The sequence below is a fragment of the Anser cygnoides genome, chromosome 8 (genome assembly GCF_040182565.1).
Source record: "Anser cygnoides isolate HZ-2024a breed goose chromosome 8, Taihu_goose_T2T_genome, whole genome shotgun sequence".
Classification (NCBI taxonomy): Eukaryota; Metazoa; Chordata; class Aves; order Anseriformes; family Anatidae; genus Anser; species Anser cygnoides.
The window spans coordinates 12,744,702-12,999,044 of record NC_089880.1 but is presented as its reverse complement, the minus strand read 5'-3'; the positions used below and the strand labels follow the sequence as shown (position 1 = coordinate 12,999,044).

Sequence of the window (254,343 nt, the reverse complement as noted above, 5' to 3'; positions counted from 1 at the left end):
TTCACCCACCACTGTACAGGGGGCTGTGGCTGCGATGCTCTGCACTGCTCCAGCAGCCAGCAAACCAAGACCCCCATTGCTTCCAGCACATCCCACCCTCCACGAAAAGCTCCCATTGCCATCCATGCCCCAGCAGAGGAAGGCTTCTTGCAGCCAGCAGGGGTAGCGGCGTGAAGGTGCGAACACACGTGTGCTTCCCCCGCACCCGTGTGCTTCGTGCTGCGAGAACAGGTGAGAAAAAAACGTTAGCAGCCCCAAAGGCTTGCGATCACACATGCCTCCCTCACCCGCTTCTCTCGCAAGCAGCTGTAATTAAGCACACCATCTCCTTGCACCCTGCATCCAGGAGGCTGCCGAGTTGCTCTCCCGGTGGCTGTAAGCGCTTTGCAGACGTGAGCTTAGCAGCGAGGCGGCTGCTTTGGGCGCGGGTCACCGCAGCGGCCAGCACGCAGCATAGCCCAGAGACTAAGAGGTTGCAGCATCTCTACGTGCAGATCAATTCATCTACAGCAGCAGCCCCCATCCTCCCTGGCTGTTCCCTCTACTCCCAGGCACACCGGCTTTGTCCCCCGAAGGCTTTCGGGCCGCCAGGTCTTTGCAGAGAGCCCTGCAGCCTGACACCCCTGCAGAAATTCAAGAGTCAGAGATGTCAAACGCGAGCAGAGGTGCCCGTCAGCTCTGTGTTCATGGGCTGCTCCCCAAATCTGCATCCCTCCCCCCTCCCCCACCACAGGGTTTTCCTGCTGATGCCCGGGAAGAGCCACCCCCGAGCCCGCGAGCAGCGCTGCCATACAGCCCCAAATCCTATTACAGGGCAGTGCCGGGGGGACGCGGCTCCCAGCCCTTGCACAAACAAAATCCTATTACAACAGAGATCCTGATTCCAGCCTTTATTTACAGAAATTATTATTACAAGGGACCCTGAGGGAAATCATGGCTGTGGGCTTTATATGCTGAATTCGTCATTGCTAGGGAAGAAGCCTCGTAACGCTTTGAGGCAGATAGTGAGATGCAAACTACCTCCGAGTTACATGTCATGGAGCGGGGAGGGGAAGGGGAAAAAAAAAAAAAACACAAACACAACCACAGACTAAGCTGTTGCAGGAGGAGAGGAAGGGAAAGGCATGCATATTTCTTTTGTCCAGCCCAAGGCAATTTCCATCAGCAAGGTGCACTAAATCCTTTGTACCGCTTGATTAAATTACAGCTGAGCTAAGCAGAGACCCTCATTCTGCAGAAAAAAATAGCAGCCCAGCCTCAGCATCCTGTGCAGGACAAAGGGCCACAGCGCTGGCCGGGCAGGTGCGCAGCTCGAGGGGAGGCTGGGAGGAGAGAGACGCGGGGAGAAGCTGCAGGGCTGAGGCAGTCCCGAGCCTCCACCGCGTGCAGTGGGCGGCTGGAGGCTCGTGAACACCCGGCAGCTGGGAGAATCGATACGGCAAGGGGTGCCAGTGCCGGCACTGAATGCAAATGCTGGGCTGGAACGTCTGCTTTTGGGCGGGAGGATACAGGTGAGGGAGGGGAACGAAGCCCCACGGTGTCCTCCGGAGGTGGCACGCGGGGACAGTCCTGCCCGCGGCTCCTGCATGGCACTGCGGCGTCGAGCGCCAAGGCAGCCCGGTGCTCAGAGCGCTGCCCTCCCTCCTACCTTGAGCAGCGGATACGAGCAGCGAAGGCAGGTAGGGGACAGACCGGAGGTCTTCTCGGGGCGGACTGGCCTGTCGGAGGCATGCCGTGCAGGCACGCTGTGAGAGGACACAGGGAGGAAGAGGAGTCTGACCTTATGCAAACCCGCAGCCGGCGCTGAGTGAGGCACTGGAGGAGGAGGGGAGGTGCTCTGCGCTCTGAGGTCCCACACGCTGCAGCACGGCCAAGCAGCACCATCAGGGCTATAAATTGGGGTGCTGGCACCGGGCAGACCGCGTTGACTGCTCCCAGCACCAGCAGAGCTCCACGCTCCTGCCGCAGAGAGACCTCCGGCAGAAAGGTCTCCCTCACCCTGCAGGTGCTTGCATAAACAACCCGTCATCACTTTGCTGGTGCACTGCCAGAAAGTTTGACCCTACTGCTGGCTACACAGGTCACGGATGCTCTGACAGTCCCCGACGTGCACACATTTTCAAGCAGATGTCCCTTCAGCCATTGCCATCCACTTGTCTCTGGAGATTAGGCACTCCACATGAGGGTACCTCCCCACGGTGAGGGGCCCAGGGAGGCACCAGCACAGCACAGCAACAACGGGGGAAGGCAAATCCTTGCGGACGACAGCAAGGTCCCATCAGCCGGGGGCTGCCACCAACAGGACCATGACAGCTCTCCAGGAGGGAACCCAGAGAAACGGTGCTGCTCTGGGCCAGCTGACTGCCACGTCTCAGAGGGGACATGAGCACAGGGTGCAATCTCAGCCTCAGGACTTCCCAAATTTGAGGCCGGGGCCAAATCGTTCTTCCTTTGTGTCTTCAGCCCTCTCTGCCTCCTGCTGCTGCTGCCTCCACCGGCGAGGGAGGCCGTGGCCTCCCTCACCTATGCAGATCGCAGCGCTGACAAGGCAGGGTAAGGAGGGTGCTGGCCCCTGCGAGCTGTTTGCCAGCACTTCAAGGTGAATCTGACAATGCAGCTGCTTTCCTAAGTGTTAAGAACGTGCTCCACTCCGGCTTTTCATCCCAAGAAACACGCAGCGTGAAGGGCAGCTTGCCAACACACGCGCACACACACACACAAAAAAAATCACATGCAGGGCGAAAAGCATCACCCCTGGGAAATCTGCATCCAAGGAAGTCTGAAAACCTCCCCCCAAAAAGTGATATAAGCGCAAGGTTATTCAAATCCCTCCCCTGCCGAGGCAGTCTCTTTCAATTTGTTCAGTGGAAGCATTTCACGCCTCACCTGCAGACCGACTGTTTCCTGAAGAAGGAGGGACCATCGAAAAGTTTGAGCACAGCAGAAAGCCAAGCCCGGATCATGCCTCTTGTTTTACTGCTTCTCCCCCACTGAGGCACACCAGGAGAGAGTTTTCAGAGAGACTGGTGATCCTGTTAGCGTCTGAGCCGCAGACAGCAAGCCAAGGCTGGAAGGAACAATACAGCCCTCTTCGTGAACTGGTCCTGCTTTCTTTTTTTTTTTTTTTTTTGCTCTTTTTACAGTACAATGGGAGGCTAAACTCACACTCAAATAGCAGTGCTGGGGATGAGTCAGTCTTCACTGTTGTCAGCTGGAAGAAGGATGAAATTACATCGCTTATCAGCCACGAGCCAGCAGGGGAGGTGGCTGCAGGACCTGTGAGCCAGGCTGAGCCCAAAATAGGGATGTTCCCAAAAGCCTCAACCTTTTGCTCAATTCCTACACACGCTCAGCGTTGCTTCAAAACCTAAAAACAAGCTAAACATCTGCTTGCAGAGACAGCAATCTGCCTACAGAGGCGAAAACTCGTTGGGGGTTCGATGACAATTTTAGCACCAAATTGTGACAAGTTCTTAATGTTTCCAAGCTGAAAGTCCTGCAGGGTCAATGGACATGGACTCACTGATCATAATGTCTCTGAATGATCACACCCAGCTCTTGTCTGGCCGTCTGGTTAAAGATCTGTATTACTCTGACCCTGCTCTAAAGCCAAGCCAACATTTTACAGCTTCATTTTATAGGATGGAAAATACTCCCAAAGCTGCAGAGCAGTAAGAGCAGAAATGGGGACGAGCATGGGCAGAATGAACGCTCAAGGATGGTCATTTGGGGAGAGATGATGGATCACAGGGCAACATCCATGTTTCTGATGGACTGACTGAAAATCAGACATTATAGTTTGACCCCTTTTATAAACCAGCGCCTCTGCCCTCGCTGCCATTGCAGCAGCCTGGCTCCACCTTAGGCACTGCCACCTTTCCCACGTTGCTGTTTCCTCTCCCAGTTCTGGCCAGCAACCAAAAAGCAGCCGGCCAGCAGGGTCTCACAGTTGACAGGCCAGCTAACAAGTCCAAGACGTGAAGCAGCTGAGCAACTGAAACCATTGGTTACAATTACTTGCAGCAGAACCGTGCCTCAGCCGCTCCACATAAATCTCAGTCCGCTGAGGTTTCCCCAAGTCCTCCCATGTTAGCACTTATTAATGACACCTATTCCCTCACACGCCTCCCTCTCAAGGTGCAAGAAGGAGAAGCCTGTCACAAAGAAAGAGCCACCCGATGTATTGGAGAAGACATTTCAGGAGCACCTCCCGGCTCCGAAGGCAGCTCGTGCTGCAGCCCTTTGCCCGCAAGAGAGGCGAGCGTGCTCCTGGGGCACGCTTAACCCCGAGAAGCCGCGACTCACCGGCATTTCCCTTCCGTAATTTGGACTGTAGCAGGCTGCGTAATGCCAGCTCAGGCTCAGTGATTCACGTTGGAGTGGGTATGTGAGAGATCGCCTCTTACCCAAATAGGTATAATTTTGGCTGACAGCTGTAATGGGCATCGGAGCCTTGCTCTCCGTGCGAGATTCAGCCAGAGATCGCTGCAACCTTCGCGAGGCCCAGCTCTCTGCCTGGAATACAAAGGGAGCAGCTGGCACTGAGATCGGTGCTTCAGGGACTGCAAGCTCAACAAGGCGGCTGCCTTCCCAAACGGCAAAGTAAAACAGATAAAGGAGCTGCAGGCTAATTTGATGATTTAATCGATACGATAATTCTATTAATTCAATAGTTTGATACAAAGCCACTTCCTTTCTGTTTGATTTACCTGAGAGAACTTCATTTCAGAATTTTCATAGCTTAGTTGATCGAATACATAAAACAGAAAACGTGTTACTCAGATGGATTTTCTTTAACTGCGAATTGCAGGAGAGGCAGAGCGAGCAATGACCCAGCAACCACGCAGCACGGCCCCGAGATTCCCACCTACAGTCATCACACAACCCTCTAGAGGTTCATCCCAAATGCAGGATGTTTCCCGGGCTGTGGGGCAGACGTACCAGGAGCGAAGCCAGCAGAGAAGGGAGGTGCTGGTGCACCCATGGCCTCGTGTTCCACCTCTTCTGGAGGTTCGTGTCCCACATCCAACACGGGGTCCAGCCACCTCTGGTGAAAAAGGACTGCTGTCAGGTTTATAGTTGTTTCCATTTATAGGAAGAAGGAGTAATGAAGTGTCTTCCTTCGGGAGGTACCTTTTTTTAGCTGTTGAACTGTTTTAACCTTGTTTCCTAAGGAAGCAGCAGCCAGAGAAGCCAATGAGCGCTCCCACCGCCCCTGCCCAAAGGCACGTTCACATGGTGAGCACCATCCTCCGTGGCACCAACTCAGAGAGAGCCACTGCAAGTGGCTGACAAGCCATGGTAGGAGCCTGCCAGGCTGCAGGAGCCCCTCCACAAGGCAGGGAACAGGCATCGTCCACCCTCTGTCCCAAAGGTCCCCCCGTGCTGCTGGGCAGAAAGGAGAAGAGCAGCTCCTGGAGCTGGAGGTCTCCCCTTTCCCCGGGGCGGGCAGCAGCCTTACGGCAATAACACACACAGGCACGCAGTAATTCCCAGTGTCACCACAGCCTGCTTTCAGGATTATCTTTTTTTTTTATTCCCCTTTCCCCACTTGACAATTAGCCAACGCCTGACACTGCCAGCAGAGATGCGGTAAAGGCAGCGGCAGGTCAGCCTCCTTCAAACAATTCCGGGGTCTTCCTGCCAGGTCCCTCTCCGGGTACCACCATCCCTCCAGCAAGAGAGAAAAGCCTCTAAATTAAAAAGGTCTGGACAGCAACCCACCAGCTCCCACTCCTGCCCTGATCAATGAAGCTTGCTAATTAAAAGCAGTTGACCTGAGCAAAGAGCGGCTTGGAGATTAGCCTGAGGGAGACAAGATTTAAGAATTAAATTACTTGACTGGTCTGTTCCATTTTATTCTACAACCCTGGTTTTCCCTCCTGCCGCACATAGGTAAACGGTGATTTTGAGGACTCAGTCCCAGTTTGTAAGGGCACAGAGCAGAGAACGAGGCCCTGCTGTTTAATCCACCGCCAACAACCCCGTCCGTGTGCTCGGGGCTGTCAGAGCACCGCTTGTCTGAGTGCCAGGTGACAACTGCAGAACAGCCGGGGGGCACCTCACTTCTCCAGCTTGATTAACTGGTCCTTTTCACCCTGCCACAGCACCAGGACCGCGAGCAAACATGCAAGCAATTCCCCTGACGCTTGCTCCGACTCCATGGCCGGGGCCTCGCTGATGTATTCATCCCCGCCTGTAACCCCAGGGAGATTTATGCCTAGCAATCCAAGGGGGCGACCACCACCCAAAAGCACGAGTGCCCAGGTCAGGTCCCCATCATCCCATCGACCAGTGAACCGCTGGTTTGAGAATCCCACCGCAGAGGGCTATAAAACAGACGGGAAGCTCTAAAGCTTCACCGCACATAGCAAACACGCTGGGTCTCGTGTCTGGGGCCTTGCACTGTGCCCTGGAAGAGCAGCAAAGCAAACAGAGGGCTGCGCTCTTCGGAGAGCTCTCACATCTAATTTTCAGAGTTGCTCTGCCCTGCTCACGTCAGTGGGAGCTGCAGAGCCTCTGGAAACCCTGCTAATAGGAGGCAAAGGAGAGGAATGTAACGCTTCCTCGCTTCGGGAGAATTGGCTGGAAACGTGGCGTTGTTTCATCCATACGAGAAGAAATTCTGGTGCAAATATGAAATAGGTTCTCCTTCAGATGGTGATATTTGAGGACCTTCACCACAAAATATCTGTAATGGAATTTGCCCAGAACATATGCATTTGCACAGGGAGAAAGAATATTCCTGGGAGAAAAGAGCAGTTTCCTCACAGAACGCTCGGGGGTTTGTGTACGTTCCGCATATAATCTTGGCACTCGTTTTCTTTTTAAAATCACTGTGTTGGAGTTGAGGGGGATAAGGCCAAGAAAAGGAGCCGTGGCAATCTGCTGTGCATAACTTATTAATCCACTGCCCTGTTCCCTCCCGCATCCCTTCTCTTTCCCCATTCCAGACTCTTCCTTGCTGGGATGCTGCAGCCCCAGCCTGGGTGACTCCCTGGGCACGTGCTTGCTTCTGGAGGAGGTTGCTTCTGGATAAACTGCTCTCGGGGTCCTAGGTGATGTATCCGATGGTGGTGACACACCTGGCCCTCCTCTCCCATTCAGCTCTGGCATGGCTGCAGGGACTAAAGGGTTCTCCCCATGCTCCTGGCCAACCTTCAGCTTTCCTTCCTCCATGGTTATGTCCTCTTCTTCTCACCATCATGCAGCCTGCAGCAACCTGCTATTTCCCAACCAGCATGGTTTGGATGTGCCTGAGACTGGACTGAACGTCAGTGCAAGGCAATTTCTATTGCAGCTGCAACTCCCAGATTAAAATAATGCTGTATAGCTTCCTCCAGTCCTCTTAAATATACTGTCTGCAGGGTGACACAAGGAAGTGACTGTATAGCATCCAGCAAGAGGAGCTGGTCATGAATTATGACCGTAACGTACTACCATCAGAAAAAAATAAAAATGCCTACCTGCAAATGCCAACCAAAGGAAAAATAATACAGCACCAGAAATGTAAGCAGAGCCAAGCTGCATCCCAACAAGCCAGTAATCCATGTTCCTCTCCACAGAGGAGGGTAAGTGTGTGGCAGCAGACGTGGAGTCACACACACCTCACTGCAAAACCACAGATCGGTCCCAAAGGTGCCTGAGGTGGGGAAAGGCCGTACAGCTTGTGGGGGGCAGCTAGCTTATGTGGATGTGGTGGCTGATGCATTGCTTACACAAAGGTGTCTGAGGTGTACCCAAACGCTGTCACTCAGAGCGTAAGCCCTAATTCCCCTGCTGCTGTCACCAAAGTAACCCCTCGCTTTCATCACCGGGAGGGAGCCGATTGCAAAACCAACCACATTTTCTTCTGAAGGGGAGAAATTTCGTCGGCACGCAGAAAGCCATCCTCATCTGACTTGTGAAGAAAGAGATTTCTTTCAAGAAAGCTCTTCTCTCCCGTGACACCTCCCTCCTGCCCAAGGCGAGAGAAGTAGAGGAAGGCGTGAAGCGAAGCGATGCTGGATAGTCCATCAGAGCAGGGTGCTGAGCTACAGTCCCTTCCAGCTACCTGGCTGAAATTCAAATGCTGGATTAGTGTCTCTTGCACATTCTTAATAGGAGGCAAAGGAGAGGAATGTAATGCTTCCTTCCGGCCTTGCAGATCTATGAACCTCTCCCAGGTAGCAGACAGTCTGGCCCATCAAACGGAGGCTAGAATCAGAAATGAGGCCCATTTGTCAGATAAAATACCCAGGTCCGAGGAGCCAGGCTGAATCCGTATCAGGCAGAGATGCTGTAACAACACGGCAGCAGCTGGGAGCCCCAGTCAGGTGAAGGTCAGGGCTGCTTGGCATTCAGTGCAGTCACAGGCCTCTCAGAAATCCAAAACGAGCAGAGGACGAACACCTCCCCTTGGCAGGCTCGCTCCCCTCCAGCTGCATTTGATGGGCTTTGAAGGTTGGGAGCTCGGCAGGGCTGGCCGCAGCGAAAGGGGAAGGAAAATGGGCATATGGCGGGAGAGGTTAATCCTTAAAAACGGAAAGTGTTTTTGTTCATCTTCCCTTTGGTCACCAGGGTGGCGCCAGCTGTGACTTGTGCGCTGGGACTAAAAGGAAAACTCCAGCTGGAGCTCTCGAGAACTGGAGCCACTTCTGTGTCTTCTTTACACCGAATTATGGCTTCCGTAAAAATGAGGGTGACAAGCCCTGGAGGTGCCCTTTAGCCATGTAACAGGAAAAGTACCATGAAAGACAGACCTTGGTAAAACACGATCCAAACGGGATGCACACAGCATCCCTCGGGGTCCGTGACAGCTTGCAGCCACCTAACGGCTCCGGGCAGGGCTTGGGCACTGCCTCCTGCCCAGAGCCCTTCAGCGGGTGAAAGCAAGCAGGAGGGCTGCTGTTGCTCCCAGATTTGGACATATCCCATTTCTACCGTCAAATCCCTACAAACGCAGAGCTTTTCCACCTCCCCGCTTGGACACCTACGAGGACCAGCAGCTGGAAGCCCCTTCCCACTGCCAATCCCAGCGCCGAAGGACCTGCCATCTGCGCGGCAGCCTGCCTTCTGCACTGATTTGTTAAGTTTTTTGCCCTGATTGCACGCCTCGGGCAGGCGACAGTTGCTTTGTGCAGGACTTGGAGGGGGGAAGTTTTACAGCTTGGCTGCTGCCAACGCACAGATGTTACAGGCTGGGTCACGGCAAGGTGCTAAAGGCCTTCAGAAATGTTGCAAAGCATTAATTATGTTCCCGCAGCTGTTCTTTAACCCTCGTACACTTCTCCTTTCTTCCAGGGGCTGCCAGAATGACAACTGTGAACGGGAAATCAAAGCAGGAGGCTTTGAAGGGAAGCAAAGCAGAGACGCTAAAGGTTAAGAGAAACAGCACTCTGAAAATAGGCTTTTTTTAAAGCCGCTTGTCCCTGCCATTTTCTGGAACGCCTCCTCCTCTCCCACTTGGTGCAGCGCTGAATCCAAACAGCACCCAAGGAGTGACGAAGAGCCCACCCAAACCCCGAGGCATCGCGGAGAGTGCCTTAGCTGGGAGGTTGGTCCGTGGAAAACCCTTTGTTCGAGGGAACGGTCAGCGGGGTGGGGGCAGACCTGGAGATGAGGGCACACTGCAGCCCCTAGGTGGGAAAAAGGGTGTCCCTACACATCAGAAACACCCCGTTATGCCCAGTAGGACCAGAGCTGCAGGGAGCTGGAAGGTGGTGCAGCCCCAGAGCATAACCCGACAGCCCAAAACCAAACTGCTGTGCTGGGCCCAGGCTCAGAGCTTCTCCCATCCCTGCTCTGAAGGTGGGGAACAGGCAGGGTGAGGACAGCACCCAAGCGGGCTTACCTGGAAGACACGGGACCTCGTTCCGTGAGCATTCAATAACCTGAAGCTACTGCAAAGAAAGCGGGTCCACAACCTACACACGGTGCCCTTCAGAGATGCCACCATGGGAATGACAAACCATAAAGGCTTTCAGCAGCCAGTCTTACGAGCCCTGCTGAACATCGAGGCCAGGGCTCCTGCCGGGGTTGCCCAGGGGAAGCTCTGCTGGCCCTGCAGACCCTGCTGCGAACCCAGGCACCACTCGCACAGCCCCAGGGGCTGGGCTGCGATGCAGGGAAGCAGTCTCGCCACCACCAGCAGGCTCCCGCTTCCCCTCGCCCGAAGCTGCAGCCCGGCAGAGCAGAACTCCTTTTCAGACTCGCAGATGTTATGTTCCTGAATCATCTGCCCGCACGGCTTGGGCTGGTGAGAGGAAACGAGATTGTTTCTGGAACCCTTTGTGCTGCGGCTCTCTGCACAATGAGCTCCCGCACACTTCCAGGCTAAATAACTTTTTATGTTAGAAATGAAGTAGGGGGGGAGAAAAAAATACAGTCACAACAACAGCAAGCAAACAAGCAGAGGCTGCAGCAGCGTAACAGCACGCTCTTATGGAAAAGCAGCGCTGCTGTGCCTGCACGCACCCCAAACTGCAGCATCTTCCAGCACCTTCCACATTTAAAAAGGCAGAAAACTAAACGAAGACGACAAGCTTTGCCTGACATCTCCTGGACACATCTTCAGCCGGGGATGGTCACGACACAGCACGCTGCCCAGGACCTGAACTTGTGCTTAATGGACTCGGCTGCTGCTGCTCTCATCGGCTGCCGGCATGGGTATTAGCTCCATTGCCATCTCTGGAGCTCTGATAACTAAAAAAGCCTGATGGACAGACCTTGAAAAGAGATCCACGATAGCATTAACCACTCTGAGCTCCGGGGCCGTGTCACACCTAACAGGGTGAAGGAGTTTCCTCCAGGCAGCTCAGGGCACTTCTCCTCCCTCACCCAAGCGGCTGGTGCCAGCCGCTCCTCCCTTCTGGGGACACCAGCAGGAATTGGGGATCACCACCATCACCCTAGCTCAAGCTCACAGTCCCTCCATGCTGGGCATGGGCTGTCCCGGGGGAGCCAGGGGTGGGTTGTGCCCCTAACACCACGCAGACACGAGCTTCCCGCCGGGATGGGCTCACGGCCAAATGACATCAGGGGAAAGGCTTTGCCGGAGCAGCCTTCATGTTAGACACCTCTGGAAACTCCCACGTTGCTTAAATATCGAGGCAGGAGACAACATTTTCATCTGCCTAATAGAGCTCTTCAAGCCACACGCAGTCACGTGGCCGAGGCCGGCTATTTTAGAACAATGTTCAGCTGAGACTTTTGTTTTCAGCAGAATAATTTAACACCCCTCTCTCGCAGAGTACTTTTGCCTCCAGATATCAGAGCGGTTCAGAAAGGCAGGGTCAGCTATTCCATGAAGGAAAAAAATAAATAAAAATGAAAAAAATAAGGCAGCAACATAACCCACACCACCTGTGATCCCAGGAGCAGAAGCCCCTACCTGCCCCAAATCCTCTGCCCTGATGGAGGAGGCTTCTCCAGCAGCCGCTCTCCTCTGATCTCTCCGTTTCTTTTGCTAGCTTTTTTTTTTTTTTTAATCTTTTTCAGCCTCCAAGTTACTTAAATTTCGCAGAGGGGCTGACATGTTCTGATGAAGACGATCCCATCGGTGTTATTGTCTGGCTGCCAGCTCCCGGGAAACAGGCGAGGCACGAGGGCGGATGCTGTTTTTAACCAGGGGCCGCGTCTGACTCGAGCGTTCGGGGAGTTAATGAGCGCTGCGCGGCGGGAGGGAGGGCCGGGGGAAAGCAAACACAGAAAGCTTTATTTTTACATTTCGTTATTTTTGTAAGAAAGACAAGCCGGGGACTTTGGGGGGGGGGGCATAAAGGGGATTGTTTAACGGCAGAATTGCAGGTTCGCGGCTGGAAGAGCCGGCTGGGACATCCTGTATGCCTGCCCCGGGACAGCCAAGGTATTCACACAGACATGCTGCAAACCTAGGGGGGCAGCCTCTGCACAGGGTGGGTCTGCACGATGGGGTTAGGGGTCTCCAGGCTGTGCAGGCACCCTTGGAGCACCCACGCCAGCTCTGGAAGAGGCTCAGGCCACTCGGGGAGCTCAGCACCACACAGGCTAAGGTCAAACCCAGTTGTATCTGGCTGGAAAAGGTGGATAGGAGCAGCACATCTGACACTACTCCCCTTAAAGCAGCAGGGAACAGGTTAAAGGAGGAGATTTATAGACATATATCTTTGCCAGAACCACCAGGTGATCATGTGTACACATTTCTCTACTCTAAGACCTAATTTTCCACCATTTCCCTTGATTTGCTGTTCCTTTTCTCCCATTTCCTTGATTTAGGGCCCAATTATTTCTTGTCCTCTTGCCAGTGAAACAAAATATTTCATAAGCACTCCTGTCGTCTCCCCCCACTCCCTCCCTCCTCTGGATGCTGGTTTCAATGCCTGACTCATGCCTCGTGTTCCGCAAAATTTAGAGTATTTTAGTGAACACCTAACGATGATTTTACCATTTTTCACAGCGATGCAAATGGGATCTGGCACCGACGAGCTCCGTGTTGGAATTTAAGCGATTCTGTGGCCCCCGCAGCTCTGGCAGGCCTTTGCAAAGCAGTCCCTGGGGACTGTCACCTGCAGACGATTTCCTCCTGGTGAGGCTGTTTGCGTCCTTCAGCAGGGACGAGCCCCGCGCTCTGTGCAGGGATGGGAAGAAGGCAGACGGGAAAACTCTGTGGCTCACCTGGATCCTGAGCAATACGCAGATGTAAGTGGTTTGAGCGCAGTTTCCACGCAAGGGTAACATCAGTGAGAGCAACAGGACTGTGCTAGCACAGGGCAACGCTCTGGCTGGGCTGTGCCAGAGGCTGGGTTTGTCGGGTCCACATCAGCCCTGGGTGCTGCTGCATGGAAGAGCTGGGGGCTGCCACCCCTGCCCAGGCAGATCCTTGTCCATCAGCTTACAGACAAGTTCTGCCCTCATTAAAAGGAACCGTACAGAATCTGGAAAGGACAACGCTGCCTGTCCCTGGTGGGCCCCTGCTCTAATATTCCAAGTACAATCAAGTCTTCGCAGTGGTTCATCACAGAAGGAGCCCTGAAGCCCACCCCTCACTGCAGCAGAGGACAGACTGAGGTATGTCAGAGCGCTGAGCGCCAGCCCTCGGGAATAGCTCCAGGCAAACGCTCTCCTCTCCCCTTGGAGCAATGGTTTTACAACAGCTTTCCATCCTTCTCCTCCCCCTGCCCGGGCCCGTACACGCACAGCATATAGCATTTCTATAGCATCCTCCTACCAGTTCCCATAATCATTTCCAAACCTGTCACAATACAACACAACCATGAAAAAGACAGTTAAAATGCTATTTCAATACTGGCAACCTTTCTCAGGGAGATATATCGGTAAAGTTTGGTGAGGAAGGTTAGGGGAACGACAGCACAGATCAGATCAGAGATTCCCTAGCCTGTGAGGGCGGCGAAAAAGCTGTTTGCTCTGAATCAAGCAGAGCGAGGACCCAAAACTGTGTCTCCTGTGTTCTGAACTCATGTCTCATATTCCGGCTCTCACAGCCTTTCCCATAGCCAGAGTCTCTTCAATGCACACACACACAGCAAGGGGCATCTCGAGTGGTTCCAGTCCTTCCAGCGGCTGGTAGCAAGAAGGAGGAAGGATCCTGAGAGTCTGGAGAAGAGGATGTAGAGGAAGGGATAGGAAGAGGCACTCTGTGGCAAACCCTCCCAAGTAGTTCAAGCTACGTCTGCTTTTGACCCAAAACAAAAATTCCCACAGCGCATGGAATAGTTTCCAAAAGTGATTTTGGAAACCTGGCTCCGTGCTCAGCCGTCAGTGACGGGGCCAAGAAAGTTGGACACACGCTGGGAGACACAGAGCCCTGCCAGAGACCAGGCCCTAAAGCACCACACCAGAAAGCCCCAGGCAGGTTAAAACAACATTCGCAGACCCAAAGCGGGCAGCGGGCTCCAGCCTTAGCACCTGAGGCCACGGCTGGACAGGTTGGGCTGGACGATGCTGTTTAGCCACACTAAACTTCTTGCTGCTCTGTTACGGCGTTGGGCTACTTCTCTCCAAAAAGCCTTGCAAAGCAATCAGCCACCAAACGCCACAAGAGAGAGATCACTGCTGACACGAGAAGGGACGGGCATCCCTTTCCTTACCCTCGTATGATCAGCCCTGCCAACTGCGCTGGCCTGGGGCTTGCTTGATTAACGTCGCTTCTAATTCCTCGTGCGGACGGGCTGGCTGGCAGCGCCCCTCTGGGTGAAGCTGGCTCGCCCTACGCCCTGTGCAGCGCACCAGCTTCCCCCCAAGGTGCCTGCCAGCCCCCTAAAGCCAGCATCGGGCAGTTCACTTTCCTGCCAAGTGCCAGCACGGGGCTCAACATCCCCGAGAAGTAGTAAAAGCTGGCCAGCAGGGCAGCTTTATATTGGATAGAGATATTCTACCCTCTAAAGTGTGTTTGGAAGGACTATTACACTCCTTCCCTCCTCCTTCCTTAGAGGAAAGGAGACAAATGTCTGGTCAGGTGTTCATAGCCCAGGGCAAGGGAAGCACCGCACCCTAAGTGACAGCTAACAAAAGTACTGGAGAGCAGAGCTCGGGCACAGGCAGGCACTGCTCACGCAGCTGGCTCGCCCTGCCAATGTGCCATCAAACCCAAACCACCTCCGGCAAGCCCAGTGCGGGTCCTTCGCAGCATCCCCCCACAGCCCAGGGGCTGAGATGCTCATTAGAGCAAGCGTAGCCCTGGCCCTGAACGGCACAGGAGCTGTGTTTGGTCCTTGGAGAGCTCACTAAGCTAGTACCTCTGCATGAGACGGGTGCCTGTGCACCAGAACCTAAATATAGCTTGAAAAAATAAAATCAGGCTCTACTCCATCGGAGCAAGAGAGAAGTCTTCAGAGGGTAAACCAAGACAGGAGTGTTTGCTCAGATTTATGGGGAGCCTGAATAACAACTTGGAGAGATCTGAACCAAATCCATCCCCTCGGTGGAAGTGCAACTACATAACCCTGAAAGTCTAGCTCTAACGTCCTTTGCTGCCTGCCAAAATCCACAAAGAGGGGACAAAAGGTCCCTTAATGACCTTCATCAGTGACTCAGATGACAGGACAGCGCACTGCCTGCAAGGCTGTGGATGAAACAAAGCGGGGAGAAATGGTCAGCAGCCCAGATGGCTGCACTGCCATTCAGGGGGACCTCGACAGGCTGGAGAACCTCAGCAGGAACCTCAGGAAGATAAAACCCCACGTGTGGGCAGGCACAGCCCCGTGCACCGAGAAGAAGGAGCAAAGACGAGGGAGCCAGGGTCCTCTCAGTGGTAACAGGCACGAACAGAAATACAGGAAATTTTGTTTAAACACAAGACCTTCTTTACCGTAAGGGCAATGAAACAGCTGACCAGGCTGCCAGAGAGGCACCCACCCTTGGAAGTTCTCCAAGTCTGCTTCCCTGGAGATACTCAAGTGCTGCAGTTCCATCTGACCCTGCTTTGCACAGGCAGGTTGGTCTGAATGATCCCTAGAGGTCCCTCCAACACCAGCTATTCTGCAATTCTGTTGGACATGGGATTCATGGCACCCTGTCTTGATGCTGGGAATAGGAGGAATGTCGCTAGGGCCACCGCAGCTCTTCCATCCCTTGTCCCACCTTGTCTGATTTCTAGCAAAGGGCTGGATTCAAAGAGCTCTGGCACTTTCCCCAAAAGGAGTTGTCAAACACTTGCAGGCTTCAACCTTGGGAAAGCAGTTATCTGCCAGAGATGAGCTTTTCCATTCATCTGCGGGATGGATCAGATCACAAGAGCAGGGGCAACAGGAATCCTACAACACACAAGGGCTCATATGGCAAAACATCTCCCAGCCCTTTATTTGCAAAACTGCGGCAAAAAAAAAAAGACACCACGAGAAAGAAAGATGAAACTTGGTTTACTGGACCCTCCTGATGGAGCTCTAGTGCCTAAGATCAAAGATTAGTTGATTAAAATCCAATTTCAAAGCTTATTAACTTTTGAATGAGAAATGCTGCTATGGTGAGCTAACTCAGGCAGGCTATTTCTGGCTTGGCAGAAGTGGCTGGCAGGGAAAAACAGCTCTTCGCTTATCAGCATCTAGCTTAGACCCAGACGAAGCAGGCAAATCCGACCTCCCCAGACCACTCTGAACAAAGACAAAAGGAGCAGAGGGACTTCCCTCAAGTCAATATAGCACAGCAAAGTACGGGGCTAGCTCAGAGACGCAGAGAGCTCCATCCTCAGAGCGGAGGCAGCACCACGAGCAGCTCTGTCCCCCCTGTGCCAGGGCCGAGATCGCCTGGCCCTGCTGCCAACCTAGGCAGACAGCCAGCAAAGCTGAGATCTCCTTCTTGCCACCAGGTTTCATCCTCAGGGATGTAAATCCCTCTCCCAACCCGAGATTTCTCCAGCCCCTGTCCCAGGATGTTTTACAGCATGCAGGGTACCATGTGGACCTGTGTCCTGGAGCTTCGGGGTTCACACATTCCTTGCCCCAAGAACAAATCGGGGGTAAGCACTGTCCCTCGGGGAGCCAGCTCATCCCATCCCCTCCTGCTCGAGCTGCCCCTCACAGTACTGCCTGCAGAGTCCCCAGCTTCTCGCCTCCTTCCCACAGCAACCATGAAGACAAGAACCGAATTACAGAACCACAGCAACTTCTGCAGGCAGTACGGGTCTTTCCTCTGCAGTACAGACCTTCTCAGAACACCTCTCACCCCGGCAGAGAGTATTTAGGGCCATCCACATGCAAACAATGGGCCTCACCTCTTCTGATGAAGGACTGAGTTTATCAGGCGAGTGCAGTAGTTGTCAAGATCAAGTATTGACAGGCACTCAGGTGTGCGTGGCGAGGGTGCCAGCATGAAGCACCAAGGTCTGCATCTGCCTCTCGCCCCACTCGCAGCAAAACACATGGCATGTCCTCAAAAAGCCCCAGAACAAGCAGAGGTTAACGTCAAAGAGAGCCAGGAGAAAGACAACTCGTGCCAGTGCATATTAAAGAGAAGGCAGCAGGTTGTCTGGGTGACCAAGTTTGCTTTGGAGAGAGGCTGGCGATAGGTACCTGACAAACATCTCTCCGGGAGGCAGCTCGGTACTTCTCTCCTCTCTGCTCCAAGACTCAGACACACGCTGTCCAGTGCAGCACACGGCTGGATGAGCCCCATTTTACTGCAGTCCTTTCACACCCAACCCCAAGCAGCCACCAGACCATTAAATGACACCCGTCCCTGGTTCAACTGAGTCTTTCTTCTTCAGGAAAAAGAAAAAGCAGCCTTTTACAGCCTGCCTCAGGTACACCGCTGGGCACGAAGGAGGTGCCATTTACCTTCCAGAGGATGAACGCTCATGGCCTCTGCTGGTCTGGAGCAACCTCCCTGCACGTTGACAGGAGCCCTTCCTCGGGATTCCTGGATCAGCCTGGACCAGCCCAGGCTTTGAGAAGAGGGAGATGGGTTATTCCCACATGCCTCGTTGTGACGGCCAAGCAGGGACCCAAGGGCTGGTGCCTCTGGGGAAGGGAGCAGCTTGGACAGCACATCCCACAGGCCCTCCCATCCCTGCCAAACGGAGCAGCAGCTCTCCGCGTGTGCTGACAGAAAGGGGGACGGCAGCACACCTCACCAACCCGCGGGCCAAAAGGGCTGGTGTCCCCCGCACAGCCTGGGACAGAGCCAGGACATCAGCAGCAGTTTTGCGCGTGCCACCCAGCCGTGCCACGCTGCGCCGCCTGCTCCCGCGGCAAGCTACGAGCGAGCTGTGAAACAGCGCTCGGAAGCGAGGACGACACCAGGGCACCCAAGCAAACGCTGAGGAGAGGTGACAGTAACAAGGAGGGTTATGTTTAGCCTCACATCTGTGCTGTTCGGAGGCTCTCTTCAGGGGGGTCGGTGGTGGGAACATCTCAAGAATAAATCTTTTACTTGAAAAAAAAAAAATCCAGCCTGGGAATAAAAAAGCAGTCTAAGAACAGTTCAACGGAGAGAGGCTGTTGAACAGAAGAGGCCAGAGGATGTGGAGAGCAAGCATGCAAGACCACCGGCACAGGACAGGACCTGTGGGGTGGGCAGGCACACTCCTGCTCTGCCTGCTTCGTGGTCTTGTAGAGGAAGGGTTGAAGCCCTGTGCTTCTTCCACTCCTCATGACCTTCCCTCCTTTATCAACTAGCTCCGTTCTTCCCTGAGCTCCTGCACCCCAAAGCCAGGCAGGAAGCCAGATGCTGGGCAGGAGCTGGGACCCTCTGCTGATGGTAGCCCAGCGTGGAGGACACGCCGAGTCTGTGAACCTGAGCCTCGGAGCAGAACTAGCTGCTGCAGAGTGGGGACGAACATCGCAGAGCCCTCCCGCACCTCCTCCAAAAAGCACCGGTACTTCTTTCTGTAGCCTCCCTCCATCCCAAAGCGCCTGGAGCAAACCCTACTGCAAGATCCAGTGCCAGCAGAAGAGCCCACGGTGCGTGCCCAGGACCACCCAGTGCTCTAGTGCCCACCAGGAGCTGCACGTGGTGGCAGCAGTAAACCAAACCCAGGCAGGCCCCGCAGGGACGCTGCCCTGCCACTGCTTCCGCAGCGAGCGACAGACCCCAGCCCCGCTGCAGCACAGGAGGTTGCACATCGCATTTCCTCCCTGCTAGATCCTAGGCACGTTCCCATCTGCCTCCGGCCCTCCTGCACCCTGCCCAAGGCTGGACCAACTGGCTGAGATCAGCTCAGGCCCCACCTGCACGAACCCTGCATGCTCACATCAGAAACTTGAGTCCTTCATTTGCTTCATCCCGTAGTCACCGAAACGTAAGCATCACTCCCAGTCCTACTTCTGTATTTATTTTTATGGTTGCAGGTATTATAATTGTTGTACTAGCAGTGTTTTAGTTACTATTATAAATACAAAAACTCACATGCCTATACAAAATATATGTGCAGGCACGCATACACACACACTCACTCCTCTGCCTCTTGAGAAATGGGCCCGTTCCGCTTTCTTCTGCTACTGATAAAATATTGATTAGGGAATTTGAAAATTTGAAATGATTTAAGAGTCCCTGGATGGGAAACGTAATGTACTGTGCCGGTCGCATTATGAGCCATCCATCACCTGTCAGCAAGCAGCAAGAAAGTGACAGAATCAATACAAACGTGTCTGAAGATGGGTTTAACTCATTTCCCTTCCCCCTCGGGCAATGACTGGAGCATCCCAGCCCTAGGAGAAAGGAGGTTTGGGAACGGGCCGAGGCCAGCCTCCAGCCACCCGAAGGGCAGGGGGTTATGCTCCTGCCACAGCAGCCCACCTGCGCCAGGCCGGGGAGCCAAGGGGAGGCCAGGTCAAACCCCCCCGTGCCAGGACAAGCAGCTGCCCCCCGACCCAGAGGGCTCCATTCAGCTGCCCCGCTGTCAGCACACTGGGCTCATGTACCCAAGACCTCTGCACAGGTCACAGCACCTCCCCGTGGCACTGCGTGCCTCCTAGCGAAGCTCCTGACCAGCTTGGGACAGCTTTTGATCTCTAAAGCCTCCCACTGCCAGTAAATGTTTTCAGCTCCCGTCTCTCCCAGCACGCAGGCACTTCACCCCGTGCCATGATCCCAGAACATCGTCCTGCTTCAGGAGGTACCAGGCTGGGCAATGCCACGGTGTGGATCTCTGCCTTGTTGCTGCCCACGTACATCCTCAGCATCACCTCCCCTTCTGCATCACACCTCCAGTCAGCACGGCCTGACCCAGCTCCTCAGCAAATTACACCACAGAGCTTGTTTCCTAAGCATTTGTTGTTCTTCCTAGGTCCGAGAGTCTTTTAAAATAAAGAAGGGAGGGGGGAAAAAAAAATCCATCTGTAGGGTGATATATCGTGCTCCCATACTTTGCAGATGGATTCAATTGGCCTGTGATCCTATTTTGCAGATTCCCTCAGAGCACCGTAATTCATCCTGCGAGACATTTCAAACGAGACCGGACAGAGCACGGGAGAAATGACAGGAGCCGAGAGCCCTGCTGTGCGGGCAGGGTGACCAGGCAGGCTATTGCTCATGTGTTATTAGAGTTAATTATTCTGAGGGCACACCGCAGGAGGCGATGGCAGCACAAGGGCAGCTCAAACACAGCCGACAGAGCAGCCTGGGCACAGAGAGGCTGCTCTCAGCAGCGATCCCCAGCTCCAGCCTGCCCACCATGGGCCAGCATCAACACCAGCTGCAGAGCACGCTGCGTGGGACGAGGGGTGGAGCAGGGGAAAGGGGACACTCCACAGCAGGGGACGCACTCTGACCTACCGTCCGTGGGGTGTGAGAGACAACAAGTCGCTGGGTGGGAGCAGCAAGGACCTCCATCCAAGCTGGCCCAGGTCTTACCCCTTGTCTGGCTCTTCCCTGCTGTGTCAGGCGGCTTGTAGGTGCCACCTTCTTGTCTCCTGGGCGGCTGCTTTTCTTCCCTGTTCTTTCTGTAAGGGTGAAGCTTCAGCCTTCGAGCAGAATCAGGCCACTGACTTGGCCGTAGGAGGTTTTTAGCCCTTCTAGAGGGAGCAGCAGGAGCCAGACGGCTGCAACAGCCCAGCTCCGCCATTGCTGCTGCTGAGGCTGCAGGTAAAGCTTCTTACAGAAATTCTCATTTATTTTGCCTTTAGTTCTATTATTTAATAGACTGCAAAACCCTTAACGTGGGAGTGAGTTACTGCATCTCTGCAATTCACTCCGGATACATCCCTTCTACCTTACCATCCCTAATAGACTCTATAAATGGCTTCCAAATCCAGCAGAAGTGGTCTATTTGCTGCCTAGTATACCATGTAATCTTTTGCAGAGGTGGTATTGATCTTGTTAAACCTGCAGCCATTGAATCCTAAAATGTGTCTCGGCATTTGCTTTCCTATAGCAAAGCAGCTCTTCTAGCCACGTAGCAACATGCAGGTGACAGCACCAGCCTACCCTGACCTGCAGACAAGACGGTCACTGGGTTTCTGAGACCAATTTAATAGGCAGTAGAGCCATGGCTACAGGGTATGTAGTCAGAAGCAATACCCAGTCTCACGAAAAAACGTCTGAGTCATTTTAACTGTCAGAGACAGAAATTAAGGACTAATTCAGCCTGTAACAGGTACTGAATGCTGAGCCCAGAAGCAGTTTTGCTCATGGCTAATGGATTTTTCACAGTAAAGCTGGCTCGTGGCTCGAGGCGCACAGCTCCAGGATGCTCAAAAGATTCATTTGCAGCAGCCTTGCCAAATTTTCCTCACCCATTCACAAAAGGAGAAAGTCATGTGGTTACACTAGCACGATTCCCAACAAACAGCTTTAGCTGTAGCATTTTGCAAGCCTCCTCCCTGCCCAGCCACCCCAAATGCCCCAAGGCGAGCAACACGCTGCTGCGGCACCAGCACTGCCAGCATTACCTGCTCATCAGCAGGACAGGTGGTGGGCACGTGGTGGCACACGGACGGCTCAGGAATGGGATCCCGAAGAGCCAGTCTGGGATCTCACACAGACTCCTAGGGGCTTTGCTCCTCACTAGGAGGAACAACAAGGTCCTTTTAATAAGGAGTACAGCTGGACCCCAAAGGCTGCTGTGCTGGAGAGCCAGTCACACTTGCATTAATGCGTTGGTGTGAACAGTCTCCAAGACTGCTTTGTGCAAATTTTTCTGAGCAAGCTCAATAGGAAGTGAGTTGCATTTTCTCTGCCAGCCCTCCACAAAGCAGCCAGCATCACAGACTCACACCGTCACTTGTAGTTCAAGGCTTTTCCATATTTTTCCATTCAGAACCAAGATTCTTACCTCCCCAAAACCCCCAGACCATGGCTATTTTGTAAAGCTTAGACACGCAAAGCTTCTGCTCTTTGGGAGCTCCCTGTGTGATGGCCACCAGCTTTGTGTAACAGCTACCCAAGGAGGGCACCTGGGCTGACTGAGGAGAGAAGGGAGTGACACAGACAGGCCGCTTCAGCCACACCGGTTTGGGCAAGCATTTCTCATATAGGAACCCCATCACGCACACAGAGCAGCCATTTTGTGTGGTCCAATCCATTGCTTTGCCTCCTTTCCCCACTTCTCCCGTCAACATTTATCACTACAGGTCACCAGTACCTCTCATGTCTTTCTCCCTGCAAGAAGGCTCACAGGTGACGTAGGCCTGGTGGGCCGCAGACACCACCACAACTGTCTCCCAGAGCAGTTTGTGACATGGCCTTGCCTGGGGCAGGTGCTTTGAGCCTGGAGCATGCTCAGAGACCTTACCCTGCACCACCTGCGGTGGCTCCAGGGCCCCAGGCAGGAACAACTAACCTGTCCCATGTCACTATGTCACTCACAGAGGAGAAGCAAGCAGTGCTGAGGCTGCACGAGGTAGGGCACGGGCAGAGGTGCCAAGACGCAGAGCACAAAGTTAGAATTCTCTAAAAATATGCATATACGTGCGCAGATATATGAAGCTCACTTTTTTTGGAGGAGGAGGAGGAAAAGGAGCACCACAGTATGCTGAGAAGGGAGCAGAGCAGAGTCCAACCAGAAACGTAACTGACACTATCGGATATGTTCCCACACCGCCCTGGCAGCATCCGAGGAGAGGACAGATGGCAACTCCACGGAGCAACGTTAGGACCATGACTAGTGTCTTTCTTCTAGATGAGGCTCTCGTGCTGCCAGCTTACATCAATAACGCGAGGAGGTGCTGATAAGCGGCGGCCGTCTGGCCCAGAGACGCTGGGGTGCCAAGAGGAAGGGAAAGGGATGTGGTTCTCACCCTCTGACATTCATGCTGCCCCAGTTGTGTCAGCGCTGCTCGTCAGCCCATCTGTCACGGCGCTGGTTCCTTCTGGGCCTGCAGGACTGGCGAAGGCTGCTGCACGTGTTGGACCATTTATCTTCTCAGGTTGTTGGGACAACAGGCCTGACAGTCCCATCAGTTATCCCACAAAGCAGAGCCCTCACACATCCTCAGAGAAAGGGACGGGGAACAACCCCAGGGACCGGGGGAACACCACAAGCTGAGTGGCTCCTGTGGGTGGCCTTAGGGAAATGCAAAGCAGCAGCACAGTGAGCACCAAAACCTCCGTGAGAAGTCTGTGGGGTAGGGATCTCCCCATGAGTAATTATGAACCAGGTACTCACCGTCACCCCTGGCTGCCCACCTGCCCTGCTGACACCCCAGCAGAGCAGGAGCCCAGACAACACAAGGCTCAGGATCCGTCCCAGCACCTCAGAACCAGGAGGCAGAGGCCAAGTTGAGGCTTAGAAAATGGAGGCTGTCGTAGGTGGGGAGGAGGCAGGACGGGGAGACAGCTCTTCAGGCAAGTCATTTCAACTGCCTCAAGGAAACAGGCTGTTAAAGTGATGGAAATAAATGGGTTGCTTGAGAGTCTCAGAGCTGCTTTCAGAGAACGCTTTCACGTAGGAACGTTGATTGCAAATACTTATTAACTGCTCCTTCATTATCAAAGAGATGAGATACATATGTTTACATATTTTGATACGCTTTTATTAATCCTACTTACTGTTTAATTCCCTGCCCTGAACAGGCATGCGTGGTTATCAGAAGTCCCTCAAGCAGGAACAGGCCTTCAGTTAGAACCGAACTGGCTCTTGTGATCACAGCCTCCCAAAAGGAGAGTCTTCCTTCGGACAGCAGCTGCTGCCACCCACCCCTCTGGCTACTCACCACAGCCGTGAGCCAAGAGACCACAGGTCCCTCTAATTCAGCATCCCATCTCCAACAGCAGCCGAGCATGGTGCTGATGGAAGGAGCTTAACAGAAGGTGGAACACGGAGGTCTTCTCCCAGTACACTTCTCCAGCTTCCAGCAGCCTGGGTTTATAAACCCCCAGGCTGTAAGTTGCTCCAGGGCTGTGTTCAGGTCCATTGACAAGGGTTATCTGCCATGAAATTGTCAAATCCCTTTTTAAAGGCTCATGTTATTTTGGGACTCCTCAACATTTCAGGACAACAAAGCTTCCTCAGCTGAATTGCTTCCCCAAAAAAGACATAGCATGTAGTACTGTTTGGTTTAACCCCACATTGTTTTAAACCTTCATAAAGCCTGATGCTTTCAGCAGGAAGCCCCAGCTTCTTGCACTCCAGGAAACAACAATATTGCTTCCTAAACCCCTTCTTGGCACTTCTTAGCCCTGTACTGGTCCCTCACAAGTCTTTATCATCACTCCTGTCTTTTCCAGGCTGGTGAGTCCTGACCTAGAGTCTCCACACATGGAAGCTGCAATGCTGTCAAGTTACTCAAAGCCCAGCTCCCCGCTCCAGCTCACATCTCCAGCAGCGGCGTGAGCACGAGCAACGCGTTGTGCTGGGACATGGGCTCTCCTCTGGGGCTCCTCACTGGGGCCTTCTTCCCACAGAGAACCTGAAGGCCTGCTTATTTTAAGCAGGGCTTGAGAGTGGGCAGGCAGAACAGCGAGAGGCACAGGCAGAGGCTGGGTGAGGATCTCTGCCTCTTACATGGTGGTACAACCTGCCACACGCCACTACTTCTTCACCAGAGACAAGATTTTCCCCTGAGCGGGCTCATGCTGGAGGGGTGCACAGGTTGGCAGCCCCTGGCCACCTGGGCAGGGGGCTCTGTCCAAGAGAGGCGTTGTGCTGACGGCCAGATTCCTGCAGGTTTTCAGAGCCCGCATCGCCCCCAGCCCTCTTTCCAGAAATCCTGCCTGGGTGACGGCAATGTTTCAACTCAAAATTGCCCTCCAAACACAAGAGAAGCACAAAGATGTTGGTATGGCCTCCAAATGGCACCTGGCCCAGGTCGCAGTCAGCCCAAGAACATATTTTGTTTTCAAAAAGAGAAAAGTGCCGCTGAAAAGCCCGGTGTGCCACTGAGCCTTGGATTCTTCACCATTAGCACCTTGCCTTAAGCCTGCGTACAGCACGGCTGGTGATCACAAGAGAAAATGGGAAATGGCCCTCTCTCCACACACGGCGGTTACAAAACGCTGCATCAGAAGGGCAAACCCAGCAGGGCCCAAAGCAGATTGGTCACAGGTATAAATTGAGAAGCGTGGTGTATCTGATGGTCTTCATTCCCTGGCAAATCTCTCTCATCAGCTCAAGCAATGAAAAAAGAGCTGGAGCTTTCTTCAAGTAGTGAGGACGTTGCTTTGGTGTGGTTGCAGCTTTCATACCTTCAGAGGAATGATGGTGGGTCACAGCAATGGGATGTTCCGGCACACAAACATCAGATTCGCAGACCTCTAGGCCCTCAGCGTCTCTGAGAAGTCCAGAAATGGAACCAGTGTCTTTGGCACAAAAGCCAGTCCCCAAGTCACCTGTAAGCAACATCTAGGTTCTGCTCCCCGCCACAAACCCCCTGCAGACACCTCCTTCAAAAGGGCCACCACGTTAGCCCCGGAAGTCACAGAACACCACATCCTGCTGGGCGCAATCCTAACCCCGTGCCCACAAAGTCCTCTGAGAACTACATCAAAGCATCTCTTCCACTGGGAGAGCCCTCAGACACAAAGCTCCGTGTCTGTCTGTATAACCCATGGAGTGTTTTTACCACAGAGAGAAAACAGCAGCAGGTCTTTCCGCATGCACAGACCTCATCCCTCCCTCATTGCAACCATGCAGTCCCGGGGGCCTTAATTAACTGGCATGCCTTCTCACAGGGAGCTGCTCTGTTGGAACATTTACATGTTAAACTCCTTTGGACAAGTTCACAGGCGGGCGGCTAATCCTCTCCCAGGTTTCAATGTCATATCAATTTCCTGTTCGAAGCTGAGCTGTCTCCATCAGGGGTTTTAAACTAATGAGATGCACTGAGGCCTTCAACTCTGGGAATATCAAACGCAGTGGGATTCAATTTCACTTGATTTTCATGTGTTTTTCCCTTTGTAATTAACACCAGACAGTATGCAACTTCTCTTCATCTTACCACCAGATACAATCTCCTCTCACGACAAACATGTCAAGAAAGGTGATGCTTCTACTCTACACTGTCAAAGGCTCCTACCAAACTTTTTTTTTTTTTTCTGGCCTTTTTTCCTCCCTCTGTGAAGATAATTCACAGCCTCAAGACAATATTCAGTACTTAAGATCTCCAAGACCAGTGGCATAGGTCCCGCAGGTCTTGCAGGTGCAGGAAGCCCTCCTGCTCCCTCCTCACATGGATTATACTCCATGGAAACACTGCTGCATGGACATAGGCTCACAGAGGATTTTGTAGGTCAGTCTTTCCCGCCCTCGTTAGAGGGCTGGGGATCTTCAGTGTTTCTGAGCAAAGATGAGCAGGTATGAAACCATCCTGCAGTCCTCCCCAAGGCAACCCATTAGTCTTCCTACCATAGTGAACGTCCCGCATTTCACAGTGAATGCAGGCAGATTTGGGCACCAAAGGCTTTCTGTGCTATTACAACATGACAGCCCACAACAGCCACAGCTTGGTGGCCAACACGCACCGTTTTTAAACATAAATGAGCACAGCTGTGCCACACCTGACAGGACACAGAAGGGAAGGTGATGCTCCTTTAGATCAGAGGAGTTTGGAACAATCCCTCTGTGCAGCACGGTCCATAAACCTGGTCAACAAAAGCGAAATTTCTACAAGTGCAGGCATATGAAGGTGTAGAAGAAGGATGTCCATTACTGTGACCAGATTCCAGCAAGATCCCAAGGTCCTGATCTGCCAAAAAACCCTGCAGAGGGGCTCCTGTGATCGCTGTGGGCAGGGAACACCCTGGCCAAAAGGGGAAGAAGATTGCTCTACCTGAAAGCAGGGCAAGCAAGTGCTGCTTTGCTCCCCGCGGTCTCCTTTCTCCAGGAGTGCAGCAGGTTGAAGCTCTTCCACAGATAATAAAATAAGAGTCACCAGCCACCTAGGCCAAGCAGCTTGACCTTGGGCTCTCAGTACGGAGACCCATAAGGGTTCAGAGCAAGAGACCTTGATTTGGGGTCATCTCTCTAAGGTAATCTTTTGACAAGCAATTTTGCAGCCATTCAAGGCATATATTAAATATGCACTGTTGAAAGGCACAGTGCACTGCCAGTATAACATTTGCCAGATTAGTATGTAAAATGCTTAACTTTTTCCAAAGAAAACTATTTTATCTATGAAATCTCAGTTGGCATCTAACTTTTCCACGTAGGGTAACAGATGCTGGAAGGGACTTTCCCGCAGTAACACAGCAAAATCCCATTTCCCAGACTCAAAATTGCATTCTTCCCTCATGAACATCACAGGCACCAGGCAGTCATCCCATTCCTTGCAGTGATCCCAGCAAAAAAGAGGCCATTGCAATAGATGTTGTGGCGTGTCTGCCCTCCCCCTGCTCCCATCTCAGGGCCCTGGAGGACCTTGACTTTCATTAACCAGCACATTTGGCACCTGAAGTTGCAACAACAAGCTCTCCCCTACCAGCAGTATCAGAAGTGTCCCGGTGAGTCCCCTTCCTGTTAATGTTCACACTGCTACGCAAGAGCCTGGAGAAGAAGCCAAGCCACCTCATTGCGCTGTGCCAGGAGCCTGCGAGTTCAAAGTCCTGAGCAGCACCTTGGAGCAGAGTTCATGAACACTTTATTATAGCTCCACCACGGAGTTCCCCGCACTGCCCAGCAGCTCCAAATGAGCCCTCTGCGGCCGTGACAGCCAGCACCACAGGACAACCGAGGTTTCATTAATATTCATGTCCCATTGACATCCGAGCAAGCAATGAAAGCTTGCTTTCTACAGCAGATCATTAAGTGGGGGAAAATGAGTGACCTCTTAAGACCAGCTGCATCACAGATGTCACCAGGAGCTGAAGGGACAGAGACAGGGTCACCACCCGGCACTTCTTTTAATAAATAACAGTTCTAAATGAGTGTGGCCTTGCTATACCCAGCGGGACACACGTGAGACTAAAAGCAGCGGGGAAGAAGATGCCAGAAGCACAAGCTGGGCACCGCGGTGCCTCCTCTGTGCAGCGGGGAAAGCGAGGAAGCAACATCTCACCAGTCTAATCCCTAAATAAATCAGTGTTTTGGGCACAGTTAGCTCCAGCTCAGTGGGAACTGGAGCTGCCCCAAAAGCAGTCCATCCATACTCACCTGTCACAGGCACAGAGAGTACGTGCCCTCGCTAACCTTCAAGGAACTCCGTATGCCAGTGACCCATCTGAGAGCTCTCGCACCCCATCGCAGGTTGCTGACAGGTTTCCAGCACCTCCAGACTGCACCAATACCTCCCGAAGACTCAAGTTGTGGCTGGAGCCATGCAGCCAGTCACCTTACTGCCAGCAGAAAGCATCTGCAGCCTGGTTCCGCTTCCTGCCATTTTCACTGAGAAATTTAAAGACCTTCGGGTCTGTAAAACAGTAGTGGGAGACATCACCAGCCTTGCTCGTCTCTCTAGCAGTGTTGTGCCTGCACCTACTGCCACGCTGTGCAGCACAATGCTGTCAGGAAACAATTCCCCTGGACAGGTCCTATGGCAACGACAGAGATGTGGATCCGTTTCTGAGCACAGCCTGGATGAGAGACATTTTCAGCTGAGGTTTTGTCAGAAAAGAGGGTTTTGTCCCCAGGGGTCCTCTTAAGCAGGCAGCCAGTGTGGAGACACAGCAAGGCTGAGGGGAAGCAGGCAGCGACAGAGCCCCGCATCCTCGGAGCCTGGCACACACGCACCTCCCTCTGCAAGCCGGTGGCATCGAGGAGCATCCCAGGGCTCCCAGAGCATCCCAGCTCAGGACATTTAACGGGGAGCTCCCCCAGGCAGCAATTACAGCACTGCACATAGCAGATCTCAGATTACAGGCCCTAATTGCTCTTATCAGTCAGAGTAACACTTAGCGTCAGGTTAATGCATTTCCAGTGCTCCTAGGAGAGGATGGGGAAGAAAAAGAGAGCCTTAGTCCCAGTTTACCTCGGGTTCATCAGGAGGCCATAAGCAAGCAACTCACAGGCAAACTTCCAAATTGAGGTGCCTGTCTGTAGACACTTGGATGCCCCATTTCCCCAGGACATTTAGTGTAGCTGCACGGCCTGGGGAACCCCTTATTTCCTCTCAAAGGCTGGGCCAGCACCTCAGAGAACCACGGCGTGCCACGACATGGGACAACCGGATCCTCTGTCTCCAGCCTTGCTGAGCTAAGCGGTGTGGTCCTGCAGGCCAGGGGGCTTTGCCCACAGCACGGAGATGTTCTCGCTACCTCTGAAGCACCCAAAGAAGCACAGAAGAAAAACTCCCCCAGCCTCCTAGTCCAAGCAGACAGCTGGCCTGCCTCTCCATTTCCACAGCAAGATGCTAATGGGAAATCACGTCTCACCCAGAGCCCAGCCCTCCCTGCTGCAAGGAGCCACCAACCCCAGCCACAGCCTCGACATTTTTTAAGCCCTTTGACTGAAGCCTGACCCCCGGTTCACATGCACCAGGTGTGTACTAGACAAGGCAGATTCACCCTCTGAACTTTTTCATGACTCCTGATCTCCATTCCCCTGTGATATTGAAACCGAACAGCACACCAAGCTAGAAGCAAGCGAGCAAATTCCTGCTGCCCCTCCCCACGTGTGGCTGAGCACTGAGATGCCTCTCCTGTGGGGACCTGCAGCATGCCCTGCCTCAGAAACACCTCGCTGCCCGACTCCTTACAACCTCAGGGGTATCAAGAAAGGAGTTTGAAACTAAAAACCAGAGGAGCGAGCTCAAGACCATACAACTTCTTTCTAAAAATATTTCCCCCGACATTTCAAATTTAATTCTGTTCCTCTGCCAACACGCAGGAGTCTCCGTGTCTGCTCAGGCAGAAACTGCTTGCCACCCTCATCCCTCGGCGGGGAAGAGACCTGCCATTCATTCCCCCTCCACCACCACCCTCGTTTCTCCTCCGCTCAGGCTGCCCGCAGCTTGCTTGCCCCCCGTGCTGCCTGCTCCCTGCCTGCCACTGCAAACCCAGTGGATTATTTTAGCATCTCCGCCTTGCAGAAATACCAGATATTTCCACCTGTGCAATCTTACACAAGATCACTTTTCTCCAAAAAAGAGGTAGCCTGAGGACTAGGACATACAATCCCAAAAAGGTAGGATGTTTAAGGCTCCAGGTGAGTGCTGCCCATTTAAACCTGCCCAGAAGGGTGGAAGGCAGCAAAAAGTGCTTAGTGACACAAAGCAGGCGATATAGGGACCTCACAGCAGGGCTGCCCTGCAAGCACCGGTGCCCAGGGCACCCTGCAGAGGTGTCCTACATGCAGGGCCGCAGCACGTAGAGCTGTGAGGACAGCCAGCACAGCGTGGGAGCCTGGTGACAACCGGCCCTGGGGACCTCTCTCCTTGTGCCAAGAGGGGCAGAGCCACCCGAGGACAAGGAGCCCCAGCCCCACTAAACCCACACGCGCTGGGTCCATCCCAGCATTGGGTCGCTTCTGCCCTGGAGGGCAGACCTGGAGGTGCAGGGCCCTGGCGGAGGCAGAGCCAGGTGAGCAGCACTGTGCTTGGGTTTGTGTCTCTCCTGGGGGGTGCTGTGGGTTTTAAGAGAACAGCAAATACCCCACGGCCGGTCACGGGCGGGTGCCGGCCCCACAGCCTGACACGGGCCAGGCACAGGAGGGAAGCAGCCTTCAGGGGGTCTGCAGCCACGGGTGGGAGGGGGTCTGCGGCCACACAGCCCATCACGGGTGCAGACCAGCCACACCCCATCACGGGTGCAGACCAGCCACACAGCTTGTCACACAAGCGGGCCCCTGCCCCCACAGCCCGCCCCGAGCAGGTGCCGGCCCCACAGGGCTCGCTTGGCGGGAAGGGGGCGGCCCCTTATTAGCATGCGGCGCGGTGCATGCTGGGTACCTCGCCCTGAACTAAAAGCAGCCGCAGAGCGAGTCTTTATATCCCGGCCGAGACAGGCGAAGGGCTGTCCGGGGGAAGCTCACCGCCGAGGCCACCCACGGGGTGCCCGTCACCCGCCGGCCACGCCTCGGGGAAGGTCTGAGGGAAGGGCCGCCCGCGGCCCCAGCAGGGCCCCGCCCGCGCGGGCGGGTGAGCCACCAGCAAGGGGGGGCGCCGCGCTGGGCCGGCCTGGGCAGGAGAAGCTGGGAGCGGGGCGCGGGGGGCGCCGTTCACCCCCAGCCACCCCCGCCCCGGCGGATGCTCGTGGTCCCGCGGTGCTTTGAGACAGACTCACGGCCGGCGCGCTGAGTCCAATGGGTGAGGTGGGGCACGGCCCCACAACCCAATTCAGACTACTCTCCCCCGGGCGCCATTTTGCGTCTGGGCCCCTCTGCGCACCATATTAGAAGAAACACCCCCAGCACCCCTCTATACACCATTTTGTGAGAGAAACACTCCCAAAACCCGCACACCTAACATTCTGTGGCAGGAACAACCCCCAAAACCCACAACCCCAACATTTTATGACAGAAACACGGCCCAAAGCACCCACACCTAACATTTTATGACAGAAACAACCCCCAAAACCCGCACACCTAACTTCTGTGACAGAAACAACCCTCAAAACCCGCACCCCCAACATTTTATGACAGAAACACCCCCAACACCCACACACACACTTTATAACAGAAACACCAACACCCGCACCCCCAACATTTTATGACAGAAACACCCCCCAAAACCCACACCCTAACATTCTGTGACAGAAACACCCCCCAAAACTAACATTTTATGACAGAAACACCCCCAACACCCCCGCACACACTAACAGAAACACCCCCAACACCCGCACCCCCAACATTTTATGACAGAAACACCCCCCAAAACCCCACACCTAACATTTTGTGAAAGAAACAACCCCCAAAACCTACACCCCCAACATTTTATGACAGAAACACCCCCCAAAACCCCCAAAACTAACATTTTGTGACAGAAACACCCCCCAAAGCCTACACCCCCAACATTTTATGACAGAAACACCCCCAAAACCCCCAAAACTAACATTTTGTGACAGAAACACCCCCCAAAACCTGCACCCCCAATATTTTATGACAGAATCACCCCCCAAAACCCCCCAAAACTAACATTTTGTGACAGAAACAACCCCCAAAACCTACACCCCCAACATTTTATGACAGAAACACCCCCCAAAACCCCCACACCTAACATTTTATGACAGAAACACCCCCAACACCCCCACACACACTTTATAACAGAAACATCCCCAACACCCGCACCCCCAACATTTGACAGAAACACCCCCCAAAACCCCCAAAACTAACATTTTGTGACAGAAACAAAAACCCCCAAAACCTGCAGAAACCCCCCCAACATTTTATGACAGAAACACCCCCCAAAACCCCCGAAAAACTAACATTTTATGACAGAAATACCCCCCCCCAACACACCCCCACACTTTATAACAGAAACACCCCCCCAACACCCCCACACTTTATAACAGAAACACCCCCCAAAACCCCCAACATTTTATGACAGAAACACCCCCCAAAACCCCCAAAACTAACATTTTGTGACAGAAACACCCCCCAAAACCTGCACCCCCAACATTTTATGACAGAAACACCCCCCAAAACCCCCAAAACTAACATTTTGTGACAGAAACACCCCCCCAAAACCTTTTGTGACAGAAACACCCCCCAAAACCTACACCCCCAACATTTTATGACAGAAACACCCCCAAAACCCCCAAAACTAACATTTTGTGACAGAAACACCCCCCAAAGCCTGCACCCCCAACATTTTGTGACAGAATCACCCCCCAAAACCCCCCAAAACTAACATTTTGTGACAGAAACAACCCCCAAAACCTACACTCCCAACATTTTATGACAGAAACACCCCCCAAAACCGACAAAACTAACATTTTGTGACAGAAACACCCCCAACACCCCCACACACACTTTATAACAGAAACACCCCCCACACCCACACCCCCAACATTTTATGACAGAATCACCCCCCAAAACCCCCCAAAACTAACATTTTGTGACAGAAACACCCCCCAAAACCTGCACCCCCAACATTTTATGACAGAAACACCCCCAAAACCCCCAAAACTAACATTTTGTGACAGAAACACCCCCCAAAACCTGCACCCCCAACATTTTATGACAGAATCACCCCCCAAAACCCCCCAAAACTAACATTTTGTGACAGAAACACCCCCCAAAACCTACACCCCCAACATTTTGTGACAGAAACACCCCCCAAAACCCACACCCCCAACATTTTATGACAGAAACACCCCCAACACCCACACACACACTTTATAACAGAAACATCCCCAACACCCGCACCCCCAACATTTGACAGAAACACCCCCCAAAACCCCCAAAACTAACATTTTGTGACAGAAACAACCCCCAAAACCTGCACCCCCAACATTTTATGACAGAAACACCCCCCAAAACCCCCCAAAACTAACATTTTGTGACAGAAACAACCCCCAAAACCTACACCCCCAACATTTTATGACAGAAACGCCCCCCAAAACCTACACACACACCATTTTATCACCCCCAGATGACAGAATCACCCCCAACACCCAACCATTTTATGACAGAAACACCCCCCAACACCCTCAGAACCTAGAGGCAGAGGCTGGGGGGAGCCAGACAACACTTTGCGCCGTCTGCCCCCATCCCAACCTCTCCCCTCCCCCAAAAAAAGAAACCACAAACACCGTTTTATATCAAAGCTTTCCACAAACTGCTGTTGGTTTCTCGCAGCGATACACGTGCATCGCCCCCTCCACTCACAAAGGGTTGGGGTAGCGGCGCTGGGAGAGCAGCCTGGGTTGGCTGGGTCGGGCGGTGGTGAGCTGGGGAAGCACGGGAAGAGACGTTCATGGTTTGTTCCCACTGCCTCCCAAAATAGGCATGATGCCTGGCCACAATCTTGCCTCTATCATGCCCAAAAGTCAGGGTGCTGGCCCCCCTCCCAGTCCAGCAGCAGCCCAGGAGGAGGCTCTCACCTGGGAGATCTCGGCAGGGTTGAAAAGCGGGATTGTCCCCAGCGGTGGTTGGTTGGAGCCGGGCTGCAGTGGGTGAAGGGAGAGACGCCATACTGTCAAACCTGACTTCAGAGCTGTCCTAAGCAGAGGGGTGGCCACCACCATGCCCACCTCCCCTCACCTGATCTCCGGCCTTGTGACTGTCCATAGCCCACGGGCCCTTCATGTCAATGGACACTGCAGTAGCAACAAAGAGATTTCACTTTTTGGTTATTCTGGGGCATGCAACTCAAAAACAACCTTAAAAAAATAAAAGGAGCAGCTTCCCAAAAGGAGGGGGCAGAGGTTCCCCATGCCACACTTACCGGGGTTTCTGGAGGTAGGCAACGGGGAGGCTGAAGGACTCATCCCAGCCGCAGGAGCAGAGTCAGGTGGGGATGGCGACATCCGTTCCTGAAACACATACACCCATCCGGGGCTCTGTGTGTGGAGAAGACCTTTGCCCTGCACGCTCCGGTTTGGGGTGCCAGCGTGCACCCTCTGAAAAGCCACTATGGGGGCTATAAAGCAGCTGGCTGGGGTGAGCAATCCCTGGGGAGATTGCCTAGAGCTCGGGGCACCTCCCAGAGCAACAATTCTTCATGTATTTACTTACAGTTATTATCAATAAAGGATTCACTCAATAAAGGATGGAGGGGAGGGATGAAGGGAGCAATGCACCACCCATCCTCATAGCTGCACCTGTGTCCCTCCTACCTGTGGTTCTGGTGTGGGGCAGTCTGCAGCAGACGTGGCTTTGGAAGAGGCTTCCGTAGTGGGCTTCGACCGAAACCAGCCAAACCACCTGAATCCAGAGCTCTAGCAAGCACAGGTTTCACAGTCAAAGCGGCAAGCGGGTGAGGCTGCTACAAGCCCACAGGATGGGAGCAGGACAGTGCCTGCAGCTCCCCCTTGTACTGCCGACACCCAGACAGACATTTTGTCCATTTTGTCCAAGGCACGGCTGGGGGAGGGTGGCCAGGCACAGGACAGCCCAGCATCGGGGACAGCCACGCTTCCCGTCAGATACAGCATGCTTACCTTGTCCTCACCCGGCGTCACCTCCGCCGCTGGCTCCTCGGGTGCGCTGTCCGAGGACAGCTGGCTGCCTTCCTCCTGGGAGATGGTCGAGCTCTCCGAGACTGAGCGAGCTCTCGTGCTTAACCCCTGCTGGCATCGGAGACCAGGTCTGTAACATGGTGCTTGTGGAGCACTGAGTGTGACCAGAGCAGCCTGGGGCCACCACCACACCAGGCTTGATGGTTAATGTCCCCAGGGACCCATTGTGTCCCTTATGGCAGGTGGGAAGGTGCTGCCAGGTGCCCCAGAGATGGGAGGGAGGATGCTGGAGAGGGCCGCCGTGACCCCTCGGCTCTCCCCAAGGGGACAGGTGGCACCATGATGTGTGGTATGGAAACCAAGGTGTGGAAGGAGAGGAATCAGTGAGTCCCACGTCCCCATCTCGACACAAAGCACTGTGGTTTGACCGCTCACCCCAACTCACTGGCTCTGCTGGCAGGGACGGATGCTGCTGCACCTCATGGGCGTCTTGGGGCTCTCCAGCATCTCCTAAGGAGTAGAGGAGAAGACACGGTCAGGGTTCAGCCCAGGAAGCTCCTGCCCCATCTATTGAAGGTCATTTAAGTCCCTTGCTGCTTTGGACAATGCCTCGTAGGAAAGACAACCCACATGACCAAGGTGATGGTCCTGGTGGAAACTGCTTGGGTGCATGGTGACCATGACACCATGTCTGGGACAAGGCTGGAGCACATTCCTGATAAGCAAGGTGCTGGGGCAAAGGCAGTGGCATTCAGAGCGACACATGCCTTAGGGAGGCCGTGTCTTCCCAAGGGACACCCCACTCGACTGCCACAACTTGGGGACAGGCATTTCTGCAGAAAAGCCAGGCTGGTGCCTACCTGCTGGTGGCACCACCTGCGGAGAGGGCTCAGAGGAAAGTCCTCCTGGAGAGGTGGCCGGTCCCATGCCCAGCACTGCAACTTCAGCAGGTGCCAGGGGCTGGATGGACACATCCTGGTGGGGACTGGGTCCCTGTGGTGGCACAGGGGGGACAGGCTGGTGCCACAGCTCCTGCTGGTAGCCATCGTTTGGGGGTAGCTCATGGTTGGGCTCTCCGCCTGCAAAACACATCCAAGAGCTCACACCAGTGTTTGCAATTCCATCGGGCTGTTGCACTGGGTTTTCTCCTTCTCCATTATACATCAGTGGGAGCTGCGAGGGTGAGGAGGGACCCCAGGGACCACGTGTGGGCGAGGAGGGAGGCAGGGCATGGAGCAAGAGGCTCCAAGGAAGGTGGGCTGTGACTGATGGTGGGAAACCTCCTGGGAACCTGCCTGAGGTTGCAAACAAGCCCAGAAGAACACTGTCGAAATAGAGGCCAGGAGCAAGCAACACGTGCCCAGCAGTTGAAAGCAGCTGAAAGCAGTCTGGGGCCCTGAGCCTTTTTTTTCCCCTCTTGCTGCAAACCCGAGTGGGAGAGAAGACCCACAGCTCTCCAGCTGCAGCCTCACACATGAGCCATCTCTTGCTTCAGGCAGATTTGTTCAAGGCTGGGTTTTTGTTTGAAGGGCAGGCTGAGTAGGTGGCGAGGGTTGGTTTTATTTAGGAAATGCATGCGATGCTCTGCCTGATGTTAGACACGTGTCCCAGGGATGCCCCAAGGCACGTGTCCCTCCTGCACACCACTTGCTCCAGCTCTGGGTCTCTAGGCAGAAACGTGCTCTTCACGGAGCATCTTCTCTCCCACCGCCCTCGGATGCCACCAGGCAGGAGCCAGCCCCCTCCAGGGGAAGGACCACACTTCTTGGCTGAGGCTCTACCAAGCCCTTCGCTTGGCCTGTTGGCATCGCTCCCAGCCTGCTCAGGTCTCTGTACCCGCCTGGAGATGCTTGCAGAAAGGAGAAGGGACCAGTGCACCACCGATGCTTGACTCCACGTTCAGCTGGGGAAAGCCCAGGAGGAAACCACAGGGAGGCTGCTGTGCCCGTGCCCATCCCAGCATGGCACTTGGGAGGACACACTGCGGTCAGCCCTAGAGCTGGGTCTCTGGGCCAAATTCTCTGCACCCAAGCAGGCTTCATCCAGGCTTTTTCTTTGCAGGATAGATGAATTCAGCATCAAGCCAGCTTTCCCTGCACACAAGTCCACTGATGAGGAACAACAAGGCAGCCTCCTGTCCCGAGGTTGGCTCTGGACAGCCTTCTCGATGAAGCAAAGTGCCGGGCACAGGGAAAGCAAGCGAGCTGCGGCAGCCACGGGCTCGAAGAAGTCATCCCATCATACCTGCGATGTTTTTTTTTCAGAGAGGGACGATCATAGCCTCAGCCCTGATAGCAGCAGGAGGCAATCAGGATTGATGATCCTTTTTACTGCCTGGGAGAGCTCCTTGAAGGGGAATTTGGCAGCAGCAGGGAAAGCTGATAGGAAGAAATGGCTCGGAGAAATCTGTCTTGTTTTATCCTGTCTGCTCCAGCCTTCGTCCTCTACCCATCAGTGCTGGCGTCTCCGCCGCCACTCCTCAGTGCCAGAAAACTGGGTACGAGCAGGTAGCCAGGAGCAAACAGCCGTGCCCAGCGAACATCCTCCTGATGGAGGTGGCCGTGGGGCACCACCAGGGAGCCACCCGGCTGGGCTTCTCCTCGATGGGATGCCCAACAGATGTGTGCCACCGGCACCCTCCCCACTCACAGAGATAATTAGGCCCAGTGAGGTAATTAGGCAGGCAACCTTTGAGATGCAACCCCAGCAGCCGCTATTCGCCTTCCGTACCTGCGGTGGACGCAGCAGCCCAGGAGAGCTCCGGCTGGGTCGGTGCTACCTCTGGAGTGAGGTCGTCCTCCGTCTGCAAGGAGCCAGAGGACAAACGTGACAAAGAGGAGGACAGGGTGGCACAGGGCAAAGCCCAAGTACACCACGCAGACAGTGTGAAGGAAAGCACAAGCTCAATTAAAGGAGACCCCCATACCAGCACCCCCGTGGCTCTCTGCCCCGCTGCGAGCGGGCAGAAGGGGAAGCCAGAGGGACACAAAACCACCAGAAGAGATGAGACCTGGAGCACCCCAGGGCTGCTACTCACCTCCCAGTGCTGGCAGTGGGCTCGGAGCTGCAGCAGCCACTCTGGCTCCAGCGCCTGGTCCTGTTCGGGCATCTCCAGCAGCAGCGGGTCGCAGAGCTTCAGCCGCTCGGCCAGCTGCAGGGACAGGGACAACGGGGATTTTCCTGATATCTAGGTGAAGTCTGCCTCGCTGCAAGTTAAGCCTCTTGATTCTTGCTCTGCAAATGCTGCAGGGATGGCCAGGCACCAGCCCCTAAAATCAACCTCCTGCACACTGGAGAACCCTTATCACATCCCCCCATGCCCCCTTCCTCCCCCAGCTTATCTTGCCTGCAGAAAATAACCCCGAGGTCATTTTCCCCTCCACCTCTTATCACCCGAGCTCTTCTCTTCATCACTGGCTCCAATCTGGCACTGTCCCTGAGCACAGCATCCAAAATGGGGCACAGTGCCCCAGCTGAGACCCCTGAGCACGGGGGATTATCACCTCCTTGTCTCACACATGCCATTCTTGCTCTCACAGCCCAGAATAACATGATAACATTGGATTTTTTTTTTTTTCAGCAGCATCCTGTTATCATTTTACTGCTCGATATTTTTTCCGTGCTCCACTGTCTCCCCCAGGTCCCTCTCTGCAGCATTGCTGCTGCACGTTTCATTTCTCCAGCACGAGAAGGGTCCATGCCGCTCCGGCCAAAGCCATCTGAATGACCTGGGACTCCTGCTTAGACCTGAGTCCAGTTTCAAGACAGAAGGTCGAGGGGAAACAACACCCAAAGCATGGATCTTCGTCCAGCCTGTTCTTTCTGTTATCGATCCTCTGTCTGGGGACTTGTCGAGCTCCCTCCCAGCTCCATTTCCCCGCCTGGCACTGATTTACGCTCCTTCGGAGGCTGCCACCCCAAGAGCCACCCTGCAGACCTCAGCATCCCCCCTCTGCACCAAGTCCACATCGTCTGCTTCTTCCTAATCCCAAAGATGTTACAAATGGAGCCTAAACCAGCATAAACCCAGCTCCCACCACCAGCAGGTGACAGCAAGATGGGACCCGTCCTGGGGACAGGGACCAGCCGCGGAGCCACCCAGCGCGGCCGGCCAGACCCCACCGTCCCGGCTTTGTGCAAACACACGTGTGCTCATCCTAAATCAATTGCAGGAAAGAGGAAATTATAAGCATGATTACTCCTAAACGGGGGGAATGTTTAATCCAAAAGCTAATGTGCACTTTGATCCAATATTAATGAACCAGCACCTGGTTGTATATCGTCCCCAGCTTCAAAAGAGGGGAAGTCTTAATCAAACACTAATGTGTATCATAATTTGTAACACAGTCTAAAACATCAAAGACAAGAGTGTCTACGAATGCACTGGTTTTTCAGATGAAAGTGTTTTCTCCCAGGAGAAGCATTATCCCCAGCAGAACCGCAGATCTGAGAGGCTGTTAGACAGTAAATAGGTTTCGGCAACGGTGTGTGGATGGGGGTGCGACGCACAGTGACGAGTTTTGGGGCTGAATGCCATTCCTGCAGCATCCTGCACCCCCATCTCACCCTGCACCCCGCAGGGGAAGGTACCGCCATGGGAAGATGTGCGACCTGCCCCTGGGGACATGGGACACTGATGCCCACCGTGCCCCAGCGTGGGATGTGGGATTTCCAGTTCAAACTGCAATGCTGTCACCAAAAAGGGGTGATGTGCAAGCACCTCATGCCTGCCATAGGCACCTCCCAGCTCACCATGAGCATGAGACCATAGTTTTGCAAGGAAGAAGCTCCGAGCTGCAAGCAGGGACATGCTCCCATTCACTGCCAGCCCAGAAGAGTCCCCAACCAGAAAATTCAACCATGAGATGATGTGCTGGGGAGGAAACATCAAGTGCCCTGTGGATTTTGGCTTCTCAAAAGCAAATCTAACAGTCTGTGCTATTTAAAATTTCAAAAACTCCTCCACAGTAGAAAGCATCCTTGGCCTCTAAACAACTCCATCCCTGTTTGGCAGGTGATACCATCGATGTGTGCAGACACCCAAGTGAAGTCCCAGATTCGACAGGACCCCAGTGATGTCCCCAACCAGGATCTGTGCAGCAGGGGCACAAGACTCACCTTCACCAGCTGCTGGGCCAGGACGGGGTGGCTGGCCGGATCCTGTCCCAGGAGCACGGTGGCGATGTGCTCGCAGTAGTTCAGGGCCTGGGCTGGGAGCCCGTGGTCGGCCAGGCGAGAGGCATAGAGGAGCTTGTACACCTTGGGAGAGCAGTGGTCGTAGGACGGGAGCGAGGGGATGCTCACACCCGCCGGTCCCCAAAACCCAAAGCCCTGCCTTGGAGCAGCCCCTTGGCCACCGCAGTCCCACCATCAACCCCAAAAAGCAGCAAGGGACCAAGTTTTGGAGAGCAGCCCCTGCCCTCAGCTCCAGCAGGGCTGGGGGATGCTTATGGGATGCCTTAGGGCCAGTCTGAGCAGCATCCGTGTTCGCTTGCCCTCACTACCTGGAAGGGGAGCAGGAAGGATTTGGGCTGCCGCAGCTGCTGGCAATACTCGAAGATTTCCATGCGCTGGATGGCCTCCGTGCTGGCGAACTGGGCAAATGCCTGCCTGCGGGGCAGAGGGGAGAGGGGTGCTCAGGGCATAGGAGCTAGGTTCTCCATCCCAACGGGCCGCAGCTCTGCCGCGGTGCCATCCTGCAGCTGGAGGGGCCCGGAGCACAGCTGGCATTAAGAGCAATAAAATCCCCCCAAACAGGCTTTGGTTTTGTGGGAGAGATCCCGGGGATGAGGAAGTGGGGGAGGTGAAGCTATGGTGGGACTGGGCTGACTCACCGGTGGCTGCTGCCCAGCAGCGCCATGCGGTCTGCCTTCGCCCCGAAGTAACCGAAAGGAATATCTGCCATCAGGTAGCAGAAGTGAGCTGCTTCCACGGCTCCCCGGCCAGCTGGGGGAAGGCAGACACAGATACTCAGCCCTGACAAGCAAGCAACGCCAGCTCGGCGCTGCTTTGAAGGCCTTCAAGCTCGCATGGAAATCCCAGGCATCTCCAGAAGAGCAGCTAACTGAGCAGCTCCCAAAAAGGGTGCACGTAGCATCGTGGCCTCAGCTCACCCAAGCTGTCCCCCATGGTGATGATGGCCCGGTGGTTCAGCTCCATGTCTCCCACCTTGTTGGACAGCAGCACGGCCAGGTGGGGCCTCCAGTCTCCCCACTTGGCATCCCCGCAGCTCTGGAGGGAGAGGAAAGCCAAGGTGAGATGAGGTGGTCACCACCAGGCAGGTGTCACCAGTGGGTGACAGCACAGGCCAGGACAGGCTCACGGACCTGTGCCACCTGTGGGATCCTTCCCGACATGAGCTGGAAGAGGGTCTGCAGCGGGTCGTTGGTGGCCAGTGTGCTGGTGAACCTGCGAGGAGGCAGCAGAGATGGGGATGCTGTGTTGGGACCCCAAAACTCTCACACACCTCCTAGGGCACGTCCCAGAAGCCCCAGCAAAGCAGTGTCCTGGTGGGCTTTGTTTTGCTGCTGAAGGTAAGGCAGAAAGGAGAGCAAGCCCCACCAGGCTGGTGAGCTATGCTGCCTCCAGAGCAGGCGAGTCTCAAGGACAATGCTGGATAAAACCTTCTTAAAAGGATTCGGGATGCGTGAGAGAAAATTTTTGCTTAACCCTCCCTGAAGGGATCAACCCAATCCAGACTAAGTATATTAATTCCACCAGAAAATGCTCACATGAGTAGGATGAACAGCTCAGCCTGGGCTAGATCCTGGCAAAGATGGCTCAGCTACCCCTACCCCAGCCTTTGCCCACCTGCAGCTAGAGCAAAGCCAAGCACTTGGAATAGATCCACCCCACGTCTCTGGGGAACAGCTTTCCTTCTGCTTCCCGGCCCCCCGTTTGGTTTCTGCTGTCCATCAGGAAGCCTGAAGGACTCCAACCCACCTGGACAGGTGCTCCCCTCTCCCCTTTGGCTCCTCTGAAAGGGCCAGCTGAAATCAGGGCTCTGTTTCAGTGCCTCGGGGCTGAGGGCACCCAGGGGGATACCCAGGGGAGTACCTGCTCAGCAAAGCCGATCACCAGCAGCTCACCTTGCTTCAACTCCCCCACTCACCCAGTGAGCACCCAGCTGTAGGTCCGCGGGTCCATCTTGCTGGAGAGGAAGAGAGCATGGCCCCACAGCTGGTTTCTCATGGCCCAGAGCAGGGCGTCCTGCAGCCAAGGCAGAGGGGTAAGGGGTCCGCGCTCACTCCAGTTCCCTGCTCTCCTCCTCTGCTCACCCGGCTCAGAGAAGAACCTCAGGGACTACGTTGGGTTTAACTAATACCCTCCAAAAAACATTCACAAAGGCCTATTTAGCTTTCTGACTTCCACAACAATGACAACTATTGTACAAACACAACTTGAAGAGTTGATCCTGCAACCGCAAGATACTTCCTGACTGCCTTTAAAACCTGCCTGGAGAGGCCAACTGGACCAACAAAAAAAGTCAGCCCTACATCCCGGGTCCTGCTCACAACTTACTTTCTTTCTGCCGTAGTAGAGGAGCTTGGTGAACTTCTCCACTATCTGCGCCTGCGTCTCCACGACGGGAGGGACTTCTCCTGTAATGAGGTCCAGTGTCCCCGGCTGGCGCCACTCATCCTCCGCCAGGCTGGTTGGGTTCTCCATGGGGTTTTGCCTCTTGTACTTCTCCTGGTGCCTGCGGTCTTGCATCAGCAGCTCGGCCACGTCTGAGCCCACCATGGACTGTGGAAGGGGAGGTGGGGAAGGGAGGAACAAAGCCTGTGGAGGCTGCCCAACGGCACTTCCAGCCCATACACTCTTCCCAGCAAGACCAGCCTTGGCCACCAGCATGCAGCTGGGGGGGTAAAGGAGCCAGCACCACTCCCAAGACTGTCACAGCTCTGAAGATATTGTTCACCCGCTTCCAACAAGCGGCCACAGACTAGATGTGGTAGATTTCATTGGATTAAGGGATTCATCTCCTTGCAACAGAGCTGCCGTTGCATTGGGCTGCTGGTGGTTCACAAGGACGAGAAGCAATGCAGAAGAACGGTTTTGCTGCAAATACCCAGGCAGTACCAAAGTGATTGACAGCAACATGGGAATGGGATGGTTTTAACCTTCCCCTAAAGCAGCCACTGGATCAAGAGGCACATAAGGGGCCTCTCTTGTCTCACCACAAAGATCAAAAGGGTCAGAACCTACCCCGTTCTGCCGGCAGAGGAGGACCAGGAGTTTCCAGAGAAGAGCTGAATCTCTGCCTCTTTGTGTTGAGAGATCACAGCTTGTGGCTATCTTCTGCTGGCAAAATGTCATCACATCCACCTTGTGCAGATCTTCCCTACGGCAGCAAACAAAGGCATCAAAAGAAACCCAAGGGAAAGCAATCTAGGACATCATTAAGAATCAAAGCGCCCCCAGGTTCACTGACAGGGATGCCAAAGATTCAAAGAAGCAAGAGACAGAAAAGAGAAGATCCTAAGCAAAGACACATACTGCATTGACCCCACTAAGCTCAAAAATGCTTGAGAAATTTGGTCATTTTGATGACTCTTTGCAGATTTCTGTGTTTCGGGGGTGCTGAAGGCATCTCACACCCTCTGCCCTACTAACCTGTTCCCCAATCTACCCGCAAAGATCCCCCACTTTGCCTAGGTTCAGTGCTGTCACAGACGTGGATGTCCAGGGCTGTAGGAGCAGGCACACATAGAGGCAGTATCTTTTATTTGATTAGCTGCCACCATGCAGGGCAAAAGACACAATTATGGCCATATAAACCCTTAGGGTCTGACACAGAGGCAGAACCTTTAAGCTGTGTGCAAACCAGGCAGTACTACTCTGTCTTATAATGAGAAAAATCTGACAATTGTACAGAAGGGGTGGCTGAGAGACACGGGGAACGTCAGCCAGAGGAGAGGGACCTCCAGATCTTCTACCCAGTTTCTGAGCACCTGCAGCTTTTGCTCAGCAAAAGTTTTTTCTCCTTTTGCATGCTGGTGTGAGCAGGAGAATTGCCTGGTGCAACACGCTATGATTCATCCCCAGGCTCACACTGCAAGAAGTTGAGTATTAGGTTGAATATCAATAGCCTCAGAGGGAAAAAACTTAGAGAAGGGTAAACCACAGAAGTCCAAAGAATGTCCCAAAACTCAGTTTGTTGGGGTATGAACACAAAATAAGATCAGACGTACAAAGCACACCAAACCCCCGCCCCATGGACATTCAGAAAAGCCGCTTGCCACGACACAAACCAACCAACACCGCACGGAGGGGACAGGCTCCCCGTCCGAACCCAGACTCGGCCCTTGCACTCATCACCTCCCAAAACCAGGGGGGCTTTGGAGCCTGCCTTAGGCTTGTTCCAGCACAGAACGTGGCTCTGAGACCCACCAGGTCCATACCTGGCCAGTGGCCCTGGGAAGGCCTGCAGCTCCTCCTGCTCTTTCGTGCCGTGAAGGATTACCTAAAAAACAGCAACAAATTCAGCAGCTGGACTCCAGTAAGGAGGCCAGCTCCCACTGGACTAGCTGAAAGTCAGCACCTTGGCCCAGGGTTTAACAGTGCTGGCGAACCCATTCTCTGTGCCTTGTTAAGGTAACCCCCCAGCATCAAAATTAAACCATCATGTGAGGCACCATGGCCATGATGGTCCTTGAGATGGCAGCTGCCTCCTCTGGGAGGCAAGAAAGGAGAGAGAAGTGTTGTGGTGGACTCAGGGGATGGGTATGGCCTCCGTATAGGAGCACCTCGGAAAGGTAAGCAGATTTGCCCCTCAGAGGGGTATGGACCACGTCCACCCCGACAGAAGGGGATCGTTGTGAGCAGGCCATGGACAACATGAGGGTTGTGGAGCCAAAGGAGCAGGAGATGGGGTCCAAAGGATGAGAGTGATGCCCAGGTAGGGGCTGGCACCATGAGGCCCAGGAGGCCATGAGGGCTGGAGATGAGATGGTAGCAGGGGGTCGGGAAGGCTGCTGAGGAGGCCACTTGGGTGAGGAATGGTGTCTGACGTTGGGGTGGAAGGGGCAGCTCCAGTGACGGAACCACGGGTGGATTTGGGAGCTGGGGCGTACCTCCAGGCTGTGCAGCTTGACCAGGGGCCTCTGCCCCTCAGCAGGGCTGTGGGGACACACCAGCACCAGCTGCCCTCCAGCCCCAAAGCACACCGCCCTGTGCGGCAGCGAGAACTTGGGGGGTGCCAGAAGGCTGGACACCGAAGGCCCCCCTGCAACGACACAGGCCAGCGTGAGTCCCCCACCCTGACCCCACACCACCACCTCCGTGGTGAGATGACCAGCTCCCATCCAGGCCCCTCAACTCGAGCAACGCTCCAGTGGCCCCACACACAGGGACCGTCCCCTAAAGCAGAAGACAAATGGGAGGCAGCTCCTCGCACCCAGCAGGATCACCTCCAGCAAACATCCACGCCACAGGACAGCAAACCTCCTAACAGCAGCCATTTGTTTACTTGTCCTCACCTCCCTGCGCTGGGCTCCAGCTCTCCGAAAACGCGGTGTCGCAGTGGTCGGCTCCGTCGCGGATGTACTGGCTGAGCTCGTAGCCGCTGGAGCTGAGCCCCGACTCGCGGTACTGCAGGAGCAGGCTGGGCTGGCCCGCGGCATGGCGAGGAGGGGAGAAACGAACCTGGCTGAGAAACTAGGGGCTCCACCGCTCACCCGGGGCGGCAGGACCCACGGGAGCGCAGCTGATTGCTGTCCTAACAGCTCAAGCCCTTCAGCATCCTAGATTCACCAGCCCAGCAGACGGATTTCATAAATCCTAATAACCCCCGAATAAAACATTTAGCATCAAGCCTAATGTAGCAAAGCAGCCCCTTTCTCCTCATCGTCTCCCAGCTGGAGGAGGGGCATAGGATGGCTCCCTAAATCCCTGGGGGAGCCCCGAGCCTTTCCCCCCCATCCCTGCCCATCCTGGGGTTACCTCTCGGGGCTGGCCACTGGCCTCCCCCCCTGCCCACGACCGCCTGGAGCCCTCCTTGTACACGTCGTAGCTCTGGGGCCTGCAGGAGGGAGCAAAAGGAGATGCTCTTGGTGCTGGAGATTTGGGGACTGGCCACAAACCCGCTGGTTTGTGGGAAGGGATGAGCCGCAGCCCGAGCACCCCCTCACCTGTCCTGCCCGGGTGGGCTGGTGGCCAGGTTGGGGTGGTAGCCCCTGTGGTAGTGCTGGTCCCGGTAGGCGCTGCTCTTGCCGTAGGGTTCACTGTATCTCACGTCTAGAGAGGGAACCAAGATTTCGCGTTGCCCCTCTGGAGCAGCAAGCCATTGTGGAGTTACAAAAGCAAAGCAACGAGCCAGACAATTTGCCGCGCACACTCCATTTGTTTCCAAATTAGCCCGGCAAGTCGGAGGTCCGAGGAAGCCTTGCGCACATCTGCCAACACCACCCTTCCTTCTTTCCTGCCTCCCCTTTTCTTCAGCCCAGAAATACAGCAAAAACGAGGTCCCAGCCACCCTGACCACATCAGCATCCCCATGCTTGGCCTGCACCTGGGCAGAATGCAGATTTTGAGCCATGCAGGTCAATATTAAATTCTCCCTTGGGACACATTAAATGTGCCCAGCTCCCAAATGCAAATTTAGGGCAGCACAGCCCGGGGAGGACAGCACTGGTGGCCTGTGAGCATGGGCAGGAGAAAGCCCTGGAGGTGGGCAAGCCCCAGGACATCCCATTCCAGAGAAGACCTCGCCTCTTCTGCAAGCCAGAGGTCTGTCCCCAGACCCAGAGGAGGAGAGGGTACCTCTGTCACCCTGCCAGGCCACAGGCTGCCACTGGTGGCTTTGGTAAGCGTGGTTGTCCCCGTAGGCGGCCGCTGGGTACTGCCAGTGGGGGTCTTCATGTCCTTGCCTGGAACAACACAACGCGTGGAGCTGGGAAAGGACACCACGCCAGCACCCGGGCCCCATACAGGGATGAGACCTTTAGGGGCAGCAGGGATGATGGAGACAAAAAGCAGCTTCTCTGCCAAGAAGGTTTCATCGAACCTTCCAGAAAAATCATTAATGAGGTGGAGGGATGAGGAGGGGCTCAGCGCGAGCCATGCTAAAAGCCACATGCCTCCTACCTGGAGTAGGGCCTGAAGGGGTGGCCGCTCTCGTAGCTCTCTGCCCGGGATGCCGGGCGGCGCGTGTCCCTGCCGGGGGGGTGGCCCTGCTCCCAGGAGCCGGGACGAGGCGGGGGACCCGCGTGGAGGACAGGCCACCGGGGAGGTGGCCCATGGTGGCCCTCTGCCCACACAGCCCACTTCTCGCCCCAGGCTGCGCGGCCCTGCCGAGGCAGGGGCGGCCTCAGGGGGGCCCAGGGCTCCATCCGGAAGATCCGAGGGGCTTCAGAGGCCTGGGAGCAACGAGATAGATGACAAAGGGCTTCAACAAGGGCTTTCCACCCACACCAAAGCCTCCTCTGAAGCCTGTTGCCACCTTCTGCCTACCCTCCTGCAAGCCTGCCATCCTCTGTTTCCAAAATACCCGCAGCAGAGGCAAGATAAAACGTTGATTTCCCCTTTTGGCTCCCCATGAAGCTTCCTGTAAAACATTGGGATGAAAGTGGCCATCGTTGCGAGGGGTCTGCAGCCAGGCAGCATCCTCCTGGCCAGCCTGGCAAAGCGCCCCGGGCCACCACTGCCCCACGCAGGGGGAAACCCGCTCCCCTCCACAACAAGAGGGTAAAGCCCCGTGTTGTACATGCCATGCTACAAGCAGTGCCCCTCACGCTCAAAATTTAAGGCTTTTTGGGGTCATTTCACGTCTGAACAGAGGTGAAACAAGGGTTCAACCTAACTAACCTCCCCCTGCCCTGGTGCAAACATGCAGGTGCCCGTCACTCGGGTTCCCCCCCCATTTTCGGACCCCCCACAGCCGCACACACCTGCTGGGAGGCCGCTGGGGCCCTTCTTCCGCTCCCCAGGCGCCACTGCCAAAGTCCACTGCCACCGCAGGGGACAAAGGGCAGCAGCTCCTCCGCCCGGGGACCAGCCAGGTCGGTGCTGCTGCTGCTGACGCCGGGCCCCTGGGGATCCCCTCCCACCTGAGAGGAAGCACACGAGCCCCTGAGCCCCCCAAAAAGCGTATTTTTTCCTGCATTCTTTTTTATTATTATTTTTAAGCCATGGTTCACGCATCCTCCCTTGCCCATCTTCATGTTGCTCCCACTGCTGTACTCCCTAAGAAATTAGAAGTAAAACCTGCTGATTAAGCTCAGCTGATCCGGACCCGACCACAGATGCATACGGCTCAAACAAACAACATCCGTCCCGCTGGGTGCTGGCAGGACACAATTGGGGCAGAACAGACCCAGGAAGCACCCCAGCAATGCCTCTAAGTCCTTACTCTGTAAGGGACTGGGGATTCTTTCCTACAGAGCCTCCTGCAACCCCTCGGGCGCCCTAAAACACTGAAAAATTGGGGGAATTAAATCAAGCTGCATCACAGAGAAACACAGCAAAAGCTAAATGTAAAACTGTCTTCTGCCCAACAGCACAGTGACACGCCTTCTTCTCCCAAAATCACAGGGTGGCCCTAGAAAAAGACCAGGGCCTCTCACTCCCACATGTGTCCTGATCCTACCTGCACCACCAGGAGAAATCCCATTTTAAGGATGCTGGAAGATTATAGTGTTACAACTTCAGAGCTTGAAATTTCCACCCCACTGGGACAATAGAACTTTTCCCTGGTGATCCCAAGAAATAAGCGCTCAGTCTCTGTGGAATTAAAGGTTTCAAATAAAAACCAACATCTGCATCGCTCAGCCGTGCCACCAGCCTGGAGGAAGCGCAAACCAGGGAAGCGCCGTCCCCACGCCGACAAGCTGCTTGGGCAGGGCAGAATGAAGGCTCTCCTTTCAGTTCCACAGCTGCTCTTCATCATTTTGGGTGGCTGGGAGCAAAGAGAAATGTCTGATATGGAAAGGGCAGGTCTCCTGGGACAGCAAGAAAGGAGCCCTAGAGACCACAAGGATGCCACTTTAATATATTTAATATATAATTTAGTGTATATACACATAGATTTCTCCTCCTCCTATCTCCACTGGCTAATAATTCCAGGTTTCTGGCCAAGAGGTGACTACTGGCTGTTTCCAGCCCATTTTCTAGCAACCACAAGGATTTATATGTGGGACTTGTGAGGGGCAAGCAGTGCCGCTTGGAGCATCCGTGCCTTCTCAGGCTGCTGCTGCCAGCAAGACCTCGGGGTCTGGGCTGCAGGGAAGACGCTCGACCTGCAAGAAAGCAGCAGCAGCTTGTGCTGCTGGGATCTGGGATGTGGGAAATGCTGCCTGGGTGTGCGCTGGGGAAGGAGGTGGAAGAACCACTGCCAGCAACATCAAGCTGTGAGCAAAAGCAGCTTAAAATGGTCAGCTGGGGAACACCAATTTCTAAGGAAAAACAAGCAGAAAAGTGTGTTAGAAGAGGAGAGCCAGGGGAAGGAGCTGGGAAATGAGAAGTGAAAGGAAGAGAAACTGACAAAAGGAGCAGGTGGGCTGGAAAGAAAGAGGGGAAGAAAAAAAAAAAAAAAAAGAATAGAAAAGGTAGCCCTTGAACTGCATCTCTCCTAGCCAATACATTTCTATTTGAGAAGGATCCAGAGATGTCCTGGAAACCCCAGACCTGTGCCACAGGACTGCCACCAAGCGCACAAGTCCACTGCGAGGCAGGCAGCTCACACTATAAATGGCATTTGTTGAGGCACAGCTATCTCTTAAAAAAAAATCGTATTTTTCACTTTAAAAGGTTTCCCTGCTGTTGTCACAGTAACGAGATTAGGTGGAAAACATTTTTCTCCATGCCCTGGGGTGTGCGTCGCATCGCCTGCAGCCAGCCCGGGCTGGGGCACCAAGCCCAGCTGGGGAAAAAATCAGCGAAGCCCCAGCAGAAGTCCTTGCAACCAAAGGAGAAACCGAGGTGGCCGCAGCACCTGCAGCTATTTTTAGGTGTTTTATGTTGTTTCTAATAAGCTCTGAGATGAGATCATTATTTTAAATGGCATCAGTAGGAAGCTTTGCCCACCTCTGAGCTGCAGCCCCCCAGAGCTGTCTGCCGGCAGGGCTGTGGGAGCATCACGCCCCAGCACAGCGGGTTTGCGAGGGCTGGTGGCATCTGGAGGGAACACCAAAAAGCCTCATCCCGTCTGTGGGGCAGAAATGTGGGTAGCAAACGGGCTGCAGAAACAGGAGGACTGGTCTGCAGGTTCTTCGGAGGGAAGACACCAGCACTCGGGACATCCAACAGCACCTCACGTCACATGAAGAACGAGACCACCAAAACCCCCCCAGGATCTTCCCATGTATTGGCAGAGCCCTCAGCCTCAATCAGCCTCAGTGGCAGCTCATTAATTCGCCTGAGCACTCCTGCCAGGCGGGAGCCCTGCTCCGGCTGGGTCTCGTGGGGGCATTTTGGCCTTCCCAGGGTGGGGAAGGTGGCGGCTCCTGAAGCAGCAGAGATAAGAGCCGCTGTGTTAGCACCATCGTGTGGATCTGATCCATGGCACAGCATTTCCCAAAACCCTCCTGTCTGTGTGCTTCAGCTCTCACTGGTGGTTTTACGTCTTTCCTCCCCGCGTTGGGTTGTCCCCAGCCTCGAGGGAGCTCACCATTCCTACAAACACACGCCTAGCAGCACCAAAACATGCCTATTAATTTTTTTTTTTTGTGACTTTAGGGCACGAATATTAATCGCATTCCGGAAGCATTCGGCATAAAGCAAATTAAGAAACAGCACTTTACACCCAGTGTTGTACCCAGAGAAGAAGCAGAGCTACAAAAAGCTATTATTTGCAGAAACCAAAGCGTGCCTGTGCAAAGTGCCGCACCACGCGGACAACGCCAGCCTGCCATTACAAAGAAGCCCAAAAAAACTTTGAAGCCTTCCCCTTCCTCCATCCCTGCCCCAGCAGGACCTGCAGCTCCTGGCTGTGAATGCCACATCCATCTCCCAGCCCCAAACTAAGGCCGTGCCGCCAGGCATCCCAGCGGGGTGTGCTCTGCCCCTGGGGATCGGGGTGCCCATGGGGTAACGGGGACACATCAGCCAAACCCCCCCATACCGAGGAGAGCGCTCAGTACTCAGGTCCCCTTGTCTTTCTGCACAGCTCCCTCATGTTTTCTAAGCCATAAAATTGGTGTTTATCTCCCTGCTAACTGCCTTACAGAGATCACCTGGAAATAGGCCTGGAAATATTCGCAGGGCAAACAAATATTGAAGCAGCAGCAGCAGCAGCAACTCCCGAGGAAAGCTGATAGCTCAGAGATACTCAGCCCCACCACATTCCAGAGCGTCCTTTTGGAAAGATTGCCATCTTGTGTCTCCTCCGGCGCTCGAGTGTTGGTTGCCTTTGTATCGGAGACCACGGGGCTCGTTCCGGAGCTTTATTACACACAATCAGGGACAATAAAGACCCCTGACAGTTACAGATGGCTTCGGTGTGTCCTGTTCTCAGTGCTACCTTGTAAAGTTGGACAGTAATGTTTCCCTCATTTTTTTTCATCTCAATTTATGACTCCTCTACCACGAAAAGCCACTTATGCCCTCCACGGTTACATACACCATATCCTTCAAGGCCAGTAAATCACAGGCTCAAGTCATGTCAAATTTCGTGAAATAAAACTAAATTGCAGCTGTCCTCTGAGGCAAGAAGCTGCAGAATTGATAGGGAATGAGGTGTTTGAAGGCAGAAACCTCGCCGGCAGCTTCCTGCGGTCCGTGGGGGCAAGGGTCACTGAAAACCTCGACATGGAAGAGAAACGCCTGACACAAGGGAGCCCAGGGGACCTTCCGCTTCACCCCAAGGCACCTCTGGAGGTATTTCTGTGGTCTAAGGTTAAGTGTTCCCAGCCAGCCGGGTTTCTGGGCAGACGGAGAAGCTGGCTGAGCACTAACACGGCAGGGTTTCACGCAGCTGAAGCCACCTGGGCCCCGCACCAGGTAGGGAGAAGCTGAGGATCCGGCACACAAACCACACGCTGACCCCCAAAGGAGCTCCTCCACAGACACAGGAAAAATCCGACCCTAGAGAACAGAGGATAACAAGAAGCCTTGACGGAGAGACGCAAAAAGATGCAAAACATCTCGTGCCAGATCCTTGGCTGATAAAAACCGCCGCGCACAGCATACAGCTTGGGGCTGGGATCTGCTTCCCCACCTCTGAATCTTTAATGTGCGTGTACACATCGGTTAATCAGCGGCGCGGGGGACGGAGCGCTTTGTACCTCCTCTCCACGTGTTTGGCAATTAAAAGGCTTCTCATTCAGGCACAGAGAGAGAAGGCAAGGGACTTTGGCTGCGAAGCATCCATTATTCAAAAGTGTATCCATTATTCAAAGTTTTTCTTAAAATCTTATTGTCAGCTTGAAAGGAAAATGAAAATGAGGTTTTGAAAGCTGTGCTCCAGTGATATTCCACTCCAATTTTTGCTGATTTCAAGTGGTACAACTCCAGCCACTTTGAATAGCTGAAGAAATCCTTCCTGGCTCCTGAGAAGGGCAACACCCCGTGGGTAGTCACAGTTGTTTCCCCCTCGCTTAACTCCAGCTAGCAGGGATGCAATACACCGCAGCACGCTCCTCTCCCAAGCTGTTCTGGTGCTCCCCCCCATGATGCCAGTAAGTGTTTATTCAGGGGAAGGCGATAGCAGGCATCCAGCCAGAGCCATCAGACACCCACCAACGCCCCGACTGGCTCGCTGAGAGCTGTAGACCCATCTCAGAGCAGCTGGGTGAAGGCTGGTGTGATGTCCGACCTTCTCACAGCACCTAGGAGCTGCAGTTTCCCTTCATGGTGCCACCAGGCAAGGGCTGAGCTGGAGACACGTGGTCCTACAGCACAGCTCAGGGAAGGAAAGGGAAGGAGTCCCTGAGCAGAGCTTACAAGGGACCCCAGCCCCATAGGTGGGGACAGTCGGGGAGGCCCATCACGGCCATTAACCTTATTAAGGTGCACAGAGGGCCTCTAGGGGCTCACGCACAGAGGAGGAAAGGATGGGTTGGTGCTCTAGTGCTGGCTGCTGAAGTCAGTGCTAGCAAGAAATAGTTGCAGATGCTGTGCGTCAGGCTCAGAAGTGGTTGTTGAAGCCTGAAAAATGCTTCAAAGCCATGAAATAAACAAACTTCTTACTATGGCTAAAATCATTTTTTGTAAGCAGATAGCAATAGGTCTTTAAAAGCTTCTCTGTTACTGAAGAGGTAAGGTATGGGGTCTCTGAGTGCCTGCAGACCTTTCTCCCTGGGTGGATGGATCTCAAGATGAAGCATAGCAGAGGTAAGCACTACTCAGCTGCAAGGGACTACTGTGACCTTTTTCAGGACTTCTTGTAATAAAAGTAATTTCAAAAATATTAACTATCAGATTAACTGAAATCAGATTGTTTAGATTTTTCCGTATAACTAAGCTGTGGAACTGCTGTGATGTGACTTGAAGAAACCAAAGACATTATTTTAGCTAAGCAAATTGATGGAATGATGGTAGTTAAAGCCTAATGAGCATTGAAGGCTGACGACCACACTGACCTGGGTGCAGCACAGGACTTGAAGTCCTTGCATGTGGCTGGGTACAACAGGGCAAAGGTCCTGCTCCTCCATCACTGGCCACTGCTACTTGTAAATATTATCAGTAACTTTGAGGAGACAGCTTGAACATACAAAATGAAGCTACTGTTCAGCAGTCTTCGAAGCCGGAGATTTTATTTTAGGCTATTTTTTTTATTTTAGGCATTTACCTAAAACACAATGATACCCCAAGAGTGGGTGCTCATCAAGTGCTTCCAGGGTACTGAAATGAACCAGGCATTATCTACAGCAAAGCTACGGCTCACAGCTTATTTGGATGAATTCTTCCCTGCAGTAGACCATTTTCTGCTATTACCGGTGGAATAAGCTAAAAAAAACACTACTTTTCTCCTGAAAGGAGAAGCTGTGCATACCATGATGGATTTGCAAGGCTTTTAAAGGATGGATGGGAGTTAAATAACTTCCTCCAGGGTCTGAGGCACAGCAGCGAAGATGGGAGCGAAGCAGGGCTGGAGCTGCTGCCGCAGTAGAGGTGTGCTAAGAAAGCCAGGAGGGCTATTGCAGCAGAGGAAGCACTTTGTAATTGGCGGCAATGCTGAAGCAGCTTGCAGAGCCAGAGTCTATACAATGCTAGGAGCTGGAACAGCAGGGCGCAGCACAGACAAAGTTAAGTGTTGTCAGATCAAATGGCTCAGCTATTGTGTCTCTACACTCCATTACAGCTTAGGTCTCTCTCGTTAAGCCTCAAAGAGTGTAACCTGCTCGTTACTGGAGCTTTGGGCTCCTTTTGTTTGCAGGGATGTGTATGACGGTAACCCCACCTGTGATCACTCTCCTGGGGCTGAGCTGAAGCAACGCCAGGTCAAGAAGCACGCTCCTTCTCCAGGCACAACTGCCTGGGAGCATGGGAGGCAATGGGGAGGGCGGGCAGGGGAGCAGTCACCCTTCCTGGCTGGTCACTGCAGGACACGTCACTGGCTTCATTCCCTGTTCAGAACACGTGTGCCTACCTTCGTCCCTCCAACCACATTATCCTCACTTTGTGCTTCCCTTCAGACCCAGCCATTTCATCAGGATGCTCATCAGATGCCTGGCTGGGCACTGCTCTGGTGTCTTAACCCCGTGGCTCCCAAATGAGCATCAGCAGGAACCCTATTAGTCACATTTCCTTTTTGTCCAGCTCAAACTATGTTTAAAGAAAAAAAATAAAAAAGCTGGAACTGAGCTACTTTCCTTCTCCCATAACCAACAACCACAGCCAACATAGGACATAAGGCTGTTGTCAATAAGGGAAAAGTGCTCCACAGCCTACTGATGGGCGAGCTGTGCAAGAACTCAGTTTATGCCTACGCTATATACGTGACTCTTTGCCCCAAGAAATGTTATTGGGTCAGATTTTGAGTGTTGTGTAAATTTATTGAAGATTTTGGGAGGGCAGACAGACAGCCTTGTCAAAGTTACTGCTCCCGCAGTAACAGGACATCCACGAGGTAAGCTTGATGCTGAGATTTACCATATTGCACACGTCCCATCACATAAGAAATCCCTGACAGTGCCATGGGGTCCCTGGGCTGTGTGAAAGGCGTAGAGCAAAGCACTGGCCCTGTAACTGAGCAGTGGCTGCAGAAGTTGTCCAATTTGCTTGGGCTGCGGAGATCTGAGCCTTGGCAGGAGCCTTTCCAGATGGTGGTGAAGCAAAGAAAGGGGACGGCTAAAAGCTCGCACGCATCAGCAGCCATCCCTGATCTGCTGGCATGCAGCAACTTGAAAAGCCACCATAACTCGTGTCCCTGCCTCATGTGGCTTGTCCACTGCTGGGCTCGGAGCTTGGAGAGTCTCCTCTTCAGGGCGGGGGCAGAGCAGGAGGCTGCGTCTGGGGAAACAGCCCTCCTACTTCATGGAGATGATGACCTTGCCTGTGGACTTGCGCTGGAGCACATGGTTGAAGGCTTCATTTACCTGCAAACACAAAGCCCAAAGTGTTTATGGCGATGATCATCAGGGCAGGAAGGGACAGAACGAGAACATGTGGGAGAAGGCAATTGCTGTGTTGTGATGTCTGTGCTGTTACATGCCAAAAAAAAAAATGTTAAGATAAAACAAAGATCTGGTTGTATTTATGTGGATTGTACAACAGGCTGTAATACAGACTGGCATAAACAAATAGCTCTCACTTTGCACCTGAGTCCCTGGAATCGACTGCTGGGATCGAAATAACTCAGGAGCCAATAAGCTCCTGGGTATTCCTCCACCTTACATCCCTGAATTTGCTGGATGGTGCCTACATCAATACTTCTGAGTAGCCGAGCCGTTACCTAAGGCTTACAACACCATCAAAACAGGGGGAAAACCTGTTTTGAACACCTTCAGAGGTGCTCAGGGGAAAATGCAAATGAAGGCACATCACAATCCACTAATCCATTTCTAAAATATCCCAGCACATTATTCTCCAAGACCAAACTCTTTGGTATGGGAGTGTGCATTTTTACGCCTTCCCCATTGAGCATGTTGCAATTCTAGCCCTGCAGTACCAAACCAGGAGTTAACGACTCCCTGGCTGAAACCCAATGGAAGAAGATTAAAAAAGGTGAGGGAAAATGGGATTTCTTGATTTAATATTTTTCTTAGGACTCTAGAGGCTTCTATGCCAGGGGTCTAACTGCACACACAAACCTGTTTCTACCCACATAAAAAAGACTTTGCTAACAATCCTCAGGCGTCAGCTCAGCAAATACCTCTTCCAGCTTGAAGACCGCTCCAATGTGGGGATGGATCTTTCCCTCCTGGCAATACTGAAGAACAGAGGAGATGGCAGAGGAAAAAAGAGGAAAATCCTCCTGCTGGTACCGACTGCAGTACACTCCCATGGCAGACACATTCTTCAGAAGCAGCAGGTTGGCAGGAATCGAGGGGATTTTTCCTCCGGCAAAGCCCATCACCACAATCCTGCCCTCCCAAGCCAAACTGCGCGAAGGGAGGAAGAAGACATGTGATGGGTACCTCGAAGCTCATCCCAAGGCAACGCTCACACGCCAAGGAGAGCTGACAGCTGTGGATGATGAGCTTTCAGGCACAGCTGCATCGGCGCTCTGGGCTGTGCCAGATGTTAGAAAACATACTTGGTGTGCACAGGGGGCTCGGGCAGAGGTTTTGTCCCTGGGGGCTGGTGGGCGCCTGGACCCTACAGCAGCCCCTAGGGCTGTGTTAATCAGCCCTGACATGCATTAATCAAGCCACGAGAATGCGTCTTACAAAGACGCCATCTCCTCAACCAGTCCAGGGCAAACAGCCCAGAGGGTTTGCTTCACCTTCCCCCAGTGGGCAGCAAAGCCTTCTGGTGTGCCAGGAGCATCACCTCTGCTGGCACAGCTTTGTCATGCTCTGATTTTGGCTCACCTTTGCAGAGCTGCCTTGAAGACGTCGCCACCGACAGCCTCAATGGCCACGTCGACCCCTCTGCCGCCTGTGAGCGCCTTCACCTCCTCTCTCAGGCTGCCCCGGCTGTAGTTCACCCCATGGCTCGCGCCTCTCGTCAGGGCCAGCTCGCATTTGGGGTCGCTGCCAGCTGCTGCTATCACCTGAGACCAAAGGGAAAACCAACACCCGGTGCAAAAGCTGCTCTGCTCGGGAAGCACCGAGCACCTTAGCCTCCAGGTGCATTTCTTATTTCATTTATGGGAAATGGGAACATGGAGTTGGAAACCCCACTCTTTCTCCTTCTATATTCAAATGTTTTCTCAGGTGTGCATCAAAAGAATCACTAGGTTAAAATGTGCTCAAGTGCCTGAATGACTTTAGGAGCCTGGGGCTGGGAAAAGGAGTGTCTAACCCCCTTCCAAAAATGATGACCCATAGGGGAGGTGCAGGAGGTCCTCACACTGCCCAGGGGAGCGGTGGAGTCTTATAGCAGAGCCCGAGGGAGGTGGAGGGGAGAAGGTGGGCTGTGATAGCTAGGGGAAAAGAGGCTGGTGTCGGACCCAGCAAAGGCCTGGCCTCGATTCTCTGCCTCTGTCACCACAATGCTAGGCTACTTGCTTGTCAAGACGTGGCACTGGAGTACACACACAGAAGGACAGGCTCTGGTGAAAAGGAAAATACCTGGATACCTTTGCCTGGAACACGTTGACAGCCAGATCAATGATGGCAAGCCCAGTGGCCCCAGCTCCTGCTGTCACCAGCACTGTTTCCCTGGGAGGGAGAAGAATGAAAAAGCAAAGGTCTATGGCACAACAGAAAAACATCCCTGATTCCTGAATGAAGCAATATTTCAGTGGCACAAGGATCACCCTGCCATCGGGACGCACTGGGTACCACGGCCACTGGGGTGTCTGTGGCATCCCTGAGCTTGGCCAGATCCACGCTGCTTTTTCTACCAGAGCATCAGGCAGAGGTACGTTAACTGCAGGCTGGGGAGAAAATGCTGCTCCCGCACAGTGCGGGCCTCTGCTCCAAGCAGCATTAAGCTGCACACCCTGGGAGCTCAGTGCCCCGATGGTTTTGCCCGCAGAGATGCCTGGGGCCAGGCTGCAGTTCCCGTGCCACCCTGAGCTGCTGCTTACCCTGGCTGCAGCCGTGCCCGGCGGCACAGGGCCAGCCAGGCCGTGCCGTAGGCGATGGGCAGCACCGCTGCGTCCTCGTGGGAGACACTGTCAGGGATCTGCCACAGCATCTGCAGATAGAGATGTGATGCGGGAAGGGATGGGATGAGGCTTGTGCATCTGAGCCCTGCTGAAGCAGACCCACCGCACAGCGTCGGGGGGGCTTGCTGTGCGAAAAGGCTTGTTTGAAGGTGTTTTTCTATTAAACATTTATTTGCTGCTGTTTGAAAAAGCTCCCCCAGGCATGCGGTCCCACAGTGGAAAGGAAAGGGCAGAAGGCAATCCTAAAGGGTGGTGAAGCAGCAGCTCCAGCAAGGCTAAAGAGCTGAACAGAGGCAAAGGTCTCCCGCAGTTTGGGGGGAGAAATGTTCCGTCCTTACCTTCTCATCAACGACACACTCCGCTGCCATAGCTTTAGTGCCAGTCACACCGATTACTCTGTATCCCTGCCAAAAATAGTGATTGGATGGGCGTTGGGAGAGAAATAGCTCAGTCCTGCTGTTCCCTCCGAATTAAGCATTTCATTTCCCTGCATTTTCAGGAACAACCGTGAACAGCTCAAGCTGTGTCTAACAACAGCCCACGTAGCGGCTGCATTAACTGCAGGTATTTACCCCTTCCCTCTTCTGAGTTCCCTGCATCCTTACATCCCTGTGTTGTTCTTACCTCCTTCACGGCACTAACGTTTTCTCCCGTCTCCATTACAGTCCCCGAAAACTCCATCCCTGCAGGAGGACAAGGACATGCACGTGTTGACACAACCCATTTTTGTATATGCAATTAGCAGCATCCTCAGCTGACGGACCTGCAGATGAGGTCTCGCTTCCAGTACCATGAAGCTGCGGAGGAGATGGCCCAGCAACAGGCACTTCTCTGCTCCTCAGCCCTCTCGCCGTTACTTATAATGCTGCAGTGCAAAGAAATAACCACCGGGCTCTGCTTCCAAGGCTGCTGAGCATCCGTGGGTTGCACCCACACAGTGCACATGGAGCAGGTTCCCGGGCCAAGCCATGAAGTTTTCAGCAGCAAAGCACCAGTTGGGCAGAAGATGGCAGCATCAGCACAGGAGACAGCAAGTGCTTGCTAGTTAAGGCAAGATTCTTTTAGTTTGGAATACCAATATATTTTTGCAGAGGAAAGAAGGCACTTCCACACCGTGAGACTTCAGAAATGTGCTTTTTTTGCACTTTTTTTTGCCGCGAGACAGCAGTTCCTGGGCTGGCGGAGCCAAAGGAGCTGTCACAGCCCAAAGGAACACCATCCACATGCTGCCTGTGCACGGTGCTGCTGGAAGGCGCTGGGTCAGAGGGATTTTGTGGAGGGAGAGGAGGTGCCTTCAGCCACATGTGCTTATGGCGGTTATTGCAGCTCTGGACAGAAGGACACAGCCCTGCCCAAAACCACTCTGTGCTTTGGTGTTCCTAGCTTCCAGGCAAACAGTACTTTCTGTTGCTCTCCCCAGACTAGCAAGAGCTCTTTGCATGCCACCTTTGAAATGCAAAAATATTTTACGTCGAGTATTATCAGAGGATGTTAAAATGTGATCCTACAGACCCTAAAAGACTCCTCAAGTTAGCTGATGCTTTCTCGGCAGCGGCCTTCACCTTGCAGGGCTGCTCATCCCCCTAGGATGTGACGCTTGAGCACATTTGGCACTGCCCCTTCTGCACAGCTCGGTCACCTACTCACCGGGGGTGAACGGAGGAGTGTGTTTGTCCTGGTACAGACCCTGGCAGGCCAAGATGTCAGCAAAATTTAACCCGCAGTAATGGACACCCACGCGGACCTGCAGGAGAAGGGGACAAACATTAAACCCTGGAGCACGAGTCCCGGGGTCAGCAGCTTGGTTTTGCTGTGGCCGCGCGGGCTGTCCCCAAGAGGTTGTCCTGGTGGCAGCGGACAGCACACGTTGAAGGGCTGCTGCCAGCCTCCTGCGAGCCCCCGTGGCCCTACCTGGTGAGGCTGCAGTGGGGGGGCCGGGAGGTCCCGCAGGAGCAGGGGCTTGGCCAGCTCGGTGCACAGAGCCGCTCGGTAGCCCCGGGCACCACGCAGCGAGGCCTGGCCCAGGGTGCTGATCCTGAAACGGAGGGGCATGGGGACACCTCAGGGTGATGGAAGGGGGGTCCTGGGGCTGAGCTGGGGGGGGGCAGTGAGGGTAGAAGGGGGAGAAAGGGATGGGGAAAGGGGGATGGGGGGGGCATGGGGGGCAGAGAGAGGGGGGGATGGAAAGCTGGGGCTGGGAAGTGGGATGGGGAATGGAGGAGGGTACAGGGAAAGGGGGATAGGGATGGAGGGGGAGTTAAGAAGGGAGGGAAGGGGGGCACGGGGGAATGGGGTCGGGAGTGGAAAGGGGGGGAATGAGGCAGGGAATGGGAGCCCGGGGGGCGGAGGGCGGGTTACGGGGAATGGGGAGGGGCAGGTTCAGCAGGAGGGGCGCGGAAGGGGGCCCGTGAGGGCAGGAGGCAGCCGCCCCGCACCGCCGCGCCGCCGCCGCCGCCATTCCGCGCCCCGCGCCGCCTTCCGGGCCCCCCCCGCGCTGCCGCCGGGCCGGGGCGGGCCGGGGCCGGGCCTTGGGCGGGCCGGGGCCGGGCCTGCGGGCGTCGAGGGCGAGCGATGGCGGCGTGGGGCCCGGCGTGGCGGCGGCGGCTCTGAGGTGGCCGCCGCTCCGTCTCGCTGCCCGCAGCCGTTGGGCTCCAGCCCGGAGTAGCCCCGCGCGGAGCCCTGTTGGCTGGGCCGTGACACAGATGGGCCTGGCTCGTTGCGTTCGGCGAGAGCCGCTTAATTAGAGCGGCAGCTCAATTTATTTGCCTTGTATCGTCTTTATTAGCCAGCACTTAAAGTCGTAATTAAGGGCAGGATGGGGACTGCAGGGATGGCACCCGCTCCTCGCCTGCTTCTGTGCTGGGGCCTGGCTCTGGCGAAGCAGGAGGGAGGCGGCCGTGCTGCAGCCCGGGCTGCGCTCCTCTGCCTCGCCTGAGGAAGGCCTGACTGCTGCGCTCCGGCAGGGATGCCGCTGCCCATCCCCTAAATGCCCCACCACTGACTCCCAGGCAAAAAAAAATCACCAGAAGCCTTGCAGAGGCCATGTCAGGCACCACGAAGGCTGAGGGACCAAGAGCTGAGGCTGACACGGTGGCTGAGAGAGCCCAGACCTCCTCCCAAGGAGGGAACGGGGCTTGGATGTGCAACGCTGCACTACTGCTCTTGCTGTGGCTGCTGATAGTACCCTTACACGGTTGCACCCCTGTGTGCTGGTGCTCCTGAAATGCCTAAGATGTTTCTGTATTTCTCCAACGTCCTAAATCTCCTCTTTGCCAACCCTAAATCCAGGTTGTGTGCTTCAGGCTGATGGCCTTGTGTGACCAGCGCACACAGCCATGGCTCACCACGGCGCAATTCATGATCGGAGACCCTGCTTTCTTCTGTCACACCCAACTCTGGGGTTCTGGTGTTTCATTTTAAATACAGCTTGAGCCAGAACCCTCTGGGGGTAGGGAAGGACGGAGGCTGTGTTTGCACATAGGTGAGCTGCTGACACAGCTGCCTTGTGCTCCAGACCAGTGTGCTTTCCTTTGTTTATTCGGACGCCTAAAGGAACAATAGGTTGGAGGATGGGGAGGGGAGGCATATACATTTTGCTCCTCCTTTCTTCCGACATGTCATCATCTCGCAGCTCTCGACCGGTTCTGTTTGGAAGGTGCCACCGCTGTGCTCAGCTCCAATGACAGACATGTAAGGGCAGCAGTATTTTGGGGCCATGCATCTCCAGGCTACCCCAAGCGAGGCTGTCTGTGTCTTTACACACCCTTTGTTTGCAGACAACGGCCTCTCTAGGTAACCACACAACAGACCATAAGTTCCTATGTATTTGCATCTCTCTGCTTACAATAGCAAGGGCAGGGAACCCATCTGTTTAGGCAACACAGTGCAAAAATAAAGCAGAGATAGGCTGGGTAAAGTAGTAAGATAGGTGGCCCAGAGAAAGAAGCTCGTGTTCCTATAGATGCAGATAAATCCCGGGGTTGTGCGCTACACAAAGTTCAATCCAAGTCACCTAACCTGGGCTTTAGCAAGAAAAATAGGGATAAATCCATCATTCCTTCCTTGTTGCCCAAAGATAAAACCCAACCCATGTAGCCATCATCACAGTATCTGCTGCCATCAGCTCCCAGTGGCCAGGGGATCAGCTCCATTTTCTAAAAAGACCCATTAAAAAACTACATTTTTAAATGCCAGTCCAATGCTCATTAGAACCAGCAGGAGGGTTTTACAGATCTGCTTACGAGACTGCTTAACAGCAGCACAGCTCTCCTGAAATAAGGGATGCTGCCCAAATAGCTGTGTGTCAGGGGCAGGCAGTAGAGCCGGTAGCTTTCCAGCTGCATTTTCTCTCTGCGGGGATGGATGGACAGGGACAGCACCTTCCACGGCCACGCTGGCAGCAGCACAGCAGGCAGCAATCACCGGTTGTTGGCAGGATGTGATCTCGCCAGCCCACATCTTTGGTGTTTCACACCAGCCTCACCCCTGTGCTGCCCGGCATCGCGTGTACAGGACGGGGAGTGAACAGCCGAGAGCCACACCAATCTCACCACATGTGTAAATAGAGAGGGGATGTTGTCTTGCTGAAGCGAGACCAGATGTTCCTCTTGTCCCTTAGTGAAAAATTAGAGTTTCATTAAAATAGCAGCCACTTTTGCAAGGTAGAAACCCAGCGTTAGCACACGTATCCTGGGGGCAGCTGGCACAAGATGAAGGAGGGATGGCGGCAGCCGTTAAAGCTGGGCTGCAGTTCTTTAATATTTAACTTTCCCCTGTGCTGGTTTTTCTCTTTTTTTAATCAGCGTGCGCATTATCTGCTGGCCATGTTCAAAGGGGGCTTTGCAGCGGAGATTTTGGTGCTTAATCCCAGGGGCAGGAGGAGCGGAAGGCTGGCTCTGGAGCCCTCAGGGCTCCATCACCCAGTGCAGCAGCAAAGACCGGCCACCGCCGACCGCAGCAGGTCCAAGGGAGCAAAACTGGGGTCAGCCCCATCTGGGTGATGGCTGTGGTCCATCAGGCTCCATCTATAGGGAATTAGCAGGAGGATACAGACACGAGTATGACCAGCGCCTGGCCATGGCCAGCTGCAGATGCTTAGGAAGGGATTTCGGAAGAGGGAACGAATAAAGCAATCCTTCCTCCGGCGTACCCTGCCGGCTTCCGGCAATCAGCAGCAGGGAGACTTCCTGAGCTGGAGGCTGCACGAATCCGTCTAATCCTTTTTTTTGAATTCATTTATACTTTTGGCCTCCGTGACATCCTGTGGCAGTAAGTTCCACAGCGTAATTATGTGTTGTGTGAAAAAGTGCTTCCTTTTGTCTGCTTTGGACCTGATAGTTTCTCTCCATGCTCCTTAGCTCTTGCATTGCAAGGAATAAAACTCCAGGTCCGTGGCATCCTTCAGATTTTTCCGCTTTTGCTTGCCCCGAGGTGCTGCTCTTCCATGCTGCAGCCCCTTCCTTTCTGTAGCCTTTCCTCATGCCCTATCTACTCCATCGCTTCCACTGTCCTGATCCCCTCCTCTGTGTATCTTCTCATTTTATTTTTCCCTTTTTGAGATAAGATCACCGAACTGAGACCTGTTTGCTCCTGAAGACGTGGATGTGTTCAGGAAGAAGGTCAGCGCAAAAGCTTTGTTCTCCCAAGTCGTGCTGATGTAGCTCAATTTCTTCTACAACATGTACAGGCTTTGGATGAATGGAAATACAGCTGCGGCTCCCCTCACACACTTTGCTTTAACCTGTTCTGTCTGAGTAAAGCTCCAGTCCCAATTTAACCAGAGCCTGTGGGTTAACGTGACGGCCACAGGCAGATTAGCTCCCGGCCCTGCTTCTCACAAAGGGAATTCCGTGCATGCACTTGGTTACTGATCATTTACGCCTGCACAAATCCCCTCTGCACTACTGGCCGAGAAGTCCCCAAGCCAGAACAGCTGAACTGATGGGCATGAAACTCAGGCATCTCTTATTTCCAGGACATCTTTATTTACAAAATATGTCTATTTTTGCTACTGCCATGCCTGCAAAATCAGCCTTCCTATTTTAGTCATCTCTGCTATTTATTATTGTTTATATTGCACCCAAACCCACAAGTGAAGGCAGAAGAATGGATTTTGTTTTCTGCTGCAGTGCAAATTTCAGAAACTTCACTTTCCGGTCGCTCCAGACCTCACGTTGGGAACGGGCCGATGATACTGGCAGACACAACCAGTCCCCACTTGATGGGAACCAGTTGTCGGTGTCCCGCGCCGGTCCTATGTAATTGTCGTCCCGGCACTATGTGGCAGCTTTTTCAAACTCCACAATTCCTCTTTTGGCAGCAGCTCAACAGCCACATCCTTCCCTCGCAATACGCCAGCTCCTGTTCGCGTTCTCCGAGCAGCTCCATCCCCCCTTCCCCTGCAGCTGCCCGTGCAAGCTTGCTGCAGCTGTGGCAGGTAGACACAGGGACACGGCTGAGGGACAGGCTTAGGACAGGCTGAAGGAGAGGAGAGGGCCGCAGAGAGCGCAGGAGGGAAAACCTTGACGAGTTTATTGGATTACGGCCACTAAGTGATAAGGTTGGAGAATATGTTATATTATCAGCAGCAGCGGGAATGAGCAAGGGTAGAGTACGTAGGAGGGAGGAATTGGCTGCCGTGCTGCTTTATGGTATCATTATGGCAATTTATGCAGATGTCCTGTCTGGAAGGAGTAGCCCTGCACACCCTCAGCTCCCAGTCCTTTGGAAACCATGACGCAGAGCATGTTCTGGGGTGGAAAGGAGCCAGGATATGTTACTGGGTGGCCTGGCTCCCCAGGGATGCGCAGCCCACATGGCCTGCTCAGATGGTGAGGGGCTGCATCTTTATGCAAGAGGCCGGAGGAATTGCCTTGCGCCTGTCACAGGGGTGAAAGGATGAATCCTCGCCAGGTTTCTGCCTGGTCTAACTCTTCTTGTTAGTGGGGGTAAGTTTTTCATCTTTACTTCCCAGAGAACTGAGGCTGACACCACCAAACTCAGGATCTCTCTTTTCTCGTGGTCCTGTGTCTCGCCTCATAAAACCTCAGTAAGCATTGAACCTGCTGATCCGTTTCAAACAAAAGAAAGAGTCATAAAGGTCCAAGAGCTAATTAAATGCCAGCAGGAACAATGAACACCGGCAGCAAGGTAAAGCAGAGAGATCCTACGAGACTCTTGACTGCAGGTGTCCACCCCTTGCTAGATCCCAGGGAGTCTGCCTTGGGATGTGAATCAGTGGGAAACCAGGCTGCACCGGTTCTGCCGATCATGAAACAAGCCAACATTTCGAGGAAGGAGGTTTCTTTGTTTTCAAAGTCAGCCTGGAAATTGCAGCAGGGTGCGTATTCCCACCCTACAATGGAAAAACTGCGATGCAAACTCATCCCATTTCAGAAAACAGAGCTCCTGACTGGATAGAGAATGACCCAGTTGTAGGGCAAGATTCAGGTCAAGCTCTTAGTCAAGCATGAGACCGAAACCCCCACGAAACAAGGTTTCATCAATTAATCATAGGGCTGGCAGGACTTTTTTCTCTATTGAAATAGTTCGTACGTCTTCCATTGCAAACACAACTACACCAGCGTGAGTGTACTCGAATCCAGTCGGTTCAGTGCTGCTGTGCAAGTCCTACAGCTGTGAGACAGCACCGGAGACAAACTTTGGGGTTCAGGCAGCTGATTTTGTTACACTGCAGAGCTTAGAGAGTAATGGCCCCTTCAGAGGGAAGTTATGGCTCTTCGGCCGAGGTGCTGTAACTCACCACGCGAATGCTCGTACTCTGTTGTAGTGCCAAATAAAACAGGATGGCACGCAGCACGGTTAGAAGTGGGGGAGCTGTATCTGGCTTAAAGCAGCTTTATGGCCGTGTAACGGCTCTGCGGCCATGCCAAGGACAGCGTTGTTTAGCTGTTTGAATAAAGAAAAAGTTGTTAGGCTCTTTCTACTGCTGCAGAAGTTGTGTACTGAGATGGGCCTTTAGAGACAGCCTGCGCTAAGCTTTAGGTTTCAGTACGTTGTTTCGGAGAAACGTGGAAGAAATGGCTGATTTGCTAAATCACCTATGCACCATGGAGATAATCACTGAATCTTTGTGCTTGGATGAATTTCCCAGCTCATATTGATCAGGGACAGGCTCAAACCCAGAACAAGGGAAGGTGCCCAAAGCCAGCCGACCCCCCTGCCCGCCCTCCCTGCGAACCCACGCTTCAGTGTTGATTTAAAACACGATGGGACACACGCACGCTACCCTCGCAGGTATTTTATTCAGGATTTTTAAGAACATGCACCTTGATCGATGGGAACTTGACCAAAAACCAAATAGAAAGTTAAAGCCTGGTGTAGTTGGGGAGCACTGAAACCCCGGGAGCGCCGTCTCACACCCATTTTTGAGCCTGAAACCGCCCCTTTGAGATCCCTGCGAGGGACGGAGGCAGTGCTGTTGTGAGACCCTTGTGGCACAGCGGGCTCACGCCCTGCTCTGAAGGGGGGTGTGCGAGCAGAACCTCCGGGAGGGCTGCGCCCCCCCGGCCGCCCTCACGCCCCCCGGCGCCCAGCTCCAGGCCTAGGCCGGAGGCTCGGGGAGCGGGGCGCGGGGCGGGGGCCCCCCCTCAGGAACCGGTGCGTGGCCGCCGGCGGCGGGCGCCCAGAGCGGGGCGGCCGCGGGCTCGGCCTCCGCCCGCCGCCGTGACGCAGGGGGCGGGGGGCGGCGGGGCCGGGGGAGGCGGGGATGGAGCCGCGCTGAGGCGAGGCGCGGCCGGGGCGCAGCGCGGGCGGGAGGGCGGCGGCGCCTCGTCCTCCCCCCCGCTCCCCAGCATGGAGGCGCCCCCCGCGGCGGGCGAGCCGGCGGCCTGGGCGGCCGAGGCGCTGGCGGAGCCGGAGCTGGGCTCGGACGAGCTGGAGGCGGCGGCGGGCGGCGCGCTGGACCGCGTCCTGCTGGAGTCGGTGTGCCAGCAGCAGGGCTGGCTGCGCGTCTACGGTAAGGGGGAGCCGGGGGGGGGGGGGGGGGGGGGGGGGTGGGACGGGACGTGCCGGCGGCCGGCCTGGGCGGCTGCCTGGGCGCACGGCGGGTCGGGAGCGGAGGGAACTTCCCGGCGGGCCCAACTTTTCCTTCAGTTTTTTTTTTTTAATTAATTAATTAATATTTTTTTTTGGGGGGGTGACCCAAGCCCGTCGTTACACACCCCCAGTCAGCCACCTGAGCTGCTCTGTCCTTCCCTCGCCCACCCCGCCGCCCTCACGCCGCTCGCAGAGCGAACGAAGCCCCGGCGGTGTTGGCATCGCCGCGCTGCCCCCCCCGGCACCAAGCTGGGGGTCCCTCCTCGGGCAGGCCCCGCACGCGGGGCGCTTCGCAGAATCCCCCCAAAACGCCTCGTGTCGCCGGTGTCTTCTCACAGCAGGTCCTGCCCTGCTGCCCCGCTCTCCGTCCTGCCCTGCCCGGCATCCCGGCGAGGTTCTCCAGGCTCTTCCTGGTCTGTAAGACTGGAAGCCAACACGCCCCGCTATCAGTGTCATTATTGACACGCTACCGGTTGCTTTATGCCCAAAAGGTACGGGTGGCACAAGTAAGTCACCTCCAGGAGCTCTGCTGGCTGGGCACGGTTGGTTATGGTGAGCACCACCACGGTCAGTTAGCCTTTGGCACCTCCAGCGAGGAGGATCAGGCTGCAGGTCTTCAGGGGAGCACGGTCTGTTCAAAGAGCTTTGTGTTTATTCTGGGAGCTTGAAAAGCTGGTGCGGTGGGACGAGGTTGTCTGTCTGCTTTCTGTCTGGTGCTTCAAGGAGCAGAGTTATACTTAGCGCAATTAATTGTCGTAGGAGTTTGGGATTTTCAGTAGTTTCCACTTGTCTAACTTGCGGCTTCTTGCGTGGCTTTCTTTTGTTACTCTCAGCCTGATGCTGAGACTGTAAAATGCAGCCTTTTTTGAAAAAAAAAAAACAACACCTCTCTGCTGCTGCTGGGGGGAGCTCAGAAGAAAGCAGAGTGCCTTCAGATTGTTTGTTTGTTTGTTTAGAATACTTTCCGAAGGTAAAATGAGAACGTACTTATGAAGAGGATGTCTGGCACCAGCCTATCTGATTGTTACCCAAGGTTATATCTCGTGTGAGTGGAAGCAGGAATGTGGTTTCAAAATTAGCCACAGTGAGAAACCCTGCTTGTTGATAAAGTCGCGTCATGTGTTGTGATGTGTTTGTAGTCTGACACTAACATGTAGATAAATGGAAAAAAACTCCGCGCGACGGAGCAGCTAACCGATAGGCTATAAAAATCAGGGCAGACTTCAAGCATGTAAAAATACATCGTGTAGCCCAAGGACAATAACTAATTATTCTTAGTTTAAAAACAACTCATTATCTCTCTCCCTCGTGAAGAATCTGATGTGGTGGTGTCTTCCCTCCTTCCCTATGAAATTGCAGTTGGGTTAGCTAGAATTTGTTTATTTCCTCCTGCTTCCTAGCCTTTTTTCTTGTGTGAACACATCTGGATAAGTTTGCGGACGATGAATCGAACTGAAGCTGTGCCATGTTTGTGCACAACTAAATATGGGTTACAAATCTATGAGTGACAAGTGTTATTTATAGGATTAAAAGTAAAGCCTTGCACAGTTGTTCGAGGAACCACAGCAGCACAGCTAAAGAAAACAGGAGCAGAAAGCTTAGCCTTATTGTCTGTATTGTCTGATAAACAATGCGAACGCTAACACTAATTATTTCACCATGAATGGCTGGGGAAGGGAAGGAATATCTAACATGAAAAGATGAGAACCATTTTCTTTCTAGTATATCAAGAAATGCAGCTTTTGATGTCACAGCGTTTCTTTTCTGTGTGAGACGTGGACAACTGTGCTGTGGAGTTGTTCCAAACGGAAGATAATAGTCTGAAAAGCTGTGGAAGCGCTTCTTTTAGAGTTGGGTACCTGCTTGGAGACGACTGCTTATTTCTGTGCCTCTCTGTTCTGCAGCGGCGTGCCACCCAGCTCGCCTCTGTCCAAGGAGACAATTACTAGCATGAGGGGAGCTGGTCCAGTTGCAGAGCCTGTAAAACTTCATCTGTAAGCAGAGAGAAAAGAGTTTAGTCGTAAAGTACCCTCATTACTGGTCTCTGTGGCTTGCCAGCAGCATGACGGCGATGTGAGTACAGTAGGACTTTGCAATGCCTGCGATGTGATTTCAGTGTGACACTGAGGTCTCGTCTGACCTCACTACCAGATCCAAATCACAGTCTGGCTATTTTTGCATTTCCTGCGTTCCTGCAGTAGTCACAGAGTAACTTTTTCATTCTGTTTTCTGGAGTTTCGGCACCTTCTGGTTAGGTGAATTAACAAGGACCTTATCAAACCATGAAAACCGTTTGCTTGCTGAAGGACAGAGCTTGTACCGCAAGCAGCGTCCTCTAACCTCATGTTTGAACAGTGAACGGGAACAGCACATTTGCTTGTCAGAGTGATAGGTTTAATTGCTTGTGAAACACAAATCATGTGAATGTCGTCAGATGATGTTTCCAAGCACTAGTTTTGACACACAACCGATGTTTCTGTAAAATATGTATCAGTGTGTGTTGTGGTTGATGGCTTCCTTCGGCCTCACGGCACGTGTGGAATGGGTAAGAGGGAAGAGATCGTCTTGCTTGGGTTAATGCTATGGGTTTTTTCTCTGTAATAGGGATAACTGACTTTTGAAAGCATCCACCAGTGTTTTAAGTCAAAGTTTCAAGGTCTCTTTCTCTGTTCTTTGGAACTGATTTGGTGGAAGACAGGAGAATGACTGAATTTACAGCTTTCTCGGTGCTAACAGTGAGAACAGAACAATTATATCGCTTGGTATGGCTGACTGCACATCCATGGATTTTGTAACAATGAATTATAAAGCTAGCGTTGCAGCATTGGTGTTAAATGTTGCATGTGATGGGGGCAGAATCAGATTTTGTCAGACTTACAACCTGTTTAGATACAGACTGTAAACTTCTGCAACGGCGGTTGTCAAATCCGTTTCTGGAGCGCCTGTTCCAAGCTCACCTTAAGCACCCGTGCACCAGAATGATGAACTGTGAGCTAGGAGTTGCTGAAATACATAGAAAACAGCACGTGGAAGAGTCTGTTCCTTCCCGAGTGTTCATCTTGGGAGTGGGCAGCGCTGCTCTGGGGCCTTATCAGGACTAGGAAATGTCTTTCCCTTTTAGCATTGGTGCTAAAAGACGATAGTGGTTGTACAGGCACTAGTGCGGATCGGACGTGGATGTTTTCATCACCTTGTCCTCTAATCCGGCCAGCAGCCTGGAGACATTCCTGACTGCCAGAATAAACCTCTCACTCCCCTCTCCCAGCAGCAAGAGCCTGCTCTGCAGACCGAGGCTTGAAGGGCTCCACGTTTTCTCGTGGATATTGATCTCCAGGCAGAGCTTCGCTGGCTCTGACTCCAAATAAAAGCACTAGACCCCGTGTAACCAGACATAAATGTCTCTCAGCTGCCTGAAACTCGACTTTGAGGCTTTTAAGTATTGGCTGCCTGAAAATATTAGGCTTGTGCTCGGGACTGAAGCTCTGGTAATCCACATAGTGTCATGTGGAGATTAAAAAATAGCTGAGACTCAAGCGCTGTCCAGAAGCATCTCTAATCATGTGAAACTCGGTCCAAAAACCCAATTTCTGTGAGTTACCCGTTCCAGCAATCCATCATCTACCTTGCTCAACTGTATTTTATAAATGACTCTGTGACTCTGACTCTGTGCCGGGGTTTTCTGTTGCTTTACAGCCTGCCTTGCTGTGGCTTTGTAGGTAGCTTGATACCTTTTTTTTTTTTTCCTAATTTCTACTGCAAAGGTTATCCTTTTCCAAACCATCTCTCTTTGGGTGAGCACCAGTAACAAATAGCATCTTGTTGTTGTCAGCAGATCCTCTCCTTCCATGCTCATGGCGAGATTGCTACGAGATGCCCGTGCGAGGTCAGCGACCCTCCCTGGGGGGTCACGAGCTCCCCAAACCCGGGGACCGCGTCCTGTGACCCGGAGGAGATCCCACCAGGTGGCGGCATTTTCTTTACGGTGGTGCCGGAGCCGCTGAGGATGCCCGAGGCAGCCCGAAACACTCCGGGGAGCGGTGTCCTCTCCACTTCCAAAGCTTATCGCCTGGCTCCAGAAGCTCAATTAAAAAGTCACCTAAAGGCTACCTCACAAGGAGTAGGTAGGGAGGGCGTGCTTATCGTAAAACCGAACAAAAATTCGTAACAAATTGAAGTGGCAAGGCGATCCGGTGGTTGAGGGACGGCTGTTCTAGCTGCGGAGGGTTTTCTCCAGAGATGCGTGCAGGTAGTGTGGCTGGGCTCCGTTCTGCGTAGAGCCGCACTGTGTGCGCGTACGGGGCTGTGGTTAGTTGCAGGAGATCTTCTGCTGTTACAAAGGAGTTCCTGCGTGGGACAAGCTGAAGGGACGGATGGGAACTTGCTGAAAGGGAGCTTACGAGGTGTATGGCGTGTCTGCAGAGGTGGTCTTGCGTTGGAAAGTGAAGAAGGTCGGTGTTCCCGAGTATTGCTTTTCCTTCGGATCAGTAGGCTTATTCTTAACTCACCTGGCAACCCGGTGCAAAAGCAGGCTCAGGAGGCAAACCTCGCTGGGCCGGGCAATGCCGTTTCCTGTGCGTTTGGACAATGCCCGCTGTCAGGGCATCCGACCCTACTGTGGCCTTCAGGTACCAAAGAGGCATGTTGCTTACAAACATTAGGTAACGACCGCACAAAGCACTTTTGCATCTCGTTAGGGTGGTAAATAGCAGTCACTTGCAGTCGGTTGTCCGCTGTAAAGGACGGAATTTAATCAGAAGCAAGCTTTTAAGTAACTGCGTTTGCTACAGACTGGAAGCAGACGAACGTGCTTTGGGCAGGGGTACTGCCTTCTCTTGCCAGCCAGCAAGGGGACATTGAAGGATGCGACTGAAGCTCTCAGGCAGGTGATCTGCTCATACCTGCTGCGTGCCAGCCTCGCTGGTAACTCCTCTGGACTCCAAGGAGTTGTAGTGCAGGGGGGAATTACAGATCCTCCGTGCTGCCGCCGCTATTCGGTCTCTGCTCGCTGCCTCCTGTGTTTGGGGCTGTGACCAGGAGCACAGCTGAGGGCTGGATGTAGGCTGTTTTCTCCTTTGCTTTATTCCCAAACTTTATTGCAGTATTAGCCCCTTGACATTAAAACCATTTGCCCATCATCTTTTTAAAGGAATGCTGACGTTAATTTGTACATAAATGGTTGTGGGTTTTTTTTTTTTCACTTTTGTTAAGAGTTTTTAGCTGTGCTTTTCCAGCTGCCTGTGTTGTGCCAAATGTTGCCTAGGTTACTAATTTATTAAAAGTCACTTAAATATTTGGAGGCATCAACAATGCTAGTGTGTGTCGGGGAAAATGAGGATGACATTATTTTAAAACACCAGCTTCCTGACTCCTGTATTTCAGTCACACGATTTATCTCTGGCTGAACATTTTCATGTGGTGCTGTTTCCTATTTTTAAACAATAGGGAAAAAAAGGGAAGATAAGAAGAGCATAACTGTGACCCATTGACTTATTATGAGATCATGAGTTCCTTTCAACTGATATTTATAGATTTAAAAAAAAAAATAGTTGGGATTTCAGCGTTTTCTGGTGTATATGCTTTCTTAGCCCCAAGGTCACTGAGTCGAGCTCTCATCTGGATTCTTTTGAAATCCTCTGTAAAGAGTCATAGCAATCATGGAAATATAATTTGTCTGCAAGAAAAGGAACCAAGGGAAGAGAAAAATTACTGCATTTTGGTTTGTAAACTTCTAACAGTCCTTTGTGTGTTTTGATGCCGCCACCACCCCCCTCTCTGAAAGCCATTACAGAAATCATCAGGAGATGATAACATTTGTTAATTCTCTTTAATGGGATTTCAAAAGGTCACAATACTGTAGAAGGGCTCTTCTCTAAGAATCTGGATTATTTTTAATTACAAAACAAGTCGAGTAGTGCGGGTAATGAGCTCTTGGAGGTGGGGGGGGGTCTTTGCACTTAAGTAAATGTAAAATCACGTCCTGGCTTTAGATCCTTTATTATCTAAAGAATTATTATTATTTTTTGTTACAGCTGGGAATGCCCCATTAAAAATTAGCTCTGACACTGCAAGCACTGGCAGGCACTTAGTTCAACACATTAATTCTGCAAACTGTGGGAAAACGACACCCAGTTCAGCAGATGTGCAGTGTCTGGGGTGGATTTGCATAAGAATGCGTATGCTTCTCCCGTCGGTCCTGGCTTGATTAAAACTTGCAGGCACCTTTTCCCTTCCTGTAGGGCCGTGTCTACATTCTTGGACGTTAGTGGTTTAATTGTGAACGCACTGTTTTCTTCTTTGTGAAGATAATTTATTTTATTTACACGGTGCTATGCTGTAGATGCAGGTGGTGTTTTACAGACGGAGGCTGCTTTGCCTGCCTTTTGGAATTTGTCGTCTGGACCGGAGAAGAAAGGAAATAGCAATGATGAAAAATGGCAAATGAGTGTGGAAGTGGATGGGGAATTACACGGTAGCGTATCATGAGAGAGGAGGGGGCTGAGTGCATTGAGTCCTTGCTTCCAAGGAGGTGTGGGACTGGGAATCGGCACTGCGATGACGAGGGAAGAAGTGTGTGACTGAAAATGATCACCCCTCAGTCAGGCTCCACAGAAGCATCCGCGCTGGAAAAGGCCTTCAAGATTGCCAAGTCCAACCGCCAGATCCCTCCCAGCAATAGGTTTTCGTGTCACTGCCCGAAGGATTCAGCAGAACCTCTTCGCCTCACGCCTTTTCCCAAGCTGGATGGCATGAAAAAAGCAGAGAAAGTTATTTTGGGTAGACCACAGACACCGTAGCATCAATTCTAAGAGAGCTCTCCACGTTCTGGGTAGCAGTGACTTTGAACAAGGTACTGAAGACAGGATATTGGAAAAGAGGATGGCAACTCGGATTTTGGTGTGAAGTTTCTGGCAAAGCGAGAGAAACTAACTCGAAAGCAACGTTTTGCGTAGGCTTTACCCTTGTACAACAAATGCTGGGTGCCCTCTGCCGTGATCCAGGGTTTTGGGAGAAGAGGTTTTGTGTCAGGACTGCTTTCAGGGGATTTCTGGCATGAAGGAACAAAAGACAATTTAGCAGTATTCTAGACGAAGCTTAATGCTCAAGGAATGCGGCTCTGGAACTGCACTGCCCCGTCTCTCCTGCTAGCAATGGTTTTGTGTCGGCCTGGGAGCCAGCAGAGCACTTTGGGGTTGGCGAGCGCCGGAGGGAGCGTGCCGCACGTCTCTCGGGGCATCGTTTCGGTGGCAGGGGGTGAGAAGGAAAGGAGGGAAATGTTCTCCCTGGGATGCGGGGAGGCTGTGAGCTGGCACTGAATGGCAGCTCCCGGCTTGCAGCCTTACCAGCTTCCAAGTTTGAAAGCCTAGAAGCTCACTTCTTACCCTTTTTTAGGGGAATGCACTTCACAGAAGAGCTCGGAGTGACTGCCCAACGGTGTAAGTGCATTTTTCCTGCTGGGAAGCGTGACTTGCCCATCCCCTTTTGCCAGCGAAGGTTTGGAGGAAATGCAGATGGAGCTGATGCCTCTGGAGGGATCTTTTTTCCAGGGTTGGTAGCTGTATGGCAGAGGGAGTTAAAAGCTTGCTTGCCTTCTTTGGTTTCTCATCCCTTGAGTCAGTGGATTGACTTGAGATAAGCGGAGGTAATTCACACCTTAATTTAGCTGACTCTTTAGTGCATGAATGCCATCTCAACAAGATAGGGTACAGATGCTGCTCTCATCAGCGCAACATGTAGTAGCAGGGATTTCCGATTCTAGGAAATGTGTGGAGAGCAGCAGTGGCTGGGAGGGCTGAAGCGAGCACTTCAGTCTCTTTGAGGACTGAAATAACCATGTAGCTTCAGTTTTGTGCATGGGTTTGTCATGGCAAACGGTGACAGCTTTATTAGCAATTCCTGTGCTGCCTGTTGGGGCTTTTAAAAAAAGAAATGTTTTTACTTACATAGCAAGGCAATGAGTGGTGTGAGTGAGTGCATCAATGGTTTTATTTGAGTGCTGCTCAGACGTAGGAAGATGAAGAAACAGGGCACAACTAGGTCAGATAGCTCGCCCAAGGACATGCAAGAAACTTGGCATCAGAAGTCAGATCTCCTGAGACCTCTGCGGTGCTTTGCTTGCATAGGCTGAGTTGCATTGCCTTGCGTTTGGGCTACCTTTAAGCCTGCTGCTTTACTTGGATCCTCTTGTGACTATTAATAATCCTCTCAAATACCCGATTAGCTGTCAGAGCTGCAGGTCAGCGGGGCGAGATGCTCTCGGGGGAAACTCTCTCATTCAGGTGTTTATGTCTGCTTGCTCCCTTTTTTGGAAACAACAAGGGTGAAGTTTTGCTGACCTTCAGAATGTAATAAACTTATCTCCTTACAGTGATAGCAGCCTGACCTGCTGGCACGAAGGAGTTTGGAGAGCTGGCACTGATTAACTTCTCTTCGTTTGTGGACAGGGCCAGGTGTTTGACTAAATCATTGCTTCCAGGAAGGTAACTCTTCACTGTAGAGGAAAATGCATCACAGATGGAGACTGGAAAACTACAGAGCAAAAATTATACCACCTGAAGCTCCAACATACTTTCCATGGCATGTGAAATCCTGTGCTCCTCTGTAACACGTCTTTGTTTTGTTGGCTGTGTGAGGAGAGCTGACTGAACCAGATTAGTTTTCCAAATTAGTTAGGTATTTTATCTTGATATGCAGGAGTACAGTACAGTACGGGCATTATGAAAGAAGAGGAGACAAAAAGGTTCCCGAAAAAGATGTTTTATTTATGTTATGGGGTTATACCTCAGGCAGCCAAGCTGCTGCAACAAAAGCACCATGTGCTAACGCTTGCTAGGAAACCATTAGACTTCTTTGTCAAATAATACTGAGAATTTGCTATTTTGAGGTATGTTTCCGTAATTATTTTCCATCTTTTTGCTCAGGATGGTGAGTAGTTGATAGTTCCCTTGGAAAACATGAAATCTGGAAAAATGGAGTAGTATCACCAATGCAGAAATTGAGAGCTGTGGCAAAAGGGTATGGTGTAAAAATTCAACACGCTTGTAATCCTGCTTTGAGGAGATTTATCTTTGAGATGGCATAGGCTCGTGGGGTCTCTTTCTTGCTCTCTGGCAGCACTTACGTGGGATGTCAGTGAGGTATGGTGTGACTGATTACCTCGCTGAATGGATTTCATGGGGTTCTTCCTTAACTCCTCCTTCTATAAGCTAAGGTCTTGCTCGGTGAAGTTTTCAAACAGCCTAAGCACTGTGGAGGTAATGAGTTTTACTTCCCATGTAGGAAGGTAGCAAAAAAGCTTTATGGTCTTGCCGTAAATATTTATGTCGGTTTTCTTTCACGTGCCCTCAGCTGGTGAATCCTCTGCTCAAAGAAGCCCAGCGTTGCAGAAAGTGGTCGTTCACATCAAGATTTGTAAGTAGTGGCAGAGCACAGCAAGCCACAGCTGTGTGAAAGGCAGCTTTCCTGGCCTCGATCCTAGGGGTTACTAACTTCCTACTTTTATAACCATTACATCAAATTAAGGAAGAAATCCTTTCTCTCTCTCTTTTTTATTATTTGTCATTATAGACAAGCTTTACAGAAAGAAGTTATGCATATTCTGCTCTAGTTTCTTTTTTTCTTAGCTCGTAGAAAAATCAGGAATGTGATGTAAACAGCCTCTGTTCACCAAATGATGAATGTGTAGGAGAAAGGAAGGATGATAAGAAGTAAAACAAATACTCCTGGTTCATGCCCAGTGCTGGAAAGGGAGTTTGTATGCTGTAAAAATGAAAATATGTCTGAAATAGTGGTGGAAAGGAAAAAAAAATCAAGAGGAATGCAGTACTAATAGTTAAACAGCTAGTTGCTTTGAAGAGGCATTATTCTTCCCTATACTGGCAAAACTTACGTTCTGCTACTTCTTTGTGAGAATGCATTTGTTTGTTCTTTGTCAGAAAATAGAATAGGGTGCAGCTAGAAAGTTCTCTGAAAATGTAGTGTGGCTGTCATTGGTAAACCTCTGTTTAGTGTAAGAGCACTGTTCACCTGGAGCTGTGTGTCCTAAAGTTATCTGGATCCTGCCTTCATCAGAGCGTTAGGCCAGTTATCCCATATCATGTGTTTTAGGTGGTTTGGGTTTAGTGGCTCTCGGCACCTTTGACCTGGTCCTTGGAAGGAGAAGGCAGCCAGTCATAGATAGTTTTTATATAGATGAGCCACTAGGCAACTGTGAGTTATCCTGATCTCCTTAGTCCTGTGTTCTGAATTTAAATTTTTTTATAAACATATAATTAATGATTCTGTGATTCTATAAGCCCTGTCTATATGAAGAATTTGAAGTGCAATAGCTGTTAATATCAAGAGATAGTAAAGAGATAGTAACTGTTTTCCTTGCAGTCTTCTGACTCTGTTCTCAGAATGGTTTTGAAACAAGATCAGCTCAGGACATAGAAAGCACTCTGACGAGAGGTAAGGTAGTTTCCCATGTGAGTAGTTAGGTGTTCCTATAAACATGTGCCAAGAATTAAATTGACCTACTTTTTCCTTGCTGAGAAACTGCTTACTCTGTGGGTTACACTAACTTGGACTTTTCACTAACAGCTTAGAAAAAAGTGAGAGTGGACTGATAGAGCCTAGCTTTCTGCGTGCTCAGGATGACAGCTTTGGGTTGCAAGCCAGCCGGCAGCAGCCAAGGCTTCATTAACAGATGCTGTCCAGGCCGTGAGGTCCCTTGGTTGGCATGTCCATCCTGTTGGAGAATATAAGCACCGAATCCATTTACACGTCTGTCTTGTACCTAACTGGCTGTCAGGTGATTTTGAGATGCATCTTGAGTTAAAACTATGATGAGAGAGGGGTGTGGAGGGGTTGAGATCCAATATGATAAATCATCATTGTCAAGATTGTTTGTGTTATTGATGGAGTTTAGAAGGGTTATTGTTTCAGACTAAAAACCATGCAATTATGTTTAAAAATATGGTAGCTTTAGAAGAGACTTAAAGGAAGAGCCGTAGTACATCACTTACTGGCTACTTGTATTTCATCCGTGGAACGGCTTACCGGCTGAAATGTTCTAGCTGTACTTCTGAAGCCCATTTATAATAACCACTCAATTCTATAGCTGACACAGTATCCCTCCCAGTTTTGTTTCCAGACTTTATTGATGTGGCTTCTTTGTGACCTACTTTGTGTTCACCACTTAAAGGTTGCTTTTTTTTTTTTCATTCCGTTCCAAAAGGAAGTGCCTTCCATGAGAAATGTTGGAAGCTCGCTAGCCAGTTTTATACTGGTGGATGGAAACTTGGACCCGGCAGACTGGGTGGCCTTCGACTACACCTAGGATGGATGATGAGACTCTTAGGTGCTTTCCTTCCTAAGCTCTGTTGCTAATCATTCTGAGATCCTGGAGAGGGGGTGTTTGGAGAATTAGGGAAGGAAATGCCTGTGTTTCCGTGGAGCTCTCGTTACTCATTGCTGCGAACTGTGACTGTAAGGACATTGCATTTGCCTCTTGTCCTTGCAGGGGGGCAGCAGTATGTCATGTGCTTATTACTTGCACAGCTTGAGGAAGGAGCATCCCAATTCTTGCTCCTTTTACTCATTCTGGGGTATTCTCCTTTTGCATTCCTCCTTGCGGTTTCCTTCTGTAATTTCCACTAGTGGTGATTCAGTTCAAGGCTTAGCTGTATCTCCCGTCAATTAGTGGTGCTTTTGCTTTTTATCTGGGGCATGAGGTATGTGCTTGCTTATTCGTGGGGACACTTAAAAACCAGTTAATGTGATGCAGATGTGCAGTTCTCAGCAGCTGCATAGCATTTAGCAAAGTCTTATGGAGGAATTAATACCTCAAGGTATTACATATCATTGGAAAAGAGTAATTCACTTCTGTAATTTTGCAAAGTGGACATAGCTTAGTATTTGTACTCATCATCTCATAAGATCTGGGGTTTCTCCCCACCCCATTTCACTTGGGTGTCATGTTGGTATAAACACAGGTTACCCTAGAGAAAAAATCCACACCAGTCCTTCGCCTGGAACCTTAATGGCTTTTTGCTTAAATGGCTTTGGGTCCAGAGAGTAGCCAGATCTTTTGTTCGTTTGTTACAAAATGGACATGCTATTAATTGTAACCGTGCAGTTTTGGCTTGGAGCAGCAAAGACAGCCATGAGGAAAGTAGGTTTTTTTTTTCTCTGTGTCAAAGGAATTTCAACAGAGTTGATGTCTAGCTTTCGTTACAATTTGGACACAAGCTTGTCTTCGCTCCGTTGGTGTTGGGCATGCTAACTGCATTAGGAAAACCTTCAGCAGAGGATGAATGAAGAACTTAAACCAGCAAGAGCCGCTCACCGGTGGTGCAAGTTGCAAGGCATTTGAGGAGAAAGTTCTTCTTGTCACCCACTGTTACAAATAATGTTCTGCACTCCCTGTCTTGTTGCCCTGGAGCATATTTGACTGGACACAGCATGCATGCTGGTATCAACGTGAGGTGTGGGTATGATTGTATGTGGAGAGCTGGAAGAGTTCAAATTGCCAGTAACAAGGCTAAAAGTAACTGGTTTTGAGTCACTTGCCTCAAAAGCTGAGCTTAGGGCTTTGGGCTGAGCCTCAGTAGGACTTTGAGGTTGAATGAACTGGATGTGATTGGGCAGAAAATGAAGAATTCAGCAAAAGATGTGGTTGCCAGCTGCAGTGTGGTGTCAAGCTGTGTTACCCAGTGGATTGCTGGACAGAACAGCTCTTTCTCCACATTTCTTGCCAGCAGGGTATGGGGTGAAGGGGGGGAAGCTGTTTTTGTTGGAGGCGAGCTCAGTACAGAGGCCGTGCTTGTACAGAGGCAAGGCATGTGAAAGCTTCTAGTGGTTTGTAGAATTTTTAGGATGTTCTTTTTCTCTGGTTGAAATATCCAGTAAGGTGGGCGAAATGTTGGCACCCATGAGGGAAAGCTATTAATTTTTATCCCGTTTTTTATTCAGTATTACCCTTCGTCAGAGGATAGGAAGCAATGAATGCAAATCTGTTCTCCAACACATGCGGACACATTTTGTTGCTTGGAAGCTGAACAGGAGCTTTGATGAGTTACCAGCACCCTATGTCAGAGCTCTGACAATCTGCCATCTCCTTAATATTCTGACGAGCCATCATGGGTATTATTCCTCTGCATTTTTCCCCCTTTGTCCTCTTCAAACCCATGTTCTAATCTGAATGCCGTTGTTTTTTAGGATTGAAAGAGATATTGGCTGCCTCTATGCTTTGCTCAGTTTTCCTTTGACAACAGAAGGGGAGAGAGGATAGTATGATTCTTCTTTTTCCCTCCTATTGATAGTGCCAATGCAGCCTGAATTAGAAGTGACTTGGAAAATTGAAGAGTTTTCTCCAGTTCTGTTCGTAATTGTCTCTCTCTCTTAAGAGTATTACGACACATAACTTCTTCCTGATAGGAAGAATTCCTTAATTGGCAAGAAACTTTTCTTAGGAAATCACAGTACATCCTAGGAAAAAGTCTTTTTGCTTCCTAAAACTTGGAGCAACTCTGTTCCCGGTTCTCTGGCAACAGTGGCAGCTTATCTTTGGAAATAAGTGCAGATTAATTTACGTGTGTCTCTTTTAAAAAGTAGCTTGCTTACCCAGATGGCAATTAGATTCAAGTTAATGGTAATGTAAAACAGCAGGATCTAGAGTAGTTCCCCAGCCTAAGGGCTGACCATTTTTACCATCCAGCTGTTTTCCAAGTGATTTATTTCATTTTCCCACTTGGCTTCTTTGCCTCACCCCCCGGTCTCAGTCTCGGTGCTCGCAGCACGGTGTGGGTGGCAGGACGGGGAGAACAGCTGCGCTTCGCCGCTCCAATAAATGGCTTTATTAGAATTAGAGCTGTGTCTGTGTTACACCCAGACCAAATGGCTGCGTTCATCGGGTAGCTTCTAAACCAGGCTGCCGCCGTTTCCACCCTGCTTGCTCGCTGCGGGGAGCGGCAGGGCAGCCCTGGCTCAGCCTCTGGCCAGGAGGGGAGGCCGTGGGGATTTGCATGGCCTCTGTCAGGGACCAGAAGTGCTCGTGCCTTTCTCCTGCTGCTTGCGTGTTGAGCGAGGTGTGCAGAAGGAAGGATGTGCTCCCCAGCAGCTCGGGAATCAGTCTGAACCACCCCGCTGTCAAAATGATGCAAAAATGCCCTCACACCATGCTTTTAGCTGGAGGATTTAACGCGGAAACCTAGAGGAACGCTGCAAATGTCCCCTTCCTCCTCCCTGGAGAGGCCTGGCGGGCTGGTGAGGAGGCTCTGCTCTGAAATCCCACCTCTGGGACGTTTGCACCTTTGCTGTGATGGAGCAGGCGCTTTCCTGGCTGCTGGGCACGAGGTACCCGCCTCTGTCCACGCATCTTCATGGCAGGTTTTTTCCTTCAAAGACTGCTTGTTTCCTTTGGGGAGCTTGTAGGGGCAAACGCAGCGGCTGGAAGAAAAAGGGTTTAATTTTGTCTTGCCTTATCTGTGCTTTGAAGAAAAGAGAAGTTGGTATTTATGAACAAGATGTATTTTTGTAAAGTGCACCGTGTTTTTTAACTGTTCTGCTTTTAACTGGATTTCTGTGGGTGAGGTGCCAGAATCAAACCCAGCAGCCGAATGCTGTTCTTGCACTTCAGAGAGAAAAATACCCAGAAAGCCAGGCAAATGGACAGCAGCCCTAAAAATCTAAAAATCTCTTCATAATCCCTGCCTTACTCCCTTGTGTTACTCTGCGCTTGGAGCTCACAGCAGCCTGAAAGCAGAGACTGAAGTATTTCAAGGGGGATTTGACAAATCCACCTGTCAGTGTCACCAGACGACTGATTTATCATCTCTGACAAGTAGAAAATTGCTTTGACTTGTCTGCAGGACAAGTAAAATTTAGTAATAGTGATGGGGTATTTTAAAAATTGTCATGATCATGTAAATCCTGTTATCTCTGTAACCCAACGTTAGCAAGCTCTGAACTGTAAAATGACATTAACTTTCTCGAAAAAAAAACAGTCCAGTATTAACAGATAACTGGATATTTTCCCCCTCGGTTCATTTTTTAATCCTGTTGTCTTTCAAAGGATGACATTTCTGTCCCTTAGCCCTATTTCCCTCCTAATAGAATATTGAAGGAGATGCCTTCTAAAGAAGGAGAAAAAAGCGTGTAGCTACACTGCGCTGTAAAACGCGAAGGAAGCACAGTACGCTTAATCTGACAAAGCATCAGTGTTTAGGCTATAAGCTCATTATAAGCCTTGTGTAGTGGGAGCTGATTTTTTCAAATTAATTTCTATGTATTACCATAACAAACATTTTAATAATATTCTTTCCTTCCCTCATATCCTCAGCAGCAGAGTTACAGAGTCCTTCATAGCAGCCCGTGCGGGTCTGCTCACAAGAATGCTTATAGGTATTTCCAGCTTAATTCAACGTCCCGGGTTATGCTGCTTCAGCTGCTTCTCTCGGTGCGCTTCAGCTAGCGTTCAGGATGTTTCCAGAAAATACTTGGGGAATATTAAGCCTTCCTTTTTAACCCTGATTTTATTTGGTAGTAAGTTTAAAGAAATCACATCTTCGTTTAAATCTCTCAAGTGGCTGGGAAGTAACTTCTTGTAGGTAGCATCCAACACCTTAGAAAACAAGGCTTGCACTTGCAGGGTTTTGTTTGGCGTGCTCATCGTTTGCCTGTAAAGAGAAGTGGAGCTGAGTGTTTGCTGCTGCTGTGGATGAAGGGTTGGGGAAATTTAGAAAGCAGAAGTAGGACACTGTTAGATGACAGAAACTGGTAGGGGCCAGGGAGCTGTGCAGAACCCAAAACTACTTGCAGCTCCCTAGAAGCTCCCTAACTTCCAGTTTGTCAACCATTTGGTCCTGCAGCTCGCTCCGCTGTTGCTGCTGTTCTTCACTCTCACCGTTCGTCAGCAACTTCCTAGAAATAAAGTGTCCAAAAAATGCCACAGCAATCCCGGATGGTCATAACACATCCTCTGGGATCAGTCATTTGCATCTAGAAACCCTCTTAGTTACTGGCTCGGTTTTCCACAACAATCTCATGTTCAGTATGTTGTCCACGACTACCCCATCCCTTTCAACACTTGTGCTTCTTGAGTTTCTTTGCCATCAGTAGCTTTGAATATTTGCCACCTATCCTTGGGTGTCCTTAATGTCTTGTGCTATACCACGCTAATGGTCAGCGAGTAGAAGAGATCTGAAAGCTGTCTGTGTGAAGGCTAGATGAGCATTTGAAATCAAATTAAAATCTCCCAGCAAAATACTAGATTACTCGTGAGTTGTGGTATGTAAAGCTGGTGGTACTTGTCTCTTCTCCACCCTCGGTTCCTCCCTTCCTTCTTTGGCCCTTCTGGTTGGGTTTATTTGGGGGACCAGGGGACCTTTTTTAAAATAAGATGCAGCAAGTGCAGTAGTTAAATGTAGACATTCAAGATAACCGCAAAAAAAGGATTTAGTAATTGTAGAAGTCTTCTCTCAGAACCTCCGTGGTAGAATTAAGGCATAGATAAGATGTATGACATTTCCTCAGTGATTACATCCATTAGTACTGAAGTTAGACTGTGAAATCTAGATATGTTTTTGTTTTTCTATTTTTCTTCTATTTTTCCTTTTTTTCCATTTTTTTTTTAAAGCTCATAGATGGCTGCTGGTAAGTGACAATAGTTCTGCTATCTTCAGGCTTTTCGGCGGCAGCTTGTTAAGAAATCTTGTATTCCCAGAACCGTACTGTTTTAAAAACAGGGGGGTTGGAGGGTTGTGGCAAATGAGGAAGTAAACAAAGAGCCTTTGGAATTTTAGTCTGCTGCAAAGAGGAACAGGTTCATTGTTGCAGGAAGAAATTGTTTCTAAGTTCTAAGAAACTTTTGAAAAAAAAACAAAACCAAAACCCAACAAAAATAGCAGCCCTTAAGCCTGTGCCCTGATACACACTTTAAAAGTGTTTCAACATCAACATGGATACAAGCAATAAAGATGGAAGATAGGAGTTAAAAGCACCTCTAGTGAAAATACTGATAAGACCAGAAGAAACAGGTTTTGCTGTAGAGATGAAATGCTACTTGCACTTGCATTTTAATCAGCCTTATGTTTTTTTAAAATTGTTTCAGAGGAAGACAATCACACAAAGATTACACAAAGCAGCTCCTTTACTGCCAGCACGTCACGCCAACAAGAGTCAGGAGATGTGATGAAATCAGGTTTAGAAGGCTGTTTTGCTAAACTCGAGTTATCATCCTTTTTTTTCCATTTTAGTTTAGTTGTAATTTTGTCTTATGCAACCAACCAAGGTATAAATACATACTGCTTTTCAAAAAAAGAGTACTTCTAAGGGTATTTTTGTACCAGTCTGAAACAGGTTCTGTGTCAAGGTATATCCTGGAATGAAGGAGCGGTGAAAAAGAGAATGCTACGAGCACCTGAGAATACAACCTCAGAAAAATCAGGTAATCTCTCCAGGCAGTTGTGCTGGCCGCAGCATACAGGGTGCACTCGTCCTCGTGGGGATATGGCACAGCCCTTGTGGGATTGTCCTGCTCCCTGATGGTGGGCGCAGGAGGTGGCTGCTGCCCATCGACCCCGTCCCTCCAGTCCGTGCTACGTGCCTGGGTGGCTCCTGCCTGTAGCTGAGGAATGTGCTTTAAAAAGTCACTTTCTGGAATACCAATTAGTTGGGTTTTGTTGTGTTTTTTTTTCCTATCTCAAATATTAAGCTGTTGATACTTTCAGTGGTTTTGACCCTTGTTTCCTGTTGGAAACATTCTAATGTGGAGAAATAACAGTGGCCAATGAAGGCAAAAGCTGCTTGGCTTTGAAAATGACCTCTGGGCAGCAACGTTTTTGCTTATTTTAAGTCATGTAGCATACATTATTCCATGGTTTTTTTTTCTCTTCTTACAGTACCAACTTGTAATATTTCATCTTCTTTCCCATTTGCTCCACACGCATCCAGTTAGGAGAAAGTGGTTTGCTGCGAGTCTCTCCTCTTGCAAACCATAAGCCTTTGGTAACCCTGGTGCTGCTCTTGTCACCAGGCTGGAGCTTAATCAAGGAGCAAGAAATAGGCGGAGTGCAAAGGAATGGCTGCGTTAGGTGTAAAGGAATTACTTTGTTAGTGTGCTCAAAGCTTTGTCTCGAGTGGGAAAATAAAAAGCCTTGTTAGAAGTTCATTAAGCATGCTATCGCCGGTGCCCGCTTTTAAAACTGTGTAATCAGAGAGCAAACTAACAGCAGCTTGACAGTGGGATATAAAGAAGATGGATGGTATCTGCCGGCATGCCTGAAATCCTACAGATTCTGTTCAATAAACTTAGTTACTTTGGTTAAATGTTACCATACTTTACTTGTCCGGTTAAACATTTTAAATAAGTTTTGGCAGCTGCCTGAGTTAATATACATATGATTGGTTACTTTGTCGTCTTTTTTTTTTTTTTTTTGCTCTACAGCCTTGTTAATCTGATCCTTCTTTCAGACAGCATCCTTAAAATGCACAGGATCATTAGAAAAATGCTAATTTTGAGAAGTCTTGTTAATATAGCCTGTGTGCATCTACTTTCTGTTGTAACTGTATATGCACACTTGTCTTTTTTTTTTTTTTTTTTCCCCAGTGTATTACTTGCAGTGGTAGGTGAAGGCAGCAGCAGGGACCCCAGCAGTTCACTGTTGGGGCTCAAGACTTTTGCAGTGACATCTCTAAAGTCTGGCCTGGGTAAGGCTCAGTCAGCACTCGCTGAAGGGAATACATTTAGGTTGGAAATTAGGAAGAACTTCTTTACTGAAAGGGTTGTTAGGCATTGGAATGGGCTGCCCAGGGAAGTGGTTGAGTCACCATCCCTGGAGGTCTTTAAAAGACGTTTAGATGTAGAGCTTAGTGATATGGTTTAGTGGAGGACTTGTTAGTGTTAGGGCAGAGGTTGGACTAGGCGATCTTGGAGGTCTCTTCCAACCTAGATGATTCTGCGATTTTGCATTATCGGTCGCAGGGCTTCAGGTCCACTGTTCTGTTAATATCTTTGACTCTTTCTTTGTGGGCTAAAGAAAAAAGGAAGTCCATCTTCAGTAACATGCGGCTAAGCTAGAAACGGAGATAAAATGTATTTGAATCCTGTCTTCATTTGAACACCATTTCAACCATATGAGATGAAGAAGCTTCACTGGCTCCGTATGCTTGGAATGGGTGGGCCACAAATTCTCTGTAGCACTCTTAATGTGCCATATTCTTCCAGCTGACTTTGGATACTTCTTTCCTCTCTTTCTTATAATTGTCATCCGAGAGGTTGGGGTATTGTCTCCCCCACCTTCTTTCTTTCTTCCCTCTCCCCAGAGAGCTCGCGTTGTTTTCGGACACAGAGAGGAGCACGGTGAAGTAAGTCAGAAACCTATTTCTGGTTTGATTGCGGTGACCCGCGGGGCTCTGTGGATGGCTCTTGAGGACAAGTACCTGGAAATCTGTGTGCCCTCTTCCTAGGCACTGCCTCCACTCTGTTCTGGCTCAGTGACCCTGAATAGTGTGTTCGTAGAGCATTCTCCTTCTTTATGAAGCAAATGCAAATCTACCAGATCCCGTATTTCCCAGCAAGAGGCTTTCTGTCATTCTAATTCCCTTATCATAAGCACAGCAACTTCACTTGTCCCTGAATCCTGGCCCATCTGTCTTGGATTTACTAGAATAGTATCGCGGTTTAAATAATGCTCCCTCCATCTGTGGGAACAAACATTTATTGTTTTATCTGCAGAAGGAATTGATTAATATTAGTGTTTGCAAAGATAAACTGCATTTTATCTTGGCTTTTACCAGCAGTCCCCCTGGCTGCACCTGCTGTTGGAGGCAGCGCGTGGGGAACAAATGAACATGTTGCCGTGCAGGCTCCGAGGAGAGAGAGCGCTGCTCTAGCTCTCAGAAGGGCATGTTTATAAGTGATTTTTTTTTAACATGAAGCATCTGTTTCAATTTCGGGTTTTATTTTTGAGATCAAATGCTTATCCTGACTCCCTTTATCTGCCTTTTTCGAGCTTTTTTTTCTTTCTTGGGCAAAGGCATAAGAAATGATAACATGATTCAGCTGGGGGATACACATTTATCTGAGTGCTGTACCATTCAATGGGGCATCCTTGATGGACCAAACCTGCTGCTTTTTTAACCTGGCCACTATGTCATTGACACTTGTGCTGGTTTCACAGGTGATGAAACTTTATTTTCCTGTTTTACAAGATGATTTTGCAAATGGTAGGGGAAAAATCATCCTGCTATGTAACTAGCATGAATAATTATGTGACTTTTTGTGTAGCTTTCCAGTATCTTTTCTGCTGACATTTTTTTCTTGTTATAGTGACTTGTGCAGTCTACTTTATAACTGGCTTGTAGAAGCTGTGCAGAATCTTTTAGATGAGTTGTTGGGGGGCTGGGGCATTGAAAAGTTATTAATTCATATCCACTTGCTTGTGAAGGGAAAAAATAATTTGTTTTTTTTTTTTTTGGCCATCAGTCACTTCCATGGTCATTTCCTACTTCTGGATTCCTCTGCATCCTCCAGGTTGGCGCTCTCATCCTAAGCAGCACAGCCCGTATCGGCTCCTCCGATCGGTTTGAGAAGATTGTAGGTCCCTGTTGTAAGTCAGAGCTTACACGTGTGCCCTGCTGCCCTGGAAAGCTCAGTTAGAGACCTGTTTTTCTCTGGACAAGGAGATGCAGCTGCACCTAGGTATGTACGTGGTGCAAGCAGCTGCCTCGAAGGGTGCTGTGGGAGTCGTGGGCTGTTTTCCCATCACTTGTGGAAGGAGGGGATGGTTCCCCAAAGCTACAGCCCGAAGTACACCGGTCCTGCTGGAAGGAAAGGCGCTTATCTTGGTTGTACTGAGCCACAGAGCCTGTGCTGGGTGAAGGAGGTTGTAAATTTTATTCCACTCATCGATTTGCCACTCCGAGAGAGGTAAGCACTCTGTCCTGGATGGATCAACAACGGAAAAAGCTGTTAGTGTATGTGCTGTCAAGGCTGCAGCTGAAAGTTTGATTACAGGGTTAGAAACAAAATCCTAAGATGGGAAAACACGAGCCCAGGTTACAGCTGAACACGCGATTCCTCCCCAGCAGCGTCCCACGTCGGCTGCTGGCAGCATGACTCTCTGCGCCCCGCAGGGCTCGCTGGCCTCGGGGTTTCTCCCAGTTGTAATTTACTTGTTTCTACTGCTGCAGTCACTGCTGAGAGCAGCTTTTTCCTTCAGCCAAAAATAAAACAGCCTAGCATGTGTCCTCGGTTCACGCTGGCTTCACGGAGTGAGCTTGGGCTTTGGGAAGCTGGGTGCAGGTGCAGCAGCAGGGCTGCTCTCCTCTTGTTGCTCTCTGTGGGATAGAAAGCAGGGTGAGAAGCTTTGCTGATTTTTTCCGCTTTGCACATTACTCAGACTTCTTCGGTTTCTTGCACGTTGAGATATTTGTGGGGCTTCAGCATGCTCTTGGCTGTTTCTTGAGGCCTGGGACGTTTGATGCCCATCGAGCTGATGCACATCCCGCCTTCCATCTCACTGCTGGCGCTGCCTGAGGGCTGAGCGTGACAGGTTTGCCATGCCGTTTGTTTTTTGTTTTTTGTTTTTTTCCCTAAGCTACCTACCTTCCTTTCCCACCACCTCTTTTTAGCGTTTTTAGCCACTAGAACGTTTCTGTTATAATTAGCTCTGAATATGTCTGTTGTTATCTTTATAGAGTTTAATTTTTAAAAGACGGTCTGGAGGAAGTAATGCTCATTTGGCTGAAATCCTTTTATTGTTCCAGCTGAGTGGCCAGCTTGGTGATCATACACAAAACTGACTTTTAAAAAATTATCTGCTTGCCCTCTTCAGTTCCTCAGCCTAGGTAAGGGACCTTATGTACCTTGTGATGTACAAGTGGAAAGAAAAATCAACCCTCCCTCTCCAGTGCACGCGCTGGTTCACTTTGATTTCATCTGGATTAGCATCAGTGCAATTTGTCTATCATATCTAGGTCACCGGTGGAAATAAGCTCAGGGTATTACGACCACCATCCATCCAAGAGCTGTCCGAGCTACGTAAAGCAAATCTGATCGTGACCTGTTCCCTGCTGAACCGAACTCCCCCGTCAATTGTAGATCTTGCAAACTTTTCAGCCCTTTCACTCGATTCCTTCTTGCGCATGTGCGGCTGAATTTTGTCTCCGTGTTTAATAGTGTGAAGTTTTTTATTTTTTAAACAAATCAAGCAGGATATGGGATCATTAACTTTGACTTCACCTTGCACCATCTTGCAAACAAATCAGCGGCTATCGAAGTGCCCTTCCCAGAACTGGGTGTGGTGGCTGAAATAAAACATGTCAGGAGTACAAAGAGAACAGAGTCCCATTGTTTCAGGGCAGGCAGAAAGATGACTTCTGAAAGCTAAAGTGTGGTTTTATTTTTATTTTTTTTATTTTTTTTTAAGTAGGATATTTGTGCTGCTCTTGTCACTTTTCCTCCAGTCTTATTATTTTGTTGATTATCTAAATAAAGTAATCCTGCAAGGAACCTTCAGGGCCAATTTCTGTAATTTGAAGCTCGTTTCGAACTATCTGCTCCAATTTAATTGAAGAATTTCAGCGAGTGGTAGCTTAGCTTTGAAGTGTTCCATTGCACCGAGGAGATCTTGTTAAAGAGGGATTTCATTGAAGCAGAAACTCCCTAGACAGTTGCCTCGATACCTCGCCTCAGAGCGATGTTCCTGTTCCTTTCTCTGCCTCTTCTCCATTGTTACACGCTCGTGCTTACATCTATCTTGCATTTGATGCTAGTTTTCCAGCTAGGGTTTTGACGTTATGAATGCGATGCCATACCGGGCTCCGTCTTGTACGTTGAAGCCAGAATAGATTCAGTGCCTAAATAGCAAACAGGAACGACTGGAAGAAGAGAAGGCCTCCTGGGTACCTGATTCCGTTTTCCTTGCTGAGTAAAACTTATTATATCGTTTCTTTACTGATAGCAGTCCTGAAAGGTTTGTAGCCAGGATGCTCATGCACATCTGTGTCCTGCTTTGGGACCTGTGCCCCTGCGTGGGGTCCAAAGAGTGCCTGGTGTAAGCGTGACGGGCACCTTGGTCTTGGAGAGGTGCTGGGCATGAATAAAATAACTGGGCTTGGCACGAGGAAGGCAAACTGGAGGTCATGTAGTCCCTCTGATCTCAAGCTGCTTGTCTCCCAAGGAGCCCTGGATGGTGGCGCAGCGTAACCCAAGATGAAAGGAAAATCCCACGCAATGAAAGCAGAAGTCAGGGTGGTGGTTTCCTCGTGGAGACAACCACGTGTGGAGAGGGGCATTCTCAGTAATGCAGGGAGTGTCTTTGGGTCTGTCATTCTGTTTGCTCAGAACACTCACTGAGACTGAAAGTGCTTGAGAGGAAGTGATTTTAGGGTGTTGAGTTTGGGTTTTTTTTTCCCTTAAAATACAAGGAATTGGAATGCTAGCTTCTTCCCTTGCAAGCTACTACTTCCATGTTGCATCAAGGTACGTGAGCACAGCCCAAAGTCCAGCTTTCAGCAGGTCTCTCGCTGAGGTCAGCCCACATAACGTAATACAGGCCATTGTACAGCAACACTTTTCCTTTTTAAAGCCTTTGCTTTTATTTACAATCAGCATTTGTCCACGTGGGAAGTGAAAAGGTTTCCCTTTAAGACCTGTTGTTACTCCTCCCATACCTGTTCTTTTAAATGTATTCTTGTGTGCCTCTTCTCTCTCTTTTCTTTTGGAGCAAATCTGATAGAATGGCTTGGGGGTGGGGGGAAATTTCCTGTTTCACTACAAACCTGATAAAAACTTGAGAATTAATGGCTTGTCAGAACAATTGTGTCAGGCCATTTGCATTTCTGCTGCTGTGGACAAATGCTTGGTCTTTCAGTCTCCTTTGGAAATGTAAAATTCAATTTTTAAAAACTTCTAATTTTCAGACCAAAAGCTTAGACTGTGTAAGCTGTAAGGGCGCTGGAGCAACATGTGCTAGTCAAATGAGATAAATATTTGATGTCCTGCAGCCCTGGTAACAAAAGGACCATAGTGAGTGCAGTCCCTCATACTGCCTGTGTTCAGAGTTGCTGACTGTTCGCCTGTGGCTGTTTGCTGCTGATACAGTATTGTGTTTCTGCAGACATGCTCCAAGCTGTGTGCAACTTCCTTCTCTTTTATATAAAAAAATAAAATAAGCACAAACATAAGCAAAGGGGTATGTGAAGGAGCTGTGCAAGATAGAAAGCAAAGGGCAGGCAGTGCAGTGTGTTTATCAGGGTTACTTTGTGAGTAATCCTGTTTCTGAGGATTGCTTGCCTCACCTTCGCTTCCTTACCCCTTTTTCCTTTTGTTCATCTTCACTAGTGCTGCAGCTTTGCCAAATACATAGAGAAGAGAGGTAATGAAGTGGCAGCATTTTCAAGGAACGTGGCGGCACGCCGCAGACGGGGCAGCTTTCCTCATGCTTGCTCTTTTGACTTTTTGCTTTCTTGTACATGTGAATAATCAGGCTCCTTTTCCAAGGGCTCTTCCTGCCTGCTGAATCGCATGTAATATAGATATAGCAGCTCCCAATAGGTGATTCCTTTTTCCTGTTGTAGTGGGTAGAGGTGAGTAATGGTGTTTTCCTTTTTTCTAACCAGTCAGGAAAACAGCAATCTATAACGTGTCCAGGATGCAAATAGCGCTGCTGTCTGTAAAAGATCGGTATGTTGTGTCATAGGGGATTTAAGCAGGGGTGATAACCATGCACAAATTTGACAATATCTACATACCATCTACTCATAAGAGGCAGAATTTGTCATGTTCCTTGGAAAAGTTAAATATCTTCCCAAGCATTTTCAGTTCTCCAGAATCATGGTCTTTAGGTATGGGACCAAGATAAAGTTGAATTAATTTGAAGTTGTAGAAAATTTGCAAATACTTTGACTCGTTTTCATAAGCTTGACCAGAGAAGCTACATTTGTTTTACAATGCTGTTTACCCAAGAAAACGTCCAGGACCATGTTTCTTTGAAGGACGACTTGTGGGCGATGACAGAATTTACTGGGGGCCCTCAGGACTGATCAAACACATCGATCGCGCTCTGGTGGTAAGCAGAGCCTTGCAGAGGAGAGTCACCTACTCCACTCCTGTTGAGGAGCCAAACGATTCCCTGGCACCCTCCTTACCGTGCCAGCAGCTGTGTTCTGGAAGCAGGAGCATTTCCACAGCAATAAGATCATTAAGAATTGCAGCACTGTGACTTTTACTTTGCTAGCGGCGAGGAAATCCTTTGATTTCGATGCAGGCTGAGGATTTCTATTGCTGATCTGCCACAGAAAGGCAAATGAGACTTAGCTGTTCTGCGTCTAAATGTGGCCTGTGTGAAATGAAGTTCTTTGCAGCGTAATTTTTTTCTAAACTGAGCCATTCGTTATTCCCTAAGTAGGTGATTCCTCACTGCTGATAACTGCCTGGCCGCTCTTCCCTTCTGCCACCGCAGCTCCCTGGCAGTAGCGACATTTCCTTTCCAAATGCCACTGGGGGAGCTGCAGCCCCTGGGGGGGCCGCATTTAGGCCTTCTATTAATGAATCGGCTCATTCCTGTAATTACAGGGCCCTGAGAGCCGCCCCTGCAGCTCGCTGCCTGTCGCCGCTTCACCCTCGCTCCGGTTGCAGCCTAGCCCTTGGTGCTTGGCGAGGAGTTGGCGGCACCAGGAGGTGCAGGAGGCGTTTTGCGGCGCCCAGCTGGCATGGCAGTAAGCTCTGGCGAGGTCCATTTATCCGTGGGACGGTGGGAAAACGCTTCCCGATTTCATCGTGACCTCGTTGACTCAAAATGGCACGTTTTGCCACGAGACGGGGTGGGAATAACGCGGCCACTCCTGAGCGGGCTCCACCAAAAACCTCGGTGCGGGGTTATCTGCGGGGCTGTACGCGGTTGTGCAGTGGTCCCGGTCACTCACCTGGCTGCGGAGAGGGCAGGGAGGTGGGACAGTGCAGGAGATGGCATTTTTCTGTGATTTTAGTGTAGAAAAATTTCCTAGCTTTTTTTTTTTCAGCATCCCTGGCGTTGCTCTGAAGGAGGTGGTGCAGAGACAGAGAGGAAGGCTTTGTATTTTTGCTAGCAGCAACTGTGCAAGCAAACTTACTTTGGCATTCTGAAGTCTGCTGGTGTTTTTCCAACTTTACCCCTCAGCTGTTGCTGACTGCATTGCAGAGGCCTCTGTAATCCTGCCGTGTTGCATTGTCTCCAGCCACTGCCATTTATAAGCGGGGATTGGATTCAGGTTGCGTATCAGATGAAGTTAGCATTCCCTTTTATTTTTAATTCTAATATAAGTATTTCTTCAAGTCTTCGGAAAAATATGCCTGACACCTCACTAGCCTGAGGATACATGCTTGTTAGCTGAGGTGAAAAATACCTGTATGATCTTGTCCTCTACCGTTTCTATAGGAAAGAAACAGTTGCATACACTTCATTTATTGCAATTCCTGTGTTTCATCTCTTCCCTCCACCCCCAGAGCAACCACGCTGGCTTTATTACTCTCTCTCCTCTTCCTCCTCTCTCATTTCCTTCTTACATAGCTCATGGTATATCTCATCCTGTCTCTTTTGTCTGTGGGCTTCCTTTCCTTGCAGCTGCCCCACGTGGGGCAGCGTGCCATCTTGCTGCTTTCCCGTCAAAATAAATATCCTTTGGATGAGGATGTTCCCTAGGTTTGCTTCTACCTGTGCTCTTTCTCAGCCCATTGGAGAATTGGAGACCTTTTCAGCAGCTGCCAACAGAAGGCAAAGCTTTCTCTCGTCTCTGTGCCACCAGGACAATCTTTGCTGTCCCCTACTTGGCCTCCAAATTTGTGCTTTATTCGGGGAAATAAATGCGAGGGGATTTGTGGTTTTTCACTCACCCTGCCCCTACTCCCTTACTATGATCATTTTACGCAAAACCATTTTGCACAAATTACACTTCTCAGGTTATTGACGTGGTGCTGGTGAATTAGCGTTTGAAATCTTGCTCTGGGGCTCCAGAGTGCCTTTCACGAAAATGGTACCCCATTTAAAACCGGCATCTCAGTTTTACCCTTGCGAGGAAGGCTTCGCTCTCATTAAGTAAGTTTTTGGCTGCTTATTGTCAAATAAGGCTACGTGGGCATGATGCTCAGCTGCACCCCCAGGTTTTCCAGCCGACTGCTGGATCGCGGTCGCACGCGTGAGAAGGCAGTGAGCGGCCGAGCCGGCTCTGCTTCAGTAGGCAGGGGAATTGTTGCTCATGCGTAAGGATACTCCCGATTCCTCCTGTAAAGGAAGCATCTCTTTCATAAATGCTGCCCCTGCTTCTTTCCTTCGCCCCCTCCAGACAGACTTTTGAAGAGGAGGGAAGAGAGGAAGGTAGGTGGGGTTGATTTATTCTTGCTAGTTGTAGCTTTAAAAAAAAGCCCAGGGCGTCAAGCACAGAAGAGGGGATAATTCGCCAACTTTAATTAAGTAACAGAGCTGGAATCTGGTGGCAAGGTGGGATTTACTTCTTTGGGCTATGATATCTTGAAGTTTTTCTCATCCCATCTTTTCCAAAGCACAAGTGTCTGCGCTGGGGCAGTGTGTGCATATGCTGACTTAAAGGAAAGTGGATTAGGAGGAGTGGTACAAAACGATTGGAAACAACTGCTCTTCTGTTTCGCTAAGGGAAAAGCAATTGCTTCATAAAACTGTGCATTCGGACTTTCGCAGAGCCAATTTAAAATTCCCTGATTTCTCGAAAACGGTAGTTGTGATTTGCATGATGACATGGGACTGAAATGCTCGTTTGAGGTTTTCTGAGGAAAAATAAATCCTGGTGCGCTTGGATTGCCACGGGTTTCGGGGGTTATTTCGGAAAGCAAATTACAAGATTCTCGTGCGGTTCTGAACTCTTCTGTTTTTGTAGCAAACATGCTCAAGTTTAGGGATTACGTGTGGGTTTTGCGGCAGCTGTCTGCCAGCTGTAAGAGCGCGCGGTCTGGTCTGGAGTTACAGCGATGGAAAGCGTTTGCTGGAGGAAGCGCGATGGGGAGAGAGGTGCTGGGAGCAGAGAGGAGAGCCAGGCCCGTTTCCCCTGCTGTCCTGGGAGGGGAACCAAGCAGCCTGGCTCTTCTTAATCTGCCAAATCCCAGCTGAGAGGGGTGCTCCAGGAACAGGGTGCTGGGCTCCCTTCCACCCGGGGAGGTGGGCTCTAGGTCACCCTGTTTATTAACAGTAATAGCTCTACGTTGTTATTTTACCCTGGTAGTATCCTATAATAAACAGGTAATAGCATTTTGGGGGTTATGTTGTCTTTATGCAGAGAGCTGTAAAGTACGTGGGGAAGCACTCACTTGTTCTTTTGTCTCTTTAGCATCCTTCATCTGGAGGTCCTCCTTCAAAACAGGGGTGCAGGGTGAGGCAAGGCCTGATGCGTTTTTCTCTGCTCGGGTGCTGACCACAAAATTGTTCATCTCGCCTCCAGCAGAGCCAGTGGCAGCGGCTGGGAACGGCCCCGTGGTAGCAGTGATCAGAAGGGACATGCGTGTGATGGAGGTGCAGACAGTATAGGGTTATAAAAATACATTTGTGTCTCCTATATGGACCCTAAAATTGTTTTTCTAGAGAGATGCCAAGTCCCATTTCCAGCTTATGTGCATCTGTTTACACTGGGCTAACGACTGCAAAATCCTGCATGAGGACCAGGGAAGTGTAAAGACAGAATCCAAGTACACATTTCTTCCATTTTCTCCCCATTTTTTAATCTGTTGTAGAAACTTGACCCTGTTTTAGCTTCCTATCCTCCCTCTCCCTGATTTCCCCCTTCCCTTCCTCCCTCCCTTGCTTTTTAAAAAAGTGCAGTTTGATTAAGAAGCTGTAATCTCTTTATTGTTCATTTCACTTAAAAGCACCTTAACCAGGCTAATGAACCACGGGCTGTTTCTCAGTCAGTTTGCAATAAATTTCCTGTTTGCCTGGATTCTGGGTTATTCACTCAACAGTTAACGGAGGCAATTAGGCTGCTGAAAACTCCTTGCAGCTGAGGGCTGCCAGGCTGGCACTCCTGGCCCTGGGTCAGCCACAAAGCCTTTCCCCTTTACTGGCAGCGGCGTAATTTGTGCAGGTTTCAAAGGCATTTACTCGCATTTCAGACTTCCTATCTTCTGAATTTAGCTTCTTGTCTTTTGTGTGTGTGTGTGTGTGTCTGGCTCAAATTGCAACTCAGAAGCAATCTTTAACGTGCCTTTCCTTGCATGTTTACACAGAAAATTGTCTGCCTCCTGGGGCCGGGAGGGCAGTGGGAAAAGGAGAGAGCAATCTGCAAATTCTTCCTTATCCAAACCTTTTGTTGGCAGAATAGAAAGCCTTATCCTTCTTCATAGACATTTTATGTAGTCTTAGAATACCAGCTGAACTCCAGCAAAGGTGATTTGTTCGTTGGGTATGTCGTGCTTGAGGCAAGAAACACTTGGCACAGCGCAGCTGTATTCTGGGGGCAGCGTTTTGCCTTAGCCTTTTGTGACAACCTGTAGCTGCCGAGGTGCTGCAGATCCCAGCAGCTGCTTCTCCAAGGACAGACGTGATGTCCCCTCCTCTGGCCTCACTGTTCCTGACCTCTTCCCTCTGACAGAGGACCTGGCCTCTGCTTCCTGGCCTCCGTTGTTTGTTTTTTTATTGTTGTTGGTGGTGTTTTGTTTTGGTTTATTTTTGGCAACTTTTTTGCAGTGCGTTTCTTGTCCTTTCCTGAGTTATTAGAGACATTAGGTTTTGATATCTTGGATTCAAGAAGACAATGTGTCACTTTACCAGCACGTTTCTGGAGCCGTATGTGGTGTCCCCCTCCCTTGCTATAGCTGTCTTGTAAAGCATAATAATTCTATCAAACGCAGCAACGTTAATAATGCCTACAGATACTGATAACATGCCTGTGTTTCAGATTTGATGAAGCAAAGCAGAGACCCGGAGCTGTAACTGTCATTTAGGCATAGAAAATAAATATGCTTCTGCTCCCAAATGAAGCCCATCTCTGGAAACAAACTTCCAGCAACCTCACAGGCAGCCTCAGTGCTCTTTTCCTCGGCTATGTTGATGCCACGTTATTGCACAGAGTGGCTGGGTACTGAAGAGAGGTACTGAAGATGCATTTTTCAGTTAGATGACTTTTTCCAGACTGGACCCATTTTGCAGGGATGGGAGGTGGGGAATTGGTGCATATCTGTAGAGATAAGCTTTAGAAATGAACATGTTAATGTGAATATATATATTTTTAATAATCCAGCAGGTCTTTCATCTTTTTTTTAAAAGAAAGCCTTTGAATGCAGACTGTGTAAATACTTTGAGAATGATCAAAACTATTAATGCATCATTGATTTCCTCCATTGACCCGTCTGTTAGATATTTAATCTCCTCTTTTTAAAAAGTGTGCATTTTTCTATTTCAAAAGCAGCCTCCCGCCGTCCGTCGCCTAGCGGGAAGCGTCTCCCGCTGGCTTTTTGTCACTTCGCCAGCCTTGACGCTGCTCTTTCAAGGATGGCTGAACACTTTGGACTCTTTCCCGTCGCTGTGTTGGGGTCGGGGAGCAGACTCCCCTGCTGTACCCACAGCTTCGGTCAGCGGCCACCTGAGCCAATTAAATCTGCCTCGCCGGGACGGTGCGTGCTGTGATCAGATAGCTTCATCGTCCAGCCCGTCGTGGAGCTTCCCGAGAGGAATCGCGGCCGTCCCCTGCTAGTCTCTGTCCTGCAAGCTTCCTTCTGCACCTCCTTTCTCCTCGCTACGTCAGTGGCAATACGCTTCTGTGTCTTGCTCGCCGCTGGTAAGATTTTTAACAGTAGTGGCTATTAAAAGCATTGCCTGAGTTGGGTCTCTTCCACCCGGTTTGTAAGAGTTCTGGTTTTAAGGTTATGTCTCACTTTCAGAAAAATATTAGACAAAAATGAGGAATGATCAGCTGCTCTGGGAGCTGCATAGGGAAGGTGGTTTTGAACTTGTGAAGCAACTTGTGAAGTGGAAGGCCTGAGAAACAAAGTGATTTGACTCATGGCTTATATTTAGTATCATTACCTACTGCATTAGGTTCCTTTTTCTTCTGAGCATTAATGTTTCTGTTCAGGAAGGTTAAGAGGGAAAACGCCCAGCAGAAGGCATTTGTGTGCTTATCAGAGGGCAAATGCATGGAAAACATCAGGTCAGTGTGCTGGATGTCAGCTTTTTTTTTGTTTTAAAGAGCATGTAGAAGGAGGAGTATTCGAGGGTGGAGAGAGGATGTCCTTCCGTTTTGGTGAAGCCTGTAAAATTGGAGGTGCTCATGGATCTTCAGTTCAGATGTGACCTGCAGTCACAACACCTTCTTTGTTTCTTGAATCAGAACTGGGTATCATAAATACGGGACCCTGTGCTTAAAGTATGTGCTGGGATCCTAGCCACGAAAAGGGACAGTTCTGAGGTTTCAAGTGAATTTGTAATTGAAGCAAAAAATCTAAGTACTTCTTTTACATATAATGTTAAAAATATGATTGACCTTAAGGTTTTTCACAAAATCACAGAATATTAGGGATTGGAAGGGACCTTGAAAGATCGTCTAGTCCAGTCCCCCTGCTGGAGCAGGAACACCTCATGATCTAATGGCTTTTGTTAGGAACAAGTTTTTACTACTTTCCATAATTATTTTCAAGCAATGGAGGGATGCCCAGATTCAAGGGGCTGCTTGCAAAGCTTCAGCCTGAAGCATTAAACCTTCAAAGATCTTTGGGCAGTCCTAGATGGCAAAAGAGCTGTAAACCCGGGCATGCTCGGGACAAGAAACTGCGTGACTCCTTGTGTTTCTGGGACGGGGCGAGGAGCTGTAATCAGCTCTCATCACCAAAGCATAAACCATACAAGTAAATGTGATGTGTGTCAGGTGGAAGTCCCTAGTACTGGGGAAGCAGGGTTGAAAATCGAAGTGAGTGGAAGAAGCTGAGAGCAGAGCTGAAGGCCTTGTGCTGCTCTTCGTTCTCCCCATTCCTGTCTCTGGATGTGGTGGTGTTAGTTTACCCCAAAGACCTCTTCAAGGGGTCAACTGACCAGACTGTTCTTTGTAGGTGACCTTAGATAAATACCACATTCAAGACCATTTTTCTGTTCCTTACGGAGTGTGAGAAGCAGCAGAGCAGCTATTGCACTTCTCCCTGTATACAGACATGAAGGAATTTGACTTCTCAGGGTGCAGCTGCTGGAAGCAAGCGGTTTCTTTCCCTTGCTGCCAAGCTGTTTCATCCTGGGGCTTGTTAATTTTATTACATGGGACACCCTTCACAACCAGGCTGAGGAGTCCCTGCTGCCTGGGCACCCCAAGTAATCGCTCTTTAGACAAACACAAATTTGAGGCGCTGTGTAGAGCCTTGTGCCTCCTGAGATTCCCGGTGATAACAGCATCATTCTGCCGAGGAATCCCTGGTAATATTCATGTGGTAATTGTTTCAGCACTTGGCAGGGATGAGGGTGTTAATGTGAAGCCTTCTTCGTCTGGCGCATGTTAAAGAAATGATTTGTGTTTTGTACTGTAGCAGCGATTTCATTACATCTGAAGAACGAGATTCTGGATGGCTCGGTGTGGATGCACACACCAACACTGGTATTCAGGCAGTTCGTTGACGTATTGGACTGCATGAACCTCGCGTTATCTTCTGTACGGATCAGTTTCCCAAACGGGACAGGCTGTTGACTGAACTTCTTAATACCCAAGTGCTGCTTTCCTCGCCTGATGTCGGTGCTGGACACAAGGTGAGCGTCCCCACCCTCTCAAGGGCTCCCCAGGAGACTGCGGATGGTCCCCGGGATGTGCACACCCACGTGCACGTGTGTGACCAGGCGCACAGCCCTCGTGCATGGTAAATATTTCCATCTACGTGGCTAGGAGCCCCAAGTCCAAGTGGATGTGGACTCGTGGTTTGTTGGAGGTGGCTTACTGTTTCTGAGTTGTCCCGGTATAGGTGGGGGTTGGCCATAGGGCCTGCTTAACTGGCTGGCAGGGAAGAGCCGGCCTCTTCGGGCCCTGTCCCCTCAATCTCGCATTTTCATGCCTTCAGGGATAGCAGCAATTTAATTTTACTTTACTCCTATGGCATGATTCGAGAATTTGGTTTGTTGTGAAAAACAGGAGGGGAAGAGGTGGGCTGTGGGGTCTTCTAGTAGCCAGCTCTGCAGGGCGACAGCAACAAGGACGCTTGCTGAATAGTCCCAGACCTTTTGGTGTTCCAGCTTGGAGGGAAGAAAGCTTTTTATTACGGTGGTCTCTGATAGAAAAACAAAACCAGCACACAGCTGTCTGAAAAGGCGACAGCTGTCTGAAAAGGCGGCAGCTTTTTCAGAAGGTGCCTCCTATCATTCTGGAGCTAGGCGTTGCTGCCCTGCTCGCTGCTGGCACCTGCAGCAGCTGGGGCCCTTGGTGCCTCTTTTGGGGCTCGCTGGGCATCGCGCCCCCTCTTTGCCTTCCGTCCCCGGAGGGACGGGAGCTCTCTGAAACCTTTCGTACAGGCACTCGGCTTGCAAGACACTTGGTGCTGGAAATCCAGGAGGCTCTCCAGAGGAGGAAGCGGTGTCTCCTGTTTGTCTTGAGTTATTCTGTCACAACAATGGCTTCAGAATTGACCTAATGTAAAAGTTGGGTTTAATCTGATGGGAAGATGTTTGTGTATTTAAAATAGTTGTTCCTCACCGGGGCCACTCCCTGCTTTTGTCCTTCTCTGCCGGACTTTTCAGCTTCGCTTAGCTAATGTGCGCTGCTTGTTTACAGCAGAGATACTGGAGCATGAAGAAGGAAGTCGGTACGGTTCCTACTGATTCAGTTCCAAGCTTCCTGTGCGTGTGCACACACGTGTGTGTGTGTGTGTGCAGGGAGCTTTCAGCCTTGTTCATCCAGACCCTGTGCAGCCTCAGTAGGAAAAGCAGGGGGAGCGGCGCAGACGGACACAGAGACTGGATGCTGGCAGGTTTTTTTATTTTGAGCTCTTCCACCCAGTTTGGTTCAGAGCAGGTTTAGACAACACGGTTAAAAATTCCGGTATGGCAAGCCTGGTGAGGAAGATGCTAGTGCAGACAAAGCCATGGAGCGGTGAGTAGGAGAAACGTCTTGCCTGATGGAAAAGATAACTGATCAGAAAGCATTGTGGTAGAAGAAAGTAGCGGGCAGAGAGCTTTGGGGCTTTGTTGTTATTTTTGTCTTCCATTTCCAGTGTGAGAAGGCTACCTGGAAATATCAAGAACTTTATCCGTGGAGGATAAGGGTATCCAGAGGGACGTGCCAGTCGCTGGGCAGTCACTTCTGAAGTCCCCTCCTCAGCCTGCCCCAGGATTTCTGCCTTCGCTTGGCTCAACAACAGCAGCTGCCCATGCACACGGGATGGCTTTTTGTTTGGGAGGTGCTGGGGGGAGTGGGGAGCTTGCAAAACACATCCACCTCGGGAGCACACGAACTGTTGTGGCAGTTTAGACAAATAGATGGCACTGAGAAGAAAGTGATGCTAGTAAGCTGTAGGAGAAATAATTTAGTTGCTTTATTTTTATTCCTTTGATTTGGTGCTAACTGGGTTTCAGTAAGGTTCTCTGCTGTTGCGTTGGTTACAGAAATCATCGTCGGCAGCGTTGTGTATTTTGGGTTTTAAAATATTCCAGTAGTAGCAGCAGCCTGTGCCTGGGGTTTTTCATTTAAATTTATGGTGTTTATTCAACTCTTAATTGTGCAAATTAGAATAATTGTGTAGAATGATTATATGTGGAGCTGGTGAATGTTTTTAAAAAGCTCGCTCAAATTTATTTTATTTATTTATTTAGGAATTTATCATTAGCTGTGTCTCTTCTCTGGTGTAGGTGTCCTTGCTTCATGCTGCTGCTCTGCAAAGCAAACATCATAAACTGCCGCAGCAGGGAACGATTTTTGCACCCTCATATCCGAGTAAATCAATCTTTAATAGGACAGAAATCTGTTCAGTATCTCGGGTGAATTAGGTCTGTTGGGGCGAGTTATCGGAGACTGGAAGAACCCTCCCCAAGCAGGAGACCCCTCTGCTGAGGACAGGAGGTCACGGTCTGAGCAGAGTGCCATAAGGTTTGTGCGAGTGCCCATTTTCTTAATGTACGAGTCTCAATGAAAGGTCATTTCTGGAAAATAGGACTTTTTATGTGAATTACTTGATGCTATTATTCTCTCACAAAGCAGCAATTTGGTCTGTATTTGTGGAGGAGAAAATTCAGACACAGGTGTAAGCAGTGTCTCTTGCATAGAAGTTATGGGCTGGATGCTCAAAGCATTGCTTTGGCCCTTGCTAGCAAGAATGTCTTATTGGAAACTGGTATTCACTTCTAGCCCAAATTTACTTGTCCCTCTTCATTTACTCAAGGCTTTTTAGAAATGATGAATTTTCTGCCTCTAGGAAAAGCAGAGACGTCATTTGAAGTTGAATAATCTCCTTGATTACATTGTGACAGACAGGGCATCACAAATACAGAGAATTAAAGAGGGTAACTCTCTAATCTCACAGTGCAGAACCTGGGACTTGGAGTAAATTAACCAATCTTTGCGAAAAGAAGCAGAATGAAAATGAGTAAATACAGCTATATTTCCCTGTTTTAAGGATAAGGAGACTGGCATGATTGTAGTTGAAATTTCACTTGAAAAAAAGGCAGTCTGAGAACTAGAGGTTTGTTGGTTTTTTTCTATACAAAAGTCTAGCAGGTATTAAATGACTAGAACAAACATTTACCTTGCATAGATTTCTTCAGAGAAGTTTTAGCCCATCAATGTTTAAAAGAACAATTCTTTGATGAAAGAAACATAGCCAATAGGGAAACATGCAATAAACATCAGCTTGATAACTTTCTGCATAATTTTGGAATCCCTGGAGAGGCTCTTTGGGCTTATCTCGCTATTTACACTGTGGGGATGTGTGTTAAATGCATTTTTTTATTTTTATTTTTTAAGTACGTGCAGGACGTTAGGAATTTCAGGATGCTGGGGGAATGACACGAAATACAGCTGTTTGGAGCACGATTCCAGAGGCGGCACACCTGATGAAAAAACCCTCGGGTAGGGTACATGCCTCCAAGCACTCGTTCTGCCCTGCACGAAGGTGTGTGCCTGAAGCCACTTGGGTTTCTTTATCTGGGGGGACTGTGGGTGCTAAAGACCTTGGTTCTGTAATCCCAGCCTCCTGTCTGAAGCTGCTGCCTGTGCGTAGGGATTGTTGTGATGGCTTCAGGTGGAAAAAGGAGTGACAGAGTAATGAAACATTATAAGGAAGCGTAAAGGACACTTCCAGTGTGTACTTTGCTGTGTTTAAGGTATGGGGAGCAATAAGAACATTTATCTACTCCTTACGCTGTGTTACCATGTGTAATTCTGGCTGAAGAAACGTCTGCAGCAGGATAGGCTCATGAACATTTTGCTGTGCCTATGTAGAGTCTGTTTCTCATTACCACTTGTCTTTATTTAACTCTTCTCATGCCGTTAAAAATATCTTTTACTTAATTCTTAATTCCTAGTGATAGATTTACTTATACAGGATATCTGGATGTTTTCCTGGGTTTGCATGTTCCGAATTTTTGCATGGTTTTAGCACTGACAACTGGCAGCAGCGCTCTTTCAGAGATTTCAGGATTAATGAACCAAATGAAGAGCATCAATCTTTAGGAGGGACTTTTAAGTGGTGACTTCTTTATAAGAATACATGTTGGGCACAGGTTATTTCAGCTGCAGTTATATTCTACTTACTTTGAGAGTTCTTTTTTAAATGACCCATCTGTATAAATACATTTAAGGTTGGTTGTATAAGAGAACTCGTGAACACTTCACCAAGTGGTGCTGGAGCTGAACATCTTAAGATTTAGATCTTTATTTAAAACAAAAAGGTTATAAAAAGTGAAGGTCAAAGGAGACAAATGGCATATTGCCAGCTTAGCAACTGCTGTTGTGTTTCTCTCTCCTCTCCTGAGATCCCTGTTACTTTTAAAATGCTGTTTAATTTGGCTGACTGCTAGTCATCTACAACTGTAGGAGAAAACGCAAATCATTTTTGGGGGATTTGAGGTAAACTGAGAACAGCTTGAGCCATGCCTTAGCTGAAGAGGCATTTAAGTCAACTAAAATTGGCTCTTCGTTAAAATCATTGTTTGTCCTGTGAAATAACAAAGATAACTGGTATGGAAAACCTAAAACATTTAAGAACAGCAAAATAACAAAGACTTATAGAGAAGCACTTAGCTAAGCAGTATCCTTTGTTTTCTAACTACGTGCTGTATTTCCTTTTAGTTAATGTGTGAAATGACACCCATTATTTAAGCTGCATCACCACAAAAGATGCTGCCATATCATCTGAAGATTGTGCAAGATGATGTTGGGTGCAAGAGGCTGTTCAAGGAAAGCTGAAGTTGTCACATCAAAGCTCTCAAATAACAAAAAGCAATAGCCTTAATGGCTGCACCATCTTAATGGTACTTGCTTTGGCAGGTGAATAATGATAGTCTAACAGGAATCTCCAGTACCTCAGAGGATTTCTAAGTCGCAAGGAATATCTTATATCTGAGAATGCCAAAGAAAATACACTAGGGAACTTTACAGTAAACGGCCATACGTGAAACAGTACAGCTTTTAAAGGTAATATGCACAAAGTTGTCATATGAGACCTCCATAACCAAGTGAAATTCAGCATTAATTTCATCACCTGAGTGCAGTGACATTTATGCTGCCAGTTCAATTGAGTGTGCTTTGGAGCATATTTACCAACAAAAGCATCTTGTGTCATTGAAATCCTGCAATTCAGGTGTCAGAACTATTCCAAGCCTGGTTTAAATTTAGTAACGCTGTATTATTCCATCATGCAGCCTTCCAAAACCCAGCTTCAGCAACTCTTTTAATATTCTTGAAAAATAATAATAATAATAATAATAATAATGTGTCATGATGTTGCATATTCATTTTTCTTGCATACCTTCTAGCTTAGCACAGAAATTTTGAGTATTATTTCCTCTGCAGACAGATAATTGCAGGGAGAGGAAATGGAGCAGTGTTAAGTACAGAATTTTAAGTGGTGTGTATAAAATCATATTTATGTTTATTGGAAACAATAGATTGTTTTAAATTGTTTGAAATACTGAAATTTTTTTAGCTTCTAAAAAGGAAAGCTGTCATTAGGAAACCTCCTTTTTCATTTTTAAGATCCTTTGTTTCTGAAGGTACCTTCTGTTGAAAGTAAACCTCTTCTGTTCTTTGTATCTCCATATCTGCTCTTTACTAAAAGCACAAAAGGACACTACCAAGGCTACTTCTTTTGTTCCATGGTTGCTTTTCTTTGTGAAAGTAAACTTGCAGTTGTGTTCTGACATGACAAAATAGGTATTTCTTTATTCTTGGAGTGCAAGTAGTATTCTCTGACAGCTCTGCAGACCAGACTTGCCTTTCTGTCTCTGCGATGGGTTTGTGCTTAGATCCTCCATAAGTGAATAAAGAGTTCCACGTCATAGCCTTTCTATCCTCAAAAACAGGACTAAAAATAATTCTTAGTATCCTTGCTGTGATATTGCTTGCAGAGTTCAATAGAGCACTCTGAAGGGGCTCTCTCCACTTCAGAGATCTGTTTGTTCCCTTCCATCCCATGCTGTGGATGCCCTGACTGTTTGAGGACAAGCTTTTTTGGCAATCAACACGATTTTTCCTGATTTAATTCCAAAGTGATTTAAGCTGTACCAGGGGAAAGCCACTTTAATGGCTGCATCTCAGTAAGGTTTCTTAAAAGTTTCTTTATCCATGTTAAATAACTGCTGAAGGTGCTCAGTTTTCCAAATATGCCAGTGTTATCCACTGAAAGTTCAGAGGGTGTTTATTACATCAAGTGTGTCGTGCAGTTATTGTCCCTTCTCCTAACCAGCTCTCCACTCCTACCACTGTGTAAATAAACACCACCTATTGCTGACGGTGTAAACACTTAGAGCGTTCAGGTTCCCCCCTCAGTATTTTCAGCTATTATCATGATTAAATTTGCAGTCCTGAGGGTTGTTATCAGATAACAGTAACGGAGGGAATTAGTTTTGAAAATGAGATTTCCAGTTTAGTAGGGCCTGAGAGGAGATAGCAAATGAGATGATAGTTGAGGCTGAGGGAAGAGGAAATCTGAACTGTGAGTTCACTTAATACTGAAAGTTGCTTTGGGGCGGAAAGTTATAATTAGGCTAGTCAAAAAAGCACAAACATACGTAAGTGATTAGTTTCCTGCTTGTGTCTCAAGTTTTTTAAAGCTTACAAGTGCTGGTATGAATCTTTGGATATTGCCAGTTACTTTCTGGGACAATCACAGGCAGCGGCTAACTCTTCCCTGAGCTAAATTCAGCCTTTTCCTCAGTAAGGGCTCAAAAATAGCTGCCCGTGCTAAATTACAGCTTTCTAGCTGTCAGATTTCAAGAGCTCTACAGAAATTCTCCAATTCGCATGGCCAGGTAATGGTGGCGTTAGACATGTCTATGTCAGAAGAAGCTGCAGTTGAATTTCCTTGATGCTTTTTTGCTCCTGGAATCGCTGCAATTAGGATGCAAAGATAATAAATACATCTGTGTCTTCCTTCTTTTCTCTTCTCTTCTGCTTTCTCGCTACTACGTGTCATGTTTCATGACTCTAAATTTCCGAGCTTTAAATACAAGCTTATTCTTTCATTTTCTTTTGTGAGAAATTGTGTTGTGTGCCACTAATCTCTTTTGTATTGCCTAATTGGTAGGCAATTCTGCTTAATTTTCCCAGTAGTATAGTTTGTGGCAATTGGCTTCAGTTGTTTTAGTGGGAATCCTTTTGTATTACCTTTAATAATAGAGAAAGGATGTAGAAAAGGGATTTTTTTTTCCTTGTTGGAATTACGCAGAAGTTGCCACCTTTTGGTTCATTTGAAAATGCCCTTAACTATATAGTGCAAAAATTAGAGGTCTTAATGGTAAAGGAGCTGAAGCTCTCACGTTAATGGTACTTTCATTGCTAGCTTTAGAAAGTGTTAAAAAGAGAAAATGTAAATTAGCGTTAGACTAGATTCGTTGCATTTTTTGCCTTGTGAAGACTGTTGAATTGTAGCTCATTTTGTAGTCTGCAGTTGTAATTTTAAAATGGACTTTAAAAAACGGACTGAAATCAAAGATGCACAGGGGTGAACTCTCCTGTGAATGTCAGTGATATATGATCTCTTAAATTCCCTGTGGATTGGAATGGAATAGATATGAGCTGTTCAGCTGTGAAAAACACAGTGAATACAACAGGAAAGGCTGTATGATTTAATCCATCTATTGATTGTATTTGATGGCTGAGCAGAGGAGAGAGGGAACAGAAAAAGTAAAAGAAAAAAAATCAGTAGGTAGAGGAATGGAGAACAGACGTAAAACTAACTTTTTTCCAGTGAATGTGATAATGAGATTCTGAATAAGGAATTTATGTGCAATCATCTCCGTATAAAACTTGTTCTATTTCTGGAAAGCCTTTTGTAGACTTGAAATTCCACTGTAGACTGATTTCAGTAACAAAGTCAGTTTAAGAGGTATTTGTCTTTGTTCTCCTGCCTTTGGTACAGGTTCCGCAGACGAGCCTTCATAAATGGTGGAGTAGTAAGCCCACAGTCACTGAACTGAAAGGTTTAAAAAACTCAGAGCACCAAAATCCTCCCACAAGATGGCCTTACAGCCAGAGCTTCTGCAGGGTACAATGGTCCGGTGTGAATAATGAATTCTGGATTTGCTTGTGTTGCAAATCAGGATGCAAAAATAAACATAAAGTTGACTTTCCCTGGAGTGGGCAGCCTTAGTGATCCTTCTTCTGTCAAGCTGCCCATTGCAGCTTTTCAAACGTGTACCTGAATTTCCACTCAAACCACCAAGGCACGCTAAATGGGATGTACATGCTAAGATCCGAACATGTCTTGGTAGTTTGGTAGGAAATGTGAATTTTTGTTCACTTGATAAAATCACGCTTCATTCAGGCATGATGAAAGCTTGCAAAGTTGTTTGGATTTGGGGTGAAAGTGTGGGATATTTTGTGAGTACACAGTGAACCCTGGTATATGCCTGTGGGAACACTGCACTTCTTGGCTGGGTGGTGAGCATCCTCCTGTGCATGGAACAAAGCAAACAAGAAAATACAGAAACAGAGCTCTGACCTTCTGTGCATGGGAAATATTATGCCAGAATGGAAAGGTAAAGAAGCTCAAAAGAGACCTTGTTAATGTAACTTCTTATATCAATAGAGTGTGCGAAGGTTAATTCAAATTTCAAAAATAAATGTCTTAAGCACAGAATTGATGGTGTGTTTACTGCAGGACTGTGAATATCTATAGCATAGTCAGCTATTTTCGGGCACTTTCGTATCAAGAGTTTCTTGCTGCTTTGTGATAATGTCAGCTGCACCTTTGGGCTAGCGGGGTGAAGGAAGTCTGGTAGTAGAGCCTGAGACCCAAACTTGGATGGCGAGACCTTTGGCTTCACTTGGTGCTGTTGTTGTGTCTGGTGGGTGAATACATTGCTCTTTGCAGAAGTTCAGTGAAGTTATGAAAGGAACAAGCGAAGACCTGCAACTTCTTGCTAGTGAAAGAGGTAAATGTGCTAAAGCTTTCTTCAGAAAAGCTATCTATCTCAGTGGTGCTAGAAGCAAACTGGTCTCGAACACTTCCTATTCCGGCTCCTGTGTGCATCTGTTGTAAGGGAGGAGTTGAGAAGGAGGTGGGACACGTCAGCTTAAAACACCAATACATACATTTAAAAACAAACAAAACAAACAAAAAACCCTCAAGCCTTATTAAACTCTTAAGGTGATTTGTTAAGGATTATCTTGAGGATTGTCTTTTTATTTTTAATTGCAGGAAATTATGTTCCTTGAGGGGTTTATATTTTAAGAAGATAAGCTCTGATTTATCCCTGATCTTTTTTCCTCCTCTGTACCACAGTTTACTCTAGAGTAATACTCATTTTTCTTCTGTCAGACCTTTTTGCTTTTTTAGACATCCACGCTCCTAAAATTGCACGTGGCACTCGAGGTGCCAGCTCACTGGTGCTGAGCACAGAGGGGAAATAGCTTCCCTGCCCTGCTGGCCACGCTATTCCTGATGCAGTCTGTGTTTGAGAGACAAGAAGTGTAGGCAATCTGGGGATGCTTTCCTTTGGTCTAGCTGGCGCTTGGATGGAGGTCTGTAAGAGACCAGCGCTGCCCTGCACTCCTGTGGTGAGATGAGGACGGTGGCATCAGGGCCGGCTGCACTTTCAGTGAGGTAGAGATTGCTCATTTACAGAGCAAAGATTAAGGTCTGTGTGTGTTTTCTTTCCTCCTCCACTCTGTGTCCTCCACGAGTCGCTTGTGACCTGCTAAGTTGCATTTATGAAGCTCCCAGAGCCGGGGCACCGCTCGCCTCATGCCTGAGGACATGGCGGTGGGCGCAGGAGCCCTGTGAGGAGGCCCCTCACTGACCCTGCGGCCTGAGCTGGGATTTTTAAAGAACAAAAAAGGATGCATTAAACTGGGATAGGAAGTTGCATGCTATCCAAGCGGTACAACCAAGCTTGTGCCGAGCTGACCCAGAGCTTTATCTCTATTTGTGGCATTCCTGTGAGATCTGATGTTGGCATTGTCCTGCTCCAGCCCCGCTCGCTGTGAAATGAGGAGGCGACAGGAAGCGAAGGCCTTGTATTTAATCTAATGTGGCGGTGGTGGGAATACCAAATTGGGAGGATTTCCTGGCTGTTCTTGTTTTTTTGGAAAGAAGAAAACAAAACCTGACAACAAAAAACCCTTGTTCTCTTGGCCTCTTCCCTTGGTGCTCCTCACCATGTCTGCCGTGCGCATCGCCAGCCCAGGCGGGATGTTTCCAGGCTTCTTTTTGAAGATATTTATAAATAAGTTGAGCTCCATATGCTTTTGTTGTTGTTGTTGTTGCTTCCCCAAATGACTTCTTTACTGTAAGTCATTGTAGTGCTGCATAATTGATCCATGCATGGTAACTTGCATCCAGGGAGGGAAGTCGCAAATGTTTTTGGCCTGCACTGTGCAAGTATAGAGAAAGGAAATAAAAGAATAGCTTGACAGTAACCCGAACAATGAAAGCCGGGGAGAGAAACTTGTAAAAATAAATAAGTAAATAATAATGCAAGTTCATTTTAACTTGTTCTGAAACAATAAGGATGAATGTGCTACATAACTTTTATGAACTAAAATAGACTGGGGAACAGCGAGCAGATTTCTCTCCTTAAGCCTCATTCTGCCCTGCAGAATCGAGCTTTATTTTTATAAATGTCAATAGATCAAGAAGGGCAAAGGCACTTTAAGTCATGAGTATTTTTAGTAAGGAAGAAAAGCACTTCAGTGGTGTTTCTTCCCATACGTTGTTATTATAAACTGCATTGCATCAGTAGGCTTCAAAAAAATCGAGATTTCAGGTTCCATGTCTTCAATTTGTAGATTTTCTTTCCCAGCAAAAAAGAGGTCAGTTCTGCTTGTTTACACCTCTGTTCCCATGTGTTTGGGGAAAGAGGGTGAAAGAGGAATATACGGCTGGATTTGTGCTACAGCCAGGAATATCTGTGGTGGAAAAATATCTGCCACGGTGGGGATGGGGAGTGTGCTTCAGGCATGAGATTAGCTTAATGCTGCAGCATAGGCTTAAAAATATATATTAGAAAAGATAATGCTGCATTAATTCATGCAGGTTTAATTTTTGTAGCACAATGACAAAACAAAACTAGTAATACTCCAAAAATATAACTGTGACTTAAAGAACTTTCTCCTTTTCTCCTTATTCCCCCTCCTCACCTCATTTCCTGCTTGGACACCCAAAGTCTGAAACTCAGAAGGGTTTTGAATGGGATTTTTTTTTCCCATGCCTTGATTTAAAAAAAAAATAAAATCCCTGTTTCTGTAGATGTGACTCAGTCCTATGATGCCTATCTGCCTTGTGTCAGGACTCGAGCTGTCTGTGGGAAGCAGAATACACACATACCCGAACTGTGATGCAAGTTTTGAAATTGCCCCAAGTGCACTCAGAGCATCAAACGCGCAGGATCACGCCGTGCATCCGGCAGCAGCCAGAGCTTGCGGGGCCAAAGTGGTCATGCACCCTGCGGGGGGGGGAGAGAATCCAAGTTGCACATGCATTCAGATAATTAGGTAAACAGTAAAGATGAGAGAGAAGTCTCTCTCATTCTAAAATGTCATTTTTTTTGTCTTCTAAAAGTCTCTATTTATAGATTTGGCAGTGAGATTTATCACAATAATCGGAGCATTGTTTAAACAAGGTCACTGGTGTGTGTGTGTGTGTGTTTATCTCTGTTTAACCGGATTGCTTATTTGAAATAGAAATACCTCCAAAAACATTATGCAGAGCTATTGGAAACTTGCGCGCTCAACTCCTGCAGCACATGGTCTTTATTAGAAAATAGATGCAATTATTCAATTTTGCAGATTAAAGTCCTGAGGGATTTGTACATAAAAACAATAGAGGTTTGATTACATCCCGATTTTAAGTCTGACTGCTATAGGAGTGTTTCATATGTGTAAAATCTTTTTTAAAGTATGGATTATAATATGTTACTAAGTGGAGCCATACAAATGCCGTCCAGTCTATGTGAATTGGGATACACGTGTTCATTAACTTGGTCTAGCTTCGGTGGTTACTTATGTATTTATAAAAACCAGCGAAGCTTTGTGTTTTGTATTTACAGCAAATACTTCTGGCCTGTTGGCAGGTTGGTTTGTGCAATGAATGTTTGAAACTTTGGGATACAATTTCAGCATTGGACTTTGTTGTTGGCAGAGGTTCTGAACCACTTGGTAAGGATGGAGCATAGTTTACTAATAGTACTTGTGTGGTCACAGTAAACATAGTAAATAATAGCTCATTGTTCTTTTTTACTGATGAAGTGAGTAAATACAAGGCCCTGAAATATGCTCACGGAGTAGTTTGTGCAGGGATGTTCTAATCAGCTTTTTTTTTTTTGGACATCAGGAGTGGGTGGGATGAAAGTATATTTATTAAGACTGTTCTCTCATACGAACTTGGTCACCGCTGGGTAATGGTAGGTAATTTTACCAGCCTGGCAGTAATTTGCTTTGTGGACAATTAGTGGCTTCTTTCTGAAAGCTGGTTTCTTTGTTGGTGCGATGGCTGAGAGAGCAGCACCCCAAAGAGGCCAGTACAAAACTATCTGAGGGTTTAAATAAAAAGCGTTTAAGAAATAGCTGGAGTGGATTTTGTTCTGAGCAAGAGCATAAGGTACAGATTTTCCTTTTCTTGTTAGAGCTTTTGGTTAAAATTTCTATTTTTGCCATAGGAATAATTGAGAATATTTCTAGAGAGATTGCTGAGCTCTGCCTGTCCCCAGCACACCGGGCTCGGTCTGGAAAGGACTGGCCACAGAAATGGGCAGGTTTGTCATCCAGTAACCCGATGTTTGCACCTGGTGAAACCAAGCCAAAGTCATTTTGGAACCTGAAGGAACAGTAGCCTGTGGTACAGTAATAACGGGTGAGGACACACGCAGGAGAAGGGAGAGTTTGTGTCCTGCACAGCGTGAGGGCCGGGCTGAGGGCCCTGCCCAGCCGGCACGTAGAAAGCCACCTCAAAAAGCGGTTTGAATGCTTGGAGGCTTTGCCCGGGATGTGATGACACGTGCCTTGTGCAGCTCCATTCTCACAACATCCAGTTCTTTCCTTTTGTCCTTCAGCGAGAAGGCGTGTGCATCTGTTGCAAATCTGTTCCATAAATAGTCTGAGCGAGAAATTCCCTTCCTTCCTTCCTTCCTCTCTCCTCACAGCTTGATGTTATTCTGTGTATTTCTCTTTTTGGGGGATAGCCTCTTTTGCATGTGCTGCCATAAAATACGTTTTTAATCCGGTGTGCTCCTTTCTTTCCCCCCAGCTTGTGCAGGTCCATGCCCGCAGGTCATCTTTCTCCACCTTTTGGCTCAGCGCACCGCTGCCGGTCGCGAGATCGCCAGCACTGGCACCGGGCACATCTTCGTGTCAGCGCTTTATCGCTGCCCAGCCCCTGGCTTTTGCACCAATTCACCTCTGCTCCCTACAGACAACCTGTGGAGAAAGGGCTCTTCTGGTTAGAAGGTCATTTGCATTTCATAACTGCTCTTTTTATCTTTTTTCTCCGTTCTCTTCCTTTCTGTTTGTTTCTTCTACTACTTCCTTCGTGCAGTGTGTGGTACCTAGCACTACAGCAGCTGGAATTTTAAGCAGGCTCACTTCCCCAGCTGATACTAAATGTTTTTTTTCATTCTAAACTTCTGGCATTTTGAAAAACTGGCATGTTTTCATCTTTCCTCTCCGTGATCCATTTCTCCCTTTAGATGAAGGCTTCAAGTTAAACTCCTACACATCACCGATTTATTGTCAATTGTCACACGCAATTTGCTAATGTTAATACATCATTCTGCAGGGGTCATGAGGTAGGTGTTACGCTAATTCTCCTACAGCTCAAGGAATTTCACTGCCTAAATTTGGAGCCTGAAGTAATTTGTGCATTCCTCTTGCTGCTGGTTCGTTGTATTCCCGGCTCCCACCGCCTTGTCTCGGCAAACACTTCAGAGCTGTCGTCTGTGGCAGTCTCCTCTAACAGATAGAAACACCACTGAATATATAGGCTGTCACGAACCCCCGTGCAAACAGGATACAAAGCTGACCGGCGACTCACGTGTGTCTTTGGTGATTTCAAAAATTAGGTTTGTGTGGTTATGTTTCTTCACGCACCGATTCTATAAATGTCAAACGTCTTGGGTGTTAAATACTGCAGAAGCATGTTTCAGGTTGTGTGAGCTAATTGTTTGTTTGCTTTCTTGTTACTAACCGGGCTTTTAAAAAGTCTTGCTAGTTTGGCCATGGAAACCCCCAAGCCTGTTGGCTTTTTCCAGCAGCAAACCAGACTTCAGCATGTGTAAGTGCTTGGCACAGGGAATTGGAAAAACCTCTCTGCAGATGAGCTGATGTCCTGCTGCTGCCCTTCTTCCCACCTGAACTGCCAGTTGTGCTGCTTAGCTCCAGTGCAGGGCAGCAGTCATGAAAGGAGACAGCATTTATATTAAAAACTTGGGGCATTTATATTGTGAATGCAAACATTGTGATTATAGATGTTGCTCCAGTTTGTTCCTTACTTGTACCATAACAGCGCACTGATACGCAATGGTAATGATACTGGGGAGTACTGTGAATTAGTTGGTGGCTATCTTTGTGCCTATAGTTGGCTTTACTGCAGGATTTCCAGTGTTCGAGAAGCCACATTTTAAAGTTTACAAAGCTAGCATTGCATGAAGGAATTGGTGAAATACAGGTTGTTTATTCACTCTGAGACTGTCTGTTGTGGGGAAGAGGACAAAATAAAGCCAACAGAGTTAGGGCAATTAAGGAAAAAATGTGTAGACTGAAATCCTGCACCAAATACCTTATTAATCATCATAAAAAAAAAAAAAAAAGCCTTTTGAATCACTTTTTTCTAAGTGCAATTACAGATATGTATGAAAATTTACATGCAGTCTCCCCTTTCTGGGCACCCAGTTGAAGAGGATTGCACAGATGCTTGGGTGGCTGGGGCTGCAGGCTGCCTGTCCTGCGAGCAACAGGCTGAGCTCTCTCGCATCTGAGAAGTGATATTCTCACCAGCTTTTCTGCATCTCTTTTCTGGTCCCCTGCCAACTTGCATTTAACGTGGTGGACGCTAGAGTTAATATAGGTCGTAGAGTTAATAAGTCGTATTTTTGCAACAGCCTGCACTGAGGATGTGGTCCTTGACAGCTACATAAAAATAAAGGGTGGAAAGTTTGAATATATACACCTGCTATTTGAGCACTGTTACCAAGACCATTCTTGAGATGTTTATCCATTAGCGTGCCTAAATGTTATGACTGTTTTTCTCTTAGCAATGTTAAGGCTGCCTTTGGTTTGATGCAAGCTGTGATGGCCTCGAGCAGCGCTGTGTTCTTCTTTAAGGTTGCAGGAATAAAGCTTTTTTCTCTCTCCACAAAAATCCCGAACACTTAAGTCTGAAAAAGAGTGGGGAGATGGGAACGTAATTTTGCCTGCTGGAAAGCAATATCATTAAAAAGGTGAATCAGTAAGCTGCTTGTGATATTTAAGGTGGTACCAAGCCCCACCTGTAGGCATGAAGAAGCGGATGTCAGAGTGGGGATAGGAACTATTTGTACAGTTTGAAAGATGGTTGGAACGGGTTGGAATTAGATAATCTTTGAGGTCCCTTCCAACCCAAGCCATTCTATGATTCTGTGGCCTTGCAGAAATTGTCAGTGAAGTAGGTTAATGCTCCTGTCTCCCTTCAGGGGCTGAAATTTGTGATCTGCAGCTCCGAAGGGTTTCCTCTCCCCTTTCAGCCCCTGTCTGCATCGGTGGCTTCACAGTACAGCACATGGGTAAGGCTGCGGAGGAGCCAGCGTTGCAGGAGCAGCTGTGTCACCCACCGGGCAGAGCTGCAGGCTTCTCCGCCTTGCAGAAACCTGTACCTGCAACTCTGCAAGTTCGAGGCAAGTGCTGCCAGTCAGTAGGAACGGGTCTTTTTGCTCTTCTGACTTTCTGTGCTGCAGAGCAGTTGCCAGAGTGTTTACCTCCAGGTTATAGGTTTGTTTATTTGCACCAGCGCATGTTTCCAAAATACTTGGCTGGCTTGGGCTGGTGTTGCTCACAGCTGTGTGTGGGCTCTCTTAGCCGCTGTGTGCGCTTGGCTGGCTTCTAGATGTACATTTTTATGGCCCTTGAAACTTGGCATGAGTTGTGTTTTGTCGACAACAACAACAAAGAAGATTGCTGGTGAAATTAAAATCTGGCATCGCTGTTCCTACAGGTTTGCTCTCAGTGTATTGAAATGAGATTTTCTTGCAAACTTTTCTTGGCGTCGATCCAGAACGCAGCATCTCATAAATCTGTATTATCACTCTGCTCAGTTGTCAGGGCTGCATCAGCTTCTCATGTAGATCACGGGAACAACATGGAAAACTGAAGCCAGGAAACTTTCAAATGAGGAGTTTGTATCAGCAGAGCAATGGCAGAAGAAATTTGCCATGGAATTAGGGGGCAGAAATCTTCAAGAGGTTTTCACTGCCTTCCTTCAGAAACTAGACTTCCCAAAATGCAGACTTGTGTCAGTGGATATCACTCCATCTTTTGCTAAAAACTGAAGGTTAAGGGACGTGGAAATTCAACACAATGACGGTCCAGCAGTTGCAGTGTGCCTTGTCACGGAAATGGTAGATCATGAAAACGAGGTGCTCTCGGGCATGCAGGTATGGCGGTGTTTAGCTTATTCATAGATGCACGCTATTCTCAGCATAGTGATAGTGAGAACAACCTGCCTTTTTTATTTACCTGGGACAGGTGAGCTTGCTGTGTAGTCACTGCTATGGTTTTCCAACTCAAAGCTTGGGTCCCAGGGACTCTTAATTTGGGCTCAGTAAATTATCTGTGTTCCAACCATGGGGATTCCAATCTCCAGCAAGCCTTGCTCTTCGAGTCCCTGTAACCCCAAATGCAACAATTTTTAAGGTACTGTTTGATTTGTCCTCTGCATAACTTGGTGCACTAAACACGAAGCGGTCAGGTGCACGGGTGCGTGCTGCTCCAAGAAGTGATGTTCACCTGCAGGAAGTGTTGCGGGGGAAACAGATGCATCTCGGCGATAGGGGATGGGAAGGGGATGTTAGGTCATTAATTACTTAGCCTTGCATAAACAAAACTTAATAGTTTGAAAAGTCTGTAATTTAAAGGGGAGGAAAAATCTTTCATCTGCTGCTGTGCTATTTAGCTAAATGTCAAGTTGGGTCAATTGGAAGAGTTTTGTGATGATTTCTGCTTTATATATTGATTACTTTTTCTTGAACGTTGCCAGCGCAGTGAGCATTGGACTAGTTTTGAAGGGGGAAAGGAGGTAGGGGGATCTAGTCTGCAAAGTCGGGGATCCCTGACCGGCTGAATCACTTCTGGTTTATCCAGGGGCGATGCTGGGTGCGATTGGATTCACTTTCCTGCCTGGTAGAGAACTCATTTCATGGCTGGTAGCTGGGGACTTAGCCTGGTGTCTTCTCAGAAACGTTGATTTTTGAACCTGCTGTGTTTATGATTTCGAGGAGAGGACATAGCTGAAGGCCCACATGTGGTGAATAAAGCTGCAGGGCTGGCTGGGGGCTCTGGTGCCCTCCCTCCTTTGGTTAGTGCTCTCCTCTGCCCCCACCACCCCATCCCCGCCTTGGAAAATCTTTTTAAAAATTGCTGGCAAGTTTGTGCTTGGTCCAAAACTAAATTTAAAATGGAGTGGTTCAGTCATGGGAGGTTTCAATTCAAGTTTTTCTCGGTATAAGCTGTAATAAAGATGAACTTAAATGTTATACTTTGCATGTGCCTTTACTCGAGCACAAGACGAGAGCGAGACAGCATTAAAAATTAATTTTTATCGTCAGAGACACGTTCTCCCTCCAGCTGCTTGGCAGCGATGCTTTTGTTTTTCACATTGTTATTGTTATTTTTGTAATTGGCTGGTGGTGTTTATTAAACAACTGATATTGCGAGGAATTTCTGAAGCTTCTTGCAGCAGACTGGGTAGGTTTTTTGGAAGGCTGAATGGTGGAGGGAGGACTTCCCACGCAGGAGGCCGCTGCCAAAGAATTATCTTCATATGCTCAGTGAAAATGTAATGCTGCTTGTGTAAATTTTCTGTGAAATGTTGTTATACATTTAAAAAAGATTGTTTTCCCAATATAATGCTAAAGCTGGAGTACAGTTACGTTTCAGGGTAGCAAATCTGCGTTTTTTGCATAAATTACTGAAATATTTAGGTGCAGTGAAATATATGCTGTTAAACATGTCAAATCAGATGATTAAATGACTGGATTGTTAGGAAGAAAATAGTAATTTTCTGAAAAAGCTTAATGAATGATCTGGCACAATGAACTACAAACACACCAGAAAAAAAAAAAAAAACCCTTCTGAGAAAATTTGCCAGCCGAGGATCACGTTTTTATGCAGTAGGTAATAAAGACTGGAAGCATGAGTGAAAATATTCCTGATTTTTCTCAAGTGAATTGACAAGCTCCTTTCTTCCACTGCAATTATTTTACCTGCTGACAGCTGAGTGGGTGGCTCTCTCTGGTTAGTGATTTAGCAACGCGCTAGCAGTCACTGTTCAAGTTGATTTCTTTGTGATAGACGACCGTGCAAACGCTTCCCCAGAAAAACTGCTGCTCTGAAACGACTTGAGCTTCCACACGTGGACTGCGGATCAAGGAGAGCGTTCAGCTACGTGAATTGCCTTCTTGCATCTCACACAAGAAATGCTGAAGCCAACTGAAGCTGATTCTAACTCGGCGACGTTGGAGGAGAACAGATTTGTTTGGGCATCGCCTTTGCTATGGATGATGTGTAGGAGGAGGAGAGGGTCCAGTTTGACTCGAAGCCCAGGCTATAATTTTTGAGCTAGCAGTTTAAAAGAATTGTCTTCTTTGTAGACTAAGCAAACTTGTGTATCAGTGATTTTATGTCAATAAACATGTAAGCCTTGTGTGCCCTTTTCAGAATCGCTTTGAGAAGGACCATTTTACCCCGTGCAGTACGCAGTGAAATCCCCGCTAAGTGAGGCAGCTGGATGACTGTTCTCTTGGAGCAAGAAGTGTGTTCGTCTGAGCGGTGGCAACAAGAAAGCAAAAGTGAAATCAAAAGTGAAGACCCTTCTGACATTACTTGAACTTAAACCGTGCCTTTGATGTTCTTGGGCTTTTTGTTGAGTGAAACAAGTGCTCCTCGGGAGTCCGCAGGGTAGTGATGGAGAGGGGACACAGGATGAGAGCAGTCCTGGTGACCCTCTGATCCTCTCTGTCTTCATGCAGAGGCTGACATCCCACCCAAGCTTTCATTCTGGGCTAAATCCACGTGCCAGAGTAACGTTGCCAAAGCAGGTGGCAAGTTACCCGAGTCGAGCCGCTCCTGTTGGTCATACCGAGTCCCCTGGTGGAGCACCTAAGTGCTTCCGAACCCTGTTGCCAAAAAGATGCTTTGTATCAGCTCTCAGCTTCGTAGCTGTGTTTCAGCAGCAGCTAGAAAGCATGCTGAAAATCTCCAGCAAGCAAATCCCGGGAGGAGTTGAGCTACTGCAGTGCCTGTCTCTGTTTTCTGTCCTCCCCTGCCCTTCGGCGCTCCCAGAAGTCCATATAGATGTGCTAGTGGAAACTCACACAGGCGAGGCTTGCAGGGCTGACCAGAAACCTACCTCACGTTCTCAGTTTTCTTGGCTTATTATGGCCTGTGCCATTAGAGCAAACCACACTGTCGTCTGTCGGGTTTATTTGTAGTTATTTCTGAAGTTCCATAAGGCCTGTTTTACCAGACTGACTAATTCAAAGCATTTGTTCAAGGCACTGCTGCCTCTTGAGAGGTCAAAGGCTCACCAAGGAACACCAGGACCTGTTGCTGGAAGGGGTGGGTGACTGAGCACCAGCAGCCACGGCTGAGGTCGAGCTCCTCAGCGTCGTGCTTGCCTCAGAGGCAAGGCCCCGCAGGCCTCCGTGCTCGGTGAAAGGGATCGAGGAAAGAAGGAGAAACACTGCCGGCAGTGGGTGAGCGTCACGTCAGGAATTATTTACAAGACCTCAAGCCATACAAGTCCATGGGACCAGGTGGGCTGCCTCAAGGGGGGGATCAGCAGCCCCTGGGATCGAGAAACAGAGAAGTCTTTCCTGGTCTGCCTGGAGAAGAGCCAGCTCGCTTCTTTCCCGGTGAATTCTCCACCAGCGTTTTGTTCAGGTACATTTTGCCACTGAGGACACGTGCGCTGAGCAGCACGACTGCCTACAGAGCAGGAGAGTCAGCTTCGGTGTTTTCGGTGCTGAGTTTGTATTGCAGTGTCCGAGCTGTTCAGGCGTCTGAGGTGGGTGTAACTTCTTGAGCATGGCAGCTTTACACAGCCACTTCTCTTGCTTCAATGTGAGGAACGCAGCTTGCTGCTGAATAGAGAACTTATTTCTCTACGTGATGGAGGTCTTGGGTAACTGCGGCCTTGTTTTAGGGAGCAGTGACACCCTTTTCCCTGTGCATTCAGAAGTAAGGAAGTTTTGCATCTGCAACTGTCAGGAATGTGCTTTGGCTGATGAATGCCATCGAAGCTTAAAGGCGAGATCCCATAGCGGGCCGATTAAGCTTTATTGGTCTGCCAGACCAGATTATCATTTTATTTAACCAGAGAAGTAGTTTTCATTGTCACTTGATTGCCAAGGGTCTGTCAGCATTTCCATTATAAACCCCCTATTTTCAGGGATTTGAGTAGACTTGAGATTTAAGTGTTCTGCTCTGAAACTTGGCAAGCATGGTCTGAGTTCACCAGCAGATATTTTCTTTATGAGATTTTAAAATAGTCAGCTGTTTCTTAAATTGTAGAGAAGGCAAGTTTTTTTTTTTTCCTCTTGGTTAAACAGATAGGATTATTTTTTCCACCCTGCTTATTCCAACTAGATTTATCAAAACAAAACCCTATTCTCTTGTTTAAAGAAAGAAAGAAAAGAAAAAAGACAAATATGCCCACTGTCAAGTTCTGTTTGCCAGCGGATCATGCCTCAAAGCTTTCCCAATCTCTGCTTCGGTGTGTGGTTGGTGAAGTCCCACCCACCCTCTCTGCCCTTTTTCTCCTCCCCTTTACTTCTCTCCCTTTGGTGTATTTACACTCTCACTATATTAAGTTGCAGCATTTCTTCTCCCCCCTTTGCCTTGCTCCATGAAGCTTCCAGCACCCAGTTCTGAGCAGTCTGGGTATTTTACTTCTCTCTAAAAGGAAACTCTGGGGTGTTCCTAAGTGATCCAACGTACCCGTGGTAAATATCAACTCTAGGAATTGTCTTTATGTTGTGTGTTGCTCTATTTGGCGTACATTACTACTTAACTGAAGGACGTGTGCATTACTCTCAGTTTGACTATTGCAATTGTACCGCTTTTCTGAGACTTTGGTGTGACTTTGAGTGAAGGACTTTCACGGTTGTCTTTTTTTTTTTTTTAACCAAATCTTTGATGTCGACTGAAGAAAAGTGAAGTGTGATTGGTGCAGAACACCACTGTGGCTTTTCATGGCTGGGCTCTTTTAGTCATTTCCTGAGAGCTTGGTGCAGAAGGGCGACAATGCAGGAAGCGGCAGCAGGCTCGGCGAGGCTGCGCGTGGTGTTGGAGGGCGGCTTGCTGTAGGTGAGGGCTTGTCCCTCTTGCTGACATGTAGAAGTACCTGGCGCTGGGGTTGATGCTCCTCGGGGAGAGCCTCTGCTGTCCTTCACAGCGGTGAAGAGGATGATTTGGGCATTAAAAGCTGAAATTCAAGAGTAGGAAAATGAGTGCTTTTAAAAAGTACTATAGTCTCTCTCCCAGGACCTTTAGAAGATCCTTGTCGGAACAAGATGCTGGCACGGCTACCCTGAAGGAGTATCACTGGTACCACCAAATGAAAAGCAAGAAGATGAATAAACAAATGACTTCGGACCCTGAGAAGGCACTCGGAGCGTACAGGTGGCAGACACATCCGCGGCTTCCCTGGAGGATAAGCAAAAGAGCGCGCTCCAGCAGTCTTAGAGGGGAAGGTAACGATCCGAGCCTTGTCAAAAGTTCTGCAAGCGTGGATGCTACCAGCACTGAGCATCTCCACAAAGATCCAGCGGAGATGATTTTCCAGGCAAAGACGAGGTCGCTGCGGGTTCCCTTCAACCGCTCTCTGTCCGAACCCGTGCCGCACTCTGCGGCCAGGAGCACAAAGCCCTTTCTGCAAGCCGTGCGCTCGGTGGACTGCGAGCAGCAGGGCTATTTCGTCCGTGGCATCTTCTCTACTCTCTCAAGTGGCTTTTCAAGGATAATAAATCGAAGAGGGGAGCCTGTCAGTGAGTCACTAGGCGAGTGGAAGGCAGACGATAATCAAATTGATCCGATCACAGGTAATGGGCTCTGTTTTGTGTTGTTCTCCTTGTGTTACAGGTGTCTATAGTTATTCTTTGGGATACACCGCGGTTGTTTAAACTGGTTTTGAACTTGGTGTTTATTAACATGAGATGTGCAACTTTCTGCTGTTCTACCTTAATTTTAAAAAAATGACTAGGGAAAAAAAAAAAAGGCCTTTCCTGATTAGGGAAGTGGTGTGATGTTTTGGCATGTGCTTAAAAACCTGGAGGTCCCTTTAAAACAGATGTCTTGGAGGAAGCAGAAGCATTGCTCTCCAAAATGAACTGCGTGTGTGGTGTGCGCAGTCCTGCGAGCGCAGCAGCCTCGGAGGAGCTGTCGTGCACTGATGGATATATCAAGCCTGCTACTGTAAATGGAGTACTAGGGGGAGACAGAAAGAGAAATAAAGCTGTCTTTTAACCAGTGCTCAAGGCAGTGGAACGGATCTACTTCCTCATACCAGATTCAGAGTTTTGTAATCAATCAGCTAAATTGATGTCTGCTCTATGTTAGATGCCAAGGACGACAGTGTTAGGAAGGTTTAGCCAGCCGGGATTGAGGTCAGCAGGATGCCAGGCCGAGATTCCGTTTAAATCTGCCCTGCTGTTAACAATGCTCATAAAGTGTGGGGGGGTGGGTGGGTGGGTGGAATTTGCCTTCTGTTCTCTAGGGTCTTCTGTGCAACTTTCTCATGGGCTACCCAGTCTGAACTGAGTGACTGCAGAGGCTTTGGGGAAAAAAACGCAAAGGTTAAATTTAGAATAAAAGCAAAAATAAACCTCCCTTCTCCCCAAAACCTCAGTGCTTTCCAGAGTCCTCCAGATTATCATATTAAAACCTGATAACATCTGGAACTAGTTAGAACTGCTGGACAGGTCATCCGTATTAAAAAATAAATAAATTCATCTTGCTGTTATTACTAGGAAACGCTGTCCACGTGGGTACTGGGTCTCAGCCACAGTGGATTGTCTCTTACAGGCTTATGTTCGGTGCTGGGAGCAGTCACACTGCTCTAAAACAAGAACAAGTGGACAAAGAGGAGGAATAACTAAGAAGGACCATCTCCCCCAGCATCCCAGGGTTTGTTCAAACCACCTACATACAGTCTGTGATTTGTATTCCTCCACAACCTTGCTCGGTTGGAATTTGGCTTGATGATGCTTGTTGGATCTCGTGGCATACATGGAAAAAATGAAGACAGAGGATTGCTTTATTGCTGTTCTTGAAGACAGCTTTGTTAAGGGGTTGGTTTGATATTAGAAACAAGGATTTCTACTGCAGGCTTCCACTGTTGTTGAGAGCTCCTGGGAGGCAGAGTTGTTATTGCGAGCTGCCTGGGATGGTTTGTTTGGTCCTTTCCGCCCACCAGTATACGTCAGCAAGCTATATTGGGAAGGTATTCTATAGGACATGAGCATTTTGCATTAAAATCGTGCAATCTTTGAAGGGCAGAGCATGCCGTGGTTGCTTTTTTCTTGGTCCTGGCACACTTTGATACCAAATGGTTCTCTAATAATTCAAACGAGTTGTCAGTCAGCTAGGTTGCTGGGGTCTCTGCTTCTAGTAGCATGAAAAGTGAACAGTGGAAAAGGATTATTTGTGAGAAGCCGCTGCGCTGTAAATGCTGTATGTCGGTTCTGGGAGAAGTACGGAGCCTTCTGGCTCTTGGACCCCGAAACCTCTGCCCGAGCCAGCCAAAGCTGGTTTCACAAAGAGCCTCGCAGTTCAGGAACTGAGAATAAACAATGGGACTCAAGGTAAAAGCCAAACTCTCTTGAGGGAGGAAGTCACAGCTGGGAAGGTGCCTGGGGAAGCGAGGGAGTGCAGTCACCTGCAACATCTGAACCAGCCGGGCCCTGCTTCTTGAAGGCCTACCCTCTGCTCCTCGAGCAGACAACAGCCGGGCTCTAAGAGAACTCGTTTGCCCCCAAAGATGTGCTGCCTTGTGGGATTTATAGGCACAGGACAGCTAGTTGCTGGCCTCGGGATGTATCGCTCCCTAAGGGGGAGCAGCTCTTGCCGGAGCAGTTGGCCCTGCTGGGTCACCCCTGCCCCAGCGGGCCCGAGAGCTGGCGGCACTGCCGGGAGCTGGACGACAGAAAGGGAGAGAAATGTAACTCGTCTGTCGTGTCTCCTGTTCAGGAAGAAATCCAAGGAAATGGGTGGTTTTCCTGTCCGAGAGGCAGGATTTGGGAATCCTTGGGCTGTCAAACCCCGTGGTCTGCCCAGACTTCTGACTTGCCCAGAGGTAGTGTGAGCCACGGGGTTTCTCCAAAGCATGCGGATGCTTTAACTTGGAAGGGCTGCAGTGAAAGTCTCCTGGGAAACATCTGGTTGGACAGAATTTCTTGTCGCTGTGACCCAGAACCAAGGAGGACCTTGCCTGGGGTGTTAAATACACAGTCCGAGAGGAGAGGCATGCTTTGGAGTTTAACCAAGAGAACCTGGAGGCATGCTGCCTGCCTTGTGTCCAAGCAACCAAGCCCTTTCCTTACTCACTCTCTTCATTAAAACCATTTCCACTTCCTCTGAAATAGTTGCAGATTATCAGCTTAAAAAGAAGAAAGGAAAGTCTTCCTCCTGGCGCGTGCCTGCCCTGGTGTGCTCGGCCTTACCTCTGGGCTGGGGTCGCGGCGGTGGGACCTCGGCATGGGTTTGAGGAGCGGCCGGTGGAGTTTGCTGCTGACCTTTGGAAAGCGGGGGCAGAGCAGTTCCCTTCTTCAAGAAACGGTTACCTCCCAAAAGAGGGTTGGTTGTTTCTTTTGGCAGCTTGCAGAGGGAAGTGGGATTTAAAAAAATAATAATAATAAAAAAATCTGGATAAATATTTTCCAGTTGGTCTCACAGTCTAGGAAGCATGTTCAGACGCTGCTTCATCGCTCCTTGGCTGCAGCAATCCCTCCTGGATTGATGCAGGCATCCTCTTGGGCAAGGAGGGATGCCGAACCTGTGGAGAGCCGTGTGTGCTCGCTCCCCCGGGACGCTGCAGCTTCTCCCCTCTGTGCTGCTTGGGAGCAGCTTTTGGTGCACATGCCCTGGCTTCTGACCACTCTCACACCCAGGCGTTTCGTACAAGCGGTTAAATTGACATGTGCAAAGCCCTGAGTGAGAAGGACTTGGGCTCAGTATTAAGGTATTATTTATACCATCATTAATTAAAGAGCACTTTAATTTCTAGCAGATGTACCAGCTCGAGGAAAGAGAAGTAGCACTCTGATAAGCTTAATGGTTGCGAACGCACCGAGATCTCTTTAGGAACGAGATAAGGAAGGAGCTGTGCAGACAACTCAAAGCCTTGGATCCAAGGGTCGTGGGTGAGCTGCTGCACTCTGTTTTATTTTGTTTTTATTTCTGAGTATTGCCAGTGACCCTTCAACTCTGTTAAGAGTAGATTTGTGAGAGACTACCCAGATAACATGTATTTCACTGCTCCTTCTTATCTAGATCTCAGGGCAATGCAAGTTTAATTGGAGATTGATGACAAAATAACTCTTCAGTAGAATCAATTATCTGTATCTTCAGTGGGTATCTCTTGGGGGAGGGAGAAGGTAAACACTGATTTCTTGCATTTGACATGCATTTGTCTTCCACACTCGCTCTGTACTTGAGATTTTTATAGTGACGCTTCCCACAGGATTATTTCCTTCACTTTCTTCACCTGGGTGAAGATCTGTTTCTTCAGTATTTTAATTTTATGCTGTAAATCATTTTAGAGGTTTTTTGTACCTAGGCTGAGAGAGTGTAGTTTCTATCCTTGCTTTTCTGGAATTGTTCTTCTTTTTTTTTTTTTTTTCCGGTTCACTAAAGTTACTCAAATGTGGTGCTCTTTTTAATACAGTCTAGATTGATTAAATTGATTAAATTCTAAGTTTTGTATCTTTCCATATAAACTAATATAGAGAGAATCTGCATTTTCACACTTCTAACTCAAAGCCAAGGCATTTAGGTTTCTTCAGTGATTCCCCAAACACAAAACTATTTCTTCTGTCTGAAATGGGAATTCAGCATTTATTACTCATTGAGGCAGCTTTTCAGTTTTTCATGTTTTCAAAAGTGCTTTCTCATTTTAGAAGTGCTCCTACTGACTCATGTTCCCCTGCACCCCCGGATCGCTTTTTCTGTTGAGCAGTTTATTTTTGGTGGGGTTTTTATTAGCGAACCTCTACACAATTGAGCTCACCCTGTAACTCACACGCCCATTGACGTGCTGTGTAAATGCCACTTTATCTGCACTCTGCTGTGTTCCTATGTTTCGTTGCAAGGTGCAGGCTCGGTGTTTGCAGTCATTAACCTTTAATTGCCAGAACAGCTTCAGGACAGCTGTTTATACCTAGGCTACATCAAAATGACCCAAGTTTTTCGGAGAGGTACAGCTGTGGGAACAGCAGTCTGCAGTCAAGTGTCGGTCTGTTTTTCAAGCTGTAGTGTGTCTTCGTGGGGCTAAATGTTGTGGTACGTGGTGTACTGAAAGTTGCAGAGGGGTGGGACGCACCGGGGAGCATTCCTGGCATTTCACAGCTTCGGATACGGATCCTACTTCTCCCCCCCGAGTATTTCCTTCAGATCTTGACCCATGTGTCATGTTCATCACGAGCGCAGTGTCGTTTACTGTGGGTAATAGGCTAATGCTATGCAGATGAATGTTTATGATCACAACAGAAAACAATTAGCGACAATATCTGAGGCTAATAAAATTACAGTCATCCGGTGCTAATTATGCTTAACAAAGGGTGTCTCTGAGCAGGTAGTTGTGCTCATTTCAGCTGTGACTGTTGATTTTCCTCCTCCTTAATCCCAGACCATTTTGTCTGAAGCCAAAAATTAACATCCACCGGGATGAATGAGGACATTATTATTTGTGAGGACTTTCCTGACTCATGAAATCATGACGAGGGAACAGCAGAGTCTTGCATTCCAGGTTGCTTTTTGCTGCTCTTGTGGTCTGTGTCTGTGTTTTTGCTCCTTGTGTGGAGCGTGCTGATAACCTGTGCTTGCAATACTGTTACCTGTGGTTACATTGGTCTTGAGAAATTAGTGCATGGGAATTACCGGGAGGGTAAGTGTGTCCTAGAGATGTCCCCTGGATGTTCTTTGCAGGGCGACAGGGTTTGAAGAGATGCAGCTTTCACAGAAGCAGGTAAGGAGTGGAAGTATGGGGATTAGGAGAAAGGGCTCTCAGCAAACTAGAGATTTCGGGTTGTGGTGGGAGAAGCTCTTCCTTTGATAACAGGCCAGACAGGGCCGAGAGGAAGCAGCCGGAGGAGGAAGAACAGCCTTTGCTTTGCAGAGGAGGAGCTATGTCTGGCGAGCAGTTGGACTGGGAGTCTTTGGCCAAGTTTCACGTCTTGCCTGCTGCGTCCCCGGAAGGAGGAGCTCCGGCGCGAGAGCCCGCGGGGAAGGAGCAGCTCGCGGTCTGGGGGCAGCCCCGGCAGCCTGTCCTCGCCCTTCGCCCCATGGAGCAGCGAGCCCAGGCGTGGGAGGCGTGCAGAAGACAGTGGAAAGAAATGGTGTTGGACTTTTCTCAAAACACTGTATTTGTCTTAAAGGTAGACGTAAAACACAGCCGTCGAAGCGTGCAGAAAGGGGAGCTTTGCACAGCAGCTCGGCTCTCCTGGAAAACTCTGAGGTTCCGCCACCCCAGAGATGGGAACCGTAACTCTTAGAGGCATTTAGAGCCTGTGGCCGGAGGGCAAGTTCTGCCACGGTGAAGCTGTCTTCAGGCAGAGCTCCTTGCTTTGCGTTTCCCCAGCGCTGCCCGTAATGGAGCTTGGTGCAAGCTGAGAATTGCCGGCGTGCTTACACAACCAGCACTTCCTAGGCACATTGACCCTTTTTTCTTGAAATAACAAACCCAGAGGAAAGTATTTGTTTTAGGTCTTTGTTTCATTTTTCCAAATAACGAATGGTGTACATCTGTAATGCTAACAGTACTTGATTTAGGACTCAAAGCAATGGCATGTTAGAAGTAAACAAACGTGCACAAGATTATCTCCGTGCTCTTATTTATAGCGTTACTTGATCGCTTGCTTCAACTAATTAACTTGTTTTATTTAGCCTTATGCTTTCTGTGCTGATACTTTGGGGTAGTTATTCAAAAGACTCTCTAGGCTCTTCTGAAATAAATACTTCATAATCCTGTAAAACATCACTTGTTTTAAAGGAAGCTGTTTACATAAATAACAAGCTAATGCATGAACCTCTTGACATGTTAGCATTGAAACCAACTGTCCCCTGCGTGGTTTTGTTCTTACTACGAGGGAAGCTGAAGCCAGACATCTGGTCCTCTGTGGGCAGGAGAATGCTGTACTAGTTACAGGGCTGCTCGTTTGAATGGAGTCAGAAAACATTGTGTACAGAGGAGGTGAAGAAAATGACTGAAAGAGAGTTTTCGAAGAGGCTTAGGTTTTGGAGAGCAGGTGTTCTCTGCCTCTGTTCCTTATGGGGGCATGCTGGTCGTTTTAGTGTGTGCGTCTGGTGTAGGAGCATCCCTCCCAAAACTGCTCGTGGGGGAAGTGGTGCAGAAAGGGGCGAAGTCCCTGCCAGTGGCACGTGAGGGCAGGGAGCGAGCCAAGGGCGTTTTTCCAGCTCCAAAGCAGTGTTGTCAGCTATCGCCGTGCTTTGCTGTCAGTGCTGTCTGTAGGTTTGAGACCTCGGGGATCAGCTGTGTTGTGGTTTTATGGCTCCTCCCTTCAGTGAGATCTGAGTTTTTACTCCTGAGATCGTTTATTTGCAGAGCTCTCAGATCCCTCTCCCCTCGTCACGGCCAAATCCCTGTTTCTAGGTGAAATGCAAGGAGCTACGCTGCCAAGTCCGGCGGGAGGCTGTAAGCAGACCTGCTCGTTCAGTTTATGTCTAACTTTTTCTGCGTATCTTATAGGAACAGAAGTGCTTTCCCACACCCCATTCTCAAAATACTCCTGAGTATAATTGTCTGAGACCATCGCAGGTGTTGGTGATGATGCTGTTGAGGGCCAGCTGCTCGCTGCATCTCTCCCAGCTCGGTGACTGCGGGTTGCAGTTCTCTTCCAGCTGCACCTAGGAGCTCAGCGCGTTTCCCTAGGAAAAGCGAAAGCCCCTTTTTAATGCAGTCACTTCTGGAGCGATTCTCCTCGGCCAGTTGCTGACTGACACAGATGCTTTGGCATGGGGTTTTGATGAATTACCGCTGAAAAATCCGCCAGGCTTCTGATACTTGCTCCGCATCTCCATCTACCTCCTGGCTCCTGCCGGCCCTGGCTGCACCGGCACATGAGGGATGGCTTTGTCGCAACACTGCTGTGCGTGTTTTGGGCTGTCTGGCGAGGGCTGGCTTCTGGCTGCGCTGCTGTGGCCACAGGCTTCCTGTCAGCTCGGCTGCCGTCTGATACACACACAAGTATGGTTTCGGCCACCAGAGTCTTGAAATGACGGTCCTTGCCTTTATGCAGCTTCCTATGCACCTTCTTGAACGACACCGAGACTTCGTTTAATCAAAACAGGGTGAAGTTTTGGAAGGAAACAGAAAAGAAATGAATAGCCTTCCTGAGTCTGCTGTGAAGGAACCGAGATGTTTGTCTCCTGGTTTTCCTGGCTGCTGACCACGATGTCCATGTCTCACTGCCATGTGCAGGGTTGACTCCTGTTTCCCGTTCCTCGGTGTCGGAGGTGACCTGGGTCACTAAAGGCTTTTAATTAACCCGGAGGGCTCGCAGAAGGCATGCGGCACGTGGGGAAGTGCTGAGTGCTCCTCTGGTGCGGGTTAGGGCAGGAGGTGAGGCCCCGGAGGCTCTGCGGTGGTAGGCATTAACAGGTTCATTTATCTTGCACTATTAAAACCTCATCGAAAGGAGCTGGCTGGGCTATTCACCCCGGTGCTTCAGAGAACCAAGTGGGAAGGCGCTGTGTATGACTCGTAAGGCACGAGCAAACCGGCGAGCCCCAGTAAAGCATTTTGCAGAATTATCTTTCTCTTGGTGCTGTAGAGACAAGTCCTGTACGTGTCCAACACCAGGTGGGTGCCTCCCTACGACTCCGTGGTGCCCAGTAGGTGCTGGCGAGCGTGAGCGGGGCCAGGCGGGCATCGCTGCGTCCCTGCCCCGTGCTGCCTCCAGATCGGGGCCCCCTCTAACCACTACAGAGGTCGTCACTTATTTTTCTCCCCTTCCCAGGGAGATGTGATGGCTGCAGCCGCTGTCGAGCTGTGCTAACAAGGTGGCTCTCAGCTGGTTTATTCAGAAGCAGGGAGCTCTGTGCAGGCTGCCGCACAACCTGGTTATGGTGAGAGGTTGCTAGCTCATGCTTAGATAGACTCCAATAGCTGCAGAAGGGAAGAAAATCTTTCCAGGAAATACATATTTATTTTTTCTTCTTCGCTGTAGGGTTTCTTCGGAGCTTTCTGTGAATGCTGCGTGCCTACAAACAAAAGTGAAGGCCTGTACATGTGGTCGTAAGATGCCATTGGGTTTGTCTGAGGGAAATTATTTGTGTACAGCAGGAGTTTTGAGTTACTTTAACAAAAGAAGTGAATGGCTGCGATGCACTAATTGAGAAATTGGTGTTTGGGCTGTGACCGAAACAAATGGGCTGTGCACATGTGTGAGGCTGTGAACTGGGCCTCAGCCCCCAGACCTCCCGGGCTCTGTGCTCCCGCTTCTAACGCCAGCCCGTCTGTCTCCGAAATGGGTGGTTTTTTCTGCTGAGGCAGTAGGGGACAAAGTCTGTACTCGTGTGCAGCGTGCGCTGGCGGTATCTGATTTGAACGTGCTCGATGGGGAATCACGCGCTTGTTTGGACGCAGGTGGATTTATTTTAACAGCAGGACTCCAGGTAGGAGAGCTACGTGGGAACAGACACGTGGATTCAGAGAGAAATGAACACTACAAAATGTAGGAGGAAGAAAAAAGTTTTATTGTCCCTACATAGAAAGGACTTGCCCTGACCGAGTCACGCGTTTCTGAGCTGTCAAGTACGTGGAGGAAAAAAACGTGACAGCATAGAGCCGGCCCCCAGCAGGCCCTGGCTGAATTAAACACACACATAGCAATCTGCGCTCCGAATAACTCCTGCATGGATATGTAATTTAAAAGAGAAATGCTTTCGGGGTGATGATAGGTTTTGTCTACATCTGTAATGTCTCATTTGTCTGTGGATGCCCAGCAGCCTTCGCTTTGTTTATTCAAAGATGAGCAAACATGAAGCTGAGTGTACTTTTCAATGATCGGGGGGAATCAACATAAAAAATGTAGGGCTTTATAAAATATATATGGACACAGATATATGCTTAGCAAGGTTTACTAGACTGATTGCTCCTAAACCTAGAGCTTGACTCTTCTTAAGCGCAGAGGATTCCCAAGGAGACAGTCGTAGCCCAGGGACAGTGGAGTGTGGCCACTGATGGATAAAATAAAATTCAAGCCTGTTTGCATTTTAATGGACTTTAATCACATGAGAGTTCAGGAAAGAAGAAAATAGATTTTTTTTCCTGTTCATCATTTGTCTAATTGCTTCAGGCCTAGCGAAACTGGGTAACAAAATATCATTTTTGGTTCTTGTACTGCTGTTAAGGAGGATTTTACAAAGAAAAGAGATGTGCATTATCATCATTAGTCACCAAGAGCAGAACAAACAGTACTGGTCTGTAGATGTGGCAGGGAAAGCAGAGCTGCAAGTTTTTGGCAAACTAAGTAGTAAGGAGGAAATGAGCAAGATGCCATGCATGGTTTTTATCACCAGAGATTTACAAAAATAAGTTTGACATCCGTCAGGGGCTGGGGGTAGGGTACCATCCGGCTCCAGCGGCGTGGAGGCAGCACGGTCTGCCTTCGACGGCCTCAAACTCCCGAAAAAGGCAGCTCTGCCTTAATCCCTTGCTCTTCGGGGCTGCCTCTCTGTCGGTCGCTTCTGCTGATCGTGACGGGATCCTCAGGCACGTTTTGAAGGCTCTTGCTTCGTTCTGCTGGCATAGCCCGGGTCTGCCCAGGCCAACGCTCCCTCCTGCTGCTCGTCCCGTCCGTAGCACCAGGCACACTCATCCCTCCATCCCCGGACACGGGTTTTGGTCCAGAGCACGGTGCAAAGACCAGCTAAGCGGGGTGTTTTGGGATAACGCAGTCATTTATTAAAAAAAAAAAAGGGGAGGGTGGAGTGGAGGGTGTTTAAAATGCCAAGATATTTTATATAACGGGCAGAAAATAGAGAAGCTCAAGTTTTTGCCCCGTATTTTCTTTTGTTATATCGCTAAGTGGATGTTTGTGTCTGTTTATACTCTGGTTTCGTGTGTGCTTTGAAATCTCATTGTGCTCAGAGGTGGAAAATTGGCTGCTTCGGTAAAGGCACGTTAAGGACAGCTATCTACAGTAGCTGGAAGGAAATGCTTCTCAAACATATTGTCCAAGTTGGTTCGAGTTAAATCTCTTGGGTACGTGAACTTTCCTTACCTCCTCCACCCATCTTCTGGCAGCAAACAATTCTTAGTATTGAGACTTAAAAATTAATACATAAAATAAATCCGCGCTGCCCCTGTAAATCGTTTCCCAAAAGCAGTGACGCGGGTTTCAGGAGCAGCTCAGAAACCGCTGGTGTTGGTAATTCCCTCTGGAGATGGGGGGAGTCCCACGAAGCAGCGAAGTACAACAACCCTTTCCAAACTGGATGAAAGTGATCACGTTGATGTAAAGATTCCCTCTGCCCTCCTAGTCTGGTCGGATTTACTGTTACAAAATGCAGTAGCACAGCAGGATTGCTAATTAGATGTTATCAGGACTGCTTCTGCAAGGTTGTGACCTATACATTTCTGTTTCCTACCGCTGTAGGAAAGAAATTTTCTCTTGACTTGTTTGTTCCCTTTGCTGGGCTCACTCGGTCTCCTTCGAGGATTTTGGAGATGAGCACCTGCGATTTTACCCTGATGAAAGGGGATTTGGGATCTGCTGGGGGGCTTTGTGATGTCCGTTTGCAAAACGCACGGCACGGAAACATTTGGGAACGGGTGCACGTTGGTGCTTAGGGGATTGGCGGCATTAGCAGTAAGCATCAGAGAAATCAGCACTACAGAGGGAGTAGTGGGAGGTTTCTCCTTGCATGCTTGATATTTTGCAGGCTTTGGAAAGGAGCAGGAGTGGCATGGGCTCCGGGGTAGAGGGGACGTGGGGTTGCCTTTATCTGGGGCAGCCTCGCCTGCCCGAGAGAGGAGGAAACGTATTACATAGAGGGAGAACCCAGCGGGTCTAAGAATACCTGAAATACTGCACCCTAGCTACAGATCCCCTTTAATTAACTAGACCTTCATCAAAGGAGACGTTAATCACGCTCATTTGTGTTTGCCAAAAGCAGAGGAAACCTGCTCCTCCTGTTCTGGTGGGACCTGGGAGCCTGGATCTCCGCGCTGCCAAGAGGGCCCCGCCGAGCTGGCCTGCACAAGTCTTTTCCCTGACACTGGCTTATCCCAGCGCGTGCAGGTTCTCTGCCCTGGCACTGTTATTTCTCCTCCTGTTGCCTCTTTCCTGCACAGTTACTTTGCTTCAACATCCCACAGAGTAGACGAGAAGAAAGAAATCACCTGCTGAGTTCTGGAAATTCAAAAGAAAATTGAAAATAGAACTTTGATTTGCAAATGTTCAGGCCTTGTGGCAGCACTGAGAGCAATGCTCCCTGAGTCAGGAGGCTCCCGAGCCCTCGTGGGAGCCAGCAGCTCCATCTCCTGCCTCGACCAAACTGGCTGTGACCTTCTGATGCGTAACCAAAGTGGGTCTTTTCTCCCAAAGCCAGCTTTCCCTCCCTAGGAAGAGGTACAAGAGCAGGGTGAATTTACAAGGGGAAGCTAGCCTCATGCAACCTTCAGCTGGGGGTTTGAACGTAGAGCTGGAAAACGGTCATTACCTCTGAGCACTGGGTCGAGTGTGGGGTTCAGGTTATTTGCAACACAGCATCTCTTTGTATAAATCTGGATATGGCTCAGAATCGCCATCGCATCCATGTATGATCCTTCCTCTACCGAGGGTTTTGTGCCTGAAGCATCTTTAAAGGATGAAGAAGTTCAGTCCTTTGTATAGTAGCAGCACAGTGCTAAAAGGCGTGAAGACTCCTCAGACATCGGGGTAGAAATGGAATGAGGAGTGTGCTGGTGTTTTTTTTTTGGGGGTGTGTGTTTAAGTAGGTCCAATCAATTAATCAATGTCTAATGGCTGGTTCTAGGTTCTGAAAACACTCTGCAGGTGCCAGAAGGAAGGGGAGTGGGTCTTTGCAGATAGCATGAGGGGTTACTGGAAGGCTTCTGTTACATTTGAGTCCTTTGGGATGGTCCCTTACAAAGTCATCGGCTTCAGGTCGTTAAGCTAAGAAAGCTAAGCTTAGCCTCTGTGCCTGAGCAACCTGGGTACACACACACAAAAAGCACATTGCTGTATTGCAATTGAGTGTCCCGTGAACTCTTCCTTCTGCGGCAAAACTACACTCCGATGTCTATGAAATGCCAGCTGTGGCAAAAATCTTCTGAGCCAACCCCCTCCAACCAAAAAAAAGGAGATGCCCTGATCACTTGTGTGCTCAGACTTCAAGAAATTTTCAGGTGGCACGCTGGGAGGTTGCAAATAGCTAAAGGAGAAGAGCAGCAGCAGTGCTGGCGGAGGGAGCGAGCACCGAAGGCTCCCAGGTCTGGGAGAGCACCCTACGCAGGTTTGTGATTGTTCCACCCCCTGAACTCCTCTCTCCCATCACAAAAACCACAGCCATGCAGAGGTTTGGTTTTCAGACCACAGGGCCTGTGCTTCTGTAGAGGTATGATTTAGGGGAGGGGAATTCAGCAATCCTGGCACTGCTTTGAGAAGTTAGTTTTTGGGCCGAGATCAGTGGCACCGAATGCATCGGTTTTCTTGAAGGAAAGCTGAAGGCAGAGGCTTCTAAAAGAAAAATCCTGCGTGGTGTAATGCAGGCTGCCTTAAAGACTGTCTTTGTTTTCTGGTTGCTCACCTTGAACTTGTGGTCAATCTCCTACCACCTCGGGTATGCCTGCGGCTCGTTCTTTTCCCAGAAATGCTCCTCTACCTTGGCTGGTCCAGTGCCTCCCTCCCTTCACCTGCCAGAAGGAGGCAAAAGGGTCTTGAAAGAAATCAGCCTCAGAGGAGCATCCGCTGGAGGTGCCCTGCTGGCAAGGGTGGTGAGCAGAGCCGCGTGTTGGGGGCAGAAAGTTTAGAAACAGCTTTCACCAAACTGTTGGTTTTTTTTTTCTTTTTTTTTTTTTTCTTTTCCACAGCTGCCTTGGGCTGAGGTCCTCCTTTTTAAGTTGAGGATGCTTTTCCTCAGTCTCCTTCCTGCACTGCTGCGGGCCGGCTTCGAAGACCAAAGATTTAAGAGGGAGCAGAGCAGGCTGGGTGCTCGCTGCTGGAGGGGCTGTGGGATGGAGCTGAGGCCGGGTGAGAGTGAGCGTTACAGAGAACAGAGCAGGGGGAAGGGCACAGAGCTGGGTGAGAAAAGGAGCGTGCATAAATTAAGAGGGAAAACTGCAGATTTTTCTCCCAAGAATAATTAACTTTTTTGCTATTCTTCATTTTCCAGTTCCTTAAACCTCTCACGAAAGCCTCTCCTTGCTTTAGGGAGAAGTGTCACTTGAGAATCTTCTCCGAACTTGGCAGCTTGGCAATAAGGGCATGTAATCTTTTATAATCCTCTCTTCAGGTTTGTAATATCCATTTCTGTTTTGAGCTTCCAAAGCGTTTTGTAGGGCAAGTGGGAATTTAGCGGAGAGAAACGCATACTTAATATTCAGGAGCAAAGACGAGTGGTCCTGGGTGAAGAATGGGAACTGAATAAGAAGGAAGGGAAAACCTGCTCGGTATTGTTGGCAGGGTCATAGCAGTGGCTTTGAGCAACTGCGTGCGGGCGGCTTGAAATCCTCCGTACCCTGGGAACCGAGCTGTTTTTTCCCCGGCTAGCAGCTTCTCTCGGGGTGATGTCATGGGATTGACAAAGCCCTACAACGAGCTGCTTGTCTGCGGGCCGGGCTCAACCTGCAGCACACCTGCGTGCTCCGTAAGGTTCCCACCGTGGCTGGGTTTTGTCGTCTGCTTCCTCTCGTCGAGGCGCGCTGATGGCGGCACGATGTGGTGCTCCTGGCACGGGTCCACCCGGGGAGGCGCTGATTTCTCCTGGCGCGCTCGTCCTTCGCGCCGCGTCTCCCAAACCTGGCTGCGAACAGACGATGAGAAAAGGAGCAGAGGGAGAGAGGCGAGGCTCAATTACCCCTCCTTACGTTCAGCGATCGGCTGGGCGGCGTGTAAGAAGCTTAGAGGAGCTCAGCAGTGTTCAAGCTAATTGGCAGCTTTGAACTGCTATTAAGAGCTTCCACACCTTTTGAGCTCAAAGAAGCTGCATGGTGACAGTGAGCTGGTGCAGCTTGCTGCTCTCTGATCAGAATTACCCTCCCAGACCAATTTTAGCTTTTTGCTTAATTTTGCTTCTGCTGCTCCCTCCTTAGCTCATTTTTAGGACTTACAGGAAAGCTCCAAACTGTTGGCTCGCTCAGCATCTGCTAGCTGAGCTCCTCGTAAGATTTTAAGACTTGCGGTTTCTCTTCTGGAATGACTCCACACTTTTCCCTTTTGAAAAAGAAATCACAGCTCTCAGGGCTGCATCCTTGTGGCCTGACTGAATTTGGCCTCTGGCTTGTGCTTGGGTACTGGGGAGCACACAAACGTTAGGGGCCGAGGGTGGTAAATGTGCTAGGAGGTCTTGGGAAGGCTCGGTTTTGAGTTGTGTGTGTTACGGGGAAACGAGGGTGGAAATCTTGGCGCGTCTCTAACACAGTCTCAGCCTTGGTGTGAAAACTACTTAGCTTTTGATAGGCAAAGTGGTGATATTGCAAGTTCAGGGCAGATGTTTTAGGGCAGACTGAGTTAAATTGGCGGAGCCGTCTGGGAGCTCAGCTGGGTGAGTGAGCTTGCTGCAGCCATCTCTGTGCAAACAAGTCACATTTCTCCTAGTGCAGGAACGGAGTGATGGGAGTGACGTCACCACAAGGAGAGGCAGCAAGAGTTCATCCTTCTGGATGATGCCAGGTTCATTAAACGGTACCGTTCTGGTTTTTTGCTCCTTGTTGCAGAGGACACAGCCTTTGTCTGGCTGTTGGCATTTATCAGGTGTTCACTGATCTGATGGCTTACCCCTTCCCACATAAAAATCAGTCCTTATATCTTTTATGCAGAAAATGTGTAGGAAGATAAGAATCTGGCCTGCTGGAGAAAATTTTGATGCTCACTCTACAGACTTGAAGGGTTACTCTTGCTTTCTCTGTATTGAGGTGAGACTGCTGTGCCCAGGGAATTGGGAGCAGGAAGGCGAGCCTTCCACTGCCCCTCCTCAGGTCTCAGCAGAGCTTTTCGGCAGCTGGTTGAGTAAAGCTGTGCCCTCACCTGTTTGCAGAGGAGATGCACGGTCCTCATTTAGAAGGGAGAAAGCTCAAAACCCAGTTTCTGGACAGTGAGCAGCAGATACCTTCAGGCTTCTCATCTCTAAATGTTGAGATTTCCTTTGCCATAGACAGCACGCTGATGGTAGGGATGGGAAGCATGCACAAAGTGCACAGATGATCATTGTGGTGGTTTCCACGAGGGTACGGGGCATGAAGACTGCACCTGATTGAACAACTTTTTTATGAATGCGTGGCTGATGAGATTCTCCAGCGGGCTGATGGAAAACGAATTTTTTTAGACTGTGCTTGATCACTACCACTCAATAAAACAGCAGCGGAAAGTTAATAGGTTACTACTGCAAGGTTGGCCAACACTAGAAGAATTAAAGATCTTGTAAAGAATTTGTGTCGCGGTGCCAAATGTGTTGGAATCTGAGAAAGTCATGGTGCTGCTCACGGGCTCTGCCAGCTTCTAAAATACCGTTTTCACCTATTTAAACCCGTAGAATGGGTTTTCCAGGTAGCGTTTGGGCTGTAACCAGTTGGTGTGAGAGCTCTTGCAATCACTGAAATTTGATGGTTTGGCTAAGCTTTCTGACCTCCTGCCCTTGCTCTTAGGTTTCCATGCGAGGATTCGGTTGTCATTGCACGCAGCTGCTGGAGGAGAGCAACTGGGTTCTGCTGAACCGAGGGCTCACTGGTGCATGTGTGCCGAAGGTTGTTGAGTGTGGCTGTTAAAGATACCAGGAAGAATTCACACTAGATGCTTACCTCCGTAGTAAATCCTATGTAAATGACGTGCCTGTCATCCCAAAGGGTCTGCTCGTGCTTTCTTTGCATAAGACAACACAGCTATTTCACCACAGAGGTGTTTTTCCAGCCGTGAAAAGCAGGTACCTCCTCAATGGTGTGCAGCCATGCCACACTGATCAAGATGGAGAGTGAGCCGTGCTCTGTCTCACCGTAGCTACAAGGCGGTTCCTAGAAAACCTGCAGCCACTTCACTGCCTGGGCTGTGATTTCAAATAAAATGACAGAATTAATAGGTTCATTTCTGCGATGTGCACTGGCCGTATCTCTAGGTGTGTTGTGATTCAGAGTAGAATTAATCACCCCTGAGAGCATTTTCTCTGGCTCGGTAGTATGTGAGTCTGCACATACAAGTTACCCCACATAGCATGTGCTGAATTTCCTCTGCAGAGTTACCTGATCGGTCATGAGCATCGTGTGTTCCCTGCCGGGACATGGTGGTTGTCCGTCCTTGGAGAATGAGCGTCCCTTCCTTCTCCCAGGTCAGCCCGTGCATCTTCTGGTGGGATCACGCCTGGGTCAGAAGCATGGCCAGAAACCATTGCTTCGAGCTGGGAGCTGAACTTTGAGAAACAGGAAATGCAAACAAAATCTAAATATATAACTGCATGAGAGAAAGTAGAAGTCGTCTTGGTTGTGCTTTCCCAAGCAGACCCCTGGTACGTGCCGAGAGGTCAGCGGTCCCCTCGCAGCCGAGCGGGGCTGCTCTGATGCCTGTGCCTGTGGTCAGGGCAGAGGCTCTCCAGATCTCTGCTCCGTGTTAAATCCTGACCCTGCAGACCTCAGTCTGAGCACAGCACAGCGCTCTGAAATAGCCGCTTACACGCAGCCACGTGCCACCGAACTGTGCCGGGTATGCTCCTCTGCGTCGGTGCCTTGTGCAGAAATCCTGCCCTATTGCAAGATGCAGGTTTGAGGGACCGGAACGTGTTGAGACACAGTGTGTCTCCGCTTCTGCCATATCTTTCCCTTGAATCACTGCCTTCATCAGCTTTTAGAGATGGTGCAAGTTCAGCGAAGGCCTTTTAATTGCCGCTTGTCTGTCGTGAAACTTCACGTCAATAGTCAGGCTTGAAGTCTCAGCTTCTGTTCGGCGGCTTGATAAAGCTTCGAGCTGATGATTATTCAACCCAAGCTGCCTGCTCGTGCACATTTGTGTAGGCTGGGGTACTGACAAGCTCTCAGACGACAGCATTTACCTAAAGCTCTCCAAGTCTTGTCTCTATGGCAAGTACATAAACCAGCACGGAAACACTGACAGACCTGTTGTCAGAAGGTGTTAGGGCTCCTTCTAATCTTTCTCTTCAGGGGAAAGCACACAAACTTGGCCACTCCATTAGTTACTCAGCTGCTTGGCAGCTCCTCGTTGGAAACATGAGGAACAGAATATGGACCCTAATAAAGTCAATGAAAATTTGGCAAGGGCTTCAGTAAGCCCTCAGTTTCGCCCCAGGAAGAGCGTGGTTCAGGAAAGGGGCTTTGGCACATGCCAGGGTTGCTCTTGTCATCGCGGGGAAGGAGGTTTGCTTTTGTGTGGTTATTGATGGTTGGTAGAGTGCTTGCTGGCAGAAGGAGCTGGAGACATGGATTTACCTTTAATGTAGTTTTGTTGGCCTGATTTCTGCAAATTCTGTAGTTTTCATGAGTTGATGCCCCCCTTCTGTGTCAGCAGAGCTGTTGGGGACTAAGTGCTGCTGGAACACTTGACATCGCGTGGAAATAATTTTCTGATTCTGCCCACTGACTGGAAAGTATTCTCCGCTTGTGAATGCATTTGGAAGTTGCTGTTGTTTGTGTTTTTTGTTTTTTTTTAATTGTTGCATAGTTGCAATGGAAGATTCAGAAACGTTCCCATCTGATAGCGCTCGTACTGCTCCCTCAACTGCCATCAGCTTTCAGAAAATGTCTGAGCCCTTTCCGTGGGGATGGGCTTGGCACTGGCTCCTTCTTTCCGTGTTCCCTCTCCCTGTACCAACCAACACCTTTATCTGAAATGCCATTGCAGCATGACTGTTCCTTTTTTTTTTTTTGCCTTTTTTCCTCCTGTTTTTTTTTTTTTTCCTTTATAAGCTCTGTAGTTGATAATAAGGTACAAGTTGTCATTTGGCTGAGAGAAAGGGAGCTTTGTGGATATTTATAAAGTGCCTGATGGCATTTCAGTGCCCCGAGGAAAAACAGCGCAGCTTCAAACCTTCGGCCGTGCCAGGCGGGCAGCGCTGCTCCTCTTGGGGCGTCAGGGGAGGATGCACAGAGGAGGGGATTTTTTCCATGCTGTTACTTAACTGCCATTAGCATTTGTAGGCACGTAAGGCATGACCTTTAATCCCGTGTATAGGCTAACTGATCTGCTTTCTTGAATGCCTCATTGTAATAGGGCCGAAGGGAGCGGGTTGCAGCAGACCAGGGAAGGGAGGACGTCTTCTCGCCGGCACTGTGTGCTCAGGTGCGGGGCTGCCTGAGCCTGTCCCACACACAACGTCTGTAGGCTCGGAGCTTTTGGGTGTGCCTGCCTCATTTCTTCTCCAGCCCCTGACCAAAATGAAGCATTTGCATTTGTCAGCGAGTTACCCCCGAGCAAAGGCTTTGTATGAACCGATAGATAGCGCTGTATGAGCTGACAGAGGATAGCCCCGAGGTGAGAGATGGCAGCCCTGACTTTCAGCCTTTCTCTGAAGCTAAGTGGTCCTACACACTAGAGGACCTTGGCGTTCCCTCCCTCAGTGATCTGATCAGCGGTGCTAAATCAGGTTTATAGGGCATTAGTGGAAGGGATTGGTAGGTTTTATTGCATTCGCATGAAAACTTGGGGCCAAGAATGTAAAATGAAAACTAAAGGTGAAGAGCACCGGAAAACAAAACACAGTTTGTGAAGCAACCGGGTGTATACGTGATACTGTGTTCAGTCCCAGAGAGTCTTTGGTCTAAACCTGTAAAACCCTTTGGAGTGAGTTTTGGGGCTACAGCTGTTGCAAGGGGCTCTGAAGAGGTCTGCTCGGGCAGGCTAGCTGAGAATTGGTTTAAACAGGGAGAAAAGTTGCTAGGCATGGACACAGCGGAGCTTACGCTGTGATTTCTGTTGCGGGCAGCTTCCTCGTGAGCTCCCCTCTGGTGTGTGAGACCTGCTTTTGTAGCATCAGCCCCGGGGAGAGGACCGGGGATACCCAGTACCTCGGAAACCCACCTTGCACCGCTCCTCCAGGTGGAAGACAGCGCTCGGTCAGCCTGCGGGGGCGGCGGGGCTGTGTCCTGCCGTGCGATCGGAAGGATGCCAACACACCAGATATTAACGCCAGGCCGTGACTGACAGCTCCAGGCACCACGATGGCACGATGCGCTGCCAGCAGTCTGCGGAAAGCTCTTCTGACGTAGCCAGCCCGCTTGGCAGCAGAGCTGTGGCTGGCCCGCAGCGCCTGATGACTCAGTTACGTCCCGAAGTTGTTATTGCAGTGGAAGGAGCCGTTCTGTTCTTTAATCCTTTTGTGCAGCCCCGTAGATCAATTGGGTGGTATGCTGCCAAGGCCTGTAGTTAGTAGAAATTATAACGCAAAAGTCTGTTGGGGCTGGGCAAGTCGTGACTGTAGGTTCTGCTGGGGGTTCAGAAGGGTTTCCTTGTGTCGGGAGAAAGTTGGCTTTCCTGCCTGAGGGGCTGGACCCCCCGAGCTCTGGGCTTCGCTTTTGGTGCATGCTCACGGCTGGGAGCTGGGGGTTCATCCTCGCCCTGCAGCCTGCTTGCAGGTCTGGAGCCTGCAGGACCTCGCTTGGGCTTGTTCAGGCATGGGTTGGGTTCCTCTGCTGCTGCTGGGGAAACCAAGGGCTAAGCAGGAGCAGCAGCGTTTACATCCTGCATCTGGTTCGGTTTGGGGCTGTAAGCCGCGATAAACGTGAGTTGCAGGTGCGCCAAAAGCCTGCCTCGGGAGCGAGTGTCTCTGAGGTGGCCAAAGCCGTGGGTAACCCCTGAGTGAGAGTCTCCTGTGCCCCAGGAGCTTGCACAGACGTGCTTTTGCTTCACAGCGGCCGTGGTGGTTTCTGTGAGCTGTGCCCGTACCAGGCAGGCTTTGGGGCAGCTGGGAGAGGTGCAGAGCTGCGCGGAATGCCAGCGCCTGGTAGGCGAGGCAGCACGGTGTGGGGCCTGGCTCTGAACCTCAGGTTTGTGTCTGAATTATCTCATCCGAAATCAAGGAAACAAAGCTGAATTTCAGTATTGTGCAGAGCAGCAGGAGCGATGCATTCCTTTGCTTTTTCTCTCTTACCCGTATCAGATTGCACGTCACAGGTATTCCTCAGAACGACCACAAAGCTCCTAACGCAACGCGGGGCGTAACTGGGTTTCCAAGTCGATTCCCCAGCTTTAGAAGCGGACGCGTGCCTTTCGGCGCCGAGGCAAAGCTGTCGTGTGGAGGAGGAGAGCGGGGAGAAGCTGCGGCTTTGGGAGCCGTGAGGTGGGGTCGGGGGGCACCAGGGCTGCAGCTGGCCGAGCACCGAGGGTCACCTCTCGGCTCCCGGTTGGGCTCCAAGGGCTCCCTGCAGCCGGGCGGGCGCTGGGTGCCTGAGGATTCACTGGCCTCTAGCGGTGAATGCACGCAGCAGTCCCAACAAGCATCTTAGCCGTGCGCTGGTGCAGGTTTGCCTACAAACCCTGCGGAACACCTCAAGCGGGTTTTCAACTTCCCTTTTGCCTGCTGGGCTCCTCAAATGGGAGGGGATCCTGGGCTCCTGCACAGCAAGTGCAAGCCGCTGGCAGTGGGCTCGCTTTTTGTGGTTCGGGGGCTTCAGGAGGCTGCAGAGCACGGCCTGAGAGCGACTGGTGCTCACCTAGATCGGGGCAAGGAAAGGGGCGTTAAACTTGAGTGCAAGGTAAAAGCGAAGCTCGATGTTACAGATCACGCAGAACATGAAACTTTAGAGGTTGACTTCAAACTGTTTTCTGAAGTTGTATACGTGATGCTACCAATGGCTCTGTTGCATACATCCCCTTTGTATTACTCCCGTGGCATTTCGGTCTCCTGTAAAGAGGTTTTTACAGTAAATTGCCTGTGCAGTTGAATTCCTCAGGCTGCCTTCTTTGCACCCAGCCTTCTCGCCTTGCACAACGAGGTACGGAGCTCCAGCCTGAAATACTTGAAGCAAATTGACTTTTTAGTGGTTTTTCTTTTTTTTTTTTTTTGTCACTGTGATGGCTGTGACTGAATGGAAACGCTGGAAGACTCCTATCTGCCACAGCTTTACCAAACAGCTTCCTGCCATAGGAATGTTACTAAGCCCTTCTCAGTGAAATGCCCGTCCCTTTGAACTTTCCCTCCCTTCTTCAAGCCTGCCTGCTTTCCTCCCATTCTCTCTTCCTGTGTCTCTCTGCCCAAAGTCTCAAATAATCCAGTTTGTTAAGAGTTCGGGTACACTCGGGGCCCACGCTTTTGCGAAGGAAACAGAGGGAAGATGGAGCTTGCATGAGGCTCTCGGTCTTTGCTTTTGGTTATATTTCAGTCTTAAGCAACAGCATTTATATTCTTCTCGGGCATTGCCATTTTCTTAAGTCATGCTCTAGATAACTAAGTACTCACGGTGTACCTCATGTTGTGTTCCCCACGGGTGCCTCCCAGGATTAGCAGTTTGTCTTTTAATACGCGGAGCCAGGCGCTGCTAAGTACAGATTGCAGTTCTGGTGTGCAGCTTGCTGCAGAACCACAAAAGCGAAGGAGGGCGGTTAATGACACACGCTAATGACTCCGGGATCCCGGTTTTCTGTTCGCAGATGTGAAAGGACCACCTACGCACAGGCTGTCCTGCGGCCAGTCCCCCTACACCGATACGACAACATGGGAGAGGAAATACTGCATCCTGACCGACAGCCAGCTGGTGCTGCTCAACAGGGAGAAAGAGGTGAGAGGAACACACGTGGGCCGCTCAGCCCATGCCTGTTGGCCTTCGTTGGTGAAATGGGAAGGCCATTTCTTCATCTCCTCCTTTTTGTTGTTGCTCATGAGTTTAGTGAAGACCCTGAAAGGAGGGAGCTAACCTATTTTGCATGTAGGGATAGCAGTAGCGCGCACAGTCATAATCCAGCTGGCCCAGATGCCAGTTGCATGGAAGCGGTGACAGCAAACTGTGTGCATCCACCACTCCTTGCCGGAGTTCTTTGCCCTGCATTTAACTCTGCCACTCCATCTTTCTGCATTATTGCTGCTTTTAATGGTAAGTAAAGCCACCACGGCTTTGTAAACCTACCTCCTCACATCAGTGCGGAGATGAGCTTGGGAAAGGTAGGGGAAAGGAGACGTTGGTGGTGGCTGCGTTAGAGCGCTGAGCTGCAGCGTGCAGCCTTCACGCCGTCCGGTCATCCTTGCTGCAGTCAGAAGGCAAATTGTTTGAGGCAGAGGTTTGCCCTCTCTCTGGCTAAATGTAGCAAACAGGATTGGGTGGCCCTTGGCATGGAATACGCAAAGCTATTGCAACCATCTTTGCTTTAATTATAAAATTACTGTGTGTGCTGTGTGTGTGTATATATATATAGCATGTAGGACTGGGCGTTGTGCCTTGGCATGAAGGTCATGTCCATGTGGTTAAAGAATAGGCACATTCTAGTTGATTGAAACGTTTTGAACAAATAAATGCTGATAAGTTCCCTCTCACAGGTTACACCTTGATATGTTTTTTCTTGTTATATTTGATGTCTATGGACTCTCACACATACGTTGGCGTTAGAAGTTGATAATATTCCTGGGTTTGTTTGCTCAATTACTTTGCTATAGATTTACCCTGTTTAAATATTTCAAGATAAACTATAAAGCAGGAATGATTTTTGTATTACTGAAGTAGATTTTATTTTATATAAATGTCCATGAGTTTGAGTCTAATACCATGGCTTCCTACCTATTGGACATAACCTGAATTTTTGCTTTTTCCTGTATTCTTTGGAATCTTCTGTATATGGCTGGGCCCAGGCTGAGCTCATTATACCTGTTGCTGGCATAGCACTGAATGTTATCCATCTTGAGCTATGATCAGGTGTGTTTACAAAGGTTGAAATATTTCCCTTCGTAGGGAGAGTGGGAGGAAAAGGCTTAGAGAAGGACTTTAGTTATTAGAAGGGAACAGCATCAATGCTAATTTATAGGAGAGGTGATCAAATGCAGGGAAAATGGAAGACCCATATCATAATGTTTGTTTACTACATCATTCTTTTTCTAGTCTGGCAGGAGTGTCACCTAGGGAATTAAAGTATATCCTGAAGAAACTTAAGGACATGAGAATTAATCCTAAAGCTGTACTATAGCAGCACAGCTGGGCTAAAAGGATGCATCACATTAAAGAAATGTAATTGGAAAAAAAACACTGGCTCATATCAGAAATAATTATCTGAAGGTGGTAACCGTGCTCTTATGAGTTGTTAATTTCTCTTACCGCATACAGTTAAAAACATTTTGCCAGGAGTCAGATAAGCCTCTTGCTTAGATCCTGAGGAGTAAATATGGGGAGTCTAATGCATCACTGATGTCAAGTCCTTATATATGACATTTAAATACACTCTGGTTTTGCCTGTTTTCTGCTGGAAGGCAGAGAAATTCAGTACTGGGGCGTGCACAGCATGGGCTTTAAGTATAGTAAAGGAAATCTTTGCACTGTGCTCTCAAAGGAGTGCTGCCAGCACTATCACGATGAGAAATAACTTGTTTTGGAAAATGCCGCATGCAGATGAACCAGGCAGACATGCTCTGTGCAGGTGTGGCTCCACATGCTGATAATGGGATTTGCTTCAGAAGCTAGTAGCTGGAGTCATATTTGCCATGCTGATTTTCAAGTAATTGGGCCTACTGTAAGTGAAAGGAAAAAGGGAACTCCTTGCAGAGTCATAAGTACTTTATAGGAAAATACCTTGCAGAGTCATAAATACTTTATAGGAAAATAAAAGGTTGTTTTAATCTACTTCTGCGTCTGTACGCATGGCACTGTATTTACGATCTCCTGAAGAAACACAGAAAGCTACACTGGCAGAACTGCTTGGCAAGAGACACTGAGCTGATGCTCCGGATTTGCACCTTTAATGCCCCCGAAACAGAAGCATGCCTTGTAGCTTTCATGGGAGAGGGAAGGGGAGGCGACCCGGTGCGAGTCATTCAGAGGTGAAAGGCTCCATGAAATGTGATCTCCAGGTAGGAGCAAACAAAGGCCTAAGGCAGCACTGGGGGAGATGCTCGAGGAGCATAATGATGGAAAGGTATGTAGGAGGAGAACAGGTATGTAGGAGGAGAATGGAAAAGGGCCCTAGTGGGACCACAGGTACCTGCATCCTAAACAAAGGACAGAGTTACATGTGTAAGGAAAAGGGAGATTACTAAAAGAGGAAAACAGAAAATTATGTTTAGAGTGAAAGGTGACGCTGGAGGAAGTCTTTTTAACCTGAAATGAGGTGAGAGGGGCAACAGGAAGCTGACGATGGAGAGGTTCCTGCTCTGAATGTGAAAATTGCCAATAGAGTTGGTAGGTCGGATTTTCTTTGCACTGTTGATGAGGATCTTAGGAAGAATGCGAGGCACGGAATGATATGCATCGTTAAGGGGTGGGTGTGAGGGAAGGAGGAAGAGATGCTAACAGCAGAGTGCCCTTTCAGCCAACAGGGAGTACCTACATCATCTAAAGGCTGGTGTAATTTGAACACTGCACGTCTGAAGCACCTCGTTTTATTTTCTATGCATCTGCTTTGTTACTTCACAGAGCAAAAACCCAAGAAGCTTAGACCATGTGAAGTTGAAAAGGAACAGAACTGTTTGATGTGTATGATCTTTGTAGAATTATTATGCAAGTATGAATGTCAAAGCCCAAAAGTAGGAAAACATACAAAATGCAAACAGGTAAATGAAAGGTGTCTTAGTTGTTTCAGGTAAATACTAGCATGGGTTTCTTTCAGTTAAAATACTGCATTATGAATTGCACAGCTTTATTTTAAGACGGAGGGAACAGAACAGAAGGAAGACAAGTAGTAAGGAAATTTTTTTCTTCTAACACCCTCCCTCTCCCTCTCTGTACAGCTTTATTGACAAGGCAGTTTGGGTGGACTGTGTGCAGACAGATTTTGCACTGTGCAAGCCCAGCAGTAGGTTGGAAATCAGAGAAATTTCGAGGTACAACTTGATGCAAAAATATCTGTAATTGCTTAGACAAAAATAGTCTGAGAGTATCACCTTGTGTAGCGTAGATAAATACTAATTTCTTGACACCTTGTCATCTTCATACAATGAAAATAGGTGAGACTGGAGAATGAAGACTATTAATGAAGGGAAGAGATCAGGGCCCAAAACGTAAGTAGAAAGAAAACAAACCCCTGTAGGGACATGAGGGACAACTTAGCAAGTAAGGAGTGTCTAGTGACAGAAGCAGTGCAATTACTAGAACATCTCGTGGTGTGGCAATATCTAGCAACACCTTCTAAGACTAGGAGAACAGGTCTGGGCTGATTCACTTACAAATCAGCTTTTTTTTAATCAGCTTTTTTTTTCTTTTTTTTTTTTTCCTATGAGGAAGACAATTTCTCACTGTCGGGAAGGTGTCGATGTTTTCATCGTTGCTGAAACCTGTTCCATAGGGAAGAGCTGTGAGGACATACTTTTAAAGAGGACACAGGAAAAGGTGGCTGCAAAAAACAGCAGCATTTAAACAGGAAAAGGGAATGAGTCAGTGGCTCTGATCAGTGGTTTCAGATAGATAATCCATTGCACAGCACTTTCACGAGGGATGTGACAAATGGCTGCATCTGGTTTGGGGCTGCTTTTTAGTTAGTCATTGTCTGTAACTTGGCTGCTGTCCTGCAGAATCTTTTAATTTTGTGTTCAGCTGCAAACGGAGATGAAAATCACTTTTCGCTGTGTTAGACTCTCATTTTCCTTCCCACACTTCCCTCATTTTTCTATTGGATCGGGAGGCATTTTTAATTGAGGGCAAAGCAGAGCAAAGATCTGCATTCACCATTCGCCATCACAAGGTTGGCTCCTTGCTGGTGCTGCTGGCAGAGGCCAGCAGCGGGACACCTCCGGTGGGTTTTCTGCACTCATCCATCTCCTGCAACTCACACCGGTCGTGGAGTGACAGCGATGCTCCCGAGAGAGAGTTGTAGCAAGAGCAGACAGCGGTGAGTGGTGCCCCAGGGGAGGTTTTCAGAAGTGCCCCATGCCATCCGCAAAACTCGTCACATTGGCATTTACAGCACGTCTGGTTGGCGTGTAAGTGCAAGTTTGTCAAAGCTGAACTCAGTCATAAGAAAAGATTTGCTTCAATTCCCAAATGAGTTTAATTGTTTGTTTTCCAAAGTCCCCAAGGAAGGTAAGAATTGAAGTGAAGAGCTTTCCATTATCTGTTTGTTGATGCGATTCCCAACTTATTGATTATCATTTCAGAAGAGGCTGCAAGTTCTCAAATGTTTTTTTTTTTTGAGTCTTGGATCAGTCTTTCTAGTCTGAAAAAATCTATCTGCAGTGAAGAAACTCTTTTCTGCCTACTTCTTTTTTTTTTTTTTAAAGAGACCAGTTTACACTACCTTTAAGTGGCATTAAATGCTTGTGGAGCTGTTACTCAGTTTCTTCTGAAATCTCTTCATCATCAGGCTAGAGATCCCAAATACAGCGTTTATACTTAAAAAGCACGTTCAGTGGCAGGTCAGCTGTGATGCCGTTCAAGAGGTGAGAATCCGAGCTGTGAACCCGCTCTCATTAAAATTTGAAAATCCAAAGAACCCAAGAAAAGTGGCCAGTGATCAAAATTGTGAAGATTGTCCAAATTGCCAACAAGTCAGCTCAGGGCTGGGCGACTCCCAGGTCGGTGAAGTCTTGGCAGGCGAAACAACAAAAACCAAAGGTAACAAAGCTGTACAAAGAAAATAGGTGGAAGCCTAAATTGCAGTTCAGTCCTGTCTTTGCAATACTTTGTCATCCTCTGATCCACGGCTGAGATGCTTGTTGGGGAGGCAGGGGCTGGAGGAGGGCGGGCAGATGCTGTTGTATCGCTGTTTGCACAGTGTCTGGTTGTGCACTTGCCTTTGAGTGCCAGCCCGATCTTTGACTCCCTTTGACCTACCCCAGGGTGGTTTATTTACGTGCTTAGAAATGCACCCAGTCTATAGAAGTGCGGCACTGCGGGCCAAGCTCGCTTTGCACATTTGTGAAGCTGGATTTTTCAGAGCTGGCTGATCTTGCACTGAGCAATGAACAGCAGCAAGGCAGGCTTGGAATTATGTGTTTTTATGGTCAGTGCAGGCTGAGACTATGGTTTTGGAGGTGTGTTATTTTAAATAACACTGCAGTGTTAAGTCAGACTTAAGTTTTGTGGCTCCTTTGCTACTTTAATCTCATCCATGGAATTGTTTGTACATGTGCAGGCATAGGTTGAGCTGTGCAGCACGCAAGTGTTGTTCTTCCTCGTGCAGCTTACACAATTCTTCAATCAAATAAACAGTAGCACGTGTTTCTCAAGCCCTTGTGAACACACCAACAAATGCAGTCTTTTGCTGTGTCGCACCAGGTGAATGTTGCTACACCAACGAACCTTCTTTAGGGTGCAGCCCAACTGCATTTTCCCGGTCTGGGCAAATGGTAAGTACAAAAGGCAGCGTGACTCAGAGCTAGGACCGGAGCCCTCGGACACTCTTCCTGCTAATGGCCAGGTCCTCTTTGAAGATAAATCCTATCTCTGGTATGCAGAAGTAGGTTTGTTTTTGACACCGGCTGCCTGTTTGCTTTTCCCAAGGGCACAAAGGACAGCGCGGCCCCAGCCACCATCCTCCTCCTCGCCCCAGCAGCAAAAAACTGCCTTCCTAGTGTCCTGGCTGTTGTCGCCATCCCTATACACACCGTAGCAGCATGGTGCTAGCAGCTTTTTCATGTCTTTGGATTAAAAGAGTGTTTCTGTCCTGTGTCAGAAAGGTCCCAAAGGTACTGAAGTGCCTGCTTGGGGTCGTTCCAGAGATAACAGCTTGCAGCATCCCCCCAAAAAGCGCTCTGGAGGAAATCGGGAGAGGCAGAGCAGGCAGTCAGCAGAAGAGCGTGTAGAAGGGAATAAGACTAAGTGGCGTCTCCAGATGAAAACTGAAAATCTAATCTGTGATCTTGATTGAATGAGTGTAGCATAAACTAACAAAATTAGTCTCTGCTTAACTTCCTAATGGGCTTCGCCCGGCTATCATTCAGCAAAGGACCTGCTGTAAAAATCTACCGGTGAAGAAAGTAGCCTTCACAGAGTAACCACCAGGGATTTGGGAAACTTGTTTTAAAAAATGAGCACTGTTGGAAGGAGACAAATAGACTGGCATAGTAACAAATAGCATTAAAAATGACCTTATGAGAATGCTAAGTGCTTGAAAGTCAGGAAATGCCAGAAGTAGTTTGTGAGAGCCAGTGTAGTGCAGCCTGTTTCTAAAATAGTACAGTATCGTATACATCTTTTGCAACCTTCTGTACAAATGAATAATATCTTTTTGTTTGCTATTAATACTCTGTTTTCAGAGATGCTTGGAGATATGAAAGGATAAGCAGCACAGGAAATACGACAGGGGCTTCTATTCCTCAAGCTGCAAGTTGTGTTTTTTCCAGAGCTGTCTGAAAACAATTGCAGCATGACATGCATCACGGTTGTGGCGTTAGAGCCAATGTCCTCACTAGAAGCGTGCTGGGACCAAGGGGTTGTGTCTGCCTCCGGCCCCTGGCTGCTGCATCTCTCCTTTACCCCCTGAACTTCTTCCTGCAGGTGATGTCTGGGCTTACGGGGCAGCCCCATCAGGGTACGGGCTGTTACGGGAGGTGGTAAGACCCCAGGCAGACAGCTTTAGGGTTAGACAGGTCGTCTCTAAATAATGGCGCTGTGGCAAATACGGATCAGGAGCACGATTAGCCGTGTTGTTAGAAGTGCAGTCATTTGGTCATACAGTTAGCCAGATCAGAACAGCAGGTCCAGTGATTCACCAGCACGGGGCCAACAGTAATTTGTGAGCATGCAGAGACCTCCATAGCCACAGGCATAACCACGGTGAGCAGGCAGGCCGGCAGGAAGCAGGGCATGGCTGACTGAGGGTAACTGGCAGGCTCAGGAAGTTCCCGGTTCCCCACTCAGTGTCCTCTCCTGGTGCCACGTTGTGGAAGCACCAGCTGGACTTGCTGTCAGCCTGCACGTCCCCGCTCTGGTCCCACTTGGGGACACACAGAAGTGCCCTGCACAGCACTGGCCCCACGTGTTCCCAGCAGAGGCAAGGATGGCCACCGTGGGCCAAGAGCTTGTTCTGCTCCCTTCTGGAAACACAGTTCTTCTGTGTAGTCTCTGTCTTTGTTGTCCTCTCTTTCACCAACATGAATAATCTTTGTTGTCTTCTGGACCTGTTCAGAACAATCTGTGTGTTCTTCTGAAGGGTAAAGCGAAGGATAAATGTTTTCCAGCGACATGTGTGGCTTGTGCTGTAGCGAGCAGGCAGCCCGCTGAAGTTTTTGTCTGTCTGCGTTCCTGTATGCAAAGTGACCGGTGCTCGACTCGATCGCGTAAACAAAATCAGGATGCACAAAGCTGTGCGTATAAATTTGCAAAGCAGTTGGGTTCTCTTCCTTACCCCTCAAATCCCTTTTTACATTTTCCTGTTTAGGTTAGGAGTAGGTCAGGCTCATCTCTTGTTTTCTGTTGAACAAGGAGGCTGTATTGCTTGGGCTCTTTTAGAGCAGTTGCTTGTTGTCTGAATGCCCTGCAGCTGTAGTGATAGGTAGCTCGATTTATCTCTGTTTTTGCAGCATATGCACCTCTCTAGAAAGATGTCATCATCCAGGCAGGTGTTTAAAGGCAGAGGGAAAGGGGGGAGCAAACCCTGAGGGGTCAAGTGCTGCCAACATTTCAGATGAGAAACAAGATTTTCAGACATTCACTATTTTTGAAGAGAATTTGGTGCTGAGAGAGCTCTCTGCAGCTGGGACCCCAAGCCTTTTGTAGACCCTTCTGAGGTCCCGCGTTTAGGAAGACTTTGACTTAATTTGAATAGGAGCTACTCCCTTTCTTGATGTGGCCAATATCACCAGCTGAATGCCCGTTCTCCTCCGGCATGCTGCAGCTGATCGGTGAGTATGTCTGTGCAGAGATCGGAAAAATTGCTTTTGTAACCTGAGTTTCACGTGCAGCCAGCAGCCTCGGCTTGGATTTCCCTGTGTTTTAGTGGGCATGACGGGGTAGCAATGGGTCCGGCACGGGGAAACAGATTTTGCAAAGCAGCACTGCCCTGTTATTCATACGGGTTGGTTTGTTGTTACTTGATACCTGTGCATTGCAGGGTGCTGCACACCTGTGTGCAGTCCTGTGCGGGCTGTGCACCAGCACTGCTCAAAGCTCCGGTGCTCGCCCATAAACCCACCTCTTTTCAGGGATTTCCTGGTAAGGCCGGCCACGTCGAGCTGAGCCTGAACATTATTACCAGATCAGCAGAAAGTTAGCTTCTCGACAAGATGGCACGTTAACAGCTGTCGGCATCCTTTTCACGCAGGTGCCTATGGATGGGGCGCAGGAGCCGCAGGATGCTACCAAAGGGCGCTGCCTGCGCCGGACGGTGAGCGTGCCCTCCGAGGGCCAATTCCCCGAGTACCCGCCAGATGGGGCCGCCAAACTGGGTAAGTGGAAACCTCAACCGCAGCAGATTGATTTTAATTTCTAGCCGCACGCTTTATCGCACAGCGCCGCTTCCCAGGCAGCGACCTTGCAAAGGAGCCTGCTGAGGTCCGTCGCGCTGCAGCCAGGTGTCAGCGGGGGTCGTGGCAGCGCTTGTAAATGCCTGCCTTCAGAGGGACTTAGGCTGCAGGATTTGTCCAGACGTCACTGAGATTGTTATGGGGTGTCAGAGGAGCTGGGCTGCTGCGGCACACGTGGAGGTTTGTGACGGTGAGTGAAGGACTACTGGACAGCCCCGAGGTGTATGGCTGAGAGCTGCTGAATGCAGGTCAATAGGAACGTAAGATTTACTGGTAGTTTTAAGGTGGTTCCACAGTTTGTTTTAGAACTGTTATGTTGTTATGGTTTACCTCACTTTTGAGTGTCTCTGGAATTTCCTTTGCTTCATATTTTAGCAACAAGTACTAGATAACAGGTTTTTCTCTAACATACCTCATGCCTGTTCAAGGCGCAGTTCCTAAAAGAACCATCAACTGCCTGCTGCTGCTGGCTATAATTATACACATTGAAATCTAAGGAAAGCAAAAAAGAAAGGGCAGGTATTAAAACGACAGACAAAAGCTCTCCTGCAGTGGTTTCCCAAGTCTAGTTTTGACCCCATTCTCCAGGGTTTTTCTCCCCTCTTTTTTCCACCCTACCTGTGGCTGCGTAAAGTGCATCATTCCAGCTCTTGGCAGAAGCAAGGAGGAGTGAGGGGAGGCAGCAGCCATGCACAAGGGAGTTCTTTCCATTCCCACCTCATGCAGGAAACTTGCCTAGGCATAGGCTGTGAGCTACTGATAGAGTCTAGGAGCAATTCTTCTTTAGTTCAGCTATAGAATATTAATCTTGGGAGAGAGGGAGCTATGACAAAAAAACAATTATGCATCTCTGAACAGTAAAACAGCCGTGATTACATTGTTATCAGAGGTGAAGAGCAGGTAAGGTATTTTTCATTTCACAGGCTCATCTGCATTTTATGCCAAATAATGTTATTCTGTAAGTATATTGCACACGAGTCATTTAAAGAGAAAGTCCTGTGAGGCTAAACATAGAAAATCCCACTCTTCTAGATAGTTAATTAACAGATGCAAGGGGGTAGCACTTACTTGTTTATACTTGCCAATATCACTACTTAACTCTTCCCTATTTGGGGAGGCGGATGGGGTTGTGTTTTTTGTTTTTGTTTGACTCATGGATTAGGAGTCTGAGAAGAAAGGAGGCAGGTCAGTGATTTAGGGAGGAAAATTGCAAAATACTTGAGGATGAAAGACGTAAACATAGCTTTTACTGTATTTGTTTGTGGCATTTCAAATGCAACTCTAAACGATCATCTTGTTTTGCCATACGAACAAATACTCATTCTTTTTTTGGAAATAAAACCAGCATGAAACACATTTACACTGTGTTAAAGGGAAAACACCTACTCCCAGGCGCAAGGCTAGTGAGATGAGTGGGGAATCGCACTGCAGCCAGTCTGCGCTCAGCAATGGATGTTATTTGCAACTTTGCAAGCTAGAAAGACCTTTACAATCCAGGGGATTCAAGTGCCTTTTCTATACCATGTGCAAAAAAACATAGGGAAGAATTCGTAGACTTCAGTGAGCATCTGAATAACTGGAAATCCAAGTGTTAGATTTTCAAATGTGACCTTGTAACCTTCTTCATTTTTCTTAAATTGCCATAGGGAATAGATGACTGTGTTCTTTGGGTATATGCATTGCTGTGTATTTTGCTACAATTTTAGATCGGTGTGGTGTGCTACTTGATGTATGCCTGACAGGACTCTATTAAAAGTACAAGGGAAACCCATATCCACACAGTCTCCTCCGTGTGAGATCTGCAACGGGAGCAAATACAGACATCAGCGAAGTCTGTAGCTAAAGGAAGGGGGCATGCAGTGGGTAGGGAGGAAGAAAGGCATGAGCTGCAGAGAAATGGAGCAATGCCTGTGCCGTGAGGACGGATGAGAGTAAGTGGGAGGGCTGGCTGTGCGTAACCTGATTGCAGCACCCTTGGTAAGGTCCCCTTGTTTTCACGTCCTGGTTAGAAATGTCTCCTATCATGATTACAGAATCCCGGCTAGTGGAAGAAGGTGAGTTGATAGAGCAGTGGGAGTAGTTTTGCGTCAAAATGTTGAACCAGAGGACAAACCAGTGCGGGCGACTACTGAGCATCTTTATGAAGAGAAAGAAGTGGATGGTAGCAGCCAGGACCTATCACCAGCAGTACAGATAACAACGAGACTGAAATAACTTTGGAATGGACACCAAAGCTGAAAAACAAGAGAGCTCTGCACAGCAGAGGCTGATGAAATATCTAGTAGATAAATTGCCACGCAGAGCTGATAAGAATATCTAGCTTGTCCTTGGGAAGTATGTGCATGACATGGCAATGGCAGACAGTGCATCTTATGATGATTTGTTGAGGCTTTTTTCCAAGTAAGGTTGCCATACCTCTTGTGCTTTAAAAATAAAAATAAAAATCAGGTGATGGAATTCCTTTTCATCTCTAGCACTAGTTACATCTTTTGTAAAACCTCAAGAGTATCATATCAGATCAATCTTTTTTTTAATGGAGCAATTAGAACAGTGCATGTTCTTCTGGGGGTCTGCTTAATTAACAATAGTACCCATTCTGCAAATAATTGTGGCATTTTTTATAGCACTGGGCACGTATCCTTGTAGCACCATTCCTAGGAAGCGTGTGGGAGAGAAACTACCCGTGTTACAGCAGAGAAGTTGAAGCAAGAGACGTGTAACTCACCAGAGGTCAACATTAAGTCAAGTGTGCTTTACTCAAGGGCTGTTGCAGTCATTCTTGCCATCTCTTTCATTTCTACCCTTGCTGCAGGGTTGGCTCAGCTGTTTGTGTGGCAGCTGCTGAACCACCATGGTTTACAGTCCTGTGTACTAAGATAGGCACCAATTTCCACATACTTCAGTACAGTAAGCTGTAATTTGTGATGGGTCAGCAGCTGCTAGAGAAGCAGCTGAGCCATCCCTTCTGTGCAGGCAGAAACCACTGTAGTCACCCCTCCATGAGAGACGGAGGGGTGGACAAACAGATAAAGCACGAGATAGAAAGCGACTTGTTTAAATAGGGAAAACTAGTAAGATCATCTAAAAAAAAATAAATTTAAAATACTCCAGAGGACACTTTCCATCTACTAGCTTAGGAGCTTGCCCTCTGCTTGCGGGCAGTAGAGAGGCTGCTTCTAATGCCGAAATTCTTAATTCCTGTCTGGAAGGGACATTGTACATACCGTTGTGTAATCCAGTTCTCTGTTAAATGTATGCCATGAAATTTCCTTGGTGCATAATCTCCATCACTGTAGTAATACTTACCAAGAGTGAATAGGTGCGTTCTTAAATACCTCATTTACTTGCTAGGGTTTTGTCTTGCCAGCACTTATTGTCAAAAGTGCTTCCTTTCAGAGAAGCTAAAAATGTAGCTGTAATTTATCCCTAACTCCAGTTTGACAGCCCCTTTCTTCTTTCAAGCATTACTTTCAATGGGCTAATTTTTAAATGAAGTGTGGAGGTGTGATACGGGCCTTAGAGACCGGTACCTAACTAAAGCGAGTCCTTCCGTTGTGCTTGCCAACATTCCTGGTGTAGAACCTCCTCTTTTTTAACAGGTGTATGAGTTTTTGTTAGGGAGATTGCATCCTTTGTAGAGGATCATTGTTGATAATAGCATATTGGAATTAACCATTCATACAGTAAAAGCGTGATTCAGATTTCCATCATTCATACTATTTGACAGACTAGTAACACAGTTATTGCTTCCTTTCCTAAAATAATCCTCTTCTCTCTTACTCTGCTTCCTTCTCACCACCTGCTCACACTAAATGAGAGTTGTTAAGGAGAATACATAGGGAAAGTTTTGATTCTGGCATCTGGGTGCATCTTTGTGGCATTAGTAAGAGATTTTTTGCCTGCATATGTGAAAATATTAGGAGAGATTGAAAGTGGGGAAATTGATTTTTTTTAATTGTTTTTAAATTATTAGGAAAATGTGTCATCAGGGAGACAGTTTTTTGAGATTCTCTGATGCTAATGTTTATGCAAATGGATTGCAAAGGGCTAATGATTCAGAAGGCTAATGTTGATGCAAATGGATTTTCTTTTTATATTTGGAGACGAAGTCATCTGAGAAGAAAACGAAGACTTCCACTTGTTGGAACGAGTTAACCCTGTGTTTTCTCAGTCACATCTCTGACTGCTTGAACACGAGGGCTCTTGACAAAAGATTGCAAGCGCTAGCTGAAAGCAGGTCAAAGGCAAATCTTTGTTCTGTCCTCACCCTGAGTCACTAGCATTGAGAAATTTTGTTTTCTGTCCAGTCACTTGGTCTAAAAAATTGGAAAATATCGTTTGTACCCTCAATGCACAATGAATGCTAGTGTGCTGGTTCTTGCCTTCATTGGTATAATTGCTGTAAACAATATTAATTTGGAGTGTAGATTAGGAGCTCTGGCATAGAGCACTGGTCTGACGGAAACTTCCCTTGGCAGTAACACTGATTTAGGCTTTTTCCACCTCCCTTCCACCATGCCAGTGAGTACGTTTTTCTCCTTGCACTGTGCAATCATTTATTTCTGCAGGTATTCTTCAAGCCACTTCACTGCACTGCCTTGTGGACAGCCGTGCCAGCACAGCTGGGGGAATGGTTCTGCAGTAGAGACGTGCAGCCAAAGGTGAGAGGAGAGGAGGCAGGGACTCCTTCAACTAACTTTGTTGCTGACAGGTCTCTAGAACTGCACATTTAAAGTTTTTTTTTTTGTTTGTTTGTTTGTTTGTTTTTTCCCTGGAAATGCATTCCAGTTTCTTTGCTGTTAGGCAAGAGTATAGTCACCAAGACTGAGGACAATCTGGGTTAGCAAGCCTTATGCCTTTTAGGAGCTTCTGTTCAGTCAGCTCTGTATATCCAGGGTCTGCTTGTCCTTGCACAGCTCTGTGGCTCATCTTCCACACTTTTGGGCTGGAGTCATCGTCTCTTCATCAGAAAACCAACAGGCCTTCAGTGCCTCAGCCTTGCCTGTAAAGTGTTAATAGCTGTTACTCAGCTGCTCTGCAGCTTTTCTCCCCATCCTTTGCAACCTACTGTCATCATCTGCTCTTCATCCTTGGGATGAACCACCCATGCCCTCGTGAGTTGCTATTCTCTGAGTGTCTCTGGAGAAATTGCTTTTACAACCAATAACATGGCAACAGATCAGTTGTGTGATCTCCTGTACTCGACACAGCTGGTGTGCCAGGAGTAGTGGGTCCAGTTTCAGGCCCACCGGTAGAAGAAGGATGTTGAGAACCTGGAGGTGGTCCAGCATTTCTTAAAAATACAGGGAAGGAGACTGGACTGCTTTCAATGTGTTTCAGTGGATGCTTCAGTTGGGAGGTCAGTGCAAGTATCTAGGAAACTGGGCATCCTGACTTTCCTGATGTCTCAGAGATGTCTTATATGTATAGAAATATTTTATGCATATAAAAATATACAGAAATATTTACACATATAAGGAAATTATATTGGTCACAACCTCCCTACTGTACTGTCACTGCTACGTGTACAATTCTGAAATTTAGTGAAGATGAAATTTTGAGATTCAAAAATTACACTTCTTGATCTTCTGGTTTAGTTGCACAGTTGATAGATTTTATCTCAATAATCATCCCCTTTCCACTTGCTCAAGCTTATTTTTTCAGTAAAAATTCCACTGAATTTAGAGAAAGCTCTGATCAGGCAAAAAACGGCAGAAGTGATGAAAATGAAGCACCAATCTGCTTGGGTGCCAGATCCATGCTGCATAGCTATCAGGTGACCTGTAAGATGTGCAGAAATCCGCCTCAGTGCTGTTTTAAAAGGTTATGTCCAGAGACTTGGAAATGGAGCGAGCGACAGAAGATCAGTTAAGTGTCTTCTAGTTTCCTTGCTGCCTGGCATGCACCTCTTTACAATAAATAGTTCTGCAAGCCACTGCTGAGTCCTCCTACATGGGGATCATTGCACCAAGGAAATACACAATCCGTGCTCTTCCTTCAGGTAAAAACTTGGCGGGAGAGAACAGACGTTAACTGAAAAGATTTCCAGGGTTATTTCAGTAACTGCTGCTTCTGAGACACAAGGTTCTTTGCAACTAAAGCAGTCAAAGCTGAGCCTTGCTTTCTGTATATTCCAGCTGGAACAAATACTTTGTGATGAAAGAATAAATAGACTTACTCTGTGAACACTGCATAAGTGCAGTCCTAGTGTGCTGAGGTGTGGGATAAAGACCTGAAAAGTGTTACTGCTTGGGAGGGAAAGGGGGGAGACGGTCTGTTTTGGAAGAACAGAGATTGTTCCTGACGTGGTCAATGAAAAAAATCTGCAATGCACCAATTCCTACATGTTCAGTAAAGATTTACTTAAGAAGTATGTGGGGTTTTGAAATAACAGATTTACTCTGACTTCTAGCAAAACTGTGTGCTGGAAAGAGGGCTTTCCTTTCACCTTCCCTAGCCCAACTCTGCCTATAAAGCATATCTGTTAGAAAGTGAGGTTGAAGAAATGCAGTTTACTAGCTTCCAGTATCTCAGGCTTACAGATTTGTGTTGTCTTGATGAAAGAATTTCCCCAATAGCACTGTCTGCTTTTTCACTGTGTTGCTATGTGCAAAATAACCATCTCCTGCCAACTGTCTTGTGTGGCTGGGATGCAGAATAGGGGCTTTGGGTTTAGCTCTCAAGTTGAGGGGAAGGATGTGCATGTTGTATGCACACCCACAGCACTATCCGTGGCGGGAAGATAGATTCAGCTGCACTAACTTGTTTGCAACTCTTTGGATTTGCCTGATTTGGGCTTGCATGAGCATGTTTGTATATACACACACAAATAAACGTATGAGAGAGATCCACATCTTCCTGTATACAGATCCAGGAGTCTAAAGGATCAGATTTATCACTGTCTGCTTTTTCATTTAAATTAGCACCCCGTGTTGCTTCTTTTTCTTTTTTTGAACTTTAAGTCTTTTGTATCAAAAATCTACCTTGAAAGGTTCCTAACAGCTGAAAGGTGACTGAGCGCAGTGCAGTGAGCACCATTCTGCACTTGCATGGTTTGACACAGCTCTCTGGTGGCCGAAGAGCTGCCTGTGTTTCCCTATGCCACAGGTGGGTACTGTGCATCTTTAGCTACACGGCCCTGCTGTTGCATGGCACCTCAGTCCTAGCCCAACAGCGTTGCTACAACTCCTGTGTGAGCCTTTTGTGAGCAGAGATCTGCAGCCCTCACTTCACGGAATAGCACAAGCAAGGATTTGCTAAAGCCTTAATCCTTTGCCTGGTTTACTTTCTGGTGTATTGGATCACTCTGCTAGTGCTGTCACTACTGGGTATGTTTAGCAGGAACTGATCTATGCTGATATCAATGGAAATTCTAAAATTTTAACTCTCTTTAGAAGACATTGTTTACCCACCATGTTCTATCCCAAAACTCAAATACATGCAAACTGCAAGTTGCATTTTTAAAAACCTCCTGTAAAATACAGCTGCTTTCAGGCAGCGTTAAACAACCAGTGAGCTACATGAGGAATCACACACTATGTGGAAAGTGGCCTGCTATCTTCAGCATCCACAAAAAGAGGTTAGGAAACTTCAGGAAAAGCCCTGAAGTAATCTGAAATTTGGACTATGTACAGTACAATTTGCCTACCTCGGAAAGATGAAGAATTTAGACAACTCTGCTTGAAATTAAAACCAACTCCAGGGAGGCTAGATATAACAAACAGGATGCCTAGATCTCAGTGACATTCCCCCTGGGCAATTGGAGTTATTTGTATACAGAAAATTGCCAAGCTGCTGTCTTTTTCTTCTTGTCAAACCCAAGCGAAGCCAGAGGATTTTGTTTTGTTCTGAGTGCTGCTGAAACTTTATTCCCTTGGACACAGATCATCTGTGCTGAAAGCCAAGTTTTGTCATGAAGCAAGTTTTATCTGTTCAATTCTTAAACCTTTTTAGAGCAGAAATTAATAGGGGTATGAACAAATAATCTTAACTCTCTAGTATTGACACACAATCCATTAAGGTTTTTTTTTCTTGGAAATCTCTTATGTTCCTGCCCGCTACTTCCAGCACACACAAGAAATTGCTTTAGAAGATTTTAAAGTTTTGTTGTGTGAGCACAAAGAGCACTTTATAAATACAGCATGTTGTGCAATGTATTAATTGCTACGAAATGGTAGCTCTTGGACCATTTGGCAGGTTTGTTGAGTGTGTTCTAATCAAACCTCAGTTCGTTATAAAGGAAGCTATCATTTTCCTTAGCTTTTGTAAGAAAAATATTTATGAAATTCCGTAGAGAAATCTACCTTAAGTCATGCATGAACTTACTGTGCATTGTTAAATTTTGTAGGTTCTCTTTTATGGTTCTCTTTTATAGTTGTTTGATCTTGTGGCAAAAAGTAATTACGTTTCACCCAACCATGTATACATTCCTTTTTCCTTCAGTAACAACCAACTTAACACTTAATGGAAAATTAACCTCTCTTCCTACAACCTGAATTTCCTTATCTGAAGTCTTCTCTACAGTTAATTTGAACTGTTAAAGTGATTTTAAAAAAGTTAGTGTAATTAAATCTGGTTCGGACTTCTAGTTACAGTACTAGTTGCCGATCAGTTTACTGCTTTAGCATGCACTGATAGCAATACTTGTCAATGCAAATATTTATGAACTCGGATTATATGCATCTAGCTTTAAGTTTGTATGAAATCAAATATACTAAGTTCTCTCCACAGAACAGGGGGTGTGTACACTCCTATATCCCTGCTTTACCACCCTCTTTGGTGTTGGTTCTATCTATCATCTGCCCTCCAGGAGAATCAATTCGACTTCACACAGGGAAGCCCACTTCTGCCACTGCTGAGTGCTGTGCTCTCACATTCTTACAGCTGCTGTTACTTGAACTACTTCTGGTATGTCTTCATGCATTGCAGTTCAGGCTTGTAGTTACAGCACACTCATGCCTTGCTTGTGACAACTATTTCATTAGGGTTGCACATTTTTCTGTCCTAGGCACAGCCTTAAGTTCCCTATCTTTCTCTAGCTATGCATCCATTGTGTTAGAAGTTCATCCATTTCTGTAGCATTCACATGTCTGTAATCTTTTTATATTCCAAACTTTGAAGCAAGCAGAATGCAAAATATGTGATGCACAAGCCTGTACAAAAGATGGGGAAAATGTGGAGTTATTATGGAGGACCACTCAAGTCATTCTTCCAGGGAACTTAAAGAAAGAGATCGATTTAGTAAGTGCACTAGTCAGACTAGTAAAACCATCACATTTTTATATTAATGGAGCTTGGAAAATGGAACTGCCACTTCTGTTTCTATTTCCCCTGCTTTTATTTCATGTGTTGTTTCTGGGAGGCCTGAACCTGTCTTTTCTCTTCCCATACCTCCCTCTCTTCCCAATGTACTGTCTCCACGTAACTCTACATTGGAGTTGCTCGTAGCAAACAAATATGGACAGGCGGTGTTGGCTGGTAATGTACCGTAATAATAAGTGAGCTGTCCTGTATCTTCTCTTTAGAGCACTGGAAACTGTGAATCCATGTATTTTTATTTTGGCATTATGGGTTACTGTTGTGGCCTTTGGCACGTCTCCATCTACACATCTGAGCTGCCCATGCTGAAGTGTCCCTGCAGGTATTGAGATGTGTTCGTATGTCTGCAGAAACAGCGCTGAAGAAGTTTTGTTATTGCTGCCCCAGAATGCAAAGTTTGGGGGGATTTTCTTCCGTATAATTAGTTCTGGGTGAAGATGGCAGAGCTTGCGAAGAAAGCTACAATGGGGCAAGAAATCCATTGTCAGTTATATATTGGGTTTTTCCATGCAAGACCTCATGAGATTTCTTTTCCATCAGGCAGCAATAGTACTTACTTACATAGCACTTTACATCTGCAAAATGGTCTATGAAGATGAGCTAATTAATCTGCACAATGCCTCTGGGAAGTAGGCAAGTAGGGTTTTTAAAAAATAAATAAAAGAAGCAAATTTTATGGTGTTTCCTGTGCCATCTTGTGATGTTTACACTTCACTGGGGCAGTGACATACCTCCTGTGGGCAAACTACTTTTATAGCTGCACAAATAAAAAAGTGCATAATATATGAGGTGGCTTATGTATTAAATTAGACTTATTCAGGTGTATGCTGGATATTTTGCTAACCTGCTAACCCTGTTGTAACTGATTGCCCTTTCATAGCACAAGGGGAGGAAAGAATTATAACTATGATTTTATCTTTAAACCAAAGATGTTTCTGCAGCACAGCAGAGAGATAATTTACTTAAAAGAAAAATAATAAAGCCACAGAGGAAAAGTGGGCTATTGAACTCCACTGGAGTTCATCATAAACTCTTCTAGCAGGCACCTCCGTGTTGCAAGCAAATCCCCGATTCCCCAGAGAAGCCCTGTAGATGGAGAGGACTGTAAGTTCTAGTGGTGATTAGTGCCCATTAAGATTCAGCTCGGTGTCCAGTAAAGTGCTTTTGGCTACAAGCTAATAATTCCTGATGCACAGTTGAGACTGCTTTATCTTGTGTATTATCCAGTGATTTTTTTTTTCCATTTCAACTACAAACGTTTGCTTGACAAGCAACCTCTTTTTTCCAGAGAGTTGCATGTAGTTTTGGTGCAGGTCTGACCAGTGAGACCATTAAAAATTCAAGTCATTTAGGTTTTTCCTCACAGACAGACTTTCCCCACTCTTATGTGGTATGCTTCGGCTAAGACAGTAGCAGGAAAGTCTCCAGCAGCGGTCACCAACCTTGCTGACCCCAAGGTATCAGCGCCATGCAAATAGTGAGTGCTTTGCTTTTCCAGCCACCTTTATTACCCATTGGCTGTAGGAGATGCTGGGGAGGACTTTACGTGGGCTAAACAGTGAGGATTGCTGGTCTAAAGGCTGGGAAAACCCTAAGGAAGCATAAGGTGGCTGCTCTGTCATGGTCACCATTGGGTTAGTGCTTCGGTCTCCTTTGACCATGATGAGGTGACCAGGGTGAGGTGTTAACAGTTCCGCCCAGGAGTGAGCAGATGGGAAGGATTCTATGTGCTCATGGGAGGGAGCCAGGGCTCCGTGTGCTATTTCTGAACGTGTAGGCATGTGGGGAAAATGCGGCTTTTCCCCCTGCTGCTGCCATTTGGGATGTTTGTGGGAGGAAGGGGATCTGCATGGAAGTGCCATTGCCATGTTACGTTGCGTCTCTCTCAGGCTTTTTGAAGGTAATGCATTCGAGAGGTGGGCCCAGTGATGATCATGTGAGCTGAATTCACTACTTTTTGATGATGAAGAAACTATAATCAGCACCTGTTACAATAATGCACATTTATTCAGATTACCAGTGCTCTAATATGTTAGAAAACTTAATGATGTTTCTCAATTTTTAAATTAATTTCGGTTCTTTGTGCAAATACTGATTAAGTATTGGAAACTTTGCTAAGTGCAGACAACTGGTTTTTTTTAGATAACTTGACCTATCTCTCCCCATGTTACACAGTATTTTAAAAAGTCTTCTGCTGAGTGTTCCCATACATGTTTCTAATTTAAGTAGTTCAGATAGATCACAGGGAGATAGACCGTAAGGCAACATCTTGCATTTAATTGCAAATGATTTATATTAAAAGAAATTGATTTACATTTAAAAGTTAATTAAAAAAAAAAAAGTCCGATTCTCAGTTATTTTCTTTTATCTCTTCTGCTCTAGTGCTTCTGCTCAGTCATTGCTAATGCATTTCTTCAGCTGCAGCCTCTGGAGACAGAAGTTTTAAATGTGTGTGGTTCCCTCACTGCCTTCCCACAAGGTTTGAATAGCAGCAGCAAGCTGGCCAGGAACTAGTTAATTGCTTGAATTGCTGTTTTTCTTCAGATATTGGGTGGCAACCTCCCTTCTTCCGATTCAACAGGGCTTTTTTTTGCGAGAAGTAGAACCCTACTCTTGTCAGAAGATTTGGTGATTTGAGCAAAAGTCACATGGCGATGCATGGGTAATGTTATTGCTGTCTTTTTTGATAATCTTTAACCGGTGTTGCAGTCTTCTGGAAGTAACTTTTATTCCTAGGCTTCACAAATTGTATTTCAAATATCTGAAACTGTGTAGATTTCTAGAATACTTCAAAGTACTTGTGCACCTTAGGTTTTTTTTCTAATCATCTTCCTAATTTGCTGTCCCTTCCTATGTCTTCAGAAGATGTATTTACTTGAGTTGGGTAGCTCCTTCAGCACTTCAGAAATCTTTCTTTGAGGCTGCTAAGAGACGTGTTAAGGTTGAGGAAAAATAAATACAAAGACTGGACCTACCCAAGTCACTAAAAGTGGCTTATTTATAAACTATTTGCCAGCAGGCAGATTATGGCCTTATTTTGGAGCTGGATCCAAAATTCAACCCGTGTGTTTGAACCTGATTTAAAAACAGGGAATTCCTGAATGATGTGAAATGAAAAAGCAAAACGTGGAAACAAAAACTGGAAATGTAATCAGAGAAACTTCTTTTAAAAAAGAGTTTATTATTATTTAAAAAGAAAAAAAAATAAAAGAAAAGAAATGTTTACCCATAAAAGCGTTAGAACTCTTTGAAGAGACGTACAGGCTAACTTCAGAATACCAGTCCTTAATTTTTCCATCTCTTCTATCATGCTGTGTGGTATACATGAATTGTCTGATGTTGCTCCACCCTCAAGAGAGATGCTTTTCTGTGGTGCCGTGAATGTAGTTGGTAAAGTGCTCTGGAATGAAATGTTCTATATAATTACTGTAGTATTTCTTTGTTTTGCGGATCAGGGCTGGCGAGGGAGAAGAGATGGCAATCGTTCACAAGCGGTTACTGCTTTTTTGCAGAATCTTGATCAGCTGAGATCATGAGACCGTTTTGCCCTACCGTTTCCGGTAATTGGACGTTTCTAAGCAGCAGGTCAAACTAATTTGTCTTTAGAGGGACTGTTTATTTTGTTATACTGCTGTCAGTGACAGGTTTTGGGGGTTTGGCGTTGTTTTTTTTTTTCCTTTTTTTTTTCTCTCCTGATTTTGAGCTGCTGTTCTGTTCCAGCACTTTGTGCAAGATCCCTGGGTGTAGTTAAGTGATTAGCTTTAGAGGGCGAGGGAGCAATTACAATTTTGTATTATTTATTTTGCAGTCAGTATTGTTTAAGCACACATTCAACAAGTTTCTTTCCCAAGGCCTGTGCTGTGCTCTTCACACAGATATCTCATGTGAGCTTTGGCAGGGGTTAGGGTGACCAAAGCTGCTGTTTCTTCCAGGGGAGAGACTGTAAAGGTGTGGGAGGTTGTTTCCCAAGAGAAGTACAGATGTTCATCTCCAGTAATGAGGTGGGTGGCATTAGAGGAAGAAAAGGACTGAACCAGAGGAAAATACCATGTTGTAAACGAGTGGCAAAGTTGGAGCGAAACAGTTCAAATCGCTCTTCCCTCTGCCTCCAGCACACCTAAAACTGCAGAAGGTAGGAGCAAGCGTGCAGCCTCTTAGCTCTCTTAGGAGCAATGCTAGCCTGTTTAGCAACAGGCTCAACAACTTTGCATTCCTCTTGTGTGTGTGCTTGTCTGCTCCGGTCCCTGACTGGCAGGTGGGATCTGTTGGGAATCAAGCCGTGGACTTTTAAACTGATCCATCTTGACACACTATTTGCAGCAGGGGCATTGTAATGTATGAGACATTGTGACGGCAGCAGTAGCCAAAATGTGCAGGTTTCTGCTTCTGTGTGTTGAAGAGCAGCTTTTGCCTTTTCATTCAAAGCAATGTTACACCTAGAAGTTCAGCTCTTGGCACTTCTAAAATAAACAAGAGCTCAGGAAAACGGCTTTCAGTATCAGACTTAACCATTTCATTTTCAAAGCCATAAATCACATTATGAATTTAAAAAACAAACAAAAAAAACCAGTACCATCAACAAGAAAAAGGCAGCTCAGGATACAAAGAGAAAAAAAATCATTGTTTTCTTTTAAGTGAACCTGCAGGGTATTTTTGAGTACTGCATATTTCCTAAACTGTATAAAGGAGGGGGTTACATCTGCAAATAAAGTGGAATTTTGCCAGGCACATTCAGAGACACAGTTCCTTGTTCAGCTGACAAAACCATGTTTTCGTCTTGACTGGCTTCTTGTAGTCCGGACAGTTTACGCAGTGATATCAGCCTCTTAAGTTTCCCTGCTGCTGCTTTTAGACTTTGAGTCAGCTGCTCAACATCCCTGACTTTTCTCAGCATCGGGCGTGTTTTTGCTTAACAGGAGTCTCCTCCTGCCCACACACCCCCCTTCCACCCCACCCTGAGTGCTTGCGCTGGCGCTCAGCTCCCCCACCCTCCCTTGGGACAGGAAAAATGAAGTGTCTGCCCGTCCCGGGTAGATTATGTCGCTGTTTGCAAGGAGAGCGGCGTGCATCCCATACGCAGGGAAGGGAGGCGAGCAACCCAAGGGCAGCTATTGTTCAACTGGAGCCAAGGAGCTGAATAGAGAGGCTTGCGCTTGACGGGCTTCAGCTCTGGCTTTTCTGCATTCCAAACCGTCTGCGGCGGGGAAAACAGCGCGCAGAGAGGCGTATGCAGAGGCTGCGCTGACTTTCTGGTTGGCGTGGTGGCAGGACCATGGTAGAGGCATTGGGATTACCGCAGAATGCAGTTCACAGGTGAGATCCCTCATGACATTGTCCATGCAAATAGGGGACGGGATTGCTGCAGTACTCCGGGGAGGCGGGATTGGGTAGGAGGCACCTAGGTGTTTTGTTGGAAATTTAAAGTGACTAGGCTTAAAGTAACTAGAAACTTAAAGGCTTTTTTTTTTTTTAGCTTTTCCTTGCTGCACATGTATGTACACCTTTTTCTTCATTAGTTCAGGTTTATGTAGTGTTTTTTATAGACCTATTTACATGTATTTAATTTGTTCATCGGAAAAGTGAATTATTGGTACTTTTCTGCTCGCTAGTACAGAATTCAGATTTGTTTGTATTCAAACCTCATCAAGATGCAAAGACGAGAGAGAAGTTTTTGTAATGGCTTTCCAAGTTTAGCATGTAGTTTATTGCTACTTAGATCATTAGGTTTACTTTCTCTCCCTCTCAGTGAAAGCCTTCTCTTGCCTAACGTAAGTCAGTACGTGTACGTTTTTATATGATATTGAATTTCTGGGTTAGGCCAGGCATCATTCTTCAAGGGCACACTGTGGGAATATTTTTCAGTGTTTACTTGCGGCTGGCATTGTGTGATGTTTTCAGCATGTGATATTGCCAACCTTGTTTCCTGTCCTCCAGCAAGCGATGGTAAATCAAAGCAGTTCAGGGAATACTGCAGGTTGCTCATAAAAACAAGAGGATTTGTTTTCAGTATAAAGCACGTTGTGTTAGTAATGGAATGTACTTTTCTAGCAGCTTTTGTCTTCAGATGTTAAGTAATAGCAAGCTGGAGAGCATTTCAATTTTGTGCCTTTTGAGATAGTTAAGACATTTTTCAGTGGCTACACAAGCAGTGAGTGTTACTTAAGGAAACCAGGAATGGAAACTACTGAGTTAAGTTTTTTCTACCTCAGAAACAGCCTTTAATAGGTACTGATTATGAAGTCTTTCTCAGTCATTTTCCTCCTCTTCTGTAGACCAGGGAGAATACTAATTTGCTGACTTGGAGAGACTGTTTTTGTTAGCCTGAACCAATGAGGTTGTTCTGCAGCCGCTTTTGAATTACACGATCAGAAAATGAAAACCTTCTGCCTTAGCCTTTTTTGGGCAAACATGTTTCTTCCCAAAACAAGCAAACTTTCGGCAAACTGATTAGTTGAACTCGTGGCAGCACAGTCCTGATCCCTTCCGAGTTTCATTTAGATGATTTTGGGGTGGTTGCCAGGACGTACCCTTTAGAATTTCCCACCTTTCTGGGCGGGCCTTTTCATACAATTTACATGCTAATGCGACGCAGAATCAAAAATACAGTACTGGGGATTTCTGGAAGGCAGACGTGAGCAGCAGCTTACCTTCCTGCAAATTTTTCATCTCGTGCCTAACTTTATCTGATACTCTGTGGGTCCTCTTGCTCTTTCTGTCTCCAGAAATCTAGAGGGAGGGGAAACCTGCATAATTCTGATGAATACTTGAAGTGACTTCTGTCAGAAAGATCTGTCATGGCTATTTAAAGCTCATGGGAACAAACCAGCTTCATTTGTATATAAGCAGGAGGAAGGGGCGTTCTGGTATACTGAGGCTTGACTGGCTCATTGCTATTTTCTGATAGCTGGGAGAAAGTGTCACATCAACTATATAACACGAAAGTCAGAGAATTATGTGATGTAGCAACATACAGCGTATGGACGGCATTTGTAAATGGCTTGTTGGCATCAAGAGACGGATTCATTCTCTAGCCTGTGGAGGTACGTACCTTTTCAAAGCTTTAATTCTCCACAAAGGGAATACTTCCTTTTATCTAGATTTGTTGGCTAATTGGCATTAGACAGCACAAATGTTTTTTACAAGAGCTAATAATGGTGGGTTTTGAAACTGGGCCAATGGCAGAAGGGAGACCTAATGATCCCATTCCACTTAATTTTCTACATATTTGTGTGACTGCTATTAGTAAGGGAGAGAGAGGGAGATCTGCACAAGAACTCAGCAAGCAAATGATGCAACTACAGTCACCGCATACAGTTTAAGCAGAATTGGCTCTAAATGTTAAATGATCAGCAGTCTTCCTATATATATATGTGTATATACTCTGTGGATTTAATGGGAAATGGTGCTGGAATTGTCATGGTAAACCTAACTGCAAAAACTGGGTTGTGGACTTCTATAATAGCTGATTATCTGAGCAGATGATGGCATCTACAAGTAGCTATGGCAAGTGTACATAGAGTTTCCTTACATAGCTGAACAGTGCTGCTCCTTACGCAGTGGATCTATTGTTATGATACACAACATTGCATTTTTCTTCCCTTGCACCTGCAGCTAGCTCAGCAGGGACTTTAGCAGGGTGATGGCGGGATGTGGGCGCCTGCCAGAGAAGTGAGACAGCTCCTCTGATGTGTTTGCTCGCAGTAGGCCTCTGGGCAACCTTTGAGTGTCACCAGCCACAAGCATTCAAAATTGCAAGTCTGACTTAGAAAAGAGGAGAATGAAGGGTGGGTTGGTTGTGGTTGTTTTTTTTTGGTTTTTTTTTTTTTTTTTTGGTACTCATTTTCCTGTTCATTTTGATGCTTCTGAGAGTAGGCTTCAGTCAGGTTCTCAAGCTCAGTCGCACTCTAACCAGGAAGGCCAGGTCCTTTTTCTAGAATAGAGGCTGTAATTGTCTCTGCATTTGCTTGATTCCAGGAATAATGGCTACAGGAAAAATGCCAAATGCTACAAAATACAGTATGATTCCCATGCCAGCTTTTACAGCATTAATTCTCTTAAAGCCATGTCCTGGTAAGTCATGAGGTCAGTCTAAAATGCTGGATATATTCTCCAGTGGAACTCTTGCCAGAGTCCAAGAAGAATCTTTTAAGGTACTGTCAGTTGGAAATTAAGCCTTTGTCCACAAGATGGAGGACTTGGTATGTCCTCATAAAAGTTACCTAGACTAGAGTTTCTTACCTTGCAGTGTTCCCTTCCTTCACCGCTAAATTTGGTCCCTAATTTGGAAGCAGATTAAGAAAATACAAACAAACTCTATTTACTGCCTTTCTTCTACTTATCTTTAGTGTTTGGAAAGACCTTAGGCCTTATTTTATTAGGCCAGTTGCCTTATTTTGATGCTTGCATAGAGATTAACACGGTATTCCTATAAACACAGGTGGAACCGAGTAGTAAGAGGGAGGGAGACCACATGATTCATAGGCAGGGTAGGAAATCATATTGCTGGCCATAACCTCATTCTTCAGAATGCTCCTGCTTCTCTGCTGCATGCCTGGTAAGTGCAAGCTGCGTGCTTTCAGGCTGCTAGATGCTTAAAGCTTTTGGCTGTTGGCTTTCTGTCTCATGACCTGGTGTTAGAGGCGCAGGTTGTTATGAATTTGTCTGTGCCAGTCAAGCAGAGTTCACCTCCCACCTGATGCTGTTGGCAAAGCTGTGGTTTATTGCCATACAAAAGGCACAAGTGGTGACCTCAGGGTGGAGTAAAGTTCCCTATTGGCACAGCACCCTCAACCCTGCTCTGCAAGCACCGCTGGTATTTAGTTTGTTCTGAAAACAAGCAAGTTGGACTTGTTGTGGGAGTGCTACATAAAACTGATGTTACCTTGTACTAAAGCTAGCAGGAAGAAAGGAAGCAATCTGTACGCTAGTGGGATGGTGTGGCAATTCCTACGTGATCTGAGCAGAAGTTAAAAAAAGTTGTATGATAGGTAGGGTATCATATATTGATTGTGTTGAATTGCTTCTCAAAATACTTTGAAACCATCTGGCATCAGCCTCTTGCAGACTGGTAAAACACATTTAGCTCTCTTTCACATGAAACCATTTATTTTTCTCAAAATTCTAGTTCTCTACCTGTCTGATCATATCTCGTCATGTAACACGCACACACATCCCAACAGTAACAAATACACCCAGACTCAACCCTCACTGTGTTGCTTTTTCATTTTTGTTGTGGTTGTAGATGTCCAAGCAATTTATAATATAAATAGGAAAAATGGCTCCCGGCTGCTTCCCTGCTGTGTTTGAAGGTATAAGCAGTAGGATAAGACCAAGGATAAGCAGTAGGTCAGAAAGTAATATACAGACCAGCATTAATTAAGGTAGTAGTCCAACAAAACTGTCTTAATCATTTTCATCTGCTTTTCTTTTTGATTTTGGGCAAAATTCAGCACTTTTGAAGATGCAAGTTGTGCAAAGTATTTGGCCTGCACAGTGAGTAGGAAAAATTGTTTTCATTTTCCATGCTTGACTGCTGCGTTCATGGGGAAGTACTTTGCTGTCCAAACAGCAACTCAGAGGACAGCTTAATACAAGGCGTCCTTTTCTTCAAAAAAACTCCTCTTTGTTTTCTCCTTTTGACAATTCAATGGAAGTCAGCCTCCTGAAGTGCAAAGGACGAAGTAGGTGCCTGTGAGGATAGTAATAACCTGTCAGATTGCTGCCCCTGTGTAGCGTACCTGTCCCTGTCAATTACGTTACAAGCACTAGGAGTTATTTGAAAGGTACTTTTTCCATGGTATTTCAATATATTTTCTGATAAATCAGTCATATTATAGATGCTTCTCCTTATCTGTCTTTCTGATACAGCTACTTTAAAATGATTTAGAATGGATAGAATCTGAAGAATCTTTATCATCTGTAAAATAGCAGTGGTGCTGTACCTGAACTGTTTAAGCACAATATTTTTTTATTTCCTCCTCCTTCTTCGTAATACTTGGCAGACTTGAAATTACAGCCAGCAGAGCTGCATCTGGCTCTTCATTGCCTGGAAAGGTTCATTTTTCGTAGACAACCTGAGAGATGCAAGTCTGAGGGACATAAGAGAGGAAGGAAGCTGTGTTGCCGGTGTTCTGTTTGTTTGTTTTGTCAGCATGTATTGTTTTTAGCTTTCTCCAAAACACCATTTTTCTTCCGGTAGTTCTACACAAATCGTGTTCGTCCTTGTTAACTTTCATCTTGATCATGTTTAAGCTGTGCTTGTCTTTGAAGACAGGAGTTCTTGGAAATTGTTATTCACAAAAGCGCTGTAATGCTGATACCACAAGAGACAGTAGGGATTTCATTCCTCCCAGTATCAAAGTTCAAAAATCTCTACCTATCTTTCTCTTATACTGCTTTAAAAAATGGAAGATCTCTTGTACTTGGGCTGGATCTTCAGATTTGTGAGGCAGGAGATGCGACTGGTCTCAGTGGGTGGGGGGAATCACACCCTGAATATTGATCTTTTTCTTGTCATTCATCCATTTTTGAAGGTTTGACATCTGTCAGGTTCTTTTCTTCTTAATTTTTCTTATAGCCTTAGTGTTAAAGTGCTGAATATCATTTCTAGCAACAATGCTAGCTCAGAAATCCCCTTTTTAAAGTGCTTGAGACTTGATCCATTTCAAGCTGTCGCTTTCAGAGTATCCACTTACCAGCAATTCTGGAGAAGTGCGTGTTTTGGTGGGGTTTGCTTTTGTTTGCTTTGTGGTATTTCCATCCACCTCACCCCCCCCCCAAGACACAGCTCCATGTTTCCAGAACATTTTGAGTCTGTTCTTCCTTTTGAACACCCAGTGTTGGGAGGGAAAGAATATAGGTGGTGTTCTTTATAAACGCATTCTTGGGGGAAAAGGTCATCGCATGAAGACCAGCATCAGATATTAAGTAGTCTTTACGTACAGCTTGTTAAATACATAGCTGGATGTATTCAGGCTTGAATACAAGATGTCTGTTTACATAAGGCATATGGCTCACAGTTTGGAAAAGCACTGTGGAGTGGATGACTCTGTAAATAATGTCTTCGCCCTAATTTGGAATTAAATTAGCTTAATGTATTTCGAGTAGTCATTAATAGACGCTTACAAAGTACCATACTGCCAGCAGCGTAACTTCGCCGAATCCTTGGCTATCCTGAAGATACCTGAAGTTGGATGGAGTACAAAAAGGTAATTAAGTTAGTGTAGAAAGGGAAGGGGGGAAGAAAGCCACAAAAAACTGTGGTTGCCTCGTCAGTGAAGTTCTGAAAATGCAGCAGTCTCCCCGGCAGGGATACTTGTGTCGGAGCTGTTGATTGCTTCTGGTTGGTCACTGTTCTGTAACACAGGCAAAGTGTTTTTCCATGGAAAACAGAGAACAAGAACGGGATGGTTTGCCCTGATGTGGTAAAACTGTCCTATTGCTAGCTCTGACTTTGGGAACTGGCTTGTTTAGGGTTAACATGCCCAACAACCAAAATCACAGTCATTTGCTTAGTCTTCAATTACTCGAATTATTTTTTATTTTAAGAACCTTTAAGTCTTCATCCTTGTCTTGCTATGCGTGAGCAGCATGGTGGTTCCTTCTACGCCTACCTCCTTGGCCTCTAGACAGAGCCCAGTTTCTTTTCTTCCACAGTGCTGGGCGCCCTCTGTGACGCAGGTGCAGGTATGTATCTCACTCGCTCTGCGTTGGTCTTCAACTTACGGCTTCACTCCAGTCTTCCTGCTGTTCTCAAGCATCCCTTTAAGAGGTGTTTTAAAAGAAGGTTACAATTCAGTTCCCTAGCAAGTGGCTTCATAGACTTCTGACAGCTTTGTTTCTTGAACATGAAAAGCATGTCTGTGATGCTAAGCTATTGCGTGTACTCAAAATAGTTTCTGTACACCAGTGAAACAATGAAATGGAAATCCCTTAAAACGTAGTTCGCTATCACAGAAAAGGTTCTGAAGCATTGTTAGGTTCATACAGGCAGACAAACGGATCTTTATGTTGCAGGGGAAGTCCAAGGCAACTGCCATGCTGGCAGCTGCCATCCTTTGTGTCCAAGTGACCTGCCTGAAGTGGCTGCTGGCTGGGAAGGGCCCCCGGCTAGATTTAGGTACCTAGCTGTTTGCTGCATCTTTGTGGTGGGGGCTTGCTGCTCAGTTTCTACCAGGTGAGGTACGAGCAGCCAGCCAAGAGGAGATGATTTTGCTGGAAGGCTAAATGGGCATGGAAGAGCTTTATAAAGGCTAGGCCCTCACGGTTTAAATTTTCATTTCAGTTGCTGACCTGTTTGCCTCCAACTTCTTGTCAAAATTAAGTGTAGAAATAGCTTCCTGACATTACTTAAAATGTCACTTACACAAGAGAGCTCTTGACTGTGTTATTATATACTAGAGAACTTCAAGGTTTGTTTTGTTGTTCACCTTCATTTTGAGCCTTCCTGTCCCTATTTATCTTTAGAGGCTGTCAGCAGGCACGGCTCTCGCTGCCCTCGCTGCCTTGCTGCTCCAGCAGTTATTATTTAGGAAATGTTGTGCTTCGCTTCCCTCCTGAACAGCCACTAGGTTAATGTCTGTGATCTCAGCTGGGTTTGGAAGGACAGTGATGTTTGCTCTGGAAGTAAGGGGGGCTATCACCCTGGTACAATGAGGTATGGCACCAATGTTGTGGCACAAAGAGGTTGTCATCTTCAGCTGGATGAGAGCTGCTGAGAGCGAGTGCTACAGGTCCCTGACTGTACTAAAATCACTTCATTAAGCAATCTCAAAAGATAAAATACTAGATGATACTGTGTACATGTGGGCTAGTAGTTCATCAGTGTGGTTTCACTTTCCAGAGCAGAATGGACTGGCTTAAGGAGACCTGAGTGTCCATCAATTTTGATAAAAAGAGCTTCCTGTGTACTTTGCTGTGCTCCAGCAGGGCTGTCCACATCGTCTTGTGCCTGACGTAAATCTGCTATTGATTTACTTTGCAACAGAATGAGTCTGCTCAGCTGCCTCCAGCTTGTGTCATGGTATTACAGGCTGGTGTAGTTTATGTGGCTTAAGCCAAAAAGTTATCTGTGTCACGAAATAGTTGTGAATCCTTTCACCATGATTCCGTAACGCAAAATGAATGACTTGGCCTTGTCCATACGGATGCTCTTGAACTAGATTATTGTGTAGTTAGAAGGCTGTAAAATTGTAATACTGCTTCTCAAAACAATACGATATTCATTATATATGGGCACTTAAAATGATTTAATGCAGGAAACAGCACATTTTTGCATCTAGAACTGACATTTTTAGATACCTAGGAAACTTATTTTAAAGCTAGCTTTCTTGTTCTGTGCCGTGGCATTGAATAGGATAGAAAAGTTATTGCTGCTTGGCATTTTTCTGGGAGAAATGACTGAAATAACTTTTCCTATTTCCTAACAGACAAGGGTAGAGGTGAGTAGTGTTGTCTGGTATATATGACATTGATCCAGGAAATGGAAGAGCAGGTGTGTATCGTGTCTTGTGGATTAACAAGTGCTGCAACCTCAGGCAAGCTGTTTTATACATCTCTGCTTGCCTGCTTTTTGTGGGAAAAAATTGCCCTCTCCCTGTCAGTTGTGCCCCTGCTCTGAAGGGAGGACTTCATTTTTCAAGTGCGTAAATATCCTGTCTTCCTTTGCTCCTAAACTAACCGTAAAGCATTTTATTAGGAATGACTTGGGTGTACAATGTCTAATGTATATTGCTGTGAAGAAATCACCTACTGACTGTAGCAATATCCATCAATCAGCCCGTCAGTCCATCCCTAGTGCAAGTAAGATCCATTTTTCCTTTTCTTGTAAGTGCCTCATGCAGAGACCATTAATACATTATGATTTATAATAGTGCCACTACTTTGTGCTTACAAAGCATCCGCATCAGAAGGCAACTGTACTCTATTATTTGCATAGATTATGAATTATCATTTTCTAAAATTCATGTAGAAAAAAAATGAGTACTCATGCTTCTGCGTAGTTTCACTTATCAAGAATGCTAATTTTTAAATCCACGGGATGGCAAAGCTGCTTAGTTTCATAGGTTTCAAAGTCATGTCTGTAGGAGGCTGACATTTCTGACAACTGCAGAAAGGAGCGGAAGCTCGTTCGCTGGTGGTAATGTAAAGAATTACTAGTCGGGGATGTGCAAAAGATTTAAATTACTTATTTGTATAAGACATTTGAAAACATAAGTGTTTGCTTTAATTTTCAGCCTTGTGGGCTCATCTGCCTTAAGACCCTCAGGGGTGAGGGAGGTGAGCCCCAACACTTTGACGGAGCTTTTTCATGGTAGAACATGCTGTTCCATACGGCTACCAGTGCTAATTTTGGAAAACAGCGGTCTCTCAAGGCAGCTGCTGCTTATCCCCGTTTTGTTTTGTTTGTTTTACTTCGCTGATCTCTCCCATCTTTCTGTAGCTTCAGTCATCTGCAAAGGATAGTTTTACATTTTAGACACCTCTGCTCTGGTTGATAGGACAGTTGCTATCTGTGTTTGCATTGGTTCAGCAAGTGGGTAGGTCTCACAGCATGAAAATGTTAGGTACATTTTGAATATTCCTCTCCTGCTTATTTGCAGCTTATCTAAAAACCTGGCTGCCCTGGAAAATTCAAGCGGGACTTTTCTGAAAGCTTTTGGTAAGCTCTAGAGCACAAGACCTGCTTTAAGGTGGAGAAAGAGCAATTTAAGAAGCAATTCACAGTGTTTCTTCTGTCTCTGGCAGGTTTTAATAGGAGACCAGTACTACTTCCCTCCTCCAGTCCTGGAGCAAGTTTGGTCTTCTTTTTGATTGTGGTGTGGTTTTTTTTTTTGTTGTTGTTTGTTTGTTTGTTTTTGTTGATTGTTTTTTTCTCCAGAAGTTTTCAAAATGAAAACCAATGCTACAAAGGAGTTTGAAGATATTTTTGACGTGATTGTCTGAAACCGGACATTCACAAAGGATGTAAACAGGGAGGAGATTTCTGATACCAGAATTTGATAATGGAGAGTACTGAAGCATACAAATGTCAGCCAGTGCCCAGTGGTTAGGAGATGAGGCTAGATAAATTCGTTCTTGGAAACGGAGCAAATTGCTAACCACAAGTGCAGTTAACCATTGGAACAGCTTAGGGAAGGGGAACGGACTGACTCGTTACGTCCCTGCAGTGTCTGTTAAAATCACATGCCCTTTTTGCTGGAAGATGTGCCTTTGCTCAACTAGAAATAATGCAGCACAGGGAGGGGAGACACTGGGCGATGTTCTAGAGGTGTTTCAAGCCAGGCAGGTTAGATGACTGTAATCATTACTTTATCCCCATGTGTTGCCCCAGGAAGGTGAATGCCACTGTGCACAGGAGAGCAGGGGGGTTCTGCATGTGAAAAACTTAGATGCCATCTCAGTTCCCAGGTAATGCTACTGTCTGAAATCTTATGCCTCCGTTTTCTTAGAACATTTAATATACTTCCCCTGTTAACATGACCTCTATAATATATTGACAGGGTTTCATGAAGCTGAATCATGATACAAAAGGTGAGGTAGCTGTGGAGGAAAGCAGAATTTGTACACAATCTGTACTCCTAAAAAGGACAGAAAATTCATGGTGATGAGAAGCATTCATGGGATACCAATACTCTTAACTTCGTTTTCCCTAGAACCTGTTATTTATGAAATCAATAGATAATATTGTGAATTAAACCAGTTTTAATGGAAGGGTTGTCAGGTATTCTGGAGCACCATATTTGTTTCCCAGAAAACTAAAAGGAAGGAGGTAAAAATTTTTGTTTCATATTGACCAGCTGGATAGAGAAAAATAGCTACCTAATCCCTTCTCGAAAAGTTGTATTTAATTCCATTCTTATTGCAAGTAGATTTACGTCATCAGTTTGCATATTCTTAACCCAAAGAAGATTCTACTTGTAGAAGTTGGACAAAATGTAATCCTCCTCTGCACATGGTGAAAATTTGTTGGAAAAGCTCATTTCATCAAAAAAAAGAAAAAGCTGGTGTTTGCATAGATGGAAAAGCATATCTGATGTCTTTCTACCTGTCTTTTAGATTATGTAGACAATATATTTTTTTTTTTAATTCCTCTGTTCGTAGGGCGGGATATGTACTTTTTCAGTGGGAACAGGGGGACTGCTCAGCTGAGTCCTGTGTGCTGCTGGGTATCTCCCTCCTCAGCTGGTCTGTCCCATGTTCCCTCGTTAATTGTGAATTCTGTAGAGCATCTGCCCTGCTTGGCAGGTGTTTTATGAAAATATCCCTCCTGCACAAACAGTACTTTGCTACAATTTGTCTTAAGTAATTGGAATTTTCTCCCCTGCTGGGACTTGATAGCTGTCTTTTTTTCCCCCTCGTTTGTTGGTTGGTATCTAATTCTTCGCTTTGCTGATCTAATGGCTTTTTGTTGTTGTTTTGCCTTGGCTTTTAGTCAGTGGTCAGCAAGCGTCCTAGTTTGTAATAGGGATTGGCAACTGTATAAATTATTTAAAATCAGGATAGGTTCAGAAAATGGTGAACAAAAGGCGGCTGTCTCTTTAAAGAGTGCAGTTTGATCGGAGCATCAGCTCCATCCCCTGAGGACAAAGGCAATTTTGATTTGTGGGGCCCGGGAGTCCCTCACTTACACGATCCGTCTCTGCTTCTGCATGTGTAAACCTGTAAAATGCTCTTTTGTGTAGAATAAATCAAGTGCTATAAATCCTGTACAATTAAACGTGACCCCTCAGAAAGTCACAATGACAAGTCCTCGTTGCAGAGCTGTGCAGAGCAAGCCCGCTGTCTAGACAGAGCAGAATTATTTTCCATTTCTCTCTCGCTCAAAAAAAAAAAAAATCGACCATTAGCACTGATGACTTCTTTGAGCCCCCGTGAACGCTGCTCTCCCTTACCTCTTTCTTATTTGCTCTGTTGCAGCCGAGGCTGAAGCGCCGCGGGGCTGCCTGCTGCTGAGGAAGAGGAGCGGGTCCCTGTAATGCTGCTGCTGGCAGGCAGAGGCAGATTCCATTATTGCCGATCAATGCCGCCGCCATGCAGGAGGAGGGGAGAGGGAGGGGTGGGAGCTTCCTATTCACAGATTGATCAACCTGCCATTGCATGAACAAATTCATTGTAAGAAAGGCTGGGATGCTGTTATAATAGCTGGAGCACGAAGGGGGTTGCAAACAGGGGAATGCAGGCTCTTCGGGAGTGAGGAGGGTATTTAAATTGCCTCTAAGCTTTGTTTTTTCTTTTGGCGTAAAGCATAAAGCCTGAGCCTACAAACAAAGCCAACACTCTAAGGGATGGTAGGGATATATTACACTTAGCTGATGAGCTATTTCACTTACTTGTTTGAGCTTCTTCAGCTCTGAGATCTGTTTCTTCTTTTTATTTAAACTGTTTCCATCATAACCTGCAACCTCTTTTGGATTTTCAGACCTTGGTTTCCCCTGCTCCCCTTTTTTGCCTTCTTTCTGTTCCTGGTTGGACTGAAACCTGACACAAAGGGACAACAAGTACAGATCTCACTTTCTGCTCCCACCCATGCCTGCTGTGTCAGGATGGGCTGTCAGATGTAGGGCTGAGAGAGCAGGACAGGATCACGCTCTCGTGTTGTCAGTGTAGCCAACAACTGGAGTACTGGAATCCCAAGACCATCCGCTCCTCCCCACCCTTCCTACCCTGCTTCGTTCACTTACTGAGTTCTGTATGGAAAAGTTTTCTGGCTGGAGAATGAGTCTTCTTTCTCCTGGCGATGTGGCCGAATGGCTGGATAGCAGCACAGAAGAAGAGAAAAGCCTTCTCTCATTTCTTGGTACGGTACGGTGCTAATTGTTGTATTGTTGTTGTTGTTTTTTGTTGTTGTTTACATTTTACTGGCAAGCTTTTACTACTTTCACTGCACTTAATTTCTTCAGTCGTTCAGTTACTTGATGTTACGTCTTTTAAAGCGTTTGAATGATAAGCAGTTATTAATTAAACCTGGTTAGAATCTGCTTAAAATAGCTGCAAGCGCAAAGGTCAAGTTAGAAATGGGGATGTGCCATCTTAATATGACAGTAAATTGTTTCTGGACTAAAAAGTGTTTCTTACTAGCCTGTTTTTCTCCTCTGTGTCATTTGACCAGCTGATCACTATGTCAGAGGGAGAACCCCCACTCTACTTCTACTCGTTGCTGTCAGCATGTCTACAACTTTATTTTGCAGCCGTGTGATGCTAGTAAGATAAATCAAAGAGGAGACTTCGCTGGAAGTTTTGCTTCTCCAGAGAAATGTCTAGATGCGTTTGGAATAAAAATTTCAGCCAAGGGATCAGATACTTCTCTAGTCCAGAAATTAAATCTAGGGAGCACAATCAAACAATCCTGTGTTCTGTTTCTGCGTACTTACACATCAATTTAACTGTATTCAAGTAGAAAATTGAAACTACTCTTTTATTTATAGTCCAGCATAAATACCAGTAAAAGCCTGAAAAATATTTTAAACAGCATTCACACAAAGAAGCTGATTATTGTTTTGTCTCTCCCTTTCAGCTGTTGCTATGTCAAGCTGTTGTTATTTGTTTTTATTCTTTCAGTGTCAGCTCCATAAATCATTCCGTCTCACTCTTTCACATTTTGTTGTTCGCAGGATGCTTTCATTCTCTTCTGATAATTTCCAGGTTCCAAGTTGCTCAGACAGGAAGCCTGATACGTATCCCCTTTTCCTCTTGACTATTTAAAGTAATTTGTTTGCTATAACATTTATTTTTGCCAAGAAACAGCAGTCACCAGTGTGGGACTTTGTCAGTCAAGAAGGCAGCAGCCAGTCTAGTGCATTTTGCCCACTTCTGTTCTCCATCCAGACCCCAGGGCAGCTCCTGGTGTTGCTATACTTTTTCCAGTAGACAGCATTTACAATGTTCCCTCTATGGGAAGCAGTTCTCTTGCTTAGCACGTCCGGAGAAGTACGGAATGTGGGAGGAAAGGAAGTGCTCCCAGGTCTGTTAGTATTTGCTAATTACTTCATCACTACGTGCCGTGGACTTCTTTGGGAATATCACATCGAATGGGAGCAGGGACAAGAGGATGCGTGGACTGGGCTCCAGTGCCGTTCTTCCCAAGACTGTTTCCCCCCCTTACATGTAGGCCTGCATTCACGTTTTGTTCCACACCAAGAGGTCCTCAAGATGTCTTCTAAACCTCACCCCAGAAATGCCAGGGAGTATTTATTCAGCATGGAGTCTGGAGGGTGTAACAAAACGGAGCTATTTTTTGCCTCCAAGCCTGTGTTAATTAAAATCATCTCTTTTGTCGTAAGAAGATACCAATTCCAAATCATAGAATTAGAGAATGCTGTCGTAAGTCCAGAGCCATACTAGAAGTTTGATGGCATCCATCAAGTATCTCCTATACATTGAGTTTTTTCTACTTGTGTGTCCATAGCAATAGATTTTATTGCCCAAGGGCAAGATCCTGCCAGAGTGAGCAAGAGGTAGTGTAGCTTAGAGCAGGCTTCTGGCCCATTGAGAGGCACAGGGGAGAGCTGCAGAGCTTCAATTCCCCAAGAGCCAGTGACAAGTGAGGATATCCCAATAACCAGAGCAAAGCATGGCTTTTTAGAGAATGCCCCGATTCACAGCCTTTTTGCAGAGAGTAAAAGAGATGATTTCTGAAAGTTGTGGCTTGAGGCTGTTGTTTAATAATGAGGATAATAAATACTGGTATCATAATATTGTGCGTCTAAGTCATAAGCCTCTCAACAGATGACACTGTGGGAACAAGTTTCCATTCATCAGCTGATCTGTGTTAATTGTCTGTGTGCAATCTCTCTGCAGCAAATACAAGGTAATTTAAATTAGCAGGGCCAGTCCAAGATCATTAGGAACTAACGAGGACATCAGCATCTCCAGGTCAAGTGTGGTGGTAGCTCCTCGTGTCTGTTTCTGTGTTGGCCGGCAATTTATACTGCTGTGCCTGGAGTCAACCCACGCAGGAGATTTTCAAGGCTGATGCACGAGGAGGGTAAAAAAGGGCAAGTATTCCAAATTTCATGTGGCTGGACATGTCATACAGAGGAGATACTGAACAGCTAGGGATGCACATATGCTTCATTTCTGACTTGTATTTGCAGAGCTGGAGGATTCTTTCCACCGCCTCAGAGTGAATGCATCAGTCTGATAACAGCTGATGATGTACTCACTAAATGCCACGTTCAGTTTCTTCAGAACATTCTGCGTAAAGGGACTGTGATAGTCAGTACTTGAAAGCCAATTTTTTTTTTCATCTTCTATGATATTCTTGCCCTTTCTTCCAGCCTCATCTGTGCATTCATCTGCTTTGCTTGTTAGGTCTTGTCTTTCAGACTGAACTCCTCAAGAATCGATGACTTTAATGTCTTTTAAGTGACTTCGACTGTAGGTTGCTCTCTATGCACTTTCTGAATTGGGCGCTAATTCAATGACATTTTTTTAGATGCCAACACAATGCAAGTGTCTAACCAACAGAATTACCTGTATGCAAATTAAAATCATTGATATTTACCTGGATCATCTTGCAAGACATGTCTGATTGACTCAGTCCTCCGTAAAGCACAGGGTCTTCTTTTAAAATTTCTGCTAATGGACTGAGAGAGGTTTTGATCATAATTGGTATCTAGTAGTTGTTTGATGATAGAGTTCTATAGCTTTGTGGGGTTTCCTTTGTGTTTCCCTTTCCAGACTTGGGAGCTTTTGTGCAGTGTAGTGTGCTGTAGCTGTGACTGTTGTGTTCTGTCAGACTTATCTTCTTCTGGCTTTTTTCCTCCTGTCTAGTTATCTAGATAAATGTGGTAGAGCTATCAGTGCAAACTTCAATTTTCTCCTTTAAGTAACACCTGGTGGAATTTGCATAATGCATTTGAAATACAAGTTTAGATTTCAGGACTTAGTACAGATCATATTTTTTGAGTTTGCTTTTAGTCTAGGCTTTTTACACAGGCATTTAATTAATTTTTATAACAGTCTGTGAATTGCACCAAAGTCTGAATTTTCCCCGAGTGAGTAAAATGATAGAGAAAAATGCTCCAAGATAAAAAGTTAACAGTTTTATTTATTTTTATATGAGGCTTCCTATTTCATTAGGTCATAAGCATCTTTCAGATGAGGTTTAGATGTATCTTTCTTTTTTTTTTTTCCTCATTCCTTCTTATATATCTCCTAACACTTACTTTCTTCCTGCTTTTTATTACTCCCTGTAATTTTGTCAGCTGGCATAGGTATTTTCACCAGCGTAGAAGAAACAGTAAGTAAATACTGACTGCACCCAAGATCTTTCTCATTAGAGCTGTCACTTGAGCACTTTGAAACAACCCTAAAGGGACAATGAGACAAAAATAACCTCTTCTGTCCTGATGAAGTCGTGAATGCCATAATGTTACACTCAGTTAATATGCTGTAGGTGCTGTGTGTGTGTGTGCATACGTGCATCGATATGTAGATAGACAGAGGTACATGAGGAAACCAAACCATCGGGACTGAACAGGCACCGTCACTGCTTACAGACTGCAGTAGGTGATCAGCAACTCACAATGGAAATAGTTAACAGAAAAGTAGTAGAGCAGAGAGGCAGTATCTGTACTTGGCTTTGTAGTTTTTCTGCCCTGCAAGCCAAAAGTTTTAGTGTACTGTCTTTGTAAAGTAAGGAACAACCACTGTAGTTGCTGATTGTGAAACATTGAATGTCACTGTGTTTGTAAAAGAAACACGAAGTCACTCTTCCAAAGATTTAAGCCCGTTATTTCTTGAAGTGTGTTTGTAAAAGAAACACGAAAAGTCAAGTGTTGCTGGTTTTTGTGTATTTCTCTTGTAGCTAATCTGTAAGACTAATTGGCCTTTTGACAGAGGAGAAAATAGTGCTGAAGATGGCCTTGAAATCCTTTAGTGCGTTCTAATCCATTGCCACGTCTGCAGTAGTGTCTCTTCTGTCTGCCCTCATTGTGAGAAGCACTTGTTTAGACCCTTCTTACAAATCCTAAACGACAAAGGTGCTTTTTCACAACCTTTCTCAAGATACTCTTTTGTTTTCATCCTCTAGGATTTGATTATTTTATCTGAGGATAATTACTTCAGCATAAGTTTAATTTCCAAATAAATAATCACCCAGAGGCCCATCAAGGATAACTTACTTAATTTGCATGCCTTATTTTCTTAATGCACTTCTTCCCTCCTGCCTTGTAAGGCTTATCACACTCTAATAGTGCTTTGTTTCAAATTAAGAAAGCTGTAAGCTCTTTGGGGCAGAAATGGTGTCTATTCAGTACTTAGTCCAGCCAGGCTGCAGCCTGGTAATAGACCTCTAGGCATTACTGTATTTGAAATGTATAATAAGCTGTCCATGCAGATTAATTTAGAAAATGGCACGGCTGATAGGTAAATAATTAGATGGTTTGCCCACTGGGGTAACTACTGCTGAGAGAATGGTACAAGATTTAAAGCAACAACAACAAACTTTGCTTTAGAAAAAAACAAGGCATAGTGTGTGTAGCTCATTGGACCTTGCTTACATAAAAAGGCTAATTGCAGGATTGTTTGGAGCTAATGCTCCAACCAGCAGCAAAAACCTTGTTCTCCCAGGGAGTGCCAAGGCAGCTATCAAAAGGGGGGTGAACATTTGGGTCGGGTGCTGGTTTGGTTTGTGTCAAGTGGGGACATTTGAATACAGTTGCACCTGAGAGGCAGTCTTTGGGATTGTTTGACTCTGGGTAGGTAATTGGTAGTATTGAATTGGTTTTGTGTTTATCAGTTGCTTGTAATTAAGCTAGGCTTGAGAGGCAGGATACATTGATTCTTTTTATGAATCGTATTCTCTGTCCCCTCTAGTCACAGACCAAGGTACCGTCGTATCAGGATGTGCACAGATGAAAAAAATGGAGGTCCCAGTCTCTGAAATCCTACTGAATCTTTCTTTTGTTGTCCTAACAAGGAGATGATATACACCAGCAGCCTGCCCCCTTCCCAGAAAAGACAAAGCAAAGATTTCAAAGAAAGATTATTTGGAGAATGAGTATGAGGATGGGAATTTTGCTCAGCACTACCTATGTCTTGGGAAAGAAATACAAATTTGTTGTCGATTGTCTGTCTTTGGCTGTTCAAGGTAGCCTTTCACAAATCCGAATCTTTCGTGATCATCAGAACTGAGGATGTCGTAGCAGGTCAGCGCTAAGCCATGTGCTGTTGTGAACTGCTGAAAGTCACAGCTGAACATGGGTGTAGTGCCAGGCCGAGAGCTTTATCTTAGAAATGCTGGACCTGCTGCCGTGGCATGGATGGGCTGGCCTGTTGGCTGCTGCGACAGAGGCCAGTACCAGCCCCTGTGAGTAACGACAGACGGGAGCTCTACTTGCAGATGCATTTTCCCCTTTTCTGCATTCCTAGGTAGGTCCTTGGGACTGCTTCGAAGTCACCCTTGTGGACTTTGTTAGCAGGAGCTCTCAGACCTGGAGGTGCTCTCGCAAGTGCTGGGAGGACACGAGCGCAGTCCAGACGCGTGGCAGGGCGTCCTGCTGCGGCCGTGCGTTCGTTCTGTGCCTTGCCCTTCGCAGAGTCAGGGAGACCCCTGCAATCTTTGTTTCTGTGACCTTATTTACAAGTTCAGTAGCTTCATTCTTTTCACTCTAACCCCTGAGGATCTTTCTTTGTTCCTGATTGTTTCTCCTGCCCTTCTCCAATCCATTTCTAATTCACAAAAATTGAGATAGAGTAGCAAGGGCTGTCCTGCAAAGCTGGGAAGTTTGTTTCATCTTTCCTCCTGTCATTCTGAGAAAGAGCTCTTCACAGCAGAATACAAATTCCCGCAGCAGTGAGGTTTTGGATTTCAAGTGGCCGGAGCACTAAGCTGTAGGAAATCCAGGAGTCCGAGAGCCACATCCCGACTGGAGGTCAGTGATGCTGCAGCCCAGACAGCTGCCTTCAAAGCAGGGCAGTCCCTGCAGCTGCTTATCACAGAATCTTTAGGGTTGGAAAAGCCCTCCAAGATCATCAGGTCCAACCATCACCCTACCACCAATATAACCCTCTAAACCGTGTCCCTAAGCATCACATCCAACCTTTCCTTAAACACCCCCCGGGACGGTGACTCCACCACCTCCCTGGGCAACCCGTCCCAGTGCCTGACTGCTCTTTCTGAGGAGAAGTTTCTCCTAATTTCCAACCTGAACCGCCCCGGCACAGAGCTACCTTCTGGCCAACAAAACAAGCCCGAGGGCTTTGGTGGAGAGGGAGTGGGGCAACGAGAAGAGGTTGGGAGAGCTCCCTTCCTTGTATCCCTGGGCACTTCAGAGGCATCTGCCATGGCGGAGAAATTGCCTCAGCTAATTGGTGTATGTTACCATGTAGTGTGTAAATATGTATTTACATAAATATTTATTTACATAAATGTTACTGCATATCATCAATATATGAGGGGATAGATTAAAGCTGCCCCACAGGGATGTTTACAACTCATTTCTTTGATGGATTTTTTTAAGGTTGAAAAGGGGAAGATCTGTCTTTTTTTTTTTTTTTCTCCCCCAGAGATTGGGAGGGGATGAGAAGGGTTTCAGACTGTTTCTCCATAGAAACAATGTGATTTATTTGTAGCCCTGGTCCCTGAGAGTGAGCAATGCGGAGAGCAATTGTAATTTAATACTGAGCCTATGAGAGGTGCATTGATTTTTACAGCAGGTGAAGATTATGCAAGAGTAGCCTCTAGCATTGCTTGTGGAGCTGGAGAGGGAACTGTCTAATTTTTTGCTCAGTGATGACAGTATAGATTTTTTTTTTTACACAACTCAGCAAAAATTCTGTTCTAAGGATGTCATGGCAGAATGCCGTTAGTTTCTGATTTTGAGTTAACATCTCTTGACAATTCTGCTCTATCTAGGGCCTTCAGTTTCCTGGGGACTGAGCAAGTTGTCTATTTGCCCTTGCTTTTTGGAAGGGGAAGAGAAGGTAGTTTTATTTTTAGTTTGTTACAGGCACCTCGTGAGTATTTCATTTTCCCTTCCCCATTCGATATGCTTCTGTGGTGGTCTGAGAACAGGAGAAACTCATTTCACTGATGGAGCCCCAGTGGTTTATTTGCCGAGAACCTGAATCGTTCCTGGACAGATGTGGTGGGAAGAGGGAAGGCGAGGAGAGCCGGGCACGTTCCTCGGTGCAACTTCAGCTCCGTTTGCTTTAATCAGAAACTTCTCCTGATCTCCCTGTCTCGCAGAACGACCACCTATTGTTGAAAATCGCGGGGAATTCGGGCTCCTGTTTTCATTTATGACTCAGCAAAGTTAACAGACTGTGTTAAATTACTGAAGCAGCTTTGATGTGATTTCCTGTGTGTGAGAAGTGGAGAAAGCCAAGCCTATTACGTTACTCATTACGATTCAATCTAAAATAAAAGGTGCTTGCTTTACTCCCCGGTTCCAAGTGAATATGTCACTCCCGTTTGCTTTCATTACATTTAAAATGAGAACAGCAAAAGCCATCATTTAAATCCGAGGTAATACGGCTCTCTTTGGGAGAGCTGTGCTTACAGGAGCTGCAGGAAATAAGTTTTTCTTCTTAGGGGAAGGGGGATGCTGGTGGCGGTGTAGGAAAGCACATTTTCGGATGAAACCAGCCGCCTCTGCAGAGGCTGCTGAGGGAGCAGGGCTGACCGTTAACGCAGAAACCCCGGTCTAGCACTGGCCCCGCTCCAAGCATTTTGTTCTCCAAAGGTGCCCTGACAGGGACTTACCCTCCAGCACCGGGCAGGCGATGCCTCCTGAGCTGTGCGGGAAAGTGCCCGATGCTGCTCGTCAGCCGGAGGAGAGGGCTCCCCGAAAGCAGCATCGCTCTGTCGCCGGTACCGGGAGCTCTGGCAGCCCGTGATTTACTTGTTCGGGGCGAGCGGGGCTCGTGCATCATCCTCGCGGTCGGCAGCGAGCCGTCTGCCCTGCCCATTTCCCAGGGGTAGCTGCAGTGAGCCTTACACTTCGCTCCGGAGCCCAGGTTAGGAGGCTCTTCTCCCCGCTTGCAGTCCTCTCCCCATCGATGGTTACAAGCAGATCGAGAGGCTGAGCGTTAGCGGTCTGGTTTTTCAAAAGATAAATATCTACAGCGTGAGACACTAATACTGCAGGGTCCAGATTTCTTAGCCTCTCGTTCAGTATGCTCCATTTTGTCTTTCTTCAAGCATCCATGGGAGATACGTATTATAACTCTGGTGACATGAAAATCCAGAATGCAAAGACACCACAAGTAATATTATCCCTGAAGAAGGCTTTTCTCGGTTTTTCTTCGGTTATTTTGAGAAAAGCGCTGTTCTCGTGGCACCAGCTGGCTGTATATCTCTGTAAACCCTTTTTGCTGCTGTGAATCAGGATATACAGTGAAATTTGCTGTCACGGAGGGAAGCCGGCAGTTGGGCGTCTGTTAATAGCCTGAAAGTAACTAATGAGGATGTGCAGTCGGAGCGATTGATTGAATAGCTGCAGTCCTGTGTGTTTCTTTTTCACTTGCTCGCTCGCTTGCTCTCCGCAAGCTGTGGGAAGGGAGGGGAGCAGAGACCCAGCTTTCTCCTAAGTGGAAGTAGCACGGATCCCCAGGGCCAGGAGGCCAGGAATGGAAGTTTAAGCTGCATCTGTCTTTGAAAGGAACACGGCAGGAGTCAGAATGTCACTGGCTGGAGTCGCCGTTTATTCCTTTTCTTTAGGATTCAGAGGATAACAATAGACTTTCTGCTAGGAAGTGATTTTTTCCCTCCCCGTGTTAGGATGTCTTGTGAAGCTGGATTCCTTTAAGGCTGGCAGTTGAGCTGGAGATGGGCAGCAGTTGCGATAAAGGTATCTGTGTCTGTGTGTATGTGCATGTGTGTGTGTATCTGGCTAGGCATAAAAAAGCATGTATGTGTAGTATACGTGTGTCTGTATGCCAGATTTTTAAAAAAATACTGTATATACTTTGTAAGTCAATAGAATCAGATAGAAGCATATCTTTTATGAATATTTGTGCTCATCGGATCAGCCTGCATGGATTTAAGATGCCAAAGTCGTGTCTTAGTAAGGTCATATTCCCAGAATGAGAAGTTGACCTATTTTTTTTTTTTTTAATCTGCAGAGATATATATGTCATATTACCCGGGTTGTTACAAGTCTTCTGGTGGTTGTAGGGTTTGAGCAAGTTGTGTGGTCATAAAAGACTGAACTTTGACCTCTGTCAAATTGTGTTCAGCTGTGACTAGAACTGAATTTCTCTGTGGCTTCATTTTAGTTATCAGTTAATTATTGCGTTGCTTATGTAAAAAAGAATAATTTAAAGTTCTCTGAATAGTATCTCACAAACAGTGATATACGTTTGGGTGTTGATCTTTACCAGCACTTTTCATGCCTATTGCATCCAGTCAAGTCAGATTCGCAACCTTGAATCTGTCAGTGGAAATGCTGCTGTAATTTAGGGAGTAAATAAGACAAAAAAAAAAAAAAAAGGTGAGTGTAATTCAGCAGTTTAGTACGCACTGGAAACTTTGCTGAGGAGTCTGTCCTGTACAGCATAAAATTCCCCACCCCCCTGCACCCATTCACCCTCTTTTTCTTTTCTTCCTCAGAGGTCCCAGCAGAGAGATCTCCTCGCAGACGGAGCATCTCCGGGACCAGCACATCTGAGAAAACCAACTCCATGGATGCTGCAAACACTTCTCCTTTCAAAGTACCAGTAAGTGTGCCTTTTCTGCAAAGGAGGAATTTTTTCTCATGGAATAAGAGGAGGAGATGAAAATATCAACAGGGCTCTGAAAAAAAATGAGTATTTACTTAATATTTCCAGTTGACCAAGAAGTATTGGTATCAACTGTCATGTATTATAGATGAAATTTCTGGTAGATCTGTAGCTTGCTTATTTTCATTGGATTGATCTGAAGTTGCAAATAACGAAACATCAGTTTAAATATGGGCAGCGACCTATATAAATACTTTTGAAGTCGTCGCCAGGGATTGCATTACGTATTCAATTTTTGACTAGGCAAAAACTTCCTTTATGTTGGTGATAGCATGCTATTTTTCCCTCAAGTCAACAAACTACATAGAAAATTGAAATGTATTTATAGTTTACTCGGAAGCTGGTGAAATCTCTGCAGGTGTGTTAATTGCTCTTTATCTCTTCAGCTTTTGTTGTGAGTTCAGCTGGCTGTGAGTCTGCATCAGATGTTTTAGGCTAAAATGTGGGTTTTCTTGCCCGTGTCAGTCTTTGGTCAGTTTATCCAAGAACACAAAGGCTTTTCTATTATTAGACTGAGGGCAAATGCTTCAAGTTAAAATGAGATGCTCAGTTTTATCATCTTTTGACAATAGTTATTCATGGTTTAAAATATCGTACTTGAATATTGCATATTGTTTCATACCCCTCTCTTTTTTTTTTTTTGGCTAGAAATCTGTCTCATTTAAAGCCGGGGGTGAGGGGGGGAAGTTATCTAGAGAACGTTGTCTCTTCTTAAATTCTGTGTGGATATGGATACCATTTCTGTACCTTAGTGTATATGTTCTTTCCTTGTTTTAGATAACATTCATCCATTTTAAGCACACTTCTTAGCTCACTTTGGATCCAAATGCACGTAAAAGTTGTTTTTTTGATTAAGTTGTATACTATGTCATCTCTAAAAAATAAGAATTTAAAAAGAAACAGCGAAGGATTTGATAGGAGCTATTTAAATTATAACAGGGCTAAGGCTGTCCAGAGTGTATATAGAATATATGATGTCTAAAACAACCTGTAAACTCAGGATTTAATGGAATTGAGAAGTGGAACAGAGCTAAGGGCTATTTCACAACCTGGCTGCTTCCTAACTTCCGTCGTTCAGGGGTGAATATACTGACTATCCATCCTTGGTTCCTTTTTAGAGTCATAGAATAATATAGATCGTAAAAGACCTCTGGAAGTCTCTGATCCACCCCCTTCTTTTAAGCTGGACCAACTTCTATCAGGCTGCTGAGGGTGTTCTCCGGGCAGGTTTTGAAAACCTTCAGGGGTGCAGTTGCACAGCCTTGCTGGACAACCTGCTCTGAAGTTTGGCTGTTCTCATTGTGAAGAATATTTCTTTTGTAGAGGCTTTCTTGTCAGATCATACTTTGAACTTCTAGTATCAATAGATTATTATCAATAATGATAGTGTCGATTGATACTATTTTAATCTAGTTAGAAAAATAACTGAAATAGCAGTTGAAATAGACTATATTGCTTAGTCTTGGAGAGAGAGAGCTTTGGGGGAAATCTTAGCAACGTGTATAAATGCACGATGGAAGGGAGTAAAGAAGACGGAGCCAGGCTCTCTTCTTTGAAGAAGAGGTAATAGGTGCAAACTGAAATGCAAGGAATTCCATTTAAATTAAGAAAAAACCTCTTTTAGTGTGAGGGTGATTAAACACTGTAACAGGTTGTCTAGAGAGGTTGTGGAGTCTCCATCCTTGAAGATGTATTCAAACCCCAGCTGGACACAAGGCCCTAAGCACCGTGCTCTACTTGGCTCTGCTTTGAGAAGGGGATTTGACTAGATGGCCTCCAGAGGTGCCTTTCTACCTTGGCTGTTCTGTGCTCCTGTCTTCCATCACTTCAATGATCTGTTTTCTGGGCAGAAAAAAGGGGTTTTGGTCTAGTTAGATGTGAAGTTACCACAAGAATATTCTGTTATGTCAAGCTCTGAGTTTTTTATGCTGACCCCATATGGTCCATATAATGCCAGGAGGATTTCTGAACTCGGAGAGGCTTCAGAAGTCCTAGCTGCTCTCACCTTCATTTATAAGAAATTCTCTGTTTTCTTTGTCTTCATCTATAAGTAATTGTCCTAGCCTGTAGATCTACGCACGTGTTGTGGTGGTAGCCTGCATCTAACAACTGCAAGCTACTTATCAGCAGTGATTGTTTACTATCTGTACTGTTTATTTTACCTCATTTTTTTCTTTGTTCCCTTTTTTTGGACATTGTTGTTGTTGTTGATCCCATCTTTAAGTAATGTTTTAACATTTCCCTAATCCTTGTCTAATAGTTTTGCAGTACTTCTTAGCTCCTTCCCCCTTCAAAACAAGAACTTTGCAGAATGGTCCTCATTTTTCCCCTGGCAGTTTTTTGGGCTTTTTAGGACTCTGGCAAAGAGGCTCAGGAAGCAGTACATAGCTGCCTTTCTTGGGCATAAACCAGCAAAAAACTAGAAGCTATTTGTGCCACGTGTAGCTGGTATTATGCTGCTTTGTCTGTCCTGCCACCTGTATACCCAGGAGCATAATGCACCCTCCTGTCTTCCTCACAGGGACAAGGCTTCTGGCTCTGGAGGTTTTGTTCTGAATAGTCCATTTATACGCCGGTACTCCTTAGCAGGTTGTGGTGCAGGTGGGGGCTGAGATCACCCTTTTTTAAAACAGGCCAACTTCTGATCTGTTTAAAAGAGCAAGCTGCAATTGAAGTCAGATCTCTTAAGCATACAGATGAGCTCAAACCAAAACTCCTGAAATAAAATACCCTCCTAACTTCGTGGATTAGTGCAGATCTAACGAGTGGATGATAAGGCAGGGAGAGGAGGAATCATGTTTCTTCCTTTGATTTTTACATTAAGAATTCGCCAGCTCTCAGGAGGAGGTGGATGATCTGGACACCTTGTGGAAGTCTCCGACCACTGGTCTGAGAAGAGCTCCAAGTGAAGGATGTAAGGGGTGCCTATGATGGCTTTAAAAATCTTTTTATGAGGTCATCTTTATTTGACAAGGACTTATTGTACACATAATGGCAATGAATAATCAGAGGAGTTACATTTTTGTTTTTCCAAACATTGACACCCACACTGTGAGTTGGGGGGCTAAAAGCAGCTGCAGGGTAAGTGCTGTTCCAGTTATTCTTTCTGTGGACCTGCCTCTGTGCCATACCTCTTCTACACCCTGCTTCAACTTCCGAACAGAAAGCAGCTTAAGGCAGGGGACAGCTTAACCTTCTTCCATACTGATGAAAAATTATGCTGAGACTTCCATAATAAGTTGCTTTAACAGCTTTTTAAGTTTGCCTCTTAGAAAAGCTATTTAAAAATTGTCTTCTCAGTCGGGCAGTGGCTTCCAGCATGTTCTGTGCCATTTTTTTCCCTTCAAACACCAGGCAGTGATACTCACTCAGAACAAGGCATCTGTTTTTTTAATACTGCTAATTGGCATTTGTTTGGCATCTGGAATTTTGATTCATAACAGCATAATGGCCTTTAAGCGAACATTTCCTTGACGAGACATTTTTTAAGTAGTCTCTTCAGTGGCAGCGGTCAGTGAAGGATTTATTTTAAGGGGCTGACGTGTAAAGTTCAGGAAATTTGCCTTCTTACCTCTTGCATGTGCACTGGAGGAAAAGAGATAGATTTAAGCTCCCTGCTGTGTGAAAAGTGTGATTTCAGTAGTTATACCCTTTCTCAGGACTAACCACTTGTGGACCAGCATGTGGAACATGCTTGTTCTGGTTTTGTCCCACCAAGGGGAATACCGCGGGTTCTGCTGATGCTGACGTTGTACAAGCCATACGTGCAGAGATGAGAGCTCTTGTTGCTCGTCCTTTCTTTTCTTCCCCATTTCCCCAAATATCATCTGTGATTAGTCTCCATCTAGGTTCAGTTGTGTTAATTGTCATTTGACAGTTTCCAAGTGTATCTGTGAGGAATACTGACAGGGGGTGGAATGGCACAAAAGGTAGGAAAATTGAGAAGGGGAAATGCGTAAACGTGCTCTCTCACATATAGACAGATGTGTGCTGTTTATAGAGATTCATATATAGGAAAAGTCATATTTTTAATAATGAATATTACTTGCCTGAGCAAATAGGAAGACAGACGGAATCGGCTAGAAGCAGGCATCATGACGCATAGGTGGGCGAGAAACCAGCTTTTCCCTTCCCACACACGCTATGTCCTGGCAGTGCCTCAGTCTCAGTGCATCCCGTTCCCTACTGATGCACTGTTGGGCCCCTGTAGCACTGCGGCAACACACCATGTTCTCTGCCGTTGGAACTGAGGGACCAGGGTAAATAGGAGACTCTTGGCATTTTCAGACCTCCTGAAGTGGCAGGCTTGGAGGGGTATTGGTAAACCACTCTTCAGGCTCGCATCACTCTCCAATTTTGCTTCTTCGGCGTAGGGGTTTAGTGAACTGTTACCACAAACAATATGTCATTCATCCACGTCTGCTGGCTATTAGAAAAGAAGGACAAGAAAGAGGCAAAAAAACAAGTGCATATGAGACAGAAAGCCAGAACATAATCTCTGGAGTAAATAAAATGATTTTTATAGGAACTCTGTGTGAATGTGATGGGAAGACTGATACTTACGGGTTGCCTTCCTTGAGTTGTTTCTAGTCGAGAATATAATTGGATCTATAGAAATACAGTCTGCCTCTTTGCTCTTTAAGAGTACTGCTAAATGGAACAGAAGACAATGCAGCCAGCCTAAGTGAAGGTCAAAGCTTGATGAGATCTCACGGCTGCCCAGCCTCATCTTTTATGCAGTCAGCAAGATTGTTGCCTCTCCAGAGCGCTGCTCTGCTACCGTCATGCTGCCAGGTTAGGACAAGTCTGATCTTTTCTGGCCATGTGACTCGATGGCCTACAAGTACATATTTTTAATTCTGCGACAGTGCCAATGCGGAGATGGAGCTGTTGATTTACATTAATGTGAGGCATCACGGCATCCTTCATGAAAAAAACTGCTCAGAGCTGTCCTCCCTGTTGTAAGATTAACGTTTTTCCTTCCACTTTCCACTCCATCTTTTCTCACAATAGCATATTTGTTTAAATCTGCTTCAATCTTTTTGATCTGCTGTTACGGTGGTTTAGGTTTGTTGGTTATTGCTCCGTGGGTTTTGTGTCTTAAGGAAAAATTGGTTGTCTCCAGGATGCTCACCCAGCTCTCATCCACGTTTTTATTCTGGCAGAAAGGCCATTCATAGGCTTGGTAACCTTCACAACATCTTTCTGCCAAAGCAGATTTGTTCGTTATGTCAAACTGTTCAGAGCTGAGTCAAATGATGGGTAAATCCAGTTTGTGACACCGGCTGGTGGACCTCAACTGCAGGAACATTCTTCTCATTTTTGATGTAAACTTGACTTTATCTAATTCACTTGCAATTAGTGTAGGGGAACTATGAACGTATATAGCTGTAACCACCTGGTCATGTTCCAGTCTGTGCTTGGTTCAGTGGTACTTCAGCGTGTACCAACTCATTCATTCTGTTCTTCACCTCTAAATCATGACTTAGTCAAGTTATGTGCAGTTTCATTAATACTTTCTCTGCAAATCAGTCATTCTCACCCTTTTATCACTTTTCTTGCCTTTTCTTTCTTTTTTTTTTTTTACTTTCCCTTCAATTGACTCACATAGTTCTTGCACTGAAGTTCACGGGAACGTGTGTTACCAGTTTGGGAACGTGTGTTATCAGTTTCTAATTGCTCACAACCCTTTGTGTTATTTCTCTGTCCTTGCTGGCCCTTGCTTCACCTCCTAATTTAATATAGCTCAGTGTAATTAATGTGCTGTTTAACTTTTCTTCCAGATCATTAACAAAGATGTTAAACAGAAGCAGTCATGCCTCTATCCCCACCACATCCCATTGGACGGTTTCTTCTACCTTGACACCTTATCATTTGTCATAATTACTCTTTTTAGATATTCCTGCAGCCGGTTCTCAGGTTTGTGCTACTAGCCTTGTCAAAGCTCAATTCCATTAGTTTTTCTAATTAGTATGTACGCTGTGTTATCAGAAGGTTTTCTGAAGTGTTGGGCTGCTTCCTGGCAGCGTGCCAGGGCACTGAAGAGCCCAGGTCACAGAAATTATTGCCTCCTTCCTGACGTAAGGGAAGGACAAAAATGCAGCCGCCTGAATCCTGCTGGGACAAGCTGAAGGCCACCGCTTGCTCTCCACGTGCTTCACCTGCTGCAGCCCATTTGTTGACAAACACCAGTGTTTGATTAAACACGTTGATAGACTCAGATGACTTCTTTCTTATAATATTTATTGTTTATCACCATTGTTTTGGACAGACTTCTGACCTTTATTCCCCAATTCCAGGCTATGGGCTTTCAAATGTGATCTTTTCTTATGCTAGTGCTTTAAGCAAACAGCTCCCAGGTTCTTTTCCCAGTCGTGACCATGTTAAATGCCTTGCTGAATTGCGATCTGAAAGGCTGTTGTAGCTCTTCCCAGCTATCTGGTAGCTCTTGTTTCCTCATGAATTTTTCAGCATGATACCCAGTGACTTGGAAATTTGATTCCTTTAGTACTTTTGACTGCATATCATGCAGAGTACAGGCAATCTTCCGATACATGTTATTAAAAGATATATTATCAATGTATCCCCGTTGTATCGTTTCCATTCCTCTGGTTTTCTTACTACTGTTCTTAAACATGTTCGTTCTACGCTGCATCCCTTCTGTGGCAGTAGATAGTTTTCATTGGAAAGTCAAAACTGTAATCTGGCCAAATCTGCAGTGCTGTCCCACCAGGGGAAAAATATCTTCCTGATCCTTGCTGTTGATCAGCTTGTGTCCTGAAGCATGATAATTGCTCACTCTTGTTATTTTTAAACCTGACTAATGCAGCTACATATGTTGTTCTTCCTTATATAAACACGTAATCCTTTTTTAATCTCGCTGAAAAATTTGTCTGTATAATATCTTGTGGAAGAGAATTCTACCGGCTGATTTATAGATAGCATTAGAAAAGGTCTCCTGACAATCATTTAAATTTGCTGCCTCTCATGTGAAATTGCCCCTTGGTTTTGTTATGTAACAAGGTGCGTGCTGGGCTTAGTTAATTCCCATTCTATTTGTTTTATACATCTCTAATCCCTTCTTGCTTTTATGTCTAAAATAAATAATCAGTCTTTTAGAATATATCTTTTGGAAATCCCCCTCTTTGCCCGCCTTTAATCAGTTTTTACTTCTGGAGTTTAGTTTTGTTCTGGTTTTGCTGCTCATCTTACGAGGAGATGAGAAGATCAGAAAAGAATGGTGCATTAATGTGAAAGCAATGCCGGATTTCCATAATACCACTTCACTCTGATTGTGCTTTATCCTTTGTTTGTACGCTGGGGATGTTTCTTATTGTCCCCTGCCTGTGCACAAAACACCTCTTCAGTCACATAGTGCCAGGCTTTTGGGATGAGTTGATGGTGGAATTTTAGACCATCTCAAGTCACTGTCTTGTCCTTTATATTGCCACAGAGGTGGATATATAGTGGTTTTCGTCTGCTTTTCTACTGCATGAGTGGCTCGGAGCCTTTTCAAAGGTAGTCATTGCTAATATTTTAGTAATGAGTGTTACTGGGCTCATAAGCAAACTGTTCCACCTCCTTGCTACTTATAGTGTTGGTTTTTTGTTTGTTTTTATTTTGTTCTACAGGGGATAGTAAACTTCACCACGTTTGATCCTCATTCTTGGAATATCCTGCTAGTCATATCGTTCCATTTTATGATCTGGCTATCTCCCCCCTCCCTTGCCATAGCTTTACAACATTACTGGCACCTGAGAGAATTTTCACTTGGCTCCATTTTCTTTTCTTGTTAGCTGCGTTTGAGCAACTTAAGAAATAAGGTGCTTCATGTACTTATAATGAGCAGCAGTTGGGAGGCAGTTCTCTCATCGTCCATAGTCATCTGAGTGTTATCTTTGTAACCCATCCAGTCCTTCCCCTCCGAGAGGACAAGTCTCGTTGCTCTGTAAATGAAGTTGCCCACCTGCTGTTATTAATAATGCATTAGTGCTCCTCATCGAGAATCATAAATGTTCAAGACGTGTTGCAAACCTGCAAAAAACAACGTGTTTGCCTCCAGAAGCGCACAATATAGGTAACGGTGCTGCAAACCACAGCACAACGTATGAAATGACCCTTTATTGTCACCCATTTCACTCTGGTTTGCTTTGAAACTTCCGCTAATAACGTTACATGTTATTGACTGATAATTCATATTGTAGTTATATATATTTTTATTGGTTCATGGGTGAATTAACCTTTGACTTTTGAAACAACAAAGAGAACCATTATTTATTATGCATGGGCTGTTCTCTCCAAAGTGAAGAATCATTATGTCTTTTGGGAGCGCTAGTCGAAGAGTTGAGCAGTCCGTAGTTGGGCTGTCTTTGAATTTGTGGAAGAGTTCATGCGGTGCTGTGCTGAGATTAAGGACAGACAGACAGTTTTCATCTTCGGCACAGATTTCCCAAAGCCAAAGCAGCCCTTAACAATAACCAGTCCTGAGTTCAATATACGTAGGGGTCAGGGGTTACATGTTTTGCCTGTGCAGCTCTGTATGGTAGATAAATAAAAAATAATAAAAAATTAATAAATAATAATTTAATAATAATTATTTAATAATTAATAAATTAAAAAAAATCCTGCTTCCACACTTCTCCTGTGGCCATTTTCATCTGACTGTGAGTGTGATGGGTTGCTTCACTTCCAAATGAGATGAATTGAATTCTCAGTGGAATTGGGTTATTTTTAGATGTTGTATCATTGGGATTTCTTAGCCTTGGGTTTGATGCTTTTGGCTGAGATGATGAGTGCACTCTGAACCTCCTCCACGTGCCCGATTGAGCATGTGGCATTGCTCCTGCTTTCCCTCTGTCTCTCTTTTCCCCTAAGCCCATGGTGCTGAGAGGGATTTGTACTGAGATGCATCCTGTTTGATGTGGACCATCCAGTCTGTCTCGGGAGGGATTAAGGCATGGTTCTCCTACAGTTGCTCTCTCCCTGGACTCCCTTCAAAATACCACATTTACATGGGACTGATCTTTCCCAATTACATCGCAGATAATTTATCCTACCACATATTTTGTATTTTTTACTACGATAATCTCATCATTTCTGGCAGTTTGGGTAATAAGCTCACATGTTTTTTGTCAGTGGGTGCTTTTTCAAGGAGTAAAATTCCAGCTGTTTATAAAAATGTTTCATGATGATTCTTAAAGCTCAGATACATCAGCATTGCATTTAGGCATAAGAACCAAACAGCAGTGTATTTTGTGTTAAAATAAGTATTCAAAAGAAATACCTAGACAATAAGATAAGAAGTAAAGCCTTTTAGTGTCTTTTTAACAGTGCAAGCTACAGTTAGTAGTATTGGCAGAGTTTCCTTCTATTTAGAAGGAAAAGGAATTGTTTTTTTCGTTAGATGGTTTGTTGCAGACTGAAGTTTATTTTTTCAACTCTGCATACTTTTTATATCTGCAATCTGCATTTAAAAGGATTTCTGTTGGCAAACGGAAGTCAAAAAGCTCGGCTCAGTTCTGGCACATGTAAATTTCTTGTTCTGCTCCCAGGTTGTCCATCTGGAAGCGCTGGCCCTGCATGAGCTGCCAGCAAGGTGCAGAGAGCAAATATTACAAATGTTTTCAAGTGTTTTGAGGATCACCAGTAAGCATAGTCTTTGTTTGAATATTTTTTATTATTGTGTTCTTACCCTTTTTTGTTATAGTCAGTCCTGGATAGCCTCATTCAATCAAAGATAAGGAACAATCTGTGAAGGAATAGATGATGTTCAATTAACCCAAGAGTATGTTTCACTGATGTTTAAGCAATGACAATTTAAAATTGTGTATCCTCACAGAAATGACTTCATGGTCCCTCTCTGAGTGGGTTTTGGATTGATTCAATATAAATACTTTTTCACCCTTGCTGAATTGGGTCGGCTTTGTCTTATTTGTCCTTAAGGGGAGAAAAACATTTTATTTCGCATTTGCAATCTGAGTAGCCTGAGAGGTACTGGAATGAAGCCAGGGTCCACCAGATCTGAATCCCTGTAGTTGGGTTTGTTACCTTTTGTGCTGAGAGGTCAGAATACATGAAAGTGCCTTTGAAAGCGCTTTACATCCTCTACTTGAATTCCAGCAGTGGCCCCAAGAGAAGCCCAAGAGCATCTATTGATTACAGGGTTTTTTTCAAAGGCACTTTTTCAATACCAGGACCAAGAAAAGTGTGGGAACGTGGGTAGAGTTTGAGTGGCATACACAGCTAAAAACACATCTTCCTTTTTGACAGTACCTTTTCCCCCAGCACACTATGTAGATTGGTTTTGGGAGGTACTGTCTTGGTATAAGGTCATTTCTTTTGCCCTTTATTTTGTTTCAGTAGAAAATAGCAGCTTTCATCTCGGAGGAGCCTGCTGGCAAGCCTCAGAAACTGAAGGGCAGCCTTAAATGTAGCACTACCTTCAGATGCAAAAATCAGATTCCTTCTTCCTTTGTCCTACACGGCACCATCCCAGAGGCCGCAGGGCACCCTAATCTCTCTGTGCTGCCCACCGACAGGCACTTCGTGGGCTCTGGTGTGAGCCAGCAGGTTATTTGCTACACAAGTATTTGGGAGAGGATGATCTGCACGTGCTGGAAAGATCCTACCGCCAGCTTCAGGAACAGATTAAGATTTTAGTAATGAATCAGCCTTCAAGTCTCAGTGGAAGAGAGGAGATGCTCCATCTTACTGTGTTTGGAGAGAGAGAACCCACGGAACTTGCAAGTCTGTACAGAGAGTCCAGGTGTGCAGTTCTGGGAAGGATTAGCTACAGAAGTGAATTATATGAAAGAGGAACAAACTGAAGGTAAAGGGACCAAGAATAACATGAAAAAAGGTAGAGGGGGAAGAAAGGTAGAGGGGCGTTGAAGAAGGATGTTCCTGTTAAAAGGAAAAGGGTAGATATCGTTTCAAAAGGAGCACTGAAAGTACGGGGAGACAAAGACAAAAGCAGAATTGGGAAATTGGTTTGGAGATGCTTATAGATGAACCTGACCAAATGCTGGTTTTGATGTTTGGAAGCGATTTTGTCCTCCAGCAATTAACCTGGCATCCCTTGATGAGAAGAAGGTAATAGCCCTTTCCTTTGAATACAGTAGATAAATCTAATTTTCTTCCTCAAGAGGTGAAAGACATGAGATTTTTCAGGCTAAAAGATTACAGAGAATGTCTTGTTTTGCTGTGATGGCCTAATTCTTAGGAGTCTGTAAAACGAACAGGTTGGATGCTTCCGTCTGGTTGAGTCACCTGGAGCCAATAAAACACTCTTGCTTTGTCGGCGTTCTGTGTAGGAGAGAACAGAAGACCTTGTTGTCTCCAATTCGCTGACTTGCGTGTTACAGGAGGCAGCTGTGGGCAACATCTGTCACCTGTCCCAAAGGCAGCTTGAGGGGCTTGCTTTGCAAACATCTTGAAAGTCGCTGTACTTGACTTCTCTCCTAGCAGAGCATAGATGGTGGGACAGAGGGCTAGCCCCAGCTGGCTATCGCTGTCACCACACCTGTCCTAAAGCGGGGCTGTAGATCTGCCTGTTCAGTCCACGCCAAAAGAACATTCATTTTGAGCAAATTGTACCAACCAGCCTGTAATACTCTTAACAAACGTCGTTTCACTCGCATGCATTTGGGAAATCTCCTGATGGCAGTGCTCTACGCAGCTGTTCCGTGAAGGAGCAGAAGAGATTCAGCCAGTAAAACGTTGCTTAATCCTATGGATTAAGAACATTTATATTTGCTTTGATCATACCAAAGAATGTATGTGCATGCATGCGTGCAAGCTCCGGAAATATTTTGACATAGTTTGGTTTTGCATATTGCATAAAGTAATTTAAAGGGCTGGAGGAGAAAATCAGACGTGCAGGTGTTGAAACACTTCTGTGATTTCCCCACCCGTACAGATGCACGCACCGTTGTGTATCAGTAGTGAGTTGCACTCGTACCGCACTGGTGGTAAAACAGCTGTAGTTCCTGCTGATGTCTGCAGGGGGATGACTGCAAGGAGAGGCTGAGGTCTGGTTTATCTGGGAAAGAAGAGGCTGAAGGGTGATAGAAGGCAGCCTACTGCCATGTAAAGGGGAGTTACAAAGGCGATGGAGCCAAACTTTTCTCCACTGAGATGTTCTGCAGAGGCAGCAGCTGCAAATTGCTGCTCAGGAGGTTTGGATGAACACACACAAAACTTTCGCCGGAAGGTAATGTGGCACTGGATTGAGTTGCCCAGAGGAGTGGTGAAATCTCCATCTCCAGAGGTTTTCAAGGCTTAGCTGGACAAAGTCAAAGCGAAGCTGACGTGGTGTTGGCATTACAGCCACGTTGAGCAGGAGGACTGTGTGACCCCCAGAGATTTCCTGCAGCTATCGTGTCTTTGGTCTGCAATTGTTCGGTGAACTACCATAGTTCAGAAGAGAGATTAGTTGAAGATTTGGTATTTTTAGAGCATAGGTAAATTTTTGAGTTGATCTTTGCTTTAAATCAGTTTCAGGACTAGTATCTGAAGTCACTAGTGTGTGAAATATTTTGAGAGTCTCAGTTTTGGCTAGAAAGGCTACTGAAATTACTCATTTTTGTAAGACTGACTTTCTGTATTTAAGTGCAAAAGGAGAACCTAGGTGCAACTGTGGGTGCATAAAAAAAGACATCTTCGAGTCTTAATCTGACCATGAATTGGAAACATGGCATGTAAAGGGAAGGTGGGACCTAATACTGATATCTAAGACCATCCTTATTAAATGATTATTTTTTTAACCATTTGTATAGTAGTTGTTATTCACTGAAGTGCACCTGTAACATGAGAAGTGCTAATTACTGCAATATGAAGCTGTCATGAACTGGAACTGTATAGTATTGCCTTTGTGCCTAGAGGAATCCCAATACAGCACATTCCTCATAATTGTAGTCAGCAGGAATTATTGCTGAGTTTGGACTCGGTGGCGGTGCATTGATTGATTTATTACTGGCATCAGTTTCCCCATTTCACTTCTGTGACTTCTCATTTTAGGGCTTCTTCAGTAAACGTCTGAAAGGGTCCATCAAGAGGACAAAGAGTCAGTCCAAGCTGGACAGGAACACAAGTTTCCGTCTCCCATCTCTCCGCAATGCTGACGACAGGTAAGGTTCGGTGCATCTCCCAAAGCAATCTCTACTTATCTAGAGGCACTTCACAAAATCTGCATGCATATGTGCTCACAGAATAAAAGTAAGGAAGGAGTTTTGTTGTTAAACTGGCAGATGGATGGTTTTTGGCTGACTGTAATCTTATAAGTTGTTTTTCTTACTATATGATGCGTCGCTGGCACACCACTGAAAATTTTTACTGCTCTTAACAGCTGATAAAAAGTTCTGCTTAGGCATCTGGACTCAAATGCCTTCTTTTGCATCTGTTTCAAATAAGGTACAGACATTAAATTTCATGATACAAAGCCACTGGCTTGATCAGCTTTTACAAGAACTTGCCTTGATGAATGCAATACTTATCCGTAGATCAGTGCAGTGGCTGATATGAGGGATTGTGCTGGTGCAAGCAGATCAGTTCAGCTAGCACTGGCAAAGCCCAAAGGTTTGTGGTGCAGTTAAAAGTCCTTGTCTGTAGATCATATAGTGCTGCAGTGCAGAGTCCTACAAGGAACAGATGGTCTGATTTTCAGAAAACTGGAAAACTCGGTAACTTCTGTCCATCTTAGTGCTCCATTTGGTATAGTCTTGCTTGTTTTGCTTTTGCCTAGTGATTCAGGCTTGAGTGGATTGTATGTGAGGTAAGCAAGAGCTTATATGCTTTTTTTTTTTTCTATTTGGAAAGTGTCTTGATTGTCTTCATTAAACATTGCTGTGTGTTATATTCCACAGCAGCCCAGCAGGAGAACTAGATTGAGTGGAAAATAAGTTGCCCTGTACTTAAGGCCATGACAGGCTTCTCTGATTTTACATTGTTTAGTGCATTTTCCCTTCTCTTTAGCTGAGTTGAATTCATTAGCTGCATCTGTCATGCTGTGCTGCTTCAATCAGTGGTGCTATCTTCTCCATCTGAAAGTCAGCACCATGAAATCATGGAGATAGCAAGGCTTCAGATGTTAGAGGTCTTGTTAACTTCATGAGTTACAGAAAAGACTGCTGCTCACCGAATGTGACTAATGGTGTGGATGTTGTTGCTCTTCAGTCATGGTAATGTCCACCCCGTCTGTTTAGAGTCAAGTCTGTGGTGGTGGTGGGGTTTTTTTTTTTGTTTTTTAATTAAATGCGTATTTTCAGGGAGTTGGAACTTTGCTATAAAAAGCAACTCAGTGAGCAAAAGCATGTGAAATAATGCCACCATGTAATAACGTACCTGTTATTTTTACTGTTGTTTGTAACCAGCTTTGCTTGAAGTTTTGTAATGCAGAAATATCTTTGCAATAAATAATGTATTTGTCTTTTCCTAACTTGGTACTCATGCTAAACCCAGACTGATGACACTTCCATTGGCGTGTAAGGGAAATGCTATTATTTTGGGATAGCCAATACATTTAGCTATAATTAATCCCTACAACTTTGGTTTAAGATGTTATATGCAGCAAAGCCACCTTCTCTCTGCCCACACCTGTGTGGGCATGAATTGTCAGCTAGACCTGAATGGCATGTGGGTTTTCTCTGACCATTCAGAGAGCATAAAATGCACTACATGTGGAGGTGACGTTAGGCATCGCTGGTTCTGTCAGCCCTCTCAGGACTCCTAGGCACGGACTTAAGGAGGATCCACGAGAACTGAGAAGTTCCAATGGCAGAGTCCGTGCAGAGGTTTGGGGGATAGAGCCCAGGACAGCCAGCGACGTGCAGGATGTTGGACAGGGACAAGGCGATGGCTGCGCTTTCCATCCTGCCACAGTTCTCCTCTGGCCTCCTACGCTAGCCTTATAGCAGTGTCTCTTGCAGCTGTAGTCCCAGAGATGGGACAGTGGTTTGGGTGTTTTGTGACTTGATAGCATCGCTTGCTGCTAATGGACCTAATCTTTTTTGATAACAAGTCCAGGCGAGCCTCCGCCTTTCAGAGCTACATGTGCTGAAGTGAACAGAGGACACAGCGTGCAGGCAAGGGAGATCATTTGAGAGCAGCCAAGCTATGTAGAAAGCAAGCTGAGATGAAGTTTATTTGGAGCTCATCTTTGCACACATGGCTGTAGCTGTTGCGAAGCATGAGCCTCACCTCTAGCTCTGTTTGTGAAGTGTCATGCTGCAGGTGCAGGTCATGAGTTGCTGATAAGTTATTCTAGGAAAGAAAGCGTAACAGCACTACTCAACCTTGTAGCTACCTTTTGTTGAAAAGATTGAAGGCTTTATACAGTTCTGTTTGCATTTGCGATCTAATCAGTGCACCAATTGAACACAGCGACTTGGAAGATACGGTTATAGCTATTACTTTCCTAAGGGTATTTCTAATTTTATGAATAAAGCCTTAAAGGAAATTCATTTCCACCGTGAAGTTAAACTTGCCAGTAATTTCTCCCTTCCTTCCCATATGTTTCACTGTGTTATCTAAGGGTGCCTGAAAAATGCACTTGGTGGCTAGACTAATAGGAAAACAGCTCAAGACCTACGTGGGAATGAAGCACTTGAGATGAGGAACAGATGAGTGTATTGGGAGGAGATGGGCTGGAGGGAAGAGAGAGGCTAAAAAAAAATTATTCTTGTTCAGAATTACGCTGTTATTTGGGATTTTTCCAACGGAGCAAGTCAGTTACAACTGTTTGTGCGTGAAAGAAGGTAACGTACAGCAGCTGAGTGGGAATTGACATTTTCTCAACCTTCTGCTCTCTCCGCTTTCTGTATGAGTTTGGTTTGTTGCAGGAAAAACTTTCCTGGCCTCTGCCTCAGTGAGTCAGCCCTTTCCCATTTTAAGCAGGTGGTGCTAGGTGATGTCATGGTGCCGTACTGGTTTTCAGGGCCAGATTGACCGATAGCATCTACCTTTTCTTGCTCTGACAAATACAGAGCCCTAGCTTCAAAGAAAGTATTATGTAGCTTTATAAATTAAAACCCTTAAAAGTTAGAAGGGAAGGAATGGAGGCTGCTGTCGTGTTTGTTTCTCTCGTGCTTTTGTGGTGTTCGGGTCCTATTAAGAAACGGGAGATGTTCATAGATAAAAACCTATAAAATTCTGGAATAAGGAAGGTTGGTTATCCTGGTTTGGGATACTGTCACAGTGCATGCCATTCCGGATGGTGACAGAGGAGGGATGCTGTCTGTTCAGAGTTGATTTAAAATAGAAAGGATTCAGGAATGTTGTCAGAAGGCAGTGCCGGAGATTGTTGCAGAATTTTTTGTAATCAGATTTTCTGTTTCATCAGGAAGAACCACAGCCAGCCTGCTTTGTTTTTTTTTCTGGGTTTTAAACTTTGCTTTAGTGTGACTGACTTAGTGGATGGGGAGGAGAGAAAACTGTGGCCCCCTTGTGGAAATGAGCCCACCGTGGTCAGTATCCAGGTGTCCTGCGTAAATCCACAGCCTCTGCAGTTCACACCACCTTTATCACTCCAGGTTCTGTCAGTTGTACTTGAAAACTTGTGGTTTGTCTTCACAAGACACCAACGTAGGAATGCTTAAACTGTGCTTGGTTGTGATCCATGCCAGATTTGAATGAAGCTCTTCAGATCTGTGGCCAGTACGGTATGTCATTGGGTTATCAGCGGCGCTGACTATGAGGCTTTCTGGCACTGTGTTACCAAATCACCTTCCACAGCTTTCCTAGCCTGATTCCCACTGCATTCTTTGAGCTCTCCAACCCACACATTTCTCTCATAACATTTTCTCAGTAACATATAGAATGTAAAAAAAAAAAAAAAATAATTTTTAAAAAATTGTAAAGAGAGACCAAATGAGTATTTTCATTTGGGGCTGGGAATTTAGGAGTGTTTCCAAGTGGTCCAAGAGATCTCGCCTCGGTTCGGTGTATGGAGAGGGAGCAAAGATTGTTGAGACTGGCTGCATACGGTCTCAGCGACTGCAGCAAAGCTCTGCAGACAGCTGGGAGGGTTTTGCCCTGTTGGGATTTACTGCCACGTGGGAGCCCTCCTGATTTGCTAAAAGTCATTTTATGGCATTATCAGATAGTCGTGGTCGAGCGCAGGATCCCTTCTGTGCTTGCTCAGGATGGGCTCTGGCAGGTCGCGGGGAAGCGGGTAGCCATGGCTCTGGGCTTCATGGTGAAGCGCGATCGCTGCGCCAACGACAGCTTTTTCTACTTTCGGTAAGTGCCCGCGTCTCCCTCCTTGCTTCTTTGCAGTGTGAAAATAGCACCCGTCGTAGAAATAATAGAACTAGATCTTGCTGTGTTTTCTTACTTGTTCATCGTAATTTAATCCCAGTTTTCAAAAAAAGGTGGGTGATTTTTATCCTGCTTGAGACTTGAGGATAAAAATCTGCATTATGCAATGCATTGGTAAGGCTTGACTCAGTCAGAGCTTGCATTCATTCAGCATATCTGTTCCTATCTGCACACTGGAGTATGGAGAAAAGGGAGGAGTGGTTTGTTTCCAGAGAGATGTCTCACTCCTGTTTTGGTGGAGGTGAATGTATTTCTTTCAGCCACTTTTCTGGGTCCTCGTGCAGCTGTTTGTTTTCCAGTGAAAACTGAACAAGATCTCAACGTAAAGTCTATTGTTGCAAACCTCTGCCTTGGCCCCACTGCAGGCTGCTTTGACCCCCCTTTTAAAAACGTGCTCCTTAATGGCCAGTGCTTTTCTGCAAAGCCCAGGCTCCTCCACGTAGCACCCACCTATGAATCGCTTAGCAGTGACATGAAACGTAGCAGGTTAAGCATCTTGTCTCCAGCAAAACAGAAGAATTTCACACGTTAACAGCAGAGACGTGGTTACAGGAGGGTTGGGAGCACGTTACCCCTGTGAAATTCACAGCGGGTGCAGCCGCGTTGCCGGAGGTGCCTGCTGGACACGCGGTGCTGTGGAGGGAAGCAGGGGAGGTTCAAGCAGCGAGGCGTTGCACAGGGCCTCGTGAAGGCGGATCAGAAACTCAAAGGAAGGCAAAAGAGATGTGCTCGGAAAAAGCTCCGAGTTCAGCTGCAACTGGGTGGAACTTGCATCTAAATAAACAACCCTAAATTTCCGATTGAAAACAAAAAAATAAAACAACCAATAATAATAAAACTGGTTAGACTTGTCAAATTGTTGACCAAGTAATAGGATGTTTCGCTAATAGGCAGTTGGGATACGAAGCAGGGTGTGGTGTGTCTACAAAACGAACGCGTGCATGGGGAAGGAAGGCTGGTGCTGCGGCACTGGTGGTGCAGACGATGCTGCCGACGTTGGGGTCCGGCCCAGCGGGGCTGGGGTTCCGAATAGCAACGCTGAGTAGAAAGTTCACTGCGTTAGAGGCCAAGCTCTCTGCTGGGACTTTGCGAGTGGCTAAGTATTGAATTCAGCTTTCTGATCTCGGGGAGTGTCTCTAAACAGACTGGTATTGTGCCGGAGTGGTTTGAATCATGCAGACGTCCAGTTCTGTGTAAGAGCAGTGGAGATAAGGCTTTAGCCGGGTGCTTGAGCTGAGCAAATAGCTCTTTTCTGATTTCCTTGCCTTCACACCAATTTGTTGGTAAAGGAAACATAGTTTAGGGGATTATGTTACTTGGTAGCTCATTTATATAAATATATATATATATTTTTTAATTGTTACCTTTTGGATTGTTGATGTCCACAGGCTTGTTTTTGAAGCAGTACACGGCTCTCCCTGGTAAGCTCAGTAATTGCAAGTCCTATGTGCTTTTTTGGTTGGCTTTTAAATAGGTCAAAATCAGCATGAGAGCTTCATAACCAGAGAGCAATTAGGACTTTAACCCTTTATCCTACATGCCTTATAGACAGTAAAACCTAACACAAGTCAGCTAATAGGCTGCCGTGCGCCTTGGGCTGCTGCTGGAAGCCAGAGGTTTCCAGGTCCGGCGTTCCCTCCTTGCAACCAAGCCCTTCCTGCAGCAGCAAATTACAGAATTACGCTGTGCAAGGAGAGGGGGTGGCTCGGGGCTGGGCTGTAGGGTGGTGGTGGCGGTGGTGAAGAGACCTTTTACATATCGGCTGGATGCTGCCACCGGTCAGACCTCGGGGCATTGGCTGGGCTCTGGTTTAGGAGGAAGTTGCGCAGCCCTGAAGATCACTACTCCAAAACATGTGAGAAGAGGTGAGAAGTTTAAAACGTTCCCTGACAGGCACCTCCTCCACCTGCTTTTCCTATTGGAAAGAAATTATGGGAAGCAGCTATGTGAGAAATGTTCGGTGCTGCTTGTAACTGTTTGCTCTCAACCCCTACATCAGCTCCCTAACTCTTTGTTGCACACGGCAGTGGATAGAAACAGCAGCAGGAAAAGAGTTTGTTATCTGAGGTGAATTGTAATTTAAATGGAGATTTGGTTTGTTAATGGGGCTGTTTAACAGAAACAGATTTGTGCAAACAGCCCTTCCCCCGCCTTGTGCATGGTGATCTTCCTGTTTACAGTAATCTGCTTCTCTGGGATTACCTCTCTCTTAACAGGGGCTCTAAGCAATACTCGCCTTGCCAGTAGCTTCCGACCCAGTACAGGAAAGACCCTGTTAATCTTGTCCCTTTGCTAGACACTGGGAAATAAGTTAGCGACTTCGGCTTATTAACTCTGCCTCTGTGCGAAAGGGAAGCCAGCAAGCAATTTTTCTTCATTGTTACTTACAGCCTCAGAAAATCAGATGCGGCTTTAAAGAAGCAGAGAACTATTATTTCCATGTAATTATTGCCTTTATTGATCGGGATGCTGTTGATTTAGGCACAAGTCAATGACTTGCGTTGCAGATCTATCGATAGATGAAATATACACGATGGTGTTTACAAGTGCATCTCCTTGTGTTTGTAAATGCATGTGGTTGCATCTAACCAGCGACTTTCCAGCATTGCTGTGATGTTTGTGGAAGATAAAGTGGCAATTCTAAGCCACTTAATCAGTTTAATGAGCTATTTTAAATATGGTAACTTCAAGGAATTGCTCGAACAGATAGACATTCCTCCGCCGTGGATCCTGAGACAACAAAACTAACCTTCTCCAGCTGATCTGCAACAAAATGAAATATTCACAGCTCACAAGCTAACACAGCAGTAAAGCAGAATAGATCCTGCTAGAAGGTTTGTTTTGCAAGGTGAGATTCAGAGGCACCGAGTACAGTTTGTCATGTACTCAGCACATGTCGTGTCTTTGCCCCCACCCCGTCCCCGAAGGCTGTTTGGAGGCATTCTTGGAAGATGCCTCGCTCTCTCCCACCGTCCTTCACCCTCTGGGCCTCAATAAACTCTTTACAGGAAGGGAAGAGCAGGGACTTGTTTCTTTCTGGAAAGGTGACCTTCTCTGCATCAGCGGAGCAGGCTCCCTGCACTTGCTGCCTCCCCCTAATCCCCTTCCAGGAGGCCGTGCCATGGCAACACGCACCAGGAGCCTCCCCGAGTCCCCCCGGGGCCAGGCAGGCGCACAGCCGACCAGCAGAGAGATCGCTGTGCCCGTGCGGCTCCGACTTCTCTGCTGGCCCCAGCGTATCTGCTTGGTGCGATGCTCATCCGGAATTTGTAACCCAAGGCTTGAGGAAGAACTCTCCTGGATTTGGTGCCTCCCATTCTCTCCCGGCAGGATTTAGTGCCTGAGATGTAGCCCAGAGCACGAAGTTTGAAAAGAGGGGCTCTGACATGTGGCACCGCTATGATTTGGGGATGCACTGCTAAGTGGCTGTACAGTTGTTTCATGTAGGTGTGCTTGATTTGTCTTACTCCCAAGCGCAGCCTCTGCTGAACTGGGATTTGTAAAATCTCTTCTTTCTCCTTTATTTGGTCGTTTATTTTTTTCCCCTCTTTCTCCTCTTTGTGACCGCTCCACACTTTTCTTCTGCTGTAAGGAGCTCCGGCTGGAGTTAGCTACAGGCTCCCAGCCAGCTCCCCTGCCTCACGCACCAAAGCACTCTGTTAGGGCTGGAATTGCTGAGAGTTTGGGACAGGGACAGGAGCCAAGTGACCTCAGCAGCGCTTTCTTGAGAGGAGAAATTAGAGAGGATTTTGCAGAGATGATATTAAAGTGGTGTATTGTGGTGTGTTTATTTTAGACTTGCCCTACCTTAACTGCAGCAAGTGTTCAATTATACATGGCTGAGGTTTTAGGTTTGCGTTGGTACAGCTGCTGCTGTAACCTGTTATAACAAAGCATGCACAGAGCAGCCAAAGCGTTCATACCAGCGCTGCTGTTTTGCATTTGAAATCAGTCTCTTTGTAATATCCCTCTGATAAAAGGTTTTTGCTGCCTGCATTTAGGTCATTTAATATATTTAATGGGAACAAAGTTCTCCCTCAGTGTTTAATAAATCTTATCATACGTGAATCTACTAGAATACTTTGAGCATTTCATTTTGCACAAAAGCATTCGGGTGAACTCTGCTTGTTGCTTTACACGAATCCTTCATGATACGCAAGTTTTTGTTAAATGGTCTTAGAAGTACTGAACACACCTTCTCCGAATGTTTTTTTTTTCCCTTCCTGTTTTTCTGTAAGATTGCTTAAGGGTATAAGGAATCTGATTCTGCTAAGGTTACAAAAACTGAGGATTTCTCTTGTAAGATGCACTCAGAAAGTACAAAAAACGTACTTGCTTATTTTTCAAAAAACAAGGACGCTGTTAGAGGTAGCTGTGCTTTCCACAACTCAGTGAATACATTTTTTGAACATTTTCCTTTTCCTACTGTGCCTTGATACTGAGAATCAAATACAAGAGGAAAAAAAAACACTGTGAGGACAAAGACAGTTGAGAAAGCATCATTTCAGAGCATTGCTTTTCTCTGCATGATGTATAGACAATTGATGCCATTCTACATTCACATCTGTTCTTTGTGCTCAGCCACGCTTGGTAGCTGTGCAGCCGTACTTATGGACATGCTTCCATAGGTGACTGAACAGGCATAGGGACCAGCACAAGCTTGAACATCTTACAAAACCGAGACCTGCCAGGTAAACAGCTCCTCTTCTGCTGATCTGGGACTCTCTGCTCCTCCTCTTTGTTGATCGTCTGCTTTGTCTGAGTCCCAGCTAGAGGAAAGCTGTGTATGCACATCACCTTTGTCTTTAAAAGCAGAAATCCTAGTTGAGCCTAAAATATTCTATGACTTTATTGCAGAAAGAGATGCTCCAGGTGGCAGTGTGGGGGGAGAAGCACAGGTGAAGCTACAGTCACCTATAAATGAGCACATTTTGGAGCGTTGCAGAGCTCCCTGCTACACATGAGCGTTGCATTAAATTAAATTGGGAGGATGCACAAATTTTAGAGCATGCCTTGTGATGTTGCTGTTGGTATTGCAAAGCTGAGGGATTTACAGGCCAGTCCACTGAAAAAGAACAGCAGTGTGTGTGGGAGGGGAAATGAAAAGAGAATGGAAGCATCTTGGGGAGGGAAAAAAAATGGAAACTGCTAAAAGTGGAAGAAGCAGCTGAAGAAGAAAATGAAAAATTTAAATGTAGGTAACCGAGCATTGTAAAGTGATAAATAGTTTGTATATTTGACTTAAGTTAAATCTTAAAAAAAAAAAAAAAAAAAAAAAAAAAGGTATATTGCAGGGGAAATCTGTTCTGATGAGAAAAACTGGTACTCTGTATTGGTTTAGAGATTTGTGCACTTTTTGCTGTTACACACAACATTTACCTAGTAATCGGGTAGCAGATATTCCCAATAATATACCCAGAGCTGGGGATCTCTGGGTTTTCTTTATATGTCAGCAGTTAAGTTCTGAATTTCTCGTTCTGTCGTTCTTTCACTGGTGGCTCAACAGGTACAATTTGTAGGTCAGTGGGAATGGACTTCGTGGCCTTGTTTGGCTGGGTACTTCCTTAGGAGCCGGGATTACTGACTAATGTTACTTTTCACGAGGCTCACAAACTAATTGTAGAAGCAGTTAGGAATAAACAACACTTTGCAGTTTACTCTGGGACCTTGCCAAGCCTGTTAGTAATGGTGAGAAAAATAATATTTCCTTTCTCCCTTGTTGTACAGGTCACGTGGATTGCCGAAGCTGAAAGAGTCCCGTTCCCATGAGTCCCTGCTGAGCCCCGGCAGCGCGGTGGAGGCCCTGGATCTTGGGTCAGAAGAAAAAGTCTTTGTCAAACCACTTCACAGCAGTATCCTTGGACAAGACTTCTGCTTTGAGGTAAGGAACGTTCTCCAAACACGGAGCCGATTATATGCTGTTGGGTCGGTCTGAGCCCGTGCAGTGCGCTGTTCTGTGTCTTTGTAATTGGAGAAGAGATCGGCTGCCAGAGCAGTACTGAGGTTTGGGTGGGGGCTGGCTAACCAGCGTGCAGTCTTGAAGTCCTTGAGGCTAATGGCATCAATCACTCAATGAAGGGAAATCTTCTTCAGTTATTGCGTATTCTAATTGGAAAAATCTTGTTAATTTGATGAGTATCTAAGCATTTGGAGTCTGCATGCAAATGTAAGGTTGAAACGTACTATTGTTCCTAAGCTGTGTGTTCATTCTCCGCAAATTCACCTAAAATTAAATTGAGAAAATACAACATAACTGAGAAATGTGATTTCCAGTCTGAACCCCCTTCCATTAGCTCGGCCAATTTCCTGGTTGCTAAAGGAGAGGCTTCGGTAGCTGGGGACATGTCCGCTGCACCATAGAGCTGGATCCTCTTGCTGTTTCAACACAAGCTGCAGCACAGCTTTGCTTGAGAAACAGGCTGTTGGTGCGAGCGCAATCCTTACCTTCCAGCACGTTCACATGTGCTGTTTGGATGTGTCTAAGGCCATCGTAATGCGTTGTGGCAGGGGCGGTGGACAGTCAGTCTGCTCTGTCTTCAGCAAGGTTAGTCAGGTGTGTCTAAATTCTGGGACAAAGATCTGCTTACAACCTGGAAAACTGCTCTGGCAGAAAACCAGCAAATCAGGCTCTTCTCCCTCGAGACAGGTCCAGGAACTGTTCCTGTTTGCTTCAATCTCGTATTCTTTTGCTTGGAAGCACTGTTCAGCTTGCGTAGGTTTGGGGAGTGCAGTGAAAATACTGGCAACATCATAGCTCTGAGGCTGTTGCCTCACACTGCTTTTTAATTGTGTGCACAAATGAATGGGAAGAGCAAACGAAGCTTGTCAGGCCAAGTAAAAGTGAAAGAACCAAGGTGGATCACTCCTGCGTGAAAGCGGAGTTGTGTATGGCATCAAGGGGTGGAACTGGATCAGAGCACAACTCCTTTAGTTTCTTTTAGACTGCTGCTGTATATATGGACCCTCAGAAACATTTTGTATTTCCTGAAGACACCATTTCCATTGTGCTTTGCCTTACATTAATACATTGCTCTGTCTTTGCACTGTTCGTAACCAAATCATCTGTCTCTGAGATTTACCAGGGGAAAACTGCAAGTGTTTAATAATTATACATCAGTTAGCAAGTGTTTAAAAAAATAAGTGGTTGATTTAAGCCTTGCTTAAAAGTCTTTAAGAAGAGCTGTTGGTGCTCCCCTTATGTTTCTTTCTGCTTCGTATTAATTTGAACTGACTTTTTTTTTCTCTCTGCATTTTGTGGGTCTTTTAACCTTTCCACACTCTAGGCTCTCATAGTGTTTTCCATCTTTTATTATATTGACTTTGTTGCTCAAACATTGCTTATCTTCTTCCTTGTTTTTTGCAGTCCCTCACATGTCTGATAAGCTTGCCTGAACTCAGCCTGTCATTTATATCTTCCAGGTAACCTACTCCAGTGGCAGTAAATGCTTCAGCTGTTCCTCTGCAGCAGAGAGGGATAAGTGGATGGAAAACCTACGCAGAACAGTACAGCCGAATAAGGTAATAGAAACTGCGGAAATAAGATTACCAGGGGAATGGAGGTGATATGATTGGATTTTAGTCCAGTGTAACAGGGCTTCCCACAGATACATGCTCAATTAATTTAGTCTGGAGAGAAGTCCACTCATCAGTGTATCATAAGTTGCTGTGCACTGCTCTATCGAGTGTGGTAGGTTAAGCCTTTAATGAATAAATACCATGCCACCTTGCTTCCTGATCCTCAGGTGCCCACTTATGATGTTTCAGACTTGTTTTCTGATACCATGTACCTCAGAAGGAAGGGACACTGAGCTTCAAGGTTTAATGTAGAGTCACTGTTTGGGGAAAAAGGGATTTGAGCCAGAGTGAGAATGGGAGTCAAGTTATTGATTAGCTGGTAAACATCTGATAAGTCACCTCCATAGTTAGCAGCCACTTGGGTGGGACTTGCTAACAGTGCTCTTGAAATTATTCACAAGAGTAAACAACACAGCATGCCCCACCAGACCAGCAGCTTTTGAGTGGCTCCTGTGCAGAGTGTTTGTTTTCCAAACCATTTCAAATACAGCTTTTTGAGAAGAAAAATGTTCTGCTCCCTACCTTTGACATGCAAAAGACAGTCCTTTGTCTCTACCTTAGAAATTGTCTGCTTTTCTAGAGATTCTGATTCTGAGAATCAAAGAATCTGAATGTGAATTCTGATTCTGTCCCTACCTTTGACACAAAGGCAGCCCTTTGCCACTTCTCTTGAAGACAAAATGTTCAGGTTTTTTTTTTTTTTTTTTAGAGATTATGAATAAAAGCTGAGCTTTTTCTTCTGCACAGGACAACTGTCGTCGAGCTGAAAATGTGCTCCGTCTCTGGATCATTGAGGCAAAGGACCTGGCCCCCAAAAAGAAGTACTTCTGTGAGCTGTGCCTTGATGACACTCTCTTTGCCCGCACCACCAGCAAAACAAAAGCAGATAACATTTTCTGGGGAGAACACTTTGAGTTCTACGGTCTCCCACCTCTTCACAGCATCACAGTTCACATCTACAAGGATGTGGAGAAGAAGAAGAAAAAGGACAAGAACAACTACGTAGGCCTGGTCAACATTCCCATGGCCAGCGTAACTGGTCGCCAATTTGTGGAAAAATGGTACCCAGTCAGCACCCCTACACCCAACAAAGGGAAATCAGGGGGTCCTTCCATTCGGATCAAGTCGCGTTACCAAACCATCACCATCTTGCCCATGGAGCAATACAAAGAATTTGCAGAGTTTGTTACCAGCAACTATACTATGCTCTGCTCTGTGCTGGAACCCGTGATCAGTGTAAGGAATAAGGAAGAAATGGCTTGTGCCTTGGTGCACATTCTTCAGAGCACTGGGAGAGCGAAGGTAAGAATGGGTGGCCTCTGTGTAAATGCCTCTTGCTGATGATAGGTGATACCTTCTCAGCTACTGCACTGTACAAGACAGGCAGTCTGGGCTGGCACAACCTCAGCAACTGATGGGATAAGGCTGAGAAGAGGACCTCAGGAGTGTTTTTAAAGGTTTGGTCAATTACATCTACCAAGAAGGCACGTAGATAGGTGCCATACTGACACAGATTAAGTGCCTGAGTTGATAAAAAAAAAAAGGTTAAAGATACCGCATATAAAGTGTAAGTGGCAGGACTGTATAATTTCATGTTAGTCTGAAAAATGAGGGCCTGCACTTATGTGCTCAGGAACGTTTTCTGTATTTCTAAAGTCATGATACAGTATAAGAGATAAGTAAGTAAGAGTTAAATAAACCAGAGAATGTCTTCTATAAATATACCTCTAATACAGCAAACAGCAGCATGCCATTGTTGATTCAGTGCTAAGTCAGCTAATCAGTGCAAACATTGATTTGGTCAGCATTTGAACAGCCATTTGGAGAATCCATACTCAGTTAATGGTGATCCTGTCTGCCCAAAGAATGTTATTAGGACTTTCGGGTGCGCGCTGCTCGTTCTCTGTGATGCAGCAATTGTAATGAGCCCTGGTTTCTTTGAATAGGTCGTGGGAGAATGTCCCGCAGGTCTCCAGAAATTCTGAGAAGCGTTAACCAGCATTGACTGATCCAAATGCTGCCTGCCAAGTGGGTGTATGAGAGCAGTACCAAGCTGTAGCCAGCTTCTTCCAGTAATGCCAGCTACAGCTGGTCAAGCACCACCAAGCACAAGATAGAGAGTTGGAGATATTGAAGAATGACCATAAGCAACAGCTTAAAATTAACTGCTCTAAAAACAATTCCATTATTTGCCACTCTGCTTTCCCTCCCTTGCTTGACATACATTTCTAAAAGGCTGGTGCTCTGTGGCAATGCATGACAGGAGTTTGTTCCTTACCGACTTGTTTAGCTGATCTCAGGAAGCTGATAGCTGGGACAGCTCCTGTAGAGCTGCGTTGAAACCTCCTGGAAAGCATGCTCTGCTTTCCTGCAATGCTCGATAGATAAATTATTGTTATATCTTTGCCCTCCAAGTGCCTTTGTGTTTGAGTCTGTTTTTACTGGAAGCATTAAGTGGCTTAGGCTGCTGTAACCTTAATCTGCAAAGAAGGTGCGTTTCCACCTCACGCTGTGGTAGTGCTGATGCAGCTGGGTGTCCATGGTTTGCACCAGGTGAAAATAATTTTCTCCGGTCTTGAAAAGAAGCAGTAGTATGGGTTTGAAAAACAACAGTACTGAATGCATTTTTGATGTATTTTTATAATGTATAATTTGTTCTGGGTCTTTTACGTTCATATGCCAGCACTGCATTATGGTTTGTGTACATAATGGGGTTGTGAAACCTTGCTATAGCTCTCCTCAAACTGTGCTGCTGTTGTTTCCAGCAGAACCAGAAAGTCACAGTTGTCACTCACGTAGTTGTCACTCAGCCCTAATACAGGATGGTGTTTTATTTCGGTTTTTGTTTTAAGTTTTAGAAGAGAGTGGGGGTGAGGTGAGATTATGGCTCCTCTCCTGGAGATCTTGGCAGTGGCTGACATCGGCTGTGGTGAAGCTCTGAGCATTTCTTGTGAAATGCTGGGTGTCCTTGACTCAAGTTACCACCTCAGGAGTAATAGAAGTATTAATGTAGAATCAGAGGTATTAATGTAGAATTAGACCCTGTATCAAGAGATTTTTCACTGTATCAAGACTTGCTGATCTTTCATACCTGAGCCTTTGAAAACAATACAAGTTAAGCCATATAGATCCACAGTAAGTGTGTTAACTTTTTTCCCAAATCACTTTTCTTTTGTGAATTTAACTGTTGTAAGCAATTCTTCATACTTAAATTTCTCAAAGCGGTGAGAAGTTGTGTAGAACTTCCAACTTGAATTTTTAAATCCAATTTTATATGTAATATTTGGTATTAAAATATAAATGTACATTATCAGTTTGTTTCAGCAGACAAAACCACCGATAACCAAACTAACGAGGGTTTCTGTTCAGGATCTAAGCTTGGCTATAAAGGTTTTATTTTAGAGGCTTTTGCTTCTCCCTTTATCATTTGTGATTTATATTTTATTTTTTGAGGAGCTCTAGCTATCTCCTCGGCCCATACTAAGGTTGCATCTGCACCCCTTGTCCCAGGGTGGGCAGTTATTTCAGTAATCCTTTGGCTCCTCTGTTTGTCTTTACTTCTTGGCTTCTGCAGTTAGCCTGGTATACTGGGCCTGGTTAAACTAACCTCTTGTCATTTGACCTATTTCTTCAGGACTTCTTGACGGATTTGGTGATGTCTGAGGTAGATCGTTGTGGGGAACACGATGTCTTGATCTTCAGGGAGAACACACTTGCTACCAAAGCTATTGAGGAATACCTGAAGCTGGTAGGGCAGAAGTACCTTCACGATGCACTAGGTAAGAAAGTACTGCTCACAGCTGCTCACATCGAAAGGGCTGATCCTGCTGCAGAGAATCAGTCAAGTCACTGGCTGGAACTTGTGCTGGGATGCGGGAGGTGATCCATCCAAGAACTGTTACTCTAGCAATGAAGTTGGAACGGATCTTCCACATCCAGCATTCCTGTTAGATGTTATCCCTTGTACCCATGCTGTATTACCCCACGAGTCTGGTGCTTTCTAGAGGCATGTGGTGAACCCTCTCCACGTGGGCTGGTGAAGTGGCAGAGTCGCAACCTGGATTTTTAGTTCCACAATGTAACTAAAGCCTTGTGCACATAGGTACGTTAAGGAATGTGGGATGGGAAGAAACTGCCTCAGCACTAAGCCCAGGTGTCTGCTATCCAGATAGCAAAACATACATAGTCTGCTCTTGATGCCTTTCCTCTCTACAGAGGAAGGTGCAGCACCCAAGGAAAAGCTAACTTGATTTGATACAGTTGAGTCCCTCTTAACGTTTGTATCACCACGTTATGTTTTTCTGGGTAACCTTTGTGTCTCTAGCTGTGATGAGAGGGTATAACACTGCAATAGCTTAGTGAGCAACGGTTATTGTTCCATCTGTTCTATGAACAGGCTTTAAAAAGGAATTTTGTCACCTCATTTAACAGTGGAAACGGAGTCCAGTACTTTGTATCGCGGCATCAGGAATGAGCATGGAATCGAGTACAATGAAATTAGGTAGAGATTTCAGAACAGTTAAGAATATGAAACATATTTCACTAATCTCCTTTTATGTTAAAGAAGCTCCTGCAATCACTTCAGTACAAAGTGAACCACCTAGGGGGTTAGCTATAGCTAACAGAATGTTAGCTATGGTGTTAACATTCATTAGGTGTGAGGTGCCTACCCTAGCGTTTGGGTTCAGTGGGTACATAACAGGAAAACTCATTCTGAGATGCTTCAGCTGCAGCTGTTGGTAATGCTGACACATTCCAGAGCAATTGTTGGACTTGCTCAGCCCTTATCTTTGCCACAGAGCAATTAATTGATAAATGTTTGTGTTAACTCTCTAAACTGCTACGTGGTCCCAACAAAAGTCCTTAGACAAACATGGCAGGAGGGGATGAGGCCTCAGGGCTGCTGAGTAGCACAAAGCAGGAGACCAAGACACAGACTATCTAGGGAGCCTCCTGACTTTGTCCAGAGTGCTCTTCGGTCACCACATCCTGAAAACTGCCTGGCCATCCTGCGATGTCCTACTCCATTCCCCCCAGCGGGGTCTTACTGTCCACTTACTGTGACGGGTTCTGATGACTGTACTACTCACTGTCCTCTCCCTACCAGAAGATTCTGCTCTAGCAATAAGCCCCTGTCCTGGAATTACTGTACATGCAACTAATATTGCAATAAAGAGCAGTACAACATGTTTGCCCCTCTATGGTTAGCTTTTACCAAGTCCACATAGTCCACAATAAGATTGCACAGTGAGCCACCCATCCTTCTGTTGTTTCTTGGATGAAGCAAGCCTTGGAAACTGATACAAGGGAAACAAGATCAGGCCAAAGCCAAGTCCCACACCACATCCTTTCACAAAAAAAACCAACCAAACAAAAAAAAAAAACCACCAGCTTGCTTTCCCAGCAGTCTCACTTGTTCTCAGCAATCTCAGATGCTGGCAAGTCATCAAGGCGTTAGTTGGCTAAATTAGTGCTTCAAGGGTCAGTATAGTCGGGTCTGTGATTATATGCATTTTGGCAATGTTTTAAGTGTAATGAGCCTGTTCTGGTAGTCTTATTCTCATGGGTGGAACCACTGAGCACAAGTCACAGGCCTAGGCTCTTGCTGGTAGGGATAAGTAAGCAGCATATTGCTTTGGGGATAAGTAAGTAGCACATTGCTTTGTGCTGTGCTTTTCAGCAGACTGAATGATCAGCTTTGAGACCAGTATATTACGTTTGACTGCAAGCCCTTTAAAGTGCAGTAATTATGTTAAAATATTTTAAAATTAATGACTTACAATGTATCACTTAGAATATTGGTGCTGAGTGATAAGACTGTAAGAAATCAAAAATTCCCCTAAGGTCACCTAGCCTGTCTGTAGCCCAGGGCAAGGTTGTTCATGACAATATACTCGTCTGATTCTTTGTCAAGTCTTAAATTGTCTTTAGACATTTTGTTCAGGTGCCATGTCCTTTGAAAGGATTAACAACATTATGCTTAGCGTTAGCTGTTTAATACACTTGTAAGAGCATTTTGGTGTCCGATTAAGGCAGGGCCTTGTGGACCACAGAGAGCATGTTTCAAATGTGTTTAAGGAAGAAAATACGGCCAGCAAACAACAGACAAAACAGAATTGGCTCACACCGAAACGATGCCGAAAGTTTAGCAAATAAGTGATCTAGATGCCCTCAGCAGAAATTTTTTGGATCCCAAAAAAAACGCTTAAGAAAAAGTGCCACTTGCTTTGCTTGCACAAACACTGCTGACTTAAGATGGCAGTGGCTGGGGAGGACCACTAAGGGTTTTTATGAAAACAAAATAAAAAAAAAAAACCCTTCGCACAAACAAGCCTTTTGGCATTAGCTCAGAGCCAGCTATATCTTCTGAGGAGATGAACTTAAAAGACGTTGAATCATGAACGAGTAAAGGGGTTTTGCCTAATGAACAACAGCGGTTTAAAAAGCTCTTGGTGTGCTAGCAGAGATAGGAGAACTAGTAAGTAGCTTATTCCAGTTCATCAGACAAAGGAAACTTCATCTGGTTTTGTATGTGTCCAGTTTCTGTTGTGATGCTGTAAGAGGAGGATGACAGAAATGCAAAGGGTTCTGAATGACAGAGACAACAAAAATGTTGTAAGATGCTGATAAAAGAGGTTGAGCATACTTGTAGTATTTATCTAGTACTCAGGTATTCCTCTTATTCAAAAGCAAGGTGAATAAAATAAAATAAAATTAAAAAAACAGTAAATTTTAAAATAAGCAAAATAAATACCATTGTCAAGTGTATTTCCTGCAGAAATTATGAAGACAAATATCACAGCTCCATTTTTAAGGCTGTGGATAATTTTACGCTTGATAATGTCATTTGAGTACAAAGTCAAATCCTGTTCTTTAGGCCATAAGTGAAGTGTTCGCAGGGGTTATAAGCAAAGCCATCTTGTTATTGTACCTCTGTCTGGGGGCAGCGAGGGCACGGGAGGCTGAAGCATTAGAGCACTAGTCGTCTGATCTGGTACGGCAAACACTGTTCTGAAAGAGCTGGGAAGAGTCGTGTCCCCAACATCTGGTGTCTGGAGACTGTACTGCAGACACAGAGAGGAGAGGATGCAGTTGCCAAGGAAAGGCATAAACAGGATTTAAAGGTGTGTCAAGGAGGCTTTTCATGTAATTACCCTGGTTTGTCATCCTCTTCCCTTTGTCCAGGGGAGTTTATCAAGGCTTTGTATGAGTCAGATGAAAACTGTGAAGTGGATCCCAGCAAATGCTCATCCAGTGAATTAACAGATCATCAGAGCAACCTGAAAATGTGTTGTGAGCTGGCCTTCTGCAAGATTATCAATTCTTACTGGTGAGGCATCTCCCCTCCCCTTCTCCCCCGTTAGGTCATTTGCTTATAAGGTGCCCACTCCTCTACAGATGAGAAAACAGCAGTTGTATAGGGAAGTAGCATAGACCCATCTATCTTCCGAGACTGCCTTCATTTCTTTCCCTTGCTACCTTAGGAGTAGCAATACAGGGGAGACAATATTGCAGGTGGAACTTGTGCCCAAAACAGGGTGTTGCAGTCCAATGCACCAGACCCAACAGGAGCTTCTGCTGAAGTACTCTGCCAAGGAAACAAATAGTGAAGTGTGACGAGAAAGGAGGGAATCAAGTGAGAAGATAACAGCTTAGTTTGAGCTTGGAATAAAAAGCTGAAAGTTTTTATATTTATAGAAAACCTTCAGACCCTTTAGATCTGTAAAACTGAAGAGGAAAACAAAAGGAGGAATCATTGGCTGAAAGATTTCTATTAATCTCTGCTTCTGAGTATCATTGAAGGAAGGGTCTTTCTGCTTTAGGGTGAAGCACATGTGAAGCACTGAGGGAGCTTAACAAGCAGGATAATAATTGTAGTTACAGAGACGAATTCAGTTTGTTTTTAATATCCTAACACCCTGTTTGCTCCTGAGTAGCAATGGATAGGTAGTACTTAGCTTGTAAATCTGTGTGTCTGAGAAAGGCTTCACTTAACATATATAAAAAGGGATGCTTTAAAGAGTACTTAAGTATCACCAGATTAAATGGGGATCCAAGAATAGATGCCTAATGACATTTCCTAGCCTAGAGGGAAAAAAAAAAAAAGCCGATTATGATTTCTCACAGATAATTATTTCAGGTGATTGATCATCAGTTCAACTTGTTACATCTCATTGCCCATGCAATTTTATTTCCTGGTTTATTTTTTTTCAGCGTGTTCCCTCGTGAGCTGAAGGAGGTGTTTGCATCTTGGAAGCAGCAGTGCCTGAGCAGGGGCAAGCAGGACATCAGTGAACGGCTGATCAGTGCCTCCCTCTTCCTCCGCTTCCTGTGCCCCGCTATCATGTCCCCCAGCCTCTTTAGCCTCATGCAGGAGTATCCTGATGACCGGACATCTCGCACACTCACGCTCATTGCTAAAGTCATTCAGAATCTCGCCAATTTTGCTAAGTAGGTGGTGACAACAAAACTGAAATCTGTGTCGCTAGGGCTGCAAGTCACTGTAGGTTACTACAGAGCAAGGAGAGCCCTGCTTGTAGTCATGTCTGCAGCAAATTGAAGACAGCTTTAGAAAGGAAGAAACTTCTTGCTTAGATGTGAACCTTGTTCCCATTGGGACACCTCAGTGTTGAGAGAGAGAGGTTCTCCTTTTCACATGCAGATTTGGGTTATATTGAATTCAGTAGAGGGACACCATATGAGACCAAGAAGAGTGGTGTGCATTATTAGCACGTCAGTGTTTATGCTATTTCAAAAGAAAGAAAAAAAAAAAAGATTGTTCCCACCAAGGAACTTGACTTTCCCACTTTCCTCCTCCAAAATTCCTAGCTGAATTATACAAAGGGCACGTTTCTTGAAGGCAGGGGAGAAAGGATGACCGGGGGGGAAGGTGAGGAGGCAAGATGTGTTGAGCCCCTTGTTCATAATACAATCAACGAGTTACTAGTATTTAAACAAGTCTAAAAACAGTGAATCTCTTAAACGGTTCTTCTTTTTTCCCCCCCTCTTCAGAAAGGGAGGTCTAAAGTTAAGCATTTCATAGTTGTCTGCAAGCACTTATACTCTGTATTTTGTCTGGAGGTTATTGACTGGGTTTCCCCAACTCCCCTTTCTTGCAGGTTTGGGAATAAGGAAGAGTATATGGCCTTCATGAATGACTTTTTGGAACATGAGTGGGGGGGAATGAAGCGTTTCCTCCTGGAGATCTCTAATCCAGATACCATCTCAAACATGCCTGGATTTGAGGGCTACATCGACCTGGGCAGAGAGCTCTCAGTTTTGCATTCCCTCTTATGGGAGGTTGTGTCCCAACTTGATAAGGTAAAGCAGGCTGGAGGCCCGGGCGGTCGTATCGTAGCAACTGTAAACACTAGGAAACATCAAGGGAGCTGCTGGAGCCTGCTTTGGGGATAACTTATTCAACAGCTTTTGAGAGGAATGTTTGATAATGGTGTTTCACAAGTGCTCTTTCTGTGATTCCAGATCAAGGCTTAAAGCACAGCATGTGAAGTGGTTGGGCTTCAGCAATAGAGCAAACACTTTGCAGAGCCTTAAGTGAGGCTGGGTGTTAAATGGTGGAAAGGGCAACACTTAAAAGTAGGCCTGGAATTCCCTGTGCAGCCGGTTTTCTCATAAGTGATCTGGAAAAAAGGGAGGGTGTTTGGATGGAAAATTAGAATCTTACAGGGCCCTTTTTGATGCTAATGGAGGTACTTTGCTGCACACCAGCCCCTACCTTACTCCTCTGGTGGAGTAATGTGTTAGCCAGGCAGAACTGTTCTCATTAAACACCTGATCCAAAGCCAGCTGAGACGTTCTCATTTCTGCAGTCTTTGGATTAGGTTTTAATATATAAGAGGGTGCCTTGTAAAAACCTGGTTCCACTCTCAGTTTTATCCTGTAACAAAAGCAAGATGCTTTCTGCCCCACTGGGGTCAGATACGTTTTCCGGGCTCCATTCTGCTGATCACAATAGATGCTCATCGCCAACAGTAAGCATTATTCCCATTTAGCTATAGAAAGAGAAGAGATGCTAGTTTCTTCTTTAGCTATGTGGTTTTACAGGATCCAAAATCATTAAAACCTTGATAGCAAAGGTACTTGATAAGACCCAGAAAAGCTGAGCTGTGCATCATCATTTTTTTTGCAAGTACTTGGAACTATTCCATATTATAATTTTTAGAGGTGCATTATTTTATCCATATTCCATTTATATTATTCTCTTTCTTTTAAAACTAAAGAGGTGAGGCGACTTGCAATGCATTCTTCATATTTTTATTGCACTGAGGTTTGCCAAAGTAGTGATTTGTTTGGTTTCTGTTTTCTCACTGTACGTTATTTAAAGCAGAAAACAAAAAACTGAGCTTGCCGCATCAGAGTAAATAGAAATGTCCTTGACTCAAAAAGACAACATATGTTAATATTAGATAATTGTTCTTTGATAACAATTTATGGTCTTGTTTGTCCATTTCCCCCACACATGCATACATTCAAAATGTCGCAGGCAGCAAAGTCTGCTATAGAGACAGTTCAGCATCCTCAGAAAAACAAGCGAAGTGAGCACTCAGGACCAGTTCCTCCAATCCTATAAATCGGGGTAAGCCCATCAGTGTAGGGAGCACTGCCATCTCCTTCCAGCTGCTCAAGCGTCAGATCAAGAGAAACCCAGCTCCAATCTTTAGAACTGCAAATGGATTTTTGCACTTAGCCCTTGCATTTAGGGAGCGGCTTTCTGAGTGCAAAAGTCGTAAATGTCTTGTGCAGTGAGGAAAGGGAGGAGCCGCACCTGGCTAAGCCATCAAAGCAGATCTGCTTTGCCCTTTCTGTAGGTTAGATGCTTGGATCTATCCTAACCAGCCCTTGGGGGCTAGTGTAGTAGCTTGCTAAAAGAAGAATTAAGGGCTAAAGTTACATTGCAATACTGCTTTACTGCAGGTAATGACTGGGAAATGATGAGAGAACCTCAGAGATTTTAATAGGTGCAGAAGAAGTGCTATAGGAAAGTGAATGTAAAGAAGACCTCTCTCTGGGGTCGAACTGACTGAGTATCTGCCTACAGCAAAAATAAGGGTATCTTTGAAAAGACAGTGGTCTTTGTAGCGAGGTTTTACCTTATGATACACCTCCAGCACTTTCACCCTCTTCGTTTAGACCGAAGAGGTTGTGGGTGTCCTGTAGATGATATAACCAGCAGTGACCCAAAGGGGGAGAAAAATAAAGAGTGTGTATGAGCAGCCTTGCTCGCTGGAGTGTCAGCTGCCCTTCTCCTGGGCCTAGGCAACACTGAGCAAATATGTAATTGAACAAAAAGCTATGTGTTTAATCCCAGGCTGATGTGATAATGTTGGGATGAGGATCACTCATGTTCTCGTGAAGTTTTTTTAGGTAGGAAAGAACGCCTTAATTTTTGATAACAAGTTGCTACGGAAGATGGCATCAGCATAGGATGCCAAAATACAAAGGCTTATGAAATGAAATCTTCCCCTTTTCCATCTCCCTCAACCCCTGCAATTCTCTCATGATCCCCGTGAATGCCGCATCCCCTTGTCTGTTGGCATGCAGTTCCTTTACCATATGACACCTTTTGCCTGGAAAGTTCCCCCCACTAGCTGAATCTGTAGTCTTTGAATGCCCTTTCATGAGTAGATACCATAGTTTTCACTTTGACCTTACCCAGCCTGGTCTTAGTTTGCTTTGCATGATAGTTTTGCATTGGAATGGCCATAGTTCTGTTTTGTTGAGCATGATTTTTATTTTGGGGGGTCAATCCTAATTTCTTTTCTATTTCCTTTTCTTTCCTCAATGTCTGCTGCACCCCGTTTCGTCTCCTCCATCCATCTCGTCGCCGTGGTTACGCTGCTCCGTAACACTGCATACGGTCCTGGCACACCCGCACACAACCACCCACCCTCCTTCCTTCCACCTCCACCCCTCCGCCTCTGTGCATCGTTATCAAAAAACTGGCGGATGTCGCGGTGCTTGTTGTCCAATTAGGGTGAAAATTCCTTCCTACAGGCGACCGTGGCAAAACTGGGACCCCTTCCTCGTATTCTTGCCGACATCACCAAATCAATGACCAACCCTACGCCAATACAGCAGCAGCTGAGGCGTTTCACTGAGCACAGCTCTAGTCCAAACGTCAGTGGCAGTCTCTCCTCAGGGCTTCAGAAGATATTTGAGGACCCCACTGATGGGTATGTAACAGCCAGAGCCCACGGGGAGGTGCGGGGAGAAGGGACCTGTTAAGGACCAGCCTTTAAGAGTTGAGAACTTCATCGCCCGAGCTGTCTGCCCAGCCCAGCTGCAGGAGCAGGGAACTTGGGCCTCTGTGCCCTGGGAATACTCGCTGCCAGTACGAGGTGCACAAGGTGGCACTTGAGATCTGAAGCTCTTTACTTGCCCAGGGCTCAAACACCTTGCTGAAAGTCAGTAACTTCAGCTGCTAAAATGCAGTCTAGCTGTTGATCTGAAGCAAAAAGCTGGCACGTGGCAGAACTGCCAAAGAGCTTGGATACTGTGGTCTCTGTGCAGTTTCTGCACTGATACGTACGAGGGCCAGTTTTGACACGTGGAAGTGTCTGTCCTCTAGACCTACAGGAGCCTTCAGGCAACTCCTGCTGAATTTTGAAACGTAGGTGAAGGGTTAAATGGAAACTGAACTGCTCTGAAGTCTTGATGGAAATAGAAGTGTCTGAAGGGGACGGATTTGGTGGGGATGGTTTGCATTTCACCTGTGAAAAATAAAGATGAAGCACTGCTTGAATCAAACTTAACTTTCAAAGATAAGCAGTAATTAAGGAAGAGTGTGTTCTGACTTGAACACAGAGAGCTCATGAAAGGAAATCCAGTTCCTTGAAGCTTTCGGAGCAGGGGAGGGAGGGTTAAATGAGGTAAAGAGGCTTCTCTGGGACAGGTCTCTCAGGGTCTTGGCTGCTTAAAAATTAACTGGATTCCTTTCCTCTCCACAGTGACTTGCATAAGCTGAAGTCTCCAACCCAGGAAAACGTGGATGGATATTTCAGGGGCAAGACCTTACTGCTGGTTCAGCAGGCATCCACCCAGAGCATGACTTACTCAGATAAGGATGAAAGGGAAAGCATCTTGCCCAACGGACGTAGCATTTCCCTCATGGACCTGCAGGATCCTCACACGGCTCACAGTGACCACGCTTCTATCATGCACGACGTGCCTTTGCGTTTGGCCGGCAGCCAGCTCTCTATCACCCAGGTGGCGAACATCAAACAGCTGTGGGAAGCTCAGAGCACACCCCAGAGCGCGCCCCAGGTGCGAAGGCCTCTGCACCCAGCTTTGAACCAACAGGGCAGCCTCCAGCCGCTGTCCTTCCAGAACCCCGTTTACCACCTCAACAACCCTCCTCCGCCGATGCCCAAGGCCTCTGTGGACTCCAGCCTGGAGAACCTGAGCACTGCCAGCTCCCGGAGCCGAAGCAACAGCGAAGACTTCAAACTCAGCGGGCCCAGTAACAGCAGCATGGAGGACTTCACCAAGCGCAGCACGCAGAGCGAGGACTTCTCCAGGCGGCACACGGTCGCGGACAAACACGTCCCCATCGCCTTGCCCCGCCAGAACAGCAGCAGCCAAGCACAGATCCGCAAAATGGACCAAGGGCTGGGCGCCCGGGCCAAGGCACCGCAGTCCTTGCCGCACAGCGCGTCCTTGCGGAGCACGGGCAGCATGTCGGGGGTGTCGGGGGCCATGGTGACTGAGCCCATCCAGAACGGGAGCCGGTCCCGGCAGCAGTCCTCCTCCTCCAGGGAGAGCCCTGTCCCCAAGGTGAGGGCGATTCAGAGGCAGCAAACGCAGCAGGTAAGGAAAGCCATTTCCCAGGCATTTTCTGCTTTGATGTTTAGCTGGTTACTGCGCTGACCATCAAGGCTTTTTGATCTAAATTGAGCTGAATCAGTACTGGCTGATGGTGGCACTTAAACAAGTGGCCAGTAATAAGGGTGAATGAGTAGTCATGCTTGTTACCATTACAAGCCTGGCAAGCCTAGCGTGCCTATTATTTCTGGTCCCTTTCGTACTGAAGTTAAAAAAATAAAAAAAACTTTTGTATTTACTAAGGTAGCAGCACACCTTAGAAGAAGCAAAACTTGAAAATTTTCCCGAATAAAAAAGTAGAAGCAGCTTTGTTCCAAAGGGTAGTTAAGATTGTCACGGGAGAATGCATTGCCCTGTGGTGCTAATTTAAAAGCATAGCTACCTGAAAACACAGAATAAACAAAGATGAAATATCATGGACTAAACTGCTGCCAAAATAATAAATAAGTAGAGTTGTCTTAAGTATGGAGAGACCTATATTTCACCATGATGCAACAACCTATTCTGGCCCCAAATAAGTACTGTTTTTTCATTAATCATCCCAAACTATGAGTAATGCAAACACTTTCTGGAAAGGAGTGTTTGTATGTACCAGTTCCTAGTACACCTTATCAGCTGCTCATAGACAACTGTAAATCAAGAGTTCCCTATCAAAAAACCAACATTCCTTAACCTTTGAAAAAAAATGTTGTTGTGATTTGCTGTGTATGAAAAGCATTTGCTATGTTCACTGTCAAAGAGGAAAATAAGTATTTAAATGCTTGACGCTGCAGCGAAGGTAGAAAATGTCTTGACTGCAGGTCAGAGGGAAGGTGGTTGTTTCCAGACATCTCCTGTTTGTGCGTACAGCTGGGCAGGGTGAGGTTCTCAAAGGCAGCACCTGTGCTGTTCCTTGGGGTTAAGTGTTTTCTTCTGTGGTCACTGCAGGGGTAAACACGGGACTGTTTGATTTACCTTAACAGCTTCAGAAGGACATTTTTTAAGCTGCGGCTTTCCACAAGACCAAGGAAGGATGCTGCTCTGCACAGAGGCATGAGTGAGGGCTTCAGCAGCAAAAAGTTGCAGCCCCTGAGGCTGCACCGTGCTGCCCGTGCAGCTCCATCTGCAAGAAGCAGGAGGTTGTGATCCTCCTCGCTGGAGTAGCCCTGCTGGCAAGGGTGCTGCTGGAGATGTGGTTACGCAGGGGAAGGATTTGGCTTATAAGGCAAAGCTGGCAGAAGAACTTACTTGCCAGCATAAGGTCCTGCTCTGCTGAAGGCTTTCCAGGTATCCTTGTAGCTTTCTTGGCAAACCCTCCTGAACATTACAGTCTAAACGAGATGGTGCCTAGGAACCCAGGAGCAATCAGGGCTTCAAAACTACTTTGATACCTGGCGTTCATTACAGCACAAGGAGATCAGAAGCACTGAATCACAAAGCAAAGGCTGTTATGCCAAGTTAATAATACCAAAAATGTAATTGCGTGTTATTTGAAGTGCGTGTGTTTGCGTCCTCCTTTTGAGCATGTGTTTTGCATTTGGGCATGGAAGGGTTGATAGGTAAAGCATATTGGATTACAGCTAAACCTAGTGCAGAGATGGTAGGAGTTTTGGATGCAGGTAAGAAGGAAGCCTCCTTTGCTGCTTTCAGGGCCCCTGCGTGCATCTGGGTTGGCTGATCTGCTGTGGGTTGTGGTACGGCCCTGTGTCCTAGCCGAAAGCGCCGGGGAGCTGGGGCCTTTCCTCAGGGCTTGTAAGAGGGAAGGGCCTGGACAGATACGTGGAGAGGCTTTGCCTTGGGGGTGTCAGGATGAGAAAGGAGCAGGAAGAACATACAGGTGTCATCCCCAGCCTTCACGCATACACCTTGCATGGGTGGCTTCTGCCCTCTGTATTTACAAGAAACACTCCGTCCCCTGCTTGACGCCTCCCTCTCGGTCTGTTTGTCCTTCCACTGCTGACTACGCAGCTGCCCAAGTAAATCAGGTACCTGGGGAGACTGGCTCAAAGGCACTCTCCTCCCCCTCTCTTGTATGCAGCGTGCGTCTCCTTATTTTTCCACTCTCCTTCCCATGCTAATTGTTTTCACTGGATTCATTAGAGTGCTTGCTCCCACTGTAGAGAAATCAATTTGTTCTTTCCTTCCCCACACCCTTGAGAATGTCTTGAGTTGTGCCAAATTGAGTGGCCAAAAATTTTTTTTGAAGCAAATTCCATTGCGTCCTTTTAATTGCAAATCGTGTTGTGGAATTCTGCTCTTATTTTAAAAAAAAGAAAGCGGGAGAGAGAAGTTGGGCATGTTCTTTCTAGGCATGCTTTGTGGGCGTTATAATTATTAGACTCTGTTCTCCACAAGTCCCATTTGTTTCTGAATGCAGAGTGAGGCCCTTTGTTCGCTGGGAGAGGTCAGCTTTTGCCTTCCATTTCCATTTAGTAGGTAGGTGGGAACAGAAATGTCAGTGTGTTCCTCTGGAAGGGAGGCAAAGAGGGGAATTAATACATGTTCCTAGCAGGCGTTTCTTTTTTCTTCTCTATTAGAGTAAATCATAAACCTTTGGCATCCTAAGTACTTGCCATCCTCTTGGTCTTCGTGAGCTTTCTGAGCGTGGCTGCTGAAAGCGCTCGGTGCTGCAGCTCAAAGGTGGTTTGGGGAGGTTTGCTGGGGCCCAGCGGTCTGTTGCAGGGCAATTCCCAGCGCCGAAGTCCTTGCCTTGGAGGAGAGCCTGTCGGTGGCAGAGCCCCGCACCGTTTGGGGCGTCCCTTCCCACAGCTGCCGAGAGAAGTCTCACTGAAGGAGCCTGGCCGAGCTGTCACACTGCAGCTGAAAGGGGCTGTTAGCCTTGCTGCCGTGGAGCCTTCCCTCCCAGGCTAAAGCCTGTGCCCAAAACCATGCGTTTTTCCCCAGTTCCTCCTCCTTTCCTTTGTGTTCATATCTCCTTGCTAAGGCTCTTCCCAGAGCTGGAGGCCTCAGGGCAGGGGAGCCGCTGCAGCTGCTGCAGGACGTGCAAAAGCACCCCAAATGGAGGATGACAGCATCCCTCACCGACTCCTCTTCAGAAGCAGTTACTCCCTGATGAAGAGCCCCTCCCTGAGGCTTTGACTTTCAAAATCACTGCCACGGAGCACCTTTCACTTGCCTACAGTGCTGACACGAAGCAGTCTGCTGAAGAGCTGCCTGAGCGCAAAGCAAAGCCATGGATGAGGAAAACATTGATCTTTTGCATTTCTTGGAAACTTTCAGACAGCGTTGCTCTGTCAGGAGTTGTTATGCTAATTTCTGTGCTTATAAACTTGTCTTTGTCCATGAGAACTGCTTGGAATTTGTACCAAGCCATGTTTTCCCCCAGCCGGGTGGAGAGTTTCAGGTTTCTCTTCTCGGCTTCCTTTTCAGATTCCCTTAAGGAGGATAGCCTCTCATTGTGTTTTACAGTTCTCCTGGTAAGCACTGCTGGCCCTGATTTCCTTTCACAGCCTTGACTGGGTGCATATGCTACAATAAACCATGGAAATGTGATAGGCATTATGGTGATAACATTACACCTCTTGGCACTTCTTAAGTACTGCTCTGTTGTCTCCTATCCAAGCCATGCAGCCTCCTGCTCCATGGCAAATTCCTGTCTGCAGCCTGGCTGAGAAAGCTGCTCTCGAGCTCCCCAGCCCCCCCGCACAACCGAGGTGTCTCACCTGAACCGGCTGCACGCAAAGCTTCGTTGCTCTGTTCTCTGAGGGAGAAACCTCAGGTTGAGGAAGCCTTACTGAAAGTCTGGCAAAGGGGGAAGGTGGATGTGAATGGGATTTGGAAACAGCGGTTTTTTTCCAGAGAGATGTTCACTTAGACAAAGAGGGAAAAAAAAATCTCAAGTGCAGTGATTTTAGAGGGACTCACGTAAGTGCTGTGTACCTAAAGTCAAGGGAGGATGAAGCCTCTCTGCAAGAAAGGTTTGGGGGGCTTTGGAGACCAACAGTTCCATGGGAATTTTTCTCCTCCAAATGAATTATTTCAGAGCTGATTTGTGTGTAATTTCATTGAAAAATGCTTATAAATATCTCTGTTCCAGGTTCAGTCACCTGTGGACTCTGCCACAATGTCACCAGTGGAGAGGACAGCTGCGTGGGTTCTCAACAACGGGCAGTATGAAGAAGTCGAGGAGGATGCAGAGCAGAATCCAGATGAAGTCAAGCACGCTGAGAAGGTAGATTTTATTCTGTATACAGCAGACTCGAGGGCTGCTGGCCAGTCCTGTCCATCCCATGGCTGGGTTCAGAACGGCCTCCAGGTGCTGCTGTGCCAGAGTCGTGCTTTCAAACACAGGTTGCATTGGCTCAGCTTCCTGCTGTACATGCTGTCACGTGTAGCTGGAGCACAGCGTGCCATACTGTAGATTGACACACTTACAGGCTGTAGCATGTCAGGTGGATGCAGACTGACATAGCTGAGGGCTTAGAGACACAGGCTGATGTTTGGCATTTACGTGCATCGTGAGTCACACTGCCTAAGCGTATGAGATCCTCCTCAAGTCATTATTTTTTACGATGACATTATAGCTATGTTATACTGCTGTTTTTTTAATGCTTGCGTTTTTTTTAGTCATGATGAAACTCCATTAAAAAAAAAATCACAGTTGTTAAACCCAACTGAGTGTGGTTTAGGATATGCTAAGTGATTGCGCATGGCTCTATAAGTGCAATTCAGTCTTCATCAGTAGTTGCATTCAGATTTTATCTTGGGCTTCACCTGAGGCATATGCCAGTCATCGAGATGGTGCAGTGTTTCTGGACTACACAGAAATGTCCCTGATCATCTGAGAGATGACTTTTAAAAACATACTTATTTTCAAGATTTTGGAAAATTAGAATTTTTCCAAATACAGTCACATGTATATGCTGCTGCGGTGATGAGATTTAGTAAGAGGTTTGGTATTTTGAGAGGGAAAGGAAAGAGAGGAGGAGAACCTGTGGTGGACAAGAAACGGGAACATAGGATTTAGGAAAGGTGAATGAACCCAAAATGAAGTGGAAGGTGTTGTGTTCCACTATTGCAAAAACGATTGTCTGTGGAGACAGTAAGTGGAGAACAAATCCTCAGCCAACTAAACGTGCAGTGAATGATGTCCCAGCTGAAGGCGGTGGTTTCATGGCATGGTCCTGAAGAATGAGTCATTTGGGTGCTGTAGTGGTGCTGTAGTGGCCCCTTTTCCATGTTTGATCACCCCAGGATGTTTCTACTGTTATCAGCTTTTGTCTGGGAGCTCCTCGAGTCTGGAATAACTGCAGATGTTGCCAGCCAGGACTGAGGAGCCATGTCAGAGCCATCAGAGTGCTTAGGCTGTGCTACAGAATGACATCTCACAGTGTGGGAACAGCCTAATGCTCAGTGAGAGCTCTACATAGTCCTTTGTCACAGCGACTTGATTGTCATTTCCTTTACTTCTGTTAATGTATTTTAATGAAAGAAGTGTTGCCTCTAAACATCAGAAAATTACAATGACGTGATCTGTTCCTTCTTTCCTTCTTCCTTCCCACCTGCAGTATGAACAAGAGATAGCGAAGCTGAAGGAGCGCCTGAAGGTGTCGAGTCGCCGGCTGGAGGAGTATGAGCGGCGACTCCTAGTGCAAGAGCAGCAAATGCAGAAGCTGCTGATGGAGTACAAGTCCAGGCTGGAAGACAGTGAGGAGAGACTGCGCAGGCAGCAGGAGGAGAAGGACAGCCAGATGAAAAGTATTATCAGCAGGTAAGGCCTCTGAAAGTTTGGCACTGTTTAGGACAAGAAGCATGTGCTGTCTTTGACACTGGAGAAGGTAGTTGTGTGAGCGTCTCGACGTCTCTGGAATGACATCATCCTTCCTTGGAAAAAGGAAAAACTGAGATACAGGTGTGGAAACTCACCTCAGATTGCCAACGAGTGGAGGAAAAGAATTAGGAATTTTTTACTCTGGTCTTTGCTGTACTTACAGCTGGTCTCTTTGCTTTGTTTGGAATCTGTTCTTCAGGCAGTATGCTCCAGAGCAGTTGCATTTTTGGCAATGTCCATTTTGAGAATAATAATGTTAGCCAATTGGGAGTGTCAGATGGAGAAATAAGCCTTTCAGAGTGCAGCAGAATTCTTCTGCAGAGCCAGGACAAGCAGAGAAGTCAAATCCAGCAAGCCAGAGAACCTTCACACTCTGGAGTAGTACCGACCTGTCCTAATTTGTACCTCTTTTTGTGCACCAGACTCATGGCAGTTGAAGAGGAGCTGAAGAAGGATCATGCAGAGATGCAAGCTGTCATCGATGCAAAGCAGAAAATTATTGATGCACAGGTAAGGAGCCTTAGGATCTCCAAGAACCAAGTGTTCTGTGCATAGAACCCATTATGTTCTCCTATCCTCCTGCCCCAGCGTTGTTATCTAGCTCCCAAGCCAGTATTGGCCCGTGGTGTTGCACATGTGACTTACTGCCTTCTAGGAGAGAATTGGGTTTTTAATTAATAAAGACTGTGCTGTCTAACGCCAGGCTTTGAGAAGGCCTGGCAGCAGATCACAGGACTGACTGCTTCTCCAAAACCTCTTCTACTTCATGAGATCCCTGGGGGGCAAATCAATAGTGATGCTTTGTGTAGACATTGTTCCAAGTGTGGGCCTGGGAACTCTGGAAAAGCTGTGCTTCATACCAGCATAGTTTAATTGCCATGTGCATGCATCTCAGCTATGCGAGCTAAAAGCACGGCTTTGAACGTTCCAGTCAAGAAAAGAGAATGCTTGCAGTGGAGCATTGCCCAGTGTAACCTCGTATGTGGCATTTCACCCCATCTGACTGTCCACGTCAGTCTTGGAGAAATGCCCCCTTTGCCACAAACCCGCGGTGCTTGTCTCAGTCAACACAAGTTAGCTTGGGGAAGTGGGACCCAGTGGGCAATGCATGTGGGTGTATTGTGTGGGATCATTTCAGCTTTTCTTCTGTGTCTGTGTTGATCCCAGAGAGCAAAGCTTGTACAGCAGAACCAGAGACTGGTTTGGTGTCTGCCTGCCACATCACGTTTGGGATATTTGCAGTTGGAGGACATCTTTCCTGCTTCTGGGCTTTTCAATAGTTCCAACTGTAAATGTTAGTAAGAGATAATCTTTTAGATTTCCAGTTTCAGGAATGACCCCAGTTGTTTCAGAAAGTTCTTTCCCTTTATGTACAGTGAGGGAAATAAAAGCCTCAGCTGAATATTGTTAAAGATGCTACCGGTGTCTTTTGAACATAGGCGTAAGTGAGCACAGAAGGGCATCCCCTGGCCATTTTTTCCTGCTGAATGGACAGCAGTAATAGAAACGTTTGAGCTTGCATGGAACTGCAGGGAAAATACAATGTGGAAAAAAAAATATTTTTAAAGGCCTGGAGATGTTAGAAGCATATTTTTTAGCAGATTTCTTTTTGATAATCTGAAAAGTTCTACATTTTGTCTGCTGCCCCTGCTCATTTTCCGACAGTCCTTTCTTCAGAAATGATGAGGGATGGATTTTTAGATCCATACTATCTAATCTGAATAAGTCACTTGCATAGAATAGCACTGCACTTCTGTTATCTGACCTCATAGAATACAAAGAAAATCCTACTGGAATTAGACCACATATATTTCCTAGCTATTGTGCAAGATGTTGTACACAAAGACGCTGGTGTAATTGCCCTTCCTAAGATGCACTCCACATGAAATCCCTTCTGTGAGGACTTGCACTCAAAATGTAAAGGGGAGAGTGCAGTGCAGGAGAGTGAACAGGAATGTAGCTGGTCACTTCATTTTTTAATCACAGCGGGGGAACGGTACAGCACACTCCAGTCTGATCAGGCAGTATGACAGTTGGAAGCTGGAGTAGAAATTGAACGTGTTAGGCCACTTTTTGGAGAACCCACAGCCAGGACACCTCGTTGTTAGAACTGATGGACGGCAGCTCATCCGAACAGCCACCTCTTTTTTCCAGGAGGCGATGCCTTTTTCATCCGCCTCAAGAAGGTGAAAGGGACACTGAGCAAACACATGAAAATTTATTTTGGAGGGGAGGATTTGCGAGATTGTGACTTGAATAAGAAACTTGCCCTTCCCTTTGTTCTATCTCTGTGCCAGCGGGCTCTCAGCCTTGGTCACAGACCAGCAAGCCGGAGGGTGGCCCAGCCAGGTCTGTCAGCGTCACCAGCTGGCGGAAGGGACAGCTGCTGACTTCTGAAGGCTTCAAACCCTCTGGGCTGGAGAGGTGTGCCCCTTGATCCCACTTGATCAAATCATGCTTAATTTATCGCTTGCAGTGAAAATCATTGCAAAGACTGTAGCAAAACGGTAGCATTAATGATTCCTCTTATAATCTGATGCTTTTTTTCTTCTGAAGTGCTGTTAGTTTCTTGAGCAAGTGAGGTCGTCAGCAAACCTTGACTGCTTCACTCTCAACCAGCTCACGGGGAGGGCTGAAAGGTAGTTATTGGCCCTTTCATGGGTACCTGCACGGAAGAGGAAACCAGTGAGATTCAGAACAGACGCCAGAGGAGCCCTAGTGTTTTCTGAGTTATGTAGCAATCCCTCGAAGTCACACTAGAAAGATTTTTTTCTTAGTCTGTGATTCATTTAGCAAGGGAATATAGCAGTGGCTGGATAAGAAAAGGTCTTTATGGAGTGGAGTTGGAACCTGGCTTATCACACCTGTTTGAGAGGAGTGCCTGCTAGGAAACAGCAGTAACCCGGGCTGCTTCTGCTTAGTTACATCACCACGAGATGCTTTTCAGCATTTGCTCTTTAGCCTTGTGTCCAGGTGCAGCATCCAACGCTACACCAATGCACAGCCTTGTCCTCAGGATACGCGCCATTGGCACTGGCTCTGGGCAGTGCCCGGTGTGCGCAGCAGTGCCGGAGGCTGCCTCCGAGCTGCCTCTGAGCGTCCCCGGCCAAGCAGGGGAGGTCTGGCAGAGCTCTCTCCTTGGAGCTGCAAAGAGTATTAGCCCAGCTGCTATTGCAAGTGACATCTCCGCTGTGTTAAATTACAGGTCATAAATGGGGATGAGATAATTCAAACAGGCAAGTAAACCCAATCAGTTCTCTAGCTGAGCAGCACCCAGTCCTGGCCCAGAGCACTGCCCTCCTACCCATTCCAGCTCCTGCCACTCCCTGTGCCCAGTTCCCCTGTGGTAGATGTGTTGGGCAGATGGTATTTTCCTCTGAGTGAGAAGATGCCTCTAATTGCTGAGCTCATGCTTTTTAAGATGTACTTTCCAGGTGTAGATTCCCAGCTGTTGTGCAGGCTGGTATAGCGAGCACTCATCGGTGCCCGAACGTAACCAGCCTTTCATTTTTAACTCACTGTAAAGATAGATTATTTAGAAAAACAAATAATTTTGAAATACGTATTCCAGGTAAAATTTAGCCCGAGGAGGAGGAGCTTTAACTTGCTGAAGAACACATTTCTGCTAAGGCAGTTTTTTTTTTTTTTTGTGGGATTTATTTCACATTTCACTTATCCCCCCCCATTTATTTGAGGGGAAAGGCTAAGGCCTTCAGCTCCTCCCTTGTCGATTCTCCGTGCTCATGTTGACTGGATCAGGGAAGGTGCTAGGGCAGGCCGTAGCCTGCCTCGCTGTTTGTTGACTTCTGCCTCCTCCTCCGTTTGCTCTGCTACGCAGAGCTTGGTCTCTCCAGGGCTGCAGCACAAGCAGTACTTAAATTCTGCTTTGTTTTTGCACCCTCATATTTACCCCTGTGGGGAAGCCCACTGAGAAAAGCCAGCATTACTTGATTACAGCTGATGTGCTGGGATCAAAACCTCAAGGGGCTGGTGCAGCACTTCTGTCTCCTCAGCAGTTTGCCTGAACTGTCCCTTAATGTTTGTGCCTTCTGTACATCGTTTTTCTTCCCTTTTGTTTCTCAATGGGCTGGACTGGGAAGAAGAGTTCCTGCATGCAGCTTTTTCCAGTCGAGTAATCAGGTGTTTTTCCTTCACAGAGAAAAAAAAGCCAATCAGCTGGCAGCACGAAGGGTGTATTTACCTGCTGCCATCTCTGCTGCCACTGTGTGTGCATTTTTTTTTAAAGGGAAGACAAAAATTGCCATTTCTAATTGTGCCACCAACTCTTCAGCTTGACCCTCCAGCACTGAGTCCCAGTGCAGATGGTCTATCTGTTAGTAGGCTGGGTTGTGTTGGTGGATTTTCAATTTTATTTATTTTTAAAAAAATTCAGTGTATATCCTTTAGCTTTCTGACTACTTTTGCTAAAAGTGGAGGCTGGAAGTATCAAAATGTGGGAACCCAGGATTCGGCAGAGCCCGGGAGCCCCCCTGAGCTGGAATGGGTCTAGGAGCAGTGTGTTCAGTGTTTGTTCTTTGTGTTCTGTCGATGGCATCTCCCCTCCACCCACACTGCCCTCTTTCTCCTTCACCTCAAGTAACCCCTTAGTTTTAGCTTTTGGCTGCTTCTTTATGTTGCTATTGCACCCTCACCCCTGCTGGTGACTGCAGGCTGCCATTATTTGCTTTTTTTATTATTATTTTTTAATTTCGGACGTACCATGAGTTTATTCTGAGCACATTTCCATCCAAAATAGAGAGACAATGGCCATTAGATACCACCTGCACTTTTCTCTGCCAGATGAAACCTCCACCACTTTTATTTTCTGCTGCCTGTTTCTGTTTTTCTAACGTATTAAAAAGAAATATTGGCTATTGTTATTAACGCCAACACCCGTGCCCCCCTCTTCCCCCTTCCATGGCAAAATATCCCATTCCCATCTGCCTCAGTCGGAGGCTGTCTGGATAAAGCCACTGTGACTGCACCAGTTCACCAGCGTAACTTTGACTCACCCTCACCTTCCATCATGCAAAAAGGCCAGGAGGGCTGGATGGGCACGTGGAAAGCCTGCGGTGCACAGGGCCACGTTACCCCAAGAAAACAGAAAGAGGCAGACATCCCATCGTACCAGAGAATGTTAGCAACGCTGCCTCTGCCTAGAAACCATCCGAAGATACTGTCACAGCCCTGGGGCCTGGAAAATCCCCATAAAGCAAGCTTGTGGGGCAAAGGTGTTTTGTTTGTGAAGGAGCTCTGACTTTGTGGGGTGTTTGTTGCAGGAGAAGCGGATCGTGTCCCTGGACTCTGCCAACACGCGGCTGATGAGTGCCCTGACGCAAGTGAAGGAGCGCTACAGCATGCAAGTCCGCAATGGCATCTCCCCCACCAACCCCACCAAGCTTTCCATCACGGAGAATGGTGAATTCAAAAACAGCAGCTGCTAACTGGGCAGATGCTGCCGGCCATCTCCCCAGGAGAAGGGCAAGAGGGAGCAGACTCGAGAAACTCCCCAAATAGCCCCCTTCCCCTTACAGGTTTACATAATGCTGCTAATAAAGAGGAAAAGAGAAAGAACTCTGAACGGTGGGCTTTAATTCCCCACGCAAGGCCAGGAGAATCGGGCTCCCGAGAACAAGTCCTTCCATATCACTGTGTAAATAGCTGGAGCTCTTGGGTCATGTACAGAAAATGCCGATGTAATATACCAAAAGGAAGTGAATACTGTAGATTTTTTTAATTATTGCTATTTTTATTATTTTTTTTCTCTTGTTGAAAGCACTGCAGTCCTTGGAGGGGGAAGAGGGGAGTGTGAGTGCATGTGTGTTGTGGGTGAGAGAGAGCTGAGCAGTGGGTTACATTAGATAGCAGCTGTATATATCAGGCTGACGGATACAAGTACATGAGTGGAGTGAAATAGTAGTGAAATGAACTCTGTAAGAAAACTCATCTGCTGGTTTTATTCCCCTCTTCTCTAGCTGTTCTGTAACTGAATGCCAACTCAATAGCAAACATTTTAGCAAGGAAGTTGACTCTTGCCGGATCCTGTACCTACCTTGGGTAGGATTCCAGCAAAAAAAAAAAAGTCAGTCTTTCCAAACAAGGTAAAAACTTGGAGCAGCGAGCTTGTTTCCTTGCATTTGCACACAGTCAGGCTCCCCAACAAAAAGACAGAGGGAATCTGCAGTTTTCAAGGTAGGATTCTGTCTTTTTTTACCCCAGTTCTAATGCAGTTTATATTTTCTGTTTTGAGAATTTACAAACCTGTAAATACCTTTTTTTTTTTTATTATTTTTAATTTCTATCCAATCCTCACTTTATGCACCATGCAGCGGCATCCTGAATTCATCCTCTGCACCCCATCAGGAACAATCAGGTTAATGCTCTGAGGAAAGAGCTAACCAAAGGGTGCCGATGCCCAGCAAAGTAGACTTCTGTATGCAAAATTTCAATTTTCCTAGCAGATTTCTTTATTTTAACTCTGTTTTGTTCAATTTCACTATTTCAGCCACTAGCTTAACCTGTCGAGTTCCAATGAAAGATGCTTTCTGCACATTTTTGTTAAAAGATCTTCCATTTCCACTGAAATTTGCCTTTCTCTGGATACTTTTAAGGGTGATTTTTTTTTTTTTTAAGTTTTGTACACACCATCTTTTCTTAAGGAGTTTTGACTGAACTTTCACCTGTGATTACTTTCAGTTGCATTTCACAGAAGCATATTTACAGGCTGTATGTCAGTGCAATTACAAAGTGCCCTTTTCATGGAAGATAGTGACATTGACAAATAGTAAAAGATTAACAATAAATTGCACAGTATTGCCAATTCTCATGATTTTATCAAATGTTCCAATATTTAGTTCGAGGTTCTTTTAAAGTCCCAGATACTAGAGGCAAGTAGTAGTGTGCCACTCTTGGCTTTCACTTGTTGGTATACATCTCTAGCCCCTAAACTCTGAAAGGAAATAAAAGTTTTGCAACAGCAATTCAAGTTTTAATTTTCAGGAATATACTAATAACAGTGAATGTGATTAACTGTTCAGACAAGTTTTGGAAATCGGAAATGTTGACGTCAAAAACGGGACAAAACCTCCAAAGGATGCCTTGAGGTGGGATATGTTTGGCAAAAACAGTTCAGGCTTCAACTAGGAACAAGTTAATGAGATGAATATGGGGGTACCTGCCTGAAATTGTGTAGCCTGTGGTAGGGACAAGGTCAGAGCTGATGTCTCATTATCCTTTCTGGCCTTCATTTATGAATCTCTAAAATTGTGCTACATTAAAAATGTAGCAATTTCTAATCCAATTCCATGACCGCTTGAAACGGACCCATGTTGCCTTGAACATGAACAATTGGCAATACTGAGGACCCAAGTTCAGTGTCTGTTGTCAAGTTTGTTTGTTGTTTGCAAATGAATTAATCTTGCCTCTGTGGGCAAGATTTCAGTTTGTGACAGAGCACACTACGTTAACTGTTATACCTTGATTATTGTGAGTTCAGATGCTTTGGTTAAACATCGTCACACAAGTATGTTACGTTACTAACTATGCATAAATACAGAGACCACATCTCCTGCACTGTAGGATGGATGAGGAAAATGTGTATGGATCTCTCTTAACAAGGCTGGTGTTTGCATCTAGAGGAGACTTGTCTGCAGTGAGTTGGGATTTATCTTTAGTGCTTGGTTCTTTCAGATCAAAGCCTCTCTCTGGCTGCTCAAATGTGACTTGGTGCTACAGGCCAAGCAGCATCCTGCTCTGCTTCTTGGCGTGTCGTAGCCAAGTCAGCACTGTCTTTGACGCCCCCGGGGTGGTGCACTGCATTTGCTCAGTAGTGATTTCTTCTCAATACTTTCCAAATCGTCTTCCAGCTCTGGGTAACTGCTGACCTCTGTTTTCTTCCTCAAAGTGTGCCTTTCAGTTTCTCCTTTCCTTCCTCCTTCATGCTTCACAGCCGTAGGCACTCTTGGTGTGTAATAAGCAGACTTGTGAGTAGCTCTCTCTTTTATAAGAAACCTTTGTGACCCCCCTTTTAGTTGAGCATTTTTGTGTGATTTGCATCTCCCCTTTGCTATGTTCTTAACTACACAGCTGCATCTTGGGCAATTTGTTCCCCGAAGTAGCCTTCACAGATGGCCACGTGTATTGGTCATTAAGTACACAGGGCAAATAGTATGAGTGTTCTGCGACTGAGACATGAGAGCGAGCAGTCCTAGGAACAGAATGACTAGAACAAGGCAGATACAGGTATGTCATGCTGGCAGCATTAGTGTAACGTTAATTTGGGAAACACATTTCACCAGAGCTCCCCAGCTTCCTGGTAGTCCGTCAGAGACCACTGGCTGCGCTGTGTGGCTCAACGCTGAAGCCTACAAGGAGTCCCCTTTGGTTTCTGCAGAGAAATGCAACAGGGCAACATTTCACTGCAGATTTTTTTAGAGGGAAATTTAACCAAGGTTCATATGTTTTAGTGAGCTCTTCAGGGCTGTATCATTCTGAATGATGTACCTACTCCTATGTATTTCTTAAGCATTTAGACTGGGAAAAGTTGCTGTTCTGAAAGAGTCTGACCAATTGGTATCATCCTCACAGCTAGTTGGTAGGCCAGTTGTTTCTCTTTTATTTCAATTTCTACCCTCAAAATATACTCCTCTATCTCCTTGTGCAGAAGAGAAGCTGCCTGTTGACCCAAAAGGAGGTGAAGATTGCAGACTCAAAATGCTGCAAGACTAAAATTGATTAGTTGCAGTACAAAACATTATGCTCCTGAGTTCAGCAGGCAGCTGTCTCTCCTAGTTTGTCACCAAGCAGCCTTCTAGAGAAATTTTAAGCTGCTTCAAGCCGACAATATGTGAAAATGCCAGCTTCTATTCTGTCCAGTCTGATAAAATTCAAGTGGTGCTAAGCCACGTGGCAGCCAAAAGGTCTGTCTGTTTTCAAACAAGAACCCTAAGTGGGCCTGATCTCGTCTGTATTAAGACTAATGCCAGTGGGTTTCTGCAGCAATGAAAGAAAATAGTGGAAAAAATTGGATGATAAGCGTTATAGACCTTAGGTTTTGGTTCATGCATTCAGCAAAAGCATCTGGCTGCGCTAATGCTATTGCAAGCAACTGCTGCTATCATTTAGAAACAGCTGAAGTAGTGCAGGAAACAAATTAATAACCTGTCAGAGTAATACTCGTATATTCCTAAGTCCGCAACAGAAATGTTGTCCCTTCCTGGCATCTCAGCTCTTGCTGGCCACATTACTCAGTGCTGTTCCAGGATGACTCTCCCCAGACCACAAAGCCTCCCGGCCTTCCAGGTTCTCCATAAAAGCTCGGGGCTGGTGTGTCGGGGCAGGGAAGCAGCGGCGTTTTGTAGCACTGTGGCCTTTTGCCACGTTGTGTGTGGTGTCTGCAGAGTGTGTGCACAACAGAGGTGACCAGAGTGCTGCAGGATAGGTAACTGAGGAAGCCCAGCCTTGAATGGTGTCCCGTAAATGCCCCTCCTTGCAGCTCAAGGAATTCACATCTTTTTTTTAAGGGGAATAGGCACATTTCACATCCAGGAAGTACCAACTATTACATCCCTGGTGTGTTGGAAATGCTACTTGTAAAAGCACAGATTCATACAGCTACACATTTTGCAACATTGCTCCCCAGGGCAATAACTCTAAGCAGGGGATCCAGAAGAGCATGGAAAGAAAGGGATGTGTATGTTTTCTAGTTAGAGAATTTGAGCTGTATCCAGTAATAAATTCTGTATCCATCTAATAAATCATCAAAGAAATGGATTTTATTTTATGTTCTTGCAATCGCTTTGGTTTGTCTTTTTTACATCATATATTAGTTTCATGTTTTAATGCTTGCTTTAACCCACCAGCTTTTAACTTCATCTGAAAACTCAGTGATTGAAGTCAATCAATTTTACAGCAGCACCTGCGGAGTGTGCCAGCAATATTTATCTGCTGAGGTCACCATGTATGCGTGAATCCTGTTTGTGTTCTGCGAAAATGTCTGTGTCATTTCTGGAGAACAATCCCTGTCCGAGTTGAACCGTTAAATGTAAATAATAATAAAATCTGTGATTAGCATGGTCAGCCACGGGTATCCAGCCGAGTGTGACAGAGCAAAAAGGGTTAAATTTAGGCCAATGCTTTTAGGTATTTCCTTCCCCACAGTAAGTTAACTCCCATGAGAAAGAGCATGTCATTACAGATCATGCCTGCCAGGAATCCTACCTGTAAAAATAGATTTTCTGTCTCAAGGGCCTTAATAAGAGTGTTACTACACAGAACTGTTTTGCAATGATAGCTCTAAATAATTTATTTTTTATTTCAACAAAGTACACCTTAAAAAGTAATAAACTTGTTTTTCAAGCCGTATTTTTATGCTAGTAGCACTGGACTGTTTGGTCTCTGAGATCCATTTCTGCATTTCATTGCCTGGGTTTGTTCTAAAGAAGATTTATTTTTGTTCTGTGAATAATTTTTGAAGGTTCTTGTAATATGTACAGATATAGATACATTTGAGGTCTTTTATTGATATTCCTACAAAGAATACAAATAAACTTTAACTTTAAACAGTTTGGACTCAGTAAACCTACCTGATTTAAAATTCTCTTCTTTCTGCTCTCAGGTTGTTCTTGTGTTTTGTGTAACTTAAGAGGGAGGAGGGAAACGCGGTGTAACAATGTTTTGGGACAGACTGCATTTGACACCTGGAGCTCTCGGAGGGGGTCCGTGGCTGAATAATTCCTTTCTCCTGTTTCCGTGGATGTTCTGATGGGGTGGCCAGCCCTGAGCGCTGCCTCCCCACGCCGGCAACCTCTCGCTTTCTGAAGCTTGAAGTGCCAGGAGGTGTCTGGCGTTGTGGAGTGAGAGAGCGACAAGCTGTGGAGACATGGAGAATTGCTGGGTGCTGCTTTGGGGCAGGGGATTTTTTTTGTGTAATAGTAAGTGGTGGAAAAAACTACCTGGTATTAATTAATGTGTTTATGCCTCTCATATTTGGACCAGTGAATGCGACCAATTTTCTTGCTCGGTCAATTCCTATTTTACAGGTTCTCACGCACCAGCCCAAAGCTGCAGTGTTTGAAGTACGGACATGCAGAGGAATATTTATTTCATAACAAAAACAAAATGTTGGATTCTACGTAATTTTTATTTATCCTTTCATATATGTAATGAATCTTGTATATAGTGAGTCAAAAAAACCTTTCTTATTGAATGTAAAATCTATAAAAGGGATGTCTTGCTAAGATTTTTTTTTTCATTTTACTTGCTATTATTTTTTCCACAGCTTTGAAGCCTGCAAAATACACACAGCAAACTTCTAGTTGTTCCTGTGCACCTCCACCCTGGCCCTCTACTTTGTTCTGTTCAAGTCCCCTGCGTGTTCTGCCTTGTTCTTGCTTAGGCTGTAAGTTTTCCATGCCAGGATTGTCTTCCTGCGTGTTTGTACAGAACCCAAAACAGCGGGAGCCTGATGCTTCTGGGCACGAGGGCAGCACAAACAACATCTCTGAAGAAGATAGATGCAGCTGTAAATTCCCACACCCGTGTCCCGTCCATTTCGCCAGCACTCGCCCAGGAGAGTTTCCTGCTCTTTTGGGGTAGCTCTAGGCAGTGTCGGGGGGGAAGGCCAGGCCCAGCTGCCAGGATGTGACCAGGCAAGGCAGAGGTTGGTGAGACAAGGGGTAGGATGATGGAGCCCTAGTGGGGCACAGAGGTCTCAGTATCAAGTTTACCCTCCTGGCTTTGGAATGGGGAGAGGGGAGGGGACAAAAAATCTCAATGGAAGAGGGATAGGCAGGGAAAGGCAGGGCCGGGAGGAAGGAGGCGCAGCGTGAGGGTGGTGTTAGTGAGGCAGGGAGGAAACTGAGGGAGAGCAGCAGGAGCTCTGCACAAGTGAGGGCTAGGATGGCACTAGGAAAATACATTCAGTGCTTTGGGCTTCTCTGTGGCTGTCCAAAGCACCTGATAATGAAGTGTTGTATCCTACTGAGGATGTTAAATTCTGCTTTACTTTGGATGTGCTCCTTACTTTCACTGTACAAAGTTGTATGTGAATGTGCAAATTTTTCTCCCATTTTTAGACATTTGGATAAAATGTGCAGGGTTCTGAAGCCTGTCCTCAGCACTCCTGTAGCTCACCTGCTAAAGCCGGGAAATTGTTTTGGAGAAGCTCCCCTCCAAGACTCCTCCTGCATAAAGGATGCAAGTGTAAAGCCTTTGATTTTCTGTGTGTAAGAATGTGTGCTGCTGCTTTAAGTAATCAGCAGCTGCTGCTTAAATCCATTAGCAGGTGCAATACCAATTTGCTTACACTGAGATATTAGTCTCATGAGGAGAGAGTCGTTGTTCATACTAGAATCCATCTCACGTTGCTGTCCTTCACCTTTCTCCTTTCACAGATTAAATATCCTCATGTCTCCAGAAGATGTATTAAATTCCTGCTTTTTGCTGGTAGAGGTGGATCAAATGTCTTGCTTGTAGACGTGAAGCCTGGCTACCCCTCAGTTCTTTTCCTTGTCCTTACTAAGCTCTATGGGAACACACAATCCTGCTGATGAAACTGGAAATGTGAGTTCTGTGGACCTGAACCCACTTTTCATTACACTGAGTCAGCCCAGCTCAGTAGCAGAGCAGCTTTGGCTGAAGTCGGGAGGAATTATTATCAATACTGCAGGCTTCAATGTAGCTTGGCAGGAGCAGGGCACTCAGGACAGAGGTTCCCCACGCCCTTTAGGTTCTTCCAGCTTTATAATATGACCCTCAGGGCAATTACATTAATAATAAGGAGAAGGGGACTTTGAGGTACAAATACCTATACCTTATGTTGACACTATAAGTGAAGGATGACAGAGTGATGATAAAAGCTAATGCAGAATGAAATGTAATCAGCAGAGAGATGAATGATGCTTCTCGTCCCTTTTCTCCCCTGTCTAGGCTTCTATTTGCAGCAGGATACAGATGTTGAGGGCAGTTCCTATTTTGCTTGGCAAGGAGGAAGTCCTGCATGCGGTGAAGGAAGAAGAGTTAAACTAAGCTGTAGCTGCATTCATTCACCTCACCCTTTGTTGCTTCTCTCCCTACAATTAGCTCACGTAAGTCAATCAACAGGCAGAGTCCATCCTGGACCCCACCTGAAACTCACTTTATGAATTATTACTATAGGAGTGGCTGATTTATTGATGGGAGCTGCATCTTGCCTCCCTAAATTAACTACTCTTTTATATCGTCCCAGTCTTTAGAGTCACATGAGAGAAAATCAGTTTTCAGAATTATGGGCCCGCTATATTTACAAGGAAATTATGTTAATGCCCAAAGAAGTGCTGAGTATCGCACGGCACGCGGTGTCACGTAGGGACAGTCCTTCCTGGGAGTATATCCGATACCGGCGTGTGACCTGTTCATCACTGGAAGGCTCACAGAGGTGGCTGCATGCTGCCTGTGCAAATGCGTTGCCTTTGCGTTTATAGGAGCAAAGTAAACCTGTTGGGGGCAGAAGGCTGAAGAAAGTAAGTCTATGGTAGATCCCTGCCTGGGAGATGGTTGCCTCAAAATAGCCTACGACCTGTGCAGAGCTCCTAGCTGGAGGGTCCACGTTAGTGCTACTCAAATGTTATACCTGTTCTGTGTCTTGGCCAAGGTAGAAGGAAATGTTCTTCATTTTGGGAGATGTAGAAAGGAAGAGGTTGAACAAGATGCCATATACAAGAGCATGGCATGGATAACACAAGGGCAGGAGCTCCAAAAACATTAAGACACTTCTGTGAGCCCTCAGCAAGATGGGGGAGAGCTATTCACTGACTATTCACCGCCTGGGGGGCAGCATCCAGAGAAGCAGCTTCCACCAGGAGAAGCTGGTGTTGTCTCCTTGGAAAAGTCTGTGTGGAAGCTGCCTGGCTGGGCATTTGGGTGAGCCTCCCCTGACCTGCGACACAGTGTTTGGGGAAGGAGGGGAAGTGAAATTTGCTGACTGCTGTTTTCTTCTTTCTTTCTTGGAGGCCAAGCCTTCCCTGTCAGGACCACAGGCACAGTTCCCCTGCTCTGGCAGGTAGTCTGATTGACACCCTGTGCACATTCAGCAGCTGACTTCTGTGCAGAAAATCATTTTGCAGAGCCAGCATTGTCTCTGTAAGGAGGAATTGTCCTTACAGGGGACACTAGTGAGGAATGTCTAGTAAAAAGCTGTTTTGTAAAGGCCTTAGAAAGGTGCTGGCTGTACTTTCATTCTCATCAGTCAAGGAATTAACTTCTGTCTCCAACTTAGCTGAAATATGCGGGGACAGGCATCCCCTGTGGCCACATAGGACTGAGCCCATAGACTTGTACCTAAGGATGCGTGTGCTTTTTTCCCTTTCCATCAGGTGTGGTTAAACAGTCTGCATTTCACTGCTCAAAGCTTTGCTCTCCAGCAATATCTCAGTGTGCACTAGTTCCTTTAGCGCTTTCAAAGGACTCTTCAGGATTTCCCCAGTGGGAAGGCAGTGAAAGAGGAGTGACTTCCTTTTCCTTGTTAGTACCAGAAACCGCTGCAAATGTTATATGTTGTTGGATATTTTTCAGGATAAGTAATCACTGAAGAACCTAGACCTGATCAAAACTCTCATAATTGGGTTTAAGTGGAAGACTGCCTTTCAGATTTTTCTCCATCATTGGGAAACTCAGCGGTAGCTCCCTGCTATGCCAAGATCTCATTCAGAGATTTCACTCAGAGGGTGGTGAGGCATTGGCACAGGTTGCCCAGAGAGGTTGTGGATGCCCCATCCCTGGAGGTGTTCAAGCCCAGGTTGGACGAGGCCCTAAGCAACCTGATCTGGTGGGTGGCGTCCCTGCCTATGGCAGGGGGTTGGAACTGGGTGATCGTTAAGGTCCCTTCCAACCCAAACCATTCTGTGATCTGTGCTTTACAGGGCCGCATTCAGAAAGGCATTGCCACAGCAACCAGCAAAGCTAAAAAAGCTGATAAAGTACACAGCATCTCCTTCAGGGTTGATTGAAGGGCAGAGAGCTTGCTACTCCCTCAATAATGTTGGTGTTGCGTTGTGTGTTCATTGTTGGTTTTTTTTAATTATTATTTTATTTTTTTCTTTTTCTTGAAAGAATAAGTTCCCTGCAGGCAGATTCCGGATTGTGGCTTTGGCAAAACATGGAGCTGAAAAAGGAAAGTCTATCTGCCCCAACTGCTGACTTGACAACTGTGCTGTTGGAATAAGCTGTGTTCCTAAAATGGAAAGAGAGAGAGACCTAGGAGGCAGTATACGTGGTCCCCCTTGCAGTTCCCTATTGCGTGCACAGTAATGCTCTGTTCAGTCACGGCTGACATGTTTTTACGAGACTTCTGCTAATGCGTTGGTGGTCTGACAGCTGCTAGGAAATTTTCCTGAAGGGCTAGACTTTTTTTTTTTTTTCCCTCAACGATGACTGTACCCTAGAGGGTTAGCATAATATCACAAACATCAGTGCTCCCACCTGTATGCAAAGCATTTCCTGCTCTGGTTAGGGACAGAAGCTGAATGTTAGAGGAGCTCCTGTGTTGGCTGCTAAAATGTATCAGCACTAGAGGAGTCTGTGGAGAGCAAGCATCAGTTATCCCAGAGATCAGAAATCCCGGGTAAAAAAGAGCCATTTACAGTTACAGTGCTGACAGTGGCTTTTCAAGTGTCATTAGAAACTACTAAAATTATCTCATTAGCCAGTAATTGCTGGGACCCTGCATGTAAATTACAGTCATCCGAGGAGAGGCTGGGTGGCAGACTCAGCTCTGCCTTACATAGATGTTTGTGTCGTGTCGCCCAGCTTCAGGGGCTGGCACTGCTGCTGCTCCAGGTCAGGCACGAGCTGGGTGGCAGAGCCGGGTGGCAGCCAGCTGCCCCCATCCCACAGCCACGCTCCTCAGCCACCTCCTGCAGCAGGAAGAAGCTGCAGTCAGTCACAGAGATGCTGAGAGGAGGAGTAGGGGAGCTTCCTAAAAGAGAAATGAGCTGACAGGAACATCTGGAGACCTTCCCACTGCCTGCACCAGCAGCTCTGAGCCGGCCTCCCACACTGAGAGGTAGCAGCTCTTGTAATGCAGCGCTTGTAGCGTGTCCTGGCTGCAGCCCACCTCAACTTGGGCCTGACCAGTGCTAAAGCCAAGTGACTGGAAACCTAGCGTGGGACTCGATGTATGAGAGAACAAGCTGGGCAGCCACAGCTGCCAGCCTGCGCCCTGGCATCTGCAGCCAGCCCACATGGCTTGGCTTGGCTTGGCTTGGCTTGTGGGTAGTGAACGTGGTTTTCAAAGACAAGTTTAGAAGTGAGGCTGTGCCCATAGGAGACACTGAGGTTTGTGTTGCTCTGCTGATAGAAGTTTATTCTCTGTCACTGGGACAAACCTGTGGTATATATGCCGTGCTCCCGTACCTTTCTGCTTAGGGGAAATGCTAGCCTCGCCTTTTCCTGGTCCTAAACAATTAAAATGGCTTTTGCTTCAATTATGTTCATTACACTAGTTGGCATAAAGGTAAAAGGGCTTGTTGCCCCACAGTCTTCAGGGTATCAGCAAATCAGTACTTTGGGTTCTGACTCCACAAACGCAAAGCAGGATGCAATTAAATCATTAGAAAATCTGTATTGGTGGTGAAGTTGTTATACCTTCCAATAAGATAGTTGCAGTTGTCTGTGGTCAAAGACAGGATGCGCTTGGTCATGAGGGCAGCTGTGGTGGACGTGTCCGAATGGCAGCCTGGAGGTGTTGCATCAGCTGATGGTGAACACGGGGGAGTGTAACAGTGTTGAATCTGCTCAACTTAAAACTGGTCCCAGTCCAGTTTGTGGCAAGCTGGCTGCCTTTCTTATGGGAAGGGCCACCCCAGCAGCTGGAGGGAGAAAATCTGGTGAGTCAGAAGTCTTGGAGCTATGATTTCAGCCGAACTGTGATTCTTCCACTTGAGGGTTGGCGTTACCACTGTCAAGACTTCGCATGCAGCTTCCAGTTTTTCATTTAGTTTTGGTCTCTTAATAGTTTAGTAAGTGAGCGTCTGAGTATATACCGCACTGGTACCGGACTGTATGGCCATTCTTCTCTGATTTCTCCAGGTTTCCAGTGCAGATAGTTTTGGCTCATAAGAGCCACAACTATCTGAAGGGCCCCTATTAGAATGAGTTTGGAATGAATTTGATAAATAAACCCTATGCCTGCATGACAGGAATATGCTCATTGCTACAAGTGTTTCTTTAACCACTGCTCCCTTATCAGCATGAAAAACAGGTACGTTGAGTATCTTGGGCAAATACACTTGTGTAGATGCTACAGAATTACAAGTGTTATCAGCAGACTGGTTCAGGGATAACATTTGCAATTCAGTACACTTCGAACTGCTGTCAGTAATGCTCATCTTTCCTGAAAGCCTCATCCCTGCTAATTTACTCACATCCTCTCTGAGACCACATCAAGATATGTCACTGTAATAAAGTCCACATAGACTTCCCACACAAACTGTCCTCTAATTTATGTCTTGCTGAAGTACTGGGAACGCAGAAGGCAGACAAAGCAGATGCTGAGTTGCTAAATAACAAATCTCTCCTCCCACCCTCAGACTGGTCTAAGAAGCTCGTCTCTCAGAATTGATATTTATTAGGAAAAATTAGCTAGTGATTAATAGCTATGCAGTAGTGTATTGATGTTGTAAATAACTTAAAATGAGGAGTGCATGCACAGCAACAATAACCAGCTTTCTTCATTTCAACACAGATGAGCCCTAAGTTGGACAAACCATGCTGGGCATTTCAATCCCTGCTCGTGCACAGAGCTAGCCAGAGTAAGTAGCTTATGAAGAAGGAAAATTTTCTTGCTCTTCAGAGATGAGAAAGTGAAGGTCGCAGAAGATCTTAGTCCCAGTCCTGAAGTTCAGAATGCAAGTGAAATAAAGCACTGCACTGCTGCAGGCAGGAAGGAAAGCATCAGCAATCTTTAATCTCTGCTTTGTATCACTGGGGAGGAATTTTGAGTGGGCTTGAAAATTTCTGTTTAGAAGGTCTTTTGGATGAACCAGCTACTCCCAGGCACGCTTGCTGGGCCGGAGAGCTGACCAACCAGTGTAACAGCATTTGTCCCAGGGGTGCAGCCTTCCTCCTTTTACTGGGCATTTCCTCTGGAACTCAGGAAAGAAATTTCAGGAATTGAGAGGTAAAAGAAATGGTAGTGGTTGTCTGTAGCCTCCATGCACCATATTTCTGAAGGTTTACTGTGTTCTTTACCATGTAACCTCCTTTTCTGTGACACATTCATAACCCAACAAGCAAGTCTGGGATCAAACATTGAGACTGTGAGTAAAAACTGTGAGTTTCTGTGAACGGGGTGACAACATCTCTTTAGGAGTTTGGGGTCTTTCCGCGTAAGGGATATGCAGTAGATCTATCTAGCAGAGCTTTGGACAAGTATGGGATAACGTGGAATGCTGTTGCTTAAAATGGAGATCAGAAGTTTGCTAGCAGATTGGAAGGTAAGATTCTGTCTGAAAAGGAGAGTAGTAAATCGTGCTGAAACATGAACTGCAGTGCTGAGATTGTTCAACGTTTATTTTGACCTTGGCATGAACAGCACAAATATGCTAATGAGACTGCTTAGGACTCAACTTTGGAAGCCATCTTCAAACACAGGAGGACCAGAACATCTTGCAAAATTAACTGAATGACCTTACAGGCTGGAATGAAAAGAACAGGGCTTCAGGTGGGGGAACTATTGGAAGTAGATATAGAAAGAAAACTGTAGTTGGATTTGTATGTTTTAGTTAATAAATACATGATGGAAGCCCACCTGGGCCTATCAGCTAGCCAAACAGTAGGAACAGCAGTCAGAGCTGTTCTGCATGCAACCATGCAAACTATGCTGGAGCCATGGGAACACAGCGATTTGCATCTCCTTCGCAGGGATGGAAATAATTTGTTATCCATATCAGCTATTTCAGTTTCTCCCATGTGCTCAAAATCAAGAGAAACGCTAAGGAAAATGGGACCTACATTGTCACATGGACTGGATCATTTGCTCACTGGAAACAAGGCTTGAAAGCAGACTGCTTTTGTGCCACCTTAGGCAATGTTCTGGAGGGTGCTACTTGCCCTGGGAAGTCATCTGCACCTTGCAGTGAGTTACTCAGAGCACAGCGTCCTGTGAAGGTTGGCTTCTGCAGCTCCATACAAAATGTGCGCTAGGCAAGCAGGTCAAAAACAATCCTGAATGAAGTTTATCTGCCTCTGATGATTGTAATAGTATGTCCCCAGCGGAGTATTTGTGGGGCTTACCTTTACTTTATACTAAACTACAATGTAATGACATCCACTTAGGAATTTACTAGATTATTTCCCTCCCTTCTGATGTGACCACTTTGCCAGGAGCTGAAAATCAACACAGCAGCAAAATTTTTGTTCATGATTGTATTCTACAAACTGTGGAAATGAGAAATTAGGTAAGACATGCACTTTCCTGAGTCCCAGCCTTTTCTGCTGACCCCTGTCTTGTCATGCACGTATCTGAAGTGAGAAGAGCCCCTGCAGAGCTGAAAGCAGACAACAACAGTGCTTTAAAATCCCCTGAGCTGAGTTCTTACTAAAGCATTAGTGTCCTTAAAGCATAAAATTATCACAGTCATCAGAGCACGAAGATTTCTGAGATGATGTGGATAAATCCAAAGGGATGCTACGCTGTCCTCACGGCCTTGCTCAGGGCTTCAGCCACAGTTGATTTTTTTTATGTTTAGTTCGATGAGTGTTGGAGAAAGCTGTTCTTGTTCTGTTTAAAACACTGAAAGCAGTTCTGTGTATTTGTGTGGCCTTCCTGTTTCCACAGCAAAGTATTCACTGGGTAATCTGGGAAGGATCTTTAGCAAGCCTCATTGCTTCTGCTTTGCAGTGGGAGAAACTGAGTCCAGGAGGCAATGTGACCTGCTCGAGGTTGCACACTGTCAGTATTTCGTGACTCCTTCATTTGTCCTGTGCTGCATCCACA

General features: G+C 47.1%; 3 protein-coding genes across 19 annotated transcripts; 1 reads left to right on the top strand and 2 right to left on the bottom strand.

Moving 5' to 3' along the window:
- Window positions 1-33,033: 33,033 nt before the first annotated feature.
- SEC16B (SEC16 homolog B, endoplasmic reticulum export factor) lies at window positions 33,034-52,976 on the bottom strand. Of its 4 annotated transcripts, XM_048073409.2 has the most exons (27): window positions 51,012-52,976; window positions 47,730-47,888; window positions 46,927-47,198; window positions 46,603-46,709; window positions 45,972-46,077; window positions 45,784-45,862; window positions 45,321-45,450; window positions 44,916-45,067; window positions 44,244-44,305; window positions 43,048-43,183; window positions 42,361-42,585; window positions 41,951-42,048; window positions 41,166-41,247; window positions 40,953-41,070; window positions 40,674-40,785; window positions 40,344-40,449; window positions 39,958-40,098; window positions 37,877-37,990; window positions 37,570-37,642; window positions 35,700-35,918; window positions 35,285-35,349; window positions 34,822-34,950; window positions 34,498-34,599; window positions 34,107-34,194; window positions 33,923-33,978; window positions 33,763-33,825; window positions 33,036-33,609 (listed from the first exon to the last, which is right to left on the bottom strand). In XM_048073409.2, exons 3-27 carry the CDS (start codon window positions 47,169-47,171, stop codon window positions 33,544-33,546), a joined length of 2,874 nt encoding a protein of 957 aa, XP_047929366.2. In that variant the 5' UTR covers window positions 47,172-47,198; window positions 47,730-47,888; window positions 51,012-52,976; the 3' UTR covers window positions 33,036-33,543. The 4 variants fall into 4 exon arrangements, 3 of the variants coding, with proteins under 3 accessions (XP_047929364.2, XP_047929363.2, XP_047929366.2); XM_048073407.2 differs by lacking the exon at window positions 51,012-52,976 and having other exon boundaries at window positions 33,034-33,609; window positions 47,730-48,462; XM_048073406.2 differs by lacking the exon at window positions 51,012-52,976 and having other exon boundaries at window positions 33,035-33,609; window positions 34,822-34,947; window positions 47,730-48,461.
- A 1,771-nt stretch (window positions 52,977-54,747) lies between these two features.
- LOC106042533 (quinone oxidoreductase-like protein 2) lies at window positions 54,748-60,504 on the bottom strand. The gene is made up of 10 exons (XM_067001495.1): window positions 60,433-60,504; window positions 59,909-60,032; window positions 59,645-59,741; window positions 58,622-58,680; window positions 58,336-58,401; window positions 57,917-58,026; window positions 57,464-57,545; window positions 56,754-56,935; window positions 56,093-56,321; window positions 54,748-55,316 (listed from the first exon to the last, which is right to left on the bottom strand). Exons 1-10 carry the CDS (start codon window positions 60,453-60,455, stop codon window positions 55,248-55,250), a joined length of 1,041 nt encoding a protein of 346 aa, XP_066857596.1. The 5' UTR covers window positions 60,456-60,504; the 3' UTR covers window positions 54,748-55,247.
- Window positions 60,505-66,723: 6,219 nt separating this feature from the next.
- RASAL2 (RAS protein activator like 2) lies at window positions 66,724-244,934 on the top strand. Of its 14 annotated transcripts, none has more exons than XM_013191404.3 (19): window positions 100,749-101,092; window positions 143,884-144,011; window positions 152,626-152,749; window positions 189,702-189,808; window positions 202,889-202,998; window positions 212,912-213,065; window positions 214,604-214,702; window positions 215,507-216,061; window positions 218,394-218,538; window positions 221,945-222,089; window positions 222,974-223,210; window positions 223,879-224,080; window positions 226,754-226,953; window positions 227,728-228,586; window positions 232,638-232,772; window positions 234,109-234,311; window positions 234,794-234,881; window positions 237,577-237,607; window positions 239,651-244,934. In XM_013191404.3, exons 1-19 carry the CDS (start codon window positions 101,044-101,046, stop codon window positions 239,791-239,793), a joined length of 3,714 nt encoding a protein of 1,237 aa, XP_013046858.3. In that variant the 5' UTR covers window positions 100,749-101,043; the 3' UTR covers window positions 239,794-244,934. The 14 variants fall into 14 exon arrangements, with proteins under 14 accessions (XP_066857589.1, XP_066857588.1, XP_013046858.3 ...); XM_067001489.1 differs by lacking the exon at window positions 100,749-101,092 and adding an exon at window positions 103,058-103,106; XM_048073378.2 differs by lacking the exon at window positions 100,749-101,092 and adding an exon at window positions 121,112-121,938 and having other exon boundaries at window positions 227,728-228,553.
- The last annotated feature ends 9,409 nt before the right edge of the window (window positions 244,935-254,343 follow it).

Bases quoted from the DNA above. Each gene is read 5' to 3' on its own strand.
- SEC16B (XM_048073407.2), bottom strand. From the start codon at position 48,002: ATGAAGATGGGCAAGGGAGGATGCGTGAACCATGGCTTAAAAATAATA. The intron at 43,184-44,243 runs GTATGGACCTGG...TTGCTGCCGTAG, and splicing joins TTCCCAGGGCCACTGGCCAG to GGAAGATCTGCACAAGGTGG. The intron at 40,099-40,343 runs GTAGTGAGGGCA...TGCTCTCCCAAG, and splicing joins CCTTCCTGCTCCCCTTCCAG to GTGTACAAGCTCCTCTATGC.
- LOC106042533 (XM_067001495.1), bottom strand. From the start codon at position 60,455: ATGGCGGCGGCGGCGGCGCGGCG. The intron at 58,681-59,644 runs GTGAGTAGGTGA...GTCCTCCTGCAG, and splicing joins CACTCCTCCGTTCACCCCCG to GGATGGAGTTTTCGGGGACT. The intron at 57,546-57,916 runs GTAAGCAGCAGC...TCTCCCTCCCAG, and splicing joins CGGGCACGGCTGCAGCCAGG to GGAAACAGTGCTGGTGACAG.
- RASAL2 (XM_013191398.3), top strand. From the start codon at position 121,344: ATGAGTGCTTTTAAAAAGTACTATAGTCTCTCTCCCAGGACCTTTAGA. The intron at 223,211-223,878 runs GTAGGTGGTGAC...CCTTTCTTGCAG, and splicing joins AATCTCGCCAATTTTGCTAA to GTTTGGGAATAAGGAAGAGT. The intron at 226,954-227,727 runs GTATGTAACAGC...TCCTCTCCACAG, and splicing joins TTTGAGGACCCCACTGATGG to TGACTTGCATAAGCTGAAGT.